We start from the raw sequence: 270,107 nt of genomic DNA on the forward strand, positions 1-270,107 counted from the left end.
TTTTAAAAAAATAATTTTTGGGTGAACTATTCTTTTAGAACATATGTGCCCTTGTGTTTGAAGTCAGTTACACAATCAGTAAGAGCACACTGATATTAAACAGTATTTGTATATCAAATCCTTTCTTAATACACATTTGTGGTCTTAGCAGAACACATTATTTATTTTTTTATTTCATGCTGGTGATGGTTCAACTTTTATGTTTGACATTTACCACAAACACTGTTCTTTATCATTGTCAGTAACTATGTACAGACTAACAAAAAGAATATGACATTATTTTGGTTTACATGATATCAAACATTTCTGTTCTCAGATGTTTTGGTTTGTGCCACACAGTGTTGACTTTTCTCAGAAAGGGTGGTCTATTTCTCCTACTGGAGCTAGTGGGGGCTTCTAAGGAAAATTCACAGGGAGAACAAGACCACATAACAAAGTCTTAATAAGACTGGATAATTGGTAGCAAATGGTGAGATTTCCATCCTCTTTTAAGAAGACTTTGGATACAGTAGGTTTGTTGCTAGCCAAAATTACTGTGAGCAATGTTAACTAATTACAGTAATGTGAACATGAGATTAGTACACATGTTTTGTTGTCTCGAATGGTCCTTAAATGTCCTGAAACTGTGTTTTTTTCTAAGACTTGTACTAAACAAATGTAAGTTTGTATTGTCTGAAAAGAAATTCCTAAAGTGGCTTAACTGGCTGCATCTATCTACATCCAGCTGTCTCCAACTCACATAACATAAACCTGAGATTGTTTACTCAGCCATATGGATGGAAAGAAATATCCCTAACTGCATGATTACATTGGACAGTCTCTGTTCTATGAGTTTAGCTTGAAAAAAGTAATGAATTTTGGAACAGATATATTGCTGACTTTACAAACCCCATTAGGTCAAAATAAGTTTGTGGCTTTTATTCCCTTTCTTTTAGTTTTAAAGCCATCTACAATATACACACTTATCAATAAAGGTTATTTATTGGCATCTGACACTGTGAAGAACATTTAACATCCATGGAAATGTTACATTGGACAAAAACATTCTTTATAATGTAAAAACATTCTTTGTATGATTAAAATGGTCTTCACATTAAAACAAATGGTCTTTGATGAACTGTTCACTGAAAGATTCTTTGGGGAACCGAAAATTGTTCTTCTGTGGAATCGCTGTGAAACGATCCTTTTGGAGCCTTTATTTCAGATGAGTTATTATTATTATTTTTTTTAGCTTAGAGCAGATGCTAGTGAATTCTTAAAAGATAACACAATTATCTTAATAATGTAATATAATAATGAAAGGAACATGCTTTCCCATTCAATAGGAAATATATCAAAATTGCATAAAACCCCATGAAATGAAGACTTAGTTTTCTTTCCAGTGTTGTTTCCCTATTTATTTAACAAGAATGAAAACCAAAACTAAAGTCCAAACACATGCCTTTTGTCCTCTGGACTGTAATAAATCATTTCAATTCGTGAATGTTGAATATATTAGTGTTGCTAACTTCTGGCCCAATATTCTGACACGCTACATTCCAAACTATCTGTTAATGCAAATCTAAAAAAAAAAATGAAAAAGGTTGTTTCTTGTCAACAGCACAAAGAGGAATAAAGCACAGCTTTAAAAAATTCCCTTCCAAACCATGTACTTTTCACAAATCTGTGTAACCGACTTGAACATGAGCAAAATCTATGAGGAACCTTTTTTTCCCTCATGTAAAACTCCTGATGTGCAGATTTCTATTGAAACTACTGAATTTGACTGGATATCACGGGGGGCAACAGTAAATATGAAAGCACCTTTTGGTTACTGACAAAATCTTAATTAACTCAAAAGTGTTTATGTTATGTTGTATCATTCATCTTGGAATTATTCTGACACCTACTGTAGTGTCATGAGCAGCATGAGTGCAGCATCACACTGAAGCAATAGTGTTCAGACGTAGCATTGTGACAGCATTGTAGAAATGTGCTATTCACTGTCATCCATGATAACTCATGGTCCACAGGCACCACTAATATCACATGTGACTTAACTTCATTTCAAACTTCTTTCCTCAAAAGAACAATTCATTCGTTTTTAAGTAAAACCTTCTTAAGGGAGCAGTTAACAAATGAAAATTTGCCATCATTGAATGGCAAATTTCTTAACTGGAACAGATTTGGAGAAATGTAGCATTGCTTCACTTGCTTCTCAGTGCATCCTCTGCAGTAAATGGGTGCCATCAGAATGAGAGTCCAGACAGCTGATAAAAACATCACAATAATCCACAAGTAAACAACACGACTTCAGTCCATCAATTACATCTTGTGAAGTGAAAAGCTGTGTGTTTGTAAAAAACAAATTCATAATTAAAGGGGTCATCGGATGCAAAGTTCACTTTTACATGTTGTTTGAACATTAATGTGTGTTGGCAGTGTATGTACAAATCTACCCTATAATGATAAAAATTCATGCAGTGGTATTTAATTAATCTGTAAAAATAATATCCCCTTTTTCAAATTGAGCCATTCTCAGATGCCTATCGGTGTGGCGTCACACCGTCAGAGGCCGCTCCCATGATAGTTGATTGACATTCAGTCAGTCAGCTGTAACAGTCCAACCTCCATTGTTTTGATGCTGGAGCAGGGATGTAAGTTAGACATGAATATCTCCGATTAAACTATGGAGGTGCTGTGTTGCTGGATGTAATAATGAACATAGTTGTCGTCATTTGCTCCCGACATCTGAGCCGCTGAAGATGCAGTGGATTGCGTTTGTTTGTGAAGGGAATGCACCTCCCGATCTACATATATCCGTCTATGTTCGCGCAAATAATTCGTGATCCAGCTTCACTTACAGCACAAGTGAGTATAAGGGGTTTTTTTTATGAATCTTCTGCGACCGCCTTTCCTAATAACATGCTAGTTAGCAAGTTTAGTTAAAGTAAACAGGCTCGTCACTCCACAGAGAGAAGAGAGGGGCAGGGCAAGCAGAGCTTATTAATATTTAAAGCAACCTTGACCAGAACAGGATGAATTTTGCAGAGCTGATTTTGGCAAGGTAAAAAGGGTGTTGCTTTACACTACCATTGAGAATTTTTAACCAAAGTATATTATAGACTTTCCATTAAGACCCTAAAGAATCATATCAACATGTCATATCAACGAAGTTTTTAATTTTAAACAGTTGTTTCCAGCTAAAATACAGGTCTTTTATCCATAATATTGGTTTCTCCACTGAAAAAGTTTTCTTGTCTGAATCAGGAGAGAAGTATTCAGTTCAAATACAGTCAAACCAAAAATGAAAGTTAAAATTAAAGCAATACATTTAAAGTTAAAATACCTTAATGAAAGGTTTGCTCAATACAAAACACAGATTTTCAAGTCACAAGATGTTAATTGATGGACTGGAGTCATGTTGTTTACTTGTGAATTATTGTGATGTTTTTATTAACTGTTTGGTACGGCGGCCGAGAGAGCTCAACGCGCTGCAACTTAAGAAAACACATGCAAATAGAAAAAAACAACAACAAAAAGAAAACATCTTCATCCGTTTGACAACACAGGCGCTGCAAATCCTCTCTACGCAAACACAAATACGGAAACGCGCTGAAAATTCTCACAACACAACCAGACACACAAACGCGCTGCAAACACACAAACGCACTGCAAACACACAAACGCACTACAAATAGCACGGACCACAATGGAAATGTTTGAGGGGGACCTCAAAAAGTGACGAACCCAGCTGGGACCTGAATTTTGACCTGATTTTAACCATTAATGAAGCATTGCAGAATTTTTTCGTGAACTTTGAACGTTATATTTATTTGCATATATTTATTTATTTATATATTTATTTGAAATTAAGTTAATAACGTTTTACAGTTAAGTGTGTAATTCGTCAGATTAGATTAATAATATCCAAAAGACCAATGAATCGTATGATCAGGATGTTAAAATAAACAAAAAAACTCACCTTTTAGTTCACCGACAACACCTCTACTCTGACCAAAAGCCACTGAACAAATAATCAGGTCCCATCTGGGTTCGTCACTTTTGAGGTCCCCCTGAAACATTTCCGTTGTGGTCCATGCTATTTGCAGCACGTTTCTGTGTTTGGTTGTGTTGTGAGAATTTGCAGCGCGTTTACGTATTTGTGTTTGCATTGCAAGGATTTGCAGCACCTGTGTTGTCAAACTGATAAAGATGTTTTCTTAATTTGTTGTCGTTTTTTTCTATTTGCATGTGTTTTCTTAAGTTGCAGCGCATTGAGCTCTCTCGGCCACCGTAGTTTGGACTCTCTTCTGACGGCACCCATTCACTGCAGAAGATCCATTGGTGAGCAAGTGATGCTAAATTTCTCCAATTCTGTTTCATGAAGAAACAAACTCATATACATCTTAAATGTTCTGGGAGTGAGTACATTTTCAGTAAATTTTCATTTTGGATGAGCTATTTACCATAATTTTGTTGTTCAATCAGGCATACAATTAACTTCACAGCAAAACTGCACTAGCAGGTCCAGGTTTATAAAATGACATTGCTACATTTTATCTTGAAACGTAACACTGATGGCAAAAAGCAGATATGCGTAACAATGGGATTAAACATTAACAGATAGAAACGCTTATCAATCATTGACCAATATGTAATCTAAAGAGAAATAATAAACCAGCTCTGGCTGGCTTGTCTCGTACACAATCTCAGCTGTGCACTTGTGTGCCGCTGCTTTTCAGCATCAAATGGAATGCAAAGACAGGTTTAGACCTGAACTTCCGTGTCAGGCAGGAAATAAGTGAACTGTCAGTGACTAACATACGCGGTACAGCTCAGCACCCTGGTGCATGCGAGTTGGGTGGTGTCCACCGTTAAACAGGAAAGAGAGGCATTTTACAGAAAACGTATTTATGACCCCTTCACCTAGTCATTAAAGCTGCCAGATAAGCCAAGGTAAGTGAAGTTTTTCCTCAGACAAATCATTTTTATAGGACTAGGTTCAGTACCTGTTACGTCTGACAATAATCAAGTAACAAGATGATTTTGTAGTAATATTGTAGTGTCTCTAGTGCCTAAATCTTGTCTAATTCCATAGTTCTGTAAATCGTTTTCAGAAATTACTCATTTTAATGACTACTGATTGTTTTTATGAGAAAAAATTGTTAACATGCTAGACCAGAATGCTGTATCTGTACCTGTATGTTGTATTGATGCTGTTAGGCAGTATATTGGATTATCAATCCAGACATAAAGATGACATTTGCTTTTGACCAATATGTGGATCAAAAGATGATTTGAAATTCACTGTGGAAAATATTTCAAACTGATTTTTTTCTTCTGACTGGTTGAACTATAAATTAATTCATTATATTGTTGTGACTGGTAACTTGTTGCATTGTTTGACACAGCAAACAACAGATAACACCACACCCATATCAGTGTAATTTTTGCTATAACACAATGTCCAATAGTTCTGGACTATCCAATCTGAAGACAAATGAAGTCAACATGAAATCAAAATCGATTTATGTTCTTGAAACACATTCCTAGTTTCACTGTGCATGATTCACCAGCACATTATTCAATGTAAAAATGTTTGTCTTCACAACTTTATAACGAAATTTGATTGCATAATATTAACCAATATGTTCCACTGAAACACCCACTTTACAGAATTCTCAAAGGATAAAATTGTTGTTTTTATTGAATACGACATTTCACTTGGAAATATGTCACAGTGTGGAAGTAAACTGAGTTGGGAATGCCATTTCATGTTGACTTGTAACATTTTGTATGGAATAGACTTATGTTGTTTGGCTTGTCCTCAGCTGTCAATTATCTTTGTGACTACATGTCTCATTTGGAATAACACATGCTGTCAGTACTCGAAATGAGCAAACAACTATAATTTGTACAATGGTCCTTGAAGTAATCAAAAAATGTGTCTGCATATGCATAAGTTTCAGCCTCAAAGCATACTTTTTTTGCCTCAGGCTGTGCTTTCTTATGATAAAAAGGTTTAGTGTTTCAAGCATAACAGCTCACAGTTTAAAGTATACAAGCGCTATGACAGGAATTACAGAACGGCACACCAGTTGAACTAAAACACTGTGGCCGAGTGTTTGATGAAGAAACAAACAGGAGACTGTTTTTCTATCAGGTTACCCCAAAGTCAACAGTCCGTCTGGGTCCGTAATGACTGTTTTCCTCAGACTAAAGTAACTACTAAGGAACGATAGCATCTCAGTGATTTTAAAAAGCATTCCGGCAGCAGCATTATAGCTACTAGGCTACTCGGAGGACTGTGAAAATGAGCTGTTAAGTTATTTTTTTACATAGTCCTTTCCCAAATCGTGGAATGCTGCAAAATATATCCATTTGTAGGTTTTCTAATGTTTTACATTAACATTTAATCCTGTGGTAAATACTAACAAGGCTACAGCCTCAAAATGACATTTAAAGGTCAAAATATTTAGTCTATTTGTTTAGGAATCAACTTGCTAAGTCAAGCATCACTATTACTGTTGCATTCAAGGTAGCTATTTGAATTAACTCCAAAGTCAATTTTGGCATGTAATGTAACTTATTTTGTACTCTTCATACTAAACAGATTATGAATTATACCATAAATTGTTCAGCTTGTTGAACAGAGATGTGCTATGCTATATGTTTTTCACAAGGAACTCACAAAAAGCTAGTATGAGCTGTCCAAAGAGCACATTAATGAAATGAAACATCCATCAGCAAAATTCAAAACTTTGTTACAGTTATCCTTCAAGGTAAGACTTGATTGCAGTATAGCCAAATAACATCCTTGATATATAATTCAAAACACATGCAATTGTGAAACAGATGGAAACATTGAGCTTATTTCTTTTCCAGACCTGAAATCCTGCACAGATGCCCTTGATATGGAATATTACAGTTACCGTAATACTTAACAAAAGAGAAATATTCTTGAAGCAGAACATTTACCAGAAAATAGATCAAACAGTATATATAATGTCTGACCTTGTCACCTCAAACGTGTCAGATAACCAAACATTTGCTCTGACAAATGGTTTCGACATGACTAATGCTGAGCAATTGCATGTTTTCATTTCTTCCTGTCTTGGTACATCAAATCTACATAGCATACATCTAACAAGAGACATTTGTTAATATTTTAATGTGAATATGTACTGATAATATGATGTATATACTTGTCGGTTGTTAGGAGAAAGACATGTATAAGAAGCACGGCGTTGTGATAGTTGCATAGAGATAGTGAGTGTCATCTGTTTCCTGTTGGAAACTTTGATGCTTTCAACATCTTGTGAGGGGAAGTTGCTGTAACCACTTCCCCATGTGTAGCAGCGCACAAACAGCCCTCTGATTGGCTGCACGGCAGTGCTTCATTTAAACAAGAGGATGCAGCATTGTTCTCCTCACAGGTGCTGGTGGTACAGACTTCGTCAGTTTAGTTAGTTTAGACATAGCATTAATTAAAGAACTCGTCTTTGTTGGAGTATTGCTCATATGAATGAAGAAATGCCTGTGCTGTATTGTTGTGTTCAAGTAAAATCCAGAGAATACATTAAAATGTCATTTTTAATATAAAACATAAAAGTAGATCAAATAAACATTGTTTATTGAGATCATGAGGTCCCAAGGACCAAATCTTTATGATATTCTGGTCCTAATATGGCTTGAATCCCTCATTCAATCTAAGCCTATGAGATTTGCTCATTTTGTCATTCACCAGGAGTAAAACATTTGTCTTCTCAGTTAGTAAAGTAACGTTTCTTCTTAACAAGCCACAAGAATCATTTGTTTCTGTGGCACAAAACATGCAACGGGGTAGACGTCTATGTTTAAAAAGTGATAACGTGCATTAATTCAAAGCAGTTGCACAAATGAATTGCTGAATGTGGGAGAATAAGAGGGAAGTAGGGCTGATTTGGGTATTTTGGACCAAGATTAACAGATATTCTTTGTCTTATTATCTGAACTGCAGGTAGCTAGATTAATATAGCAAAGGTAACAGATATTTATTTACACTACCTCATGTATTTTAACTATGAGAAAAAGTTCTAGAACATGAACTGGTTTTCTGTTGTAGATGCATTTCCAGCATCTACAATAGAATGAGACAGAGAATGATTTCTTGGCAAATAAATTTCCATGTAATTCATGCTTTCTGTAATATTTTACACTCATGCAGTACTGAGCATTCGTGGGCAGGATTCTGCATGTCTTGGCAAAGAATGAGTTATGCAAGCCATGCTTTTATCTCTAGCCTCTGGATGGATATTGTGCAATGTTTAGCTTTGGGTTATGTCTCTTTTTTTTTTCTTTTTACGTGTGCACAGGTACTCTGCTCTGTGTTACCAATCACAAACACAAGTTGCTGTAATCAACAATGGCACCATCCGATTGACCAATTCTGCACAGCAGTTACAAAACTACTTTATGCAGATGACAACAGTGGGAAAAAAACATTTTTCACTGATTAGATCTTAGCTTTTTTCATTAAGTAGTATGTTTTCTTCTCCATTTCTGTTTGGGTTCCTTGCCATTGTTGCCTTTGGCATGCTTATTTGGGGTTTAAAAGAGGGATAGTTCACCCAAAAATTTAATTTCCCCATGATTTGCTCACCCTCAAGCCATCCTAGGTGTATATGACTTTCTTCTTTCAGACAAATGCAATCGGAGTTACAGTTGAGGTCAAAAGTTTGCATCCCCCTTTCAGAATCATTAAAAATATTAATTATTTTACGTAAGAGGGATCAGAGAGACGAGAAAAAAATTGTTTACATACGCTACAGTACATTACAGAAGGTTACATTAAGAAACCCTTACTGATGCTCTAGAAGGAAACACGATTCATTAAAAGCAATGCCACTAGATGGCAAGCCTGCAACCATTAGCCGAGAAAGCGTAACAGCTAAAGCTAGCGCTTCCTGTTCTGACAATTTTTGCTACCCTGTCAGATTTTGCTACCTCCCATTAAAACAGATGGTAGCATAATTCGACAGCGAAAAATGCTACCTATCAGATTTTGCTTCCAGCATGATATTAATATTGTGTGAGGCTTTATTAACGTGTACACCTACCCCAACCCTAAACATAACATTACAGTATGAAAAACACAGTGCTGGTAGCACAATCTGACAGGTAGCATTATTTGTTAAAACACCGGTCTGGCGGTACCTGGGAAAGGAGACCATAGGCCATTTTTTTGAATGGATGTCAATGGAGGAGAGGCTTTACTACGCTGAATAAACTGCTTTTTGGAGGAAACGGCTTATCATTTAATAAATCGACAGCCTATCTGCTAATCTTCATCATGTTTTACACTAAACAATACTTTTGGATTTAACTATTTTTAGAGTTTACCACGAACAAAATGCTGTTTTATAAGAGAAGTCGCTGACTTTATGCGACAGGTGCTTTATGCTTACGGCGCTTCTCATTCATTCCTATGGTATCCGTAAATGGCGATTGAGTGTCGCACAACTCTGACCTGAAGTTCAGTGATCTCTGTTAAGAGCTGGGGGGTGAAAACTTTTAGAATTTGAAGATCATGGTAAATGTAACTTATTCTGTCTTCTGGGAAACCTGTAAGTATCTTCTGTAGGCTCTGAAGGGCAGTACTAAATGAAAAAATATGATTTTTAGGCAAAATAAGAAAAATGTGCACATCTCTACTCTGTTCAAAAGTTTTCACCCCCTGGCTCTTAATGCATGTTTTTTCCTTCTGGAGCATCAATGAGTGTTTGAACCTTCTGTTATAGTTGCATATGAGGCCCTCAGTTGTCCTCAGTGTAAAAAGATGGATCTCAAAAGCATACAGTCATTGTTGGAAAGGGTTCAAATACACAAAAATGCTGAAAAACCAAAGAATTTGTGGGACCTGAAGGATTTTTCTGAAGAACAGCAGGCAGTTTAACTGTTAAGGACAAACAAGGGACTCTCACTAGAATAGGGACTCTCACTAGGGACTCTCACAACTATCACTAAAAAAACACACAGCTGTGGATCATTTAGGTAACAACACAGTATTAAGAGTCAAGGGGATTTTGAACCGGGTCATTTTTATAAATTCAACTATTATTCAACTATTATTACAAATTTAACTATTATTTTATTCAGGTCAGTACTAAATAAACAATAACGTGCATTTTGTATGATCCCTCTTATTTGGTAAAATAATATTTTTAATGATTCTGAAAGGGGGATGCAAATTTTTAACCTCAACTATATATTAGCAGAGGCTAGAGATCATGGTTTATAAAGTTCAAAATATGGATATTTTTCTTACAAAAACGCATCGATTCACTTTAGTAGGCCTTTATTAAACCCCTGGACTTTTTTTTAGTATACCTCTGATTGTATTCGTATGAAAGAAGAAAGTCATACACACTTGGATGTCATGAGGGTGAGTAAATCATGGGGTAATTTTCATTTTCGGATGAGCTATCAATTTTTAATAAATTGCCAGGATGTTTGCATGCATGAGTGCTCAGTGATGCTTTATGTGTATCACACTACAGCCTTATGAGACACATTGGTTTAACACAGGGAGGAGATGATAAAAATGACAGTTTATTCTAAATTTATCAGAGGGTCATGATAAATATGTCACATGCCATTAGTTTAAGAGCCCTGGTTTAGGACAATAAGTACAACTGGCCAGTCTTAATCGCAAAATAAACAGACAGTGTGATCAGGACCGTAGCATAAAGTTGAGGATGACCCTGTTCACTGCAAAGGTTGCAAAAGTTTACAAAGATACACATTACAATTAACAGTGTCCATCAGCTTATTCTACCACTTTTTTTAACATGTAACATCACCTTAAATTAAAGTTACCAAACACTTGACCTCTCAGTGTTATGACTGACCAAACATACCTGACTGAAATAACATACCTTGGAACGTGGTGACTGACCAATCAGAAATAAGTAGTCTGTGTAGCTGTGTAATAATAATAAATAATACATTTAATAATGTAATACATTTTACATTTAATAATCACAATACATTTGTTAAAATGTTCATACTTGATGTTCTGTGTTCGTTTCTGTGCTCCACTCACATTTTTTTGCAGTGCTTTTCACAATTCTATTGCATGGCTTGTTCTAAATATGTTAAATTCTCATCTGTCAACAATTCTTGTTGTAGATGGATGACATTGATGCCATGTTCAGCGACATGCTGCAGGAGATGGATCTCCTGTCGCAGGTATGTTTCCTGTGGATGTGCTTTATATTGTCAAGAGGAAAAACATGGCTAATCACTGCAATGTATGCCTTTATGTGCTTTTAAGTTTTAAAAAAGCGTATGAATTAGTAATGTTATAAGTCAGCTGTAAACAGTATAAGCACAAAATATGAAACAAAAGCAGGAAGCACACATTTTAAGACTAATATACATGTCACATCCACATGTTAATCAAATGATAGTTCCTTTGCTGTTAATTCTGTAGTTAAAAAATCGCTTCCATATTTGTCTTTCATATGACTTGTTCCTCATTTGTCTTTGCACAGAGTTTGGAAGCAGAAACAGATTCTGCACCTTTGCCTATACCTCCCTCTGCTCCTGACCCTCTGGAAATGAACTTCTCCATTGGTTTTACAGATCTGAATGGTAAAAAACCATATTTCAGCCAAATATTTTTCACTAGTGTCTGCTTCCTTACCAAGTTATTTCACCTAAAAGACTCTATTCATCAAGTGTTTCTTTTTGAAGGAAATTAGTGATTAATTAACCATAAAATTGCTTTAAATTATGTCCGAGGGCGGCCCAAAGATGCACAGACAGGGCTTTTTGAAGTGAAGAATGTTTCTCTACAATATGTCTGCAATCAAAGGCTGAATAGCACACTTACATATGTTGCAATATCTTGTTTCCCCCCCCACATATCACGTGTTGATTTCATAGGTTGTCTTTTCAACAATATGTGTTCTTCTACAGAATCCCTGCATGGTCTGGAAGACAATGACTTGGATGCCTTGATGGCTGACCTGGTGGCAGATATCAGTGCCACGGAGGAAAAGTTTGCCACTGAAAGAGATACGTTTAAAGGGTCAGCTCCAGTTGCCCCAATACCCTCACAGCCTCAGAGTAATTTTAGCCTCTCAGCGTCAACTGACACCTCTAGACCAGCAACTTCCTCCAACGCCATTGTAGCTCCGCTTCCACCACCCGCCTCCAAGCCATCAAAAGTAAGTATCATTCAGAATGGTCCGCACACCCACAGGCCTCATGTGGTTAACACGTCCTTAGCTGAAAGTTACAGGGTTTTTTTTAACACAACCAGGCCAAACAACAGATGTGAGCGGATATAATGGAATTAAAGTGCAGCCAACATTGTAAAACTGCAATAATTTTATGAAGTATGAACCTTATGAATGTCTACAATATCCATTTCTACTCAGACTGTAAAAAAACCTAAGCATAAAATGCAATTATCCTCATGATTGCAGTGTTAGTTCAGCCGGATATTCATTGAATGTTATTTTATGTCTAGCCCAGTGCTTGGCGGATTGTACAACAGGAGATATCCAGATGGTTTTATTATGTAGATCAGCTCCATTTCAAAACCTTAAGTGAGATGCCTACCTAGCAAGCACTTTAAAGTATTACAGATGTGCTTCCAGTGTGAAGGATCTTCAACAAGTTAGGCATTGCAATGCATACACCTTTCTTTGGATCCCAGAATGTTAAATCTATTGGAGTCAACACACTTTGTACACTGCAGAGCTGCTGCCTATGTGGAGCGTTCAAAATCAGCCACATGAGGTTCTATTTCAGTTAAGACTCTCAAACCTCAGACTGCAAAACCAGACTGTCTTACTTCTGTCATTTTTAGATTTAATCTGCGGAGAGTCAAAGTGTACCTTGCATTTCCCATATGTAAAACCCTGTAACGTCACACTGACCCCATGAAACCACAGTTAAGTTCAGATAACTCCAAAAGTGACTGATATATACTGTTTTGTCTGTTAGGTAATGATAATTTTGTATCCCCTCAGGAAGAACTAGAGGAACAGATCAAAGCAGATAAAATCAAGCTCGCTTTGGAGAAGCTAAAGGAGGCCAAAGTGAAAAAGGTGAGAGATACAGTTGTTTTAATAATTTTTCCATCTTGAATGATGTCAAGAATATTATTCATTGCAGTCAGACACTGCTCATGATGATTAATGCTGGCTCTGGCTATTTTGAAACAGCTGGAGACATTCATAAATCTATTTATCAAGAAATGGAGTCATTTGACTGCAAAAATTTACATGTTTTTCATGGCATCATTCAATGCTATGGGGTAGAAAATGCTGACTGCATTAAGTGATCTGGAAGAGAGGACATCCACAACACTGATCCATTTCTAAAAGAGCAATAACATCAGTCAGATCAGGTCATTCTGAAGCATGCCTGCACCCTTCTACACACTCAGACACATTCCCTCTCATGGAAGCTCAAGGAGGCCTTATGTAAGGACATCCCTTAAGAGATATCACAAACAATATCTGTTTAATCTAATTTTTCCCCCCTTAGACATCAGTAAGAATAAATAGAGAAACTGGAGATTTGCACCAATGCATTAAAAATGACTGTCAGTATTTATTAGAGACACACAGTGTAAAATTGGCAAAAGACAAGGCATACTGTTTTTTTTTGTTTGTTTGTTTTTTTTGGCTTTTGACCTTATTGCATATGCATATGCATTTACTGGAGTTTCCCTTTCAGATGCCAAATTTAAATAAACCATGCAACTTTTCTTAATTTTCGGTAGTCAATTTACTGGTATTAGTACTATTATTTAATCTCCCAAAAAAGCATGTCTTAATCAATTTGTGCTTAATATGGCATTGCTTTTGGTAGATAGCACTGGTCCTTATGAAAGTTAGCTGGCTGCATCTGTGTTTTTAGTTGGCCCATTGTCAGTAGATGCTTGGACTCAGGTCTTTTTAGGCCTCTCTCTTGACTCAGACTCTTTCAGGTCTCTGTCTTGATTTGGACTCAGCACATTTCAAGTTTCTATTTTGACTTGGACTCCTTTAGGTCCCAGTCTTGGATTGGTCTTTTGGCCTTGGTCTTACCCTTCTTCAGACTGTACCACCTTCAGGTCTTGATTGGACTCAACACTTTTCAGGTCTCTATTTTGACTTGGACCCAACTTCCTTTAGGTCTCTGTCTTGAATTGGTCTTTAGGTCTAGGTTATTATTTTCAGGCCTCTGTCTTGACTTTGACCCAACACTTTTCAATTCTTGGTCTTGACTCAACTCTTCTCAGGTCTCTCTCTTTACTCAGATTCAACCATCTTCATGTCTCTGTCTTCACTCAGACTCAAAACCTTTCAGGTCTCTGTCATGGCTCAGACTGTTCCATCTTCAGGTCTCAGTGTTGATTTGGACTCGACACACTTCATGTCTCTGTCTTGGATTTCGCACTTTTCAGGTTTCTATTTTGACTTGGACCAAAACTCTTTTAGGTCTCTGTCTTAACATGGACTCAACACTTTTCAAGTCTTGGTCTTGACTATGATTCCCTGAAGAGACCCTCTTCAGGTTTCTCTCTTTACTCAGATTCAACCATCTTCATTTCTTTGTCTTCACTCGGACTCAAAATCTTTCAGGTCTCTGTCATGACTCAGACTGTACGATCTTTAAGTCTCAGTCTTGATTTGGACTCAATAGTTTTCAGGTCTCTATTTTGACTTGGACCTAACCTCCTTTAGGTCTCTCTCTTGACTTGGATTCAACATTTCTCAAGTCTTGGTCTTGACTTCAGACTCAACCTTTTACAGGTCTCGGTCTTGACACTGATTCAACCCTTTTCAGGTTTCTCTCTTCACTCAGATTCAGCCATCTTCATGTCTTTGACTTCACTCGGTCTTAAACCTTTCAAGTCTCTGTATGACTAAGACTGTACGATCTTCAGGTCTCAGTCTTGATTTGGACTCAACATTTTTCAGGTATCTGTCTTGACTTGGAATCAACACTTTTCAGGTCTCTATTTTGACTTGAACTCAACCTCCTTTTAGTCTCTGTCTTAAATTGGTCTTCAGGTCTTGGTCTTGTCTAGGACTCAGTTCTTTTCAGGCCTCTGTCTTGACTTGGATTCAATACTTTTCAAGTCTTGGTCTTGACTCTGACTCAGCCTTTTCCAGGTCTCTATCTCGACACTGACTCAACCCTCTTCAGGTCTCTCTCTTTACTCAGATTCAACATCTTCATGTCTCTGTCTTTACTCAGACTCAAAACCTTTCAGGTCTCTCAGTCTTGATTTGGACTCGACACTTTTCAGGTCTCTGTCTTGACTTGGACCCAACCTCGTTAAGGTCTCTGTCTTGATATGGACTCAACACTTTTCAAGTCTTTGACTTGACTCAGACCCAACCTGAAACGTCTCTGTCTTGAACTGGTCTTCAGGTCTTGCTCTTGACTAGGACTTAATTCTTTTCAGGCCTCTGTCTAGATTTGGATTTACTTTTTAACACTTTTTAAGTCTTGGTCTTGACTCTGACTCAACCTTTTTCAGGTCTCTGTCTTAACTCAGACTCAACCTTTTTCAGGTCTCGGTCTTGACTCAGATTTAACCCTCTTCAGGCCTCTTTCTTGACTTGGACTTGCTCCTTATTTAGTGACTCAGATTCAAACTGCATAGGTCTTGACCTGGACTCAAATTAACTGGTCTCGACTACACAACTGTCCAAATTATTGTGTCCAAATTAAATGTATAGATCCATGATGTCAACTATTGCATAGTCTATGTGTATTTTTGTGTCTCAAAAAGAATGTTAAAAGAAAAATCTTAGACAAAGTACCATGAAGACTAAATAGTCTCTTGGGCAATAAAAGAGCAAGCTTTGAGCAATAATTGTCTGCAATAATAAGTGTGTCTCAGCTCAGACTGGAGAAGGGATTAACATTCTGATTTCTAATTAGTCTGGTTATATGTTACATACCCACGCTGACTATATCCCTTTAATGTCACCACTGAGTGATGTAAAGTTGGTTACTTAAAGTGGTTTACCCAGAGTGTATAGTATATGTTGTAACAGTGATTGCCGCAAGAAACAGATTTAAAGCTGCAACTACAACTGAATTATTTGGTCCGTACAAACAACAACTACAATCAAAATAAAACTAGATTAGCTAGACTTTTAACATGGTTGTTTAATATTCAAAGACATTGCTATGCAGTTCACATGCCATTGCAGACCCCTTAAATGTACTGTCATTTAACTTTCCCATCTGTTTCACAGAAAATGTATCCATCTATAAGACCATTTATATCTTTTGTCATCCATGCATAGACACCGTTGAAAAGACCAGCCTAGCTTGTCACCAGCATGGGCTTATGCTGGTGTTCCCACCAGGCTCCTTAAACTGTTTTGACCAGAAGTTCCACTTTGACCCACTTTGCTGAATATTCTTGCCATGTATTGCTCACTTTAAACTGGATGAAACCATCTGACCAACGTGTAAAACATCAAAACAGTTTGTTTTGTTTTACAGTGTTTTTAGGCAAGCAAAGATTTTGTTGCACAGATGTCAATAAACTATGCCGTAATTCCATGAAAAGCAGATGCAAATTACCACAAAAATTGTTAACTGAGTTTAACTTTTTTATTTATGGTCCGTTGTGATAGCTGGTTGTGAAAGTGGAGATTATGGATGGCAGCTCAAAGACTCTGATGGTGGATGAGAGACAAACAGTCAGAGATGTGATAGACAACCTGTTTGAGAAGACCCACTGTGACTGCAATGTGGACTGGTGTGTGTGTGAGACCAACCCTGACTTACAGACTGGTGAGTACCATCCATGTACACACACACCTGCATGTCCATTCAGTTGTCATCAGCTTTATAGGGTTGGATTTTGCGAAGATGATGAAGTGTGTTTTCACTGGCGTGCTGACAGTCAGCTCCAGTGAACTCACAGTATGCCGCTGACGTACCGCTGTACACATCTATTCTCATACACCAAGCGACAGGTGGGTTTCATTTACTGCCCCAGACGCCGTCACTCAACTTCGCTATCATGAGGAAATACGGTCCTTATGATCGAAATCCCCAATTTCTCTTTCTCCATCTGCTGTGAGGCTTCATCTACAGCTATTACCGTATGTTTGCTTTCTGGCTGCCAAATTTTAGATGAATAGACTGGATTTATTTTGTGTTATTCAATTTCTTCTCATCCCCAGAGAAAAGGAAGTGCACTTAATTGTATTGAAAGTGCACCTGTGGTGTACTTCAAACCTAAAAATATATTTAAAAACAAAAATGGCACTTGCAGATAATATATTGACAAAAAAAAAAATGGCACTGAAGTGCACTTAAAAGTTCATGACTGTTTCTTAGCACACTTTCAAAGTTACAAAAGTTAAGGAACATAGTCATTAAAGTTTACTGTCTATTATTTGCAAGTACAGTTGTATTACAGTACTATTTTACAGTTGTATTTTTTAATACAATACAAGGACAAAGAACACATGGAATGGTGGAAACCAAATGTTATAGTTTAGCAGATGGCACGGACCTCTTTGTTGTCAAAAGTATTTGTTCCTCATGTTGCCTTCTATTGGCTTCTCTCACTGAAAAACTTACTGTCAGTCCAATGTAGGCAAAAGACTGCAAGATAACTCACCAAGGTTAGAAACAGAGTCAAAGTTTAACTGTATTAAAGATCTTTGTTACACCCCGGCTAATTTTAGAGAAGCATCATTCTCGCATGATGATGTTTCCTACTGTGAATGAGTTATAATCATGAGGGGAAAAGTCTGATGAGGGAACATCTAAACAGCTCTGACACACCAACATTGTATATTCGCATACATATACAGTTCTTCACTCCCGTCTATTACTTGCTCTCATCGAGTTGAGGGACACAGGAAATCACACATATGCTCAGGGAAAATAGCTTCCATGTACTGCCTGTGAAGCAGACTCACACCATGGGTTTTATGCCAGTAACCACACCAAACATCAGACCACCCATATTTCTTCATTCCAGTTTTTAATCAGTATTATGTGGTCTTTAACTGAGAATCTGAGAGGTTGCAGACAGTGCAGTACATGTAAGACCACAATGTCTGGGTTGGCACTAATGCAGTGGGAGGGGCACACAGTAAAAATTCAGCATTTGGTTAAGTTTATGGTAATCATTTTGGTAACACTTTGGAATAGGGAACACATTTTCACTATTAACTAACAGTTTTCCCTCAATAAACTCCTAATTTGCTACTTACTTGAGAGTAAGTAAAGTAGTTGTTTGTAATAGTTATGTTTAGACATTGAGTAGGGTTAGGGGATCAAGAATATGTTTATGCAGGCATTAGTATGTGCTTTATAAGTAATAAACAGCCAATATTCTAGTAATATACATACTAATAAGTAACTACTTTACAGTGTTCCTTAATCCAAAGTGTTACCATTATTTCTCAAGTTATATATATATATATATATATATATATATATATATATATATATATATATATATATTCGTTAATACTTTCTGGAGACGTTTAAGCTTCAATCCAATAAGCAAGCTAAAGTTATGTTCAGTTAACAGTTTAAAAAAGAAAACAGCTTAGATCAGTTACTTTTAGAGGAAGTTCTGCCCTATATTTGAGTTTGCTGTTTACTTGCATGCTTATTTGTCTGTTCACTTTACAACACATCCGACCAGCTATTTCAGGCAGCCAAGACCAAATCCTGTCCATTTAAATGAGGAAATCCTGAAATTTCGAAATTTGTTCACCATTCTAACATTTAAAAAATACATTTCAAATCAGCCACAAAACGTGAGTGTGCATATGCAAGAATGTGTGTGTGCAATTACCATTAAACATTATTTTCCATCAGTGCTTATAGGTAGTAAAGCTGCAAGGTAAATTCAGTATCATTTAAGTTTATTTAAAAAATTTTAAGCTGCTTTGAACAAAAGTGTCTGACAAATGAATCTTTACACAACCTTTGCACACACTGCTGTTCAAAGGTTTGGGATCATTAAGACTTCTTAGTGCTTTTTTTTTTTTTTTTTTTTTTTTTTAAAGAAGTCTCTTATGCTCGTCAAAGTTCCATTTATTTGATCAAAAATACAGAAAAATATATATATATTATGAAATATTGCAATTTAAAATAACAGTATTCTATTTTAATAAAATATAATTTATTTCTGTGATGCAAAGCTGAATTTTCAGCATCATTATTCTAGTCTTCAGTGTCACACAATCCTTTATAAATCATTCTAATATGCAAATTTATTATCAATGTTGGAAACAGTTGTGCTGTTTAAACCTAAGATATTTTTTCAGGATTCTTTGATAAATAAAAAGTAAAAAAAGAACAACATTTATTCGAAATAGAAATCTTTTTCTAACAATATGAGTCTTTACTATCACTTTTTATCAACTTAACACATCCTTGCTGAATAAAAGTATTAATTTCTTTCAACTAAAGAAAAAAAAGATTACTGACCCCAAACTTTGATTGGTGTATATTGTTACAAAAGATTTCTATTTGAAATAAATATTGTTCTTTTCAACGTTTTATTCATCATAACATATTGAAAAAAAGTATCACAGCTTAAGCAGCACATAATAATAAATCAGCATATTAGAATGATTTCTGAAGGATCATTTGACACAGAAGACTGGAGTAATAATGCTGAAAATAGGGTTAAAAATTAACTTGTAGTTACTGCCTTACGTAGTTGATTGATTACATTGATAATTGCAAACATTTTTTGTATTACAAGGTTTCTGAAATGTTAGCTTTAATTTCTAGTACAAAATTTTAAACAGTGGATTAGTTTCAAAATTGTTGTTTTCTTTTTTGACATATTAGAGTCAAATGATTTTACAGAGGAAATTTTGGTTATCTCATTTTGTCACTCCATAATTCAAAAAATACTTAGAGCAGACAGAAAACAAAATATTTTTCACAATTTTGGGGGGAATAAAATGTTGTATATAATCAAGCAAATTATATATGATCAAATCCCTCTGTTAAAAAACCTTCAGGATATAGACAGGAATAAAAATGTGTGTAAGTGCTGCTGAAGTGGAAATTTATGGCTCAGTATTGGAGAAAAAAACTCATTTTGAGAAAACTTTAAAAATATGGACTGTAATTAAAATCTATTGACACAAATAGATAAAGTGCTTTAAAAGAAACACTTAACAGTGTCTTTTGGATGTTTTCTTTCCACTAAAAACTAAAAAGCCCAAAATCTCAAACTTGACAGATGCTTGCAGGTGTTTCACCTGCAGTGTCTCCCCTTAAAGTGTATTAAAATAGAAAACCACCATTTTAAATGGCAATATTTCACATTATTACTTTTTTTTCTGTGTTTTTAATCAAATTAACACAGCCTTGATGAGCAGAAAAGACTTCTTAAAAAAAACATTTAATATCTTACTGATCCCAAACATTTAACCGCAGTGTAAGTTTAGGTTGGTGGTATTGAATATCGATATTTATTTATAAAAAGGGGAACTGGTTATGGACAAAAATTATGCCTTTTGAACTGAGTTTGAACTTTCCACAGAACGGGGGTTTGAGGACCATGAGAACCTAGTGGATCCTCTTTCTACATGGACAAGAGACACTGAAAACAAAGTGCTTTTTCGGGAGAAAAAAGACAAGTATGAAGTGTTCAGAAACCCTCAGGCAAGTGTTTGGACAGCTATTTGTGCATCTTGCTTATAGCTAACGCTTTACTTTAAGGGCCAGTTCTCACTATTAACTACAGTAGTTGCTTTTTAGCATAACTATTAGTAGCATATTGGCTGTTTATTAGTACTTCCAAAGCACATATGCCTTATTTTGCATGATTCTTCTAGATCCCTTAATTCTACCCCATATCTAAACTTAACAAATGAAGCAAATTAGAAGTTTATTGGGCCACAAGTAATAGTGAGAACTGCTCCTTAAACTGATAAATTTAATAAATGCTGCTGGTTCGTCTGACCAGAGGAGAACTGCCCCCCCCACCCCCCCACCCACCAACTGAGCTTGGTTTCTCTCAAGGTTTTTTTCTTCATTTCTGTCACCGATGGAGTTTTGGTTCCTTGCCGCTGTCGACTCTGGCTTGCTTAGTTGGGGAAACTTAATTTACGGCAATATCATATACTATTTGAACTGAACTGATCTGGATGATGACATCATTGAATTCAGTGATGAATTGCCTTTAGTAAATTGAGTGTTTACTGTTGTCCTTTTGCATTACTGATGCACTATTTCCTATTTGATACTGTTAAGCTGCTTTGTCAAAATCTGTATTGTTAAAAGCGCTATATAAATAAAGGTGACTTGACTTGTCTTGACTTAAACTAAAGTATCACCAATAAATAACAATTCAAAGGCACTAACATTAGTGGATATATATACTTTTCCCTTACGGTATTGTCTCTGCTTGTAAGAACTCACATTTCTAAAACTAAAACAATTCACTAACTTCTCTTTTTCTTGTGCCTTGCAAGTTCACTGAAAATGGAACAGAAATTAGAAAAACAGTAAATCTCAGCACATTGACAGTTGTCTCTGATGGTAGAAATCTAGAAGTGTCCGTTTGTGTAGAAAGAGCTGTTTCCTCATGACAAACATGATTACTTGACTAAATACTGAAATTCTGCTGAATGCTAATAAATATTAAGCCAATTTTAATTTCTTTTACAGAATTTTTATCTGTGGAAAAAGGATAGGAAAGCTCTGAAGGACATGAAAGACAAAGACAAAGAACAACTCCTAGAGGTGCGTTTGATATAATTGAAAGACTTCATCTAAACAGATAAAAGCATTTATCAAAAGAAATGTAATGGTGTCATATTTAACATCATAACGGAATCTTCTTGATCAAGTAATGCAGGTCTAAACATTTGCCAACATCTTCTCACCCTCATGTCATTCTAAATGTGTGTTCCACAGAATTCTATGTGGAATGACATAAGTCTAAGTGAATGATCAAAGTCTTCATGTCTGGTTCTGTGTAGGAGAACTTCTGTGGAGCCTCCGTCATTGTGCCTGACCTGGAGGGCGTTCTGTATCTGAAGGAGGATGGCAAGAAATCCTGGAAACAGCGCTACTTCCTGCTGCGGGCCTCTGGATTATATTACTCACCCAAAGGCAAGACAAAGGTCAGCTCAGGCAATCCAGACAGTAAAACATAGGCCTGCAGTGTATTTTGGAGTTCAGACAAATCCTCATTCATTAAGCTCAATGTACACTGCACTGCCATAGACCTAAATAATAACTGGCTTGGTGAAAAGGTCAAGCAACTAGATTTTGGTGCATAATGGGTTTCTCTCTGTCTTCATCAGGCTTCACGGGATCTTGTGTGCTTGGTGCAGTTTGACAATGTGAATGTCTACTACTGCAAAGAATACAGAAACAAATACAAAGCACCGACAGACCACTGCTTCATTCTTAAGGTACGGTTTCAGTCCACCTATTACATTGTTAAATAATAATGTAATAATTATATAATATTAAATATATTAAATCTGTGCTTGCAGATAATATTAATGAAGTAAAAGGCCACTTAAGTGTACTTAAATAGAGTACACAATCTTCATCCTTCAATAATCTTTTGTTGTGCTTTAAACAAGTGCACTTACAGTTGAAGTCAAAAGTTTCTATACACTTTGCAGAATCTGCAAAATGTTAATTATTTTACAAAAATAAGAGGTATTATACAAAATGCATGTTATTTTTTATTTAGTACTGACCTGAATAAGATTTTTCACATAAAAGACGTTTACATATAGTCCACAAGATAAAATAATAGTTGAATTTATAAAAATGACCCCGTTCAAAAGTTTACATACACGCACTAGTGGGTGCGGTGGGATATGGAGGGATATCCAGGACATTTTTCAAAAGGAATTGCAAATTGCATTTGCAATTGCATTTTCCATATGTGGACGCATAAAGTGTGACATAATCCAAATGGAACTGCAAATTTTGCATTGAAGTTTGTTTTTTCACTTTTGTGAACGCACAGTGACTGCCAAATTTCAAATGAAAAAGCAAAGTCCATTTGCAGTTGCATTTCCCATGTCTTACAAGTTATGAGCCTGTCATATTTAAATAGCAAAATCAATTACCACGTCTGCTTTTTCACTCTCTCTGCTTCGCGCATGTAACCTGCCAAAACGGTATCACAATTCCGTTTTGCATTTGAATTTCCAATGTCGGCACGGAAAGTCGTCAATCAGAGTGAGGGGCGGGACTATACCGTGGGGCGTGTTTGTATTGGGAGGTGACGTCACTCACACACGACTGTCCCGAAGGCTTTGATCAATGGAGATTTTCGGTAAATAATTCTGTCCTTTTTTTTTTTTACCCCAAATGAAGGCTTGACATTGGACATTTGATATTCACAAATTTACGGACCGTCTCTATGACATTAATATACAATTTTCTAACTTAAATAGCATTCGAAGAGAATGACTTACAGTCATGAAACCAACTGTAATGTGTCCATGTAGGTGTCAGTTATAAATAAACTGTAAATCATTTGTAAACATCGTTATTTTCTCTGTACAAAATGGGCTCAAACACTAAGTCAAAAGTTTGCATACACCTTGCAGCAGTGGCAGGGCCAGGATCTTTTCATAGGGGTGGCAAGGGAGGGGCCTGCAACCAGTCTGGGGGGTTTAATACAATTAATTTTTTACTTAATTGTAATTGAGATTTTTTATATAAGTAATACTGAGTGAATATGATAATTTTTGTAGTGGCTTACTATTGCACAGTCAGCTTGGTTATGGTTCTCAAAACCACCAAAAGCTTGTTCTCCAACATTGCACTCTCATGGATGAGACATGCAAATAGTGATATGAATGTGAAAAAGGCCAGAAGTCGACAGCACATAAATGCCAGAATGTAAAATTAGTTGTTTTATGCATTTAAATGGTTTTATTTTCATTTGTACTTAATGAGAGAAAAACAACGTAGCACATATTTTCTAATATAAATGCACTGTGCACACATTTACTGTAAAAAAAAATACAAAAAAAAGCTCGAATTGCAGAATATATTTTAGTACATGCATTTGAGAAATGTTTTTTAATGTGATGCATATACATGCATGCACAGTTTGTAGCTTTAATCGCCTTTTTGGTAATTTCATGACTCAACTGATGTCAGAACTACATTGTATGCTCATAGTTTCTTATGTGTTTTTTTTTTTATTATGTAGTGATATGTATGCACCTCATATTCGTGTAAAGTTGAAGAGTGTGTGCCGTGAGCACAGAGAAATGGCTGACAGGACAGGAAAGTTTGTGTTACTGACATATAGCCACAGTTCACTGTTGTTTTTTCTACTGAAGTACATTTGGCTCCTGTACCTTTTTCGTGCTCGTTTGACTCACACCTGGTGCTGAAGCGAGTTGAAGTAGGTGTCTCAAAAGTCACCCATTTGATGTGGTTGTAAAGAGATGCGAAGGTTCCACATCTTAAAAAAAGCACTGCTTGTTAAGAAAAAAAAGGGACAGAAACTGCAGTTTTAAGTAGGGTGGCCAAAGGGTTGGCCAAGCTTAGGTCAGTGGTGGTCATGGTCACCCCCTGGCTCCGCCACTGCCTTGCAGAATCTGCAAAATGTTAATTATTTTACCAGAGTCCTAATACTGTGTTGTTTCCTGAATGATCCACAGCTGTTTTTTGTTGTTGTTGTTGTTGTTGTTGTTTAGTGATAGTTGTTCATGAGTCCCTTGTTCGTTCTGAACAGTTAAACTGCCCGCTGTTCTTCAGAAAAATCCTTCAGGTCCCAGAAATTGTTTGTTTTTTCAGCATTTTTATGTATTTTAACCTTTTCCAATAATGACTGTATGATTTTGTGATCCATCTTTTCACATTGAGGACAACTGAGGGGCTCATATGCAACTATTGCAGAAGGTTCAAACGCTCACAGATACTCCAGTAGGAAACACAATGCATTAAGAGCCAGGGGGTGAAAACTTTTGAACAGAATGAAGAATGAAAATCATATTTTTTCATTTATTACTGCCCTTCAGAAGCTACAGAAAATGCATGTTTCCCAGAATACAAAATAAGTTAAATTTACCCTGATCTTCAAATTCAAAAAGTTTTCACCCTCCGGCTCTTAATGCATTGTTTTTGCTGTGGATCATTCAGGTAACAACACAGTATTAGGACTCAATTCAAGGTCATTTTTATAAACTATTATTTTCTCTTGTGGATTATATGTAAACGTCTTTAAAGTGAAATATCTTATTCAAGTCAGTACTAAATAAACAATAACATGCATTTTGTATGATCTCTCATACTTAATTATTATTTAGTTTATTTATAACTTGATACTTACATGGACACTTTACAGTTGGTTTCATGCCTGTAAGTCATTCTTTTCAAATGCTATTGAAGTTAGAAAAGTGTATACTAATGTTGTATGTAACTTTAGAGACGGTCCCTACATTTGCGAATCTCAAACGTCTAACGTCAACCATCTTTATTACAGTAAAAGATCTTGAGGCAGGCATGACATGCTCTCTATTATATACAGATTAAAAAAAATATACAGGAAAAAGTGTAGAATTGCACTGTCTGCTTACTCACTTTGCAATTTGCAATTCCTTTTGAAAAATGTCCGGCATATCCCGCAATAGTGGGAGGTTGGACTGGGGGGTGAAAATTTTGAATGTGAAGATCAGGGTAAATTTAACTTATTTTATCTTCTGGGAAACATGTAATTATCCTATGTAGCATCTGAAGGGCAGTACTAAATTTAAAAAAAAATGATATTTAGGCAAAATAAGAAAAATGTACACACATTTTGTTCAAAAGTTTTCACCCCCCAGCTCTTAATGCATCTTGTTCCCTTCTCTATTGGTATTTGATATTACATTTAATGTTAATATACTAAAATGCAACAATATCATTAAAATGTGTGATGACATATTTATAATATATTTACAAATACAAATATATTTAAATGTGATACAACTTACAACTTTCAATAGAAATTACATTAAAGTATATTTTAATTTACATTAAATACTAGTTAGCACATTCAGCAGCAAACTATGGCCATATTTCAAGACAACTACCTAGCATGTTCAGCAGTAAACTTTGATCACATTTTGAGACAAAACCGTGCAATTCCATATAAGAATATACTTCCTTTTTTTAAATGTTGAAAAGGATATATATATATAAATTTGTAAGTTTATGTAGTTTTGAATAAAGACTAACATAGTTCCACATAAGTTCTCAACCATTTTAACAGTTTACAGAGTGATATATTTGTACAGTAGTTAGTTCCTGATGTGTAAACAGAAGCACAACTACATGTTCTAAGCCTAATATTTCAGTATCTGTTTTTAGAGCAACTTGTGTTTTGCAAAAGTATTTTGATAATGAGTGTAATGAGAAAAGTTTCATAGAAGTATCTTTTTTAAAGCTAATTTTTCTATAAAATACACTGTATTTTGACGTTGGACATTTTCAAAACCAAAGTAGACGTTTTCATAGACATTAAAATTAGCTGTGAAAACAGGCAGGAGGACAGTGGTACTTGTTTTCCTGATGTTTTTCCAGAGTCTCAACTGAGATTTTGTGTTTACTAACTTGAAATCAAATGAAAAAAAAAAAACTCTCTGTTCTCATTCTGTGGATGATGCAAAAAAAAAGTGCTTCTGAACTTTGGGACCTAAAGCAAATTGTCGTCATTTCCGCAACAAAATGCTGTTCTATCAGCAGTAGTCTTGGACATGAAAGCAGACATAAAAGACGTGAGGCTTAGAGCACCAGAAGCTGTAAATCACATTCCTCTAAAAGCATCCATTTCCCCCTCGAGATAGTAAGTAGGAGTGGTGCAATGGGTCAGAGGCTTGATGACCTTACTGCAACCCTTCAAAATGCTCCACTGATCCAAAACTACATCCCCAAATGAAATTCCTATTTAATTACTATTGTAGTAAAAATGGCAGACCTCATCCCTGGCCAGTGTTAAGGGGCAGCCTTAGCTTTTTGAGTCATGTGCCATAATAACAAGGGATTTTTAGGTACTGCCGGCACTAGGGCATTTAACTGATATTTACGCACCATAAATCTGCTTGGCTCTCTTTTATACTCGTCCACTAAAACACCACTATTCAGCTGGTAGGTGTAACTCCCAAACCCTGGGCTGCTAAACACAAATCGTACAATAATTATTTCAAGGTGTGTACCTCCTCTATTCCTGCTGCTTTAGTATATAATAATTAGCCAAATGACTGCCCCCAAAGATAAAAGACAATGTGTTGCATATGAACTTCCAGAATGCAGGAAGTGGTTGGGGAAGCATCTTTTCCTCTTTAGTGTACGTGGATGAGAGCTGGCATTAGCTAGATTCAAGGTACGTTGCTAAATTCAAGAAACAGTACAGTAAAATAAAAATAAAATAACTGAAATGCTAAAACATTCTAGATCTGGTAAAGAACTTTGAATGCTACATTTTATGTGAAGCTTGTCTATACAGACAGCTGAACATCTAGCTATATTGCAATATTACATTTTTCACAAATTAAATTTCTTAATTCATCTATTTTTATTGAAGCTAAAATACTTTTAAATATATTTTAATGCATTAAATTAATGCATGAAACTAAAATTCTATTTGAAAATACAAACCTGAGTATTTTCAAGATAACAATGTCATGTTTTCTACAAATACTAGTGGAAGCACATAAAATGGGAACTATAGAGGGCCTAAAAGCGAACCCTGTGGCACTCACAACCACCTTATCTGTATTTTGGTTCAGACAGTAGGCTAGCATGGTTTTTAAGCCTTTCCAAATTAATATTTTAATCTATAGTCTACCACAACTTTTTTTTTTCCTGGTTATTTTTGAGCCTGAGCAGTTTTCAGAGCCTGCCTGTAATTAAAGATCTGGTAAAGAACTTTGAAAGCTACATTTTATGTGAAGCTTGTCTATATAGACAGCTGAACATCTAGCAGTATTACATTTTTTCACAAATTAATTGTCTACATTCATCTATTTTTATTGAAGTTAAATTACTTTTACATATATTTTAATGCATTCTAAAACTCTAGCTGAAAATACAAACCTGAGCATCTTCGAGATAACAATAATGTCATGTTTCCTATAAATACTACCTAGTGGAAGCACTTAAAATGGAAACTATACAGGGCCTAAAAGTGAGCCCTGTGGCCCTCACAACCATCTTATCTGTATTTGGTACAGACAGTATGCTAGCATGTTTCTCAAGCCTTTCCAAATTAATATTTTAATCTATAATATACGACAAATAGTGAAATTTCAATTTTTCAGTTTATTTGTTTGTGCTCAGACCATGCAGTTTGAATGTCTCTAATTAAAGATCTGGTAAAGAACTGGTCAAGAACTTTGAATGCTTTTTATGTGAAGCTTGTCTATAGAGACAGCTAAACATAGCGATATTACATTTATCACAAATTAAATTTCGAAATGAATCTATTTTTTATTGAAGCTAAATTACGTTTAGATATATTTTAACGCATATTAAAAATCTATCAGAAAATACAAACCTGAGTGTCTTCAAGATAACAGTAATGTCATGTTTCCTACAAATAGTGGAAGCAATGGGAACTATAGAGGGCCTAAAAGCAAGCCCTGTGGCACTCACAACAACCTTATCTGTATTTGGTTCAGACAGTATCCGAACATGACTCTCAAGCCTTTCTAAATCAATATTTTAATCTATAGTCTACCACAAGTAGTGACATTTCAAAACTTTTTTTTGAGCCTGAGCAGTTTTCAGAGCCTGTCTGTAGTTAAACTCTTTGGACACAATTCAAAATACCTCAAACTTAATTTTCTTCAGTCTACACTCTCACAATTTCTGTAGTTCTCCTAAGAATATGTATAAGTTGTGAAAGTGTGAAAACTGGGTTGTAGTTCTACTATATAAAAAATGAGGCATGCAAAGAATATGACTGGCTACAGATTATTTTTGGGCAAAGGAATCATTCCTTCCTTATAAAATCCTATTTTCCCAACATCAATCCACAGGAGACAAAAAGACCTAGTATATATGATTACAAGAAAACCACATATACTGACATGCTAAACTTACTAAGAAAGCATGACAAATCATCAAACTGATCTGTAATACTTTCCGAGGGTGTTTCAGGACATGTCAAGTTAGGATCATCTCTGTTTTATGTTAGTCAAGCAATTGAGAAATAAAATGCAAAAACATGATGAAATGCAATAAGTCAAGTAGATCTAAAGATAAACCTAGCGACTCCAACAAAAAAAGAACATGCACCATTTACACTATTTATAAAATAATTCAACATAATGAAGCACAACATTGTTTCAGGCCCTTTCAGCAATATTTATGACTAATGTTAAAGTGTTGCATTAGAGTGGAGTTGGAAATTAAAATTGTGATTTTAGTCTGCCATCTGCTGTCTCTGCTTTGAAACTCCAGCTCAGTAACATCTGTAAGCTACATATAATGTTAATATTGCCAACTGTGTATTTGGAGAAAGAATAATATGAGCAAAATATAAACTACGTTTGAATACCCTTAGCAATTTGTTACCCAACCTAAGAGAAAACGTAAACATCAAAGTATTTTCTGGAAAATGTACAATGAGATTAGACCGTTCCATTACATGGAATATAATAGGGAATACAATGAAATGAAATGTCACTAGGTGTCTTGGACTTCTCCAATTTTTATATTGGTGAACACAGAGGTTGATATTTTTACTGTGATCTGTTTTTCAGCATCCTCAGATTCAAAAAGAATCACAATACATCAAGTATCTGTGCTGTGATGATGAGTGGTCCATGACTCTGTGGGTGACTGGGATACGTATTGCAAAGGTGAGCCAAAATATTTATATAGTAGATAATGTTAAATGCAAAGTAGACATGAAACATTGGCATTAAAAATGTTAGTTCACAATGCAAATATGTACAATGTAAATTGAAACTATATGTTTGGTCCTATTGTGAGCTGACTATTTTGTCTACTAGGTATTAAAAGGATAGGTCAACCAAAAATTAAAAAAAAAAAAATGCTGTCATCATTTACTCACCCTCAAGTAGTTCCAAACCTGTATGAGTTTCTTGAACACAAAAGAATATATTTTAAAGAATGTGGGTAACCAAACAGTTGCTGGTACCCATAGGCTTCCATAGTATGAAAAAAAAACAATGGCTATGAGCAACTGTTTGGTTGCCAACATTTTTTCAAAATATATATTTTTTGTGGTCAGAGAAAAGAAACACATATAGTTTTGAAACAAAACAAAATTTTCGTTTTTGGGTGAACTATACCTTTAAGTTCTTCTACCTTATTAACGCTCTTGTCACGATTGTTTTTCATAGTATGGTAAGCAGTTATATGACAGCTACAAGGCTGCTGTGAGGAAGGCTGCAGGCTCTGCAACTTGGGCTGCCCGCACTATCCAGGCCTCCTCCAATGCATCGACACCCTCCCCTACACCCAAAGGTAGAGATAATGGAGCTCAACAGATAATCATAAAATGTATCATGGATCTTGCTATATTACATGTTAAATGATTTTGAGGACATTTAGTAAGGTTTGTATTTGTTTTTCAGCCAAAGCTGCAAATGGACACGCTCCTCAGCCTGCAGTGGAGACCAAGGTACCTCTCAATCTATCAGCTGTCTTAGTAATGAAGAGCATGGCTAAAAATATTGTGCTTTATCTTTATTAGTGGTGTTTTCTAAAGCAGGACTTACTATTACCATTGTTCAGACATTGAGGTTAAGTAGCAAAACAACATGCAACAATACGTTTGTCATACAGCAGACATAATTGATACCAGAAATTATGTGGCCTGTTCAGGAAAGCAGTGGTATTTTCTAAATAATCAAATACGTTTTTCACTTGAACACTGTAGCAACTACACAGCAATGTTCTTGCAACCATATAGCAACACATTAAAAATAGCAAGATCACTTTTGCAGTCACCAAGTCCTTGCAACTATTCAGTAGACCATCGAAACTGGGTAGCAACCACCAGGAACACCCTAGCTACCCCAAAACAATATGCAAAAAGCAACCACCTACAAATGTCCTAGTAAACATCCAAAACAACCAAGAAACCACAGACAGCTCACGAAAAACAACCCACAACACCTATCAATCATCTAAAATGGTCCTAGCAGCCACCTATAACAACCTTTCGACCACATATTGTGACATCACACCCGCAACCACAAACTTTTTTTTTCTTTTACATGGGCAGTGCACTAAACTTTCCTCCCTTAGAAAATCTAATATACGCTGATGAAAAAGATGTACAAATTAGCATACATAAATTAAAAAAGCGTGCACATGAATAACTTAATTGCATGTTAATTGCAATTACAGTTGAAGTCAAAAGTTTACATACACCTTGCAGAATCTGCAAAATGTTAATTATTTTACCAAAATAAGAGGGATCATACAAAATGTGTGTTATTTTTTGTTTAGTACTGACCTGAATTAAATACTTTACATATAAGATGTTCCACAAGAGAAAATAATAGCTTAATTTATAAAAATTTCATTCATAACTTCATTCAAACATTTACATACACTGTCCAACAATGACTGTATGATTTTGAGATCCATCTTTTTACATTGAGGACAACTGAGTGACTCTTATGCAACTATTACAGAAGGTTCAAATGCTCAGTGATGCTCCAGAAGGAAAATGCATTATGCATTAAGAGAATGAAGATGTGTACATAGCACTTATTTTGCCTAAATATCATATTTTTTTGTTTAGTGCTGCCATTCAGAAGCTACAGCTACAGAATACATGTTTCCCAGAAGACAAAATAAGTTAAATTTAACTAGGTTTAAGTTTCACCCCCCCCTTAGGTTTCACCCCCCGGCTCTTAATGCATTGTGTTTCCTTCTGAAGCATCAGTGAGCATTTGAACCTTCTGTAATAGTTGCATATGAGTCCCTCATTTGTCCTCAATGTGAAAAGATGGATCTCAAAATCATACAGTCATTATTGGAAAGGGTTCAAATACACAAAAACGCTAAAAAAAAAATAAATAAATTGTGAGACCTGAAGGATTTTTCTGAGGAATAGCGGGCAGTTTAACTGTTCAGGACAAACAATGGGCTCATGAACAACTGGCACTAAAAAAACAAAAACAAAAAACGCAGTATTAAAAATCTGTAAGTGTATGTAAACTTTTGATTGGTAATTTTTTATAAATTCAACTATTATTTTTGCTTGTGGACTATATGTAAAAGTCTTTTATGTGAAATATCTTATTCAGGTCAGTACTAAATAAAAAATAACATGTATTTGAGTCCTTTTACTTTGCTAAAATAATTAACATTTTGTAGATTCTGCAACTTTTGACTTAAACTGTAAATGAAATTGTATTATTGTTTACATTTGAAATAAATGCAATTAGCTGAACTTTATAGTGCTTTTTTGATCCAATTAAGCAGGATTCAAATACATCTTAATATGTTATTTCGTTATTGTTTCCGTTGTCTTTCTTTTTCTATGGTTAATGTATATTATGTCATGTATTTAAATATATTCATAATTACACATTTGTAATTTGTAAAGTTTAAAATATATTAACTTTAAATGTAATATTGAATGCTTAAATGTAAATTACATTTTAATCAAGAACACTACATGTTCTGTATGTTAGTTAACTCAATAAAATAAGTGCACTTATAAGCATTAAAATGATTAAAATGTACTTTAAAATGAAACATTTAATTTGACATTTTACAAAGTGTACTTAACTGTGTTAAGAAACAGTTATGAAAGTACTTTCTTTAAGTACTCTTAAGTGACCTTTTATTTCATTAATATGATATTTTCTGCAAGTACAGATAAAATATATTTTTAAGATTTGAAGTGCACATTTAATACAATTAAGCACATTGCTTTTTCACAAGGTTTCTTGAGAGCTGTTTCAATCTTCTTGTAATGTCATGATTTATTTGGAGTTCATCTAAATGTTATTTTTGGTTTGTTTTTGAAGGGTCCTAGCAACCAAACATCTTTTCCACCACCTCCACCTTTAATGGAAAACCTGCCTCCTCCACCACCTGACCCCATGTTGCCTCCTCCACCCCCTGCTCCTCCCAGCAACGCCAAAGTCAACAACTTTCCTCCTCCACCTCAATTACCACAGTCCTCTTTCCCACCTCCACCCATGGATGACCTGCCTCCTCCACCACCTCCTCCAGAAGATGCCGACATGCCCCCTGACTTCCTGCCTCCACCACCACCTAGTTTTCCATCTTACGGGGGAGATGCGCTCCCTCCACCACCTCCAGACCCCCATGCCTCTCTTCTACCACCTCCTCCTGCTCCCCAAAACTTTGCAACTCCAGGTGGAGCACCACCTCCACCCCCACCCCCACCTCCACCACCAGCTCCTGCTGCCATCAAACCCACCAACTCTGTCAGAAAAGTGGCTCCACCTCCACCAAAGAGGACTACACCTCAGCTAACAGCGCCATCAGGTGGCGACTTCATGTCAGAACTGATGACAGCAATGCAGAAAAAGCGCACTCAACCATGAACTTGAAGACAGACAGAGCTAATTGACATCTTTTTATAGTTGGACTGAGCAACTGACTGCCAAACCAGTTTTTGTTAGGACATTAGGGCACACTGGATCCTTTAATACTGTTGCTGTTTAAAATTTTAGATTACACCATAAAACTAAAAATATGTAAATACTTTCTTATGCAACTAATTAGATATTATGCTGTATGTATCATTGCTAATGAAATAAATAAATTACAAGGCCTTGCAAAGTTAACTGTTAAACAGATTCTGGCATGCCTTATTTTAAAATAAATATGGTTTGAACAAGATTAATTTAGAAGCTAGGGTTTACAGATTGCAATGCAAGCGGGAAAGGCCTCATGTTATGGTCGGCACGATCGCAGATGACAACATTCAGAATCAACACTGTTCATGTACCGCAGAGTAAAATTAAATTAATTTACATTTAACCAGTTTAATATGGAAAGGCACTGAAACCTTCGTTTATGTGTTTTTGACCCACACTGTACATGATGTGAGAAAAGTTAACTATTTAGGTTAGCACTGATTCACTAACTTTATGTTAGCTAGTTTAGTTTTAGCAAGAGACACAGTAATTCATCTGCTTAAGCAGATGAAACAGAAACGGGAACGTTCATATTTATAAACACAGTCTTTGCGTGGAAAAGTGTTTAAAGCCACGTCAGGGTCTGAGCAGATGTAAGCACTTTTCCTTGTGTCAAATTGTAGTACTGCAGGTATTTGGAAATATTAGCAGCAGCCATGATGATGATAATAATAAGTAATAATAATAATAATAATAATAATAATAATAATATTCATATTCATATTAGGGATATGCATTTCAGTTAATTTTCCTGACAGGATATCATATGCTGGAAAACTGTTAATAGGCAAGATTAGAATGTTAAATAGAAACCAAATTAGATTTCATAAAAAATAAAAAAAATAAAAATACATATATGAATGCCTGAAACCCGATAATAATTCCATAAATGTGCTAATGTCACCATAAACAGAATATGAGTTTTGACATGTCATGCATCAGCCACACTTTTGTCAACAGAGCAACAGAATAAAATGGTATATAATTAAATAAATATGCATACACAAAATATGTAAGCTTATTTATTTATTTATATTTATTTTGTTTAATTTTTACCTAAATAAAATGAAAGAAAAAAAACTGCCAGACAAGTAAGCTATGCAGTTTTATAAGAAATTCCTTTAATGTTGGATCCAGTCCTCCATGTAAATCAAAATGGCTTTAACCTCATTGTATATCTTGGCACAGCATTTGGATGTTACCATATAAATATGTAATTTCTAATAAAGTAAAAATCCTTTATAAATCCTTCTAAGTTATCCTGTAAATGTTATACATGATATCCTATATCTGTTAGCAGATGTATTCGTAGTGGCCAATATCTTGAAGATATTGAACATTTATTTTTCTATTGCCCTTTTTCTATTTAATTTTGGGTTGACTTTAAAATAGACATAACAAAAAATAAATAAATAAACAAAGCCCTTAATTTAGTGATACTAATATTTTACTGTTTTCAAAACCCATCTTTTTCTGATAAACAGATTTACATTATTAATCTGGTAATTATCTTAGCAAAGTTCTATATTTATAAGTCAAAAATAATTCAAAAGAAACCATCATATATTACCTTTTGTAAAACGGATCTTAATATATACTTTATTTTGCATGCTTTGAGATGTGCAACGCTATGGTTGCTTTGTGCTTTTATGTGAAAAAAAAAAAAAAGCTATGCTGAGTTTTGGTTTGTTCCCCTTCAGTCGTACTCTACGACGTTACATCATAACTGACGTATTTGGGGTCCTACGTGGGGGCCCAATCACCTCTGAGCTTAAAAAGAAAAGGCCAATAAACATCGGCGAGTGGAATTTGCATGCCAAGCCACTCTCCCGTACATACGGGTATATAAGTTGGCGACGTGCATCCAACTCATTCAGACTTTTGCTTTGGAGCCGATCGCTTTGTGTGCTGCTTCTACAAAGAAGAAAGAAAAAGCCTTCATCGCTACAGGAGTTTTCTTATTCCTTATGATGATCACAGGCGCTGTCTCATAGGTCTGGGATGTAAACAAATGCATATTGAGATGGCGTTTGTGAATGGACTATGCCCGCGCTGCTTGGGCATGCCCATTATTACGCTCGGTCATAGCTTACGTTTAATATGTGAGCTGCCTTTGCGCTCTACCCTTTCCGGTTTCATGGGTTGCTAGACTCCTGAGGCTGCATTGGCTGGAAGCATGGGAGACCTGAGGATTATAGTCTGGATTGCTCCGTCGGGTCAGCCCCTGCGAAGGTCTGGCTCCTCTCAGCGTATTACCATAGAGTTTCTGGATGTTGATGCTGGTTTGTCCCAGCACAAGCTTTGCGTCTCGTTCAGTGCTCTTGAGGAAGTTAAGATGTCTATCACTGCATCAGTGGAGGGGCTATCGTCTTCTGATGCCAGAGATTCTGCTGAACAGCGGCCTGTTGTGGCGGAGTCTGAAGCTAAGTTAACGGCCATGTTCCTCCAGGCAACCTCGACCGATTTGTCACGCGTCTCTCACGTGGATGTTTGTAATATCAATAGCGCGAACAGCACGTGGGCATGATCTAATTAGAGGTAATGAGCTCCGAGGGGTAAAACAGGACATTGCGTTGGTTTCATACGGATTACTTTAACACAGGATATTTGTTTTCATTTAAAAGTAGACATTTCAAGCTTTCTATAGATATATCTCTCATGTCTGTTTGTCATGTATTTGCTGAGTTTCAGTTCATTTTAGTGACGCATTTCAACTGGATATTCACGGAGACTGAGAAGACTGAAAGGACACCCTGTATATTTTCTTTATTTTAAAAAAACACAAAAGTTTGTTAATACGGTGAGCATACATGATGTTTGATAACAAAGTTCGGGAGGAGCACGATCAGATAATCAACTAATTTGGCTCAGGTGCAACTCGTCTAGCTAATCATCCAAACTAGCACAAGTCATATATATGCACACAGCCGACTTACCTCCGTCATTCGACTGTTTTTTCGGCATCCCCCCTCTACCCCAACTCCTTAATCTTAATCTATCCTCATTCTCTACTTGGGATGTGGGGAGTTCTCTGGGTTCGGGCCATGTTCTGGGCTCGGAGCCCTCCCCCAGGACAGCACGCCAAAATATGCTTACTGTTTACTCAACCAGATTAGATGTAAGGGTGAACTTGTGAAACAAATAAAAGTAGACCCTTTACAGATTTAGGTGATGTATTACTTTTATATTTAATCAAAATTGAGGGAGCAATTGAAATTATTTTCTTTTCTGTCATCTGGAAAATATGCTAGTGCTCCCGCCGGCACCTTAGCCGACCTCAGGACATTAATGCAGGCAGCAGCCTGGTTACTATTCTACCTGGCCTGTCTGCTGGTCGATTTGGTCAGTCCATACATTCAGAAAAAGCAGTGGACTTCGCCCATTCCTGGTTCTTGAATTCTGAATCGGTCCCCTCTTCGGGCTACCATTCACGTGGCTGAAACAGAAACGCTTGTTTCTAATTTTCAGCACCAGGGTTGGGTTACAGCTTCGACCTGAAATACGTGTGCTGTTATGCCCTGATTGCTCTGATGCAGATTGTCTTTCAGGCTGCTTCAGGGGTCAGACGTATTAGTACAATTCTCCCCTCGGCTTCCCTGCTTTTCAGAGTGATCTGTTTCGCCACATTTCACAAACTCGCGGGGGTGCCCTGGCTCCACTTGGGAGAGGGGCACCTGGATTCCTATCTCGATGACTGGAGTATGAATACCTCACTTGTGAGATTTGTTGGACGAATACAGGAACTTGGTGCCTTCACACCTCAGCCACTGGGACTTCAGGTCAACTGGGAGAAGGGTGAGCTCTTGAAAAGAGAACGGAGCTTTCTCTTTTCTCAGTATGGAGTTGGATCCAGTCAAGACATGTCAGCTAAAAGGGTCTGTGCTGAACTGCCTGATTCTTTTCAGGCACAGGATAGCGGTCCCTCTAAACTTTTTAGAGGCTCCTGAGGCATATGGCGGCCGTAGCTGCAGTTTGGCCGCTCGGTGGTTTCATATGAGATCGCTTCAAGCACTGACTACATGACCGGATCCTGAGATTGGCATGGCACCATGGCACACTTCGTGTTGGCGTCCCCCTCAGTGTTGCCACCTTCTCAGCCACTGGTCAGACCCTGTTTTTCCTATGGGCAGCTGTGCTCTTAGGCCCTTAGGAAGCCTCCGACACGAGCTGTGGTGCCATTTGCAACGGGCAGGCAGTCTCGGGCTCCTGGAAAAGACCTCGACTGCAGTGACATTAGTCGCTTCAAGTTGCTAGCAGTGCTTTGCCCTCCGCTGGTTCCTACCAATGCTGCAGGATAAGTGCACGCTAGTCCACAAGGACACCATAGCCACGGTAGCGTACACCTACCCCTGAGGTGGTCTACGCTCCCGTCGCATGTTGCAACTCGCCCGCCATCTCCTCCTCTGGAGTCTATGTGGCTCAAATCACTTTTTCGGAGAGTTGAGTTGCGACCAAAAAAGCACTCTTCTCGATTCAGCGAAGCTCAGGTAGACCTGTTTTGCTTCTCTGAGTTCTCCCACTGCCAGCTTCATCCTGACGAGGGCTCGTCAGGCACGCGCTGGCACACAGCTGGATCTGGGGTCTCCTTGATGTCTGCATTTAAATGTGGAAGATGCATTTTTTTAGAGTGTATGCTCATCTGCAATGTCTATGGGACGTTTCCTATCAGATATCAAATAGATGTTTATTAACTGTCTTTAAGATGTTTATGAATTAGAATGTATGTAAAATTGACATCTTACAGACAGACATCTGTCAGATATTTGTACACAGCAGATGCTTTCCAGATCAAGTGATCTTTAACAGACATCAGCTTCAGAAGAGGCTTCCTTCTCAGATGACGCCGATGCAAACCGACTTGTTGCAGTGTGCAGCGTATGGTCTGAGCACTGACAAGCTGACCTTCTGCTTCTGCAACCTCTAAAGCAATACTGGCAGCACTCATGCATCTGTTTTTTGAAGCCAGGTTCAGCACCTGATGCACAGAACGAGCACTCAGCTTCGTTAATCGACCCTTGCGAGGCCTATTCCGAATGGAACCCGTCTTGGAAAACCTCTGTATGACCCTTGCCACAGTACTGTAACTCAGTTTCAGGTTACTGAACCTCATATAGCCTAGGCCATCTTTGTGGAGAGCAACAATTCTAATTCACAAATCTTCAGAGAGTTCTTTACCATGAGGTGCCTTGTTGAACATCCAGTGGTCAGTATGAGAGTTGTACTCAAAGCACCAAATTTTAAAATTTGAAAATGATGTGACTTAGCATGGTTAAATAACATGAGGGTGTACTCACTTTTGTTGGCAGCTATTTTGACAATAATGGCTGTATGTTGAGTTATTTTCAGGGGACAGTAAATATACACTGCTATACATGCTGTACATTGACTACTCTAAAATATATCCAAGTTTCATTTCTGTAGTATTGTTCCTTGAAAAGATATACTAAAATGATTGCTAAAACGTGAGGGGTGTACTCACTTTTGTGCGATACTGTATATTACTATATAATATTATGGCCTCTAGTAGTATAATATTAAAAAATAATGTTATTTATATTACAATTAGTGTAGTATTTAAGGTGAAAATAGAGGAAACTTTTTAAATTCCAGTGCACAGAGGCAAATTAGAGGCATTTGGTGGCCAAAAAAAAAAACATGTACATGTAATGCCACGGTTTAACCACCAGATGCCTGTATGGCTGTTTAATAAATATTACCTAAATGTATTTACAGTAGCTCTACTCTAGTTTCTCAAGTGTTTTGTCTGTCATAATTGCTTAGCCTACTCATTTATTTATTTTTATTTTTTAAGTTTTGAATTTGAATGTATATTTTGACATTATCAAGCGCTCAGTTTGTAGAAGTTACTTTTTTTAATGTTCAAGTCAAGTCAAGTCAAGCCTTTTTGACATTCTGCTACATGTGTGGACATACAGTGGAACAAAATGTTGTGTCTCGCAGGACCACAGTGCTACATAAATAAACATACAACAAGAGACGTAAGAAACAATTTTTAAACCTATACATAACTAACTTACTGAAAGCAGTAATCTTACTATACATGTACTTTACACAGTTTACTATACACATAATCTAAGTTTAATCTATACACAGACTACACAGGTACTTCAAAGTTTCTGAGGTTTTTCCTCTGGTTTTGAGGAAGAGGAGACAAGACTAACTGACATAAAAACACCGTCTTTAGGAGTAGCCGCTGCGTACTGACCGCGCCACCATCTTGGAGTAATTCCAAAGGTTAATTACATCTCAGTGTTAGCAAATTCTGAATTTAACCCTGAATTTATTTAAAAGTTTAAAATAGTGTTTACAAAACACAAGGCAATGAACTGCATTCAGTGAAACTCTTTATTAACTTCCTTGAATGGCATTCTTCACTGACACTCATTCAACTTCCTACAGGCAGAGAAAGATTGCAGAAAGACTAAAAACCTAAAAATATGACAGCTAGCATCCGGTTATGGTTGCTTTTACGTATTTACAGTATATAGGCAAAGATGGGTAGATTACTTACAAACTGTAATCCATTGCTGACGATACAGAGAAAATACAGTCTGAGTTTTTCAACATACCCTAACTGTGTTGAGATAGAATACATAGAGTTTAAGGAGAGTAAGACAAGATGAGCGTTTGACATTAAAAAGTATATAAATTGTACTATTTTCATGAAAATAACCAATTGTTTCGCTTGATAAGACCCTTCTTCCTTGGCTGGGATCATGTATAACCGCATTTGGGATTGTTTGAACCCACATTTAAACTGCATATTGGAAGTTTAAACTCGGGGCACCATATCAGTCCATTATATGAAGAAAAATCCTGAAATGTTTTCCTTAAAAAATATAATTTCTTTACGACTGAAGAAAGAAAGACACAAACATCTTGGATGACAAGGGGGAGTACATTATCTGTAAATGGTTGTTTTGGAAGTGGACTTCTCCTTTAAATGCTGGAACTACTGGTTGTTTGGAACAATTGGTTGCTTCATGACACGCTTTACTTCTGCAAACCACATTCCTCAGTTCCTATGGGGAGCCCATAGGAGTGTTGCAACTCTGTTTCTCAACGGTTCTGGGCAGTCACCAGCCATTTAAAGTGGCCAAGGCTCCAAGACATTCTGCCGTCAATCTGAAGGTATGGCTACGTGAGACTAGCACCATTTTAATCACCGTCTTGTGTGGCTGATGTGCCAGATAAAAGAAAGTGAAAGTAAGGGAAAGTAGTTGGCGTTTAGCTTTTTTAGACAAACAGTTGAGTCCTTTCATCAAAATAGAAGCTTTTATAAAAACTTAAAAAGAAATGTATTAGTAACTTGGAAAAGATAGATGAGTGGCTACAAATTTTGATGAAGGTGAATCTGTAAAGGTGACTTCCACATTAATAATTTTATGTGCGTTTGACATTTTTTTTCAGTGTCTAAATCAACTGAACAGGGTTTGTTTTGTGTGTTGTGCTGTATTCTATGTAAAGATTTTTCAAAAGAATAAGATATTTGAATGATTACAGTGGTCATTATCTATCTGTCATCTGGTCAGATCAATTATAAAGGTGTTCAGTGATGCTTAATAAATTTGGTTTTGTGTTTGTCATTCCGATCCAGAGTCAATGGAGATCCGACTATAGCTTCATCATGGGTGACTCACAAACATCCAGAGATGATTTTTCTCCAGGATGCGGGTATTTTGAACAAATGCATTAATTGACCTTTTATATTATAAAAAATTGTATTATATTATTATTATTATTATTATTATATTAAAGTATTATTATTATTATTATTATTATTATTATATTAAATTATTATTATAATTATTATATTAAAAAACTTTGTTTGGAATTAATAAGAAAGTGTTAAATGTTGATTTCAGATCAGTCACAAATCCAAAATGAATTTTCCCATTTAAAAGGGTCATCGGATGCAAAGTTCACTTTTAAAGGTTGGTTTGAACATTAATGTGTGTTGGCAGTGTATGTACAAATCTACCCTATAACGATAAAAATCCATGCTGTGGTTTTTAATTAATCTGTAAAAATAATATCTCCTTTTTCAAATGGAGTGTGGCATCACACTGACAGAGGCCGCTCCCACGTTAGTTTATTGACATGAGCGTCTTACCTCAGACCCACCCTAAATCAGCTGTAACAGTCCGACCTCCATTATTTCAATGCCGGAGCAGGGATGTAAGTTAGACAAGAATATCTCTGATTGTGCAATTGAGATGTTGTGTTGCTGGATGTAATAATGAATATAGTGGTCGTCATTTACTCCTGACATCTGAGCCGCTGAAGATGCAGTGGATTACATTTGTTTGTGAAGGGAATGCACCTCCCGATCTACGTATATCTGTCTATGTTCACGCAAATCATCCGTGATCCAGCTTCACTTACAGCAGAAGTGAGTATACGGGTGTTTTTATAAATTTTGGCGATCACCTTTCCTAATAACATTAGCTAGTTAGCAAGTTTAGTGGCTAAACGCGGTTAAATGCGGCTAAAGTAAACAGGCTCATCACTCCACAGAAAGAAGAGAGGGGTAGGGCGAGCAGAGCTCATTAACATTTAAATCAACCTCGACCAGAACAGGATGATTTTTGCAGAGCTCATTTTGGCAAGGTAAAAAGGGTGTTGTTTTACACTTCCATTGAGAATTTTTAACCAAAGTATATTACAGACTTTTCATTAAGACCCTAAAGAATCATATCAACTTGGAAAATGGGCATCCGATGACCCCTTTAACACTCTGGGGTCTGAGGGTGTTTTGGCACCCTGGAGAAGTTTTGACATGCCCTGACATTTGTGCTTTTTCCTAAAAACATATTAAGGGCTAAAGTCTGATTACATTGTAATTAGCACAAACTTGGCTACAATAATATGCAAGCAACATTAATGTACGAAATTACAAAAAAATAAAAAAAAAAATTACAAAAACAACGTTTATGTCACACCCCCATTGAACTGTTTGTGCTGGTTTCTCCCTTCTGTGCCCATATTTGGTCGTTCCTGTTTCCTGTCCTCGTTTCATCATCATTAGTTACTCTTGTATCACCTGTGTCTTGATTGAGTTCATTGTAATCACCTGTCTTTATAAGTTTCAGTTCAGTGTTTGTCGTCTGGTCTCGTCAGCGTCAATGTGTACGTGTATGCTACCCTGCCTGTGGATTTACCTGTTTCGGAACTACCTGTGGATTATAATAAAGACTTTATCTTTAACCTTCATCTTCATTCGCCCCTTACTTGCACAAAACGTAACAGAAAACCGGACCCTATAAAAGAAAGTAAGCAGCGTGTTAAGCCCGCGTTTTTTGTTTGTGTTTTTTGTCCCTTTTTTTTGTCATCATGGGTGACCTGGGCGTCCTCGTCCTCCTGCTGGAGCAGGGGACCTCTCTCTCGAGGACCACACCACGAACTTTGTGTTTCTGGCCAACTACACACACTACCTGGACAACTGCCTCTGCTCTTTCTATTTTGCTGGACTGAACACCACCACATAAGCGCAATTGTCCGGGGGAGGATTCTCGAGAAAGCCTCGCCGCCTATGTTGAGTGGGTGCTGATGTCCTGCAACTCTTTGTTGACCGTGGACTTTGTGGATAATTACACCAGCCCCACTCTTGACCCAGAGCCCAGCCAATCATCACTCCGATTCATGGAGCATGAGCATGAGCCTGAGCCCACCGCAGATGGAGAGCCAGAGCCATCTCCATGTGGAGCGACAGAGCTGCAGATCGCCCAGGAGCCAGAGCCCATCTTGTCTGACCAGGTGCGAGAGCCAGCTACATTGCATACGATGGAGGGAGTTACAGTGAAGCGTGAGAGGGCTATGGAGAGCCCCACCCACTGCACCGCCACTGAGGGTGAGCTGAGACTGGATCTGGGACCATTATATGTGGAACAAGACTTAATCGATTTCTATGGGGATTTATATGAAGTCATGCCCTCTCTTCCACCATCCTCTGAACTATCAGTCGGCCCTGAATTACCTACCTGCCTGGATTTCCCACCCACCCTCCCTCTGATATCTCCATTTATCGTCCCTGCTGCCTCAGTCCTGCCACCGCTTTCTCCTGAAAGCCCCTCTGCTCACCCTCAGGCCACCATCTGTGCGGTGGGCTCTCTGCGGGTCTGCCAGTCTCTATCGGCATTGTGGCTGGAGGATATCTCGTCTCACGCCTCCAGCCTCTGAGTCCTGGACTCCACTTCGGTCCTCTGACCCAGCAGCTCCACCCCGGCTCCCAGCTCCCTCGTCTCCACCATCGCCCATCGGCTCCCTCATCCCTCCGGCTCCGCCTTGGCCAGTCGTCGTCCCACCATCGCCTCAGGACTCCACTCCTCTGGGTGCACCTCAGCGCTCCGTCCCACTGGCTCCTCCCTTCCTCCAGCTCTGCCTCAGTCCTCTGTCGCTCCGGCTCCGCTGCAGACCTCCGGATCTCCGCCTCGGTCGCCAGAGCCTTGGGCTCCGCCTTGGCCCTCTGGATCCTCGATGTCACCCAGGATCATCGGCTCTCTGTCTCCGCCTCAGGCTCCACCTCCACCTTCTCTGCCTCCGTCGGTCAGCCCCCTGGAGTCGTCAGCCCTTCCTCCACCATGGCTCTTCTCTCCGTCGGCTCCTCTGTGGGTTACCATCATGGCTGCAGCCTGGGTCTTGCCTAGCTCCTCCTGCTCCGGGTCCCTTCTGTCTCCTCCATGGTTCCTTCCTCCGTCTGATCCACCCTGGACTCTGTTGCTCGTCCTCCTCCCAGGTATCTGTCCTCCACGGAAACCTCCTCCTGTACAGACTTCCTGTGTCCCTACCTTTTTCTCCTGTCCTCGTTTCATCATCATTAGTTAATCTTGTATCACCTGTGTCTTGATTAAGTTCATTGTAATCACTTGTCTTTACAAGTTGGTTTCAGTTCAGTGTTTGTCGTTCGGTCTCGCCAACGTCAATTTGTGCGTGTATGCTACCCTACCTGTGGATTATAATAAAGACTTTATCTTTAACCTTCGTCTTCGTTCGCCCCTTACTCGCACAAAACGTGACAGTTTATGTGTGGTTAGTGAAAAACTAACATTTTTAAATCACTGAAATAAGGCCATGGAACACTTAGAACATTTGTTCAGAAGACTTTTGAGAACTGGATGTGGTAGGCTAGAGTTTTTTTTAAAGGAAATTCATTGAAAACAGTGACTAAAGCCTGCTCAAATGTCTTTCATTAAAAACATTTTGAAGATCTTACATTAAAGTGAATGTCACCAAAAATAATTTAATCTGCTCTGTTATAGTTCAGTTTATCAGAGGAGATCAGAACCAGAGCCCAGCTGTGTGTCAATGAGAAGTGACGAGTCTTTTGGATATATAATAGACTTTAGGAGAGAAGAGACACAGACTGATCTCAGGTATAACATTTCTAAAAGACATGATTGGTATTTTTCTATTATGATGTTTTTATTTTATGCATTTTATATATTATTTTCAACACTCAGTTTTTGTGGACATTTTAAATCAGGGATTCTTAACCTCTAACACACCTCAACAAATTAATCAAGGTCTTTAGGATTGCTAGACAGTTACTGGCCCTATTCCATCTTTACACTTCAAATGCATTATTGGAGAATTATATTCTCCAAAAATGGCCTACCGACTGGGATGAATCTAATACAATTAAACAACAATTCTGCTGTTGGTAGAAAATGGTAGAAAACATTATTTCACTGGGAACGTGGTGGAATTAAGTTACTTACTTACTGCAGAATAGGCCACTCTAGACTTTCAGAAAAGGTTTTGAGGTGAGACCAGATTTATTTTAAAAAACTTCTGACATTTTTTTTTCTCTCTCTATTTTGCTGCTTGGCAGCTGGCATGATGTTAAATTATAAGCAATCAATCATATATTATTTTGATTTAATATTTACAATGTATAAAGCTAACAAAAGGTTTGTTTTGATGAACATTTTAATTTAGTTGTTGTTATTATTAACCTTTAGCAGTTGATTTGACAAGTAGTGCATTTATAAAGCACATTAACTGTGGAAAAATGTTGGTGGAATTAAGATAATGAGAAGAAGAAATAAATCCACCAATATCAGACTGTCTTATTCTCTTCATGTTGTTTAAGGACAATCCTACAACCCGGTTCAGCTGTAACAAAACCTATCTGTAAGAAGAATGGCCAGTCTATGAATCAACTACAGGACTTTAATGAAAGCAAATATGCGTGTGTAAGGTAAATTGTGGGGTTTGAGATAATCACAAAGAACTCATTAATAATAGACACATTTCATAAGCCTTATATGTTCTGTCTCATGATACAGAAAACAAATAAGACATTTTCCTGAATATATTTTTCTCTATATTTAACTCATGTAATATTGTGGAATTCATTTTACAGCCATGACGTCCTCAACAAGTTCAGATCAAATCTGATGAAGAAGTTTCAGTGTTTGTATGAGGGAACAGCAAAGCAGGGAAACCCAACACTCCTGAATGAGATTTACACAGAGCTCTACATCACAGAGAGTGAGAGTGGAGAGATCAGTAATAAGCATGAGGTGAGACAGATTGAGACACAGTCGAGGAGAGTGGCAACAGAGGACACACCAATCAAATGTAATGACATCTTCAGACTTTTACCTGGACAAAACACACCTATCAAAACCGTGCTAACAAAGGGAGTCGCTGGCATTGGAAAAACAGTCTCTGTGCAGAAGTTCATCCTGGACTGGGCTGAAGGGAAAGCGAATCAGGACGTCCAGCTTATATTTCCACTTCCTTTTAGAGAGCTTAATTTTATGAAGGACAAAACCATCAGTCTTTCAGATCTTCTTAAAGTCTTTTTCCTTGAAACAAAAGAAATGGAAATATCCAGTGACAAATATAAAGTGTTGTTCACCTTTGACGGTCTGGATGAGTGTCGTCTGTCTCTGAACTTTCAGAGCCATGTGAGGGTGCATGATGTAAATGAATCAGCGTCAGTGGATGTGCTGCTGACAAACCTCATTGTGGGAAATCTGCTTCCCTCTGCTCTCATCTGGATCACCTCCAGACCAGCAGCAGCTGATCTCGTCCCCTCTAAGTGTGTTCACCGAGTGACGGAGGTACGAGGCTTCGATGAGCCACAGAAGGAGGAATACTTCAGGAAGAGAATCAGTGATCAGAGTCTGGCCAATACAATCATCACACACCTGACGTCATCAAGGAGCCTCTACATCATGTGCCACATCCCAGTCTTCTGCTGGATCTCAGCCACTGTTCTAGAGAAGATGTTGAGTGAAGCAGAGAGTGGAGAGATTCCCAAGACTCTCACTCAAATGTACACGCACTTCCTGATCCTTCAGACCAATATTAAGCATGAAAAGGACTATGAGAAGAATGTAACAGATGAAGACATGATCCTCAAACTAGGGAAAGTGGCATTTCAGCAGCTTCTGAAAGGCAATATGATTTTCTATGAGAAAGATTTGAGAGATTGTGGCATTGGTGTGACAGAAGCATCAGTATACTCAGGATTGTGCACTCAGATCTTCAGAGAGGAGTTTGGCTTGTATCAGGGGAAGGTCTTCTGTTTTGTTCATCTGAGTGTTCAGGAACATCTAGCGGCTCTATATGTGCACATCTCCTGTATAAACAACAACATGAATGTATTTGACCCAATCACCGAACCTAATGCTTTGTCTAAATTTAAGGACTGGTTTCAACTCACATTTAGACATGTTTCATTTTCTGAGTTACATCAGAGAGCTGTGGATGAGGCTCTACAGAGTAAAAATGGGCATCTTGACCTTTTCCTGCGGTTCCTTCTGGGTCTGTCAGTGGAGTCTCATCAGATTCTCCTACAAGGACTAATGACACTGAGAAGATGCAGATCTGAAAGCAATGAGAAAACAGTTGAGTACATCAAGGAAAAGATCAGGACCATTAACTCTCCAGAGAAATCCATTAGTCTGTTTCACTGTCTGAATGAATTGGGTGACCATTCACTAGTGGAGGAAATACAACAGTATCTGAAATCTGGAACAATAAGTGAAGTCAAGCTCTCTTCATCTCAGTGGTCAGCTGTAGTTTTTGTGTTGTTGACATCAGAAAAGAAGCTGGATGAGTTTGATCTTAATGAATTTGTTGGAGAAAACAATAAAGCTGAAAAACTGGCTGTTCTTCAGCAACTTCTGCCTGTCATTAAAGTTCAGTAAGTATCACTGAGAACAATCACTTTACCGTTAAAACAAAAGAAAATCAAAAGCTCAAAATTCTTAAAAACAAACAAACATTTGCTGCAGGGGACTATTTGTTGCAAATGGTCTATTAATGCTTGTAACTGCATGCAGAAAATCAGTGTCCGTTAAATGTCTGCACTGTTATATGTATGGATACATTTGAAACTGTTTTTCCTAGGGATGCAACGATACCATTTTTTCAAAACCGATCCGATTCGATACCAAAAATTCTGAGTATCGGCTGATACCGATACCAGGCCGATATCAGTGGGGGAATTTCCATTTATTAAGCATTTAGTCACATACTTTATTTAATCACAAATCCCATATTTTTTATCTTACATATAATTGGTCAATAACCAATAAAAGGGAAAGGAAAGTTAACAAAATAATTATCTATTTTTCAGAATAAATAATACTCAACAGCTTTTCATATATTGGTCAGACATAACAAATAGAAATTACAAATTACAAACTACAATAAATAATTTTATACAAAGGCCAAATTTGATCATATAATACAATTTTAAGAGGTCGTTATCTGTCACCCAATCACTTAAAACTTTTTTTTTTCAGAACGAATCGAAACGAAAAACAATTCTTTCTAGTCACAAACGCGTAACGCATCGGATGGCTTAACATTATTTTAAAACGAATGAAAATCTGCACAATATGGAAAGCATTTCCAACCCTTATTTTAGCATGACAAGAGTTAATGAAGAAAACTTTAAAATGAATTAAACTAAACTTATATAAATGTAAAAATATATTTTTAAATAATAATAATATTAGCCTGGAAGTTGGAACAAAAAAATTAAAATAAGTCCTCTGTAACATCGTTACATCTCAGCACTCTAAATAGGCCTAGGCATACACTAGGCCAACGCACCATTAAAAATGAGTCTTTCTTAACAAATTATATTAAGATAAGTTCTAAATTAAGATGGGTATTTGGCAATAACTAAATCAAGATAAAGGCTCCGCGGGATTTGCTTCGCTACTTCTCTCCACAATCCGGCCTCAACGCGACGGTGAATAGCAGCTGAAATTTAATAAAAGAATAATGCCAATAGCCTATATACTCTGTCTACATTATGCATTTAAGACTCAATTAATATTTAGTTATAATTTGAAAAACCTTTACTCACCAAGATTAGGCTACATAGATTAGCTTAGATGGCTTTTTTGAAACTGTTGGAATGACATCCTCGTTAACAACTAGTATAATTTGGGAGTCCCTAGTTTGGGCTGTCGCCCACTCACTACTTTGGCTTTGCAAATACAATTTGCAGTGCTACTAGCTGCTGTATCAAGAGTAAAATATTTACCGACATGTTTACCGCGCTGAGGTAGACTTTGCATGTAAAAGGTTCCCTCTGAACTCGCCTGTCACACTCACATAAGCAGTGCAACGTATTTTAAATGTATTTTATTTTTAAGGCAATGTTTTAAAATAAATAATTGTGTTCTTATATGAGTTATTATAGTTTTTACAGTAGACTATTATTTTTTGTTATTCATTTAATCAAACTCTGGTAACAATATAGAATTTGGATTGGTCACGCATCACCAATATCCGATCCATTCAAAAAGCTTGGATCGGGCAACCCTAGTTTTTCCTTGGCCTTAATTCATAAATACAAATAAGCCCATCTATCCATACATACCTCTGATGCTAGATAATGATATAACGTGTGATATGGGGTCTTCCTCAAGAGGGTGCGTATTTACCGGCCTTCAAGCTGAATCTCCCCTATAGGGCTGCATTATATCATAAATACCAAGACAGTGGACTTAAGACTGTAATATTATTTAAACTTTTACTAAATATATATACAAACTTAAAAAAGCATGATTTAGGTTATTTCAGTCCCTAATTTTTCATTTTTCACCTCTTCATCTACTCCTTATAGTCCAATACCTCCTGACCCAGATCACTTTGATCCCAATATACATTTATCTACAATTATAAAGAGTTTGTTTTTACAAAACAAAACATTTTCTTACAACCTTACATGAATACATCATGAAATATAATTGCAGCATGGTAACAGGTGCATTAGAGCTACTATTAGCACCATGATACACCAGACAATTTATGAGATTACTTAAAGCTCACTTTAAACCACTTAGTATTAATGCTCATCAGATCATATAAATCAGTGGAATATTAATAGAAATTATGGTTCTGTTTAAAGAAATATGAAGTAAACATGTAAATATATGAATATTTCTCCAAATATGCACATTTTTGGACTAAAAACCCTAATGGACACTGTTCAGAAAGCATGATACATACATTACATTTTGTTATTACATACATTATGCACCGAGTGTGTGTTTAATGAAGTTACAATACAGTTTGCATATACTCTCCTACAGCTAAGTAAATGTCAAATAATTCTGATTGTTTCAATGGGTCAGTAGAATTAATGAGTTCCCCCAACTGCTGCTGAGTGAGGAAAATGTTTACGGTGGGAATAAAAATGCTTGTCTTGTCTAGCTCTGCCATGCATATGTGTACTCTGTGTAATCCGGGTAAATACAGCTAGGGTATGTCGAAAAACTCCCATCTAATTTTCTCCTCTAACTTTAAAATCGCCCTACATTGTTGCACAATTGCTGTACTGACCCAGTGTTTACAAAGTGAACATGCAAAAAAGGTCAAACGTCCATATATATATATATATATATATATATATATATATATGTGTGTGTGTGTGTGTGTGTGTGTGTGTTTAACAAGTATGATTTTCATCTTTTTACAGTTTGAGTGATTGTGGTGTCACAGATAAAGATTGTGCTGCTCTGACTTCAATCCTGAAATCAAACCCCTCACATCTGAGACAGCTGAATCTGTTTAATAAAAAACTACTAGATTCAGGTGTGAAGCTTCTCTCTGCTGTACTGGAGGATCCTGAGTGTAAAGTGGAGAAACTGTGGTAAAATAATCTCTTTCATCAAATATGTTCATGTTATTGTATTCTATAAGACTGAATCATCTCTGAATATCTCTGAAGACCTGGATTAACTTGTTCAAGTGTTTTCAATTAGGTTTGGAGCTAAACTCTGCAGGGTAGTAAATGGGCACAAATATAATTGAGGTCAAAAGTTTACATACACCTTGCTGAATCTGCAAAATGTTAACTATTTCACCAAAATAAGACAGATCATACAAATGGATGTTATTTTTTTATTTAGTACTGACCTGAATAAAATATTTCACATAAAAGATGTTTGCATATAGTCCACAAGAGAAAATTATAGTTGAATTTATAAAAATGACTCCATTTCACTTTCTGTTTGTTTGTTTGTTTTGTTTTGTTTAGTGATAGAGTCCCTTGTTTGTCGTGAACAGTTAAACTGCCTGCTGTTCTTCAGAAAAATCCTTAAGGTCCCACAAATTCTTTTCTTTTTTCAGCATTTTTGTGAATTTTAACCCTTTCCAATAATGACTATGATTTTGAGATCCATCTTTTCACACTGAGGACAACTGAGGAACTCCTATGCAACTATAAAGATAGGTTTAAATGCTTACTGATGCTTTAGAAGGAAACACAATGCATTAAAAGCCGAGGGGTGAAAACTTTTGAAATTTGAAGATCAGTGTTGTAAGGGATGTAAATATCTTCTGTAGCTTCTGCAGAGCAGTACTAAATGAAAAAAAAGTGATATTTAGTCAAAATAAGAAAAATGTACGCATCTTCATTCTGTTCAAAAGTTTATACCCCCCAGCTCTTAATGCATCGTTTATCCTCATGGAGCATCAGTGAGCATTTGAACCTTTTGAAAATACAAAAAAACATGTAAAATTGGCCATTCAGTACAGTATTACTATTAGGCTGACATTTATCTGGACTTATTCCAAATGCTAAAACCTTTTTACTTATATATATACAACAGTGCAACAGACAGGAAGTGACAGGACTCTGAATGATCAGACGAGACATGACGAGACTCTGGACAATCAGCTGTGACGTGACAAGACTCTGGACAATCAACTGTGATGTGATGAGACTCTGGACGATTAGTTTTGACTTGACTCAGGAAAATCAGCTCTGCCTTTGATTTACTCAGGAAGATCAGCTTTACTTGACCCATGAAGAGCAGCTGTGTTATGACGTGACACAGGAAGATCAGCTGTGGCTTGACTTGACTCAGGAAAATCAGCTGTGACTTGACTTGACGCAGGAAGATCAGGTGTGACTTTACTTGACCCATGAAGAGAAGCTGTGACTGGCTAAAAATTTGTGAATAGAGTATTGCAGCATTCATGGGCCTTGTTTAAGGGCTAACAAAATTCTTGCAGTGGTCTTGCCTGGGCAGTGTTCCTAGGAAAAGCTGCTGGATCCTTGTGAGGCTGAGTATTCTGTTACAGAGTGAATGGAGGAGGCGTGTAGATCCATATGCAAGGGAATGAGGCTAGCATTGCATCTCACTTACCATAAAGGATTTTAGAAAAGTGTACAAAAATGGCCAGCATGTGCACCTACCAAAAAACATGGATTTCAGAAGAAGCTCTAAAGGCAGAGAACTCAACTCACAGACCAAGATATATATATAATGACTTTGCTAAATCTCCAGTGGAAATGTAGACATATTAGTTTGTGTAAAACTGTGACTTGTACCTGTTATTCTGATCTGTACTGAGAGAGTGAAGAGTGTTTGTGTTCTCTGCAGGTTGAGGGATTGTGGAATCACAGATGAAGGTTGTGCTGCTCTGGCTTCAGCTCTGAGATCAAACCCCTCACACCTGAAACAACTGGATCTGACTAGGAATAAAGTAGGAAATTCTGTGAATCTGCTCTCTGATGTTCTGGCGAGTCCTCAATGTAAACTGGAGATACTGAAGTAAGTTTATCTCTTTAATAGTCACACTTGTCTTTGTCCTTAATAAAATGAATTACTTGATTAAAATTAGACTAAAATAAGCTTACAGAAGCTGACAGAATTCATGCAGCATCAGTCTGATAGCTTGTAAGTTCAAAACAATTTCCCTCTCTTGGTTTAGGGAAAGTTTTAGGCTTTTCTTTTTGTACCCTATACAACCTGTCGTTGTGTCAGATTCTCTGTGTCAGCAAATCTGTCCTTGACAGCACAGGGTGTTCTGTGCAGTTTGTTACTGACCCAAGACAACGTACATCTAATTTGGATTTTTTGCCCAGCTAAAAAGATAAAGAATCAACGTACATCTAATTTGGATTTTTTGCCCAGATAAAGATAAAGAATCAATCAAACAAACAAATAAATAAATAAACACATATGGATATTAACTACTATTAGTATATTCATTTGTGGGTTTATGTCCCCTAAAAGTGTAAACACTCATAATCTCAGATGTATTAAGCAAGATGCGAAGAACAGACCCCTGATCTGAAGTGAGAGAGTGAAGGGTGTATTTGTTTTCTACAGGTTTATTGATTGTGGAATCACACATGAAGGTTGTGCTGCTCTGGCTTCAGCTCTAAGATCAAACCCCTCACACCTGAGACAACTGAATCTTTCTTGGAATGAACTAGGAAATTCGGGAGTTACACAGCTGTCTGATGTACTGGCAAGTCCTCATTGTAAACTGGAGATACTCACGTAAGATCATACATCACTCTCAAACAATGAAACACAACATAAAGTATATCTGAAGTGTTCAACCTTTTTTGGGCTGCTGTGAGTTCAGCTGATTGTAAATGACTGAACACATAAGCTGCTCCTTAATAACATGATACTGCAGGGCTGAGAGTCCAATGATCTATCAAAAATGTGCTTTAAGTTTGTACTGTCTCTTTAAAAACTGATTCACTGTTAAGCTGCTCTGATCTGAGAAAGTGACGAATGTGTCTTTGTTCTTTGTTCTGTACAGGTTGAGTGATTGTGGAATCACAGATGAAGGCTGTGCTGCTTTGACTTCAGCTCTGAAATCAAACCCCTCACACCTGAAACAACTAGATCTGACTGTAAATGAACTAGGAAATTCAGTGTATCATCTCTCTGCTGCACTGAAGGACCACTGTAAACTGGAGATACTGAAGTAAGATCATATCTCTGACAGTCACACTTGTGTTTGTCCTCAGTAAAACATGGCCTTTAATGTAAATTAAAGGGATAGTTCAACCAAAAATGAAAATTAGCCCATTATGTACTCACTCTCCAGGCATCCTTGGTGTATATTATTTCCCTCTTTCAGACAAATGCAATCTGAGTTTTTATTAAAAAATTATCCTGGCACTTCCAAGCTTCAGGAAGTCATAGGCGGGTGTTTCTCTTCAACAGTCCAAAACAAGTCCAATAAAGTGCATCCATCCATAATAAAAAGTGCCTTACATGGCTCAGGGTGAATAAAGGCCTCCTGTAGCGAATCAATGTATTTTTGTAAGAAAAATATCTATATTTAAAATGTAATAATCACTTTAATTGAGTTTGTGCTAAAAGTCGTACATGGAAGCAGCTCCGGGCGGATGACATAGGGCGTTTACGCTGCGCATCCGGTGAGTCTCATGAAAACCAACGTTTACAGGAGCAAAGGAATCAAAGTTTCCTTACTTTAGCAAAGGAAAACTCTTGGTTTATATCGAAATCCTCTGAATTTTTTTTTACAAATCCGCGTTTTGAACTTCTAATTCATGACCGGTGCTTTGTTTACTTTTCTCCACTGCGCGTCTGCATTCATCACGTCTGAGCAGCACATGCGCAATGCCGACCACTATGACTATAATTGACTATAAACTATAATTTATTTAAACAAAATTAGTTCCAATTTACCAGACTTTTTGCAGGGCATTTCTAGTATACTTAGCATGAAATAAATGTATTTCAAGCACGTTTTCATTTATTTATTTATATTTTCAGTAGTATTATCAAAAGCAACTTGCATTGCATTCCAGGTACACTTTTTATTTCCTGGGAGTCAAACCCATGACCTTGACATTTCTAGTGCCGTACTCCACGTTGAGCTAATGCATTTTATTTCAGAAGATCACCACACACCACTGTTTCTTTTTTTAATCCTGTTGGTCTGATTTGTGTTCACAGGTTGAGTTATTGTGGTCTCACAGATGAAGGTTGTGCTGCTCTGGCTTCAAGTGTGAGATCAAACCACTCACACCTGAGAGATCTGAATCTGTCTGGGAATAAACTAGGAGTTCCTGGTTTGACACCACTCTGTGCTGGACTGGAAGATCCTCACTGTAAACTAGAGAAACTATGGTAAAATCCTTGATCGTTTTAAAATTTTGATCACCAACTCTGCTTGTTAAACTCTACCTTTTCTCATGTCAGTAGAAAGAGTCCAAACAAACCATCACAATACATCCATGTGACACAAATGAAAATAGAATACATTTTATTAACACCTTATTTTCTTTAAAAATATGGTTTAACCAGGAGAATGTCCAGATTATTAATGTAACCCTTGTTCCCTATGTGTTAGTTGAATGACAACACTAGGGGTCCCTAAAAATATGTCACCAGACCTGGCAGTGCAGATGCTGGCAAGCTTTCGTGTGCCAAAATAAAAAATGCAGTTTCACTGTCTCGCAACCTTCCAATAATCAAGATAAAAAAAAACCCCTCAAGTTTCCTTATATTTAAGGGTCCAGTTTATCTTTTAAAGGGGTCATTGGATGCCCATTTTCCACAAGTTGATATGATTCTTTAGGGTCTTAATGAAAAGTCTATAATATACTTTGGTTAAAAATTCTCAATGGCAGTGTAAAACAAAACCCTTTTTACCTTGCCAAAATCATCTGCAAAAATCATCTCATTCTGGTCGAGGCTGCTTAAATGCAAATGAGCTCTGCTCACCCCGCCCCTCTTTTCTCTCTGTGATGTGAGTCTGTTTACTTTAGCCGCATTTAGCCACGTTTAGCCGCTAAACTTTACTATTACTAGCACAGTATTAGTAAAGACGATCTCAAAGATTCATAAAAAACCCTTATACTCACTTCTGCTGTAAGTAAACCTGGATCACGAATGATTTGTGCGAACATAGACAGATATATGTAGATCGGGAGGCGCATTCCCTTCACAAACAAACATAATCTACTGCATCTTCAGCAGCTCAGATGTGGGGAGTAAATGACAGCCACTATGTTCATTATTATATCCAACAACACAATACCTCAATCGCAGATATTCTTGTCTAATTTACATCACTGCTTCGGCATTGAAACAAAGAGGGCGGACTTACAACGACAGGCATCTGAGAATGGATCGATTTAAAAAAGGGGATATTATTTTTACAGATTAATTAAAAACCACTACATGGATTTTTATCATTATAGGGTAGATTTGTACATACACTGCCAACACACATTAATGTTTAAACAGCATGTAAAAGTGAACTTAGCATCTGATGACCCCTTTAAAAGAGGGTTCTTTCCAGTGGTAGAGCTTCCAAAGGGTGTGGTTTGCATGTGGAAAATATGTCATAAGGACTCCCCTGATAGGGAAAAGTCCCTGTGGAGGGCTCCACCAGATGAGGGGAAATCAAGCAGAGGAAAATCATATGGATTTACCGTTAGGGAACCAGTATATATCAAAAACTAGCCCAATTATGTGGGCTCATCTGAGAAGAGGCATACCACTAGAAATGGGCCTGGTAGGGAGTTCCTCTGCTGAAATTCACCACCAAAGAGTGCTTTGGGGATATTGATGTCCTGGGTTCACCAAACTTGGGGAACTGCTCTGAAGTGTTAGTTTCTGTGTTTAGAAGTGTTTAGTGTTTAGAATCTGTTAGTACTGAGAACTTGTGATGAAAAGCTCTAAGGGAGCCTTGGGCTTGGCAAGCCCGAAATATGGGATCCACTATCAGGTGGGCCATCGTTTGTTTGGAGCCTTTCCCTCCTGCTGTCCTTAAAACCAGACAAAGAGCTGATCAGATCTTCTGAAGCTCTGAGAGCAAACCAGGTATATGCACAAAGCATGTACTGTGTAAAGCAGAGACAGGGCTGGGTCTCCCACGCTTGGTCATACTGGGAACTTTGGGTACATGCCGGGCCAGGGTCTCTACACACATAAAATCAATGTTTTTTTAGCTATAAAAGTGCAACAAGGTTTATAGGTATAACAAAAGAAATAATGTCAGGAGTGGGAAGAGGCCAAAATAACAAACAAAATGTTCAAATGTTCATGTCTAATACAAGGGAATCACTCTAAAATTACCTAAGGGAAAAAATGAAATAAACAGCACAAGAGTTCCCTAACTCACTCTCTACTGATAAATATGAGAAATCCATGTAATTCTAAAAAAAAAAAGTAGGGCCCCCACTACCTAGGACTTCTGACTTCTTCTTCTTCTTTTTTTTTTTTACAATATTGCCCAATGAGAACAAAAAAAGATAAATGTCAAGATAAAGATTCAGTAAATGTGTCTAAATCAACTGAGCACCGTTTATATAAGTATTATATAAGTATAAAGAGTCACAGTGGAATAGCAGCAGTAATATACATCAACAACAATAAGTCAATTAACAGACAACAGAGTCAGCATATGATGAACACTTTCACCTGGCTGTACCTGCTCAGACAGAAGAAGAGAAAAAACAACAAGCACTACTACCACCTTGTGGCCTACAATGCACAAGACATAAAAACATATTACCTCCTAGAACATAACACCCCCACCCCTAAATTACAACCCTTGAGGCTTGTACACAAGGCAATACTTCTTATGAGTCACAATCATAAAACTGAGACAGGGCATCTCGAACAACATTCTTAAAGATTTTTTTGTATTGAATTTCTATATTGAAGTCCTGGAAATTGAATGACCACCTCATCAAATGCTAGTTTGCGTTAGACATCCTAGACACACACACACACACACACACACACACACACACACAAAACCTTAAAGAACTGAGATTTGTATACACCACAATGGGATTACAGCTTCCACAAACATATACTTCAAAATGCTGAAGTGCCAACAACAAAGATAGTGCTTCTTTTTCAGTGGTACTATATTGTCTTTGGGGTTTTGAAAACATCTTAGGGAAGTAGCCTACAGGGTGTTCAACACCAGAGACATCATCCTGTAGCAACACAGCTCCAGCTCCACAAGCACTGGCATCCACTTTTAACTTAAAATGTAGTGAGAAATTAGGAGCAGACAACACAGGCGCATTACAAAGGAGTATTGTTCACATTCAGGACTTCAGGACAATTTTCTGCACGTACTAAGTAAGTCGGTCAGTGGGGATACTACTGTTCCTACAAAAAGTTCCTACGAATCCCACGATAGTATCCAGTCATCCCCAGGAATCGCCTAAGCTCTCGCTTGTTGTTTGGGGTGGGGAAATCAACAATGGCTGTCACTTTCGCCTCAACAAGCCTAACTTGCCACCTGGCCAAACTGAGCGATCAAGGCCTTAGTCAGGGAGGTGACCAAGAACCCAAAAAGCATCAGCATTTCTCTGTGGAGAGAGGAGAAACTTCCAGAAGAACAACCATGTATGGTAGGGTGTATGGCCTGTATGGTAGACTGGCCAGACGGAAGCCACTCCTCAGTAAAAGGCACATGACAGCCCACCTAGAGTTTGCCATAAGGCACCTGAAGGACTCTCAGACCATGAGAAAAAAAAAATTCTGGTCTGATGAAACAAAGATTGAACTCTTTGGCCTGAATGGCATGCGCAAGGTCTGGAGGAAACCAGGCACTGCTCATCACCTGGCCAATACCATCCCTACAGTGAAACATGATGGTGGCAGCATCATGCTATGGGGATGCTTTTCAGCTGCAGGAACTTGGAGGCTAGTTAGGATTGAGGGAAGGATGAATGCAGTGATGTACAGAGATATCCTTGATGAAAACCTGCTCCAGAGCACTCTGAACCTTAGACTGTGATGGTTCATCTTCCAACAGGACAACAACCCTAAGCACACAGCCAAAATAACAAAGGAGTGGCTACAGGAAAGCTCTGTAAATGTCCTTGAGTGGCTCAGCCGGAGCCAAGACTTGAAACCGATAGAACATCTCTGGACAGATCTGAAAATGGCTGTGCACCCACTCTCCCCATCCAACCTGATGGAGCTTGAGAGGTCCTGCAAAAAAGAATGGGAGAAACTGCCCAAAAATAGGTGTGCCATGCTTGTAACATCATACTCAAAAAGACTTGAGGCTGTAATTGGTGCTTCAACAAAGTATTAAGCAAAGGCTGTGAAAACTTATGCACATGTGATTTTTTCCCCTGTCGTTTATTTTTAATAAATTTGCAAAGATTTCAAACAAACTTCTTTCATGTTGTCATTATGGGGTATTGTTTGTACAGTTTTGAGGAAAATAATGAATTTAATCTATTTTGGAATAAGGCTGTAACATGAGAAAATGTGGAAATATTGAAGCACTGTGAATACTTTGTGGATGCACATCACACATTATTAAGCTTTAATAAACTGATCATTTTACCCACTGTTTACACAGCATCATTGTTCTCTACAGGTTAAGTGATTGTGGAGTAACAGATGAAAGTTGTGCTGCTCTGGCTTCAGCTCTGAAATCAAACCCCTCACATCTGAGACAGCTAAATCTGTCTGGGAATAACCTAGGAGTTTCTGGTTTGACACTGCTCTGTGCTGGACTGGAGGATCCTCACTGTAAACTGGAGAAACTAGAGTAAGATGATCTCTCTTTCTTAGTTAACATATTCTTTATTAGTAATATAATAGTTTTTAACTTTCAAACTCAATGATTAGGGAGTCTGCTTGCTAAACTCTACATTTTTTGGCATCTAGAAGGAGTCCAACAAACCATCACACTACATCCACATAACAAAAATGGCAGAAAATATAATCATTTATATTCAAATATTTTCTTTAAAAAAATAAAGTTTGACCAGAAAAAGCAAAACCAGTAGTTTTATGTACGATTCATAGACATGCTGCTGGCAATTAAACAAATTACAAGTGATACTTATTTCAGTCTAAATACACTTAGGGATGAAACGGATACCATTTTGACTATAAACCATGATCTTACGGTCTCAAGGATTAGTATTTCCATTTAATTTAATTATTATTAAAACAATATTTATTTACTGCAACTTGAAAAACTTGCTGTAAATACTGCTTAGCACTAAGCAAAGTTAGTAACAGTCTCACGCAGGGGCAACATGCAGCATAGGTTTTGGTTTTTGTGAAAACATAACGGAAGGCAGTGCTCAGATAATTTTTATGAAGAATTTTTTCGTACGTTCAATTCTGTACACACTGTTGTGCAAAGTGGGGTCTCATGCACTGCAAGACTGCCCTCACTGTAATGATGTAATTTTTGCCACAAGCACATTTGCATTCATGTGGACACAGTGAGTATAAACCAGACTTATTACCTAATAAAGTAGTGGTTTTAAGCACAGAGGTTACCAGGAAACAGCTCTGTTTCTGCTGCTCCATAAGCACCACCTCATGTCAGACAGCGGATTTACATTTTTATTCAGCCTGTCTGCCATTTTCAGTCAATCTGAAAATTAGACCGGATTTTTGTGTTGTAATTCTTACCTAGATGAAAAACAAGCTAATGTGCATTCTGAATATCTCAACACTTCAGATAATAAGATGCGTGTTTTGTTCATGGATCAGATAAAATGTCTTTAATTATTGTGATTCAACCTTTTCTTTAAAAGGTTTAAACATTAAGTTAAGTTTTAAAGGTTTTAACATTAAGTTCAAATAGTATGTCATATCACCCAGCCAATATTTTCTGTTTGTTTAAAATCCAGTTTTTTTTAAAGTTATTTTAATGTTAATGGAAACAAAAAGTGCATAGTGCCAACCTGATCATGTGACATTTCGTACATTTTTGACAAGGTGGCTAATTCATCCAACCTCACTCGTATGAATTCATACGATTGAAATCACATCACACAGTATTGCAGTTCAACAAACTGGTCATTTTACACACCGTTTACACAGTGCATTGTTCTCTACAGGTTGAGTGATTGTGAAATCACAGGTAAAGGTTGTGCTGCTCTAGCTTCAGCTCTGAAATCAAACCCCTCACACCTGAAAGAATTGGATCTGAGTAGGAACAACCTAGACGATTCAGACATGAAACTTCTCTCCAATCTAAAGAATGATCCACATTATAAACTAGAGAAACTGCATTTATTTTGTAAGTATATTTTTATATAAAGTACATATAACATATTATATGTACTTTAAGAAACTACCGGTTCTTTTTATGATTGAATCAATATTGCAGTGATTAATATGCTTCTGGCATGTTGTATGTTTGGCAACAACTCTTTTAACCAGTGGTGTAGTGGTGCCTGGAGAAGTGGGTATACTCTTAACTTATTGAAGTTATAGTTTTTCATTATAATGTATTGATTAAAATTAGCAATCAATGAGTAATTATTATTTTACCACTCTGCATGCCTTCCCTGACATGCTCTCGTGCATGAACAGGCAGCATTTCTGTCACATGTCTGCATCCTCTCTGACATATTTCAAAGGAAGCCAGCGCTATGGTTCCGGACCTGTTTTCTGGAACATTGCTTTATGTTTCTGGCCTTTGGTGTTTGTAGTCAAATTAACGTATATTTTCCAAGCTGAGATCTTGTAAGAGTTAGAATGTTTAACAGAAAACATGAGAATGACCTTTTGATGGGGCAACAGTATCTAGGGTACTAGAGAAGTTACTGCCCATATTGCTAGTCACTTGGAGTTTATGTGTGTTTTTAGGTACACAGAGCAGTTGAAACAGATCAGACATTACATTTAAATCTGTTTTAATCATTTCAGTTACGCATAGTGTGCATGAAATGATGTCATGATCTGTGCTATCATCACTTTTGAGGTCAAACATCTGTACCTTTAATATCTTTATTAACCAATAAATCCAAAATAAAATCTGCAAACTTACAGTATCCAGATGTTGCCTGACAGGTCATCTGCTCGATTAGGTGACAATGTCATGCACCCCAGCAGGGTCAGTCTAGACTGCTCCAGAACATAATGGAAAAACTTGTTTCTTAAACAGTAAGTGGGAAGTGGTCCTGACACAATGATCCTTTCACAATGACCTCAATCAGGATTTCCAGCTGTCACAGCCAAATGTTGTTCACCATAGCTCTGATGTTCTTGTCACCTTTCAAATCTCTAGTCATAATTTTCACATACCAATTTACTTTTTTTTCTGTAATTGATCACCTCATTTCATGTAACAGCAGTAATGTCTTGTCTCCATATGTGGCTGTCTGTGTGTTTTACTGTAGGACTCTCAGTTTCCTCAGGATCAGCTGATGGAGAATAAGGAGCCGCTATAGAGACGTCACAGTCACGCAATCAACAGAGACTGAAAACACAGAAGTGCCACAGTGATAACACTGTCATGTGTGTGATTACACATTATTTTCTAGTTTGTGTTTTTTTGTAGTTCTGTTCTTTTGAATCACAAATGTCAACAGATTTCCACAGTAATCTAACAGAGCACTTGAACTAACTGATAAATGCAAGACTGATCTATTGAGCTGATGACTTATGAAAACTGGTCCCAAGTGCTGAAACTGAGTTTGGTATTGATATATTGTGCTGCTTGATCACAGTGATGATGGTGTAAGATTAAATATACATGGAAAGTGACATGAAATTATAAAATTACAACATTTTAATCAACAAGATACAGACAGTGTATATAATTAATTTATTATGTACAAATGTATTGAAAGGCAACAAAGTTTAAAGTTTTTCCCCCCCATTTTTATTTATTGTTTTATATGACCTATTAAATTTTATCCCTAAATCTCATTATTTTACTGGGTTTTTTGTTTGTTTGTTTGTTTGTTTGTTTTATCCCCCCCCCCCCCCATGCCTCAGAACACAGTTTAACACTAATTACTACAAAGGCAATTTGAAATGTGACTATTAAATAATGTTTGTATTATTTTTAAGATTTGCCTGATTTTAATAAGCATGGGTCTCATAATATTTTTTTTAGAACTTTTTTAGACACTTTTTAGAACAAACCAAACCAAAAAGTTTCACCACTTAATGACTACAGTCATTCAAAATCTGAAAACATTTTGAGTTTGCGTTTGGAAAACCTCAATGCGGTCCTCAATTAGGTCATACAACAAGGTCGAAACTTCAGCATAGGCCAATAAGAAATGTTAATATTAAGACTCAACATATTATTTAAAAATTATTAAATCATATCAATCATAGGGTATCAATGCTATAGTTAGTTGTGACAACTGACTTGCGCGGCCTTGCAGCAGTACAACTTTGTCTTTTCTAAAATTAGATTTTTTTGGTACTTGAAGAGATAGGGCATTTATCTGACATTTACACATAAACCGGCGTGGTTCTCTTTTAAGTGAGATTAACAATGCTTTGCCAAAAGCAAGAACTGCAGGAGCAGGTACAGATGTGATATATTCTTGTTTATGGTAGTTGTTGGTGGCAGCATGGTCAGAGTGCTCGTATTGTTGGAAATCCCTCTGCATCTTCAGTAGGTATCTCAGGGTCATGAGTGTTTCGCCCCTCAACCTGTACACTACACCTGAGTGTTGCAGTTAAGACCAGATCAGCCTTCACCTGCAGAAGACTGACAAATGCAATCTCTCATTAACCATAACCACCATGAGTTAGTCACTGCTGCCGCTGCTATCTCCTGGTAGCCTTCCTCGGTTGTTTAGGTTCCAACCCAAGCTTCTGTGAGAAATAGCACACAGATGTAGATGGGAAACTGAAGATGCTGACTTCAATAGGAAACACCGCTACATGCCATCCTTTAGTAGATGCCTCATCAACAAGATCTGGGTACTTAGCTTTCTTCAGCTCATGAGAGATGGCTAACCTGCCCTCAGAGGGCAAATCCTACTGCTCTTACAAGCTCTTCTTTATCTGCAATAACAAGTTCTAAAAGGAAAATCAAGTTTCTAGGACAAATCATTGAGAATTCAGGGGTAAGTGCAGATCCAGAAAAGGTGGCAGCAGTCAAAGCCATGAAAGTAAACGTCACTGAAGTTCAAAGTTTTTTATGGATGATCAGTTACCTTGTTAAATTTCTGCAGCATTTAGCAGAGAAAATGCAACCACTCAGAGACTTACTGAAGATGTCCAACAGCTGGGTCTGGGATGACGACAACAGCAGGACTTTAAGAAAAATAAAGATGAACTAACAACTTCTCCAGGTTTGGGACTGTATGAGAGAAACAGTAGCTTCTGGTGCGCTCAGACAATGGACCACAGTTTACTTCAGAGGCACAATCTGAGGGTAAGTAAATGATGACTGGTCTTTTTATTTTTGGGCGAACCTTTAATTTCTTCTACCTTATTAATGCTTTTTTGTGATTTTTTTCATAGTATGGTAAGCAGTTACATGACAACTACAAAGCTGCTTTGAGGAAGGCTGCAGGCTCTACAACCTGGGATAATCGCACTATCCAGGCCTCCTCCAGTGCATCGACATCCTCCCACGCACCTAGAGGTATATATTTGCTATATTACTATATTAAGTTATATTTCAATATTACTTGTTCAATGATTTTGAGGACAAAGTTTGTACCTCTCAAGCTATCAGCTGTCTCAGCTGTCTTAGTAATGAAGAGCATGGTTAAGATACTGTGCTTTATTTTTATCAGTGGTATTTTCTAAAGCAAGACTAACTATTATCATTGTTCATACACTGAGGTCAAAGGATTAAAAGTAGTAAAACAACAAGTAACAACACATTGTTCTGCAATGGACATGAATGATACCACAAATTACATGGTGTGTTGAGGAAAGATGTGGTATTTGCTAAACAATTTTTCAAATACGTTTTCTTCACCTCGCATGACATGGCAACCATATAGCAACACGTTAACCAACAAGATCACTACTGCAGCCACCAAGACCCATCAATGATCTTGCAACACACTTGTAACAATCCAGTACACTATAGAAACTGCGTAACAACCACCAGGAACGCCCCAGCTACCACAAAACAACATGCAAAAAGCAACCACCTACAAATGTTCTAGCAAACATACAAAACAACATTGAAACCACAGAGCAACTCATGAAAACCAACCAGAACACTTTTAACATTAAATGTAATATTGACTAATTAAATTTCAATTCAATTTTAATCAAGAACTTCATATGTGCTGTAGTATGTTAGTTAACTCAATAGAGTAAGCGTACTTCTTTTAAGCACTTTAAAGGATTTAAAAAAATTAAAATGTACTTTAAAATGAAACTTTACATTTTACAGTGTAAAGTAATTAAGTACTCTTAAGTGACCTTTTATTTCATTAATATTATATTTTCTGCAAGTACAGATAAATATGAATAGATTTGAAGTACACTTTTTAAGATCTGAAGTACACTACAAGTGCACATACAATACAAATAAGCACACTACTTTTTCACAAGGCTATAAATGATTCCTTGAGAGCTGCTCGAATTATCTTATAATGTCATGATTTATTTGGGGTTCATCTGAATGTTATTTGTGGTTTGTTTTTGAAGGGTCCTAGCAAGCAAACATCTTTTCCTCCACCTCCGCCTTCAATGGAAATCTTGCATTCTGCTCCTCCCAGCACAGCCAAAGTGAACAACTTCCTTCTCCACCTCAGTTACCACAATCCTCCTTCCCACCTCCACCCATGGATGACGTGCCTCCTCCACCACCTCCTCCAGAAGATGCCAACATGCCCCCAGACTTCCTGCCTCCACCACCACCTAGTTTTCCATCTTACGGGGGACAAGGGGTCCTCCCACCACTTCCAGACCCCGTTGCCTCTCTTCCTCCACCTCCTTCTGCTCCCCAAAACTTTGCGTCTGCAGGTGGAGCACCACCATCACCTCCACCACCAGCTCCTGCACCGGCTGCCACCAAACCAGTTTCTGTCAGAAAAGTGGCTCCACCACCCCCACCACCATCAACTGTTTTTTTTGTTTTGTGATGATTGTTAAACTGAGCACTCTTCTTCAGAAAAATCCTCCAGGTCCTGCAGATTCTTGAGTTTTCCAGCATCTTCTGCAAATTTGAACCCTTTCCAGCAGTGACTTTATGAATTTGAGATCCATCTTTTCACACTGAGGACAACTGAGGGACTCAAACACAATTAAAAATGGTTCAAACATTCACTGATGCTCCAGAAGGAAACACGATGCATTAAGAGCTGGGGGTGAAAACTTTTTGTATGTGAAGATCAAGGTAAATTGTACTAATGTGTCTTCCAGGAAACATGCAAGTGTCTTCTGTTGCTTCTGAAGGGCAGCATTAAATTAAAAAAAATTAACAAAATAATAAAAATTTGGACATCTTCGTCCTGTTCAAAAGTTTTTACCCCCGGCTCTTAATGCATTGTGTGTCCTTTTGTATGATCTCTCTTATTTTGTTAAAATAATTCACATTTTCACAGATTCTGCAAGGGATTACCAAACTTTCACAAGACAATGTATGTAAACACTTCATTCTTATGTAACTAATTAGATTATTGCTGTATGTATTACAAATATGCTATATCATCATTGCTAATGAAATGTCAATAATTAAAGGCTTGCTAAGTTAACTGTTCAACAGATTCTGGCATGTCTTATTGTTGAGTTCTCTTTTATTTCACAGTGGGATAAACAGGAGATGCATGATGCAAAGTTTTTATTATTATTATTATTAAATATGCTTGTATATTGAATGTTTTGATTAAAATGAATGTACAAGTTGTTTAAACACAAAATTGAGAAAACAGATTAGGAAGAACAGCTGACCCTCAGCTGCTGAGCCCAGGATGGAGGTTTACTAGAGTATCCGGCTCTCTCAGCCTCTTCCTGCTCCACAAATGGCTCTGTTAGAGTCTTTTGCAAAAGTGCCACCTAGAGAAACATTATAAGGAATTCTGTCACATAGGAAAAATAATAATACATTTTATGTATAATTGTCTAGCCTACATTTCAAAGTAACATAATAAAGCAAATACAATACACTAAAATGTATGATAAGCATGATCATGACAGCATAATAGCAGAGTATGTTAAAGTTCATCACACAGTCGTACCTCTGAAAAGTCATTTTTTTCAGCTTTTCTGATAGCAGATTCAGCCATCCAGTTCCTCAATACATATCGTGGGTTGACTCCTGAACAATGAAAACAATGCAGTCAACAAATAACAGGTAACACTTTATAATAAAGTTTTATTTGTTGATGTTAGTTAACTATATAAGTCAACATGAACATTTATGCAGCATATGCAGTTTAACATTTACTAATACATTATCAAAATCAAAAGCTGTATCTGTTAACATTAGTTAATGCACTGTGAACTAACATGAACATTAAAAAGGTTAATAAATGCTTTAAAAAAATATATTGTTCATGGTTCGTTCATGTTAGTTAATGCATTAACTAACATAAAAAAATTACACCTTATTGTGAAGTGTTACAATAACACATAACGACATATACCACCATTCAAAAGTTAAAATTAAATTGGTAAAAAATATTTATTTTCCACCAAAACAATAAGTAGCACAACGTTTTACCACTGATAATAATAAGAAACGTTTTTTTAGCAGCAAACTAGCATATCAAAATAATTTTTGAGGAATCAAGTGACATTGAACACTGGAGTAATGATGCTGAAAATTCAGCTTTGTCTTCACAGGAAATTATTACATTTTAAAATATATTTAGATAGAAAACAAAAATGTTAAATTGTAATAATATTTCACAATATCGCTGTTTTTACTGTATTTTTAATCAAACAAATGCAGCCTTAGTGAGCATATGAGATTTCTATCAATAACATTTTTTAAAAAAATCTTTCTGACTCTAAACATTTGGCATACTGTAACATAACCATATATAAAAATATAATATGTAACACAGCATCATATAACATATACCAAACTATACCTCGCATTCTGTGCTGACGTGCTGCATCAGAGTCATTTTTCATCCTGTTAGAAACAATTCAAACATCAAGTGATGTTCATTTCAATGCTCTCAAGTGTGTGAGTGGAGATTACAGCGATGCTACCTTGACAGACGCTGTAAATACAGCTGAACCCAGTCTCTGAAATACTCATGCGATGAGAGGTCTGACAGAGCCCACACTGACTGTTAAGAGAGACAGTCACAGTTAATGGACTGAAATAATGCTTATGGATATTACAGCTGCTATAAGTGTGAATGTAGTGGAAATATACCAGAGGAATGGACCCCGTCTGAAGCTGGGACAGACTGACTTCACTCAGCTGTCTGAAAGTCATGGTGAAGTCTGCTCCAGTGTCCTCCATCAGCTTAAATCAAAACATCATATTTTAGACCCTTAATTCTACAACATTATACATGGAATTCTAATAATATAATTCTAATTCTAATAATATATATTACACAAACACACGTTTTACCTTAAGAAGAAATGCAATCACATATGAGTCCTTTTCTTCATTCCCTAGAAAGCCTAACTTTGCTTTGAAGAGTTCATGGAATCTGTAACACAAAAATAGTAAAATTAGATTAGAAATTAATACAATGTTCTATACAGGCTAATGGCATGCTCACCTTTGATGGTAGATTTGTGAATATTCTCTCAGTATTTGCTGACACCTGTCATGAACAAATGACACATCAATCATCTGTTTCATTCCAGATCAATACAATCATAAAATAAAAAGAGCTGTTACTGAGACAGCTGGTCTGAGGTCAGCAGTGCTTTCAGAGCTTCTAGAAGTTTCTGTAGATTGAACAGGCCTACATTAGCCTGAGCACCTATACTGTACCGGCCCTCATCATCAGATGTGTTGGGGACAAAATCTATACAGAAGAAACAATGCTGTAGCAATGTTGTTTTTTGTTTGTTTGTTTTTTGTAGGTCAGTTTCATGTTCAATTAAAAGAATGTAATAAAGTAAATTACAACAATAAATGATTCATTTCTACTGATCAATACTAAAGGAAATATATATTAAACATATATATTCACACGTTTTATACTATTATGTTATACAACAGACATTAAACTATTGAAGGATGATGGTCACTAATATTATGAAGTATGGGAAAAATAAAGTTACTTGGGTCGTATGCTTCCATAAATCCAAATGGGCCATAATCAATAGTGATAGAAAGCAGACTGAAGTTATCTGTGTTGCAGACTCCTGTGTGAAGATCATGTGGTTGATCATTTTGCGTATTCAAATCTATAAAATCACAGACTGTGATAATTAGTAAGGAAGAGTCAACTAACCATGAGCAAATCCAACAGACATCCAATGAGCGATTAAATGTGCGGTTTCATTCACCACTCTTGAGAAAAAACCCTGAAAACCAGTGAAATATAGTTAAACTGGTCAGAAAGTATAAGATACCTTTGTATTAACATATAGTTAACATATAACATGTATTAACTAAAAATAAGAGAGACTAAGATACTTACCACGTACTTGTCAGGATCATTTATCGCAATAGATTTAAAATGCTCTTTAATTATAAAGTCCAATAATGTCCTAAAAAAAAATACAGAAAAACATAAAATGAGAGTGGGACTAAAAAAAATAAAAAATCCTCCTGACACTTTACAGTAAGGTGTCATTTGTTAACATTAGTTAATGTATTAACTAACATGAATGAACAATGAACAAAACAGTTATTACTCTATTTATTAAACTTTGTTAACGACAGTTAATAACGACATTGTTAATCATGTTAGTTCACAGTTCTCCTCACAGTGATTTTAATAATGCATTAGTGAGTAATGCATTGATAATGCATTAGCTGTAGAAATTTTGTTCATACTTAGTTCATGTTAACTGATGTAGTTAACTAATGTTAACTAATGAAACTTTTTGTAAAGTGTTACCAAGTTGATTTACCGCAGGACATCTAACTCTCCGGTTCTAGTTAAAATCTCCAGTGAACCAATACGAAACCAGGACTTGGCCAGGCGTAAAACAACCGCTCCTGATAAACACAGAGAACAATCAGTTGCCATGATTTATAAAGCTATAGACTAATATTAAACAATGTGTTTGTGTACTTTTTCATCTCTGATCATAGTTTTTACCTCTTTCTTTTGTGACATTTCCATTATAAAACTGATCTCTCCATACAGGCTCCTCACTCACAACCAGACTGACAAACAATACAGACAAAAATAAATTAATAAATAAATAAAAATAATAAAATATATAAATTAAAATAAAGCTAAACATCAAACATTTGACCATGTTAAATACATATATTACTCTTTTTTTGCATGTCCATTCATTCTCTCACACCTCACTAATCAGCATAAGGCATCTTCTCATATGTACACATTTTAGGTACACATATAAAATAGTGTATAATGGTTATGTTATACACCTGAGGGCTCTGCTAGTGGGAACCCCCAGAAAGTGCATGGCTTCACTGCACAGGAACTCCCTCACAGAGGAGCGAATCACAGCCCGTCCATCACCAGACCTGCACACAAAACATCATGAATAAGTTACAGTATAACAAAGAAAAATAAGTATGCATTGTTTAAGATGACACACTGTATAAAACAAATACTGTACAACCACAAAATGAAATTCACCTTGAGTACGGTGTCTTTCCTGAGCCTTTCAACTGTAGTTCCCATCTTTCACCTTTTCTAGATAAAAAATAAATAAATAAATGCTCTCATTCGTAACGCTTGTCACATTTCTAAATTTAGATATGTCATTGTTCAGCTGCATGCTGAAAGCAATAGTTCACCCAAAACTTCTTTCTTCAGTAGAACACTGAAAATGATTTTTAGCTGAACACATGGTCCTTGGTGATTCATAATATGCAAGTCAATGGATTCCATCACACTGAAAGTGTAAAATGCTGTTTCAGGAAACACAAAATTAATACTTGTGGCTTCTGACAATATATTGAGGTCTTAGGCCCGATCACACCGAAGACTTTTTAAAAAGAGCAGTGCATTGTGGTTTTTTATGTTGCTAGACAACCATCAAAGCAGCAGTCCTGTCAGTCTAATCAAAGGATTATAGTGCGAGCGCTCTAAAATCTTTGGTTTTTACTGTTAAGTAAACTGTCATATTAGCAAAACCCTTAAAGGAGAACCCCACTTCCAGAACAAAAATTTACAAATAATTTACTCACCCCCTTGTCATCTAAGATGTTCATGTCTTTCTGTCTTCAGTTGTAAAGAAATTATGGTTTTTGAGAAAAGCATTTCAGGATTTTTCTTCATATAATGGACTTCAATAGTGCCCCCAATTTTGAACTTCAAAAATGTACTTTAAATGCAGCTTCAAAAGGCTCTAAATGATCCCAGCCGAGGAAGAAGGGTCTTATTTAGCAAAATGATCAGTCATTTTTTCCGAAATATAAAAATTTGTATATTTTTTAAGCACAAAAGCTTGCGTAACACAGGCTCTGGGATGCGTGTCCACGGGTTGTTCTTGAACGAATCTTTAATGTGACTCGCGAAGAACGAGTCGTCTCGGGAAGTGATTCGTTCAGTCGCGCATACGCAACATCTTATTAGGTTCTGAACTGGAATTAGTTCACCTGTTTTGAGTCTTCGGGTTTTTCGAGTCGTTTGTTCATCTTATGGGGCTGTCACGTGATGCTGATTCTGCTAAAATTAACGAAATGACTCGTTCACTCCGTTTACTCCGGCTAAAAAAGGTAGCGTATGGCGAAAAACTCCATCTTATTTTCTCCTACAACTTCAGAATTGTCCGACACGTTGTACCTTTTTGTTTGTAAACAGTGTTTGACTTACTTGCACTTTCTCAGTCTTTACGCGTTCACTTTCGTAAACACTGGGTCTGTGGTTTTGCCTACGTTCGGCGTGACCTTTCGACATGATTCAATAGTACGTGAACGCGCATCCCAGAACCTGTGCTACACAAGCTTTTTTGCTTAAAAAATACACATATATTTTCCGAAAAAAATGGCTGATCGTTTCGCTAGATAAGACCCTTCTTCCTCGGCTGGGATCATTTAGAGCCCTTTGAAGCTGCATTTAAACTACATTATGGAAGTAAAATATCGGGGGGCACAATTGAAGTCCATTATATGAAGACAAATCCTGAAATGCTTTCCTCAAAAACCATAACTTCTTTACGACAGAAGACAGAAAGACATGAACATCTTGGATGACAAGGGGGTGAGTAAATTATTTGTGAGTTGTTGTTCTGGAAGTGGAGTTCTCCTTTAAAAAAGTACAGCTCCGGGTAACCTGCGATAGACACCAAAAGTTTCTCCTCCATCACTGCAGTCTCCGGACTTTCTAAGCAACGGTAAACTTTCGTCACCACAACGAAAGGCCCGCCTCTCCATTGATTCGATTGGACAATGGAAAAAAAAAGTGATGACGTTGGGTGCTTTTCTGCTCAGAGTTGCTTTTTTTTCAACTTCAGGCGCTCAGTGGGCTCTGGGAAAAACGCGAGGCGCCCGGGGCGCATAAACAGCACGCATAACGCTCACTGCCAAAAGAAAACAACTCAAAAAGGCGCCTCTCACTGCAAAAACGTGTTCTGTCTGATCGGGGCCTTACGATGCAAAACAATCGGTCTGTGCAGTATTTACATGTAAACCATAGTGTCAGGCAAGCAACCTTGGAGTTCAAGGCTTCTGTTGCATGATGTGTGGTAACAAAGTCATGTGTGAACTGATGTCGTTGTTTACAACAGAAAAGAAGGATGCGTGTACAGACCTCAATATTTCTGCTTTTTTTACTCTCAGAGTGACGACACCTATTGACTTGAATGTTATGAATCAACGAGGACAATGGGTGTGGCTATAAATCACTGTTCTACTGAAAAAAAGTCGTTGTAGTAGTAATTACTACCAATATCTTGGATGGCCTGAGCATGAGAACATTAAAAAATTTTGTAAACACTTCCTTTAAGCACTGGATAAGATGCTTAAAGTTTAGAGATTACAGAGATGGTTAAAATGTTTGATTTGAAATGTAAAATACCTGTTTGTATATTCACCCAGGAAATGTGCTCTTCCATCCCCCAGCTGTCCTGCCCAATAACCAAACTACAAAAATAATAATAAAACCACATGGTTAATATGTTTGTTTTGGTTATCTTACGCAATCACCGTCAGGTTTGAAACATCAGATTTACCTGATGGCCCCCGTATCTGTGTGCCAGTGGAATAGAGCCAGGAAACAGTTTTCCACCACTGACACAATGAACAAATTCTTCATTCTGAATCACAGACTCATTCAGATCCAAAATATTCCCCAACACATCCTGAAATCCACAAAAAGCAGCACAAACAAGTAGTCCATGAGTTGATTAGCTAAAAACTATGTAGCTAAGTATAATTGACAAATGCTGCAACAAACACATATTTCTTTTTCACAAGGGCATGAATAAATGATGATGATGACATTATTACTATTTTAAAATGTAAACAAGAACATTAATAAAGAATGGGTGGATGTAACCAATATTTTGATTGGTATTTTAGATGGTACATCATTGTACTGTTCTCTTTTTTCAGTTAGAGAAACAGAGTTATTACAACAATATTACAACAACCAGTTTTCACTGAAGTCCATGTTTTCTGTAAGTGTTTATTTACCTGTGACACAGCAGCCAGTGTCAGTGGCTCTTTCAGAGGGGTGGGCTGACATTTTGAAAACACACATCCCTTCACTGTACGAATAAAATTATCATCAACCTCATCAAGAGGGAGAGCACCTGTAAAACACACAGGAAGTGATGTAATCACAGTCACGGTGTACAAACAGCATGTTGACACTCATTGTGTATAGCTTACCTATAAGTTTATGTGATAATGTCAGTGGTATTTCTCCATATGTTTTTACATTGGTATAAAAGTGATTCTGCTCAAACTCTCGTTCATTACAACTTTTACTCTCACAGAAATCTTGTTCGTCCCTACATGTAGTGCTGGCGACGGCTGAGAATAATACAAATAATGTGAAACCATGTTTTGTCATCACATCAATCTCACGCTGAATTTACTTGCATCCGTAAGCTACTTCATCACATCACGGAACTAAAGGAGAAGAACATTAGTAGTATTTCCTGTGTAACACAAACAATTCTTCCATCTTCAACCAGGGGGCGCTCGGCGGCTCAAACAAGCAGACTCCTCCATGTAGTGCATGTAAATCTCAGGACATTTTTTATTTTATTGGTATAAACGCTACAAAATACAACCGAATAAATCTATTAATCATATGGATTCAGAATCTGACGCACAAATGCTAGCTCTAAGAACTGTATCACTAAATGATAAAAAAAAAGAAAAAAATATAATGATAATAATAATGATCATTAATAATAATAATAATAATAAACATGTAACTATTTTATATGATAAACTTTTTGTTATTGTTATAATTATTTACGTAAATATGCTTGTATTTATTTATTTTATTACTTTTTTTAGAATATTTTTAGCATATGTAAAATTTATAACTAAAACTGAAATAATTGATATGCTATAATTATTGCTATAATGCTATAACTATTTACGTTTGTATTTAGTTACTTTTTAAATTAATTGTATAATTACTTATAATTAAAATAAAAAAAGACAATAATAATAATAAACATGCAACTATTTTATATACAAATATACTATTTTATTTATAATTAAAATTGAAATAAATAAAATAGATAATAATAATAATAATAATAACAAGAAACATGTAACTATTTATGTAATAACTAAAAATCTTAACTTTTTTATTATTGCTATAATTATATATGTATATATGTTTGTATTTATTTCTTTTATTAACTTTATATTTTATAATATTTTTACCATGTAACTATTTATAATTAAAATTGAAATAATTAAAATAGATAATAATAATAATAACAATAACAATAAACATGTAACTTTATGTAATAACTAAAAATCTTAACTTTTTTATTATTGCTATAATTATTTGTGTGTATATGTTTGTAGTTTTTTTTAACTTTATATTTTATATTTTTACCATGTAACTATTTATAATTAAAATTGAAATAATTAAAATAGATAATAATAATAATAATAATAATAATAATGATGATAAACATGCAACTATTTTATATACGTTTTATTATTTCTGTAATTATTTACATACATATGTTTGTATTTATTTATTTTATTAACTTTATATTTTATTATATTTTTACCATGTAACTATTTATAATTAAAACTGAAATAATTAAAATAGATAATAATAATAATAATAATAATAAGAAGAAACATGTAACTATTTATGTCATAACAAAAAATCTTAACTTTTTTATTATTGCTATAATTATGTATGTATATATGTTTGTATCTATTTATTTTATTAACTTTATATTTTATAATATTTTTACCATGTAACTATTTATAATTAAAATGGGAATAATTAAAATAGATAATAATAATAATAATAATAATAATAACAATAATAACAATAATAACAATAACAATAAACATGTAACTTTATGTAATAACTAAAAATCTTAACTTTTTTATTATTGCTATAATAATTTATGTATATGTTTGTAGTTTTTTAACTTTATATTTTATAATATTTTTACCATGTAACTATTTATAATTAAAATTGAAATAATTAAAATAGATAATAATAATAATAATAATAATAACAATAACAATAAACGTAACTATTTATGCAATAACTAAAAATCTTAACTTTTTATTATTGCTATAATTATTTATGTATATATGTTTGTATTTACTTATTTTATTAACTTTTATTATATTTTATAATTAAATAAAAATTTAAATAGATAACAACAACAACATAATAAACATCCAACTATTTTATGATATATTATTGCTGTAATTATTCACGTAAATATTTTTGTACTTAATTATTTTATTAACTTTATATTTTATAATATTTTTACCATGTAACTATTTATAATTAAAATAGAAATAACTGAAATAATTAAAATAGATAATAACAACAACAACAACAACAATAATAGTAATTATAACTGATATAATTGTAACAATATAATTGTAAATAATAAATTATTATTTACAATAATTTACTATTATTATTTTGAATGACCGCACCTGACCAATTAGAGACAAGTTATGGGCCACTAAACCACGCCTATCTCAGAACCCTACTATGTTACCTGCAAGTCTTTTACCCTATTTATTCAATTTCTACAGCAGCACATTACGTGAGAGTATCTTCCGGTTCATGCGGCTGTCGGTAACGTGACGTCACTGGGCATGTGCTGCTCTTCGTTGTGGTAGCATGGCGGTGCCGTGGAGCCGATGCTGGAGGAGCAGCACTGGGGCTTCTGTACTTTTGGACTGGTGTTGTGGGTTCAGCAGAAGAGCCTTCACTCATGCGACTTCAGCAGGCAGAAGAACAGATGGTTCCACCGCTGCGACACAGGTAGCGAGCGCACTGATGCACAGAGATGAAGGTCACTGGTGTGAGCCAATGAATGACAGATATCCGCCTTATGCATTTCGGTTTACATTAGGAATGCGAATGTTTTGCTTTGTAATAGTGTTAAAATTCTTATATAATAAAATGTATATGCAGTCGTGTTTGTAAGGAACGACAGTAGTCTTGAATGAACTCTAGTTCTAGTTCTTGTATGTTAAAGGTCAAGAACTTTTATGTGTAAGAGCTGAGACACTCCCACTGCTCACTGTTGCATTGAAAGTCACTGGTGGAGAAGAATGTTGGATAGGAAGTCTTGTGTTGTGCATGTCTTAAGATGTACTGGCAAATGTTAAGACACACTATGTCCTGAGAACAGTACTGCACTTCTTTTTAACTTAATGTGATCTGGTGTTTTTGTTTTTCAGGTTTTATTCTGGCAGGGACCTGTATATAATTTTAACAAACCAATCACTATTGCAAGGTATGTTAATCTTACATATGTGAAAAAAATTAATACAGTGCTATTACAGTACTAATTCATTCAAATTGGTATGTGTAAGGACATCGGAGTAAGTTGTCACCTTAGGAAGGTGTCACAAGGACTGTATCATTTAGATATAAGGGTCAAAATTTCAGTTATGTCTACAAAATATTTCTTCCATGTTTTTACATAAAAATTATTAAAATTCATTACAGAACAGTTTCATACATTAGTGTTCCAAAAGTGTAGAAATGCATACATTTATTCAGTAATGATGCATTAAATTGATCCAAAATGACAATAGAGACTTTTCAACATTTAAAATGTTACAAAAATATTAATGATTACTGCTGTAACTTTTTATTTATCAAAGAATCATGAATTAAATGCATAACAGTTTTCAAAAAAAATATTAAAATATTAATTTCAGTTATCTTTAAATTGTTATACACTACTAGTCAAAAGTTTTTGAACAGTAAGATTTTTCATGTTTTTTTTTTTTGTTTTTTTGCTCACCAAGTCTGCATTTATCTGATCCGCAATACAGCAAAAGCAGTAATGTTGTGAAATATTATTATTTAAAACAGCTGCTTTTTATTTTAATATATTTTAAAATGTAATTTATTCCTGTTATCAGAGCTAAATTTTCAGCATCATTACTCCAGTCCTCAGTCCTCAAATCATTTTAATATGCTGATTTGCTGTTCAAAAACATTTATTATTATTATTATTATTATTAATAATAATCGTAATAATCATTATTATTATTATTATTATTATTATTATCAATATTTAACAGTTTATTACATTCAGCATTAACTTTTATTAATACTTTTATTTAGCAAGGATGATTTATAAACAGTGATGATAAAGACATTTATTCATCAGAGAAGTCTAAAAAAAATCTACTCAGCAACATAATTAAGAAACCCCAGCAAATCAGAATATTAGAATAACTGGCATAATGATGCTAAAAATTCAGCTTTGAAATAACAGGAATAAATTGCATTTTAAAAAATATTCAAATAGAAAACAGTTATTTAAAATAGTAAATATTTCAAAATTTTACTTTAATTTTGCTGTACTTTGGATCAAATAAATGCAGGCTTAGTGAGCAGAAGAGACTTCTTTAAAGAAAATATTACAAATATCCTACTGTTCAACTTTTGACTGGTAGTGTATTTCACATATTATGTATGTATTTTTATTTATTTTTAATAATAAAAATATTTTTTAAAGATACAAAGTATGTCAACTAGCCCTGATCTCTTATGCATACCTTCTTACTTTTGAATATATATATATATATATATATATATATTAATAATTAATGTGTATATATATATATATATATAACTTTTTTTTTTTTTTTTATTAACAAAATAAATCTTTTTTTGCTGGATTTTTAATATGTTCATGAAATTACATTTACATGTTTGTGTTTCAGGCACAGGAATAGATGTCTGTACACAACACCACAAGTCTGTTGCAGTATACGCAGTGATGCAAAGCTCAAAGATCCTTTCTCCCTAGCACAAAAAGACTTGCAAAATTTATATGAAGACATAAAAAAGGTACACCAAAAACCTGTTCCTAATGTAACGTTTTATACCATTTCATGCCTTTTATAAAGCAAAGCACTGAAATTGACCTTTTGAACTTCCCGTTTCAGCAGTTGCTCGTCTCTAAAGCGGAACTTAAAGCGCTGTGTGATTATTATTTTGATGGGAAGGGAAAAGCCTTTCGACCCATGATTGTGATCCTGATGGCTCGAGCTTGTAACGTACACAGCAATAAAGAGGGGTGAGAAAGCACTTCAATGCTGTGTGTGTGTGTGTATTCGTAATGTAATGCATCAGTCAGTGTTAATAAGTCAGATCCGATGTCCTCAGGGTTTTGCTGCCGGCACAGCGCTCTATCGCTATGATCTCTGAGATGATCCACACTGCCAGCCTGGTGCATGATGACGTTATTGATGATTCGGACACGAGACGTGGGAAAAACACCATTAATAAAGTCTGGGGAGAGAGAAAAGTGAGTAAACCTGTCTGATCCTAAAATAGATTGGTGGTTTTCACCTAGTGGGTCTTTTAGGAGTTTCTGTTGTTTTTCGCTTTCATAAAAACTTGATGTTCAGTGTGAAATCAAAAGGAAAATCAGTTTAGAACCATTGCATGTTGTTAGTGATTTGAAAATAAGCAATAATATTTATTTTATCTGAAACTGTTAGGCTATCCTGGCTGGAGATTTCATTCTGTCAGCGGCGTCCATGGCATTGGCACGTATTGGGAACAATACAGTAGTGTCTGTGCTGTCACAAGTCGTAGAAGACCTTGTGCGAGGTAAGTCAGTCTGGATTTGATACATAAGATATATGTTTTACAAATTGGGAGTGTGATTTATATTTTTCGTTGCTAAATTCCAGGTGAATTCATGCAGCTGGGGTCTAAAGAGAATGAAAACGAGAGATTCAAACACTACCTTGAGAAAACCTTTAAGAAGACTGCAAGTCTCATTGCTAACAGTTGTAAAGCAGTATGTACGTTCTGTCTTAATAATAAATTGAAGTTCAGAGTTGAAAAAGAAGTTAAACACCAGTTTTATTTCATTTAAATTCTAGGTGTCAATTTTAGTGAATTCTGATCCGGAGGTGCATGAGATCGCCTATCAGTATGGACGAAACGTTGGCATTGCATTCCAGGTAATTTTTCAGTTTATGTGTGAATAATTCTCCTTGGATTTTATATTTAATATGGTCCTTCCTATTGTTTATATGTTTGTGTATTTTATAAATAAGATTTAACAAACATTTAACAAAAACCCACCAATTCACTATCTCAACAAATTAGAATATTTCATATACCAATAAGAAAAACATTTTTAGTGAATTGTTGGCCTTCTGGAAAGTATGTTCATTTACTGTATATGTACTCAATACTTGGTAGGGGCTCCTTTTGCTTTAATTACTGCCTTAATTTGGCGTGGCATGGAGGTGATCAGTCTGTGGCACTGCTGAGGTGGTATGGAAGCCCAGGTTTCTTTGACCGTGGCCTTCAGCTCATCTGCATTTTTTGGTCTCTTGTTTCTCATTTTCCTCTTGACAACGCCAAATCCTGCTGGAAAATGAAATCAGCATCTTTAAAAAGCTGGTCAGCAGAAGGAAGCATGAAGTGCTCTAAAATTTCTTGGTAAACGGGTGCAGTGACTTTGATGTCACTTGATGACATTGCACCCTGAATCATCTCAGACTGTGGAAACTTAATACTGGACTCCAAGCAACTTGGGCTATGAGCTTCTCCACCCTTCGTCCAGACTCTAGGACCTTGGTTTCCAAATGAAATACAAAACTTGCTTTCTCATCTGCTTGCTTGACAAGACTCTCAAGGCTGCGGTTCTCTCGGTTGGTGGTGCATCTTTTTCTTCCACACTTTTTCCTTCCACCCAACTTTCTGTTAACATGCTTGGATACAGCACTCTGTGAACAGCCAGCTTCTTTGGCAGTGAATGTTTGTGGCTTACCCTCCTTGTGAAGGGTGTCAATGATTGGACAACTGTCAGATCAGCAGTCTTTCCCATGATTGTGTAGCCTAGTGAACCAAACTGAGAGACCATTTTGAAGGCTCAGGAAACCTTTGTAGCTGATTGGCATGTCACCATATTCTAATTTGTTGAGATTTAGACTGCTGTCACTTTAAGACCTAATGCACAGATCCAGTATACTGATACATTTAGTTTTTTTTTTTTCTCAACTTTGCTTTCATGTAAGACATAACTGTGTTTTCTAAGAGTGTTTATGTGAATACTTGCCAAGACAGGAATTGTGGCATCATTTTGTGTATATTTGACTGTTTATGTGCTGTAAGAAGCAAAAAACAAAAACAAAACAAAACAACAACAACAACAAAAAAACAATTCTGTACTTGTGAGCTGTTTTGAGATCACTTATCATAAAGTTGTGGCTGTTGCTGTGGCCTATTATCACAAAGCTAATAACGGCTGTTTTGTTGGCGGATGTACAAATATAGGCAATGATTATTATAGTTAATTATTAATGAACACAACCGTCAGCAGTGGAGATTTCTTCTGGTTCTTTTAGGTACAGCTTCAGTGTGTCATTGCTTCACTAGCAACACTTATTGAGATAAGATCTGCACAAACACTTCACCCTGGTGTTGCTTATACAAACAGTTACCATAATTGTGCAGTAATTATACACTGCAACTTTAAGCATTAAAAATATAGACCAGCTTTTAGGTTGTGGCTACAGAAATCTGTGCCTTTTATATTTATTAATTCATTACGAATGATTCATTAAAGTTCACGTTGTTTTGTCTTAAATTATGATGTTGTAATAAGAACTGTCATGTAAAAGTCAAGTAAAAAGTTAATTGTGTTGTGTTTTTCAGCTTGTGGATGACATTCTGGACTTCACTTCCAGTGCAAACCTCCTGGGGAAGCCGTCAGCTGCCGATCTCAAATTGGGTCTGGCCACTGGTCCCGTTCTGTTCGCTTGTCAACAGGTACGACAGCTAAACCCATCTGTGCTCTCACAATATAAAGTCACTTCTTTGAAGTAGAATCAGGGGAATCACCTCTAATGGTTGACTTGGTTTATTACAGCCATAAACTTAACTGTAACAAAGTTTGGTTTTTTTAAAGTCCTCCCAATCGATTTCACTCTTCAGTTTCCTGAGCTGCATGCAATGATAATGAGACGCTTCAGCTCTGATGGAGATGTGGATCGGGCCTGGCAATATGTCCTGAAGGTAAGGAGAATCACAGTATTTCTCCATATTTCACAGCATATCCAAAAATACTGAGAAATTGTATTTATTTCGCTTTTATTTTCAGCATCATTACTCCAGTCTTCAGTGTCACATGATCCTTCAGAAATCATTCTAATATCTGATTTGCTGTTCAAGAAACATTTAATATTATCAATATTTAATACAGTTGAGTACATCTTTTTCAGGATTCTTACATGAATAGAAAGATCCAAAGATCAGCATTTATTTGAAATAATAAGCTTTTGTAACATTATATACTAAATTATAGAAATTAATACATTTATTTAACAAGGATGCTTTAAATTGATCAAACGTGATGATCAAGACATTTATAATGTTACAGAATAATCCTAGTTCAGATAAATGCTGTTCTTATGAACTTTCTATTCATCAAAGAAACGTGAAAAAATTCTACTCAGCTGTTTTCAACATAATAGTAATAATAACAGCAATAATAATAATAATAACGATAAATGTTTTTTGTGCAGCAAATCAGATATTATGAATGATTTCTGAAGGATTATGTGACTGAAGTAATGATGCTAAAAATTCAGCTTTGAAATCACAGGAATACATTACATTTTAAAATATATTCAAATAGAAAACAGTTATTTTAGATGGTAAAAATATTTTAAAATGTATGCATTTGACAAAATGATAAAGAAAATTTACAAGTGGGCAGAAAATCAACTGGCAGATATTTAAAATGTTTTTAATTATTTTTAATTATTTTTTATTACTATTTACTATATCATTCTAAAACATAAATAAATAAACCTTAGGCTTTGTCAATTTATTTTGTAATAAAAAAGATTAGAAAAATTTGAAAACATGAATGAAATGGTTTTAAATAGTTCTATTAATTTGTCAGTGATTTAATTTGCCTTGTTTTTAAATAAAAAGTGGTTTATTTCAATTTTCATGTTTTGAATGTGCAGATTCATAACACATTCGTTCATTTAATATATATATCTATATCTATATCTATATGTATATCTATATATATATATATATATATTAAATCAAGTCCAATCAGTATAATCAAACACAGCTGAAGGTGTAGAACCATCTCAAGGATGATCAGAAGAAATGGACAGCACCTGAGTCAAATATGAGTGTCACAGCAAAGGGTCTGAATACTTAGGAACATGTGATATTTCAGTTTTTCTTTTTTAAAAAATCTGCAAAAATGTCAACAATTCTGTGTTTTTTCTGTCAATATGGGGTTGAGGAAAAAAATGAACTTAAATGATTTTAGCAAATGGCTGCAATATAACAAAGACTGAAAAATTTAAGGGGGTCTGAATACTTTCTGTACCCACTGTGTGTATATATATATATATATATATATATATGTGTGTATGTGTGTGTGTATACATGTATATGTATATTTATGTATATATGTGTGTATATATGTATGTGTATATATATATGTGTGTGTGTGTATATATGTATGTATATATGTATGTGTATATATATATTTATATTTGTCTGTCACTCCTAGTTCTTAGGAATATGTCCTGGACATGTTTTTGATGTTTCTTGTGATCCAATTAGAATAAAGTAGCATTACAGAACTTTCTATAACTAGCTTTGAACAGCACTCACTCATCTTATTTTGCATGTTACAGAGTGACGGTGTGGAACAGACTAACTACCTCGCCCAGCACTACTGCCAAGAGGCCATTCAGCAGATCAGCCGGCTGCGACCGTCAACAGAGCGAGACGCGCTCATCCAATTGACCGAGCTGGTGTTGCGCAGGGACAAGTGAGCCTGGACGCAGAGCTTCACACTCAGGCAGCTACACCTCTGCAGAGCCCTGCTGTGAGACAGAGAGACACGCCGGGGCACCAGAGATCAAAGAATCATTTACGTTATTGTCACTGTATGCTTTACCGTACTGTAAACGCAGAGCCCTGAACTCCGTTAACCTCTGTGAGAGGTGCTTTAATGGTATGGAAGGAAAAACTCTGCGAAATCATTGTAATTCCAGGTGTGGCACAGACGGAGGTGCTACTGTCACGTGTGTGTGTCTATGTGCATCCGTTACAGATGCTCGCTTAAACATCCGTCCACACTATGAAAGGCCAAATGTCTTTGATGTCTAAGATCTAAGATGTTCTTGTTAATGTACTTTTGCATCAAGTGCTTAATAACAACCAAGGCCTTAAACCTCACTGGCTATTTACTCAAATTAAATAAGGTATTTTTTAAAGTAAACGTCCTGTTTGACTCGTATTTTCCCATCTTGTCACTATTGGGGAAAAAAGAACATTTCATAAAATATTCAATATTGCTATGTAACATTTCATAAAAAAAAAAAGAAAAAAAAAAAATTTTTAATCTAGTAATTTATTTAGTATGTCACTAAATGTTTGATTGTTATATTATTATTATTTATTTGTTTATGACCTTAAATTTCATAAAAATGCAGGATAAATCTGCTTTTGGTTGCAAATACAAGTTGTTAATATTATTATTTTTATTATGCATTAAAAATAATTTATGCAATCTCTAATTTATTTAGTGCATCCCTAAGTTTTATTATTGTAGTAGTAGTAGTAGTAGTAGTAGTAGTAAAAATAATAATGATAATAGTAATAATATTTAAAACTTATGTCATTAAATTTCATAAAACTGAAGAATGAATCTATCTCTAACAGTTATTATTTTTATTTTTATTATTCATTAAGGATAATTTCATTAAAAAAATTATTTATTTTAATCTAACCAGCAACCAAGGCCTTAAACCTCGCTGACTATTTACTTACATAAGGTATTGACTCGTATTGTCCCTATTGAGGAAAAAAAGAAACATTCCATAAAATGCCATAAAAATAAAATAATAATTTAAAAATCATTTATTTCAATCTAGTAATTTATTTAGTACATCCTTAAATGTTTAAACAATAATAATAATGATGATGATGATAATAATAATAATAATAATGTTTATTATTATTATTATTAAGACATGAATTAGTTTATTTCTAATAATTGTTATTGTAAAATATTGTATTGTAAAATATATAGTTTTAATTAAATTACTAGATATACTAGAAATAAAAGTTTTATTACATTTGGGTTATGTACGGTATATGGTAATAATTTGGCTCTACATTAATTTAAAAAAGATAATAATAATAATAATAATAACAATAATAATAATAATAATAATTATTATTGTTGTTATTATTATTATTATTATGCATTAAAAATAATGTAATTTAAAAAATCATTTATTTCAATCTAGTAATTTATTTAGTACATCCCTAAATGTTTGAACAATAATATTAATAATAATAATAATAATAATAATAATAATAATAATAATAATTATTATTATTATTATTATTATTGAGAAATGAATTAGTTTATTTCCAATAATTATTATTGTAAAATATTGTATTGTAAAATATATTTTAAATTAAATTACTATATATTCTAGAAATAAATGTTTTATTACATTTGGGTTATGTATGGTATATGGTAATAATCTGGCTCAAAAAAGGTAGTAGTAGTAATATTATTATTGTTATTATTATTAATTTTTTTAACTGTTTTTATTACATTTTGGTTATGTATAGTATATGGTAATAATATGGCTCGACATTAATTAAAAAAGGTTAATAATAATGATAATAATAATAATTATCATTATTATGTAGGAAATAAATTAGTTTATTTCTAATATTTGTTGTTATTATTACTATGCATTAAAAACAATTTAATTAAAAAAAACATGTATTTCTTGTATATCTAGTAATTTAATAAAAAAATATATATTTTATTACATTTGGGTTATTACAGTATATAGTAATAATCTGATTCTACATTAAAAAAGGTGGTAATAATAGTATTAATAATAATCATATATTTTTTAAAACAGTTTTTATTACATTTGGGTTACGTATGGTATATGGTAATAACCTGGCTCAAAAATGTATTATTATTATTATTCATTTTTAACTGTTTTTATTACATTTTGGTTTTTTGTAGTATATGGTAATAATCTGGCTCGACATTAATTTAAAAAGGTTAATAATAATAATAATAATAATAATAATAATGAATAATTTTTAAAACTGTTTTTTTTTTTTACATTTGGGTTATGTATGGTCTAACGTAATAATCTGGCTTTACATTAATTTAAAAAAGGTAATAATAATAATCATAATAATATATGGTATATAATATGGTAATAATCTGGCTCTAAATTAATTAAAAAAGGTAACATATCCAAAAAACGTAAATTAACAGACACACATTTTACATAGAATGATTTATTATAAAAGACTGTACAATTAAATTTCAATTAACATTATAAATACAAATTCTGCACTGAGACGAGCCTCTGTGCACATGGAGTTCAGTTGGAACACTTCAAATGTTTCATTATGACAAAAAAAAAGTCTGAAGGCATTAGCTTTAAACACCTGAAATGGCTGACAGCGGTCAGACGTACATTAATGAAATCTCTGTAATCAGTTCTCAGACAGTATGACTCATGGAAAATTGAAAGAGACAAAAAAAAAAAAATTTAAAAGTAGGAATTAATGCCAGACCTGAGTTGAGTAACTAGACCAGTTCACATCTCAAGACTGTGATTCTGATACTCCTCAGTTCATTGTTCAATGCGCCAACCACAGTATTGGTACTGGAAAATAATGTGGCAATTACAGGACCATGACATCAAAAAAAAAAAAAAAAGTCCAGCATTTTAAAAACCGTGATTTGTATGTATTGATTAGAGACCTTTAGATACTTCGATACTTTACAGACTAAATATTAAAGCTATCTACATAGAATTCATGTTTGTTCATTGTAGCAAATACTTTAGTCATTGTGGCTTTGACTAAAAAAAAATATTAAAATGTAGGGAGAGACTTCTTTAAGTCTTCAGGGGAGAAAAAAAAAAAAAAATCTGTGCTTTGCATTCATTACCCCAAATTAAAAAAACAAGATTTTTATATCAATATTAAACTAAAAATTAGAGCATAAAAATAAGTAGTCTACAAATGCCTATATTAAAAAAAAAGTGTGTACTGTAAATAATAGAAAGACGAAAGCAGAATGGAATTTAACGTTTAGGTTACAATACATATTTCAATTTTGTATGCATGCTTTACGTTAAGATTTTGATACACTTTGGGGCAATGATGTGGTGCTTTGAGATAAAACATTAAAATGAATTAGTTTATAAGAATGAGTGATTTCTTTGTGAATGGAGAGAAGATATAAAAGGAAACCAAATAAATGGCAGACTTTTAGTTGGAAATGTCATAAAAGCAGAGACAATCATCTACTTTACATGTTCACATGTTGTATTGACTGTTGAAGATACTGTGATTGACATTCACTATAGACACCCACAGGCTAACTTTCGTTTTATGTACACTGACTTCCTCCCATTATGTTGGTCATCCCTATTTGCCCACATCCACCCATCACCACAAAGTAAGGTTCATCGATTTTTATGATTCGCCATTTGTCAGGAACACGCTTGTACACGCTCTATGCTGTGGTCAAGATCTGATTGTTACGTTGTGTATGATTTGTCGGTCAGGTCCCTTCAGTCGGCGTAGTGCATGATCGACTCCACGTAGTTTCCGGGGAACAGACCCGTGACGCCGTTGCAAACGCCCTCGAACCAGCCGTCGTCGTTCTTCTTGATGATGTAGATTATGGCTCCTTCCATGAAGGTCAGTTCATCATCCTTATCCTTGGTGTAGTCGTAGATGGCAACCACTGTAAAGATCAAAGACGTAGGAAATATCAGTTATTAAAACAATAAATATGCCAATTTAGACTGTGTGCTACATCAAAGGTGTTTTTAGGCAACAACAATATGATAAAAGACACTAAAGTTCAATGAAGAGCTTTATTATTATTATTATTATTATTATTATTATTATACCATTTTATTTAATAGCATGTAACCATTATATTTTTATTGATATTATTATTATTATTATTGATAATTTCAGTAATATAAGTTACATGTTAACTAATCATAAAAATGTATATAATTATTAAAAAATATACAAATATATATAAACCTATAAATAATTTAAAAAATGATGCTAATACATAAAATAATGTTTAATAATAATAATAAATTAAAAAAATAATATACATGTCATGTATTTATTATTAACATAGTTATTCATATATTATTATGATTAATATGTCGAAGAAATTTATTTTATTGCATCATACATTTGTTTTATTTATTTTACAATATACATGTGTATTATTGATAAATATATTATTCAAAACAATTTCATTAAATTAATCATAAAAATGTTAATAATTAATTAATTAAAAAAATCTATAAACAATGAAAAATGATACTAATCCATAACATAATGGTTAATAATAATAATAATTATTATTATTATTATTTTTAATAACTATAATAATAATAATAATAATAATATGCCATTTTATTTAATAGCATATAATTCTTACATTTTTATTATCATTACTATTATTATTATTATTATTATTATTATTGATAAATATATTATTATTAACAATTTTATTAAATATAATTTACATATGTTAACCAATCATAAAAATGTTAATTAATTCTAAAAAAAATCATATAATTAAAAATGATGCTAATCCATAAAATAATAATGGTTATTATTATTATTATTATTATTAATAATAATAATAATAATAATAATAATAATAACAATAAAATAATAATAATAATAATAATAATAATAATTTAGAAATACAATATACATATGATAATTATCTTAATAAATATAGATGGATGTTAATAAATAAATGTTAATAAAATACATTTATTCAACATAATAATAATAATAATAATAATAATAATAATAATAATAATAGGTAGTATTATTTTAATAATTGTTAATAATAAATAGTAAAAGAAAAGTAATAATAATTATTATTATTCAAAAACTATACTATACATTTTATGCAATATAAATTGCATGATAATTATTTTAATAAATATACATTTTAATAATATAATATACATTTTATGCAAATATAACATGATAATTACATGATTACATGATAATTACTTTAATAACTATAAATATATGTTAATAAAATAGATTTATTTAATACAATACTACTACTACTACTACTATACCATTTATTACATATTAATAATAATAATAATAATAATAATAATAATAATAATAAAATGTTATTTATACATGTGTAAAAGATAATTAAATAATAATAATGAGTAATATAAACAAAGTTACATGTTAAATACAATTTTGGAAATGTGTTTACAAATGTGTATATAAATATAATTTCAGAATAAATGTTCATACATAAAATAAATATATAAACTATGTTAAATATAACAACACAACACCACCAACAAAAATAAAAATACATATAAAAATAAATCACGTTAATGATTATACTGATATAATATAAATGATGTAATAACAAAATAATATCAATAAAAATGTTACATAAATTACTTATCAATAAATACAATTACATTTCAGTAGAGAAATAAAACTCGGTAACATTCAGCATTGATGTTTAAGAGAATCCTGACCTTTCTCAATGTAGGACTTGGGGGCCCATTGAGGATCTCCATCTGCATAGGGGTCACTGTAGTGCACTACAGCCGCCTCTTCATCATCGTAGTCGACTGGTGGAGGCGGCGGTGGAGGCGGAGCCTCGTCAAACATGGGTATGTCATCAGGGGGAGGGGGAGGGGGAGGAGTCGGGGTATCTGCAACTGGACATCCAGCAAATAACACAGTCAGATTCAGAGACGCACAATAAAACCACGGGCTCCATGTTGGCGTGTGGCGCTGGGCATGCGATCCAGCTGCTCACCATGCACACATGCTCATGCAGACTGGTTAGTACACATGCATGAACAACAGCGAATTTTCAGAAATGCTCATGTCTGTTGGAATACATAAATCACACCCACATCTATGAATCTATGGAGATTACTGTACATGTATGGAGTACTCACAGATAGCAACTAGTGACTAGTTGAATTAAGTATCCAAAATACAGCAATATTATGTAATCATTCCTCACTATACTACATACTACACAGTACACACTAAACACGCAAACTAGAAGGCCACAAAAGAGTGCTTGTGGGTTACAGAATAGTTTTCATTTTTATATTTTGAACACATTCATCACATTTATTTTGCTTCTGAACTCATTTTGTTAAAAAATGTAACTTTCATGAATTAGAAATGTTGCCTTGGCCAATAGCTGAAGTACTTAAACTACTGAAGCTAAAACTGGGGGGAAAATGTAACTAGAAATATTTAAAACAGAAAAAAAAGGTATAAAATTACAAATAAAAGCTCATTATAAAGATTATTATGGTAGTACTAATAGTAGTATATTATGTATATTGATAACAGTAAATTAATAATACTAAATTAACACTGATTGACATCAATATTTTTGGTTTAAAAGATTCGACAATTTAATTTGCTTTGGCTTCAGTACAGCGACATAAAAAAGTCAATTATGTATAATTATTAAAACAACTGTTTAAATGTAATTATCTTTATTAATAATAATAATAATAATAAATAATAATAAACTAATTTTATATTTAACAAAAAATAAATAAATATAAAATAATTACACTGAATAAAAACTGAAATTTACAATTATGTATAATTAATAAATTATCAAACCAATTGTTCATATGTAATATTTTAATAATAATAATAATTATTATTATTATTACTATTATTATTATTATCAGTAGTAGTAGTAGTATAAAACATGACAAAACAATAAATATAAAAAATAAATATAAATATCATTAAATTGAAATGAAAACTGAAAAATAAAAGCTAACTATAAATATTACAAATATAATAGTATAACAACAATACTAAAATAACTGATTGACATCAATAATTATTTGTTTTGACTTTAGTACAGTGACACAATTAAAAAAAAAATATGTATAATAAATTATTAAACCAACTGTTTGTTTATATGCATTTATGACTATTTTTATTCTTCTTCTTCTTCATAATAATAATAATAATAATAATAATAATAATAATAATAATAATAATAATAATAATAACAACAATAACAATAATAATAATAATAATAATAATAATAATAATAACTATTACTATTACTACTACTACTACTACTAATTATAAAATGATTATTATTTTTTTATAAAAATGAATTATTTAATTTGTTTTGGCTTAAGTACAGTGATATGACTATTAATTATGTACATTATTATTTTATTAAACCAATTGTTCATATGTAATTATTTGTAATACTATTATTATTATTATTATTAATAAAACAACAACAATAATAATAATAATAAAACAACAACAACAACAACAATAATAATAATAATAATTATTATTATTATTAATATTAATATAAAACTAATAGAAATTACAAAAAAACAAAAAAATCTACAAAAAAGTAATTCAATTTAAATGAAAACTGAAAAATAAAGCTAATTATAAAGATTAAAATATAATAGTATATTAATAATACTAAAACAACACTAATTGACATCAATATGCATTTTTGTTTTAAAGGTTTAGACAGTATTAACAGGAGGTAAAAAAAAAAAAGGTATATTTCAGAATTAACAATTGATTAGTCTGCTTTGGCTTCAGTACAGTGATATGACTTAAAAAAATATATATAAATATCAATTAATGTCAATTAATAAAAATATAAATTATGTATAATTATTAATTTATTAAACCTACTGTTCATATGTAATTATTTGTCATATTATTATTATTCATAATATGATGTCTAACCTTCTCCTCACATAATATAAATGGGTATTTATATTTTAAAATATATAGCAGCCCTTTTTTTTTTTTTTTTTTTTTTTTTTTTTTTAACGTTTTTTATTATACATTTCAGATAAACTCACCTGGCACATAAAACCAATATGAACTGACTTAATCAAACAAACTTAATTCTTGGCCTGAATAAGAAGTTGATCAGACTTTGTGCTCAGTCAAAAGTCTAGCTTTATGAAAGGACCTCAACAAAAATTCATCACAATACCAGAATGCATCACGAGAGGGCAGCAAAAAACACTTTGTGCTTCTGTTATGACAAAACCTACAATAAGAGCTTCTTCCTAAACCAATCCACCTTTCTGAGAAATAAAATGCACTTAAAGTGCGCTTTTGTTGCAACGTTGTTCATGCGACCTTGTATTAAACACATCGCTGTCAGCAAAACTCGAGTTAACCAATGCAAAACATTGGGCTAGTTAAAAGCTTTCAATACTTCCCATGATGCACCAGTGTGGTTTAGCCCTACCTGAAACTTGCTGGCTATAACTCAAACACAAATCTGTACACAAATGCAGCTCAATGAATGAATGAAACAGTGTCTAATATCACACACAGGGGAAGCCTATACACAAGACATGCTTTACTGCCATTGAATACACCCAAAATTAAATCCCAATGTAATCCAGAATGTAACATGTGGAAAAAAACCCCAAAAAACAATGAGTACCTTTCAAGAAGTCTTTCTGCAAACATATTAAGCCTCTTTCAGGTTACATAAAGCAATACACACTTATGTAAATGTGTGACACACTTTTAGGAAAGTCTTTACGGAATGAACAATGGCAATATGCGTGCACTCTTTGACCTGCAGAATGAACTATGGCACAAACATACAGATGGAAACGGAGATGAGGGCAGCATGCAGCAAACCTCAAACACATCCACATGCTAGGGTGAGGAACGTTGGGGAAACGTGGCCGTCAGACTTACTGTTTTCCTGTACTCTGGCCACAAAGCCTGTGAGCGGGATCTGTGGCGTGAGCTGAGGCATGGGTGGAGGAGGGGGGGCCATAGACACTGAACACCACCCATCACAAAACACAAGCACGCAGCAAACACAAAGAGGAAAAAGAGAAAGCAGGAAGAGAGAAAAAAAAAAAAAAAACATCAGTCCCACATGAAAGTGGTGGGGGAGCTGTAATCTTATAGAAACAGAGATTCTCATAGATATAGAAAGAGTGAAATGACATTCTCTCTGGTGATCTGATCACAAACATCAGCAGGGTTCCCATAACTTCTCGTTGTTGTTCTAGTGGTTCAAAATGGACTGGAGAAGGATTTAAAATAATTTTATAGAGAAAATTATTATATCACAATGAGTAAGTACTAGCGATCGTGTTTTAGGATCATTGAGGACATTCGTTTTTTTGTTAATATTTACATTTTTTTTTTTTTGATAAACATGTCTATATAGTTGTAGTTTTCATTATTTTAGTACCTCAAGTTACACTGAACAAAAATTAGAATGATGCTTTGGAAACTTGCTGGAATAAAATAAGTTTAAGTTTATATATAATAATTTCAGTTCCTTTCAGTTAACTTTTTTTTTTTTTTTTCCCTTTTTAAGTTTTAGTTTACTGTAATAACCCAGACTGGTGAAATATTGTAGTTAAACATAATATTTTCAATTTATCATAACTACACATTTATTGTAGAAATCCCCATTAAAGATTGTATTAATTTCCACGTTTATTTCAGGCCTGACTGCTCCAATTTAAAACATTTCAACTGAAATTTAAAACAACTGAACTAAAATGTCCAGGAAACTAAAATGACAGTTTCCAGGAAAAAATAATAAAAATACCATTTAAAAAATGTAAATAAATGTGAAAGGCCTTCACAGTGAAAAAGCAAAAAATAAATAAATAAAATAAAATAAATAAATAAAAAAGAAAGAACACTATTAATAATAAATATGAAAAAAAAAAAAAAAAAAAAAATAATAATAATAATAATAATATGTATTATTTATGTAAAAACAGTTTAGTGTTGTAATATATTCCAAAAATGTATTCTGTGATCAACATTCCATTTATAATATAATCATTCAATTTTAAATGAAGAGAGAAACTTAAAAATTAAACAGCCAGACAGTAGTGAGACTCTAGAAAAAAAATAAAAAATAAAATAAATAAAATAAAAGTAGTCTTCCTAAAACAGGCTTTAAGCAAAATAATGTACAATTATTTTTCAATTTTTAAATATTTTAAAATGATAAAAAAAATAAAATAAAATTTATATATATATATATATATATATATATATATATATATATATATAAAACCTTGTCTCTTGATTTTGGCCTTAAATATATGAATAGTTCATTTGCAAAAACAGATAACTAACAATTTAACAATATAAACTTCATATGGAAGCCACAAATAAACAAACAAACAAGTAAAGGTAACTGCAACTTTTTTGTCTTATTTCGACTTTTTCCATCTCATTTTATCTAAAATCTCAAATTTTATCTCTAAATTCTGACTTTTTTCCCCACAATGAGTTTTTCCTCTTGATTTTGAGCTTAAATATATGAAGAGTTCATTTGCAAAATCAGATAACTCATTTGTAACAATTTTCAAAAATCATGTTTTTTCATTAAGCATTCCAATTAATATAAATCAAACTGCAGATTAAGTAAAAGATTAAGTTTTGATTAAGTAAAAATAACTTAAATAAATAAATAAATAAATAAATAAACAATAAAATACAAAAACATGATAACATAATAAAAAACATGATTTTCGAAAATTAAAAAAATAATAATAATGGAGTTATCCGTTTTTGCAAATAAACTCTTCATATGGAAGCCACAAACAAACAAATAAACAAGTAAAGGTAACTGCAACTTTTTTTTGTCTCATTTCGACTTTTTCACCCCATTTTTACTGCTTCTTAATATATTTGTGGAAACTGATTTTTTCCAAAATAATAATAAATAAAATAAATAAAAAATAAAATAAAATAAAACAAAATAAAATAAAATAATAAAAATGCATCCATTTGAAATTGAATGATTATAATATTATAAACGATGTTATAAATATTTACTGTGACTTTTGATTTCTTTTCCATCCTGAATAAAAGTATTAATTTCTTTAAGGAAAAAAAAAAAAAATCATCAAAAATATGCAGGGTTTTTTTTTTTTTTTTTTTTTTTTAATATATCACCCACTCCTATTTTCAGGCTAAAACTTAACGTCAGAAAAACTTGATCTCAGAAAAATTAACCATTCCACAGTGTGACAATTTTGATTAGATGTGTGAAAGATCTTGTGGCCAGTTTGTTAAAATGAGTAGGATCTTTTTCCATGACTGTTGTGTTTCAGTAATACTCTCTCATTCATGTCTGATGGCGGTGTGACGCTCATGCACTCTAATGCTTTTGGACATCTGAGAGTGGGATTTAAAATCTCCGCTTTAATGCGTAGATGACAATAAATCTCCATTCATAAGCAGGTGGCCACAGGCCCGGTGCTCTCACTACTCATAAATCTGAGGCTTTTGTGGTCTTAATGGCATTAGCGTGTACGGCCGCACACCTGTGGGAAGAGACAGGCTGTTCCCTGCATCGCAGACAGGATGCGCCTAAAAATACCCGGGTATTATGATGCTCGGATATGCCTTTTACCTAGCTAGGGCTGAATGAAACTGTCGCGAATGAACTCCAGATGTAAATTGGCTGTGGGTTTGTACGTGTTTGTATATTCGTGCATCGTTCTCCGTCTCTTACTTGCGTTTGTGCCCCCATTAACGTGCGGCTGCTGCAGGGGGAACTGGGAAGAGACGGACGGCGCTCGGCGGTATGTACCCGTGGCAGAAACCATGGAGACGGAGGAGGTGGTGGAGTTGTGTCGGGAGATCTGTCGAGATATCGTGCCGAACTGCGACATGGGGATGGGCCCGAGACCTGGCCCAGCAGCCACAGCTGTTAGTACCCAGAGAAGAAGGTACAAAGACAAGAGAAAATCCAGAAGAGGGCAGTGAATGACATACATACAGCAGACAAGGAAAAGCTTCCCAAGATTTAATAGTTGAACTAATAGGCAAACTAACAAAATCTAACAAAACATGTCAAGCACATTTCCAGGTCATATTTAAAGGGAAACTTAAAATATATAGATAGATAGATAGATAGATAGATAGATAGACTGATTTATAAAACAGTTATACTGCTTTTCATTAAAAAAAAAAAAAAAAAAAAAAAAAAAAAAAAAAAAAAAAATCATTGTATTAATTTTTTTCTTATTACTATGATACAGTAATTACATTGCAATTATGAGAATTTAATGAGAATCTTCACTGAAAATAATGAGAAACTCAAAAATACCCAAACAGCCAAACTCTGGAAGAAAATGTTTCTAATTTTCTGTAAAATATTTTTATAGTAATGTAATGAAATTAAATAAAATATGATAAAGCAAAATAAAATAAAATAAAATATAATAAAATAAAACAAAATATCATAAAATAAAATATGATTTGAAAAAAATGAAATAAAACAAAACATGATTAAAACAAAAAATAAAATATGCTAAAATAAAACAAAATTAAATATAATAAAGTAAAACAAAATAAAGTATTATAAAATAAAACAATAAAATAAGATTAAATATAATATGATAAAATACAAAAATGATAAATCAAAAAATGAAATATGATATGATAAAATAAAATATGATAAAACTAAAAATAAAATATGATCAAATAAAATATGATAAAATACAATAAAATGAAATATATAAAATAAAAAAATATAATATTATAAAATAAAATATGATAAAATAAAACAAAATATGATCAAATAAAATTACAATAAATAAAATTAAAAAAAGATATTAAATATAAAAAAATAAAATATATAATTTTATAAAATATAAAATAAATATATATTTACATATCTTTTATAATAAATATTTTTAAATAAATAAATAAATAAATAAATAAATAAATAAATAAATGTAACTGCAACTTTTTTCCTCTCATTTCAAAATTTTTTCATCCTATTTTATCCTCTAAATTCGGACTAGAGTTTACGTCTAGCAATTTTTCAGCCAAATAAACAAAATAACAAACAAACAAAAAAAAAAAAATGGCAATTGTGAATTGCTCATCACACAACCCTCAAAATTTTTTTCGTTAGAGTTATGCTGTGGTGGAAACAAGCTTCAATATAAATATGACCTGGACATGTTTCTAGATTCAGAAAGAAAATCTTGGTTTGAGAAACCCAACCTCTGATGAAAACAACATGACCTGCAATAAAATGCACAAAGTTAGAAAAGACCCTGAGAAGAAAGTACCAGGTTTTTGAGTTATTTATGTGAGTTGTAGTATAATTCTGCATATGTTTACACTGCCAGGGTAGATGGGATTTCCTCTATAGGGACATTTCCTGTTGACAGTGGTAGATAACTGGGAAGCCCTGGAGAGACATGCTCTCCTTGATAGCGATGGCCGGAACCAAACGAACAACAAACACATTGGACAAACATCATTGAGGCACCACAAGCCTTCAACAGTGACATATGATATAAACACAAAACGAACATCTCATTCCAGCTGTGTCCCAATGGAGCCAGTAAAACCTCCTGTTCTAATGAACACAATTATGGGATAAGAAGTTGATTAATACCGTATATCATCACATCAGTACATTGGGTCACACAACATTGGGAAGATGCAAAGCAGGAAAACAGTGGATCTTTCTAAAGCACTTGTAGTGAGGAAATCTCTGACTCACCAACACGTTACGTTGGAAAGGTCATGTGTGGTTAGTTCTTCGACTGTATACTCAAGTCCAAAAAGGTGGAGTAAGGCGAAAAACTTTCTCATTTTCTCCTCCAATTTCAAAATCACCCAACATTGTTTTACTTTTTTTTTTTTTTGGTAAAGAACGTTTGACTTTCTTACTGACATGATTACGTAATGTGTGAAGTCAAGCTAGTGCGAGATGAGCATTTGTGGTTAAAAAGTATAGAAATTGTTATTTTTTATTAGAAAATGACCAGTCGTTTTGCTAGATAAGACCTTTATTCCTCGGCTGGGATCATGTATCTTTGAAGCTGCACTGAAACTGCAGTTTGGAACTTCAATCTGCTGGCCACCATTGAAGTCCACTATATGGAGAAAAATCCTGGAATGTTTTCCTCAAAAATTGTCTTTTCGACTTAAGAAAGAAAGACATGAACATCTTGGATGACATGGGGGGGTGAGTAAATTATCAGGAAATTTTTATGAATATGAAACAAAACTCTTTTTAGGAATTATGGGAAATACTCTCAGGCAGTTCAGAGACTTCTTCACAGTGCACTGATTTAAACTGAAGCAGAACAAAAAACCCACCACCCAAAATAACAATCACCACCACCAAGACCTGATATTAACAATTCTGTGACCCATGCTGAAGCCCAACAGACAGACGGTGGACGGTGGGACATGAGCGCTGGTGTTGTCCAGGATGGACTTTGCACTGGTGCAGACGGGATTGGGGGCGGGGCTCACCTATAGCAGCGGCTGGCATTGGTGGGACCTGGCCGGGGAGGGGGGGTGGAGGAGGGGGTGCTGGGGGAGGAGCATCGGGGGGAGCAGCCCATGAGGGTGGGGCTGCGGGTCAGAACCGACATATAAGAAAAAACATAACTTGAGGGTGTTTCATTCAATAATATCACAGAAATTTAAGCTCTGTTCCAAAACCCAGTGAGTTTCCTTTCTGTCTACATTAGCAGCGACCTTCTAATGGTGTGTGCACACCAAAAGCAAAGTAAATATTCGCATTGCATTATCACACTCTCACACTTATTCGTTAGATTTTTCGTGTCAATATAAAATAAAAACATCACGTAATGCTTTCCTCTAGGGCTGTCACTAACGATTATTTTGGTAATCGAGCAATCTGTCGATTATTGAGACGATTAATTGAATAATTTGATAATTATAATATATTTGTCTGAATCATGACAGCCCTAATCTCCATTTTCTGATACAACTGGACGTATGTAATCTACATGCGCGGATATTTAAATTCGCTTTTGGTGTGCACACACCATAATGCATGAGCCCCTTAAGAGTGATATAAGAAAATATAAGAAAAAACACATCTTAAGGGTCTTTCATTCATTAATATTGCATAGAAATTTAAGCTCTATTCCAAAACCAAGCGAGTTTCCTTGCTGTCTATATTGGCAGCTACCTTCTAATGGTGTGTGCACATCAAAAGTGAAGTGAATATTCACACTAGATTATTTGTGAGATTTTTCGTGTCAATATAAAATAAAAACATCACGTAATGCTTTCCTCTAGAGCTGTCACTAACGATTATTTTGGTAATCGAGTAATCGGTCGATTATTCAGATGATTAATCGAATAATCGGATAATTATATATTATATATATATATATATATATATATATATATATATATATATCATTTTTTTTTTTTTTTAATAGTAACAAAAATACAAATCTGAATCATGACGGTCCTACTCTCCTCTATTTTCTGATACAACTGGACGTGTCAAACCAGAGGTGTCAATACGCTCTTCGCTGATTGTCCTGTGTGACAGCGCGGCATGTAAATTTTCCGCTTGAGTTAAATTTTTTTTAACATCCACTGAAGATGCGATTGAGGCATATGTTGTAATTTTGGATCTATTCGTGTCTTCGCATTGATTGTGTACATGATCTACTTGCGTGGATAATTAAATTCGCTTATAAGGCTGCATCCTAATCATTCTGTTACCTTGAAGATGACTAACTGAAAACATTCCACATGGGAAGCAGTAAGTGAAGTACATGAGAGACTCGACTAAACTGACATACTATACACTCATTCTTTGCACTTATGTACTCCATTGACTAGTGTATGAATTATATAAGGTTATTTTGTCATCCAACATCTGCCTAATAGACCCCCAGATTGTGGTGTTAGCTTAGCAACATGCTAACATCAACTCTACAGGTGTGTTCCAATTTGTGTACATATGCACTATTCTGTCATCTTTTTGTATATATAGTATAACAGTGTGAGTGTGCATATTGTATAAATACACTATTTTTAGGGTAATTAAATGGTTTAAAAAAAATGAGTGAAGTATAGGTTGTTTGCACATGATGTCATTGCTGTGGCGCGAAATGCAGCTGGAGGGCAGGAAGTGATTTTTCTCCATAGGAATCACTAGCAGAAACTCAAAAATGCCTATGTTTTGTGCTGTTTATGGATGCTCAGATCGGTCAAACCGAGAAACCACAAAATATCTTTTATCATGTATGAAAATTTGCTGTCCGTAGGGGCGGAAAGGCAAGAAATTGACTGAAAAGCCAAAAAGTGGCTTGCAAACCTCCGTCTGTGGTCAGGAGGAGAGTCGGATAATGCTTGTGTGTGCAAATGGTTAAGAAAAGATATAATAATATGTTAAGATATTAATAAAGAAATATATAAATATATAAGTGAGAATTCACTTAATGCTAAACGCCACACGTAGACACAATGTAAGCTACAGTATTTGTAGTTCCGAGAGCGTCATTGATTATAACGGAACATTGTAATATTTCAATAAATTGAAGTGAGTGACAGCTTTTTAGTGACTATATGGAAGCGCTATTTGCTCGCTTTCTATAATCAGTTTGGAATTTGAATAAAAGTTTCGCTTTACGTGCTGCTAACAGGACCAATAGCCACAAAACCCTGCACATGCAGCGAACTTTCAGGAGTGACAGGAATGAACGGATGAGATGGAGGAAAGTCTGTACTGTACAAGAGAAACGTATAATCAGAAAATCACAACATATGTTGGATGTGATCCTTATGTTATGAAGAGGAGTGATTTTTCAACTAAACTGAAATAGCTGCCTCAGTTGCCTGTCATGGAGGCGGCGGAAATAAGCTACGCAACTAAGCCTGACAGCAAACAGACCATTGGTCCTGTTAGCAGCATGTAAAGTGAAACCTTTTTCAAATTCTGAATTGATTATAGCCTAGAAAGCGAGCAAATAGCGCTTTCATATAGTCACTAAAAAGCTGTGACTCACTTCAATTTATCGCAATCTCACAAGGTTCAATTGTAATCAACTGCAAATATAATATCTTATTTGCACTGTATGTACGTGTGGCATTTAGCATTGAGTGAATTCTCACTGTCTCACCCTGTATCTATTTATATATTTCTTTATATCTTAATATTATTATCTTTTATTAACCATTCGCACACACAAGCATTATCTGACTCTCCTCCTGACCGCAAACGCAGGTTTACAAGCCACTTTTCCCAATTTTTTTCAGTGAATTTCTTGCCTTTTCCTCCTTATGCAACAGCAGATGTTCATACATGATATGAAATAAAACATCTCGATTTGACCGATTTTCATAAACAACTGAAAACATAGTCATTTTGAGATTCTGCTACTGATTCCTACAGAGAAAAATCACTTCCTGCCCTCCAGCTGCATTTTGCGCGTCCTCGGAATCACGTGATTGCAAACAACCTATTGCTGATGTATTTTATTGTTGTAGAAAGTGTAAACATCTTGAGCTTGTGTAAACCACAGACAAAATTTTAGGCTAACAACAGCATTGCTGCATCACAGTTTGCACACTGTTCATCCTATAGTTTTTAAAATTAGAATTAGCATGTCCCAAATCATAATATCAGGGTTCGTACAGATGCTGTAAAATGAAATTTCAGGACTTTCAAGGACTTTTCAAGCACTACTTTTTTAGAAATTCAATCAGAAATCTCACTTATCAAACAATGTCTTATCTTTCAAATTCCGGAAAAAAAAAAAAAAAACTGCTCCGAAGTTCCGATCTAAATCAAATGATTTGTGATATGTGATTTGAAGTCCCGATTTGAAACAAAGAATTTGTGATACGCAATCCGATTGGAGTATTTCGAAACAGTGAATCATTTTGCGACACAACGGTTGAACTAATTCTGAGTTTTGAAAAGCTCTGTTTCACCCATCACTACTGTACGTGCTTTTTAAAATCATTACAAGCAATGTTAAAATTCAAAAATGAATGGCTCTTTTAATTTGATCTGTTTTTTGCTAGTGAATCGCTTGAAAATTAATAATCAAAATCATGGGTTTGAATCAACTGGAGCGGTTCCAGCATAAATGACTCACTCAATTATACAAATATGCAAAAAAAAAAAAAAAAAAAAAAAAAAAACTACTGCTGGGGTGTAAAAATCCATAAATCGGTGCTCTTTATAAATATATATTTATTTATTTCACATTATTCAAGTGTCTTGGACTTACTGTATGAGTATTTTGACTCACTCAATTGATTTGGTTCATTTATTCCTCTTTTCGCATCTTCAGCCATGTTTACATCAGTCATGTTTAGTACCACTACTCTAGTTTTCTAAAATTTCTGAAACTGAAATAAATAAATAATACAAAAAAAAAGTATGATTTTTTTTTGAATAGCATGAATTTTGCATTTCAAGGGTTTTCTAAGCCTTGAATTTCCAAAAGTAAAATTCAAGTAGTTCAAGTACTTTAAGAACTCTGTCCGAACCATGCAATATGTTGAAATTAGCATTACAAAGGTACACAGATCCAGTCCACTATTTCTGTTGGAAAACATAAGGTGTGCTCTCTGACTCACATCCACCTTATTTTTCCCGTAAGAGCAGGTTTTGTAAGTTTTATAGGTCTGGATATAGGTAATTTGTAAATTTTATAGGTCTGGCTTCTGAGCTCATTGGCGTCCAGCTATTTTTATCTGTAAAAAAAAAAAAAAGAAAAAGCTGCTGTTTTGCTGCTTGATATTGCAAATGGGTGTCTTACAACATTATTTTATTGTATTATCTTAATTATGATCACACTGGTTTGTAGTGCAAACAGTTTTACCATTAACCGCATGTTGCTGTTATTCTCGCTATTTGCCTATAGCGGCTAATGAACAGGAAGTCTCACCCATAGGCTTACTTCCATGTTGAATTTACAATCAACTCTGTCTGCCATTTTGGATTAATTTGTTGAGCTTGCAATCTAATTATCTTCTCCACAAAAGGTACAATTGATGCTGCCTAAAGCAAACTGACATCAAAGAACTAAAAAAAGTCAAAGGACTTCACATTTTTAATTTTCTAGATTGCTATGTTTTTATGAAAATATCTGCATTGGAATGCTCAGATGAAGATGTAAAAGCAAAACAGCCTTCTCTGTGTGCACTCTTGACTTTGTTATTTGCTTGCATTCGCCACTTGTTGTTCTTTTTTGTGCACTGGATTACTACGCTGTGATGCCAATTCATTATGCTCAATTGGCTAAAAAGCCATCAACGGGGGCCAACAAACTGCAAAAACCGAGCTGACTGACCCTCAGCGACGGCCAGATGGCTGACTGTTGGCTTGGTGTGTCACGACCTTAATGAAGATGAGATATCTCAGCATAAATGTTTGGAATAGTCTTTGCAGATGCAAAAAATGTTGCCTAGGTAGGTAGCTCATTAGGTTTTGGATGCCAAAATAGTCCTTAATCAAAGCCTGGCCCAAAAAAAAAAAAAAACCTACAGGAAAACCTTACATTTTAATATTCAAACACACAAACAGAAATAAAAACTGTACAAGGACAGAGACGCTGCATTCAAAGATCTTGTCAACATTAATCCAGGAAAAGGAAATCAGTGGTGCTGACGCAGTGTTGCTATGGAGACCGTAAGGATTCAGGAGGGGTGGAAAGGGGTTCTGCTCCTCTTGGCTCCAGCAGGTATCTCAAAGGAGAACAGGACAGTGACCTCTTTTCTTACTAAACTTCATTCTTTTATTCCCTGTCCTCTGCAGGCAGACCACCATTTAGAGTTTCCCACTTCTTCTCTATTTCTACCTGTCCTTGTGCAGTGTAGTGGCCTACTTTAACAAACCTTTAGCTGGAAAAATCAGGCCATGAAAGCTGTAGGCATAGAGTGAACAGCTAATCCTGCTCCATTTCTCACCCTGGAGAACAGGATATACTGCACATGTGAGAGTATGTCTAATTCTCAAGATGGCCCCAACCTGTAGGACATTGTGCTACAGATAGTGTGCTTTTACAGCAGCAGCTGTATATATGGGATGCAGCTCACCTGGGACTGAGTTGGGAATAGAGGGAGTTGGCACGGCGATGGGAATGCCGATGCTGCTGCCGCCACTGTTCTCTCGACTGCCGCTGCCTCCGCTGCTGCCACTACAGAGAAAGACAGGAGGCTCTTAGAATACTACAGTACATGTCATAGTATTTATGAAGTATGCAGTACGCTTACTGTGTGTAGCATGTGTATTTTCCACAAATGAAAAAGCAGGCTGGCCTACTACAGTTGAGGTCAAAAGCTTACTTTAGATATAATGTAATAGATATAGTAGATATGAATCTATAAAAATGACCCCGTTCAAAAGTTTCCATACGCTTGATTCTTAATGCTGTGTTGTTCTTCAGAAAAATCCTCCAGATCCCACAAATTCTTTGGTTTTTCAGCATTTTTGTGTATTTGAAGCCTTTCCAACAATGACTGTATGATTTTGAGATCCATCTTTTCTCAGAGGACAACTGAGGGACTCATATGAAACTATTACATAAGGTTCAAATGCTCACTGATGCTTCAAAAGGAAAAAAACGATAAATTAAGAGCTCGAGGTGTACACTTTCGAACAGAATGAAGATGTGTACATTTTTCTTATTTTGCCTAAATATCATATTTTTCCATTTAATACTGCCCTTTAGAAGCTACAGAAGATACTTACATGTTTCCCAGAAGACAAAATAAGTGAAATTTACCCTGATCTTCGAATGCAAAACATTTTCACTCCCGGCTCTTAATGCATTGTTTTTACTTCTGGAACATCAGTAAGCGTTTGAACCTTCTTTGAAATTTGTGGGACCTGAAGGATTCTTCGGAAAACAGCGGGCAGTTAAGCTGTTCAGGACAAACAAGGGACTCATGAACAACGATCAGCAAAAAAAAAAAAACAACAACAACAAAACACAGCTGTGGATCATTCAGGTAACAACACAGTATTAAGAATCAAGTGTATGTAAATTTTTAAACAGGATGATTTTTATAAATTCAACTATTATTTTCTCTTGTGGATTGTGTGTAAACGTCTTTAATGTGAAATATCTTATTCAGGTCAGTACCAAATAAAAAATAACTAATAATAAATGCATTTTGTATGACCCCTTCTGTTTTGATAAAATAATTAACATTTGGAAGATTCTGCAAGGTGTATGTAAACTTTTGACCTCAACTGTACAATGAAACAATTAAATGAGACGTCCAATATGACTGCAATATTAACAGTGATCTTTTTCTCAACTGCCAGAAGATAGCACATTAATATACATAATAATCTTGTGATCTTCAAATGCACGCACAAATGTGCCGGCGCACGCTGTATTAGGCTGTATTAAAGTGCTGTATCATATTCAAACCCAAATGAAACTACGAGTATGCGATGTCATAGTTATGTCATCAGTTAAGTCAACAAGTTACAAAAAAAGGTGATTAAAGCTGCCTTAACACTGTGCATGTAAGCATTTATTATTTATAAATTACATTTAAAGCAGTGTCAGATCCGCTTCAAGTTCAGCAGCGGCAGCTTTTAAAGCAACAGCAGCCAAAATATCCTAATAACCAGCTGCCGTGATGTCTGTTAATCAAAGAACAAGATTAAAAAGAGGAAATCAATAACTTCCGTAATTTTAAGCTTTATCTTTATTTAGTTTAGAATTTAGTGTTTAATAACTTTATTGAAAAAGCTATATTTTCTTGCTGAAAGGCACAGGTGACATATGATACATATGACATTTATTATCATGGGGTTTATGTGAAGATTGTTTTAAGTTCACTTAAATTAGCAGCTATTTAAGTCTAATACATGTTAAATTGATATCTCTCAATTATACTGTAATGTTGAATGGCTATAGTCAATGGTTAAATATTAGAAAAAAAAAATAGAGATCAGTTGGAATCAGTGATTCTTGCCTTCGGGAATAAAAAAGATGGCATTAAACAAATATGAAAAATACACATTATGTTGTTTTAACATTAATTTGAAGATTGAATGTGAAATTATTGCAATATAAAAGTATAATTAAAAACTGATGGAATTAATCACGATTAATTTCAGAAAAAAATGTGTGATTAATTAGTTTTTTTTTTAAATTGATTGACACCACTAATAAAAATACATTATGACCATATTAACATGGCAAAAAAAAAAAAAAGAAAAACACTGGATCATGAACTTTCAGCATGTAAATGAACACAGTGCCATGCTTCACTTTGAAACATGTTAAATATATTATTTTGCATTTTGAGAATTGCACTAGGCCATATTGCAATTTGTTTTATTTTTATTAACTGTTCAGTGCTACACAGTAAGCCACAATGAGTTCATGATAAAGCATCTTACTGTCTAAATCATTTATTATTAAACTATGCATACTGTTTAACATAATATTTAAAAAAAAAACAGTACGCAGTGCATAGTATTAGGTAGGTATTAAGTAAGTAATAAGCTATTTTTTCATTCTAAATATCACAGGCTTACATGGTAAAGTGACCTAGATATACGCTTGCCTTTGAGACACATGGTAATGCTATATCCATACATGGTTATGCATACGTTCAACACAGATCTTTTCATGGATTATTCAACACTATGGTGCAATGAGCATCATTGCATCAGTGTTACACCCCCACATGGGCACCGCTTTAGAAATCAGCCCTGATCCTCTGTGTCTGCTCTGTGTCCATGCAGTTCCACAGAAACCAGAGCAGCAGGGAGTCCCACGCTGCACTGCAACAGATCTCATTATTGCAACACTGAGTCTTTCGTTTCATTGTCTGAATTCTGGGATCAAGAGAATGATTCGATTTTAACTAAAGATGTGGAAAACTACATCTTTCCAAAACTAGCTGCTCTGTGGGTTGTCTAAAAGACTGATAAACTATAAAAAAAAACAACATGCATGTAAATAGAAACCCATGAGATCTGATTTTTTGGAGGGAATACTTACAAATGTGGTTTATCTGATCCACTCATATATCATTCTCTTCTTTTTCTGTAATTTATTTTTCAATTAATTAATTTTTCTAATATTTTTTTAATTTGATTTTAAACTTTTTAAATTTAATTTAAATGTAATTTAGGTTTAATTTAATTCTAAATTGACTTAATTTAATTTAATTTCTGAGGCAGCATGATGCAACCCTGCAGCATGACCAGTATATGTGGAAGAGGCTGGTGCAGTGAAAATATACAGATTATGCACAAACGGTCTATTGTAACCACTACTCAACATCAAAGCAGATCACTAGGTCCGTCTGTAAATTTAACCAAACTGGTTCACTGACACCGTCGTAACCAATAATGCATCAGGCACCCAAAGACCTCAAATCGGTTCAGACGGAGGCAGCATAAAAAGAGCTGAATAAGCAACAGCGAACGCTTCTGGAAAGCAGATAATGGCTCAGGTGGAGACATGGAATCATACTTCATCTTAATTACACATAAGAAGCGCATATACAAATCGCTGATGCTGCTAGAACCGATGCGGCTGATACAGTGATACAAAACTATATTAAAACAAAATCCCCGTTGTATTCCTTTACATTTTCATAAAACAATTCGAAAGTTTTTTTTTTAATTTGTATTATTTTATTTTATTTTGAATGTGTTTTTTTTTTTTTGCTCACCAGGCTGCTTTTACTTGATCAAAAATACAGTAAAAACTGAAATATTGTGAAATATTACATTTTAAAACTTTTCTATTTTAATATATTATAAAATTATTTTTTTCTGATTTCATTGTCACAGTCTTAAAAGAGCTGGCATGTGGTGCCACTATTTACACGAATGAAAAGTTGTGTATTATTTATGGCATCACAGTCAGCATTAACTAATGAGGCCATTTAATTTAGTCATTCTGCGCATGCAACGCTGCGGTCGTGACTGTGTTAGTAAACGCTGTGAGGGCTGGATGAGGGGTCGTTCCCTCTGGTCTGGAGTGCAGCTGAGGTGTGGGTTTGTGTGATGACATTATTTACAGATGTTAGACGTGTGGGTGTGAAAAGCACAGACTGCACACTGGGAACATTTAGAAACCCCCAGATCAGGTCTGTCATTTAGATGTTAACACAATAAAGAGCATAAGTGAAATTGTTAGATCCCCCAGAGGAAGTCAAATATGCTGTGATATTCAGAAACAAAACTGTGGAGGCTGATGGAAAAGTGTGGGAGAGAAGAAGTGGAAAAAGACCAAATTAAGAGAGAGAGATTAATAAATAAATAAATAAATAAATAAATGTCTTATTTTAATAATTGTATCCATTTAGTCTTGTATTTTTATTTTATTATTACTCACATAATAATAATAATAATAATAACTACATAGTAGTAATAAAAAAGGTGCTACAACATTATATAAGAAACAAACAAACAAATAAATGTCTTATTTTATTATTATATTATTATTGTTGTTATAATTATTATTTTTTATTATTATTAATATTAATATTAATATTAGTATTAATATTATTATTAATAATAATAATAATAATAATAATAATACACAGAATTAACTAAATGTACTAATCAATTTAAAATAAATAACTGAACTTTTATTTTATTTTATAAACTCTTATTTTATTATTACTATTATTATTATTATTATTATTATTATTATTATTATACACAATTATTAAGTAAAAGTGTACTAAAATCTGTGAAAAATGATTAAAATGATTTTATTATCAATAAATAAATAAATGTCTTATTTTAGTAGTAGTAGTAGTAGTAATAATAATAATAATAATAATAATACTACAGAGTATTAACAAAATTTACTGAACCATTTAAAATAAAGAAAAACTTAATTATTTTAATATTAACAACAACAACAACAACAATAAATGATATTAATTAATTTTACTAAAACCATCTGAGAAAAGAGAATAAATTGATTAAACTCTAAATTATCAATAAAAAAAAAAAATAAATGTCTTATTTTAGTACCAGTAGTAATAATAATAATAATAATAATAATAATAATATACAGTATTAACAAAAATGTACTTAACCGTTTGACATAAATAAATAAACTCATCTTTTAATAATAATAATAATAATAATAATAATAATCAATATTAAAATTGTACTAAAACCATCTGAAAAAACAAAACAAAAAAAACTCTAATTTCATTATTAGAGACAGACAGACAGACAAATAGACAGAGAGAGAGAGACAGACGTTACCTGTGGGTTCTCGGTCTCTGGCTGAGAGACGCAGTGCGTCCTGGACTGTGTTGGCTGCCCAAGCGAGCTGGACTCGTCATGTAATCGTTGGGCACTGTTGGAGGTTTCACTGGCTCAAGTGTTTTATAAGGAGTGTTACGTCTGTACATGCATTTAAAACAAACAGGCAAAATATTACAAACAATACTAGAAATAATACATGATATGTGGCTTTGTAACTGAAAACTGCTGCCTCTGTCAAACTACTGTCTAATTTATCAAACTGGTCAGAAATATTTTCACTGTTCTCACACTGAAGTAAATGATAAAATCACATTTTACCCAAGAGTGCCTCGTCCTGCCAAGGGTGGGCTGGGAGGTTTCTGTGTTGGGGGATTGGTCCTGGAGAGAGTTCCTCCTCTGATTGACTGATTGTTGCCATGTTGCTAAACAGACAAACAAAATATCCGTTTAAGCAGAGCTTCAAACAGAGCCTGACCATCAGATTGTATAAATAAGACTAAAGAAATGGTGATGAGAAAAGGGCTTTACCAGACAAAACTTATTTCAACCAAATGTTGAGTTTGCTACAGCAATGAACGGGTCTCATTCATGAAACTTTTGTAAATGCATGAATAATTTGCGAATAAAACTGAACAATTTATAACCGTTTTATAGTTAAACTTATGCATCATTGATAAATAGGATGTACATCAAGGTTATTATTATTTAACTAAAACAATATTTAAAAAAGAAAGAAAATGAAAAAAAAAAACGTGTTACCTAATTAATTGTGTTGCTATATCTATTATTGTATACGCAGTTATTAAAATGCAGTGTCATCATTTAGCAAAAAAAATAAATAAATAAAATAAATTGACATAAAAATGGCTTTACAAATGATTACAGAAAAAAATGTAATGTTAATGTAAATGTTTCATGAATAAGAACCATTGATGCAAAATTGAAAATTGTTTTTCAATGGAAGTTTTTCCATTGGTCAATGCCAGTATTGTGAATATCTAGTGGCAAAAATGTTAAATAATTAAATATTGTAATGATAGCACAAAGTAGAATTTATTTTAATTTTAAATTGGAATTAAATAAGTAATTGTACACAATATTTGCTCAATTTAAAATAAAGTACAAATATTATCATCAAATAACACATAATAAATACTGTAATAAACACAATGTGACACTAACTAACAACCTCAAAATGCTTAAATAACCTCACTGATGTCAGTCTATCACAAAACCAAACATTAACCGTAAAAATAAAGTACAAACAAAACAGAACCGTTGACTATGTAAGAAAAACTAAATTTGTCTGGCAAGCCAAAATTCAATTACATAGGCAACTGCATGTTTCAGTCGCATATGTACTTGATTAGTGTTAAAACGTGTAGTCTTTCAATAATACAGCTATTACAGATCACTTTGTAATGGGATTGATCTACAGCTGATCTACATGGTGAGGTTATGAGAGAGGGATGAACACAGGAATATGAACATGTATCAGGATCACAAGGGAAGATTGAATCAGTTGATCAGTAATGGAGGGGTCATGGGACAAGTACACTTACCTTGGCTTTAAGCCACTTACGTGGGCAGAGGAAAAAAAAGAAAGTGATTTATAGAACAAGAGAAAAAGACAAAAAGAGGGAGAGAAAAAGAGAGAGGCATGTCAAAAACTGGCATGTCTCAGTTCAGAGCTCTTGAGGCAGGACAAAAGCACTTCAAATCTCAAAACGTACATTTCACTTCACTAGAGCTGAGAGTGTGCTGACGTTAAAGCGCTTTTCCTGACAATTTTCACACTTGCTTTGATTGAGTGGTCGGAAGCAGACATTCATTTCATCTCTCTGTCCCATAGGTCTCTTTTCATACTCTATTATTTTGATCTAACCTGCAGTTTGTTTGTGTAATCAATGTGATTATTAGGAAACTAAAATTCACACTTGGTGAAAATGCCAGTTTTGCCAGTCCCATTGGATTGAAACTTTTAACGCACCCAAAAGCACTTGCTTTTGTCTGCTGCATACAGTATATTCACGGTAAGAATACAAGCTTCTCTATGAAGACGATGAGCTGCTTTGACAAAGGTCTCTTATCTTAACAATGGCTGCGTGTGCAGTGACTGTTTTGCACCACATGCAAAGTGTGGTATTATTAATGCACTGTCTTGTATGAGTAATGAGGGCAAAAGTAACAGAGACAATGCTCATAACTTAAGCAGGCAGAAAATAGAAACTATATAGCGTAAACCTGAGAGTTAACATGACATTATTTCGGCAATAAGGCACTTGTGGTCAGGGTATATTGTGACTATTAAAGTTGATGTTAGGCACAACGTGTTTCAGCGTACCTGGCACAAACAAACAAACAAACAAACAAACGAATAGACCAAATTATAATTAAAATGAATAAATAAATAAATAAATAATGAGACCAAATAATAAACAAATACAGAAACCAAATAATAAAAAGAAAACAAGTAAATAAATAAATACATAAACAAAACAAATAAATAAACAAATAATAAACATATACAAAAACCAAATAATAAAAATAAACCAAGTAAATAAATAAATAAAATAACCAAAAGAAGGAGCCAAATAAACAAATACAGAAACCAAATAATAAAAAGAAACCAAGTCAGTAAATAAGTAAATACATCCAAACTAAAACCAAATTAAGACACCAAATAAATAACCAAATGAAGAAACCAAATAATAAACAGATACAGAAAATAAATAATAAAAAGAAACCAAATAAATAAATAAATATATTAATTACCACATTAAGACACCAAATAACCAAATGAAGAAACCAAACAATAAACCAATACAGAAAACAAATAATAAAAAGAAAACAAACAAACAAACAAACAAATAAATAAATTGTATTAATTACCACATTAAGACACCAAATAAATAACCAAATGAAGAAACTAAGTAATAAACAAATACAGAAACCAAATAATAAAATTAAACCAAATAAATAAACAAATGAAGATGACAAATGATAAACAAATACAGAAACCAAATAATAAAAAAGAAAATAAATAAATAAATAAATACATACATACATACATACATACATAAACCAAATCAAGATACCAAATTAATAACCAAATAAAGAAACCAAATAATAAAAAGAAACCAAGTAAAATAAATAAATAACTAAACAGACAAATAAACAAAAATATACTGATATTCTATACTAGCCAAGCCAGTAATCTGTTAGCTTGCAGGCTAACTAAAAATATCATTTATAAATCTACCTTTGGTTATATATCATGACATCACTTTGGAAAAAATAAATAAATACAAGATATATATATATTAGAAACAAATTCAGTTAGCACTAGTGTGGCATTAGTCTTGTGTATTTGACCATTTCTAGCTTTTATTATATACAGTGGTGCACATAAGTGGTTCGCAGGTGCCCATGCTTCCCCGAAAAAAAAAAAAAAGTGCTATTTGCGATATGAAATTTCTATGAAGAAAGCAAAATATTAGCATTTTATTTTTAAGTTTATTAAATAATTATATTTTTATTTAATACTCTCTTTTTATTTTAAAATATAATACTATTATCACACTTTATTATTTTGTTTATTATTTTATTTAAAAAATCTAAATAAATAACGTGCAATATTATCATTATTATTATTATTATTATTATTATTATTTATTTATTTATTTATTTTTTTTTTTTTTTTTTACATTTTATTATTTATTTTTTTAATAGTTATATTTAATGGGTCACACTATGTGCAATGTGAGAACCAAACCAAATATCCAGGACCTCTTAAGAGAATCAGGCTGGAAAACATGTGCACCCCAGTTACATTTTATATTTACATATCACAACACATAAAGAAGATCTTAAAAAGACAATTTTCTAATCAGGCACTGAACAGAGTAACCATTAAGAAGTTTCTTCAGCCAATAGAAAGGTTTTGGGGTTTAAAGGGCACAGGATTCTGGAGTGAGCTAAATTTTACATGACATCATTTCCAGAACCAGATACACAGACTTACATGCGGTGTTCATTTAGATCTCAGTGGAATCAGTAGAGAGCAAAATCCTCCCTCAGCCAGACAGAAATACGGCTTAATTTACCACTCTGACAGCGCCAAAATCCTCCGCACTTAAGACTGCGAAAGCGCTTAACGTTCACCGAAACAGATGCACGAGCAGAAGAAAAGAATTCTAATACTTTTTCTCCTGAACAGGGAAAGGAAGTAAAATAGACTAGTTAAAAAAAACTTTTGAAAACAGCATCTGAGAACTCCTCTGCATTTCTGTGACTGCAGACTAGATTAAGTGTCAACTGACATTGAAAATAAATCTCATCTTTTGCAAACACAGTAAATTTGGCAGAAGACGCTGTAATCCCCTGTCAGGTGACTCAAGGTTGCGGCTTCTCTTACTGAACGACAGCAATGCAACAGAGAAAAGGTGTAATAAAACACTGCCAGAACATTCCATGACAGCAGTACACACTGTACACTCACAGGAGAAAAAAGGTACAAAATCTGTCACTGGAACGGGACCTTTACAAATATGCAACATTTAGGCATTAATATGTACATTTAACAGACTAATGTATAGCTTTAAGGCAGTAATTTGCAAATAACATGTAAATAAAGTACAAAATAAAGTAATAAAAAAAGTGTACATAAAAATAAAAGAAAATAAATAAATAAAAGAAAATAAAAGAATACAGAAACCAAATAATAAAAAGAAACCAAATAAGTAAATAACTAAATAACTAAATAAATAAACCACATAAAGACACCAAATAAATATCCAAATGAAGAAACCAAGTCAGTAAGTAAATAAGTAAGTAAGTAAATAAATAAATAAATAAATACATTAATTAATTAATTAATTAATTAAAAGGCACGGTACATTTACAAATATGCAACATTTAGATATTAATATGTACTTTCAACAAACTAATGTATAGGGTAGTAATGTGAAAATAATGTGCAAAAATAAACTTAAAAAAAAAAGGACCTTTTAAGTAAAATAAAATCAAATCAAATAAAAATCAAATAATCAAATGAAGAAGCCAAATAATAAACAAATACAGAATCCAAATAATAAAAAGAAATCAAGTAAATAAATAATTAATAAATACATAAATAAACAAACCAAATAAAGACGCCACATAACCAAATAATAAACAAATGCAGAATTCAAATAATAAAAAGAAAAAGAAACCAAGGTAATACAATTAATTAATTAACTAATTAATTCATGGCATGGTACCTTTACAAATATGCAACATTTAGGTATTAATATGTACTTTTAACATGCTAATGTACAGCTTAAAATAATAAAATAAAATAAAATAAAATAAAATAAAATAAAATAAAATAAAATAAAATAAAATAAAATAAAATAAAACAATCAACCAAATAATGAACAAATACAGAATCCAAATAATAAAAAGAAATCAAGTAAGTAAATAAATAATTAATAAATACATAAATAAACGAACCAAATAAAGATGCCAAATAACCAAATAATAAAACAAATACAGAATCCAAATAATAAAAAGAAACCAAGACAGTAAATAAATAAATAAATAAATAACCCAAATTAAGACACCAAATAAATAACCAAATGAAGAAACCAAATAATAAACAAATACAGAAACTAAATAATAAAAAAAAAGTAATAAAATTAATGAATTAACTAATTAATTCACGGTACTGTACTTTTACAAATAGGCAACATTCAGGTATTAATATGTACTTTTAACATGCTAATGTACAGCTTAAAATAAAATAAAATAAAATAAAAAAAAAATTTTTTTTTTAAATATATAAATTTTATTTAGCAGGATGCATTAAATTGATCAAAACTGACAGTAAAGAAATTTATGGTGACACAAACTTCTATTTAAAATAAGTGTTGTTTTTCTGAACTTTGTTCATCAATTAATCTAGAAAAATACAAGATCTATCACAATTTTTACACAAATATTAGGCAGCACAATATTTGGCATTTTTACATTAATAGGGGTTTGCTGCCAGTGGCTATAGTCCAACTAGCTACTGAAGCTACGCAAGCACACAGTGGTTAGCTTTAACCCCAATTAATGTAAACAACATATAAAGTAACATTGATTATAAATGCTTGTAATCGATTGGCTGTTAAGTCACTGGCGTCATTTCAGCCCTAATCCCCCGCAAACACCCATCACACTTACAATCCTGCCAGATTAACCACAGATGGAGGGTGATGCTGTCACTGGGTCAAATGTTTTTACATTTCAGCACTTTAGATAACACAGATGTATGCTGTCAACATGCTAAGGGCTGGAATGTGAACTGCATTCCTGGATTGTTTTTATTTAAACGGGAAGTTGTTTTAAACTCCAGCCTTATTTCACTGCCTCCCTCTGTGAACTAGAGCAGAGCGGGGCGTAATCTTGTGTCATTCAGCTCATTTTGCTATTAACCTTCATACTCTATTTTAAAGACAAAAATTACCACACAACGCTATCGGATGATTTAATGAATCCATAACAGTCTCAGCTGGTGGGCTGTGACCCAAAAATGATTTACAGAGCAAAAACTAACCATATATTAATCCAATTAGGTATGATAAACTGGCACAAATTCATATTATTTGGTAAAAGCTATTCAAATTAGTTCAACAATTAACCTTCATCCTCAAAAACACAAATAAAATTACTCAAAGTAAAAGAAAATTCAACACATACTACATTAAACAGGTTCACTTGCAACCAGGATAAACACAGAAAAATAAACATTTTACATAATATATTAAGGTTCGTTTTCTTTTCTTTTATGCAATATGAAACTGGTATTGTTTTGGGTCATCACTACATATGCAATATGTCTTCCCCACATTATTTCTTGGAAACTATATTGTATTACATGAAAAAAAAAACAGTTTTGACACAAATAGGGCCCTATAATTAAATCATGGAATCGAGACATAAAAATGGAGAAAAACTATTGTTGTATCATATAAAAAAAACTTTTTATAGGTTTTTACAACAACACATCTAAATAAAAATGTGTAATATTTTTTTTTTTTTAATAAAATCAATTATTTTAATTTAAATACAAGGAACCATTAAATTGGAATCCACAAAATTAATGGAAATTTGGTAAAAATAAAAACTAAATTTGAGAAAAACTAAACTATTCTAATAATTCTAATAAATTGCAGTTATATATATATAAATATATATATATATATATATATAATTTATTTGGTAAATTGGTAAAAATAAAAGTGGAAATTTGGTAAAAATACAAACAAAACTTTTGAGAAAAACAAAACATACTTCATAGGACCTTAAAAATGTATTCTTAAACTTCTAATAAATTGCTGTTAAACTGCGTAAGTTTCATGATTTCAGTTAACTACACATACTTTTTGATTAATAAAATTTAATTTAACCAATAAAACAGAGTGTTAAACTTAAAATTAAAATAAATTAAAAATAAAAATTAAATGAAAACGGAAAAACATGAAATCCAGAAAATCTTAAATGGAAAATAAATAAATAAATAAATAAAACGATCAGAATTTGAGAAAAAAATAAACAGATTTCATAGGGCCCTACACAAACTAGTCCTAGCGCAATGCCTTAAAATCAAAATGAAAAAGAAGTAGTGACACCTTTTCTTCCATATTGTAAAAAAACATCTAAACAAAACTACAGAGAAATAAAAAAAAATCTAGGGCAGGCATTTGATTCTGAACATCGGTTGCTGATTGGATGGAGGTGGATCTAAGCGTGAGTTTGCAGTCAATTATAATAAAGGGGTGGGGTTTAAGCAGCCTATTATTAAAGAAGTCTAGCATACCTCACTAGAGAGATGTCTAATGTTTTATCAAAAGTTTTTTTGACTGGTTATATGCATGAAAATTTTTTCGACTAATTTTAAAATGAGACATATGCACAGATGAATCATTTGCAATAACATGCATTTAGAAAATAGCTAGGGTAAATTTCCATTTCACGCCTACTTAGCAAAAAGCTACTTTTTCGTCCTTTTGGAGCCATGTATTCTCTGTTCACCTTCGTTATATAGAAAAGAATAACTCATCAAGCAGAAATAAGTAACGTTGTTATAAATAATAAGCAATCAACTCTAGGTACACCACAGTCTGACACACTGAACAGACTGTACACTCACAGGCTTGTTCACATGAGAATCAAACTAAATCTGGCATAAACTCTGACTCAGATATATGGAAAAAAAGCCATCCTTCCTAGGATTCACAGGCTTCTTTGCAGGGTTGGAAGCAATAAATACGTTTTAAATGATGTCAACTTATTTACCTTCACTCCATGGCCCACATCATCCAGTACTGTGTAGTCGATGGGCTTCCTGATGTACCTCACGGGCCGCTCCATGTTGGCTGGAGCGATGATCTTATGAGTCCTTGATGTGTTCTTGTTCGTTGTCAGGATGCCGATCTCTCGACGGGCGACCTTCTCCTTATGGATGTCCACAGTCTAATAAAGATGCAAGAAAAAACAAAAACAAGATGAAAGAGTGACAACAAGGTCCAGAAATCCAGTTTATGATTTGATTACATGCTTGTCATAAAATTTACACCACACTGTATACACTAAACATGCCAGACAGTCTGACTGTGCACACATGCAATGTACAAGACCATAAGCTTGAAGTGCTGTTGTGAAATTAGTATGATGTTGACAGCAGTGTGCAGCTCTAACGCTGGACACTAAATTATTATTATTATTATTTTTTTTTTCCCAGTGGTGTGATTCACTGCAGTGTCTGTACCATGCTGGGAAAGATGACTCTAGGTGTTTTAAAGGAGCTTGTGAAGAAGTGAAACACTTTTGACCTTAAAGAGACACCATTAAAAGAGAAAAATACCCCTAATGGTGTATAAAACAGCAGGCAGCCTCTATTTCTCAGACAAATAGGGCACAGAAACCATATGCTACATCTCAATTTGCCGACTTGTACTACACATTAAATGTACTCCAGCATTAGACATACTACAATTAGGGCCCTATGATTTCCGCAATGCGGAAAACGTGGACAGAATCGTGGAATCCAGTCATAAAAATGGAATTTACTGAAAAAAGCGGAATGTCATGGAATTTGTCAAAGTTTGAATAATTTAATCAAAAGTAGGTCATTACACTTAAATCAAACCACAATATTGACTAGCATCTGTAAATATTACGCCGCAAAAATACCATTTAAATGTGAATCCTGTATGTCTCTGTTTTAATGAATGGAGCAGACGAGCGGTTTTGTTTACTACACACACTGAAGCGCGCGTGGCACTCGCTGTGATTTCAGCGTCTGTCGTCTCACTAAATGAGGACATAAATACATGAACAATATCTGTTGAGACTCACTTCATGAGTGTTTGACCGTTCCATTTTAGGAAAACTAGCGTTGTATCATATACACACAGAAATGTAAAGGTAGACATGGCAACCCGTCAAAATAAAAGTCCGGTTTAACGCGAAGACGTAGAGCCAGATAAATATTACTATTACTACTACTAAAATGAAATGAACATTATTTTTCAGGGTATAATCTCACAACATTTCTTCCATGTTTTAATTTTAATAGTAAATTCCCCTTTGTCTGCCAAAAAAAAGTTTGCTTAATTTTCAATAATCAAAAGATAAATTAAATTAATCTTTTATGCCTTCATTTGATAACCATAACATTTTAAATACACAACACAGAATTTCTGAGGGGAAAAAAAACCTTTCATAAGGCTATTTTAAGAATACATTTGAATAAATTAAGTATGCATTCAAATAATTCGACATATGCTAAAACAGAATTTGATAACAATAAAACATGGTGAAAAAAAATTAAACATTTCATAGGGCCCTAAACATGTCATTTTTGTTAAACATTTATTAAATTGATGTGAAATTGTAGTGAAAAAAAAAAGTTTCATGATTTTAATTAATCAGACGTGCTCTTTGATTAATAAAATTAAACTTAATCATTAAAAAAGGATTCAATAGCACGTCGTGAACGCGCATGCCAGAACCTGTGCTACACAAGATTTTGTGCTTAAAAAGTATACACATTTTTATTTTCTGAAAAAAATGACAGATCGTTTCGCTAGATAAGACCCTTCTTCCTCGGCTGGGATCATTTAGAGCCTTTGAAACTGCATTTAATCTACATTTTGGAAGTTCAAAATCAGGGGCACAATTAAAGTCCATTATATGAAGCAAAATCCTGATATGCTTTCCTCAAAAACCATAATTTCTTTACGACTGAAGACAGAAAGACATGAACATCTTGAATGACAAGGGGGTGAGTAAATTATTTGTGAATTGTTGTTCTGGAAGCGGACTTCTCCTTTAAAATGGAAAAAAATGGAATTTGGAAGAAAATTAAACGGAATTTGGGAAAAAAATAAAATGGATTTCATAGGGTCCTATACAATGCAATGAAATTATTATTTTAGGCTTGCGGAAACTTCAGCCTCTGCAGCTATTTTTGACCCGGCTGTGTATGCAGATGAGGTTTTCAATTCATTCTGCCCATCTATCCAAAAGCCAAAAAACACTTGCACAAAAGGCTGACACAAACTCTGTATCTATCTGAACGGCTCGCATAACTTGTACTCAGTAGTACTGAGGTTTCAGCTTCCCATAAAGGCTCAGTTTTACTGATTCCTCAATTAGGCTTCACAGGCAACAAACTTACCAGTAACACACCATACAGCACCAATTAAAATGTTTACTGCCATCCGCCTGATCTGAAGCCTCTCTTTCCATGCAGTGCTGTCACAGGGAACAGTACTCTCTCTGGCACACGAGAGACTCAGAGCAGATGCGGCAGGCCTCCTGTCGGAGATGAAAGGCCGGCAGTGTCTGCAGCGCAGACACACAGAGGATCCCATTCATTTCTTAAAGATGTGGAGTCAGAGCAGCTCCAGCTCCTATTCAACATCAGGAAGAAGGAGGCTTGTGCAGTGCACTCTTCAAAACCTCTGAGTTTTAAATTCATCTCCTTATTACTTAGTCATCTCAAAAGATGCTGGCACACTGGTGCACTACTGACGTAATATTAGATACAGGAGCTCTTGATTTACACTCACAGCTGTGGAACTCCAAAAAATTGCACTGAAAACTTTATTAATCAATTAACATTTTAAACTTAAACTTACTTTAAATGTGTTTAATATGTGCTGCATTAAAATAAACGCTAAAAACCATGAAATTCACTGGTATTTGTATGTATTTTTTAATATTCATTTTATTTTATTTTATTTATTTTTCATGTATTTTGACAACCCTAGACGCTATATACTCAGAAAAATTATAAAATGTAAAATACACTTTACAAAAATACCCTAATATATGTGTGTACTGTGTGAAATTATTATGTATATATAAATACACATAAATTAATGTATATATTTAAGGGATATTTGTTGTTTATGTACAAAATAATTGTATTTATATATAATATAAATTATACAGAAATTGTAATAAATAAATATACTTGTAAAAATTTCGTAAATATATACATGAACGTGTTTATATTTATATATACATAATTATTACACATAGTAAACACACATTTATTAGGCAAACTCAAACTTTTACTTTGTATGCGATTAATCGCGACTAATCGTTTGACAGCCCTACTATATATATATATATATATATCTATATATCTATATATCTATATCTATATCTATATATCTATATATCTATATATATATATATATATATCTATATATCTATATATCTATATATATATATATATATATATATATATATATATATATATATATATATATATATATATATATATATATATATATATATATATATATAGAGATATTACTGGTGTTCAAGCGCTTTAAGGCATTTAAAGCACATATAAAAAAAAATACATTATTTAGCAAGCTTGTAACCTCCTAAATCAATGATTTAAAAAATCTTTTTTGGCAAATCCAGATAATTTACCACAGAAATATTACATTTTTTAACAGTTATGACTGTTATAGCACTAGCTGTGGTCCGATCTCCCTAAAACTTTGCATGCTCGTTTAAAACCACCTGTCACATATGCTCAGCAGGTTTCGTGAAGTTTTGAGTTTTCTTTTAGACTTTATAGGATTTTGGTTAAAGTTGGGCAGGCTGCTTTTCTAAACTGCCCCATTATAGCCTCCCAACATTTTTGATAATTATTGACCTAGAGAGCCCACAGAATTCTACTGCAGTGTTTTCTTTTCCAGATTGAGCAAAAACAAAACAAAACAAAACAAAACAAAAAACTAGAACTAGCTTGCAAAAGTAAGTTTTTTACATCTTCTCAATCATTTAACAAACAATTTGATTGACAGCAGTGGTTCTAGAGGCAAAGTTGTTCGGAATAAAGAGTTCTATCGTATATGCGAAAAACCCTTGAAGAATGTGATATTGCCCCCCCAGCGGCCAATTTCTTTCAAATTTCTCTCAGATCTTTGAGACAGTAAGTCGAACAGGCCCACCAAGTTTCGTTCACTTCAAGTTTATAGTCCACTTCCAGAACAAAAATTGACAGATAATGTACTCACCCCTTGTCATCCAAGATGTTCATGTCTTTCTTTCTTCAGTCGTAAAGAAATTATGTTTTTTGAAGAAAACATTTCAGGATTTTTTTTTCATATAGTGGACTTCTATGGTGCCCCGAGTTTGAACTTCCCAAGTGTAGTTTAAATGCGGCTTCAAACGATCCCAAATGGGGTTGGAAACAATCCCAGCCGAGGAAGAAGGGTCTTATCTAGCGAAACGATTGGTTATTTTCATTAAAATAATACAATTTATACACTTTTTAATCTCAAACGCTCGTCTTGTTTTGCTTTTCCTGAACTGTTTTTTTTCCGGTTCATGACAGTTGGGGTATGTCGAAAAATCTCATGTTCTCCCTCAACTTCAAAATCGTCTTATTTCACTGTTTTTCCTTTTTTGTTAAGGGTGTTGAGAGAGCAAGACAAGACGAGTGTTCGAGATTAAAAAGTATTTAAATTTTATTTTTTTAAATGAAAAACCTGATCGATTCGCTAGATAAGACCCTTCTTCCTTGGTTGGGATCAGTTACAACTGCATTTGGGATCGTTTGAACTCAGGGCACTATAGCAGTCCATTATATGGAGAAAAATCCTAAAATGTTTCCCTCAAAAAAACATAATTTCTTTACAGCTGAAGAAAGAAAGATATGAACATCTTGGATGACAAGGGGGTGAGTACATTATCTGTCAATTTTTGTTCTGGAAGTGGACTTCTCCTTTAAATTGGCCTACCAGATGCTCAAAATTCATCAGCCAATGGCGGACAATGCAAATGTCCTTGTAGACACTTTTCGACTTCGGACCAAAAACGTACACACCGATTTTCATGTTGATAGGACAAACATTTACACAGTTATAGCCATTTTTATGTTTTTTACCATCTTATATCACCACCAAGTGGATAAGCTCTGCAATTTTTTCCTGTGGCCTCAGATTGTGCTATTCCATAAGAGTTCTGAGTTTGGTGTGATCTCATTCTGTTCAGGAGTTACAGGCATTTTACTGCAAGTGGCTCTGCCCCTTTCAAACGTTTTGGCACTCCTTTGCGACGTGGAGTTGAAAGTTTGACTTTTTTTTTGATGATAATTGATATTCACTCTCCAGAGAATCTTTCTGCACTGGTTTGGTTCCGATTGGGTGAAAACCTAGGACTAGTTTGCATAAGTAGGTTTTTCAAAAAGCGCAAAATACCCGAAAAGTACGCTTGAACCTGAGAATCTGAGGCGTGTGCCAAGGATTCCAAAAACATAAGATACTTGAGTCTGCGACTAACAGTTTAGGAGTTATGAGCGGTTTTGTACTTTTGATCACTGTAGCGCCCCCATCAGGCCGATTAGGGCAAGCCTTGGTCACGTTGTAGGCGGTGTGAGTACTACTTACGGTTTGGTCTGCACAATCAGTTTTTTGTAAGGATTGCTGATCTGTGACCATTCTAACAATTACAATAGGTTTTGAACCCCTAATGATAAATTATATAATGTGACAATTTACAATTTTTCTACATATATGGTGTGGTTAAGCAATCTAAAAAGTTTTTATATTGTGTCATTTACGGTCTTTTTCTGTAAAAAGTATACACTACATCTTTATTGCATTAATAGCAGCTAAGACTAAATCAGGTTTAGCCTTCAGTCCACTTCACATCCACTTGAGAATTCTGTGTATGTGGACTAGAGTACGCTGTAACAAAAAGATAAGGTTTATCTTCCCAAGTGTAAATGTTGATGGGCAAAAAATAGATGTAGACTTTAGAGAAGTGCTGTTAGTGAAAAGCAGCAGCTCTTTTTTGGAGTGAGCTGAGCTTCACAATCAGCAGTGCAGCTGGCGTTGGGGAAGTGGGAGGGCAACGCAAACTGACTTCATCTCCTTCCTGTTAGCTGAAAAATAGACGTGCTGAAATGTGCCGCTACATATTGCACAATGTGTGCGGGTCCAACTTTATCAAATGCCCTCAAAAAAAAAAAAAAAAAATCCAATGACGTGCGCCATTGTTTTGGATGCAAGCAATGAGAGCTTTCTCTTGATTGACGAGGGTTAGGCTTGGGCGAAATGCCTCGTCTGGTTTCAAACTGGGAGTATTTCGACATCATATGTTGAAGGCCAACCCTGCTGCCAAAACAGATCACATGTACACTCAATCACAGTCATCCCTTGAGCTCTGAATGCCTTTCACACATTGCTAATCAGCATGTGGATCTAACTAATTACAAATCACAGTAGGTCATCTGAGTTTGGCAAGGCCGTATCTGTTCTACAGTCTAAGCCAGACTTTTGAGAGCTGGCATGAAGTCTGGTCCACATTGCAGCTTGTTCAGGCCAAAAACCGCTGACGCTGATTAGTATGCGAAACGACCAATCAAAGTTCTCTATTTTACTTGATGTTCAGAGTGGGTAAATCTGGCATCAAATACAACTGTGAGAGCAAAATGACATCTAGTTTACTTGCTCCTCATTTCCACAAACCACACACACTGGCAAATCCAGCCATGAATTCTTCAATGGAAGTGTTCATTGGCGCTCAAATAAAAGCAGATACATTTCTGTGGAATTCTTTCATACAAACAATTCTGAAGCAAATTTTCATGTATAATTCAGTGAATTGGACTCCAGCACACTGCATACAGCCAGCCAATCAGAACGGGGCATTCCAAGGAACTGCTTTATGTTTTCTTGTGCAGTAAGGATCAGACAGACTGTATATGTCTGTAGGTGCCACATCTGAGGCTGAGATTATTTTTGTGCACACCAGAACCAGCCTTCAGAAAATTCTCAGAGATACAGTGCTAGTTTGTTAGTTTCTATTGTTTTAAAGCAGATTCTGCAGAAATTACTCAGTTAATAGTCTATGTAAAAAAAGAAGTATCAGACATTATCAGAAATATCACGATTTTAACCCAAATGTCAAGAGTAAACTTCGCATGAAGTTTAATGAATAAATAAATAAAAAAGGGTTTGCTGTGCTTGTTTGTAGGGCTACACAATGTGTCCATAATCACATAAATTTGTAATATATAAAGAGTTCATTTGCAAAAACGTGTAACTCATCCGTCAATCAAAAATCATGTTTCTTCATTGTGCAATTCAATTAATCGTAATCAAACTGCAGTAATAATAAATACAGCTTACTAACACAGTAAAACACAATAATAACAGAGTTCTGTTTTTTTGCACATAAATTTTTCATAAATGCAATTATAAATAGATAAATACATAAATAAATACAATTACACCAAACTAAATAAAAATATTGCAATATTTTACAATAAAATAAAAATTAATATTTAAATAACAACAACAACATTAATAATTTAAATTACAACTGTAAAATGAAAATACTAATATTTAAAGTTGTTTATTTCTTAATTTTTTTTTAAATATTAAACCTTAATTTTAATGGAATACGGCAAGCTTTTTTGTTGTTGTTGTTGATAAGTGCTATGCATTATTTGGAAATGAAGTATGGAAAGTTGGTTGGCACATTTTGTGTTCCTGCATGCACAATAAAGAGACCCAAACTGAGCAGATGCAGGGATTGAGTTTGTGTGGAGCAGCATTTATTGCAAACCGAGCCGTTGTGAGAAACTGTGTACATGAACACAGTGCCTTGTTTTACTCTGAATCACAGTACATTTATTTATTAAATTAAATTGCAGTATTTACATTTGATTATCACGCTAAGCCATACTGCGATTTTGTTATTATTTTGATTAATCATGCAGTGCTACATTTTAGAGTTCACATTGAATGTCTAATGTAATATTGGACCTTGGATGTATGAAGACGCATCATAACCTTGGGGGGAGGAGATCATGTGAAAGGGCATGTGTTATTTAGATGATAATTTCCCATATTAAGAAACTCATTGTACAATGTCTACAGGGACAGTCCTACAAATGTCTTGCTCAAGGGTCTTTCATCACTCACAGAGGACGACAAGAGGATGCTTCTACTTACACCACATTTTGAAACTGCTCAGCAGTCAAAGAATTAAACATCACTCTAAAAGTGGGAAACGGTTCCTGCCAGACTTGCTTCTCTCTGCATGCTTGAGGTCAAAAGGGTGTGATCAGTGTAACCTAAACAAACCCCAGTAGCGTTGTCCCTATAACATCAGCAGTTAATACCTATATACAGTATATTTTCATGATTCTCGATACCTTGCATTCAAAACCACAGCAAATCTGGATGCAGTTAAACATCTTTTATTCAAAAAAAAGTTTTAAAAAAAGTTTCAAGTTTTGATATCAATGTATACTGTTTATTTTTTTTTTTTGTCTTTTTGTTTTTAGTCCACATTTGGAAGAATGTTACAGTATAGATTGCTGTATTTTTGCTGTATTCTGTAATTTTAGGTTTTTGAAAGTTGACATTTTAGCTGTTGCTTTCATTGAAAGGCTGTTTTTTTCCTTAAAAATAAATGTTTTAGTTGGCCCTGATAGCCTTGTGCTTACTGCGCCGACATATACAGCGCAACTGCCCTCATGGTGACCCAAGATATTTTTATGTTTAAATATTGTAATTTTAATTTTATAGTTTGATTGAGAAACAAATCTGTAATTAAAAAGCAGCTTCTCCTAAAAAAATCATTTAACACAACAATTACCTTCAATTATGTATTTGTATGGAAAGTAGTGTGTTAGTTACTTTGCATTATTTTGCTTCAAGGGTTTTTTCCATCACCTTTTGAGTAAATGTGTTGTCTCCCACAGACACAAGTATACTCAGAGAGAAAAAGATAGAAGCCACAGACATATAAAGATAGTTGAAATGGAAACTGCTGCATTAGGTTTAAAACGTTTTCAGTAAATGACAGAACATATTTAAAGCATCTCTGAATAAGAGTGTGTTGACATTAATAACTGAGCATTCAGACCAAGAAAAACATTTGATCTGACATGCACACAGCCATACTATTACTGCATGTACTATTCACAGAACACACAAGCATATATTCATATGAGCATTTCAACCATCTGCTGTCAGCACCTGCGTATCGGATGTAGTTGGTAGGTTCTATCGAGGAGTCAATGACATTTTTTCTTTTTGTTTGACAGAAACAAAGAAAAATCTAGTATAAAAACTAGGGCTGGCAAATGATTAATTACAATTAATCGCATACAAAATAAAAGTTTGAGTTTGCCTAAGATATGTGTGTGTACTGTAACTGTAATATTTGTGTAATTATTATGTATATATAAATACAAACACATTCATGTATATATTATATTATTTTATAAGTATATGTATTTATTATAATTTTAGCGCTATAATTTCTATTATATATAAATAAAAATATTTTGTACATACACTGACCAAAATTATAAATGCAACACTTTCGCTTTCGCCCCCATTTTTCATGAGCTGAACTCAAAGATCTAAGACTTTTTCTATGTACACAAAAGGCCGATTTCTCTCAATATTGTTTACAAATCTGTCTAAATCTGTGTTAGTGAGCACATCTCCTTTGCCGAGATAATCCATCCACCTCACAGCTGTGGCATATCAAGATGTTGATTAGACAGCATGATTATTGCACAGGTGTGCCTTAGGCCCGACCTCGACCTCACTGCAGTTCATCGTCGTAACCGATTTAAGTGGGCAAATGCTCACATTCGATGGCATCTGGCACTTTGGAGAGTCTTAAAAAGTGTTGAAAATTAGCATATAACAAACAAATATAACAAAGAAAACATCATATTTTATTGTATTTCTCAACTGGTATGTTATATCAGAATTACTAATATTGTTTTCGTCATTCTATTCTGAAATATCTGCTGACAGCACGGTTTATCTATGCATTTACATAGAAGTATATTCAAACTGTGATCGCTGGCAAAGATAATAAATAGTTTCCATAGAAATGATAGATTATCGATTTTAGTGTTTTGATTTCGGTCTGGCCATCTTCCCTTTAGAGAGAAAAGCATCATTACAGATTACATAAAAAAGTTTTTGTTTTCAATTTGATTTATTTCGTTAAGTAATAATTTTGAGCTTTCTATAGGTATATTTATCATGTCTGTGCGGTTTGTATTCGATGAGTTTCGGTTTATTTTTGTGAAGCGCACCTGCTGAGACAACAGAAAGCGCATAATGATTGTTTTTTAAAAGCACCGTTTGCAACATTTTGTTGATATTGTGAGTGCACACAAATAAAAGTAGACCCTTTACAGTTCCGAATGATGACAGATTACTCTACCTTTAAGAGCAAATATGACGGAATAATTAAATTGTTTCCACTGAAAGAAATGTTATTAGTGATCGCGCTGGCGCCTCTGTGTCCTGTAAGCAGCTTTAGCTTCTACTCTCTGCACAAACCATTGGGTATGTGCCTAATAGCGCACATTTATCCAAGTTTAACATTGAAACTAACATTGCTTTATTTAAGGCAAGGATTATTAAGTGAGTGAGTTCGAGCTATTTCTTATGACAGTTTAAGCCTATATGTGACTTCATAAAACTAATGAACATACAACAGAGAGAGAATTAAATTCAGCGCTTTCATTTCCAACATGTGCTCATTCATGGCTGCATATTATTTAATTCAGGTCATTAAATATTAATTGGCTCTATTTCTTAGAGCCAAGCTGCATAAACTAGTTACATATCAGGCATTTATGCATCACATCTAATATGAGCATTAATGGCTGTTATATTAAATAAAATTGACTAATTACAGCAAAGCAAGAAAGTAGGCTATGCTTTACTTTTGCACGCCGTTGTTGTCCGGTCTCCCCTTGCACTGCGTGAGGCAAATGGTGGTCATACCAGATACTGACTGGTTTTCGGACCCCCCCCTCCAATACAGTAAAACTGCACATTTTAGAGTGGCCTTTTACTGTGGCCAGCCTAAGGCACACCTGTGCAATAATCATGCTGTCTAATCAGCATCTTGATATGCCACACCTGTGAGGTGGATGGATTATCTCGGCAAAGGAGAAGTGCTCACTAACACAGATTTAGACAGATTTGTGAACAATATTTGAGAGAAATAGACATTTTGTGTACACAGAAAAAGTCTTAGATCTTTGAGTTCAGCTCATGAAAAATGGGGGCAAAAACAAAAGTGTTGCGTTTAGAATTTTGGTCAGTATAAATAACACAGTTCTCTTAAATATATACATTAATTTGTGTGTATTTATATATACATAATAATTACACACAGTACATAAACATATATTAGGCAAACTCAAGCTTTTATTTTGTATGTGATTAATCACGATTAATCATTTGACAGCCCTAAAAAAACAAATTTCTTAGAAATGTTCTATTTGTATTCATGTTGGTTTCATATGGTTTTGAAAAGCTGTTGTACTATTTAAGTGAAAATAAAAATAAAAATATATACATAAAAAATAATAATATATACATTTAAAAAAAATACCATGTGGTGCAAAAAAGTTAAAAATAACATTTTTGTTAAACCTTCTAACATTATTCTCTATATAATTGGAAATATATTTAAGTAGTTGTTATAGTAACTAAACAGCATATACATGAAGAACAGGACTGTAGAATAAAGTGCTACCTTTTCAATATTTTTCAATGTAAAGTATATTTGAAATGAACATATACATGAATTAAATTTAGTGGATTTTTCAATTGCATTGTGGAAACTATACAGACAAAACGAGAGAGGCATTGATACAGGTCAGACAGACAGTTTCACTTCAGCATTTGACAGGAAAAAAGAAAAAAAAGTCGTTTCAGCAGTTTAACGAAGCGACCCCAGGGGTGGCATGGCTTCCGGAAAAGCCAGCTATGCACAAACAGACAGACGCGTTGCGCATATCTTTAGGCGAGGGCTGACTAACAGTGGCCTGTAGCACACACCCTGAACAACATACACACACACACACACACACACACACACACACACACACACACAACCAACTTTGTGTGGTTATGTAAATACAACTTTCATCACAGCGTTTAATAATAGCACAAAACCTCACGATTATTTCTGAAATGAGAAACCCTGGACCACACCCTGATGTGTGGGCTGCTAGCCAAATTATTTATTTTTTTTTATTCTTTTATTACTGTAACAATTGGACCCCCACAGCAAGCTATATACCGTGAATCACCATTTGTAGCACATAAGTGAGAAAGAAAACAAGTCACGCGTGCAACTGAACATGTGGCACGGCTCTTTGTCGCATATCAAGCGCTAAACGGAAACACTTGGTGATTAAAAGCAAGGACGCACTTCGGTTAGTTTGGACTGCAGCTTACTAACAATATTACGAGCACAGCTGAAGGGTGAGGACAGGCCCTCCCTTCACAGATTTACGGCTGTGTTATGCTCCATCTGGCTTTGGCTTCTCTCTGACAGGGTGACCGCGAGCATCTGAGGGCTGCTATCTCTGCAGCGAGCCAGATGAATGCTTGCTGCAAGTAATATGAACGAGAAGCCAGCCTCTTCAAAACTGAGAGAAAATGGTTCTCACCTCACGCATGACAAAGTTGAAGAAACACCTACTCTACGTACTATACACACAAGCTGAGCCTTTAGCCATACAAGATAAGTGCAAAATCCACTACAACTTATCAGGTCTACTGAAAATGGACTCCATCTGAATCTAAACTCTCTGATTACTATAAAAACATAATATTCTGATAAGAAGGATTTGAGCTTTCCAACAGTGAACAGCTAAGACTAGTAATCTCACTGAGACAAAAATAATCTCTTGTAGCTCCTGTGTGAAAATAATTCAAGTGCACAAGGTTAACATGTCCAGATTAGACACAAACAAGTGAATAACATGAGTGAGACTGAGAAATCGACAGAGGATAAAAGAGACTGACAGACTGAAGTAACTACACCAAAAGTCTCCAGAGCCATCAATGGTCAAACCCTTCACAAGAGTACTATTTGTTAATTTACTAGCTGACTAATCAATGCCCTTTAACAAATCCATTAGGCCTGTTAGGGGAATTTCAGTTTTGGCATTGAAATCTGTGGTGGTTCTTGTTCCTTTGCAATTTTATAAAGTGAACTCTTCATGCAAAATAAGACAACAAACATGCATTAAGAAAGTAATTTTAGAGTCTTGTTTAAATGTAATTTTTAGTGATCGACCGATATTGATTTTTTATAACCAATACCGATTATTTGCATGTTTATGTGCCCGATAACCGATATGCAGAACCGATATTTATTTACTGTTATAAAGTAAATAAATGACTGAGTGAAGTAAGTGCATACTTTACTTTGATTTTCCTCCTTAATCTTCATATTACAACAATAAAGACTTTATATATATATATATATATATATATATATATATATATATATATATATATATATATATATATATATATATTTATTTATTTATTTATTTATTTATATTTATATTTTTTTTATTTATTTATTTATAAAATGCATCAGCTGCAACACTAAGCAAAACAAATGGAGAATGTCTAATGTTTTCAAATGGAGAAAATAAATAAAGGACAGGAGTCGTATCAACTTCATTTTAAACTACAGTTTTAGTAGGTTTATAAGATGTTTAATATAAAAAGTGAAGAATAGCTCACTGAATAATGTTAATTCACTGAATAATATTCTCTGAAATATTGGAATATAACAAGCAAAACATCGTATTTTATTGCATTTCTAAACTGGTATGTTATATCAGAATCATTAATATTTTGTTCTAAATTCTGACAAAGCGCTGTTTACACAGAACTATACTCAAACTGCGATCGCTCGTGGAGATAATAAATAATTAATTTCGATAGAGTTGTATATTTTTAGATGCGTATTAGCGAAATAATGGTTATATAGTAGATGTTAATATAATTTAGGGTTTTAAACAAGTGAGTCTTGTTAAAGTTACATGCGGTGGCTGTGCTGGAACATTTCCTGAGCATCAACCCGGTGAGTGAACAGCAAAATGACTGTTTAGCAGTAAATCCAATATTACAAAACTGATAACCGATTATGGTAAAATGCTTAAATATCAGGAAAAATATCGGTAAATCAATATATCGGTCGATCTCTAGTCATTTTGACTTTAATTGCCCTGAGAGGAACCCTTAATATCTCTCTCTCTATTTCTACAATTTGTGTGGAAATTGCATGGGAGGTTTTTTATTCCACAGTTAAAATCACTGTAGTCAACATGAGGATATGGGGAGAGTCCAAACAGCATCCCAAAGCAATTCAGTGAACCTTTTTGCGTTTCTTTGCCAAATGGATTGAAGTCATTCCACTGGAAAATGCATTGGACAGTTATAGAACTGTACTCTGTATTTCTAGTGATTAAGAAGATAAGACATTTCAGAGATTTGTAGGTTGAGTGGGAAGCATGTTCCATTTAAACGATTAGTTCACTCCTGAATTAAAATTTCCTGATAATTTACTCACCTCATGTCATCCAAAATGTCCATGTCTTTTTCTTCATTTGAAAAGAAATGTAGGTTTTTGAGGAAAACATTCCAGGATTTTTCTCCATATAGTAGACTTAAATGGGGATCAAAAGGTTGAAGGTCCAAATGCAGTTTCAATGTGGCTTCAAAGAGCTCTACATGATCCAAGCCAAGCTATAATGGTCTTATCTAGTGAAACGATCTGTCACTTTCCAAAAATCCTATATACTTTTCAACCACAAATGCTCATCTTGCACTAGCTCTGTGCATCTACAACTTCACGCATTACGCAATCACGTTGGAAAGGTCTTGGGAGGTTAGTTCTTCATCATTCTACTCCAGTTCAAAAAAAGAAGAGTATGGTGAAAAACTCATCTAATTTTCTCATCCAACATTTTTGTTTTATTTTTTGTAAAGACCGTTTGAATTAGTCTTTGCACATTCGCTTTGTAAACACTGGATCGGTACTTCAGCCTACATCATGCGTGATCTTTCCAACGTGACTAATGCATGTTTATTTTTTATTTTTTTGGAAAATGTTTTTTTTTTTGGAAAATGACCGACTGTTTCACTGGAAGACCCTTATTCCTTGTCTGGGATTGTGTAAAACCCGTTTGAAGCTGCACTGAAACTGCAATGTGGTCCTTCAACCCGTTGATCCCCATTGAAGTCCACTATATGGAGAAAAATCCTGCAATGTTTTTCTCAAAAACCTTCATTTCTTTTCGACTGAAGAAAGAAAGACATGAACATCTTGGATGACACAGGGGTGAATAAATTATCAGGAAATTTTCATTCTGGAGTGGACTAATCCTTTAAGATCCAGTCGGTCATGATTGATGGCCCCCAAGTAACCTCTTTAATTGTCAGATTACATCATACCATTCCAAAATGACACATTTTGGCCATACTTGATTGTCAGGAAACACAGGGGAAGAAGGTTTTCCCTACAATCTCATATCTGGAGCTCCATTTCCTGTTTGTATGAAACTCATCTGCCAAGAACACACTAAGGGAGACAGTCAGAGATGAAGATAAAAAGATGGATACAAAAAATTTGTAATCAAACTTGCTAACTCAATTTGTGGGGTAAAATTTGTTTACTGTATATTTCACATGCAACAACAAAGTGTTCAGAACCTCCCTGCATGGCATAAATTCTGCAGTGCCATAAAGTATAATCTTGCACTTTGGAGAAAACGAATGGAGAAGCAGCACAAATAGAGATTTAAGCTCATTAGAGGATATTCCTCACATAAAAGGGAATAAACAAGTATCGCTACACTCTGGAAACTTGGAATTCCATGATCTTGAAATTGAAAATACTCAAGGATAGACATACAACGTGTAAAGTTGGGATAGATCAATCAAACCCAAATTTAGTGAAAAACAGGAGATGGTAGAAGCTGTGAGTCCAAGACCATGTTTTTACTTGGGAGCATCTGGACTTGAGACTGAGTACTACAATATTACAAATACATACAAAATTAAAGCTGCAAGCAGTGTTGAAATGGCCCTTGCACCCGGGCTCACCACCACCCAGTGGCCTTAGGAAAACAGTGAACTGTGGGCAATATACATTTAAAGTTGCAAATATAGATGGAATATGTTAAAGTCATTTATATGAGCCAAACTTCCTGCTACCAGTTGGTGGCGCTATGACTATAACCGGGTCTTGGCATGTAGATGTTTTCAGGCCAGCACTTTTATAAAACATATGAAGTTTAGTGCCGATTGAGCATGGTATATTTGAGTTAATGCAAAGTATGATTTATCTTGTTGCCAACAGGTGGCACTATGATTATAACTGAATACTGGCCTTTAGATGTCTTCAGGCCAGGGCACTTACCAAACATTTGTAGTTTGGTGCAGCTTGGAAATTGCATGTTTAAGTTAGTGTAAAACAAAGTCATTTCCTGTTGCCAGTAGGTGGCACTGTGATTATAACAGAATATTAGCCTTTAGATGTGTTCAGGCCAGGATTCTTATCGAACGTGTGAAGTTTGGGGCAGATTGAACATTGTATACTACAACACCTTATATTATATACAAAGGGCTTTAGATTACACTGACCAAATCTGGTGTTCTTTAAAGGGGTCATCGGATGCCCATTTTCCACAAGTTGATATGATTCTTTAGGGTTTTAATGAAAAGTCTATAATATACTTTGGTTAAAAATTCTCAATGGTTGTGTAAAACAAGGAGGCACATTCCCTTCACAAACAAATGTAATCCACTGCATCTTCAACACCTCAATCGCACAATCAGAGATATTCTTGTCTAACTTAGATCCCTGGTCTGGCATCGAAACAGTGGAGGTCGAACTGTTACAGGTATTGTAGGACGGGTCTGAGGTAAGACGCTCACGTCAATCAACTATCGTGGGAGCGGCCTCTATCAGTGTGACGCCACACCCACAGGCATCTAAGAATGGCTCGATTTGAAAAAGGGGATATTATTTTTACAGATTAATTAAAAACCACTGCATCGATTTTTATCATTATAGGATAGATGTGTACATGCACTGACAACACACATTAATGTTCAAACAACATGTAAAAGTGAAGTTCGCATCCGATGACCCCTTTAAAATACAACGTCTGAAAATGGTAAAACTTGCAGAGAAAATTCTAAATAACAGACTTCCTGTTGGGTTTCGAACTTTGTACCAGGGGACTTTTTGTATGTATTGGTATGTTACATGTGTATGTGAAACAGCTAAAGGGGCACTTAATAAGAAACCCATGTTAAAAGTAAATGTTCACCACTTTCAGCATATGTGCAAAGTTTCATGACTTTGAGTATGTTTATGCCCTCAAAACAAGAAGAATCTGAGAAATTCCTATAGGGTCCTCGCACCATCATTGCTCAGGCCCATAGTCTTCATTCACCCCAAAGGAAAGCATGTTTACACTGTCTGAATCATTCAGACCCTCTTCAAGTCTTGGCTTGGACTCATCCTAGTCTCGAAGGTTGGACTTGGAATCAAATGAGCTGGTTTGGAATGCAGCATGATGGAAACTTGTTGAGGTTAAAAATGGTTGTGCAAAAGATAAGCATGTTAATTTCTAATGAAACATTACGAAGACGCAACTTTTTCCTTCGGAAAAACGTTACTGTGAATCGCGCAAACAGGAAACATTTATTAAGACAGGTCAATTTGAATGTCATGTCGACTTCAATTGCCCTGAGAGGAACCTATCATTGTGAGATAATGGGAGACCATAGACGCTGATGGGATACCCATGGAATCATTTCCAAGCATGCTTCTTCAGAACTCCGCTTAGAGTTGCCTTTAATTAGCTACCACTGTAGCTCATCTGAGATGGAACAGACAGACACGGATTTACTCGTAGCTACCAAGAGGGAAAACAGCAAAACGAGACTCCTTGTGTTCTGCCAAGTCTTCAGCTGGCTAGACAAAGTGCTGACTGTTCACAGTCTCTTAGCAGCCACTTCATGTGCTGGTCTAGGTAGCAGCACTTCAGCCTCCCACGCTCAGGGTCAGGGCCAGCTCCAACACGACACATCCGTGATAGCACGACTCAAAACATTCAGTGTGGAGCTGTGATAAAAACAGTGAACTCCAGGCCCGGCTTGCCGGCCCATTAGTCTGCTGCACTGATGTTCTAATCTAATTTGGCCACATGCTGGCAGTGCGGTCTGTCTAATAGGCAGCCAGAGGAAGAGGGAACAGCGAGAAATGTTGTAAAGACGGGAACATCCTCTGTCAGCAAAGCTCTGGGTGTGCCTCTGCTGAGAGATTACAGCCACTTTATAGCCATTAGTCACCTTCCAGTGGAACAGGGTAGTCATGACTGATCGGCGGCAAACAGCGCTGAGGCTACAGAATTATGGTATGTTTTTGGGAACTACTACTATTTGCAGAGATGACTAGATGTTTCTCACAGACAAAGAGTCTTTTTGAGAAACATTTTTAAAAGGGTGTCCGGCTCTACTTCTTAGCTTTGACACAACAACCAGGAAGTTTATAGTAATCCTGAAGACCTTGATTGGCAGGTTCAGGTGTGTTTACGGATAAAGCTAAACTCTGCTGGAAGGTGGACCTCCAGAAACATGATATGTCCACAGGTTCTGCACAACTATCAGTTACGTAGTGTGCAGTAGTAATGGACAACGAGGCATGAAGGCATGGGGTGCAAATCCCGTGCAACAAATCCTATTTTTCCCAAGTAATTCACTTGATATTTTCCAAACTTTGTGGAAGTTTAGATACTTTGTTGGGGGCTTTGTGTGTGTGTCTGTGTGTGGAATTGGCAGCAAGCAAAGCATGGCACTCCACCTCAGTTTTCTGTGGAGTGATTCAGAATACTGATGCATCTCTGAATAAGTTTTCCCCCCACCTTTAGTACAACATGCTACAACAGAAAGCGAGCTCACAGACAGCACCCTGTTTTTTACCATAACTGTTCTATTATTCTCATCTCCATCTTTGGAGAGAATCATGATTGACACTGTAAGTGGACGCTGTGTGAAGAGAGAACAGGCCTCTGTTGACCATCTTAATGAGCCATTAGAGCCATTCATAAAGCCCACTGTCATTCCCAGACACACATATGAATGGAGACGAGACCTGAAAATGCGCTCCACTGTACGCCGATTAATCCCATCAACATCTGCTGATTAAAGCTCTAATGTGATTGGCAGATTATATCAGCCTAGTAATTCTGGGTTTAGTGCTTCACTGAGGGCAGTGTTTGTGCTACGAGGGTGAGAAAGACAGAACTGGTCTACCTACTGTCACTGCTGCAAATATTAGTATATTAAACAGGACTCTACGCTTACTTTTCTTTTTAGGAGCACTTGTGCTCCTAACTTAAAAAATTTAGGAGAACAGACAAAATTTTAGGAGCACCTTCTAATCAATAATCAAAAAATCTGATCACAAATTAGCCTTCCCACTATGAGATGATATTTGACTCCTTAAAGTCCCCTTATAGGGGAATTTTGTTTTTATCTTCGTAATGGCGTTTTTCTAACTTTATTAAAAGTATGTCATCTTTTATGTCAATTTTTTTTTTAAAGATTTTTAAAATTTCAAATTAAAACAACAGAATAAGAACAAGCAGAGCCAGAATAAGTTACCAATCAAATGAAATCATTATTAACAAAATTAATTTGTACTACAGAGGTGGCATAGAAGAACACAAAAGTGTATTTTCATTTGATTCATTCGAACAGCTGATTCATTCAGGAATAAAGCAAGTTACTGTATTCATGAATGGGAAATTGAATCACTGACACACTAGATTCGCTTAAACACGCACGTTCATTCATAAACCAAACACCACTGTGTTTAAATGGAGATGCGCAGCGGCTCAGTTGTGACTTGTTTCAAGCTATTTTTGACGAATAAATAGAGCAAAATCAGGCAATAGTGTTATAGTCAGACAATGTAAGTCACTTAATATTAACTTCTTGTTTATTCAACTGTTGTATTAAATCAAAATTTTATTTACAAACTCCTTTAAATATCATTAAACTCTGTCACTCATCTTCATCATGATCTCACAAAGTTGAATTATAATCAACAAAGCTCTCTACACTGCACAGTGAATCTCTTATTTACACTTTCTACACTTTGTTTATTAAAAAGGATTTGTGAGATATGTCTGTGATACATTACTCAATGTTGCAAAAACACGTAGAAATCTTCAAAGCGCCCCTCAGCGCAAACACAAATATGCTGATCGGGTCAGTCAACCATGGTGCTCTTAAATATTTTTTAATAGTTGCACGCAGTAGTTATCAGTCACAAATCTGTTAAAACGGTGACGTCATACGCATGCGTATGATCTGTTCAATCTATAGGTAGCCTATGTGCGCAAGTCCGTAGTGTTTCTTTACAAAGTCACGTCGCCAACTACTGGCCTGGCATGCATAATACAGCAATTTTTGTTGTTTTTGCAGATCCATTTGAATGGGGGTTGTTTTGATAATGTTGTCATTTTTTTGCACTAGAATTATAAGGCTCTATCTGCGTTCTGAGCACTTCTGAGATATTGAGCTTCAAGGTGTTATTGTTCCATAGACTTCTGTAGATAGAACCATTTTTGTTTCTAAAAAAGGCCCAAAATGTACACAGCTTACCATAATGTAAATAAGTCACTGCATAAAAATATGTGATAAAAATGTCAGATAGAACCTAATTCTAAGGTGATGATTTGTATGCAAAATGATTTAAAAATGCACAGGGGAAAAAAAAAGTTTTCAATACATCGTTGTGCAGCTGTATTATGGCCATTTTTTAATGCCACCAGCAGCTAGTGAGTTTGACTGAAGCCTGCAGCGGATGCGGAATAAGGTTTGCACAAGAACTCCATGGGAGAGTTTTGCGTCTCCATGATGACCAAATTAACTACAGAGACGCATATGCGAAGAAGAAAGAGAAACGGGACAAAAGAGGCGAAATGAAAACAAGACCGATATTAACTAGTCAGTCACTGTGAGAGACAGACATTCATTCACATGGAGACAACCAACTAATGAAATCTCTAGACAGAAGCAAGGGAAATGAGATTGAGAGAAAGATATATTAAAAAGCGAACGTATCTGACCTGAGATATGTGGTTAATGGAGGACTCCATCCTGCGCAGCTGCGAGGCCTGGATATCCAACAACTGCAGGACATTGTTGGCTAAGGCATTGATCTGATAGGCCACGCTTGCCAGCGACTGGGTGGTGTAGGCTTTGGTCTCCTCCAGGGCTTTCCTCTTATCCTGTGCCTGCAGGTCAAGGTCAGAAAAAACACCTTAATTCACATTTTCACAATAACAGCAATTGCTTTCAACTTACACACAGTCTCAGCCTCAGACAGCACTCCCACGGACCTCCTACACACTGCCCACGGACCATCTCATATATATAAACAAAAATAACTGGCTAAAATCGTTCCAATCTGCCTGCCTGGTTTTTATGTAACTTTCAAAAAGACGAACTATGCAAGTTTTTATTCAAACAGGGTGAAAGCAGAGTCGTGTTTACAGGGTACCAGGTTGCTACAGTAAGCAGATGGTCAAGTCACTGGATTTGACAAAATTTGCTACTTAGTTAGTAAGCAAATAAAATATTCAAACAAAACTATATAATGTGATATTTTCAGCGATATGGTGGTACATACTGTATTTGAATTTGTTTCACACATTTGGAATCATCAGAAACAAACATTTCCTTTCTTGTAGACTGCTATGGCATAGTGTCATAAACTACTGCTGTGCCATCTTTAATTTTCATGTCAAGGTGGGTGGACATCAGGGATGTCACAATTATCAATTTAATATCGAACCGTTCAGTACGACATCCACGGTTCAATACACGCTTGTGAATTACTGCATTTAAATAATTTTGTTGTTTTATTTCTCTCAGAATTCACTGTGTGTGCCCGCGATTTCACATGCTGAGATGAGGAAACGCTTCCCCACTTATATCTGAACAACAAAGAGCATCTTCCATTCTAATGACATGCAATGATACGCCTTTCTAAACTTGTTTTCCAACAAAAGAGTTATAAAAACAAAAGTTGGAAGTATTCAATTCACAAAATCATTTGAGTGTTTAAAATAACTTCCTTATGTGATCTGATGTGGCTTCGTATCACAAAATGAGGCAGACAATAATACATTCTATACTCATATTCTATGTATGTCGATTAGCAATGGCTTACAGATATAATTATTAATTATGAAAATAAATTAGATGGCTTGAAGAACACAGATAAACCATATATTATTGCAGACGAGTGTTTATTGTCCTTACATTTTATCATTCAAAACGTTTAACGTTATATCTTGTTTTTATTCAGTTACAGAGATAGCGACGCCTTTATCCATATTAGAGATTTCCTAGCTGAAACGGAACGCAATCAGTGTTACTTCTTTGGCGCGTATGTGGATTTTCTGCACGAGGGCGCCCTCTGGCGTCCAGTATGAATGGAAACCATCCTATTTTGTGTAAAAATCCTATTTTGCGTAAAAAGGGTATAACTGTAGCCTGGAGATCTCCAAATGGGGGCGGGAACTCCAAAACGGGGTGGGAGCTCCAAAATAGGGCATGGCTTCCTCCCATTGACAGGCACATGACACGCATGCGCAATTTTTTCACCCAGTCCACTTCAGCACAAACTCTGCCCCACAGCTGCTTTTTATTGGTTTTATTGGTTGTGTCAACCACAGTGTTGATTTCCTACACTATGCTACAAACAATCCTAACCCCGCTGAATAGCGTGGCTATTGACTGAAAGGAAAGGACGTGACGTGTGGCCAGGTATGGTGACCCATACTCGGAATTTGTGCATTTGGTGCATTTAACCCATCCAAGTGCACACACACAGTAGTGAACACAAACACACTGTGAACACACACCCGGAACAGCCTGGGGAGCAGTTGCTCAAGGGACTCACCCCAGTCGTGGTATTGAGGGTGGAGAGAGTGCTGGTTATTTATTTACTGCCCCCACCTTCAATCCCTGCCGGACCTGGGACTCAAACCCGCAACCACCTTCAATCCCTGCTGGACCTGGGACTCGAACCTGCAACCTTTCGGTTACAAGCCCGACTCCTTAACCAGTAGGCCATGGCTGCCACATTAGTGTTTTTTTTTGCATGGTGGGATTGGCGCTGAATAGTGTGGCAGATAAACAGTTAATACGATTATGCGATATAAGATCGCCGGGACACTCTGTAACACCCCAACTAGACCTCACCGGACAATGGGATCTTTTTAGTTACACCCAGCATCACTACACCCTCCTACCCTGCAAATTTCAAGTCCCAGGATGCCCCCATTTCTTAAAACAAAGCAATAGAGTAAAACCTTTGCGCTGCGCTGGGATGGCTCAAGGGGGAGCTCGCGGGTGATTCCTGTTTACATCATTAAGCAGAGGTTCTAACACCACTGGCCACAAGCTTTTCTGCTTCCACTGAGCATATTTATGTAGCATATTGTATTTTATTTTAGAACAACTAGAAACAATGTCTTATTTCTAAAGTTTTATTTTGAAATGTAAGTCAATAACAATTGCCTGAAGCCAGAGCCAATGGTGAAAGTCTTTGCGTGACAAGACCCCGCCCCATTTTGGAGGTTATGCCCACTATTGGAGTTCCTGCCCCCATTTGGAGATCTCCGGTCTGCAGTTATACATGTCTCTCAAAATAAATATTAAGCAGACATATTATAATACATGCTTTTTTCAGTGTACATATGTTTATAGGAGTATTTTGTTGTTAATTTGTTGCAAAAAAAAAAAAAAAAAAAAAAAAAAAACACACTGATGTGGCAAACTATTAGAACCGAAAACCGTGGTTAAAAACCGAGGTATGTATTGAACCGTGGACTAGCTGTATTGTTGCATCCTTAGTGGACATAGTAATGCAAAATTTTTGCAGACATTCACAGTTTTCTACTTAATCTAGTGGTTCTCAACCAGGTGGGGCCTACTATGGGCCCTCACGATACTTTAAAATTATTTAAAATAACAATGAATGTTCTTCATTTTTGAAATATTTTGATGCTTATTTTATAATTCAACTTTTATTTTATAATTCAACTGGTTTAAAATAATTCTGAACGGCAAACTGTTCTGAAACTAACAGAACGAAAAAAAAAAAAAAAACCTGCAACAACCACAACCGCACAGAAACGAAACCCTTTTTTTTTTCTCAGTTGTGGTATTTTCTTACTTCTTCATTTGGCCTACCTCTGTGGTACACCAAGATATCACTGAGGTAAACTATCTGCCATGCAAGACCTTCAGTGAAAAGACTTTAAAACCTGGCACATATGCAGGTAAAACTTTACTGAAGCACCTGCAGTGAGGAGGAAACCATGGTCTGGTTGTACTTTTTTTAATGGTAATATTTTAAAAACGTGAGAAAAATTACGACTTCGTGAACAGAGAAAAGATTTAGTTTTATCACATATTAAAATAGTCTGGACTTGTTTGGATGGAATATATGGACCAGATGTGTTGTAGAATTCCTGTCTGAAAGAACGAAGAAGTGCTTCTACCTTAAGAGAGTGATAAAACACCAGCAGTAGTTTGTTACAAAAGACATTCAGTCTGTATTACATACATACACAAGAAGACATTTACACATGGGGGCTACAGCTCTACAGGCATTCCCCATTGCAAATTATGTGGTGAAGGTATGCACTAATATTGTTTTACAGATGTTCCACTGAAACATGGAGCAGAGCTGCTCTTCGGTCAAAAGTCAGGCTATTTTTAGCAACTTTTTGGCAAGAGAAATGGACATTGTTACACTAGAGATATACACTACATCCCAGAGTTTGAGTTCACACATAAAGGTTGAAAATAAGTACACGTCTATCTTGCCTATACAGAAGTTCAGTGAACGTTTTAAACCCTGTCCACATCTCTGAAGATTCAGACTTCATTTTAATGGTGCTGAACAAGCTGTATGAAAAGCATCCAACATTCTCCAAAGACAACTTAAAAAGGACTAAATGTGCCATAAAGGCAGGTTGTAATCTTATATCTTTTAAACAGAATGTCTGAGCTATTTCCAGTCTGGATGTACGGTACTATTATCAGAAACTGTTGCAATTCTGCTTTATGGCTGATCTGTTGATTGAATTTTCCCTATGAGGCGCCTGCAAATCTCATAGTCAACATCCGGCTAACAGATATGTACATGTGTAAGGCGGATAAAAGGATTTTTGAATGTTTTCAAGAAAATGCCAGTGGTGCTTGCCCATGCAAAAGTATGTGACCGTGCAATTACGATGTATTCATAAACATTAAACATGCAATTCAGACATGCAAATATTATTATTTTTGGAGGCCTGAAGTCAAAATGGCAAAACAGTACAGAAATAGCAACGAAGAAGAAACAGAGAAACCCCTGCAGAACCTCATGACTGTGTGTCAAGGTTAACAAGCCTCTTAAAAAATAAATAAATAAATAAATAAAAACAAATTCTGGGCATTTACCTTTTTATGAGAAGATTTTAGCATAAATAAATAAAATTCATTACATTTGTTTAAAAAAAAAAAAAAAACAGCAAGGCTGCATTTATTTGATTAAAAACAGAGTATTGTAAACAGTGTACTATTTCCATTTATTATCCTTTTTTTCTGTCTGTATGTCTTTCAATATAATGTTGTATATATATCATACATAATTTATTCCTGTGATGTCAATGTTGTATTATTACTAGCCAGTCTTCAGTGTCACATAATCCTTTAGAAATCATTCTAATTTGCTTATTGAAAACAGTTCTGCTGCTTCATATTTTCAAGAAATGTGACTCTGGACCACATAACCAGTCAATTATTTTTAAATTAAGATTTATACATCATCTGAAAGCTGAATAAATAAATAAATTCCATTGATGTATTGTCTGCTAGGATAGGACAGTATTTGGCAGAGATACAACTGTTTGAAAATGTGGAATCTGAGGGTGCAAAGAAAAAAAATAAAAAATTGAGAAAATCAATTTTAAAATTTAAAGCAGTCCAAATAAAGTTCTTAGCAATGCATAATACTTATCAAAAATTACGTTTTGATGTATTTACGGTGGGAAATTTACAAAATATCTTAAATGGAACACGGATCTTTACTTAATATCCTAATGATTTAATATCCTAAAAAAAAAACAAAAAAAAAAAAAAAACAATCGATAATTTTGACCCATTCAATGTATTTTTGGCTATTGCTCAAAATACACCCAAGCTACTTAAGATTGGTTTTGTGGTCCAGGGTCACAAATCAATGCTAATTTTTTTTTAGGATTCTTTGATAAATAAAAAGTTCAAAAGAACAGTATTTATTTGAGATTGAAATCTTTTTTAACATTATAAACATCAACTGGTCAATTTAAAGGGGTCCTATTATGCTCTTTTACAAAGCCTTGATTTTGTTTTGGGGGTGTACTAGAACATGCTTTCATACTTCATACTTAAACGCATTATTTTTCACATAATTCAAATTATTACAATCCCATTCTCCTCAGCCTGGCACAAATGGCTCGATTAGTTCCAGGTTTAATGAAGGCCCGCCTTCCGAAAAGCTGTCCCACTGTGTTGCGATTGGCGAACAGCTTAGACAGTGTTTCAGTACATGTACATGTACAACTGTCAGCGCAAGCTAGATTAAAGTTATTCTTATGTTTTAATTTTGGATATTTTTCTTACAAAAACTCATCAATTCAGACATTTATTGACCCCCCCAGTGTCGGTTGAGGCACTTTTTATTATGGATGGATGTATATTATTGGACTTGTTTTGGACTGATGAGGAGAAACATCCGTCTATGCCATTCTATAGCTTGGAAGTGCCAGGATAAATTTTAATATAACTCAGATTGCATTCGTCTGAAAGGAAAGAAGTCATATACACCTAGGATGCATGGTGGGTGAGTAAATAATACGCTACAGTCGTGTTGGGTCCTATCGTCAGCCTGCGAGATCGAAATGCATGATATTATCGTGCTAATTAATTTAATTATTTACATAGTTTAATTGTCCCAAACCAGCTCCAGCATAAGGCTAACAGCAGCCTAACATTATCAAAGAACATCATCACTGATTAACCTAGCCTATTCTAGCGCAAGTTTATGCATTTTTTAAAAAAACACTTGCGTTATTAGTGCCCAAAGATACACACCACACACTGACTAAAATTCAAAAAGTGAAAAAGCATAATAGCACCCCTTTAATTAATCATTACTAAATAAAAAGTATTATTTTTTTTCTAAAATAAAATGAAATAAAATAAAATAAAAAACATCTTACCAACCTCAATCTTTTTAACTGTATATGATGGTTACATAAAACCATTTTAGAGATATTCAGTTCAGTGTTTCAAAACCAAAATAAACAACATATGTTTTTGAGAACTTTAAACTAGATTTTTAAAAGAATTCATCTTTTCTTTCTATCGTCGACAATCATATTTGTCATTGACCTTTGGGCCCTATTTTTCAAGAAACCAGACTGTGAGAGCTGATAAAGCAAATGTGTGTTGGCGTAACAGAAATGGCCTTGTCAGTAACAGGAGTCATTAGTTCTGCTCCAGCTGTTAAACTTCTTTCCACATTTGCTCTTACAAAAACATAAATAACCTTCTGCCCTTTTTGTTGGACCCATAAAAGCACCATTCTCACACTGGGCCATCAAAGACAACCACGCAGATCTTCAGAAAAACAGCTTTATCTGAAGGACATTTCACATGGAAATAATGTTCGACTGGTGTCTTCAGAAATCTCCAAAAACTTCCCATGAAGGACAAGTTCCCAGAAGACAAGAGTATCAATCTCTTTTTATCTCTTCTACAGTCACAGACACAAACACCCAGAGATAAGAAAAGTCGAAAGGTGGAGCAGAGAAACGCAACACCCACTTTCTGAACAATGGATAACTACACAATTAAAATGACCTTTTAGAAAATTGGGTGAATTGCATTAAAATGGCAACTTCCCACCAACAAATGAAATTCTTAAAATTCCAAAGCAACATCCTGTAAGTCAGTGTGACATCTATTGACAAGATGAGGGCAAAGATAAGGGATTGATCTGACCAATTACAAAGCTAGACTGACATTACCATTACAAGCAACCAGTGCACTCCTTCTAAAGATGAACCCAGAACATTCTCAAGTCTCATTTCTAGAATTTCCATGAAATGAGGCATAGAGTAGGTAGGCTGTTCCTGGTTGTAAGTGCACAGGAAGGAAAAGCCTACGTTTCCTCCCTAGAAAAGAGTCAAAGTATCAGGAGGGACGCTCCACCCTGTACACTGGAGGGATACAGGAGACCACAGGAAGGAACAGTAGCTCTCTTGGACTCTTTTGTTGGACATAATCAGGTCTGAGGTAGTACTTTCTTGGACACGGCCGCTATATGTTTTGGCCTTCAGAATTAATTTCTTTCTGAGCTTGAAGAACAATGTGATGTGCACCCGGTAAAATAGTTTTGCTTTTAACTGAATTCATCTCCACGCTGAAGAACAAGTCAAAACACTCTCCTCTTCGAGAGCAGAATGTGGAGATTTGTTTGGATTTCCTTTAGTGCTGACAGCCAAGCTCACTCCTCTGTAATACATATCCTAAAGGGAAATGTACTCGGAATATCAGGTGAAAAAAATGCTAGGAATGTCCCTTATTAACACTTGGGAAGACGCCCCCTCTGCTCTGCTCTTCTGACAGGAAGAGGTAAAGGGATATGACACCATCCAAGAGTTTGTGTTTGTGGGTGTAGTGGCATTCTAGCATTTGTAAAGACTGCAGCTATGAGACTAGTACACCATTATACTAAACTAATGCATTTGTATTTCAAGATAATAAAAAGATTAGTATAAAAGAAGATTAGTTTGTGTTGTGAACAAACATAAATTAACAATTAACAATAGCATACAAGTTAACAGTAACCTAGATTAGTAAATGTCATAAAAATCGCTTACTTTTAGTTTATGATGCCTAATGCAAAACTAATGATTACAGCTTGAGTCTTTGAAGTTAAAGTCTTACTCTGTTTTTGTTTCGCTTTCAATTTTTGTAACAGCACTGCTTTACTTAGCATGTGCATTAGATTTTAGACAGTTTGCAGTTGTAAAATATTTTTCAAGATCACTGCTTTCCAATCCATAATGTTTGTCTATTTTTGAATCAAGAACACACTTTATGTAATCGTCCTCTTATTATGTAATAAGAAACCAGTCTGATTACTCAGGGTTTCTTTAAAGGGATATTCCACCCAAAACAGAAAATTTGTATGTATTTAATTAGAAAACTAACACATCCATGAGAGTCCATTAAAAACATACAAAAATCATTATCAGGTTTTAATATTATTTATAAACTATTATAGAATTTATTTATATTTTGAATTTTAATTCAAGTTTCTAAGTTCATATATATATATATATTATATATATATATATATATATATATATGTAATTTCAGTTTTAGTTTGTCATTTTAGTAACTTTGCATTCAGTTAGTTCATTTTTGTTTTTTTCCATTAGAGGATCAAGCGTGTAGTGCTAAAACCCTATTGTAAGTGTTAGAATGGCCAAAGATCAGCTGTCTCCACATAAAACTGATTGTGCAGACCAAACCGTAAGTCGTAGAGACTTGGAGGGATGGTAGTACTCCCACCGCCGACAACGTCACCAAGGCTTGCCCCAATTGCTCTGGCGGGGGCTAGGTTTGTCGCCCGATCGGAACCAAACCAGTGCAGAAAGATTCTCTGGAGAGTATCAATAATTGTCAAAAAAAGTTGAACTTTCGACTCACCATCACAAAGAGACACCAAAACATTCGCAAGGGCCAGGGCCACTTTTTAACTAAAACGCCTATAACTCCTGAACAGAATGATCACGTAAGACCACTCGGTAAAAAACGGCTATACCTATGCAACCATTTGTCCTATCAACATAAAATTCGGCATGCATATTCTTAGTCCAAAGTGCCATAAGTGTCTATTAGGACATTCGCATATCTCAAAAAAACTGCCGCCACTGGTCGGTTAGACAAGGTTAACAGAGACCAACTTGAACGACACAGAGGGCCTGTTTTACTCACGGCCACAAAGAGGGGTGATATCACATTTTTAAAGGGGCGTAAATGATTGTACATTGCACGGTTTTTCGCATATACACACGATATTCATATGGCATGATAGAACTCGTCATTCTGGACAATTTTGCCTCCAGAACCACTGTTGTCAATTAAATTGTTTGTTAAATGACTGAGAAGATGTAAAAAAACCTACTTTTGCTAACTAGTCCTAGCTTTTTTTTTGGGGGGGGGGGGGTACTCTTATGAACGTATCACAGAGACTGATGCGGAAGAGAAGAACTTGTTGAATAAAGTCGTTATTTTTGTTTTCTCGTAACTTCACAACATTACGGTTGAACCACTGATGCCACATGGAGTTTTTAAACAATATCTTTAAAACCTTTCTAGGCCTTGAACGTGTCAGTGGCATTGCTGTCTATGCAGGGTCAGAAAGCTCTCAGATTATATCAAAAATATCTTAATTTGTGTTCTGAAGATGAACGAAGGTCTTACAGATTTTGAACAGCATGAAGGAGAGTGATTAATGACAGAATTTTCATTTTTGGGAGAACTATGCCTTTAATTATCATTAACAGTAGCAACACATATTAAAATTCAGCAATCCATTAAACCCCCTGAGGATGAACTGATGGTTTACAGTTTAAAATATTAGTATTTTTGTTTCTTACTTACACCCAATATTTTACTTCAGAAGACACTGATTAATCCACTAGGGTCATGTGAATTTCCCTCATTTTGACTGTATGTGCTTTTTAGAGTAATAACATTCTGGTGCCTATTAATCTTTGCACCATATGGACTCACAAAGATTAATTAGTTTTCTGGAAAAAAAAATAGTATTCATCTGAAGAAAGTAAGTCATATACATTTGGGATGACATAAGAGTAGGACATTGACAAAAGTTTTGAAATATCTGTTTAAGACCAATTAGTGAATTAGTCATTTAAGCAACCCACCAACTAGTAGTTTTGAAAATATGCATTTTGCACTTAAACACTGGCCAGTTCACACTGCCATAACAAACGCTCTGCAAACACTCTGTCAGTTGTTAGATTTAGAACGACTGGAAATATACTGTCATTTTCACACCAAGCTAACAAACACCAACAGGGTTTAAACACACCGACTAAACAAATTTGGTGTTCTCTGAGGCAGTGTGAACTAACCTTTACACACTTCATTTGTCCAAAAATGAACATGCTGTCATCACTTACTCATACTGTTCCAAGCCTGTATTACTTTTATTCTCACAAAGCAAAAAATAAGTTAGAATGAAGATCCAAGTTGCTCTATCAGACACTATGCAAATAAATAAGAACAAGGCCTAGATTCTTGTAATTCTTAAGAAAGAATTTAGATAAAGATAAATTTGAAGAAGTTTGTAAGGGCAATTGTTGAAAAACTCTTAAGAGGTTCTTACATATTTTCTTAAAAACATCTTATGACTTTTCATGAGGACAGAATGACAGGTTTTGATGTTATCTGATCATAGTGGTGCTTGCAAAAGACTTGCTGATCAACTGAATGAAAAACACCAATCTTTTTTGCACTTTTTGCATATTATCACCATAATCATAGTAGGGTTAACAGTATTTTTGTTGCCACTGTCTTGACAGGAGATCAGCACTCAGTCTTGTTAAAAAGTTATTTTAAAGAGCCTGTCTCAAGATGGAGCCATCTGTTGCATTCATCTGTGTTCCATCCTTCCCTAAACTGAAAGAAAGTCAAACACATTTGGAATGAAATGTCGATCAGTAGGCCTACATGTAGACAAAACTTCCATTTCTGGGTGACGAGCCCTTTAAAGAGTTCAAAGTGTGTGTCCTTTGTGTCAAATCTTTCATGCAAAAGAACAGATGGAACTCAAGGCCAAAGAAGCAGGGTTGTAATTACAGGCCTCTGATGGCTCTTTAATCTGTTATAGCCACTGGGTAGTAATCGCCATGTCTGATCACAGGAAGGGGCATTCAAGAGCGCTTCCCACCCAAGTGCATGCTGGTTCGCAGCACTGCCTGGGTGAAGGGCCAGCTGAGGATCTCCACCAGGAAAAATAATGAGTATCTGTAGGATTTACTGATGTGGCTTTGCCAGCGAGAGACGGATTATAGTCTTGTGGCGTAATCTAGGTACTGGCATGAGCAATGCTAATGCCACTTTCCAGGACATATGTTAGCTGGAGCTGAGCTAGCGGTGGTAAAGTCTTGTCTCTCGTCTCTCCCAGGATAACTGCGCTAGCCTCTGACCTCCATTCCGTAAACAGAGACATCTGGGGGGTTATTGTGTCCATTTCCATGGTGATGCTCAACGACATCCATGCACAATTTAAGCATACAGTGGCCCAAAAAAGTAGCTGGACACAAAACCACATTTAAATGCATGACAATCACTACATTAGACTAGGGTTGAGAGATTGCAGTCTGCACTAAAAGAGGTATAAAAAAGGCTCAGACTACATTTTTGCAAAAATACAAAAACGTACCTGCACTGCAGCTGAAATGAACACTAGTGGCAGAAAACACATATTTCAATTACAAGGCAAACTACTGATTTATAAAGACTTATTTTAATGCAGCTCCTTGTTTGACATCTGCCTCATTTAAACATATGTATGGCTTTCCTGACAAAGTAAACTTGCTCGGAAGTCCACCCGGTACAGTACAGCACTCAAGTACGGTTCCTGTGAAACATGAGTCACGATAAAGGTGTTCAAAGACTTGCAAGAGCAAGCTAAAATTATATGGTTGCTCAAGCAAAAGTGTAGCAAAAAATCTTACTTTTGCTTACTTTTTTGATACAAAACGAGCTCTAAAGCCATCTCGGTCAAAAATGAGATAATGATACTGAGTGAATGCTCCTGACACATATACATCTATCAAATACTTTTACTTCAAACTCGCTTAAATCCAGCCTCAGCCCAATCAGAAGTATCAGTGCTTACACAGAAACCTATACAAAGTAGCCAGAAAGAAATGCTCATTTTAAAGAAATATGTCAGATGGATTTAGAGGCTTAACTTACTGTTTTGTGCCATCTAAACTGCAAAATAAAAGCCAAGGCTGAGAAACACAGTGCCCACGATCTGCCCTATAGATGGAACGAACCACCCTTTTTCAGATTCACTGACTCATTCAAAGAGAAACAAGCCACACCTATGAAGGCCACAGGACAAACAGCTAGATTAGAAAAGCTTAGATACACATGACCTCAGTCTGGTTCTGAAGTATTTTATAACTGTAATCAGTGGGAACTCTCAATATTCTCACAGCACTGTTGTGCAAGCTGATTGGTTACGACTGACCACTTATTAAAAAAAAGAAAAAAAGTTTATTTTATTACTAGTATTTGCTAAGGCTACTACTCTGTAAAATATTTTTACAGTAAATTTACAAGCAATTTTGGAGTGAAAATCTTTTCTACAGCATTTTTTTCAGTGTATTGTGTAAAAAAAAAAATACTAATACATAACATCAAAGGCTTATTATTATTTATTGCCATATGAACATCTGTGGAAGAAAAAAAAATAAAAAGGTAATTACGAGTTTACATTTCGCAATTCTGAATTTCTTCTTAGAAATGCGTGATACAAAATTGCAATTCAGACTTTTTTTCCACAAAAATACGAGATATAAACTCGCAATTCTGAAAAATGAAGTCAGAATTGCAAGACATAAACAGAAAATTCTGACTCCCCCCTCAAAACCGCATGCTTTTTCAACATCAAATATTACTATTATCATTTTTATTATTATTTTAATACAAATGCAACCTTTGATGTTTATGTTAGCCCTTTTCCACCACTGAATAAAAAAAACATTTAAAAAAGACTGCGACTTTTTATTTCAGAATTCAGACTTTTTTCTGGCAATTTCAAGTTAATTATCTCACAATTCTGTGAAATCAAGTCAGAATGGCAAGATAAAAAGTGGCAATTATGACTTTTTTTGTGTGTGATTTATAGAATTGTGATATAAACTTTTTTTAAATGTTTATTTTATTTTTATATTTAATATGGAAGCCCAAAGTATATGCAATTCTGACTTTTTTTTTTTCTCAGAAATATAAAGATATAAATAGAGATATAAACTCGTAATTCTGAGAAATGAAGTCAGATATAAACAGAAAATTCTGACTTTTTTTCTCAGAATAGTGTGTTATTAAGTCAGACTTGTGGGATATAAACTTGCAATTGTGCTAAATAAGTCAGAATTGCTAGATTATCTCAAAATTCTGTTTTCCTTATAATTGCGAGTTTACAGAGTTTTTTTTCTCTGAATTGTGAGACATACGATATAAAGAGGCAATTCTGACTTTTTTCTTGTGTAATATACAGAATTGTGAGATATAAACTTGCAATTATGACAAAATATCAGTCTTTCTCCCCTCAGAACTGGACTTTATAAATCACTACAGATTTATATCTCACAACTAAAAACTCAGAATTGTGAGATTAAAAGTCAGAAGAGATAAACTAATATAAAGAGTTGAAATAAATTAATTTTTTTAAATGTTTTTTTTTATATATATATATATATATATATATATATCCCCTCAGAACTGGACTTTATAACTCACTACAAATTTATATCTCGCAATTCGGAGAAAAAAAAATCTGAATTGTGAGAATAAAAGTTTTTTTATATTTGATATTGAAACCTAAATTATACTACGCATAAAGTGTTTTACACATATTTCATCTTCAGCAAGTGCACAGAGTAAGCATTCTTTTTTCTAATTATGCTTAAAAACGTGACTTTAGCTCAAGTCTAACTGGGTTTAAAATTTTCTAGGCAACTGCACAGCAATACACAAAACACCCTAGCATCATGGCGGTGACTTCTTCACACACAAGAATCAATCACATACTTTGAAAGTACCAATACAGTATATTACAAACAGTATCTAATGCTACATTTTCAGTGTCTCTTAATAACTGCCATTTCAGAAGTTCTGGTGTAGGCCTTTCATATCACAATAAAATCAGACGTATTGTTCTGAACACAATACATCCTTCACAGAGGAGCCACGCTGGAACGGTGGGCAGCAATCTTCACACTTGTCCTATTATATGGAAAAGCCTAGTCTGCAGTGCACTTGGTTTGCTGAAGTCAGTGCTTGAGTCATGCAGGGCAGAACGCTCAGAGACTAACAAGTGCCACTGAGCTGACCATGCTAAATAAGCAGGGCACCTAGAAAACCAGCTAGGAGATGGAAAAACTAAGAATGGACTGGTGAAAACATCAATACGTTTTGTATCAGAGCGCTCTTCATTTCACATTTGTGCGCATAGCAATGGTGGTTGACCACCTGTTCAAGAGCGTTTTCTGTTTGTGTCCTTCTTGCCAAGCCAGGTGGCTCGTGTTCATTAATGCATCCTTGTCAGAAGCCAACCTGTCCATGGAGGTTACAGCAGCATGTCATCTTGCATTCCAAAAGAGGAACGGTTGCTGGACAAACATGCAAATTGGGCTCTGGGGTATTTTAAATACAGACATTAAAAAACCAGAGGTTTCATTTTAATGCATGCATAAAGCAATGCAACTTGCATTTCCATAAACCATAAATGTAAGTGTCTCAAAGGGAAAGTTAAATAAATGAAAGGGTTGACATCATTTATTCTCCCTCATGTCACTCCGAACCCTGATGACCATTCTTCCATAGAAGACAAAAGGAGAAGTTAACCAAATTATCCAAGTTGCTCATTTCCATGCAACAAAAGCTATCGTAAACATCATAATAAACCGAAACACCGACCCAAGACACAATAGCGTTGGCTGATTTGTGAACAGGTGATTATTTTATAACATCAGTTCGCAAACGGCAATTCATTTACAATTGGACTCTTGAAATGAATCTGATTGCAGCAGTACTCAAGTCGACAACTCAATGATTTAATGATCCGTGAGTCATCATGTCTGAGTAAAAATGAACTGAGAACTGATACGATTATCTGAGTTTGAATGCGCATACGACTGATGGGGCAAAAACTCATCAAATTTATGTACTGATTATTGTAAATGAAAATCTTATTCGGTCATGAATGTCAGTTATTTGTGAACTAAATCTGCTGTAAAAAGGAGAGCTGTTTAAATATACTGTATCTCATTTAGATGGCATTGTCATACAAAGGCGGCTATTTTAAGGAAAATTTCTAAATAACATTAAAATAATGTAAATTAACAGCCACCGTCTGCATTGCAGTAGTGGTTTCCAAAATTATAACACCAGTATTTTGTTAGGGCCCTATGAAATCCATTTTATTTTTTCCCAAATTCATTTTTTTTTTTTTTTTTTTTCTGTTTTAATTTTTCTGGATTCATTTTTTTCCCATTTTAATTTTTCTAGACTTTTCTTAATGGTTAAATTTAGTGCTGGGCAACAATTAATCATGAATAATCACATGCAAAATAAAAGTTTTTGTATGTGTACTGTGTATATTTATTATGTATATATAAAAAGACAAACATGCATGTATATACACTGCCCTCCAAAAGTTTGGAAACGCTCTAGAAAAGTGGGATTTTGGACAATACTGGCATGAATCCTTTTTAATTTGTGATAATTTTGCACTGATAAGGGACAACACAAACTACGAAAACATATTGTATTACATAAACAGTTTATACATAGAAAAAAACTTTAATTTTCGATTCATCAAAATATCAGAATAGCAGCTATTACAGCTCTGCATAATCTGGGCCTAAATTCATTGTATTCTAAACTTAATTGACAATCAATTGTTGAAGCTATTAAGGTGTGCTGACCCAAAAATCTTGTAAAAACCTGGGCCAAGTTTAAACTAGTAACCAGGCATCACAGCTGGCAAAGGGGCACGTCTGGCTTTGACATTTATATATTGCAATTATTATGTAATCAAAATAAAAATTATTATTGCTGGTCTTCAATGATAATGTCAAGTTACTTTAATGTATTTGCACCAAAAAATGATAAGGATTTATGCTGATATCATCCAAAACCACACTTTGCAGGGGTGTTTCCAAACTTTTGGAGGGCAGTGTATTTAAGAATAATATACCATGTTTATATGTTAAATATATTCATATATAAAATAAATTATATGAATAATATAATATAATATAATATAATATGTACTGTTTGTGTCTTTATAAATATATAATAAATATACACAGTTCACACACTCATAATATGAACACAAAAACTTTTATTTTGGAAGCGATTAACCAACATGCATGTCTAATTAATTAAAGTCATGAAACGCACAATTTAACAGCAATTTATTGAAAGTTTAACAAAAAGTAAATTTTTAAGGCCCAATCAAATTACCCCCCCCCCCAATTCAGTTTTTATTTCTATCAAATTCAGTGTTTTCCATTTTAATGGTTTCATTGATCTATCTACCTATCTATTTTAATTTTTCCAGAAATACCATGCTGTGTTTTTATTTTTTATCTGGTAAGTAATTTCTCTGCTAAATATTCCTTAAAAAAATGTATTAATAATAATTTTATTAGTAGTAATAGTACTACTATAGCACTAAGTCATGTATTTTTGTCACAGTTTCTTCAAGTTAAATTGAACTTTTATTTTGACAGGAGTTGACAGCTGTGAAGACTTTTAAGTTTCTGTTTGTATATCTATATGATATGCTGATAATGTTCCTCAAAAGAAACAGTAAAATGCACATGAAGTGAGTCTCAGCTGCTCTAGAGATTATGGTTCATGTACTCATGAGGCGACAGAGGCTAAAAACACCACGAGCATCACGCACTCTTCATTATGCATGTAGTATACAAAATTGCGCATCTGCACCATTCATTCACACAGAGACATCGCGTTTTTGATTATTACTGACCTAATTTTGATTTACTCATCCCAAATTTGGCAAATTCAGTGACATTCTGCATTATATAGTGAATTAAATTTTTATGACTAAATTCTGTGATTTTTCTGTGATTTTTGGGTCAGCACACCTTAATAGCTTCAACAACTGATTGCCAATTAAGTTTAGAATACAATGAATTTAGGCCCAGATTATGCAGAGCTGTAATAGCTGCTAATGGTGGATATTTTGATGAATCGAAAATGTACGTTAATAAACTGTTAAAAATCTATAAACTGTTTATGTAATAAAATATGTTTTCGTAGTTTGTGTTGTCCCTTATCAGTGCAAAATTATCACAAATTAAAAAGGATTCATGCCAATATTGTCCAAAACCCCACTTTTCCAGGGAGTTTCCAAAGTTTTGGAGGGCAGTGCACATTTAAAAATTACGTACTTTAAAATTCAAGTACTTAGCTCAAATTAAACAGAAATACTGGTACTTTTCCTGTAGTAATATATTACAATATCTGAGCTTGTATTCAAGCACTTGATTTGATTTGAGCACTTCGTCCACCACCGAGTACTTTTACGGTATGTTTTTGTCGTTTTGACATGCATATGGTCCTTTGGAGTTTTACAGCCATTAGTTACGGTCTACTTTCATTCTTTAGAAAACAGAAAACACCATCCTGCTAAACTTCTCCTTTCATGTTCCACTTTAAAAAGTCATAAGGCTTCAAAACAGCATCATGGTGAGTAAATCGACTATTTGTTTGACACATTCTATGCATTCTGGGTAAAAGGAAGTGTCCGGATGTCATCTGTGATTCAATCCAGAACGAGGAAGATCAACATTTCCACATGCAGGCTAGAAACAGCAGTGTGACCTGTCCTGCCCCTGGAGGAGACGATCGACTTCACGGCACTCCTTACATGCTTCACATGCCTCTCTCTCTCTCTCTCTTGTTCGCTCTCAAACACACACAGAGAACATGCGAAAGTGGGGCAGTGGCTGTCCTGGTTACACAGACCCACTCCTACCATCTGCTGCTGCATCATCAGAGCAACACAGTCATTCACAGGAAGCGCCTTCATCCTGCGCTCAGGCATGATGTAGACGAAGAATAGACAGGGTGGAAAAAAAGCCACATGGCAGCCTGCAGGCCGTACTGTCAAGCCGGGACTTGAACACAAGACGTAGTGATTGGTTTCCCATCTGAGTCATCTTCTTCTGCGGTTGCTGCCGTAGTATCGGTGCGATTCAATGCATGCTCGGTCATGCGGAGGAAAGGGTTGCCATTTTACATCAAACCTGACGGGCCGCTTTTCAAACAAATGTTGTGCTACCTGTCAAGCAACTTTTTCTTAAGGAATTACACCGTAATCAAGCCCTGATAAACATCTTGATAGTGCCGTTTTAGTGCAGTAGATCTCATCCGTGGCTTAATATTAAACACTTATTAAACACTTCTAACAGGTGTTTTGTGGAAATATAGGTTAGAGAGACAGGGGTTAAATAGAATGTTGTTTGGAAACAACAGACGCAAACGGTTACAGAGTTCACTTTCTTTTGAAACACTCCTATAGGCTGTAAATCAAGAGTGCACCGAGGAGGGTCATTTAACTGTCAATCATTTCAAGCAATTAGTTCTGCCACTGCAAATTTGTACCTAGAAAAAAATTCTGATATATATTCTATACTGATAAATGATCAGTATCCAAACAAATAATAAGATCATAAAATAAACAAGGTCATGAGGTTTACATCAAATACAATATGTATTTAAATATATATATATATATATATATATATATATATTTTTTTTTTTTTTTTTTTACTTAAACTTTTAAATTTCAAATGAAAAATACATATAATTTAAGTTGAATAAAAATAAATATTACAAACAAAATAAATACTGAAAAACTATTACAAAATGAATTGTAAATAAATAAACATAAATAATAAATCTTTAAATACTAATATTACAATATTGTTTTATATTTTAACATTTATATATATCAAATAAATGACTAGCAATATAATGCCTTGAAATATTAATGGTTTGATGTGCTTTGATATTTTTAACATCTGTCTGTGAAAACAGTTTAATTTTTGAAACTCATATATCATTGCAGTTTTATTGTATTTTTCTGGTGGGAAAGAAAAAAAAAACATTCCGCGCTTTGAGGAAGCGTTGATATGATGAGATACGGTAAACCGTGATCTTATAAAACAAAAACATGACTTTAGCGAAACTGTATGATCTCTCATGTTCCCACATTTATTTCTCTCTTTAAGCTTATAAGGCGTTCGTCAAGACAGTCTGAAATGTATCGTTCTGAAGACCAGAAAATGCTCATATCCTCCTTTCTGAAGTTTGAGACAATTCTGGTAGATATGCGCAAAACTTCATATGTGTAAGTTAAACAGTATCCAGACACACCCTCAATGTAAACGACTCAAATCCCGTAACGATTACACATCTTATCAACAAACCACTTAAATAAGATAAAGCTTTTAAAAAGATCGCCCTTTATGTGTTCAAAATGCTCTCCCATAAGCGGTTCATCCCTGCTTTTCCATTTTACAACCATATTTCCTGTCCGATCCCCACAGCAGTTCTGGAGACCAGCGCGTAACAGAGAAACACGCGAGTGCTTACCTGAACATAATTATTCTCACAGTAGTCCGCGACCCTCGTAAGATTCTGGTAACTCTCTACGAGAGCTCGTTTACCGGCTGGAATTTCTTCCTCTAGTAACATCTGCAGCTCTGCCATCTTACATGTCTCCACAGAGCTTCCTACTCCTCGTCTCTGGGATTTGATTGAGAGCTCAAGCTTAGCCTCAGTGATCGGAATCGTTCGTTTGAGTCGAATCTCTGTAATGAATCAATTGAACCGGTTCACAAAACCGGTCTGAACGATTCGTGTGTCAGACTGAATCGGGAAAAGCTGTTCTTGAGACAACATGACTCACTGAATCATTGAACCGAGACATGCGCGACTCTCATTGAGCCGGATTATCAACGGGAAGCCATAGTTTTTGGAGCGAACCGAGTAGCAGGAACATAACATTCTTGGGATGTGATTATATCGCAGTTTTATCAGTATGCACTCGAAAAAGAGTTGTTTATGATTTAAAAAATAATATTAAAACATGCAAAACCACGAGATTTAAATCCATATCAGTAGTTTAATTAGATAAGCATTGTATTTACATTCTTATGAGAGTTGAAACGAAGTGTTACAACCGTTTACTTTAATCGAGGAAAAAAAAAACAAAATATCTGGTTTCATTTGAGCGTTTAATATGCAACGCCAGGGACGCACTGTGACGTAATTGCGTAAGGACGCAAAAGAATCTGAGAATCGTTTCTTCTAAACAGTTCGTTGAAAAGAACTGTTCGAAAGAACCGATTCTAGAAAATGAGCCAGACTTCCCATCGCCTCGCTATCACAACAGCGTCACCTATCAGGACAACTGATACATTGTTGCTGAGCGAATAGAACGTTGGGAGTTGTAGTGTTACAATATATCCACTTATGAGGGACGGAACGTTTTGATATGTTCAGTTAAGTGTTAGAGTGTTGCCTCGTCGCCAGTCGCGCAGGAAATGATTAACCGCACGTGTTTCTTTTGAAATACGCGTCAAAATATTGCTGGCCGCTTTCAGAGTTCGTAGTCTTATACGGTTTACATGCTATAAACTCCCTTGGGTAAGCTTACCTCGGTGAACTACATTACCCAGGATGTTACGCGTGTAAATAAAGAAGTATGGTATTTGTAGGATTTAAATGCCGTTGTTGCGAAACTTAACGGCAGTGTCGTTTCCTAAAAGAACTACAATTCCCTGTAAACGCCTGAGGTAGGCTTTCGTATGTTGACTGTCAGGTATTCATGAGGTCGTAGTCTCCAGCACAGCAGGTAGAGCCGCAAATGGTAAAGTATCATATGCTCGTGTTTGTTTTAACGTCTTTTCGATCATTTCTAATGCAAATTAATCTATAAATATCACATAAAATAGCATGCACTACACTTTCAGTCACGTCTTGCTTGTCCTTCAGGATTTGTCGAGACAAAATGGATTGTTTTTGCCTTTGTTTACTTCTTTTGGACTAATAAACAGTCTCATTAACTTGTAACATGCAGCGTAGGTTTACTGTAAATGTGACAGATGCAAGAAACATGCATTATATATATCGATTAGTATACAAGTTAATGTAACTTTGCTGCTAGGTTTGATCCCGATCTTGCTGTAGCGGTTAGATTGTCATGATGGAGGGTGACAACAAACCAGTCTATGAGCAGAGGTTCAATGCTGCTGTCAAAGTGATCCAAAGTTTACCTTCAAACGGTGAGTAAATGAGTCACAGTCATTCAGACTGTGTATTGTGTGTTATATTGCAGCAGTGCAAGCGACCCCTCACCTACTTTATATGATCTCTGCAGTTTCATAATCAAATAACAAATTATCACGGGTTTTCATGGTCAACGCGATTAGCCTACATTCAGCCTGGCTTAGGTTCTGAAATAGATCGTGTGCCACTGGCCCTGATCAGAGATTCTGTGTGTGTGTGTCTGGTGTGATTGGTGATAGGGCATCGTGTGGTTTATTACCAAGAGATTATAAGGATATTGAATTTAATGCAAGTGAAACACTTGCATAAAATGTCCATTTTTATTTGTATGTAAATTATTATTATACTTATTTGGGATGAATCCTACTAAGTTCAGACATAAATCAAACTAAATCTTCCTTGTTTAAGTAAAATCCTAAATAAATTGAAGATATTAAGCATGATCATGTTTGGGGTCTTAGGATTTTTTTTTTTTTTTTTTTTTACTAAATATTAATGGGATAGTTCACCCAAAAAGGAAAATTCTGTCACTAATTAATCACCCTCATGTTGTTCCAAACCCGTAAGACTTTTGTTCATCTTTAGAACACAAATTGAGATGACCCTGTCTAGACAGCAACGTAATTACCATGTTCAAGGCCCAGAAAGGTAGTAAGGATATTGCTAAAATAGTCCATGTGACATCGGTGGTTCAACCTTAATTTTACAAAGCGACAATCGTATTTTTTATGCATAAAAAAATAACTTTATTCATCTCTTCCATGTCAGTCTTTGATGCGCATTTGTGAAAGTACCACGGCACGCCGACTGAGACAGTAGAGAAGAAATTGTTGAATGAAGTTGTTATTTTTGTTTTTTTTGCACACAAAAAGTATTCTTATAGCTTCATAAAACTATGGTTGAACCACTGATGTCATATGGACTATTTTAATGATGTCCTTAAAGCTCTCAGATTTCATCAAAAAATATTTTCATTTGCGTTCCAAAGATGAATGAGGGTCTTACGGGTTTGGGACATCATGAAGGTAAGTAATTAATGACAGTTTTCATTTGGGTGAGCCATCTCTTAAATTTTGAGAAATCAACAAATCTATGTATACAGATAATATAAATACCTTAAATATTAAAAATCTTAAATATTAAACATTTCTTGATACATACTACTCTATAACATAAAAATCTTTTTTATTTTTTTTTTTTTATTTCTCCTCCAGGTTCATTTCAGCCTTCCAATGATATGATGCTGAAATTTTATAGCTACTACAAGCAAGCAACACAAGGCCCCTGCAACATTCCCCGTCCAGGATTCTGGGACCCCGTTGGCAAAGCCAAATGGTATTGAAACTGCTAAATGTTCAGATTTGTGAATTCATGAATACATTTTAGTTCTTTAAAAATGAAGTGTATTTTTTTTTCACTGTTAATATAGTCCCTCGTCCCCAGTGAAATAAAAGTAGTGGACTTTTCAAAGAGTGCAAACAGTTTGAGCGTATTCAAAACATTGCTGTTTGCTCTGTCTAGTTAGTTTATGCTTCAACCAATGGTGTGAGTTTAAGGATGGACTACCTGTTCAACCAGTGGCAGATGGGGTGGTGTTTGAAAATCAGTTTGAAAACGGTCAATATTTTTGCAGTTCCATTTATTGCCACAAGTGATGCAAAATGAACACACTTCCCCGTTAAATGAGTTTACACCATTTAGACCAGTATCCGCAACGGATTGAAAGTGAACTGTTGGTCTGGTGAAAGTTCACTGAGATGATCAGTATCAGTAACACATTAGATTTGTATTATTAGTAACTAGTACCACTGAAAGTTCTGCATTTGTACTTCTGCAATAGCCTATTTTAAAATCATTGTTGAACATCTTCAGTGTAACTGAGAGCCAGATGGTTCAGAAAATCAGTTTGCCCGCACATGCTATTTTTGTTCTTATATTGTTTATACATGCATTTTGAAATGTGCAAACAGCTGTTGTTCGTGAGATGACAACATCAATGTTGACAGGCTTATGAGAGCAAAGTTCTCACTGACCCGTCCTGTTGCTTGTGTTTAGGGATGCGTGGAATTCTCTTGGGGAAATGCCTAAAGAGGAGGCGATGGCGGCCTATGTGGAAGATTTGAAACTGGTATTGTGTTTTGGGTTTTTTTTTTTTAGCAGTTTTTTTTCTTCTTTTTTATGTTGTGTGATTTAATGTAATGGTTTGTGTAACTTTGTTTTAAATTTGATGAATAGATCCTGGAAAGTATGCCTGTGACAAATGAGGTCGAGGAGCTTCTGCAGGTCATTGGACCGTTCTATGAGCTCGTCGATGAAAAGAAGATAACGCAAGTGTCAGATTTGAGCACAGGTAAACTGAACAACAGTGCCCTTTCAGGTGGATCTCACAAAAATAGCTTTTTTTTATTTAATATTTAATCTTTAAATTGCAAAGTATAATTATTTTAAAATGAAGTTTAAATTCCACACACTTTTAGCATTCAATTATGTAACATTAATAGTAATGAGAATTTTAAAATGTTACAATTTTAAACAACTCATTAAAATATATTAATATTTTGACTGGACACTTTTTTTTTGTAGGAAATATCCTTAAAATGTTGAGCTTTTAATAAATCTAAAGTAATGAAGGTGTAGCTTTTGTAATAAGTCAAATTAAATGTGACATCAAATGAACAATTTGTTTATCAGTTTAATTACTGTTAAATCTCACTTACATTTGCATTTTAATAATTACATTGTCTTAAGGACATGTCATTAGGAAATAACGCATATACATTTGAGGTCAAAAGTTTGCAGAATTTGCAAAATGTTAATTATTTTACCAAAATAAGAGTGATCATACAAAATGCATGTTATTTTTTATTTAGTGCTGACCTGAATAAGATATTTCACATAAAAGACGATTACAAAAGATGTTTGTTGAAAAGGGTTCAAATACACAACAATGCTGAAAAACCAATGAATTTCTGGCACCTGAAGGATTCTAGCCATAAGAACAGTGTGCAGTTTAACTGTTCAAGACAAACAAGAGACTCATGAACAACTATCACTAAACAAAAAAAACACAGCTGTGGATCATTCAGGAACAACACAGTATTAAGAATCAAGTGTATGTAAACTTTTGAACTGAGTAATTTTTATAAATTCGACTATTATTTTTTTCTTGTGGACTATATGTAAATGTCTTTTATGTGAAATATCTTATTCAGGACTGTGCTAAATATAAAAAAAAAACATGTATTTTGTATGATCCCTCTTATTTTGGTAAAATTAACATTTTGCAGATTCTGCAAGGTGTATGTAAACCTTTGACCCCAACTGTAACTATACATATTTACATTTATACTTGCATCACATTTGCTTACACTTATACACATACATTAAATTTTGTTTGTGTGTTTGTTTGTTTTTTTTTTATTATTCAGCAAGGACACTTCAAGTGAGCATAGTACAATGATTTCTGAAGGAACATGTGACATTGAAGCCTGGAGTAATAGATGCTGAAAATTCAGCTTTAAAATGATTTTTAAATGATCAAAATTACATTTTGATACATATTACAACACTTTTTTTTTTTAATTGTAATAATATTTTACAATATTAAAGTTTTGATATTTATTGATTAAAATAAATGTAGCTTTGCTGTGCATAGCATTAAAAAAAAGTACTGACCCCAAACGTTCGAACTGTAGTGTGCGTGTACTGTAAATAACTATAAAATCTTTACATTAATTAACTAATTATCCCTTTGTTTCGTGCTCAGCCCGCTTGGAAAGATTTGCTAGGCAACTTGAAGGCAAGTGAATAGCAGTGTGTTCTCCCAGTGGTCTGTGCCTTTAGTTCATAGTGCCGTAGTCCAGGTGTTTCCCTCGACGCCTCAGTTATTCACTCACTGCTGTTATTAGTGTAGATTTCTGAATTCTGTAAAGAGTGTTATAGTCCTGAAAGAACAGACCTTTTAGAAAGTTTACCTGTCAAGTTAAAGGAGAAGTCCACTTCCAGAACAACAATTTACAGATAATGTACTCACTCCCTTGTCAGATGTTCATGTCTTTCTTTCTTCAGTTGTAAAGAAATTGTTTTTTGAGGGAAACATTTCAGGATTTTTCTCCATATAATGGACTGCTATGGTGCTCCGAGTTTGAACTTCTAAAATACTGTTTAAATGCAGCTGGAACTCGTGGGCACCATAGAAGTCCACTATATGGAGAAAAATGCTGAAATGTTTTCCTCAAAAAACACAATTTCTTTACGACTGAAGGGAGAAAGACATGAACATCTTGGATGACAAGGGGGTGAGTACATTACATGTAAATCTTTGTTCTGGAAGTGTACCCTCAATGCATCATATTACAAGTGTGTTGTTGTTTTCTCCAGGCTTTGGGAGCATGCTAACATCACCACCCAAAAGTGTCACAAAAAGCATCATCAGGACGATGGAGATGAACGGCAGCCTGGACAGTTATCCCATCAAAACAGCAGAAACTCCAAAGATTAAATCAATAGACATAGAAGACGGAGAAGATGATAATGAGGAAGAAGAGGAGGAGAAAGATGAAGAAGAGGAGCTTAAAGAGGTGAAAAAAGGTAAATGTCATTATCATTATTGCTCATACTTAAGGTGCAGTCACATTAAAAGTTGTATAGAGAATTTCCACAGAAGAAATCCAGTCATTTTAAGAGAATCCACACGATCAGTGAAAGACTTCCCCAGGCAGATTTTGCAGCATGTTCAAGTTAGTGTTGTAACCTGCAATTCCTTCAAAATGTGTATATTAATAATACATTTGGCTTTGTTGCAAACTATGGTGTTTTTCAGCCTCACAACCGAAGAAAAGGGCTTCTGCGGGAAGACCTAAAGAACCGGTATCTAACGGCAGTATTGGCCAAAATAAAGTCTACACTAATGGAACGCACGGGTTTAAGTCTGATCTGAACAGGCAGGAGTTGGAAGAAGACTCTGAAAGCATTAACCACGACAGAGACGTCATAGAGCTCAATGGACACATCAAAGGTGAGGGGAATGACATTGGAGGTAATCATTTACCAACTAGAAATTGATTCATGAATTTTAAAGTAAGATCTAGGACAAAATTAAATGAAACTGATCTGAATCATTCTCTATGTATATAAAACAGAAGACATGTCCAGTTCTCACCACGTAGCCAGTGATTCGGACAGCGAGGTGTACTGTGACTCCGTCGACCAGTTTGGTGGAGAAGAGGTATGTAGATTTCAGTTTACGCTTATGTTATATCCAATCCAAAAATGACTTTGGATACAGTGTTAAAAGGATAGTTCACCCAAAATACTATGGAAATCATTGAGGACCAGAAACCTTCCCACATTCTTCAAACATCTTCTTTTGTGTTCAGCAGAAGAAAGGAATTCATACAGGTTTGGAACAATTTGAGGATGAGTAAATCATGATAGAGTTTTCATTTTTGGGTAAACTATCTTTTTAAGGTCTGGTCACAGCTTCCTATTGGTCACAGAGAATTTGTGTGACCACCTTGAACCTGTTGTGAAATCTGTGCAGGTAAAGCTTTCACCCTCATGTGAAAGTCCCAGTCGAATGGATGCCTTTTGAAATTACTGGATTTCGGTCATGAAGATCGCTCATACAGATACTGTAAAATAAAATTCCAGGACTTTTGAGGACTTTTCAAGCACTACTTTTTTGATTTTTTTTTTTAAGGACTTCAATCAGAGATCTCATTTATCAAACTATGTCTTAGCTTTCAAATTCTAAAACAAGAGAAGTAGATCAGTAAAAGTATACTAATAAAAAATGCAAAAATAAAGTTAAGCTCGTGAAGCATTGCTATTAAAGTATTACAAAGCACACTACACTTTTACTATAGTAAAGCTACGATTAATTTTCTTAAGGCTCGTTTTTTTGTTTTTTTTATGTAACTACAGCTTTAATGGTTTGATGTTTTCTACTAATTAAGAAAAAAAATCTGAAAAAAAAAGATTCACAAAATCGCTTCAAAATCCTGACATGAAACAAATGATTTGTGAAACTGCACTGAAGTCCCGATCTGAATCAAACGATTCACAATCCACTATCCAAAGTTCTGATCTAAAGCAAAAGATTCATGAACCCATTCCAATCTGAATCAAACGATTCGCGTTCCACTCTCTGACGTTCCAATCTGAATAATGATTCACGAACCATCATTTCAAATCAGGATTACGAATCATTTCACTTAGAGTGTAACTTTGAGTGTCGCAAATCATTTGATTTAGATCGGGACGAATCATTGTATTTAAATAATTCAATTTGAGAAATGATTCACAACCAGTTCCAGTCGAAATTGAATGATTCGCGATACTCACTCCTAGATCCCGAACTGAATCAAATGATTTGCGATTACGTGATTTGGAGTCCCGGTCTAAAACAAAAGATTCGCAATACACGAGCCAATTGGAGCGCTTCGAAACAGTACATTATTTTGCGACACAATGGTTTGACTGATTCAGAGTTTCGAAAAGCTGTTTCACCCATCGCTACATGCTTTTTAAAATCGTTAAGTGATGTTAAAATTGAAAAATAGATGGCTCTTTTAAATTGATCTGGTTTTCGCTAGTGAATTGCTTGACATTATTAATCTAAGTCATGACTTTGAATCAATCGGAGCAGTTTCAACATAAATGACTCAACTGATGTAGTTAATCTGTTCCTCTTTTCACATCCATATATTGCTGTTTTCATGGGTTTCCAGGCCTTACATATCAAAAAGTCAAATTCAAGTATTTTAAGCATCTTGTGATTTGCCAAAATGTTACCAAAATGTCAGCAATGCATGTGCTTTTGGTCACCAGGGGTCTGAGCTACACGTCAGCCACTTACTGGATGTGGCCGAGGAGAGCCACAGCACATTATCCTCCATAGAAGAGGTCAGATCACAAGAGGAACTGCTGGGACGGGAGGAAGGTGTACAGCACGGCGGAGAGGACGGACAGAGCAGCAGAGGAGTTTCTCAGAGGCGGGGACTTCCTGTGAATAGAAGTGACAGTTCTGTGGTCAAGAGGGGAAGAGGTACAAACCTAGCATCTAAAAACAGCAGCAATCATATATAGGCTCTGTTTCAAAACCTTTCTAGCTTGCTTCTGCTGTCTATTATTGCTGCTATTCGGCTGTATTTTATATAGAAAAAACAATGAATAGCACTCCTCTTGTGAAGCACCAAAGATTTGGCTCACAGTTGATTCCAGTAGAATTTGATGTTAACATGTTAACAACTCAGTACTCTAAAATACAACTGTTGAGTAACAGTCAGTTTTAAATGACAAAAAAAGACCTACGCATTATGAGTGCTCATATGTTGGTTTAAAATGCTTTCTAGGTTTTGGAACAGTGCTGGAATCCTCAAGTAAATTTGTTTTTGGAAACTTTCTTTCTTTAATCTGTTAATAATCTACAGAATGTTTGAGCTGTTTGCATATACTGCAGCTGGTTCTCCTGTGTATCAGGGTCCAGGTCACCTGCCTTCGGCTCTGGGTCAGCGGGACCGCAGCAGGGCAGTGGGGGTGATGGGGAACGTTGGGGGACGGATGGATCTTTAACACAGAATCTGAATGAACAGATAATCTGTGCTCTGGCCAGACTGCAGGACGACATGCAGAGCGTGTTGGAGAGGCTACACACGCTGGAAGCTCTTACAGCCTCGCAGGTTACAACTTGTCACTTTTCACTTAGTACAACTTTGATAGCAGTGTATTTGATATATGAAGTATAACATTTTTGATTTGTCACGTGCAACTTCACAGGCCCGATCCTTGGCGCTGCCATCAGACTACCTGTCACCACCTGCAAATAAAACTAAGAAGGTAAAGTCACTGTAATACACTGATTGGTGGGAAGTTCTTAAAGGAATAGTTTGCCCAAAAATTAAAATGCCCATGATATACTCACCCTCAAGCAATCCTAGGTGTATATGACTTTCTTCTTTCAGATGAATACAGTCGAAGTTATATTAAAAATGTGCTGGCTTTTCTAAACTTTATAATGGCAGTGAATGGCTGTTGAGATTTTGATGCCCAAAAGGCTGCATGTCCACCAAAGCATTTTTAGCCAGCTGAAAATGCTAGGCACTATGCTGAAAACACCCAGCTGTGAGCGCTCGAGAACATAGCGTTTTTTCCCATAGAGATGCTGTGGATGCTATATAATGAAATTTTTGCAAATTGAAAACGTTGAGAATGAAATGTTTCTCCAAGCATTATTTTTCTTTACAATAACATTGTAATCTGGCATTTCCATCTGGTGAAGATATATACTAACTATTAACTTCTTTAATGTTGTTCAGTCATAGTACAACCAGGGTAATTGTTTTATTTCTGTCCGTTTTTCATTCTGATTGGTTAGCTGAGTAGAAAGTGCCAGTGATGAGCGCAGCGTTTTACTCAAAGTTGAACATTCTTCAACTCTCTGCACAGAGAAAAAACGCTCCGTGCTCAGCGTGAAAAAGACTATTTTCTGGTCCACAGCAGAGGGGGATTCTGTGAAAGTTAATGGCTTCCAGCAACTGTTTGGTCACTCACATTCTTTAAAATACTGTACCTTTCTGTATGAACATTGAATAAGAAAGAAAATCAAACAGTTTTGGAACAACTCGAGGAAGAGTGAATGATGACAATGTTAATTTAGGGGTGAACTGTCCTTTTAAACGGAGAGCATTCCTGCAGCTCAAACAGGGTTCAATTCCCAGTGAATGCATGAACTGATAAAATGTATACATGCAAAATGTTAATTATTTGACAAAAATAAGAGGCATCATACAAAATGCATGGGTTTTTTTTCTTAGTACTGACCTGAATAAGATATTTTGCATAAAAAAAACATTAGTCCACAAGAGAAAATAATAGTTGATTTTTTTTTTTTTTAATGACCGCATTCAAAAGTTTACATACACTTGATTCTTGATACTGTGTTGTTATATCCACAGCTGTGATTTTTTTTTTTTTTGTTTAGTGATAGTTGTCCCTTGTTTGTCCTGAACAGTTAAACTGCCTGCTGTTCTTCAGAAAAATTCTACAGGTCCCACAAATTCTTTAGTTTTCAGCATTTTTGTATATTTGAACCCTTTCCAACAATGACTGTATGATTTTGAGATCCATCTTTTCACACTGAGGACAACAGAGGGACTCAACTATTACAGAAAGTTCAAATGCTCACTGATACTCCAAAAGAAAAATTGATGCATACTAAAAACTTTGTGAATTTGAAGATCAGGCTAAATTTAACTTATTTTGTCTTCTGGGAAACATGTAAGTATTTTTTGTAGCTTGTAAAGGGCAGTACTAAATGAAAAATATATGATATTTAGGCAAAAAAAATAAATAAACACATCTTCATTCTGTTCAGAAGTTTACACCCCTGGCTCTTAATGCATCATTTTTCCTTCTGAAGCATCAGTGAGCATTTGAACCTTCTGTAAGAGTTGCATACGAGTCTCTCAGTTGTCCTCAGTGTGAAAGGATGGATCTCAAAATCATACAGTCATTGCTGAGAAGGGTTCACATACAGAAAAATGCTGAAAAACCAAAGAATTTGTGGGACCTGAATGGTCTGTCTGAAGAACAGCAGGCAGTTGTTCAGCACAAACAAAGGACTCATGAACAGCTATCAATAAACCAAAAAAACACAGCTGTGTGTACATTCAGGTAACAACACAGTATTAAAAATCAAGTGTATGTAAACTTTTGAACTACTTTGATACATTTTTATAAATGTAATATTGCAGATTTTGCAAGGTGTATGTAAACTTTTGACCTCAACTGTATCTTGAATGCAGTGTCACTTTGGATATAAGCATTTACCAAATACATACATGTAAATTGTATTTTGCTGTATGGTTGTTCCTTTTTTTTCTTTTCTTTTTTTTTGTTCTCCATTAATTTTAGCTATGCCATTGCCCTAGACTGAGTGCTGACATAATATTTGTATTATTATTCTCATTATTTACACTGTCCAGAAGCCGTCCTGGTGGCCTTTTGATGTGTCTCCTGGAACTGTGGCCTTTGCTGTCATTTGGCCATTTGTGGTGCAGTGGCTTATCCGTCTGTATGTGCAGCGCAGGAGAAGGTAAGTACTGGCCTATTACCTTTTCAAGAAGAAATAAAAATTCATTCTGGCAAAAGTTGGCTGACATGATGTCTCTAGGCCAAAAGCAGCTGTGTGAATGTGAACATTTGATACAGAAATGAAATCATCAACAAAAATACTGATTGCGTATATGCCTCTGTTTACAAATGATGTCACAGAGTTTATGTATTTTGAAACTGATGTGTGAATGATGCTTTACTGGTAAAAAGACAGAATGTCTTTGCCTGTGTAAACAGTGCATTTTGTTCACACTTGGTGAACATAAGGGACTTTCAAAATCATTGAAAAAAATCTTACTAATCAGGGCTTCAGACAAAAAAATTGAGTAAGGAGCCACTGGCTCCTGTAAGAAAAAAACTTAGGCGCCAAATAATTTTTTTAGGTGCCACAAAATAAATGTTTTATTTATTTATTTTTAATACTTTAACATTTCAGTCATACTGTCATTTGTTTACATCTCATCTTTTTTTACAGATTTATCAGCATTTTAATCCAGTAAACCATGTAGATGTCTTGAAAGCTAAGTTTCACTTAAAGTGGGAACTAAACGTCCAACTTGAAAACTATAAACAGTCACAAAGAATTGTTTATTACACAGAATCTGTATCATGTACCATGAGCATAACTTGGCCACTGAGTTTGGGTTCCTTCTTAATGCATCCTATAAATGTTGTCATATGTCTTTCATTAGTAAAATGCAGTAGGTGTTGAATTTTATCTTTAGCTTCTTGCATTCTTTCTTATCATGTAACAGTTTAAGTAAAAAATATTAATGTGCAATAGTGCATAAATATAGCAAAATGCTCCTTTTTATAATTATTTTTCTAGCTGACTGATGAGTGTATGGAAGCTAAATGGTTATTCTGAGATAAATGTATTGTTACGTGGCATTGTTTTCCACTGTTTGAAATAGGGTTGCACTGAAATGAAAATTCTTGGCCGAAACCGAAAACCAAAAAAGAGGAAACCAAGGCCGAAAACCGAAACACCAAAAGAAATTGTGCCAATTATTAGTACTATTGCATTTATGGCTATGAATGTGTACTAACCTTACTAAAATCAAGGCATTGCAATTGTATAAATTAATATTAAAGTTTCAAGGAATAAATCAAATTATGAAAATATTTATTTAGCACATTGCAACAATGCACAGTATAAAATAAAATAAAATTCAAACTTCAATGTTTAACTTAACCACACTCATGTGTACATTAAATAATAATGTACAGGCCTTCTGGCCTGCTGAAAGGTTGTAAAATTAAATATGTTCTGTCATAAAAACAAAGTGCATTTAAGTCAAGTGCATTTTAAATTTTCTCTGTAGGACTACTACAAAAAAGTGCATTCAGAACAAGTGCAACTGCTTATAGATACAACAATATTTTCTCTGTAGGCCTACAACATAATAGTGTATCAAAACAAAGACTGCCATAGCCCATATATAACTGTAGAACTTTAACAACAAATAATGCACCAAGAATTGCAGATGTGCAAAGTGGATAATAAATATTTAAACACTAGACAAGCCCATTCTACTTCTTGAGGTAAAGTGGCAGGTTTTTCTTGATAAAGAGTAGCTTCTCTGCTTTATCACAGTGAAGTCTGTTCCTCTTCTCATCGAGAACATGAGCTGCTGCACTGGACAGTCTCTCACTGTCAGTGCTTGTGCACGGAGCAGACGTGTACTTGCATGCCATCTTTGCCAGGTCAGGAAAGCGGCCGTGATTATTTTTCCAGTACACAAGAAGGTTATCACTTCTGGGGATGGGGACTTCAGACAGATAACCATCTAGCTGTTGAGTGGTTGAGCTTGTCGTCTGCCTGACATCTGAGAAAGATTTGAGAGACTGTATTTAAATAGGGCCAGTGCATAAATTGCACATCTAGCAGAAATATGGCTACAATCTGATAGTCACATATATAGTAGCCTAAGTCAGAACAGAATAGCCTACCTATTATTATTTGAGCCACTTTCTTGCAGGATTTCAGTGAACATATCAGATACCGAGGGTGCATGCCCCTCATCTGGTGCAGAGAGACGAGTCTTTTTTTCTGCGATCTGATCTCCTTCTCCTGCACTGTGCGCTGCTCCCTCTCCGTCTCCCCGCGGGTTCTCCACATCCATCGCGGTCTGGATCATTTCTCATGCGCGCTGCTTTATTTCCGCATCCAAGTAATGATCTTTATAACGCGGATCAAGTACAGTCGCGATGAAGTGCAGAGGATCCGAATAGATCTCAGTGAAACGTGTGCTGACAGACTCTAAGAATGTACTTTTCATTGTTTTCACTCTGTGGTCCGTCTCAACCTCACACCCCAGACTTCAGACGAGCACGTGCAGGCCACGGTTTCTGTTTGCGTCATCACAACATGCTGTTTCGGTGATAAAAATCTTTCACCGAAAATATTTGGTGGCTGAATATTCGGTGCATCCCTAGTTTGAAACACTGAATGAGTGATTGCATGAGACATTTCAGTACATTGTACTTCAGGCTCTCTTATAATATAGCCAACTTTTTTGATTTTAAAGGGGTCCTATTATGCTCTTTTACAAAGTCTTGATTTTGTTTTGGAGGTGTACTAGAACATGCTTTCATGCTTGGTGGTTAAAAAAACACGTTATTTTTAACATAATTTACATTATTATAATACATTTCTCCCAGCCTGGCACAAATGGCTCGATTAGTTCCAGGTTTGGTGAAGGCCTGCCTTCCGAAAAAAACAAAATGTGTTGTGATTGGTTAGCTGTCCCACTGCGTTGCGATTGGCGAACAGCTTGTTGACAGTGTTTCAGTATTGCCACGCCCCTTGTCAAAGAAGCAAGTTCCGTGTACAACTGTTAGTGCAAGTGGTTCTTACGTTTTAAGAATCCATAGCCGTGTGAGGCACTCTTTATTTATGGATGGATGCACATTATTGGACTTGTTTTGGACTGATGAAGAGAAGCACCCGTCTATGCCATTCTAAAGCTTGGGAGTGCCAGGATAAATTTTAATATAACACGATTGCATTCGATTATAAATGAAAATTGTTAACGATGTTGCCAAAATGCACACAGCTAACAGCTTTACCTGTTGTAGTTGGTTCAAGTTGTGCACGAAATTGCTGCGTTTAGCAGTTTTAAAGTCTTTTTTCCACTATAACTTTGATGCGCATCATCTCATTTTAGTATGTGAACATACCAAAAGATGTGATAACAAATCAATCAGGAATAAGGCATTACATGCGTTTTTGTTTTTTTTTGTTTTTCTTTAACATGTAAGTTTGTATAGTCGCCAGTGGCAACCTCAGCAAAAACTTTACTTGCAAATTAATATTTTTGTTTGCAAATGCAACTATTTTTGTTGCAGTCTGGAGCCCTGCTCATACTTTGAAAATTTCATGTACAAAATCGAATACTTGGATGACATAAACTAAAGCAATAGTTTACCCAAAAATTAATATTGCTAAAAGTTTACTCACCCTCAGGCCATCAAGATGTAGATGAGTTTGTTTCTTTGTCGGAACAGATTTAGACTTGCTGACCAAGTGGGTCCTCTACAGCAGGGGTGCTCAACCCTGGTCCTGGAGATCGACCTTCCTGCAGAGTTCAGCTCCAACCCTGACCAAACACACCTGAACCAGCTAATTAGGATCTGAAGGAGCACTTGATAATTACAGACAGGTGTGTTTGATTAGTGTTGGAACTAAACTCTGCAGGAAGGTTGATCTCCAGGAACAGGGTTGGGCACCCCTTATCTACAGTGAATAGGTGCTGTCAGAATGAGAGTCCAAAATATACTTACCCTCAGGCCATCCAGTATCTAGACAAGGTTGTGGATGAAAACTCATCTAGATTTTGGATGGCCTGAGGGTAAGAATATTTAATTCTTAAAGAAAAGAAAGTAAATTTTCATTTTTGGGTGAACTATTTCTTTAATGCTGTTTGAAAAATTTGTTGTACACTGCTTACTGTTTCACATACTACACTGCATAGTTTGAACATAGCTTAGGAATGTACCAGATTGCAACAGATATGATCAGATTTGGGGCTAAAAATGTGGTAGCAGGTATGTTAAAGATTGAATCATCTTGTTGCAGAAGAATCAACTGAAAGGATGGTTCAACACCTCTGGAGACCCAGAGGAGAGCCTTGTTACGCATTTAGGAGGAGGAGGGTGTTTCTCAGCCTGTCCCGTGATCTCTAACTCCTGCTTTTGCACTATGATGACAACTTTAAGAATTAGCAAATGGGATGACAGACTGAATGTACGGCGGCGATGCAGCTTATCACAAGCTTTTTTTTTTTTTTTTTTTTTTTGTACTTTTTTTTTTTTTTATGTAACAATCTGCTAAGTCGGAAATCCAAGATTTCAGTAATTAAAAGTAGAATTTTCATAGTAGCTATGAAAATCCCATTAATAGAAATCCATTATTAAGGGCATTATAATAACTTTCATGTCAAGTATATATCATTCAATGTTCTGCGCACATAGCTGCTAACTGTCATTAATACTGTAGCAAAATGTAGGATGCACTGATGAGTATGGCACAGTTGATTTCCGCTTGAATAGCTCTAATTTATGGTATGTTTGGCAGAAAAAAGCCTATGTTTGGGGTTTGAACCATAATAAATCAGGACTCCCCAAATTGTTAAAGGTTGTTGTGTATAATGTTTTTTGATATACATTAATATCTAGACTTAGTGTTCGCTCAAGTGAGCTGTGGTGCTCTTTAAAGCCATAATATAAAAAAAAATCTGCTTATGTAACTGACTCTTCTAAGGAATAGTCCGAAGGCAGTATAGAAAAATATGTTCCTCATCCACTCAACATCTCATCTGGCACCCTCAAAAGTGCAGACACTGAGCCACACATCCTAAAAATGTCTGAACATCACCATCTCAGAGGAATAGTTCATCCAAAAATGTAATTTTGCTTGAAAAGTACTGCCTCTTAGGCAATCCAAGATGTTGATGAGAACTGATTTGGAGAAATTCATCTTTACATCACCAGTGGATCCTCTGCAGTAAATTGGTGCCATCAGAATGAGAGTCCAAACAGCTGATAATAACATCACAATAATCCACAAGCTGCATGTCTCATAAATCTATCATTAAGACTTTTTTTTTTTTTTTTTTTCACTAATACTCTTCTATCAAAAATATTTGCTTTCTCTAGTGAAGTTTTCTTCTTTGAATCAGGAGGATGTTTCTTGTTAATTGATGGACTGGAGTGGTGTGGATTATTGTGATGTTTTATCAGCTGTTTGGACACTCATTCTGACGGCACCCATTCACTGCAGTGGGTCCATTGGTGAGCAAGTGACGTAATGCTAAATTTCTCCAAATCTGTTCTGATGAAAAACAAACTCATCTACATCTTGGATGGCCTGAGGAAGAGTACATTTTCAGCAAGATTTCAGTGTTGGATGAACTATTTCTTTAAATACGGAATATCAAAGTAAGTGTCTATTATTTAAAAGACAACAAGCACAGTTTAAGAAAAACGTTTCACAAAAAGAAGTGTAGGTTAAAGGAGAAATCCACTTCCAGAACAAATATTTACTGATAATGTACTCACCCCCTTGTCATCCGAGATGTTCATGTCTTTCTTTCTTCAGTCATAAAGAAATTGTTTTTTTGAGGGGAAACATTTCAGAATTTTCCCCCATATAATGGACTGCTATGGTGCCCCACTTTTGAACTTCCAAAATGCAGTTTAAATGCAGCTTAAAACGATCCTAAATGCTAATCCTAAATGATCCCAACCGAGGAAGAAGGGTCTTATCTAGCAAAACTATCGGTTATTTTCTTGTCTTGTTATTCTTTCTCGTCTTGTTCTCCCTGAACTCTGTGTGTTCTGGTTCAAGACAGTTAGGGTATGTTGAAAAACTCCAATCATATTTTCTCTCTCAACTTCAAAAATCATTTCAAAATCATCCTACATCACTGCAGAAGTACCGACCCAGTCTTTGCAAAGTGAATGTGCAAAGAAGATCAAACACCCTTAACAAAAAAGGTGAAACAAAATTATAGGAAGATTTAGAAGTTGAGGGAGAACATAAGATGGGAATACCCCAACTGTCATGAACCGGAGAAAACCGTTCAGGCAGAGCGAGACAAGATGAGAGTTTGAGATTAAAAAGTATATAAATTGCATTCTTTTTATGAAAATAACCGATCATTTCACTAGATAAGATTCTTCCTCAGCTGAGATTGTTTACAACCGCATTTGGGATCGTTTGAAGCCGCATTTAAACTACATTTTGGAAGTTCAAACTTGGGGCACCATAGAGGTCCTGAAATGTTTTCTTCAAAAAACATAATTTGTTTATGACCGAAGAAAGACAGACATGAACATCTTGGATGACAAGGGGTGAGTACATTATCTTTAATTTTTTGTTCTGGAAGTGGACTTCCAGAAAAGAATGATTGGTTTGCAGATGACGTTCAGACATTAGTGTCACTCAAGTGTGCAAATATTTTTGGGTCCACTGTTTTTTGTCAGTGCATTTCTCAACATGCTTGCATCGTCACTAATGTTAATTCATGGCTATGGTGAATTATTTGAATATTACTACAAGGACTGTATGCATGAAAAGTTCAAAACCTTTGTCAGTGTTTGCAGGACGTAACTCAGATCGAAAACTACCCGGGTTGAATAGTAAAGCACTTTGGATGAATGTGAAGAAGGTGATAAATTAAGAGCTGAAACAAGTAATATTTGTAATGTTTAGAGCCCTAAGACTAATATAAGGCTGTAATCTAATGAATCATTTACATGGGCTTTTTTTTTTTTAACTGAGAAATGCAAGTGTTTTGTTTCCTTGTAGTTTGTGTAAATTAGTCAATAATGTTAATAATTCTTTTAATAACTGTATATTAGAAATGTGCAAAAATATATACATGGAAAAGTTATATTTTAATTGTACTATACTGTAATGTAGCATCTGCATATATAATTCATGTCTGTAATACTATTTTGAATCATCTTCAGAGCATAAGGCTCGATTTAATGCTTTTGTTTGGACTGAACACACTATGTTCCTATTAACCATTGCAGATTTTGCATAAATTTGCCTTCAGGGCAGATGATCAACGCATGTTTCATCACTGTCACAATACATGTCATTCAATATGTTAGACTAAAGCATTATTAAAAGTTTTGAAAATCTGAGTGGTTTATATTCCCATATTGCACTATATTTAATGCTGCATTCACACTAACATCATCAGTATTTTTATATCAATCAGTTACACACTGTAATCCATTACTGATTACAAATTACATGACAAAAATTGTACTGTAATCTGTCGGATTACACGTTAGGAAATGTATTCATATTACTTCTAGATTACTTTTGATCCAAAAAAAAAAAAAAAAATATATATATATATATATATATATATATATATATATATATATATATATATTCCATTCATCAATATCAGGAAGTACATTAAACATTAGATTACACCAAGGTTTCACGGAACTGTGAGAACCTGAATATGTAAATGTGTTAAATTATTGACACACCTATGCGTTGTGGTACTCTCATGAACGTGTGTCTGACACGGAAGAGACAAAATTATTTAAGTCATTATTTTTGTTTTATTTGCGCACAAAAATGATTTTCGTGACTATTAAATTAAGTTTGAACCACTTGATGTCACATGGACTATTCCAATTCCGCCACTGGAAAGAAAAAAAAAAAAGCTAAGTGCAACTTTTTTTTTCCCCCACAATTCTGACTTTTTCTTACAATTGGACTTTATAACTTGCAATTGTGAGTTTATATCTCTAAGAAAAAAGTCTGAATTGTGAGTTTGTATCACGCAAATCTCAAGAAAAAAAAAAAGTCTGAATTGTGAGAAGTCACAACTTTTTGTACATTTTTAATTCATTGGCGGAAATAGGCTTCCATTTTTCTAGGCCTTGAATGTGGTAGTTGCGTTGCTGTCTATGCAAGGCCAGAAAGCTCTCAGATTTCATCAAAAATGTCTTAATTTGTATTCTGAAGCTGAACAAAGGTCTTACAGGTTTGGAATGATATGTGTAAAGATGTAAATGTATTAAATTATTGCTACACGTATGCGTTGTAGTACTCTTGTGTGTCTGACAAGGAAGAAACTAAATTATTGAATGATGTTATTTTTGTTTTGTTTGCGCACAAAATATGTTTCTCATAGCTTTATAAAATTAAGGTTAAAACACCTGATGTCACATGGACTATTTTAGTGATGTCCTTAGTAACTTTCTATATTGAAGCCTGCTTCTGCCACTAAATAATAATTAAAAAAAAAAGGTAATTGCGACTTTTCTCTCACAATTCTGACTTTTTCCTCACAACTGTTCACATCTAGCATTTAGAATTATGAGATATAAACTTGCTATTTAGTTATAAAGTCAGAATTGTCCAATGTAAACTCAACTCTGAGAAATAAACTCGTAATTCGGAGTCAGAATTTGAATGATTTGAATTTGCAATTGTAAGTTAAAGTCAGAAGACAAACTAAATTCTGAGAAATAAAGTCAGAATTAAAAAAAAAAAAAGACTCACAATTGCAAGTTATAAAGTCAGAATTGCGAGACAAACTCAATTCTGAGAAATAAACACTCAACCTTGAGAAATAGTCAGAATTGCAGATATAAATACTCAATTCTGAGAAATAAAGTCAGAATTACAAGATATAAACTCAATTCTGACAAACTCAAATCTTGAGAAATTAAGTCAGAATTGCATGGTATAAACTCACAATTTAGAGTTATAGTCAGAATTGCGTGCTATAAACTCACAATTGCTATAAAAAAAAAAAAAAAATAAACTGACAATCGCAAGTTATAAAGTCAGAATTGAGAGACAAACTCAATTCTGAGAAATATATTCAGAATTAAAAAAACATGACTCACAATTGCTATAAAAAAAATAAAATAAATAAACCCACAATAGCAAGTTATAAAGTCAGAATTGCAAGACAAACTCAATTCTGAGAAATAAACACTCAATCTTGAGAAATAATATAAACAAGAAATGATATAAACTCACAATTTAGAGTTATAGTCAGAATTGCGTGATATAAACTCACAATTGCTATACAAATAAAAAAAAAAACTCAAAATTGCAAGTTATAAAGTCAGAATTGCGAGACAAACTCAATTCTTAGTCAGAAATTAAGTTTAAGAAATTAAATTAAGTCAAAATTATGACAAACTCACAATTCTGACTTTCTCAATTGTTTATATCTCACAATTGTGGCTTTTTTTCTTAGAATTGCAAGTTTCTCAAAATTCTGACTTTATGACACGCAATTGTGAGTTAAGTCAGAATTATAAGATTTCTGAGAACATACCAGGTTTTTTTACACCCTCAAAATAAGGACTTTATATCTCACAATTCTGACTTTTGCCCTCAGAATTGAGATATAAACTCGCATTTGTGAGAAAAAGTCAGAATTGCATAATTAGAACATACCAGCCTTTTTTTGTCCCTCAAATTTAGGACTTTATAACTTGCAATTGCGAGTTTATAATCACACAACTCTGAGGAAAAAAAAAAAAAAAAAGTCAGAATTCAGAGTCTGTATCACGCAATCCTGAGTGGAAAAAAAAAAAGTCAATCATGAGATGTCACAATAACCTTTTTTATTTTTAATTCATTGGCGGAAACAGGCTTCCAGATTTCTGGGCCTTGAACGTGGTAGTTGCATTTGTCTATGCAGAGTCAGAAAACTCGGATTTCATCAAAAACATCTTAATTTGTGTTCCGAAGATAAACGAAGGTCTTACAGATTTGGAATGACAATGAGGGTGAGTAATTAATGACAGAATTTTCATTTTTTGGGTGAACTATCTCTTTAGGTTTCCAAGTGAATTCATCCAGAAATAATGCTCATTTACTAACACAACAATTGTATTTTATTTTATTTTATTCAACTTGAAACATTTTCAGAACCATCTAAAAATCAGCAAGAGTTATAAACCACAAGGTTTTGTATATGTATTAAATGATTACAAATTGACAAGAAAAGAAAAAAAATTAAGCAGCAAACATGTTTAGAATCATACTTGATATAGACCAGTTAAAACATTCAGCATGTTAAAATTACAGTCCAACAAGCATAGTTTTCATGAAAACAGGAGTTAAAAAAGTGCACCAATGAGTTGGTACAAAATGTAGTGTTACATAATATATTACTTTTTTCCCAAACAAACATAACGGAAGATTTTACGCCACAAGTCTTGCGGCATGTATGTGCATAGGGGTCAAAATCCCACCTCACTGCATTTCAGAATGCTTTCCAACACAACATCATTCTACATATGTATTTTCAAGAACATACAAAACATGAATAAAGACAGAAGGAAGAAACAGAAGAAAGGAAGACAAACAAGAGCACTGAGGGATCTGTATTCATCAGAGCTTCCACAACACAGCTGTACCTGAAAACACGGAGTCCACTACAGGTATTTTTCTGCTACAGACTGAAGCCTGATACAGTGAGATGCTGGGCCGTGTTTCTCGCCTCAAAGTACGAAGTGTCCGTCTCATCATCAGGCTGAGGGATGAAAGGCATAGTCTGATGGTGAAGGTTTTCCCAGTCCACACCTTCAAAGAACGGATGATCCTTCAGCTCTACAGAAAGACACCCAAAAACATTAGTATTGATCATTTTAAGGTTTTTGGTTATTAACACTCATTACTTGCTAGTAAGAATTTATAATGTGTCAGATGCTAGTTCCGTGTGTGTGAGCGCGTATTCACCTTTTAAGCCAGCCCGTTTGGTTGTATCCATAGTGAGAAGAATCTCTATGGCATTTCGTGCATTTTGGGTTAACTCCTCATCTCCATCTGGCCATGGTATATCTGAACACATCATTCATGAAGCAAATGTAGATCAGACACAGTCAACACACATTCTTCTCATGGTGCAAAGGACAAACAAACCAAGAAATCCATTAACATTTCTTAATTAGGGGTTCAAGCATGTAGCGTGAGTGATTTTCATGTAAAACTGATTGTGCAAACCAAACCGTAAGTCGTAGAGACTTTAAACTTGGAAGGATGGTAGTACTCGCACCGCCTACAACATGACCGAGGCTTGCCCCAGTCGGCCTGACGGGGGCTCTACAGCAAGCAAAAGTACGAAATCGCTCAACTCCTAAAAATTTCAGATATTTCACATTTTTTGCAAAACATGCTTTTGCGAATTAGTCCTAGGTTTTTCACCTGATCGGAACCAAACCCGTGCAGAAAGATTCTCTGGAGAGTGAATATTAATAGCTCAAGCTGAGGTCACAGGGTAAAAAATAAAAATAAATAAAAAAAAAATATGCAAAGAGATTGGCCAATTGGTGGCTATAAGGGGGGGACAAACAAACAAAACATAAAAATGGCTATAACTAGGCAACCACTTGTCTTATCAACATGAAAATGGCTGTGCACGGGCTTGGTCCCAAGTGCCAAAAGTGTCTATGGGGACATTTGCGTATCTCAAAAAACATGGCCGCCATTGGCCGATGAAGTTTAAGCACCTATTAGACAAGGTTAACGGAAGACGATGGGAAAGAAACTCGGAGGGCCTGTTTGACTCACGGCCCTAAAGGCATTTTTTGAGGGCGTAAACGATTGTACATTGCACGATTTTCCGCACATACACGCAATATTTGTATTGTACGATAGACCTCTGAACAACTTTGCCTCTAGAACCACTGCTGTCAATCAAACCATTTTTTAAATGATTGAGAAGATGTGAAACCCTACTTTTTAACGCTCAGCCTGGAAAAAAAACACTGCAGTGCAATTCTCTAGACTCTCTAGGTCAAAAATTATCGAAAACCTGTTGAAATTTACCCTTTAGGAGGCTACAACAGTGTCCTTTAAAATAGGGGCCTGTCCAAATATACCTAAAAGCCTATAAAGCCTAAACAAAAACTCAAAACTTCACTAAACCCGCTGAGCACATGCGACAGTGGATTCTAAACAAGCATGCAAAATTTCAGGAAGATTGGACCAAAGTTGGCGCTGTAACAGTCATAAATGTTGTAAAACATATTTCTATGGTAAATCAGCTGGATTTGACAAAAATGTTCTTCAGTAATTGATTTAGGTGGTTACAGACTTGCTAAATAATATGTAATGTATTTTTCCTTGTGCTTAAAAAAAAAAAAAAAAAAGATGTTTAAAAATGGGTTTTCAAAAATTCATTAAACCAATAATTGGTCTTCTTACCTCTGTTTAGAATGTTCTGGAACACCAGCTGAGGGGTCTCATCATTGAAGGGTGGAACTCCTGTGAGGAACTCAAACAGACAGACACCTAATGCCCACCAATCCACCATGAAATCTGTTGGAGGGCCAAAAAACAACAACAAAACAAACAAAAAAAAAACCCAGTGAGACTCAAGTGTTCTATTTCTACAAACATGGAAAAAAAAAAAAAAAGTTAGAATGTGACCACTATTATAAAGCAGTGACAGCAGCGGTCGTAAGTTGATTTTGAGGGGAAAAAGGAAACAGCACAACACATTAAACCAGCATGACTTGAACTCAGGTATCATGACAGAAAATACTACACTGCGAACTGAACAACAATCAGTCATCAATAATGTTCTCAGGACTCTAAAATGAAGATTGAAGTTGAAATAAAAAAATAAAATAAAATAAAATAAAATAAAAATTAAAGTAGTAGTTCACTTCCAGAACAAAAATTTACAGATACAGAAAGATGTTCATGTCTGTCTGCTAATGAAAAAATAAATACATGAACATCTTGGATGACAAGGGGGCGAGTAAACTTTCCATACATTTTTGTTCTGGAAGTGAACTACTCCTTTAAGTTACTGTGCCAGCAGGAAACTCAACTGCAAAAAAAAACTATGAAAATGTAACTTCAAAACACTAATGCTGGGATGTGCTGAGTGGTTGCCAAGGTGTTGTTATGCAGTTGTTAGGGTGTTCTGGGGGGTCAAAAAGACAATCAAAAGAGTACAACTCAAAGTTTCTAGATTTAGACTCAGTCTTTTCTTCAAATGCAAGTTTAGAGGATTTTTTTTTTTTTTTTTTCGTGAAAAATGTCTGATTGATTATAAAAGTAATAGCACACCTTTTCTCAACAAGCTGCACTGCTTGAGATACCTTATGCCCATAGAACAAACACAAACTTGTTTTTAAATTGCTTAGAATTGTATAGCTGGACATAGCCTTTCAAACATACTACATACTCTCAACTTTTACAGAGAAATAGTACCAAAATTGGACAAAGATGACACACTGCAAAATGGAGTATACTTTAAAAGGGTAACCGTTTGGCTGTGTGTATGTGTGTTAAGTGTCTGTTTCAAAACCGATGCAAAATTTCTCCAAACCCTCTCACAGTTTTCCAGTCTACCAACAGGACCCGTCCCACACTCACCACTGATTTAGTCAGAAGTTGACATGTCAATCCATGAAGTTTTCCGAAATGACCACAAAGTTAATGTTCACATTTACAGAAAGTCAAGTCACAAATTACTTCTATTTGACTCTATTAAATGGGAATATTTTTCATTGAATTTCATTAGAATGCCCCAGAATTCCCAAGAACCGTCATAACATCCCAACAGAGCTCAGACAGCATTACTGAAGCATTAAGGGTGATAAATATAGGAGTCGCCAATCACAAAAGCAGCAACCCAAAATGGAATTAGTCAGCCATGTCCTTAACTAAAGGCCCCGATATACGAAAACTGAAGAATGAACATTATTTCTAACAAATCAGACCAAAACAATTTGTTTGACATTCGTTTCTGGAGTTCAAAGCGTCTTGCCAAAACTAACTTTCTGTAAAAGCTTGCTCTGACTGCTAAACACCTTCAAACTACCCTTGGTCCATGGCCATTAAGTAATCCGTATGTACAATCTGTGGTTTCGGCTTTTTTTTTAAAGTGTAATTCTAATTGAAAGCAAGATTAACATATTTTATGTTAAATGCTATAAAGCTGCTTGCTTTAAATCAATCTGTTGTAGGGTTGTGCCAATAGACGATAGTATCATGTATCGACGATAGTCAGAGATATCACCTGTTGCTGATGACTTTGACGATAACAAAACAATTATAATTATTATTATCCGTCAAAAACAGACTAGGCACCTAAATTTAGCGATGCAGTGCGGAGAGCGGCTTCTGGGGCGCTTTAGCAACCAGAGCCAGCTCCAGGGCATTTTAATTCTATGTTGGGGGGGGGAGGGATGTAATCGCTTTCTTATGCGCGCTGTTTTTTCGGTTTCGCTTTCACTTTCAAAATTACGTTCAGCAAGGAGTAGGGTTGGGTATTGTTAAAATATTATCAATTCCGAATCTGCTTAGCAATTCCGATTCTTTTTGATTTTAATATGAATAAAAGATAATTTAGTTGCAGCTGAATACCATGAACAAAAATCAACAGACTACATAAAAAGATTCACTTAAGAGCTGTTTGCAAAATAGAGCTGAGTGATTCTGGATAAATTGGGTTGTTTTTTTTTTTTTTTTTTTTTTTTTTTTTTTTTAAATGGAAGTTGTGGTTCTTTTGAGATTCTGAAGAAAAAACATTAGACAACTAAACAGGCCTAATTTATAAGTAAATGATTCAGCAATTCACTCAAGATTTACTTGGTTTATTACAGGATGAATCAGTGTTTTTGAATGAATGATCAAAGACAAATACATTATTAACAGCCCCCTTTTGCCATCTACTGGCATAACATAATCCATAAATCATTAACATTATTTGAACTGTCAAATTAACTTTCAAAAGGATGATTTACTCTATTTTGATCTCTACCGTACATATCAGAGTTTATATCCAGACTATGAACGTTTATCCCAGTACTTTTGTGATTATTTAAATGTTTGAAACACAGAAATAATGAACTGTGTGGTTGAAAAGACTGTGAAACTGTTTCATTCATATACATGAGTCATAACAGTGGCTCTCTTTAGGTCAGCGGCAGCACGAACGTAGATTTGAATGTTCAAATCATAGAGGTCGTACACTGCACAGAAGTAAGGTTGAGGAATAAAACAGATGAATCATTGTAATTTAGGAACAGGATCATGTTGGTATTTGAATCGTGTTTGTGATCTTTATCGATCTGTTAAATTAAAATGCTTTGTCTTATTTTTGGTGACATCTATTACAACATGTTTAGCATATCACAAATATTATAGGCTACTTTGCTTTTTTGAATTCTGATCGCAAGTGTAGCTATACCTTGGAGCGCTATGCGCTTAGATTAGCGAGCAAGGTCCTGGCAGATTGCTAGGTCGGGTCCTCACATATTTAAAAACAAAAAAAACAAAAAGGCATATAGGAATCAATAGGCAGAATCAAATTTTTTTTACGAGAAGTATCCAATTCCTGACCTTAAGTATCCGATTCTTGAATTGGAATTGATTTTCGATACCCAACCCTAGCAAGGAGGGGAGAGGATAGAAAAAGGGGGCACGGCTCACAAATGCACCCCACCCACCCTTCCCCCCCGCTGATGCAAACGTCTCCACATCGCTATAATCATATGCTTTCTTAGCTGCTATTTTCTCACCACTGTCATCTTGTTGTGCGTTTATTTTGATGTTAAGGGTGGTGTCAGGATATTCGGTAACAGTATACTACTGCTGCTTATTTCAAACTTCTTTTTGCCCCTAAGCGAAGAACAATGTGAGCATATCGGGGCCTTAATGCGGTAAAGCTGCCACATGCACCAACATTTCCATTGCTTGGAATCTAACTGAATATTTTTTTAGCATACTTACCACAGCGTACAGACCCTGAAACTAAAACATAATATCTGTTAATGAAAGCAAAGTACAAAATTTGGTCCCATTTTATATCAGGCGTCTTTAACTATATACTTGTGGAAAAAAAGTGTAAAGATGTAACTTCATAAATTAGTTACAAACGTAAATTCACACAGGTATTTTTTAATACAAGGACAACGTGCAGAGTAAGTGAACTGTATCAAATGATTAATATAAAACGGGTCCCACATTTCTATAATACTAATGGCAGACTGATTAATACAATCAATTTTTAAAATAACGGAATCACTCTGATAACCCTGTCCACTTTGCTAATGTGTGTGAATTTTGAGTAAAAATTATATCAATTCAATGTTTATTTTATGTAATTATTTTCCACATTCCACATAATGCGTTATATCTGCATTATACCTTGCTCCCTCAGCCATACAGTAGCAAAATCTGTAATGTTTGACCATGATCATTACCTGATATTTGAGGTACATATCTACAAAAGGTGATCATATATTTCTATATACTGACCACTCAAACTCTTACCATGAGGTTTGCCTAATAAAAGTTCTGGTGCCAAGTAGTCAGGAGTTCCTAGTATAGGAGCCCCTTCTACACGTTCTGGACCTCTACGGACGCTTTTAGGTGTCCTATAGGGAGTGTGAGACACAACCATCTGCTGTGGCGTCTAGGAAAGAAAAAAGAAAGCAATATTTAATTTCCAGTGTTTCCCCTGCCATTATATTAGGGGGCGGCCCATCATGTAAACTTTATTTTCTATATAGCGCCAGATCACAACAGAAGTCATTTAAGGTTACATTTTGCTATAGAACAGGTCTATACCTTGTTCTTTTATTAAACAAACGAAATAGTCTTATGTTATTTATCTTATTTACACAGTGGCATGTCATTTTTGGTCGTCTACAATTTCTCCGAACGGGATTGCAGAGTCCATTCATAAAAACGGATTTTACTCTATAGTGCGGAATGCCACTATAATATTCAGTGAATCTGTGAATATTAAAACGCAAAAAGGCGGTTTAAATATGAGTCCTCCATGTTCCGCTTGGCTCTGTATGAATGAATGACAGAGACACAGTTTTGTTTACTACACAAATACTGAAGCACACGTAAGGCTAGCGGTGATTTCTGGCCTTTGCGTCTCATTATATGACGACATAAACACATGAACTTAATCTCCAGAACTGCTGTGAGAGTCACTTCATGTGAACTTTGCCATTTCATTTGAGAAATTTAGCATCATATCATAGTGTATACACACAAAATCTAACACGCAACCTGTCAAAATAAGTACGGTTTAACATGTAACAGAAATGTATTAGTATTGTATTACTTTTGTACAGAATAATGTAGGTGTTTATATATTCCTCTGGCAAATTTAAATAAAACACTTAAATGCTAAAATATATATATATATATATATATATATATATATATAATAAAAAAAAACAAAAAACAATATTCACACAATTTTTCTTCCATGTATCAATTTTAACAGACAAAAATCTCTGTTTGTTTAGCAACAAATAAAAAGGTTTAATTTTCAATTAATTAAAAATAAATAAATGTTTAATGCCTTCATTTGATTATCAGAAAAATTAAAACTCACAAGAATTTCGGAAAAAAAAAAAAAAAAAAGAAAGAAAACGATTGTAGGACCCTATTGTTCAAAATGTGAACAATTGATATTTTTGGACTTATTTTTTCATTTAAATAAATGTTTGTTATTACACAGAGAGTAAAGTACCGAAAAAAAGTAGCGTACCATTGGTGCAGCCTTAATGCGCACCAGGGTTCGGATGGCAGCGTTCACACTTAAATGAACCGCACTAACAGAACAATCACACCAGGGTTCGTTTTAATCTAACCAAACATGACAACTGTGAACACACCCTAAAAGGCTCCTCACCTGGTAAAGCGAGCTGCTCAGACTGGGCCTTTTCTTCTGAACCGGAGTCACTGCAGACTGGGCATTGTGGAAGGAGGTTGACGCAGACATCTCCATAGCATCCAAAGAGGCCAGGCTTAGATGTGACATACAAGAGCGGTTTATGGAGCTGCAGTAACTCCTAAATGCAACCACATTCTTGGGTTTGAGGAAGCCAGGTGATTTGACCATACTGTCAGAAAAACCGTGAGGATGGTCAAGAAGAGACCGCTCGGATTTAGCCCTATGCTGCTTTGCACTGCTATGCTTTGGTGTAGCCAATGTGGGCCGGGCCACCGGTGTGACTACTGAAATCTCGTTTTCATCCAGCTCCTCAAACGAGGATGACAAACCCTCTTGTTTTAAGTCCGTTGATTTTTGTGGTGTGTTAGCAACCACTGACATCTCATGAACTGAGCTGTCCGAGTCTAAACTAAGGCTTCTTCTGATATTTCTGTCATCAACGGGTGAGGTAGGGGAGCTCGAGTTGGCCTCTGCTTTGAGCAAACCCACCTCCTCGCCTTGATCTTCAAGATCACAGAAGAGATTTTTGGCCACAGCTATGGGACTAGATTGCTTTGGGCCCATTTTCTCACTCATCTGTTGACATATCGGCACACTTTTAACGTCATCAAGCCCCACAATTGAGAAAATTCCTGTCAAGCCTGTGTGGGCCCTTGAGTTGTCCTCAGGAATGTGGAAAGACCTCTTGTACACTGCGTCGTTTTTCTTGCAATGGATCTCAGCCTGCTCTGGGCTTTTCTCTACATCTTCAAAGGCTCTCTTAACTGAGGATTTGGGCTCTGTTGACAGCTCCGGTTTCACAAGACCGTTCCCAATTGACTGACGGGGATCAGCCTTACCCAATGGAGCACAGTGGTCGGATGCACTGAACTGAAGCCTCTTTGCAGAAATATCTGGTTTAACATTTCTGCTATTGTCCACTTGGTTATTGAGTGGAGTCAAAACAGTGCTGTGATCTTGAGTTCGCGCTGGAAACATCTTCCTCCTTTCGATAGGTGTCAAGGGAATGTTTCTTGACATTCTATTGCCAACTTCTCTTCCGTTTAACTGTGGAAGGTTCTCGCCATCTTGTAAATACTAGAATTACATGACATTGCCAAGTTAGTCCAGCATTTTAAAGGACAAGAATGCATTTAATTGTCCATAATATCACTAATGATATTTGTTCTAATGGATTTCTTTTTCAAATAAATCCAGTTTTTTTTTAAACTTTGTTCATCAAAAAATTATAAAAATAAATAAATAAATAAATAAAAACGTACCAGTTAAAAGTGACCCCATTCAAAACTTTACATGCACTTGATTCTTAACACTGTGTTGTTACCTGAATGATCCACAGCTGTGTTTTTGTTTATTTGTTTATTTGTTTGTTTTTTTAGTAATAGTTGCTCATGAGTCCCTTGTTTGTCCTGAATAGTTAAACTGCCTGCTGGTCTTCAGAAAAATCCTTCAGGTCCCACAAATTCTGTTTTTTCAGCATTTTTGTGTATATGAACCCTTTCCAACAATTGACTATGATTTCATAGATCCATCTTTTCACACCGAGGACAACTAAGGGACTCATATGCAACTATTACAGAAGGTTCAAACACGCACTTATGCTTCAGAAGGAAACACAATGCATTAAGAGCCGGGGGGTGAAAACTTTTTGAATTTGAAGATCAGGGTAAATTTAACTTATTTTGTCTTCTGGGAGACATGTAAGTATCTTCTGAAGGGCAGTACTCTATAAAAAAATATAATATTTAGGCAAACTAAGAAAAATCTTTACATCTTCATTCTGTTCAAAAGTTTACACCTCCGGCTCTTAAAGCATTGTTTTTCCTTTGGAGCATCAGTGAGCATTTGAATTGTAATAATTGCATATGAGTGCCTCAGCTGTCCTCAGTGTGAAAAGATGGATCTCAAAAATCATACAGTCATTGTTGGAAAGGGTTCAAACACAAAAAAAATGCTGAAAAATCAAAGAATTTGTGGGACCTGAAGGATTTTTCTGAATAACAGCGGACAGTTTAACTGTTCAGGACAAACAAGGGACTCATGGACAACTATCACTAAAAAACAAAACAAAAAACAACAGCTGTGGATCATTCAGGTAACAAAACAGTATTAAGAATCAAGCGTGTAAATGTTTGAATGGGGTCCTTTTTATAAATTCAACTATTATTTTCTCTTGTGGACTATATGTAAATGTCTTTTATGTGAAATGTCGTATTCAGGTCAGTACTAAATAAAATTAAATAAATTTTGCATGATCCCTCTTCTTTTCGTAAAATAATTAACATTTTGCAGATTCTGCAAGGTGTATGTAAACTTCTGGTGGCTTCAACTGTATTTTCTCTCATTTTTGTATTTTAATCTCTCTATTTTTTCTTGCACAATATCAGTACAGATAATTCAAGATTTCATTATTTATATGTATTGGTCATTACTGAAAATTTATTTGAGCTGCTCACATCCTCTGTTTACTTTACCTTTTCTATCACCACTTGATCAAAAAACACTAATTTCATAACTGTCAAATGCAATCTTTGCAAATTTCAAAATGAACATCCATTTTTCACACTATACATTATGTTGTGATGCCTAAATTTAAAATGGTACAAGTGAATTGATTATAGTTAGTTTTTAGCATGTATCTTATTAACTTCAGTAGACAAAATTGTATTGCTTAATGCTCTATATGAACCAGACTTTTCTAAAACAGTAATGCTGATACAAAACCTGCTCATCCTCCCACATTGGGCTGACACAGTCTTCAGAATCAGTAGTGGATGGTAACAGGCATGAGTGAGCACTCCCAACACTCAGTGTCTCAAATCTCTTCCTTGATTTCATCAGCCTTGGTGTGAGACTCCTAGCTAGCAGGCCAGGACTGAACACACTATTGGATGCTAAAGAATACCACATGTTAGGCTTTACATTGTTCTACTATAGAAAAAACAATAATAGAGATTTAATGCACATTATTCAGAAACATACCTAGAGCTCGAGTTGTGCATACTGGTGAATTCAGGTGATCAGCCCGTCTCTTCAGCAGAGGTGAACACAGAGAACTATTCCTCTGCTTAACTTTTCCGCAGGACATGGGGCTGCCCAATACTGTGCTGCTTTGACGCTTGCCCTCTGTCACCGGGGTATTCTGCCAATTCAAGTCAAAATATGACATATTATACAAGCTGTTTAAATCTGTTTTTAGACAGGCTGATTTAATGATACAGCAGGGCTAAACAATAAGGATGGCCAATGGTCAGTGTGAGAGTGTTTCGAGCCAGTCAACGGAACACCACTTTAACCATTAGGGCCAGTGCTGTCGTCACTACATCTACAGGGTCAATTAAGAAATAATTCTAATATGCAGATTTGGTACTAAAGAAGCATTTAAAAGTAGAAAACACTGCTTTTTTTTGTTGAAACCAAGATATTTAATTCATGATACTCTGATGAATATGAAATTAAAAGTACAGCATTTATTTGAAATAGAATATTTGTAACATTGCCTGTAAAAGTCTTTATTGTCACATTTGATTGGTTTAATGCACTGACCCTAAACTTTCGAATGACAGTTTAGTTTTGTAGATACTAAACTGTATTCTAAAGTAACATTTGCTAGCTGAAGTAATGTTAGCTAGCTGACTTGACGTTTCTGTCCAAACTGCAAGAATGATTTTGGATAGTCATTAATGTGTCACACTGTATGCCGCAGTTCAGCAAAAAATGTGTTTATTTTTTTTATATAGCTAAGAGTTACATTATAGCCATTTTATTTATATTTTTATAGATAAAAATTACTTTGCTACTATTTTTTTTTTTTAAATAATCAATCAGCTAATTATTAATCAAAACCAAAGCTGGAATCAACAGATGGAAATGCTAATAAAAGACAACAGAATTATCAGGGATGGATGGGTGGATAAATAAATAAAATATAAATATAAATATAAATAGAACACCCTGTTGAATTTCATGGTTTTTTGTATCAGGACATAATAAACAATTATCTGGTCCTTGGCAGGTCTTAAAATTTGGAAAATAAATCCTCAGATAAACATCACCACATGACATATCACACAGTGTCATTATTTATTTAAGAAAAATACAGCCAAGAGGGAAAGGCCATGTGTGACAAAGTTAGGACACACTATGAGTCAATTGCCTGTAGATGCACTTTTAGCAGCAATAACTTGAAGAATTCATTTTCTGTGTGACTTCATCAATATCTCACATTGTTCTAGAGCAATTTGGACTACTCTTCTTTTCAACGTTGCTCCAGTTTATTGAGGTTTGTGGGCATTTGCTTATGCACAGCTCTCACCATAGCATTTGATGAGCTCTGGACTTGGACTGGGCTATTGCAACACCTTGATTCTTTTCAGCCATTTTGTTGCAGATTTGCTGGTGTGCTTGGGATCACTGTCCTGTTGCATGACCCAATTTTGGCCCAACTTTAGATGTCGGACAGATGCCCTCGCATTTGACTGTGGCTACAAAACAAGCCCAAAATTATCAGCCCTCCTCCAGCATGCTTGTCTTTTGGTATGAGGTGTTTTTGTGCTGGTTTTCACCAAACCTGGGGCTGTGCATTATGGCCAGACATCTCCATTTTGGTCTCGTCTGTTCAAAGGACATTATTCTAGAAGACTTGTGTTTGGTTCAGATGCAACTTTGCAGACCTAAACTGTGCTGCAATGTTTTTATTTTTTAGATAGAAGAGGCTTTCTCCTGCCAAGCCTTCCAAACATGCCATTTTTGTCCAATATTTTTCTAATGGTATTGTCATGAACTTTATCATTTAACATGTTAACTGAGGCCTGTAGAGTCTGAGGTGTAGTTTTTGGGTTGTCTGCCATTTCTCTGAGCTTTACACGGTCTGATCTTGGGGTGAATTTTCTGGGATGTCCACTCCTGGAAGGAGAGGTGTCTGTTTTAAATGTCTTCCACTTGTGAATAAACTTCAAATTGTTGGAAATGGTCATATTACTCTTTTCAGATTGATGGCAGCAACAACTGCTTCTCTAAGGTGATTGCTGATGTCGTACGTCCTTGGCATTGTGTTAACACACACCTGAAGGCTCCAGACCAGCAAACTGCCAAAGCTTATGCTTTTATAGAGGCGCTCAGACTTGCTGATGATCAGTTAATCAAAGGTATTTGATTATCAGTGCTCGACTGTGATTTACCCTCTTAATTCCAATGTTAACAGTAAGGGTGTCCTAACTTTGTCACACATGGCTTTTCCATTTTGGCTTTATTTTTGTTCAGTAAATAATGACACGGTGCAATTTGTCATGCGTTGTTGTTCATCTGAGGTTTTATTTTCAAAATTTTAGGACCAGCCAAGGACCATTTTTTTTTAATGATGTCCTGATACGGAAAACCATGGAATTCAATAGGGTGTCCTAACTTTTTCACATGAGTGTGAAATATATACATAGTTGAGCCAAGTAATAAATAAACTTCAATAAATAAATAGATTCTGCAAATCTACTCACGAGACCAAGAGAGCTTATCAGAGACAGAACTTGACCAGGTGTTCTGTAATAATCTTTCTTAGGTTTCACCAAAGAAGGAGTGGTTAAAATGTCCAACAGGTTTAGTTCTGGATGGTGAGAAAAGAACAATTTGTTAGCATCACAATAAAAACAAAGTATTTTAGCTTTTAGATAGATAGATAGATAGATAGATATAGATAGATAGCATACCCCTGTCAAGTTTAACCTTGGAGAGCCCAAAGTCTGTGAGCTTAATGTGACCCTCATTTGAGATGAGCATGTTGTCTGGTTTTAAGTCCCTGAATCAAATGACAAAAAAGATGTCAGTTCGATAAACAAATGACTAAAAATGACTCATAATTCTCCTGTGAATATACCTGTGAATAATGCTGTGTCTGTGAAGGTAATCCAGAGCAAGTGCAACTTCTGAGATGTATTTCAGAGACATGTCCTCATCAAAATACCCATAAATATGAAGAAGTGATTTTACATCTCCACCAATCAGATACTCCATCACCTGTTCATAAAAAAAAAGTATTAAACATGCATGCACTATTTTAAGTTCCACATCTAAAAAGTAGTTCACCAAAAAATAAAAATTTGATGAAGTTTTGCTCACCCTCAGGCCATTCAAGATGTAGATGAGGTTGCAACAGATTAGGAGAAATTTAGCATTAGACCTCTGCAGTGAAAAGGTGCAGTCAGAATGTCCAAACAGCTGTAAAAAACATCAATAATCCACACTATTCCAGTCCATCAGTTCAAGTAAAATGCTTGTTTGTACTGAAAACAATTCCATCAGTGAGATGTTTGCTTTCTCTAGTGAAAAAAAAATCATCTCATCTATATCAGGAGAGAAATATGCAAAAATCTACCATTTATAACAGTTCAAAGCAGTTCTAAACTAAAATGTCAGTGGATTCTGTGATAAGACAGCAGGAGATGCCATTATGGATTTGTTTTCTTACAAAAACACAGTTTTTCACTTCACAAGATGTTAATTGATGGACTGGAATTGTGTCATTTACTTGTGGATTATTGTAATGTTTTATCAGTTATTTTTCATTCTGACGGCACCCATTCACTCCAGAGGATCCATTCGTGAGCGAGTGATGGAATGCTACATTTCTCCAAATCTGTTTACGATGAAGAAACAAACTCATCTACATCTACATGGCCTGAGTACGAGTACATTTTCTACTAATTTTCATTTTTGGTTGAACTATTGCTTTGAATATTTTCCACCTTAAGTGTTTTTGAAAAGTGACCTGTACATGTTTTCATGAGATTTTCACTTGTACGTACCAGATACACTTTAGTTGCGGTTTGAAGAGAGTAAAACAGGTGCACAATAAATGGACTTTTACTGAGAGCGAGAGCATCTCTCTCAGCTTTCATCTGATCTGTCATGTTTTTATCCACCATGTCTGCTTTCTTCACTACCTGACATCAAAAAAAAAAAAGCCATTCAATCATTTATCAATGCTAACAACTTAAAAATGGTTAAACAGTTAAGAAAAACTGAATGGCATGATAAACATTAACTATAATAAATAAAAGTTCAAAGCATACTTAGAAGTTTAAATGAATAAAGATACATTTTCCTCTTGATAAATAATAACGTTACATAATCGAATAAAACAAATGATTATTATACGATTATAATTATTTTAAATATCATGGAGTGTCTATCTAAATATGTAACATATAAAACATAACTAAATATCTCTTTACCTTGATCGCATAAAGTTTGGAGTTGCATTTCTTTCTGGCGAGGTAAACCTTCCCGAAGGCTCCTCGACTGATAGGTTTGACCAGAACAAAGTCCTCGATGGAGGGAGCTTTAACTGCGTTGTTTGAGCCTTCAGATGATAATCCGTGAGCTTCCATCTCTGCTGTCTCTTTAAATGTTTATTTTTTCCAACTAGTTCGCTAGATTAGATAACTAGTTAGTCGGTCGTCTCACCGTGCACCCAGATGATCCGCATTCACAGAAATACAAAAACGACGTATGGTGATTATTGTGTTGAAAATCAAACACATATCACCACAAATGTTTTTACACGCTACATGTATTTAGTATGTTTTAGTTTGAACAAAACAGTCTAGCGCTCAACCCACCGCATCCATTCTCACTGTTGACAGGCGCGACTCGGTTGTTTTGAAATTTGAAATGCGCGACATAAATTTGGGTCCTAAGACGCAGTGGTTTAGTCGCCCCGAACGGCTGAAATTAAAATAAATAATTAAAAATAAAGTTTATGTGTATTAAAGATTGTATAAGAGATCATATTTACTGCATACATTATATACTTTTTATTTTATTCCTACACTAGTAAATTACTGTTACATTTCTGCAAAACGAATCAGGCAAAGACGATGGCTACTTTGCAGGTTTTAAAGGGAGCGGAGAGGAAGAGGCGCCCTCTGCTGGCAAGTGACTGAATAAAAGCTTGCGCTCGTTATTCCTCCAGGGGTTTATATTTACATGTATTTATTTACCAGACGTTTTTATCCAAAGCGACTTACAAATGAGGAATACAACAAGCGAATCATTTTAAAGAGGCAAATAAGCACATTAAGTGCTAGTAATACAAAGTTTCAGACATTGTTTAAATACATCTGAATGTTTTTTTATTATTATTATTCTAGACATTTGTGACCATGGACCACAAAAGCAGTCATAAGGGTCAATTTTTCGAAATTGAGATTTATACATCATCTGAAAGCTGAATAAATAAGGTTTCAATTGATGTTTGGTTTGTTAGGATAGGACAATACTTGGCCAAGGTACAACTATTTGAATATATGGAATCTGAGGATGCAAAAAAAACAAATAAATAAATTAAAAAAAATCAAAATATTGAGAAAATCACCTTTAAAGTTGTCCATATAAAGTTTTTAGCAATTCATATTAGTAATCAAAAAAATCTGATATATTTACAGTAGGAATTTTACTAAATTTCTTCATGGAACATGCTCTTTACTTAATTTCCTAATGTTTTTTGGCATAAAAGAAAAATCAATAGTTTTGACCCATACAATGTATTTTTGGCTATTGCTACAAATGTACCCCAGTGACTTAAGACTGGTTTTGTGGTCCAGGGTCACATTTACACAAAAATATAATCCCAAACATTTTGGGGCCTGACGAACAAACGCAATAAATATGAATAAATAACATATTAGAACATAACAATATAATATAACATATCTTAATAATCACTCTAAGTGGCCCATCCTGAATAGCTCTTAAACAAAAAAAAAAAACAAAAAAAAAACAAACAAACAAACAAAAAAGAACCACCCTTTCTGAAAATTAATCATGGTTTTACTACAAAAAAACAAAAAACAACAACAAAAAAAAAAAACATGGTTACTATAGTTAAAGCATGGTAATCTAACCACAAAGTGGCCATGGTTTTGCTGCATAGTATAACAATAGTATTTGTAGTAAAACTTTGGTACTTCAAATAGTAATCAATATGCCAAAAGCCATGGTCACTACACTTTTACTGTAATAAAACCATGATTCATTTTCGTAAGGAATGTCACATGCTGCAGCAGCTGTTTGGATAAATGACACTGAGTGTTACAATTTATGAGCTGGTTACTATATCAAATTGCAGCTTTTTAAAATCATAGATCAATATAGATATGTGGCCAGTTGCATAAACTGCTTAGAGTACCCTGCTGGAAAAAAAAAATTAGTTTAGTTTATGCAGCTGGCCCATAGAAGAAATATGCAAGAAAGAAGAACAACCGTAATTACATAATTTGGCTTATTTTCAGTGGTGGAATATTTTGAGTAAATCAAGCTAAAAACTTTAAAAGTGTGTGAACTTTACAACGTATTTACTTAAGTAAATGGTGACAAGTGGAATATTTCAAACTTACACTTTAAATTTCTTACATTTTATAAACCTTACAACACATATTTTATTGCATATCTAAACTGTTTAGCAAAATTATTTGTAAAATTTGAACAAATTCTGTACATGAAGCATTATGAGCCTAATTTATGAGCAGTCATCCAAATTTTCTATAATCTTAAATACGCAACTACTATAAAAACTAACTAGTGATACATAAAAATTATTTAAAAATAAGAAATTATAAATAAATAAATTATTTACTTATTTATTTGATTGATGCAACATAAAAACACACATATTTGAGTATGAAATTATTACATCTGAACAATATTGCAAATAAATGAATAAATAAATACATCCAATTTTTATTTATTTTATTTTTAAATAATTCCTGAATTTCATTATTATTATTAAATGTTACACGCATTGTTATGGTCACACTTTATATGACTTTTGCCTCAATAAAGTTTTAATTTGCTGCTTGTTAATAGTTCGTAAGATACACTGTAAAAAAACAATTTGTTGAGTCAACTTAAAATAATTTGTAACCTGGCTGCCTTAAAATTTTAAGTTCAGTCAACTCAAAAAAGTTTATTCAACTTGAAATGTTAAATTATATGAAGTGACAACTTAGATATTTGAGTTGAATCAACTTAAAATTTTAAGGCAGCTGGGTTACTTACCCATCTGTTAAGTTTAGCAAACACAAATATCTATGTTGTTATTTAGTACAACTTAACATTTCAAGTTGACTAAACTTATTTTAGTTAACAGAACGTAAAATTTTAAGGCAGCAGGGTAACAAATTATTTTAAGCTGACTCAACAAATTGTGTTTTTTATTTTTTACAGTGTAGTTGTTAAATTTAGGTATTGGGCAGGATTAGGGATGTAGAATATGGTCATGGAGAATATGTGCTTTATAAGTGTAAGTATAAAAAAAACAGCTAATATGCTAGTAATATGCATACTAATAAACAACTAGTTAATTGGTCCCTATAAAGTGTTACCATTATTTTAATAGAATGTATTTTAATTTAACTTGTCTTTATTTATTATTTATTCATTCATTTGATTCATGAAACATAAAAATACGCATATTAGAGTGTGACATGTTTATTTCATGTCATAACAGTATTTCAAATAAATTAATGAATAACATTGTTTTATTTATTATTCATACATTTACATAATTCCTGACTGTTTCATTGAAGGCTATAAAATAATCATATTACAATTGAATTAACTGGTCAAATGAAATTTTATTATGTGTCTTTTGAATTTGATTAAATGTCTAAATAAATAAATCAATTTTTTTTTATGTATTATATATTTAAATAATTCCTGACTGAATTATTTTTAAAAAAGACCCCGCTTCAAGTTAACTTCAGATGTACAGACTTCAAATAAATAAATAAATCTAAAATATAGTCAATTTTATTTACTATATATTTAAATAATTCCTGACTGTTAGATTCAAGCCAGTATGTTATGGCATAAAGATGCTGATTTAATCTGACTTTACATGTACAGACTACAAAACTAGGTGTAAGACAAAGACCACAATGTGTGCAGCATGTACAGTATGTAAATAAAAATAATTACGTAATTGTAATATTTTCACTATTAAAGCCACAAGGTGACGCTGTTATCGTATGCCATCTCTCTTATTGTACTAATGGATAACATCGATTATTTGACAGCTAAATTAGTGAATATATCTTATTAAGTGTGTAATAAACGGAATTAATTTGGACTTTTAAATAAATACGAATACGAAAACTGTCACCCTTGTATAACCCCAATGTACCTGAAAAGTTGAGAAAAAAAAAACCCGTTATGTTTTGAAATTATTTTTTATCATTAACTTTTTTAACAGTTGTTTTATTCAGAGTAGGAGCAAATGAATCCCCTCTCTTCCTCTCTCTCTCTCTCTCTCTCTCTCTCTCTCTCTCTACATGTCTTTGATCACAGGTTTGGAAAAAGGCAGCTGTCGTGCTGCTCCCTCCTACAGTGCAGAACAAACGCTATATTCATCTGCCCCTTGAAACTCCCCCGAGCAACTTCAGGACAGACGGAGCACAATGATATCATTAATGCAGCTGGACGCAGACACGCACGCCGTCTGATCTGATCCACTGTCAGTTCTTACAATGTGGAAGATCTGCGGTGTCCTGATCGCCTGGGCTCTCCTGCTCATACTGCATGTGCGAGCTCAGACTCCAAACAGGTAAGTTTCTTCAGTCATGATGTACGCGCACTGAAAGCTCATGTATGATGACACAGCTAACGGCGCAGCGGATCCCACAAATAAATGCGAAACCAGTCAGCGTCATGATGCAATTATGTGAAAGTTTTAGAATTCAGAATGTTGAAAAGAATGCGGCATCGATGCAGATGTTTATTTTGCTTTCTCTTGTCTAGACAGACATTCACGTGTGGTGGGAATATCACAGGAGAGTCGGGTGTTATTGGTAGTCAGGGTTATCCGGGCGTCTATCCGCCGAATACCAAATGTGTGTGGAGAATTACAGTAAGTATGAAGAAACTGATTTATTATGTATTCAGCTTGAATAAATGACTGTGAATGACGTTTTGGCTCTAATAGGTAAAACCATTTGTATGTTTTCTGAAAGGAAATCAGTGCCTTTTCAAGTTAAATGTGATTTAGTTTTAGCTTTGGTTCTTTGAAAATTAAATACTGCAGCAAAAATAATAACATGATATGTTGTTGCCATGTAAATTTAAATAGATACTAAAAACTAAAAAAATTAAACAATCATCATGCAAATATAGTGACATCATCTTTGTAGGTTTGATTTTTCAGTGGTGAATACTTTTCCCGCTTCGAATGTGCACACTTTTTTCTATGAATAAATTTAAAAAACATATGAATTTATATGTTTTTCCATCCACAATCCATCCAGTGTTGCTGTGGGTTGTTTTTAGTCCATTTTGGGTTATTGACTGAGGGGACCCCCCATGGAGCGGAAAAGCGCGGAAAACGTGATTTGATTAGCAAGACCTGGCAACCCTGAGTCTATCTATAGTGCACTTTAAGGAAAAAGGTACAAAAGCTGTCACTGAGGTGGTACCCTTTCAAAATATTAGTATGTAAATTTTCGTTACTAATATGTACACTTCAGGTACGTAGCTTTAAGCCACCAATATACTCTTTTAGGGTGAAATAAGGTACAGAGTTGTACTTTTTAAAAATGTACCACCTCAGTGACAGCCTTTGCACGTTTTTATGTTACAGTGATATATGTCCAGGAATGTATCCATACACACCTGCATTCATAAATAACGAAGGCTACTTTATCTACAGAACTTCTTCATTGAATACACATGTTGTGAAAGTTTGTCAGACTAAAAGTCAGTAAAAAGCTGGTGTTCTAGACATAATCTCCAAGTCTGTGAGTTTTTCAGATTTTATATCTTTAATCTTAAAAAGTTTGAATGTGTCTGTATGTTAAGTGTCAATGTGAAATAAGTGAAGTAAAATGTATTAGGTATTTAAATACAGCTCTGAGTTGCATGTACTGTAATGATGACGCAATAGAAAGTTGTGGCAAGAATCAATGTGTGTGTGGTTGTGATGTGTGTCTGGTTTGGCTGCTGGCCACATTACATCCTTGTGGCATCCTTTCTAGCATTTTATTGCATTGCTGTCATTACATATAAGAGACTCAGTTGTTGACTCGTCTGACTAAGAGAGTTTTTCCACTTTATTTTATGAATCTCAATTACGCTGTATAACATTTTCCATGTCGCTGCAGTAAAATATAGTGTATATATAATGTATTGAAAAAGGAAATATTTTTTCCATTCCTTTTCTCTTTTCTAAGCCATGAACCTAACCAACCAGCTCTGATATGATTTACAAAATTACAAACGCAGCCATGTGAAAAGTACAAAGATTAGGTTTGGGGGGAGGGCGTTAGGGGGTCATGCTGTGGTCACACTAGAAATTAATTTTTTTACAGACATTGCAAAGGTTATAATAGGACGTCAAACTATGTGAAGTCATTTTTGAAAACGTAATTCAACATAATAATCCAAAGTGTTAAAAAAAGTGCTCGACTACATTGCCGCAATTCTGCAGATTTAAAATTTCTGTACTTTTAATTCAGCTAGGTGATGTATATTCTACATTTGAAGTAAAATGTTTACATAAACCTCACAAAATCTGCTAAATGTTAATTATTTTGCTAAAATGAGAGGGATCATACAAAATGCATTTTTAGTACTGACCTGAATAAAATATTTCCCATTAAATACATTTACATATAGCCCACAAGAGAAAATAATAGTTAAATTTATAAAAATGACCCTGTTCAAAAGTTTACATACACTTGATTCTTAATACTATGTTATTACTTGAATGATCCACAGCTGTTTTTTCATTTAGTGATAGTTGTTCATGAGTCTCTTGTTTGTCCTGAACAGTTAAACTGCCTGCTGTTCTTCAGAAAAATCCTTCAGATCTCACAAATTATTTGTTTTGTCAGCATTTTTGTGTTTTTGAACTCTTTCCAACAATGACTGTATGATTTTGAGATCCATCTTTTCACACTGAGGGACTCATATGCAACTATTACAGAAGGTTCAAATCCTCACTGATGCTTTAGAAGGCAACACGATGCATTAAGAGCCGGGGGGGTGTAAACTTTTGAACAGAATGAAAATGTGTACATTTTTCTTATTTTGCCTAAATATCATATTTTTTCATTTAGTACTGCCTTTCAGAGGCTACATAAAATGCTTACATGTTTCCCAGAAGACAAAATAAGTGAAATTTACCCTGATATTCAAATTCCAAAAGTTTTCACCCCCCGGCTCAGTGTAAAAAAGATGGAACTCAGAATCATGAGGTCATTGATGGAAAGAGTTTAAATACACAAAAATGCTGAAAAACTGAAGAATTTGTGGGACCTGAAGGATTTTTTTCTGAAAAACAGAGGGCAGTTTAGCTGTTCAGGATAAACAAGGGACTCATGAACAACTATCACTAAACAGAAAAACAAAAAAAAAGCGTTTAGGTAACAACACAGTATTAGGAAACAGGTATATGTAAATGTCTTTTATGTGAAATATCTTTTTCAGGTCAGTACTAAATAAAAAATAACATGCATTTTGTATGATCCCTTTTATTTTGGTAAAATAATTAACATTTTGCAAATTCTGCACACTTCTTTGTTTCCTGTCTACTGTCTGCAAATGGAGCCTATAAAGTCTGCCAGGTGTTTGTAAACAGAATTTCATTCTGATATAGTTGGGTTTCAATATACGTTTGCTTCTTGCAGGTACCAGAGGGCAAAGTGGTTGTGCTCACATTTCGTTTTCTCGACTTAGAAAGTGACAACCTGTGTCGGTACGATTATGTGGATGTTTACAGTGGCCATGCCAATGGACAGCGTCTTGGCCGCTTCTGTGGGACATTCAGGCCAGGAGCCCTTGTTTCTACAAGTAACAAGATGCTTTTACAGATGGTGTCAGACGCTAATACAGCTGGCAGCGGCTTCCTAGCCATGTACTCTGCTGCCAACCCAAATGAACGAGGTAAGAACATCATTTATGGAACATAAAATTGTCGGCTAATAAGACTGACTTGCTCTGTTCAACTCTGCAAGGGAGTTTAGTAGATGTTTTAAGGTGTAGTTTAACAGCTTGTTTGTTCACCTTTCCCTTACTTGCATCTAAAATAATCCATGTTTCTGACTGTAAATTCAGACATTATTAGGCATGTTTTGTGTTTAAGAGAGCAAAGGTCAACTTTAATGACCATTAAGAGCCATCTGACAGCTCCTCAAGAAGTCAGAGGTCAATATAATGTTGGGAAAGAGAAATGAATCTTTAAGATAAACAGTTTCCGTTTAGTAAATCACTGTGATCTTGTCAATTCACACAAAAGGAAGAAGAACCTGGTTTTAATTTCACTAGTTAAACATAAAGGGATTCTGCAGGGTCTGACAGTTGATTTAGATCACTCTGGAGGGGCTGGAAGCTGGAGAACATTGCTGTGTATTTCGTGGCATGATGTGGAATTTCTCACAGACGGTTTCCAGTAATTCAGTGATTGGTCAGACCCCCAGAGGCCGTCTTGTTCACCGAGTAACTGTATGAGTGATGAGACGTCTGCTTAGCCAGAGCAGGACAGCTGGAATTTTAGTGATTTAGACTGTCTCTGTTTTTTGTCCATCAGTGGATAATGGACAGCTGTTGTGTTGGTAACAATGGAAGCTTGCAGTCATCACATCATGATCACAGATGTTATAAGCTTTTGGTTTTGTGCTAAATGCTGGTGCTTTGGTTTGGTTACTAGTTATGTGTAAAGGTCACATATCATCTTAAATTCTAACAATTCAATTTTATTATTAAATGCAACTTTTATATAATTAAATTATATTATATAATTGTATAATTTAATTATACATTTAATTATATAATTTAATAATTAAATTTTACTTTTGCATTCATAAAATTAAGTCTATTTTCATAGCCACTATTATCAACATTATTTTCATTTTATGACAGTTAAAAGGTTAGTACGCCGATTTTCATCCAGCTTTGCATTATTACAATGTCAGTAGTATGTGTAAATTGACAGTGTGTTATTTCTGTGTTACCTGCATCCAGATATTCTTGTCAACAAATATACATAATTTTGCTTCATCTAGTGGTCTTTTGACAACTCCATGGCAAAACTACCGACTGAACATCTGCATTTGTGCATCCCTGCTCATGGACAGATACATTGACAGAAGGGTTTGGAGGTTTTTGGCAAAAGGGAAAGCTTTTTCTTTGTTTTCTCTAGTAACGTAGTAATAATTTCATAAAATAAGTGTTAAAATTGTTAGCAATGAATGACCCATTCTAAATACATTTTTCCCCATAATGCATCTACATGTTTTACTTATGAGGGTTTTTACCCTCATTTTTACTTTTTTTTTGTCCTCATGGCAAAAACATACCTGTGGGAACTTTTTCGTGAGATGTGAAATACCAGTAAACATATATCACTGCAGTTTCCAACAGAAATAAACCCTAGAGGCGATAAAACAGCGAGCACTTGTAATCATCTTCGTACACAGTTACGATTACAGCTCCATATGTTTCACTTGCCTTATGTAACAAGCTTGCTCTGTAAAATTTAGGGTTACTCCACCCCAAAATGAAAATTTTGTCATTAATCACTTATCCTCATGTCGTTCCAAACCTGTTAAAGCTTCGTTCGTCTTCGAAACACAAGATATTTTGGATGAAAACCAGGAGGCTTGTGCCTGTCCCATTAACTGCCAAGTAAATACCACTGTTAAGACCCAGAAAAGTATGAAAGACATTGTCAAAATAGTCCATCTGCCATCAGTAGTTCAATCTGAATTTTATGAAGGGACAAGAATACTTTTTGTACGCAAAGAAAATAAAAAATAACGACTTTATTCAACAATTCGATTGCATCACCGTAGCACCATTTTGGAGAATATCCGCTGGACACAAACTGTGTAAGCTGTTCTGTGTCAGCTGCACCACACAGATACATCTTCTCCACAGATTCGACCAAAAATGATGGAGTATTTTAAGTGTAATTGACCGAACTGCCGCTTCCATCTGTCATGCAGTGACCATGCTACTGTTCAGCTTCCACATCAAATAGCACACATTTTTCTTGGCCATGTAAAGTTGCTACAAACATATTTCAGATGAAATGCCATATTTGAGGTTGATGAATGCATTTGTATGTCCTGCCCGATGTACTGTTACCACATTTACAGATACTATAGTCACCCCCTTGTCATCCAAGATGTTCATGTCTTGTTTTTTGAGTTAAGCATTTCAGGATTTTTCTTATAATGGTCTGGTATGGTGCCCCGATTTTGAACTTTCAAAATGCAGTTTAAATCCGGCGTCAAACAATCCCAGCCGAGGAAAAAGGGTCTTATTTAGCGAAACGATCGGCTATTTCATTTTAAAAAAATACAATTTTAATACTTTTAATCTCAAACGCTCGTCTTGTCTTGCTCTCCCTGAACTCCCTGTGTATTCTGCCTCATCGAAAAAACTCCAATCGTATGTTCTCCCTCAACTTCAAAAATCATTTCAAAATCATCCTACATCACTGCAGAAGTACTGACCGAGTCTTTGCAAAGTGAACATGCAAAGAAGATCAAACACTCTTAACAAAAAAGGTAAACAGCAATATAAGACGATTTTGAAGTTGAGGGAGAACATGAGATGGAAATTTTTTGGACATACCCTAATGAACCGGAAAAAAAAAACTGTTCAGGCAGAGTGAGACAAGATGGGCGTTTGACATTAAAAGTATATAAATTGTATTATTTTTATGAAAATAACAGATTGCTATTAATAGATAAGCTAGATAAGACCATTTTTCCTCGGCTGGGATGGGAACAATAAATTAAATTTTCTACCTATTAGATTGTGTTTTATTATTGTTGACACCTACCCAACCCTAAATCTACCCCTTACAATAATGCAAAAATAGTAATTATTGTTGTACAGTGTGACAAAAATTACACTATATTGATGTGCACATGTGTGCACTGCCCTCCAAAAGTTTGAAAACACCCATGACAAAGTGTGGTTTTGGACGATATCAGCATAAGTCCTTATCATTTTTTGGTGCAAATACATTAAAGTCACTTGACATTATCATTGAAGACCAGCAATAATAATTTTCATTTTGATTACATAATAATGGCAATATATACATGTCAAAGTCAGACATGCCCCTTTGCCAGCTGTGATGCCTGGTTACTGGTTTAAACTTGGTCCAGGTTTTTAAAAGATTTTTGGGTCAGCACACCTTAATAGCTTCAACAATTGATTGCCAGTTAAGTTTAGAATACAGTGAATTTAGGCCCGGATTATGCAGAGCTGTAATAGCTGCTAATGGTGGATATTTTGATTAATCGAAAAAGTTTTTTCTATGTATAAACTGTTTATGTAATAAAATACGTTTTCGTAGTTTGTGTTGTCCCTTATCAGTGCAAAATGATCACAAATTAGAAAGGATTCATGCCAATATTGTCCAAAACACCACTTTTCTAGAGTGTTTCCAAACTGTTGGAGGGCAGTGTATGGTCATCTGTTTAGGGGGGAAAAAAGAACACTCTTTTAACGCCACTCAATAAACATATCTGTTGGAAACTGCAGTGATATGTACTTATTGGTCTGTATTTCGCGTCTCGTGAAAAAGTTCCCACAGGTAAGTTTTCTTACCTGATTCAAAGACTAGGTTGTGATTACTGTAATATAGTGATTTGTACTGTATTCAATTTTGTTTTTTTTAAGTTGAAATATCCCACTCTCCCATCTGTCATTAGTTGGACAAACAGATGGTCCTGCCCCAAACTCACACGACTGGTTAACCCAGTATTGCTGTTTCAGGCTGGTTCGGATGCTTAAATAAACATTTCCAGGAAGTAAGCCTACAAATTGTGTACTTTATAGATGAATTAGCACAATAAAACTTGGATAGAAAGCATTTTCATATCTAAAAATGTTTCACTTTTATACGCAAAATATTATTTCTTATGCTTTTGGGGTGAAATATGACTTGAGACATTCTTGACTGGTTTAGTGACAATCAATCTTTACTTTTTAGTATAGCATAGTGATCCAAAAGACCTGTTTTAAATCGCACACAGATAGGTTTATAGTGCACTCTTAGTCGTCATATTTTCTGGTGCTAAAATATAAGCACAAAGCTTTTGGTGGGATTCAGTTCCAGAAGCAGCAGCTCTGGATAAAAGGTCTCAGATGTGAAGAAGGATTAAGTCTGGAACAGCACATGATCTTCTTTCCTACTGCACATTTAAAAGCACCACGCTGGGACCAACAAGTCTGTAAACTTTCTCGTAATGACAAGACTGTAGGGAAGGACATTTTAAAGCCAGCCGAATATGATGCTGTGCAATTATCTCATGCATTCCTTTTAATTAGGGGTGAACGACCTCATGCTGGATGCTTGGCCTATGTTTAGTGTTCCTCTTGTGGAGTTTAAAAGAGGAAACATTTTCTAAACTCCTGTCTGGATGGATGTTTACAGGGGATCAGTACTGTGGTGGGAGATTAATAAAGTCGCCAGGAACCTTCAAGACCCCTAACTGGCCAGAGAAAGACTATCCTGCTGGAGTCACGTGTTCTTGGCATATAGTAGCACCAAAGAACCAGGTGGACTCATTTATTCACTGCATAATACAATTTCAGTTGTAGATTATTCATCCTTAACTTGAAATGGTATGTCAAAATTTGCTGAGCAATTATTTTTTAAAGCTTTTAGACCTAATAAAATGTCCCAGCTTTGATTTAAAGTGTGATGTGATCATTATTGCAGATATTCCTTCTGTGTGATAAGCATATAGCTAAAATAGTTGCTCTTTTTTATAGATTATAGAGGTGAAATTTGAGAAGTTTGATGTGGAGAGGGACAACTACTGCCGATATGATTACGTAGCCATTTTTAATGGTGGAGAAATCAACGATGCTAAAAGAATTGGGAAATACTGTGGCGACAGCCCACCAGCGTATGTACCAAATCTGTTATATCAGTCATATTAAATCAGTCCTTTGCTCTATTTTCAATATATAAACATGCAGCTGTAAGTGTTATGTATTCTTATATTCTGTGGATCTCTCTGCTTTAGACCCGTGTTCTCAGAGGGGAATCAGCTCTTCATTCAGTTCCTCTCAGATCTCAGTTTAACAGCGGACGGCTTTATTGGTCATTACAAATTTAGACCTAAGAAGTTTCCCTCCACAACCGTTCCACCAACCACGACAGCACCACCCACCACTACCAGACCTATACGTAAGTACTACACTCACAAAACCTGCTGCTTAGGGCAATTGTCCTTAATCATACTGTATTTAGTTGGTGAGTTTAATGTTAGCTAACCCCTTGGGGTTAAAAGTCAAAGACTACTCATTAAACATCACAATTGAAAATGCTAACTTCAGCATCCAACTTGATTTTAAAATGCTATGTTTAATGTCCTGCGAAATCAGGTTTTTTCCCTTCAAATTCTGCCCCCCCTTTTTAGTTTTTTTTTTTAGTTTTTAGTAGTTAAATAGCATGTGTAATTAATTAAAATAATGAAATTTACAATACAGTTAAACACTTAAGAAAATTATGTTTTTTGTTATAAAACATAAAATTTATATTATTTAATTTTAGAATTTTATGTTTTATTTCTTCACCAAAATTATTATTTTTTTCTGTCATTTTTCCATGATTTATTTAAAGTTTAATAATGAAAAAGCATGTCTAATCAATTCATAAAACTTTAACAATTGTATTAATTAATTTAGTTAGTTATTTAAGCAAAAATTTGGACACACTCATAAAAATGATTCTTCAACACTGTTCAGATTATTTAAAAAAATCCTTTTCATTTAACACCATTGTGTTAGGTTTCCCATTTATACAATTGCATTGTGTTAAACTGCTTGAAACAGTGGCATTTTGGTACAACTCAATATTTTCATTTTGAAAGAACATGTTTCAGTTAAATAGGCCCCTTCCCATCATGCTTTGCATGCTTTGTACAAAGAGAGTAAATGATGAAATAAAATGTTATTTTATGCATTTTTTAATTAAGATTATACAATTGGGAGACTTGTTAATGTTTAATGTTCTTTAATGTTTGTATTTAAAACAGTTTATGGAGAGTTAATGTTTTGGGGGGTTACAACTGTGGTAAAGTGTAGAGCATGAGCTTGGGTTGAGGACCTGCTAACATAAGTTAAAATTGTCTTAATAATAAAATAAACAACTACTTTGGGTATACTGTGGACAGCCATCTTATGGCTAATGCCTAAGAAGTTGGTAAATGGCTGAAGTTAAGTACATCGAATGTATAATTTTTTGAGTGTAGAAGGATTTCTGCCTAGTTATTTGTTTTCCAGTTAAATGTTTTAGTTTGAGCATAAAATAATGACTTCATAAATGTATGAGTTTCATTTAAACTATATTTGATCAAATTGAGTTAGCCCAACTCAATTACATTTCATTGCATGAATTTAATTGTTATGAGTTTGGGTTACACATATTTATTGGATGGAAATCCTGCCCTTAATTAAATTTAGTTCATCCAATGAATTCTTTTTTTGAGTGCATGTGAAATGTTTTATAATCAAATCTTCCTATCCTACAATTTAAAATATACTGAAATAAAAAACTGGTTTTTTTTTTTTTTTTGTTTTTTAGCTAACTGCAATAATGTATCACAATATTTAGGTGTTACTGTTTTTTTTTTTTTTTTTTTTTGATATTGCAAATGCGATGTTGGTGAGATAAAGATACTTCTTTCAGAAACATTTAATAATCTTATGGGTCCCAAACTTTTTATGCTAAATATATATTTCTGGAAATTACCACTTGGACAAAATCTATTCGCTTGTTAAGACTGACGTCAAGCTTCACCTCTTCCGTGACTTCCGGGTCCAAGCGGTCTATCAGATGACATGAGAAAACAACAAATGGTACTATACACTCACAATGTGATATAATACTACCAAAAAATTATAATCCTACCCTTTAACTCCATACCAAAATCCCAGATAGCCATACAATGAAAATATAAATATAAATATAAAAAAATGAAAATAAAAATTGTTTGTGTTTGGGACACTGTGAGCACGGAGACTATAGTATACACCTTAAATTTTAAAATGTTTAGCTTAAATGTTTAATATGAATAAATGGTGCTCATAAACAGCTGTTGAGATAGTATTCTCAAGTGAAATTAGCTGGAGTTTGGACCCGGAAACAGCATTCGTTGGACGCATTACATCATCACTTAACAAGCCCATAATGATTTTCAAATAAATGGAGTTTAATGGAGCTGGAAGTAAAACACTGCTACAGTATTATTGGATTTAATTAGCCAAATGATTTAATGAGCCAAAATGTTTAATACATCGAATTATAAGTTTGCTGCCCATACATGGCAACCTAAGCAGAAAAGCCTTTGGAATATACAGTGCCTTGCGAAAGTATTCATTCTTTTTATTTCTTTCATTTTTTTTTTCATGTTTTGTTATGTTGCTGCCTTATGTTAAACTGCTTTAAATTACTTTTTTCCCACACTAATCTACACTCCATACACCATAATGACAAAGCAAAAACAGAATTGTCACAATTTTGTAAATTTATTAAAAATAAAAAAAAACAAAATAAGTACATTGCATAAGTATTGATACCCTCAGTACTACTTACAGACTCAAGTCTTTTTGGCAGTGATGCAGCAAGCTTTGCACATTAGCATTTGGCAATTGGCAATTGGCTTCTCCTTTTCACCTCTCAAACTCTGCTCAGCGTGGATGGGGGCAGACACACATTTTCAGGTTTCGCCCAAATTTTTGGATTGTGCTTAAGCCGAATCTCTGGCTGGGCCACTCAAGGACATTCACAGTGTTGTCTATAAGCACTCTTGCTGTGTGCTTAGGGTCATTGTCCTGCTGGAAAGTGAACCTTCTGCCCAATCTGAGGTTCTGAATGCTCTGGACTGGGTTTTCATTAAGGCTATCTCTATATTTTGGTGCACTGAGCTTTTCTTCTACTCTGACGAGTCCTTCAGTCCCTGTTGCTGAAAAACAGCCCCACAGCATGAGGCTGCTACCAGCACACTTTAATTTTACGATGGTGCTCTGCAGGTGATGAGCGGTCCCTGGCTTTCATCAAACATGATGCTTGGAATTGAGGTTTCTCTTAGGCCAGAGAATCTTGTTTCTTGAGGGTCTTTTAGGTGCTTTTTTTGCAAATCCCAAGTGTGTTTTCATGTGTCTTCACTGAGGAGAGGATTGAGTTTGGCCACACCGCCATAAAGACCGAATTGGTGGAGTGTTAAAACAGTGATTGTTGCATTGATGTTTGTCCCTGTGTAGGTTTCTCCTATCTCCACATATGATCATAGAGTTCAACTGTGACCATCAGGTTCTTGGTCACTCTAACCAAAGCCCTTCTCCATCAATTGCTCAGTTTAGCCAGGAGGCCCGCTCTAGGAAGAGTCCTGGTTGCTTCAAACTTCTTCCATTATGGATAATGGAGGCTACATGCTTCTGTGAACTTACACAGCAGCAGATTTTTGTCTGAACTCTTCCCCAGATGTGTGGCTTGATGCAACCCTGTTTCTGAGCTCTACGTGCAGTGTTTTTTTTTCTTTTTTCCCTTTTACCTCAGGGCTTAGTTTTTGCTCTGGTATGCATTTCCACCTGTTAGACCTTTAAGATGTGTGTGCCTTTCCAAATCATACACATTTAATTGAATTTGCCACAGGTTAACTCCATTCGAAGTAAAGTAACATCTGCAAGCGATATGAATGCTCTTGAGCTAAATTTCAGCTGTCCAAGATAAGGGTGTGAATACTTATGCAAAATAATAATTTACGTTTTTTATTTTTAATAAATTTGCAAAGATGTTAAAAAACAGTTTTTTGCTTCGCCATTATGGTGTATGGAGTGAAGACTGATGTGGAAAAAAAAAATGAAAGCAGTTTAACGTAAGGCTGCAGCATAACAAAACAGAAACAAATTAAGGGGTATGAATACTTTCGCAAGGCACTGTATACCGGTATTATTAGGTGAGATTTATTAGGTCCATTAAATTATTTATTTCAGTAAGTAAATATGTAAATAACAGAATGGAACTTCAGGCAATTTTACATAAATTTCTGAAGCATGTACCTAACCCACACTTCTTCAGTTTTTGCATGCACATACTGTACTCAGAGACAAGCTCTGCTGGCTCAGAGTCAGTAAGCTACAGTAAAACACTTTTTGAAGTCTTTTTTTGCTATCTCTGCTCTCCTCTCCAGCTTTGAAGTATTCTGCAGCGCTGTGTCAACAGAAATGCAAACGGAAGGGAACCCCAGAGAGCCACTACTGTTCTAGCAACTTTGGTAAGAGAAGTGTTCTGCAGTTGATATCAACTTTTTTGCTGACACATGAAGACACACACACACACAAAAGTGCAAAGTGAGGTCAGACCTTGTGGGTGGGGGCAACAGAATAAGTGGAAACAAGCACCGATTGTTGACATTTTGTCTGTAATCTCAGCGCGTGTTTTTTATGGCTCTTTTTTCAGCATGCTATCTTTGGCCTGCTGGTTTGTGTCAGTATGTTTCAAAAGATTCCTTGAGCATTTTTTGCCATCAGCACAGTGGATTTGTGTGTGGGATACAGTGCCCTAGTGTAAATAGACTGCAGTGGACTGTGGGTAAACTGTTGGTAAATGGGAGTGTTGATTCAGTCGGGCTCTTTGGCCGCAGTCGCTGCCCCAGGAACAGGTCTGCAATGTTCATGTCCAGGAGCGGGCAGATATTTCATTCTGATTTCTGCTGTTTACTTGGATTTGCATATGGGGAAATCTTGTGGTCAGTGGAGAGCAAAGTCATGTTGAGAAACAAGATCTGAATGTAAACGAAGATGGAAAATTACATGCACATCAAGTCAAATTATTATAATCACGCACTTGATGTACTAGCCAACCCTGCAGAAATGAATAAACTCAAGTTTAGGATGTCTGAATGAAAACATGTGTTCAAGTAATAGGCATAAGCTATATTTAACATATTTAAAATTTAACAGTTTGTTTCTGCTACTTGTATTTCTCAGGCTATCAGAATAAGTTTAGGTTTTTTGAAGCACCAAAATGTAGAAAAGCCCCCAAATGAAGATAATAATAGATAACGTTTTTTTTATTTTCTGACCCTTCAGTGATCACTGGAACCGTTATCACCGCTGTAACGCGAGGAGGTAGCATGTATGCCACCATCTCCATAATCAATGTCTATAAGGAAGGAAGCCTTGCTATCCAGCAAGCTGGCAAAACCATGAGCACAAAGATTGTCATCCTTTGCAAGAGGTGCCCCTATGTCAAACGAGGTAAGTGCCGTCTTCATCTTTTGTAAATGGTGACATTGTTAACATGCTAGACAGTTTTGTCTGTCTCAGAGAGCTGCTGAAGCACATCATTGTAACCTCTCTTTTTGCCTGTTAGTAATGCTTGTTTGTTTTTCAGTGTGTAAAAATAAAGGAATATTAATGTTATTTTCCATTTCAGTTTTAAGCATGTCAGTTACCCTCAAACTGAAATAACTCCAAACACGTTTTCCTCTTAACTACCTCAACTGTGAGCTTTGTTTGTGTGTAAGATTAAAAAAAAGTTCAACCAAACTTTCCACAAATGTCTGGAGAACAAAAGGTCGCCTTGTATTTTGATTATGAAAAAACACAAAAAACTGTTCCCAATTCAAGCAGTTAGCTGCTCTTAAAGGGAAAGGGTGGTTTAATATAATGATGTCTTTTACTGAAATATGTTTTAGAAAACCCATGAAAGATTTGCATTATTTAAAAAAATCCACAGTTTTATACATATTTTGGTCTTGGTGCATTATTTCGATGATGTAAAATGGTTGCACCGGTGAGCTACTACCGGTGACACTACCTGTTGCTATTTTTACCCACTACACAACTCGTAAAATACTAATATGATGACAAATTGTGTGGCTTTTGGTTGTAATTTTCAGTTAAAGAGCAACAAGAGAAAACAAGAGAATGTCTTCACTGCTTTCCTAGCAATAAGAAGTGGGAAAAAGAATGGGAAGTTGGATGTGGATGAATAAAATAATTTTAGTTTTAGTTTAAGCATTAGTTGACTATTAGTCATGCATTTATTAATAAACCAAAAAAAAAAAAAAAAAATGAGCCTTTAATTGCCAACATAGCCTAATAAATGCTTAAGTGCATGCAAACGAAAAGCTTGCCACAGTGCACCGGCAGATATAGTAATTATGAATGTGTCAAGGAAAAACAGCAAGGAGACTGCATTAACGTTTTAAGAATTTATTGATAAACTAGTGCTTTCTTTGTTTTCTGGCTTTAAGAAATTAAGACACTGACTCGTCATCTCTGCAGTACTGGATGCACCTGTATGCATGTTTCATATGGATTACATAATCTGAGAATATTTGTTTTTTATTTGAATTGGTTCATTTAAAAGTAGACATTTCACTCTTTCTCTCTATATTTTTTCATTTCTGTAAGGCCAATATACACAGAGTTTCAGAGTTTCGCACTCAAGTTCACAGAGACCGAGACAGCAGAATGCGCATCCTGTTTGCTTTAATTATCGTACAAAAGACACATTTAATTAAGCTTAATAACTTTAAATATGTTTGGCTACTTTGATAATAAACAGTGCACTGATTGTGTGAGCGCGCGAGGCGCCCGCGCCATCACTCGAATTTCTTTTCTCAGGAGCGGAAACAACTTAATACTCTGTCATTTACAGTCATACAGATAAGAGCAGGACATAATTTGAAATGAAAAAATTTCTTTTATTTGTGTAAAATTAAAATGACTGCAGAATTTATCCCTTTGAAAAATATAGAAAACAATAGAATGTGCTGCTTTCATCTCCTTGAACATTTTTCTGGCGTATGCCACAAACATGAACCATAACACAGCTGACGCGTCTACTTTTAACAGTCTACATTAAGATTATTTGACGTTAAATGCATTATATAAGTTACTTTGAAATAAATCACAGCATGTTTCATGGTAAGAATTAACAACAAAAAAAACAAACGTGACTTATATTATATTTATGTGTATTTTGCGCACCCCCTGCCACTTTGAGAATAGCACACAGGAGAAAGCTCTGTCTAGGCTCTGCCTTGGTACGGGTTGTGTCGAGCTATTCGTTAGTGTGGTTGTTTGATGAGAAAAAGATTAATTGTAGTTCAATAAACACGTTAATTATCCATTATTATTTTGCGTGAAACTGCGGAAGAACTGAGGGGGGCATGGTTTGATTTTCAGCTGACCAATCAGCAGAAAGGGGCGTTTCATTCCGCCCACGTGTAGAAATCGAATATTCAAGCTGTTTATTAATTTTTCCACCCCTGAACGAAAAACGAAAAATTAAGCAGAATTAAGCAGAAATACACGGATTTTACATGACCACTCAATCTAATGTTAACCTAGAAAAACGTGCACTATTGAAGTGTCTGTGCGGAGTGTGAAAGGTGAATAGTACTGTATGACAGATGAAGGTACTGGTGTGGTCACTTGCTCTTAAAATTCTCCGTCATTTTTGGTCATACAGATAAAAGTAATACACCTTTCGAATCTGTAAAGACTCAGAATAACAACAAAACGTTGTGCTTTTGTAAATTAAAGCAAACAGGATACGCTTTCTGCGTCTCGTCTCTGTGAACTTGAGCGCGAAACTTAGAAACTCTGTGTATACTTGCCTTACAGACATGAAAAATATATCTATGGAAAGTGAAATGTCTTTCAAATGAACCAATTCAAATAGTAAACAAATATTTTCAGATTATGTAATCCATATGAAACGTGCATACAGGCGTATCACTACTGCGGAGATGATGAGTCAGTGCCGCCAACTTCATCTCTTAAACCAAATACAAAGAAAGCACTAGTTTATCAATAAATTAATACAACTTTAATGCAGTCTCCTTGCTGTTTTTCCCAGACACATTTATAATAATTATATCTGCCGGTGTGCTGTGGCTATCTTTTTTTGTGTGCGCTTTAGCGCTTATCATACTATGTAGACAATTAAAGGCTCATTATTATGATTTATATGGTTTATTAATAAATGTGCGACTAATAGTCGACTGATGCTTACAATAAACGACTACTAGTCGACCAGAAAAATCTTTAGTCAAGGGCAGCCCTATATCAACCCAGGAAGTGGTATAAAACTATGCAAGCTTTGGAGGTGTTGAAAGAAGCTATCTACTAATGTTCTGATTATCGTTCTGAATCCGATCTGGATGTAGTCTTTGACAAATACACAATTTTCTCAGCTTTTTGTTGGCTGGCAACTTTTTTTAAAAAATGCTGGCGGGGAAAGAGCTAAAAGGTTTTACACAATATGAACCACATTGTATTTTGGTTGTGTTCCATCAGTTATGGAATTTTTTTCCTTGTCGTTCCAAGTGAAAATAATAGCATATAAGTTTGAAACACTAAAGATTAAAAAATGGCAAAATGTTCATTTTTGGGTCAACCTTTCTGTTAAATTTGTTCTATTAAGTTTGTGGCACATTAAGCAGCCTGTTAAATACCCACTGGCAAAATGTGTTTTTATGACAAAATCTCACTCTCATATGTTTATACGATATATAAACATATGGAGTGGATAGTGCGAGTGAGGCCCTAGAGAAAAGCTGATCCAAAGCCCTTCCTGAATGTCTCTGCCGTTCCGTCACTGCATTCAGGTTTTTTCTGTGTGCTGTCGCTAGGTTTGAACTACATCTTCATGGGCCAGGCAGATGAGGAGGGCCGTGGAATGATCGCCCCCCATCATTTCATCATGGCTTTCAAGGCCAAGAACCAGAGGAACTTCAACATGCTGAAGAACAAACGCTGCTGAGCTCTTACAGACAATCTTTGGTCTCAAAATCCACACATGGATGTGTGATGTCTTCACATTTGCCCTGCATGTCCCAACTTCCTTCATCGCCCTCTCCAAAGGAGGCCGAGGACTGTTGAAGCACATGGCCTGGATGGGCTCTTTTGGTTCCTACTTCTTTTCTTACTGTTGCGAAAAAAGTGAAAAGTAGTAAGACATGACAGGTGAAGAAAGCTAGAATGTAAAAATCAAGATGATGGTGTTCTGAATGGCACAGTTTACAAGAAATATCTATATTTATGATCAAATAGAAGTTAGAGGAGCTTTGTTGCAGATGTCTAAAAGGCAATAAACTAGTAGCACATCTACTACATCTGAGATCATGCTGGATATGTTACATTTTGTTTATAAAATATTTTCATAGAAACGGATTCCTAGTGGTGAATGTTAAGTTATAAATTATTTGTTCTGTGAAAAAAAAAAATAAAGTTCATTATCAGTTAAGTCTTCGTAATTTATTTGGTATTTGTATTTTTGTAAATTTATTGCATTTTTTTTCCAGAATCAAATTTCAGATCATTTCAATGAAGATTTAAAGGAAGCTTTCTGAGTTCAAAATATTTAGGGAGTTTACATGGTCATGTCAGGACATCTGTTTCTAAAACTGCCTACGGCTCAGAGTGCTTGAGTATGAGGGGCACTATTCAAACATTTAACTCCTTAGTAAACTCTTAAAATGTCCATAGTCTACAATTGTTTTCAGGTTTATGTTTTAAGTGTTTCTTTTCAGCATCTAAATACCCCAAAAAATCCTATTAGATATTCTCTTCAACAGAGGTTTTTAACCCCGTTCCTAGGCTCAGTGAATCTGTCCTGCACAGTTTAGGTTCAACCCTTATCAAACACACCTAAACCAGTTAATCAAAATCTTCATGATCACTTGACTAGATCAAAATACAAGCAGGTTAGAAATAAACGTTGGAGGACAGTTGGTCTTCAGGAGCAGGGTTAAATGTGAATCAGTCTTAAAAATCATGTTTAAATACTGAAAACACTGCAACAGCCACTAAGAACTTATGCAAGTTAAATATAAAACATTTCTTCATAATAAATATTATTTATTTGAAAAGACTGACACTTTTAGAAAACAAGTAGGATGCGAGAATATTACATAAGTTATGATTCTGCAGGCTTTGGTGTAGAATAAACAGAGCTTAATACTATTCCAGTAGAGTCCCAGGATTTTTTCGTCTTCCAAAGAAAAAGAAGAAGAGCGTTGCTGAGCATGCTGGGTCACTTTTACTAAATGCACACAGGCACATGGCTTAGCTTCTGGGGTAAAACATGGCATATTTGGAGGTGCGGAAGCCCAAAAGGTCTCTCATTTCATTGCGGAACTTGGAGAGGTCTTGCCGCAGATCATTGAGGTTCTCTACCGTGGCCTGGTCCGTGCTCTGCATCTTCTGCCTTGTGGAGGTCAGGTAACGGTGCACAAGACAGCACATAATCTTCTGGTAATTCTCATCTCTTTTCTGCTTCAGGTTCCTCCATTCCTGGAAGCAAAGAGTTAGAGGATCACTGGCAAGCTGACTGTAAGGCATAATATGTCTAGAGCACACTTCTTGTCTAGTAACATAGTGGCAATTTTAAGTTACCCCCTTTCTACCAAAATGGTGCACACCGTGGTACCAAACTTGGTTCTCGGCCAATGCTCAAGAAAACGTATTGCAAAGTGCATAATTTTTACCACAGAATTAAGAAATGAGCTGTAACATAGCATGTTATTTTGCTACGTGCTGGTTATGCTACTACGGAAACAGCCCAAAAATAAACACAGCGCCAAAAGTGACCAATCCTGCTCCTTGAGGGCCAACTTCCTGCAGAGTTTAGTTCAGGGATCCTCAAATCTGGCCCACAAGATCCACTTTCCTGCAGAGTTTAGCTCTAACCCTAAACAAACACCTGTGCATGCTAATCAATGTCTTTGATTAATCCTGATATGTCAGGATTGGCACCCCTGGTGCGGTTCTGTGTTATGTTGTTCATAGTACTGAGAGTAAATCTTCCGTACCGACAATTCTCATAAAGCAGGGGTGTCCGATTCTGTTCCTGGAAGGCTGCTGTCCTGCAGAGTTCAGCTCCAACCCCAACTAAACTAACCTGAACCAGCTAATCAAGGCCTAACTAGGCATACTAGAAACTTCCAAGGAAGTTGGAGCTAAACTCTGGACAGTGGCCCTCCAGGACCAAGTTTGGACACCCCTGTCATAAACCAAGTTAAACCAAGGGGTGTCCATCCTGCTTTGAGAGGGCCAAATTTCTGTAAAGTTTATCTCCTGTTACACCTACCTGTAGGTTTCTAGTAATCGTGAAGCTCTTGATTAGATGGTTGAGGTGTGTTTAATTAGGGTTGGAGCTAAACTCTGCAGAAAGGTGGACCAACCTCCAGGATCCGGATTAGTCACCCCTAGTTTTGTTTATGACAAGGGTGTCCAATCTCTGTGCTGGAGGGCCACTGTTCTGCAGAGTTAAGCTTCAACTTGCATCAGCACAATTGCCTGGAAGTTTCTAGTATGCCTAGTTAGACCTTGTCCTTTCTGTGGTTCCTGCTCGAGAGAGATTGAAACTGAACAAGCAGATTTACTGTCTTTGTTTTGCACATGGACAGATCGATTTATAGTAACATTTTTTTCACAGACCAAGTACTTGTTTTGGCACCATGCTATAAGGCAGGGCTGGGCAACTTTGGTCCTGGAGGGACACTGTCCTGCAGAGTTTGGCTCCAACCCTAATCAAACACACCTGCTTGTAACTTTCTAGTGATCTTGAAGACATTAGGTTGTTCAGGTGTGTTTGAGTGGGTTGGAGGCAAACTCTACAGGACAGTGACCCTCCAGGACTGGGTTTGGACACCTCAGTCATAAACCAACTGGGGGTGTTCAATCCTGCTCCGAGAGGAGAAATTTCATGCAGAGTTTAGCTAAAAACACCTACCTGTAGGTTTCTAGTAATCCTGAAGATCTTGATTAGATGGTTCAGGTGGATTTAATTGGGGTTGGAGCTAAACTCTGCAGGAAGGTGGCCCTCCAGGATCTGGATTGGACACCCCTAGTTTGGTTTATGACAGGGGTGATCAAACTCGGTCATACCTGCCTGGAAGTGTCTAGTATGCCTAGTACAGTTGTTCTCAATCCTGGTCCTGGGGGTCCACTGCTCTGCACATTTTGCATGTCTCCCTTATTTAACACACCTGATTGAGATCATCAGCTCATTGGTTCAGTTCATGGATCTCTCTCCTAATGAGTTGATGATCTCAATCAGATGTGTTAAATAAGGGAGACATGCAAAATGTGCAGTGCAGTGGACCCCCAGGACCAGGACTGAGAACCACTGGCCTAGTAAGACTAAGTCTCTGTTGTTCCTTCTCAAGGGAAATTAAAACTGAACAAGATGATATACTGTCTTTTATTTTGCTCATGGAGAGACTCTTGTGGACAACAAATACTCCCTAGTACCTAGTAATTTTTTTTTTTTTTCACAGACCAAGGATTTGCTCTGGCACCATGCTGTAAGGCAGGGCTGGGCAAATTCGGCCCTGCAGGGGCGCTGTCTTGCAGAGTTTAGCTCCAACCCTAATCAAACACACCTGCCTGTAATATTCTAGTGATCTTGAAAACATTAGCCTGTTCAAGTCTGTTTTATTAGGGCTGGAGCTAAACTCTGCAGGACAGTGGCCCTCCAGGACCAAAGTTGCCCAGCCCTGCGATAAAGAATTGGTGTCTTTAGAACAGGGGAGCCCAAACTCAGTCCTAGAGGACCGGTATCCTGCAGAGTTTAGCTCCAACTTGCTTCAACACACCTGCCAGGCAGTTTCTACTATGCCTAGTAAGAGCTTGATTAGCTGATTTAGGTGTGTCTAATTGGGGTTGGAGCTAAATTCTGCAGTGCCTCTCCAGGACTGAGTTTGGGCACCCCTGCTTTAGAACTTTTTACTTGATTGTCAAATAGATCAATTATCCATATACCAGTAAATGCAAACTATGGATAGACAGTACAGTAGCTAGATTTTCCCAGATATAAGTTTACATATGTCTTACACACCTTGAGGCTATTCTGTCTTTTGACCTTTCCTGTGGAGGTGTGGGAACAGATCCATTTGCTCAGGCTGATAACCAGGTAGCACACTGTCTTGGGTGAGGGGAGGATGTTGAAAGGTGGAGGCAGTGTGCACTTGTCATCAAAGTAGCTGAGCCATAGCTTGGCCCGGGCAAACTTCCACTCCTTATCTTCATGGTTCTGCAAGCAGATAAAATAATCAAGGTATAGCAGTGATGCCTTAAGTACCTGTTCCTAGCTGCCTGACACATTTCCACATGTACAAGTATCTACATGTATATGCACTCATACCTGTCTTCCTGATATAAGGAGTAATACACCTAAAGATTGCCATCTGTTAGTATTCCCATTTATCACAATTGTGAGTGATTGTTAACATGCCACTTGATGCCTCAAATGATTTAGTCCAGAACTGAGTGTCCATAATTGAAGATGGCAGATTCCAAGTTGCCCATTTCCACATTGTTCCACATTTGCATTGTTTTATATGCCAGCTGATCAAAGGTTGTTGAGATGAATGGGAATGCTAATAGATAGATCTCATCGAAACAACTGATTAGACCACAATAACCTCTCTGCTGCCCCCATCAGGTTTGGAGAATGTACAGTGTTTATGTGACATTAACACTGGTGAATGAATATGTGGAACTTAATTTTCTTAATTCTACTTGTCAGAAACACACAATTATGCTGTATCATTTTAAGAAAACACCTTAGTTTTTGCAATCAAATAATCTCAAGGGTCACTCACAGCAATCTGTCTGAAGCTCTTATGCAGCATGGCCACCAAGAGTTTGGTGAGAACGATGACCACAACAATGTTGTAGGTACCGACGATAAGAGCACCAACAAATGATCGCAGCTCCTCAGTGTAGCTGATCCTTGTAACAAACAAAGCCACATGTGCCAGGGAAAAAATGTACCAGAAGAGGGCGTAACATGTCCCCATGAACCTGGAGAAAGTTGAAGATAAATGATTAAGGTAAAAGATTTTAACTTAAAAACAGACTTCTCATATTTTTTACATGATTTTACATGGAACCTTGCATCCATAGATACATTTTTTATGCCCCTGTCCATGAAACCTAAAATTGTGTGATTAGTATAAATGAGATGACATGTAAAGTACGTGTGGAAGGTGTCATTGCTCTGCTCTTGACAAAAGATGCCCTCGCAGTCCTTGGTTATATTTTTGGAGCTCGATAGGTCCTTGTCTTTTCCATAGAGTTGTGTCAGACCAATGGTGAAAGAGATGAGTACGAGCAGGAATAAGCCAAGAAACTTCCCAAACTCCTGTAGCATCTGGCCCATGGAGATCTGCAATGACATATATCAAAGCCTACATCAAAGCCTGAGCAGCCCAGACTGACATATGGAGATACCATAGGGATAAACAAATACAAATAAACATTTTTATACTTTTTAAGCACAAAAGCTTGTATAGCACAGGCTCTGGGATGCTCGTTCACGACGCTACGTATTATTGAATCACGTCGAAAGGTCATGCGGAATGTATGCAGAACTACAGACTCAGTGTTTACAATGTGAACGCGCAAAGACTTAAAATGCAAGTTAGTCAAACGCTGTTAAAATGTTACGTGTTACTTCCCTAATACATCTACCAATGCAGTGTGAGCTGGAAAAATAATTGATTAGTTCATCTCTCGAGTCTTCAGGTTCGAGTCATTCGTTCATCACGTGACAGCCCCATAAGATGAATGAAAGACTTGAAAAACCCGAAGACTCGAAACAGGTGAACTAATTCCAGTACAGAACCTAATAGGATGTTGCGCATGCGTGACTGAATGAATCACTCCCCGAGACGACTCGTTCTTCTAGAATCACATTAAAGATTCGTTCAAAATGAACAAATCGCTCAAGAATGACCCATCACTAATTCGTAGCATTGTGGACGCGCATCCCAGAGCCTGTGCTACATGAGCTTTTGTGCTTAAAAAGTACATAAATCTTATTTTTCAAAAAAAAAAAAAAGCTAGATAAGACCCTTCTTCCTTGGCTGGGATCGTTTAGAGCCCTCTGAAGCTGCATTTTCCAGCTCCAGCTCCAGCTCCAGCTCACACTGCATTTTGGAAGTTCAAAATCGGGGCACCATGAAGTCAAATCCTGTAATGGCGAAAAATCCTGAAATGTTTTCCTCAAAAACCATAATTTCTTTACGACTGAAGACAGAAAGACATGAACATCTTGGATGACAAGGGGGTGAGTAAATTACTTGTAAAATGTTGTTCTGCAAGTGGAGTTCTCCTTTAATATTTGCTAGCTCTTTATTGTGATGCTCTCCCAAAAGACATTCTACTGACTATATGTAACTTTGCAAGTATATGTCAACTTATTCTAACCCTAACCCTACCAGTCTAATGAGAGTTAGTAGACATGTAGGTGCAACATTACTTAAAGACAACAGAATGTGTTAAAGGGGTCATTAAAATAAAGTGAAACCAAAATATTCAAAGTAAAAGACCATTTATCATGTTGCATTCTGTTGATTATCACCAGAATGAATTACCAGAAAATATTGACTTTTTATTTTTATTTGGTTCATTAGTTTTCATGAAGTGTTGGCTTATTTTATTGAAGTCCATATAAAAACACAGTAATGTAAAATTACCAATTAATAAATTACAAAAATAAAGTCTAAGTAAATATGTATGGAAACCCGTTTCCTCCACTGAATAAAAATAAATAAATAAATAAATAAAAGGTTACTGCAACTTTTTACTGACTTTTTCTCAGAATTGTTAGATATAAAGTTGCAATTGTGAGTTTATAAAGTCAGAATTCCGTGATATAAACTCACAATTCAGACTTTTTTTTTCTTAGAATTGCGTGATAACACAATTGCAAGAAATAGTCAGAATTGCAAGATAAAAACTCGCAATTACTTGCAAATGTATCTCACAACGACTTTTTTTCTCACAACTGCTAATTTATATCTTGCAATTCTGACTTTTTTTCTCAGAATTGTGAGATACAAACTCGCAATTGCAAGTTATAAAGTCAGAATTGCGTAATACACTCACAATTCTAAGAAAAATGTCACAACTGCGAGATAGAAATATTTTCCAGGTATAAATATATATATAAAAAATAGAATTGCACATTTATTTCTCAGAATTGAGAGTATATTTCTTAGAATTGCAAGTTTGTCTCACAATTCTGACTTTATAACCTGCAATTGTGAATTTATATCACGCAATTCTGAGAAAAATGTCAGATTTGCAAGTTTATGTCTCGTAATTCTGACTTCATTTCTCAGAATTACAAGTTTATACCTCACAGTTTTGAGTAAAAAGGCAGAATTGCTAGTTTGTATCACTTGTAACCCACAATATGTAATACAAGTCACAATTATGGGATAAGAAGTCATAATTACCTTTTTTTTACTGGCAGAAACAGGCTTCTATAAATATGACTATTGCATTCCTTAAGAAATAAATGAATATAGCACATGAGACATATAGACCACTTTTATGATGTTTAGTTTGTTTTGATCTTTTTTTTTGGAGCTTCACAAAACTGTTTTTAAAAATTCCTCAAAAAAATCCCTAAATATAGATTTGTTGCAATATAAAGATGAGTTAAAAAAAAAAAAACAGAACTAAGCATTTTAACATAGAATATTTCTTTATGTGTTGACGATCATGGAAATGGTTTCAAACATGTTTTCAAGTTAAGTAAATATGGCAATGTTTTGAAACAAGTTTATTTTAAGTGCTGGATGTCATTTTTTAACTAATTCCATATATCAGACAACAACTAGTCACTGATAAACACAGCTCAGGTAAATATTGGTTTGGCCCATTAGGGGGTAATGGCAGGGGAACATTTCCCCCTGCATTACCTTGCCTACAGTACACACATACAGTAGACTGGCTTTTTTTAAGGTGCCTGCTTCTATCTGTACTTTCCAGATTCCACTGGCCGTTCTAGTGTGGGTTGAGGTGAGGGACAAGATGAATTCTTGTGTCAAGTCTGACCGGTGAACCAGAATGTTCTGTACTGTGTGTTTGCTCTGAAACATAGCCAGGATTTGAGGGATTTTTTTTTGCAATCCCCATTAATTTAATTCATTTTCTTGTCACTCTCAAACCCCCGGTAGGCATTTTCCACATCTAGTATTTTTTTGAACCATGGTATTTGCAGTAGCCATTTCAGATTTGTCTCTGATATGAAGGCCTAAATCCAACCCCTATAAGTGATTGCACTGGCTGAAAGTACTCTACTAAAAGCCTGAATAGAAATCTTAGAATACTGTGTCAGCTTCAGTAAACTAATCTGACAGCTTCAAGAGTCTTGATGTTTTGTATAACAGCACTGGAATGTTACACTGTTTATAATGTTCATGATTTGGATTATGTAAGTGTCATATTTAACAATAAAATATGTAAATCAGTGTTAATGTGATATCCAGACTAAATTCTTATTACATTTAAGCATTGTTTATTTCTGACTATATTTATCTACACTAACATTTGGGGTTGGTAAGATTTTTCAAATGTTCACCAAGGCCACATTTATTTGATCAAAAATCCTATAAAAATGGTGAAAAAAAATTGTGAAAAAATATTACAATTTATACAAACACGATATTACTCCTTGAATTAAAGTTTAAGCATTCAGTCTGACTTCTCAACTTCTGCCCTCACAAAGAAAAAAATACATCCTCAGACATTTATTCAGAGATGACTCAGTGTTTTCCACTTGTTATCTTTACTTGGGGAGATTTACTGGACACTTTTAGTCAAACAATAAGGCAGGAAGGATTAAACGTCTGACTATTTGTTCTCTGCCTTCCCAATGGAGGTCTGCTGTGCAAAAAGTTGACTGTGTTTCTTGTCACTCTTGTATCTGTACATCATATGTTTATGTGTAAGAGGGAGTTGCAGAGAAAGCATTTAAGCATATGTGTAGCTCCATGAATTTACAGAAAAACAATAATACAAGGCACTTTCCTCTAAATAACTTGCGTGGGTGTGTGTTCATTTGTCAGACCATTACAGCTGAGTGCATGTGAGTGTGTATGCATCATTCCGACCACACTTCTTGAGAGAATTACTTTTCCATACAGCAGCGCCAGACACTGATGTCAGTCTAAGAGCACGTGCGGCAGAGCAGAGAGCCACTCACACATATGCTCAGGACTGACAAGGTATTACTCATGCCAAATACTGGAGAGGACGAGTGCTGTATTATGCAACCTCTCTGAAACTACTGCAGAAAAATTCCAGAGAGCTGCTAAAGTCAGTTACACAGATTAAATCTCACAGTTTTTTTGGATATCATCCTATAGTTCAATTGGAAGTACATGGCATTAGCATTGCCAAAGCCATGGGTTCAAACAAGGCGAAGCGATGCTGAACAAACAGACGCATACTTTGAGAGCGAATCTTTCATCATTCTTCAAGATACAATAAAATGTTACTTAAAGGAGAGTTTACTTCCAAAACAAAATTTACAGATAACTTACTCACCCTCTTGTCATCCAAGATGTTCAATAAGAAATTATGTTTCTTGAGGAAAATAAGTTCAGGAATTATCTCCATATAATGGACTTCAATGGTGCCCCCAAGTTTGAACTTCCAAAATGCAGTTTAAATGCGGCTTCAGATGGCTCTAAACAATCCTAGCCAAGGAAGAAGGGTCTTCTCTAGCAAAACGATCGGTCATTTTCGAAACAAACTGACAATTAATATACTTTTTAACCCCAAACACTCGTCTTGTCTAAGTCTGCGTGAACGTTTTTTTTTGTCCAGTTCAATATGATCAACACAGTTAGGGTATGTGGAAAAACTCTTGTTTTCTTCCCCAACCTATAATCGTCCTACATCACTGCAGAAGTACTGACCCAGTGTTTACAAAGTGAACTTGCAAAGAAGATCAAACGCCCTTTACAAAAATGGTAAAATGTAGGGCGATCTTGACATTGAAGAAGTAGTTTTTCGACATATCCTAACTGTATTGACAAACTACAGAGCATCACAGAGACAAGACAAGACAAGCATTTCAGGTTAAAGTATATAAATTGTCAGTTTGTGAATTGTTGATGAAATGAAATGTTTTCCTCAGGAAACAATTTCTTATCGACTGAAGAAAGAAAGACATGAACATCTTGGATAACAAGGGGGTGAGTACATTATCTGTAAATTTGTCCTGGAAGTAGACTTCTCCTTTAACAAGTGTGTAAGTGCAAAGTAATTATCAAAAGCCAATCCAAGACGTGTTTCAGGTCGCCCACCGCAGTGGCTGGAGGCAAATTTAAGGTTTTTTAGTGGAATCTAAGCTTCCATTAAGAAATTTTAAATTCCACAGAACATTTCCATTGAACAAAAGGTTCTTTATAATAGAAAAAATGTTCTTCACAAAAAAATCAGTGATCAATGATCAATGAAAGGTTTTTTGGTACAACGCCGTTTTAGTGTCACAATAAAAAAAATAAAAAAAATTACAAGATTAAATTCTGAATATTTTGAGATTAAAGTCAAAATATTTTGAGAATAAAGTAGAAATTACAAGAATCAAGTTGAAATGTTTCAACATTAAAGTCAAAATTTACGAGAATAAAGTCGAAATGTTTTGAGAATAAAGTCAAAATGTTTCAAGAATTTAAATCGTAGAAATTAAAGTTATAATATTTCAAGAGCATAGCCTATATTGCATATGCAAATGGTCAGGGCTGGAAGCACCACGAGAAGTTGCCAGGCCACCGGAATGTATTTGAATATTGTTGCGTCTGAGCGTCCGCATCATCTTACTGGGATGATGAACAGTCAATTTTTAGGGACTCGCGGAAACAGCTTATTATCAAGAATATGATATTTATTAACAGACTGAACAGGAACAACTTTTCATCTTAATGTCAGCTCACACACCCAATCAACATTCCTTTGGGGGGCGCCATAGCTCTCTTGTTTAACCCTTTTTAATACACTACAAATATATGTTGGATTATGAGGAGAAATCATACCATGTCTCATACTCACGGGGACAGTAGGCTTGGAAATAACCTTTCATGTCTTCAATTGCATTCATTACTTGTAGTGCGCCAGCCCTCCAGTAGTAATAAGCTTTGTGCTTTTGGTATTTTTAATATAAAACAAAGTCTCAGCTTTTATAGCGAAATACAAACAATGTGTTTTTCAAGCTCTTTAATGTGGCATGACAGATTGCTGTATTCATGTCAATCAATTCATTCAATTATACTGTTTTCTTTGTGAAAATTCCACCACCTACTCCGCAAAAACATCTGTGGCATCCAGCCTTTCATTCCTCACATGTATTTAATTAAAAACAACAATAAAACATTCTAAAGGTTGAAGTGGGCTCCAAATCGTTAACATATATTGCTGTCTTTTCTGAGGTATATAATGGCAAGTGACTATTCACAAGCTGTTCAATTCAAGGTATAATATAGTAAATGATATTTAATATTTAACGTCTTCCATTTATTATTTGTAGTGTGCCAGCCACCCTGTAATCACAATAAAATTTTGTGCTTTGTTGCTTTTAGTATAACATAGCTCAGCTTTCAAATTCTGTCAGTTTGATCACAAATTATAAATGTGTTTTTCCTCCTTATTTAAAGTTTATAAAACTGACAGATTTTGAAAGCTGAGACTGAGATTGGTTCTCCCAATCCAGGCAATCTGAAAATATTATAATCCAGGCAATCTCAAAATATTATAACTTTAATCTAGTAATTGCTACAAATTAATTCTAGTAATTTTAACTTCATTCTCAAAATATTTCGACTTTATTTTCTAAAAAAATGTATTATATTCTCGCAACATTTTGACTTTATTTTCATAATATTTCAACTTTATTTTCATAATTTCGACTTCATTTTTGAAATATTTAGACTTTATTCTCATAGTATTTCGACTTCATTTCTGTAGATTCAACTTTATTCCCAAACTATTACGACTTTAATCTCATAAATTTAGATTTTTTATTTATTTTTTTAAATCATGGCACTAAAACCAAAAAAGAAGGAAAAAAAAAAACTGTTGGAACCCTTATTTTTAAGAGTTTACTGAGAAAAAAGTACCTGCTATTGACAGGTGGTAGATGTTACTTCATAAGATTCACTCCCACACTATAAAATTGGACATTTCCAGCTATAAATCCTTATAAACGAGAAATGAAACTCCATGGTAGAGCTCCAGGAACAGAGAATTGGAAAAGAAAAACAACTGAGAGAAATGAAAACAGACGTTCGCAGGACTGATGAGATACACAGGAAAAATGAGAGAACTCTCTGGCGTGTTGTGTTATCGGTGCGGCCCCTGGGCATTACGTAACAAGAAAAAGCTTTGGTGGTTAAACACTCCGTTGGTTATTGCAGTGAATGGGTAAGAACTGCAGACAGAGGAAGTTGTGATTACCTGTAAAGGCCCCAAGATGGAGCTGGTGGTGTACATGAAGAAGAGACGGAGATAGCTCAGCACATTGGCGAACGCAAAAAGGCCTTCAGCAACTAAGAGGGGATGGAATGCATCCCAGTTTTTCCTGTCCACTGGTGCCTCTTTCTCAACGTACTTAAACTGAAACAGAGGACAAAGGAATATATAACACACTGTGATATAAAAATACAGTTCCTTCAAAAATGAAAATCCTGTAATTTATACATCCTCGAGTGGTTCCAAACTCAATGGAACACAAACGGCATGTTCAACTTTTTTTGTCTTTAATGCAAGAAAGTCCCTCATAGTTTGGAATGATACGAATTAATTCTAGACTAAACTAATCCTTTAATGACTCAGAATTAAATGTTCTGGACAGGGTTTATACCTTGCTGTGAGCCACCACTTTTAGGGCGAAGGTGGCCAAATAAAGCGAGTTCATGACAAAACTCAGCTGGTTCCGTGACTCTTCCAGGAAGTCCTCCAATCCCTCATACCACAGACGCTTCACATCAGACCACACCATGCCTGAAGAGAGAGGAATTTGCCATCAGCACAAAGAATCATTCAAGCAGCAAATCAAAAATTCTTGCTATTGACGGTTTTCAGTCACTGTCAGGAGCTATCTAGCTCTAAGAACATGCCTGGCAGAAAACATTTACGGATGTTACTTACAATAAAAAAAATATATATATATAGTGGCAGATACCATTCAACATATTAGTAGATAATAAAACAGCAACCAGTAATAATAACATATTCAATGTATAAAATAATAAATAGATGCTGCCTTATTGGAACCTTACTTAGCTCTGTCCCTAAAGCCCACACCTAACCCAAACAATATTGAACCTGCTGATCACTGAAGGCGATGGCATGGATTCAGGCATGGAATCGTGGTTTTGAGCATGGAAATAATATGACAGTCACTGTTCCCGTACAAACAAAGCAAGGACACCACATTTTTGACTGAAAAATTGTACATTTTATGTATTTATTTATTTATTACTTCATTGTAATGCTACTAAACTTGGTAAAGGTTTTGGATTGGATTTGGTACTGCACCCAAACAAAAATATCAACCTTAAATATAGAACACAACTTGTTTAGATATATGACTTTGATTTTCTTGCAACTTTAAACAAATGTTTTATTATATATATACACTGTCAGAAAAAAGGTACAGTTCTGTCGCTGGGGCGGTACCCTAAGGTACAAAGTGAAAAGGCACAAATATGTACTTTTAAAGTACTAAGATGTACCTTTAAGGTACCAGTATGTACTATTTAGGGGTAGGTAAGGTACAAAGATGTACCTTTTCATTTTTGTACCTTAGGGTACCTTTTTGTCTGAGAGTGTATTGTAACGGAGCGAACAGGATGTGAAGCGAGCGGATCCATATGCAAGCTTTTATTAAAACAAAGACATGGCCATAAACAGGCAGAGTCGACAACAGCAAAGAGATAATATAGCTGCAAGCAGCAATTACCGGGATTCGAGCATATAAGGCCTTTCAGGTGCTATGCAGGGTTGTTCAGAATGAGGAGATCTATCATATGATTTTAAAATCTAGTGTTTGTGTGAATATATGTTTGTGTGAACTAGTTCGCAAAAGTAGGTTTTTCACATATTTGTGAATATTTAATGAATGATTTGATTGACACCAATGGTTGCTCATTAGGAGGAGATCTATCAAATGATATGCATATTGTGTGGATATGTGAAACACCACGTGATTACAGAGCCATAAAACCCGTTTGCGCCAACTAGTGGCCAATTTCTTTCAAAATTCTTACAGACCTTTAGGGCCATAAGTCAAACATGCCCAGTGAGTTTTGTTTCGCTGGCCTCCGTTAACCTTTTCTAATAGGTGCTCATAATTCATTGGTCGATGGCGGCCATGTTTTTTGAGATACGCAAATGTCCTCATAGACCCTTGTGGCACAATGGACAGAGACACTGCATACCAATTTTCAGGTCTATTAGACTGACGGTTGTGAAGTTATAGCCATTTTTATGTTTTTTCCCTATTATAGCACCACCAAGTGAGATCACTACGGCCACGAAGCTGCGCATCTTCAATTCCAACATCAAATCGGTCTTACTCTATGGCTAAGAGACTTGGAGGATGACCAAAGCGACGCAGCAGAAGATACAGACATTCTTCAACACCTGTCTGAGGCGCATCTTCAAAATCAGGTGGCCAGACAAGATCAGAAATGAAGAACTATGGCAGAGAGTGGGACAAGAATCAATAACAAGCCAGATTCTAAGAAGAAAGTGGGGCTGGATAGGACACACACTGAGGAAACCAGCCTCAAGCATCACCCGCCAGGCCTTAAGCTGGAATCCACAGGAAAAGCGGAAGAGGGGCCGGCCTAGGAACAGTTGGAGGCGAGACACAGACTCGGAGTTGAAGCAGATTGGGACCAACTGGAAGGAGGCGGAAAGGACAGCCCAGAGCCGCGATAGATGGCGAAGTGTTGTCGATGGCCTATGCTCCCTTGGGAGCTATGGGCCTAAGAAAGTAAGTATAGCACCACCAAGTGGTCAAGCTCCACAATTTTTTGGATATGACCAAAGATTGAGCTCGTACACATGTGTACCAAGTTTGGTGAAGATACCTCATTTGGTTCATGAGTTATAGCCATTTTAGTAACAATGGCCCCCCACCTTACAAACTTTTTGGGGCCCCTTCACAACGATTAGTCAAAATGTGAACTTTTTTTGATAATTATTGATATTCACTGTACAGAGAACATTTCTGCATTGGTTTGGTTCCGATCGAGCGAAAAACCTAGGACTAGTTTGCAAAAGTGGGTTTTGAATTTACTTCAAAATGGCGGAAAAACCGGGCCCCGTAGAGTGAATCTGAGCTTTTTATGGCCTTGACCCAAGGATTCCAAAAATCTCATTTTTTTGAGTCTAAACAGTCTAGGAGCTATGAGCATTTTTGTGTTTTTGATCACTGTAGCACCGCCTATAGGCCGACTGGGGCAAGACTTTGTCAGATTCGTTCATCGGGCTGCTCTACCTTCTGGCCAAGTTTCAGCTCTCTAGGCCTTACGGTTTGGTCTGCACGATCAGTTTTAGCGGAGAAAAATAATAAAAATCCTTACAATTACAATAGAGTTTCAGCACTGCGTGCTCGAACCCCTGAAAAACAGAGCAAGACACAAGAGTAATCCAGGGACAGGCAAGGATCGGTCAGCGGCGAACAAAATCCAAAGGGCGAGGCGAACGGGAAATCCACACAGATAGTCTAAATTTCAAACGAGGGGAGAACAGAGTCAGAGACGGCAAGACAAAAGGTCAATCCACGATGGGCGATAATTCCAGGGCAGGCTGAAGGCAGACAAGATGAGATAACAAGGCAAGAATCTAGACACGGATAAACAGACTAGGAAGAAGACTAAACTACTCTCAGGAAAATGAGTCCATGTCGCCAACACTAGGAGAGTGCTAAAAGCCAGACAATACCTGGCGAATAAACGATAGTAGAGTCCTTGTATTTATACTCACTGTTGCCAACTTCTTTCAGTGGAAAGTAGCTAAACCCTGCCTGAAAAGTCGCTAAATGTCGCTAGATTATGTCATATGCTAATTAGCATATTCATGATGTAAGTGCGTAGTATATTGTCTTGCCTCTCTGCACTCACATATGACATTTTAATGCAGCCAAATTCTCAATAAAACTGTTTTCACTGATATATTTTACTGTTTCTGTTGTCAGACAACGGGATGAATATGAAATAGTGACTAAAACCCATTAAGACTACACAACCAGCTCTCAAAGATATTAATATGCACTAAAATCCTGATTCATAATCACAACATTGTCTGATGACATCAAATGCACACACGATTAAGACATACGGCTATGCTGTAATTTTGACTATACTTGCATGTAAAATAGAGTTAGAAGCAACAGAATATCTATTTTAACTGTAAGCACTGCTCCTCTCTGCCACTGCTGTTAGAGAGAGAGAGAGAGAGAGAGAGAGAGAGAGAGTGCACGAGAGAAGTGTGTGTGTGCTTGCCAAGAATGTACCGGAGAGTACCGGAGAGTCTCAGAAACCGGAGAGTACCGGAGAGTCTCAGAAACTAAATAAGGTTTGTCCAAGAAGTCGCTAGATTTTTTTTATTTTCATTTTTTTAAAAAGACACCAAGGAAAAGTCGCTAAATCTAGCGACGAAGTCGCTAAGTTGCCAACACTCTTTATACTGTGTTTGACTGGCTGCAGCTTTATGCATAAAGTGGAGGATGGGAAATATAGTCCAGGGTGTAGTGCAACAGTCTGTGTAGTGTGAGACTCAACATGATGGCAAGGCGACCTCTGGTGGCAGGCAGACCAAAGATCAATGACAGGATTCATGACATGTATGTACCACCCCCCTTCTTCAAGGGACTATAAGTAATTGGACAGTTGACTCAAAAGCTGTTTCTTGGACAGTTGTGGGCTATTCCTTCATTTTTACCACACCAATCAAGCAGGTAAAAGGTCTAGAGTTGATTCTAAGTGTGCCATTTATATTTGGAAGCTGCTGCTCTGAACCCACATCATGCTCTGCATGCAAGTAAAACAGACAATTGTTAGGCTTCAAAACCAAAATAAATCCATCAGAGAGATAGCAGGTCTACAATCAAGAGAAGACTTCACAAAAGCAAATACAGAGGTTTCACCACAAGGTGCAAACAAGGCCACATTAGAATTTGCCAAAAAACATCTAAAAAGCCAGACCACTTCTAGAAAAGCATTCTTTAGACGGTTAAAATTAAGATCAACCTGTACCAGAAACGGGAAGAAAAAAGTATGGAGAAGGCCTGAAACAGCTCATGATCCAAAGCATAAAACATCATCTGTGAAACATGGTGAAGCAGTGTGATAGTATGCGCATGCATGGCTTCCAGTGGCACTGGCTTACTAGTGTTTAGTGATGATGTGACAAAAGACAGAAGCAATCAGAAGAATTCTGAAGTGTATAAGGATATACTGTCTGCCCAGATTCAGTCAAATGGAGCAAAGTTGACTGGGTGGCGCTTCATAGTACAAATGGACGATGACCCAAAACATGCAGCAAAAGCAACCCAGGACTTTTTGAAGGTAAAAAAGTCTACAATGGCCAAGTCAATCTTCTGATTTTAACTTGATTGAGCATTTCGCTTGCTAAAGACAAAACTAAAGGCAGAAAGATCCACAAACAAACAACAACTGAAGTCAGCTGCAGTAAAGGCCTGGCAAAGCATCACAAAGGAGGAAACCCAATCTCTGTTGATGTCCATGAGTTCCAGACTTAAGGCAGTTATTGCCTGCAAAGGATTCTGAACAAAATATTAAAAATGAACATTTTATTTATGATTATATTTATTTGTCCAGTTACTTCTGAGCCCTTGAAAATGGTTGTAATTCCTTAACATTTTATGTTATATTCTTGTTCAACCCCTTGCCAAAATTCTGTAAAGTGTGTCAGTGTCCAAATATATATGGACCTGACTGTATAAGAAACTAAAATGTAGTCCATTGATTTTATAATAAATAAATAAACAAATAAAACCCACAGTCAATTCTGACCACCATGCAAACAACACCGGAGGGTTAACAAACCATTAAACACTCAATTTCCACTTGTCGAATATTATTTTAATTTTTATTTAAAATAAATTTGTCTCTGAGCTGATATGCAATAGGAATAGGGTGAGGAATGGGATTGGAAAAAGGCTTTATCCACTATGTTTACTCCCATTTCTTTTGTCAATATCAAAGAGCAAAACTGCTTTACATTGTTTGCATTTGAGAGTGATAATGAACCATGTGACTCGCTTAAAAATCTTTTTTTTTTTTTTTTTTTTTTTTACCACACTGACTTTTATTGAATTGTAAGATATCATTTTGGTTGAATGGCTTTGAATGTGGCTCAATGACAATGAAATACAATTAAATAGCTGTCATTTCTAAAGCATTTGATTCCAAACTGTACTAAATATTTTGGTGATCTTCCAGCTGATAACTCTATTGTGACATGATTAATGTTCTGTGATGTACAACTCACACCCTCCAATGAACTTTAGATTCCAAGACAGACACACCCATGACGCAGAAGGAAAACATACTGCAAAATAACACAACTCACAGAAGTAGTTTTTCAGACAGGTAAATAAAACGGTTGACATTTTAATGTATGAAGTACACTGGAGGGCATGACTCTAATGAACTAAATATAACTTCCATGAAAAAAAATTCTATTCACATTCTATTCACGTCATTAATGACGTGGCTATTATATTCTTAGTGTGTTAGTAAACGCAGTAAACAACACCAATAAGCTGGAAAGAAAGGTGATTTCATACTGAACTACTAATGATACATTATTTGAAATGTTATGAACTGTGATGTACATTCTTCAGAATCCTCTTCCTCCCTCTAGTGGTCTTCATTTTCTTTAAACTTGATCATATGATATTGTCAAATCCACAGGCATCTGAGGCCATACATCATAACATTGTTTTATTCATGAAGGTTAACTCTTTATAGAAGGAAATGTGATGAAAACTAAAACAAGAGCCATTAGCAACAAATCACCCAGTGGTGTCATGCTAATGTGCTCCAGAGAGATGCTAACCACTAGTTGTGTTTATTACTTCCGCATCAAGGAACATTATCTATGTAATTATCAGTCGTACTAATGATGCTGTAGTATTATGAAGAACAGATGGACGAACTGAATGTTTATACTGCAAAGAAGTCCGAGGCTGGTGGTGTAGACATGCATATGTCTAACATTCATATGAATTTACTGTATATGAACTTCTGCTTGACAGTCTATGCAGGATTACATCAACAAAGTGTGAGTCGCCAGGAGGCGAAACGCAATGCCTTAAGGGATGAATTTATGGCACTTTATGATTTGTTAAAGTACTTGATTTTATCTTTTGCTTTCTGTTGAAGCAGCAATCACAGAACAGACAGAAAGCGAATGCCATGTAATAGCTAAAAAGTGTTAATGCTGTCATCCCTCACCTATGATCCAGAGAATGAGAAGGTAGTCTATCAGCTCCAAAGGGGGACCCATGGTGTTCTTCTTATCCTCATTGTAGACCAGTGAGTAGAGGTTTAGAAGAAGTAGGAAGGTGAGGTAGGAGGCACTATGGATGATGAACTTGACAAAAGGTGTGTGGATGACCTGGCCCACTCGAGAACGGGGTCCCAACAGATAACAGATGGACAGCAGAGGCCACATCAGCGCCACGCTCAAAACAGACAGGATCTTTAAGCACGTGTGCTTGCGGCGGTAGCTCGCCATCTCGCCGAACCACACCGTGTTCAGGAACTGCTGACAATTGGACTGGGCGACAAACTGTACAGATTGGAACATAAGAAAATGCATTAGAAAGAAAAAATGCACCTGGTGTTTTCTTATAAAATAAAGGGGGATATATGGGCCATTTGACAGAATTGGTGCAAATGTTCCACAACGAAAAAACACATTTAAAAAGCATTTGATTATTCAAATCTAAGATGTTTACTAAGATTTGTTTATTATCTATTGAAACCCACAATAATAAGTAAGCTTAATATATCTGATTTTTAAAAAAGCGAAGTTCAAAAAACGTCCCGCATTTTCATGTCACTACCGAAACAGTTTAGGTTTTAGTCCAGAGACTAATTTTAACTCACACCCCTACATTTATTATCAGGAAATATTTATATGTCCCCCTCTCTCATAGCTACATGGTAAGTAGATAGGTCCATTGATTTGTAGTATGAAAAATCTGTGTGTAACTTTAAAGAATGTCACTACCGAACATTTTTTTTTTAATCAAACACACTTTTTGGGAGTTATTGCTATGCTAGCTATCCATGAGCTGATTAGCATCGTTGAGCTAGGTTCAAAAATATTTAAAATTGTCACTACTGGAATAGTCATGACCAAAAAATTTGGTGAATTTTCGGTAGTGACATTTTTGTTTTTTTTTTATTGGTGTGTTATCAATTAAAATTGTCTCTACTATAACAGTCATGACTGAAACATGACTGTTTGTTTCACTACATGTTTCAGTAGTGACAAAAGGGAACACATAATCCTTTATTTGAGGGTAATAAACAAAATTTTAGTACAGTTATGCAAATTTTTAGTATTTTAGTATGTGGGTTAAAAATCTGTAATGTGACGTGGTGGCTACTGTAACATAAAACACAACAAATCTTATATGTCACACTTAAAATACTGTTCAAATTATAACTGTTATTGATTCACCTCTGAAAACGGTCTAATAAAACAGAAAATATATATTTACAAGAAAGATGTAAGAAAAATCTTAATAGGTCATTATAACCCTTCTTATTAAATTATATATGTGACCCTGGACCACAAAACCAGTCATAAGTAGCATGGGTATATTTGTAGTATTAGCCAATAATACATTGTATGGGTCAAAATTATTGATTTTTCTTTTTTGCCAAAAATCATTAGGATATTCAGTAAAGATCATGTTCCATGAAGACATTTTGTACATTTCCTACCATAAATATATCAAAACTTAATTTTTGATTAGTAATATGCATTGCTAAGAACTTCATTTGAACAACTTTAGAGGCGATATTCTCAGTATTTAGATTTTTTTGCACACTCAAAATTCCAGATTTTTTAATAGGTGTATCACGGTCAAATATTGTGTTATCCTATATCAAAGGAAAGCTTATTTATTCAAATCTCTTTCAAAAAATTGACACTTAATGATGGTTTTGTGGACCATGGTCACATATTTCTGTTTCGGTAGAGACAATTTGGGGAGAGGACAAATATTCCAAAACTTTCTGAAAATACAACATGAGAATCAACTGCACAATTACTAGAAATGTGTACTTTGGTTATTATACAATTTGCATAGATACAAAATTTGTGGGAAAAGACACATTTCTTTCAAGACATTTCCGACTCTGACTTGGCACCAATTCTGCAGAATGGCCCATATCGGTCGGGTAATTAAACTTGCCAATATTTGGCTGGGATAATTCACCTAAAAATAAAAAAAAAACTGTCTCAAGTTGTCCAAACCTGTATGGGGTTCTTTCTTCTGTTAAGCACAAAAGGAGATATTATGAAGAATGCAATCAGACAGTTGACAATAGCCATTGACTTCCATAGTATTTTCTCCATCCAATGGAAGTCAATGGCTACCATCAACTATTTGGTACCATAGTATTTTTTTCGTACTATGAACGTTAGTGGCTATCATCAACTTTTTGGTTACCAACATTATTCAAAATATGTTTTTTTAGTGCTCAATCAGCATTCTTCAAAAGATGAAAAATCCTCATACAGTTTAGAACAACTTGAGATTGAGTAAATGATGAGAGAATTTTCATTTTTGGGTTTGTTGTTAGCAATATAGTTCCTTGATTTGTTGTTTCCCAAATCCATTTGCAAATAGCACCACAAAGTTGTGTGGATGGAACTAACAATGGTTCTCTATTGTTGAACCAATGTGGTTTGAATAACAAATGAGCTGCAAAGGTACTACTGTTTTGGGAAACTCATAAGACTAGCTAGTTCATTGTTCCAATGATGCATCACATTACGGTAGTTAAGCAGCAAGTTACGTCATTGTATGTGAAATGTGCCCCAAGCTGATGAGGACACAAGCACAGTTTTGTTAAAAATCTTCATTAACCTCCTTTTGGTTGTATTTTATGGCCAGTTTGAGGCGACTGAGGTTCATGCGTTCCTCCAGCAGGCCTCTCTTGTCTACGTGGTCCTCACTGGACGTGTGGTTCAGTATGACCTCCAGCTCTCGAGAGTTGCGGGCCTGAGCCAGCAGGTCCTTGGCGAACATTTTGCACTGCTTGGCAAGTTCTTCATAATCATTCCTGTAATATAAAGACAATGAAAACCAATATGAGCAGTTGCAGGAGAAACCTTTTGGGTGACACAGTTTTGATGTCAATCAAAGAAGATTGTTTGGATTGTTTCACAAGGGAACATGGGAGAGTGTCAACATCTACAGGTCCCTAGATGTGCTTGTTGGCTATTCTATTGCTATTCGAAAAATTATTGTTCCACCAGAGAAAAAAAAAAAGGCTGAATCACCTACTGTACATTTGACAAACACATTTGGAATTTAAAAGGCATTCTTTACTCAGTATGACCAGGTCTGGCCTTGGGCCTATCCTTGTTCTTTTGCCAACATTTGTCCCCAATGAATTAACTGCTATCGAAATGCATGCATGCAAAACCAAAGCAAAGAGAGTATTTGCTCTTTCCATTTAGCAGCGACCCCTATGAGACACCTTTCCCTAATCACTCTTCCATTACCGAAACTCCACTTCCACCAGGCTCAGCTCTTTCAGATCAGCGCTGAGCTCGAATGCTCTCAGAATGGGGTCTTCTTCTGTAAGCATGATCAAGGATGGGCTGGCAAGGCATCGGTAGATATCTAGACGGAACCTGCAAGAGACACAGATGGAGGATAAAATCAACTTAAAACATTTCTCACATCATTGAATAAAGATTTGACTATGGACTATGATTAGCCTGTTTTTTTTTTTTTTTTTTTTTTAATTGTATATATAAATTGTATATATTAATGCAAAACTATTGGTAAAATGTTTGGAGGGGGAAAACTATATTAAAACTAAAATTATATTAAAAATGTTACATATGCTTGATTCTTAATACTATTGCAACTATTACAGAAGGTTCAAATGCTCACTAATGTTTAAGGGTGAAAACTTCTTGAATTTAAAGATCAGGGTAAATTTAACTTGTCTTGTCTTCTGACAAAACATGTAAGTATCTTCTTTAGCTTCTGAAGACCAGGACGAAATCGAAAACAATCTATATCAGAATAAGAAAAATGTACACATCATCATTCTGTTCAAAAGTTTACACCCCTGACTCTTAATGCATTTTTTTTCCTTCTGGAGCATCAGTGAGCGTTTGAACCATCTGTAATAGTTGCATACGAGTTCCTCAGTTGACCTCAGTGTCAAAAGATGGATCTCAAAATAATATAGCCATAGTTGGAAAGGGTTCAAATACATAAAAATGCTGAAAAAACGAAGAATTTTTGGGACCTGAATGATTTTTCTGAAGAACAGTGGGCAGTTTAACTGTTCACGACAAACAAGGGACTCATTAACAACTATCAGTAAACAAACAACAACAACATCAAAAAAAAAAACACACACACACACACACACACAGCTGTGGACCATTCAGGTAACAACACAGTATTAAGAATCAAGTGTATGTAAACTTTTTAATAGGATCATTTTTATAAATGCAACCATTATTTTCTCTTGTGGACTATATGTAAACGTCTTTTATGTGAAATAGCTTATTCAGGTGAGTACTAAATAAAAAATAACACACATTTTGTATAAACCCTCTTATTTTGGTAAAATAAATAACATTTTGCAGATTCTTTTGACCTTAACTGTATATATATTTGTTACACACACACACACACACACACACACACATTTCAATAGTAAAATTAGAACAATATTATTAAAAGGGGTAAAAATTCCCAAAACGCTTATAAATCTACACTTGCATTTAATGCCATTAATACTGCCTAGTTGTATAAAAAGACTTTTGAGATTTTTAGAGTTAAATATAAACTGTTTGAAAAAAATAAGCATGGTTGCCTTGAGTGACGAAGACTGTCCTTCTTGTTCTTGGCATTACAGAGGGTGCACTCGCACCCTACAGCATGGGGTCTGGGCAGAGAGATGTCTTGCTTTAATAGCATTGTCAAGATCTCATAATTGTTCCGGTGGGCAGCAAGAATGACTGGAGCAACATCCATGGTGGTGGAATACTCTGGGTTTTGAATGCGTTGCATCAATTTCTAAAAAAGGTACACAAGGATCTGATTATGCAACATCCTTGAAGTTTTTTGGACAACTAATTAGTTAGGACGCCAAATAATTAATATTTATTCATATATTTATTGATAATAAAATACTAATATTTAGTTAAACAAATATAAAAAAATAAACAAATGCAAAGGAAATAATTGCAAAAGACACCAACCGCAATAGAAGGCTTGGAGGAACGCCTGGGCCGATGGTTTAGCAGGATGTCAACTGCTCCGACCACTTCTGAATCAATAGCCACTAATAATGCATCTGTGGCCTGTATGCGCACACACACACACACACATACACACATCCATCTCAAATGAACAGACTGGTTTTATCTAGCATGTTATGTATGATCTGAGGACATGGGTGTGTTCTCACCTGGCAGCCATGATCCAAGAGCAACTGCAATATGTCTAGATTCTCATTTTCGATTGAAATGGTGACAGCATCTCTCCCAAGTACATCTACACAGTTAATGTTTAATTCACCATGTCGTTTCTCCTCCAGAAGCTTCTTCACCATGTAGTAGTCTCCTTAAAACGTAGTTAGGTGGCATAAATTAGTTTAATGGTTTATACAATGGCACCTAAATATGTTAAGCATCAGAAAGAGAGGACAGCGGTTTGTGATGGAAAACAATGTAGCCCTTGAAGAAGAGATATCTGTCCCTGAGCCATTTTAGGATTTCTTTATATGGTAAAAGAACAGCAACTGACTCTTGTCTGCACAATGTAAGCAGAGGAAATTCATTAGTTTTCCAAGCTGTTTCTGGAATGCTTGGAGATAAACTATGCACTTCTGTTAAACAAAACACTAAACAGTGAAGATGTCCAAACCATCAGCCAAGCTCTCAAAATCTACTTATCTCAAAACAAAGCACTAATACCTAGTAGTTTGTCATGTAAAATAAATATGGGAATGATTGTAGTCAGTTATTTTCATTTTAATTTTAAAGCTACTAAGGCAATAACTTTTAAACCATTAGAAAATAAGATCGCTACTGTTAAACTATTACATCACTCTCACTTCTTCATCTCTGTTCTAAGCAATTTCGAAACATTCTACTTTGGCAGTTCTTATGTTACTCTTTTCTGAATGAATCGTTTATATTGTAGTTTTTTTTTTTTTCATTTGTAAGTGGCTTTCAATAAATATACACAAGCTGAATTAATGTAACTGTCTATCTGACAAACAATATAAACTTTTTTTTAAAGATTTTAGGTTAAAATTTATATTACTCAAATACTGTTACTAGTCAATTTCTTTTTTCTTTTTTTTTTTTTTGTATTTTAATTGTCAAAACACTCTGTGTAGTTACTAAATTAATTAGGTCATAAAAAAGTAGGTTAAATGAAATATTTGCACAAGAATTCTATCTATCTATCTATCTATCTATCTATAATCATGCCATGCTGTTCGACGGCACACCACATATTATGGTGCTGTAAGTCAAAATGTAATGTAAAACACTGTCTTTAATATATATATGATGAAGAGTTCGGATGCAAAAGCCCCTAAATCCATCTGATGTATTGCTTTAAATGAGCATTTCTTTCTGGCTACTTTGTATAGGTTTCTATGTAAGTAGTGGTATTTCTGATTGGGCTGAGGCTGGAATTTAGCGAGTTTGAAGTAAAAGTATTTGATGGACGTATACTATGTGCCAGGAGCTTTCACTCAGTATCATCATGTCATTTTTGACCGAGATGGCTTTTAGCTGGTTTTGCATCTGAACTCTTCATATATATATATATATATATATACACACACATATATATATATATATAAGCATGAAGACGTCACACCAAATATTATGTTGTTGTAATTCAAAATGTCTTTATTTGTCATTTTGTCTGTAATGCTTTTAATAAATGATTACTGACAATATGATGATCCATCCAAACAAAGCGAGAGCTCCAAATACATGTAAAATACCAAATGTAACGCTTCCTATACATGGTAGGCTATACCATTTTATCAGCAATAATACTTTTTGTTGTAATTTTACAACATTAATATACATTCAAGTTATTTAAACTATAAATAACACATAAGACATTGTAAAATAAAGCAATGATAATTATTGCTGTTATTATTATCATTATTCTTACTGTATTTCACAATACATTTGCAGAACACGTTCTTTAGAGTGGTAAATGAACTTACCCTTCTCGCAGGCCAGCAGAAAGAGCTTCTCGTCCAGAGTGGTCTCCTCCTTCACCTCTCTGACGTCTTTTAACGCCAGATATTTATCCGGAGAAGACGAGTCCGTGCCCTGATATAGAGCAGCCATTATAACGGAGAGAGAGTACGGCAAAGCACTGATGTGCATCCCACTGAGCAGAGCCTTACACCTTTATACACATGAAACCACCGAAATCGCCGAAGTTAAAACAAGAGCCCTGGTCAATCTTGATGTAAACGATGTTACGCTTTCTGATAAGGCCTTCACTGTAAAGGAGAGCCTGGCTCCTGTCAGAGCTCTTTAAATAACATCCGCGTCTCGGCGTGTGTGTATAGTACGATAGAGAAAACATCCATAAGCATGTATAAGGATCATCTAAAGGTTTTCACAATCAAATCTTCTCCAAACGATAGTAAACACAAGAAAAGGCTGGAGCATCGCGATGTTCTGTTGCGCTGGTGCTGATGATGCTATAAAAACGCATGCGCGCTCTGTCACTGCATTTGGAGCATCAGTCGTTACATAAGTGATGAGTGTCCGCAAGACCCTTTTGGCATTGGCAAAGCTTGAGTACATCATAACATGATTTTGAGTATGTTTTCGTATAACCTGTTGTGTTTAGTGTGCCAAAGTGTGCAAGGAAAGAAATTACGTTTTATTTTAAAACGATTCAATCGAACTAATTCGTCAAGCAGTTTACCAACAAGAAGAATAAAACAAGGAACCGTGATTAGAAAGGGAAAAATAATGCAAGCATTGATAACATAACATTTAAAAATCGCAGAAAGCGGAAAAAACATGGAATACATGGAAATATTTAGATTACATTTGTGCATATGATTATATATATTATTATGTGTATTGTATATTTGTTATTAGGATTATTTATGCTGCCATTTGGCCAGGTCTCTCTTATAAAATAGATGCTGAACCTTTCCTGTGTAAAATTTATAAATACTAGTTATAACATAATTTCCAGGCTAATCCTATACATAATAAAAAGTTATCTGAGCTGTCAAGCTGTCCATGGATTTTGGTCTCCCACATGGCTGTGGCTTAAGACAACTTGGAATATAGTGAATGAGTTTTTCTGGGTCATTTCACAAAATCAGTGCCTTTTCCACTTGGAAAAACTGAAAAACAAAATACATTGAATCAATATTTTTTTAAATATCCGTGAAATGCAGACGCCATCTCAGGCTGTCATTTATTATTTTATGACTATTTTTCTACCTCATGTTTTGGTATTTTTGTCAACCCTGTTACCGACATAAGCGTTACTGGATACTATAGTTTTTAGAACTCATATGCCACTGAATGATATAGGCATTAGCTCAATAATATACTGAGGATGATCTTTAAAATGTCTGAATTTTACAGACAATTTTAAAAACAGAGTTAAATTTAATTAATGTCATCCCTGTTACCCACATGTCAAAACCTGTTACTTTTTAACGGATCACGTTCACAGTGGGTGAAGTGGACAGGTTTAATGATAAGCAAATTTGCTAATTCAGCCACACCTCAAAAGCACATATACTTTGAAATGATTTTGACCCAGAGCCCAGCCCACCACATGTAAAAAAAAAACCCCGACTCAATTGTTGAGCCCGAGCCCATTTTAAAAATGAAGAGCCTGAGCTGACATTGCTGTCAGAGCCATCACTGTTTGGGAGTTGGTTTTGCGAGAGTTCACTATGGAGCTTGCAGCCATATCGAGTCCGACCAGGTGCTTGTTAAGTCATTATTGGTTAATCACCCACACCTGTCTGGATGTTTCAGTCCTTTATAAGTTGGGTTCTGTGGATTGTTTGTCGCCCACTGCACCGTTATGAGGGTGAGTCCCCTGCCCTGGAACTGGGACATTTAGAAATTGATTAAAGACTTAATTGATTTCACTGAGGATATACATGTGGAACTTCCTGCCTGCTCTGAACAATATGCCTGCCTCAAATTTCCCACCCACCCTCCCTGTTTTATCTTTCCTTTATTTTATTTGCATTTATTTTACCTTTTCGTTGTTCCTGACATTTTTGCTCACCCTCAGTCCACCATCTGTGTTATCCCGCCGCAGGTCTGCCAGTCTCCATCGGCGTCATGGCTGGAGGATCCCTCGTCTCAGCCTCCAGCCTCTGAGTCCTGGACTCCACCTCGGCCCTTCGACCCAGCGGCTCCACCCTGGCTCTCAGCTCCCTCGTCTCCACCGTCGCCCGTCGGTCCACCAGCTCCACTGGGCTCCATCGTCCCTCCGGCTCCGCCTTGGTCGGTCGTCGTCCCGCCATCACCTCTGGACTCCACTCCTACGGCTGCGCCTCGTCGCTCAGTCCCACCGGCTCTGTTGGGCTCCTCCCTCCCTCCAGCTCCGCCTCAGTCCTCTGTAGCTCCAGCTCCGCTGTGGCCCTCCGGAGCTCTGCCTCCGCCTTGGTCGCCAGAGCCTTGGGCTCCGCCTTGGCCCTCCGGATCTTCGGTGTCGCCCTGGATCTTCGGCTCTCCATCTCCGCCTCGGGCTCCACCTCCACCTAAGTTGGATTCTGTTCATTGTTTGTCGTCGGACCTTAACATTATGTTGGTGTGTGTGTTCCCTTGCCCTAACGGTCTGGATATACAATTTGTGGAGTTTATTAAAGACTTTGTTATATTACGTCTTAGTTCGTCTCATTCCCACACAACCGTGACAATTGCATGATGGGGCCCTCAGTCAAGCCTCATAAATAATCAAATTATAGAGGAGTGAGAAAAACATGCTTATGTTTTAAATGTTGGAATCCTGGTTGAGAGATGATGTAACCTCTTAGAAATGACACTTGAATGTATATTATTTTACAGGGGTGTTTTGATGAGGGTAACAGGGCTGACATGAAATCAGGGGACACCAATAAAATGATTTATATTTTATAGAGAAAATGCATACTTATGCCACAAACATTGCTTAACAATTAGACTATATTTACAATATGCAAATACAATATGCAAATGTGATTATTATTTATTTATTTTTAAATATATAAATTTGCCTTAACTTTGCAAGTTAAAAGTCCTACTAAAAATCATAGTGAGGGACATGCCAAAAACTTGACCTTTACCAGCATAATTATTTAAAATAGTATTTAATTGACTTTTTTTATATAAAATTGATGGAGGCATACATAGTATTATGTTTTTTAATTTATCTGTTGTTATATTAAAGGGGTCCTATTATGCTTTTTCACTTTTTTAATTTTAGTCAGTGTATGATGTGTATGTTTGGGCATAAAAAATATCTGCAAAGTTACAAATCTCAAAGTCCATTTCAAAGGGAGATATTTTGTTTTTAAAAAATCCCTTTTCAAGAACTACAACGAACAGCTCCTTTGGACTACAGCGTTTGTTTTCCGGATGTTATGATGTCACAACGCGGTCCTTTAGAATATCATTACAATAAATCCCGCCTACGGAAATTTGAATGATTGGGGGATGGGTAGGGACAAGGTGGGGGATTAAGCCTAACTTTAGCAATGCAGCGCAGAGAGCCCCTTCTGGGATGCATCAACGAGCCGCTGCGCAATGGGTATAAACACAAGCATTGACTTGATTTTACGCTGTTTCTGCGAGTCCTTAAAATTGTCTCTTCCTCATCCCATGACGATGATGCATCCGCTTGAATACAACACAAATAACATTCATATAACATATTTCTAAGACATGTTTAGGATAATAACATGTCCACACATAATTTATAGGGATAGTTCATTGAAAAATGGATCATTCAGTGTCAATTTATTTTGTAAAGAAACACTACGAGCCTGCACACATACTTACTACATACCTTCTAGGATGCAATGTACCTTTATCAGCCCAGTGTTTACTAGACTATATGACGCTGGTTTACGCTTCAGTGATGGAATAACAACAGATAACATCGAACGTTGTTAGCAGTTGAAAAACGAGCTGGGTGAAGATTGTAAAGGTCACATGCTACAAATTCAAAAGAAGTATTTTATGAAGAGGACGACCAGGTTATCTTAAATGAAAGGTAATATTGATTGTTAAAACTCAGTGTCATTCTAAACCTGTAGTACTGATTTTATTCTTCATTTCTTCATTCTAAAAGAATATACTTACACTCTAAAAATGCTGGGTTATTTTTTAATCCAGCATGCTGGGTTCAACTTGTTGGGTCATTTTATTGGGTTATTTTTAATATTTTTTAGCCATGTGCTGGGTAGTTGCTGGGTCATTTTTAACGCTGGGTTAATTTTTTACCCAACAGCTGGGTTGAGCCTGTCTCTGACAAAACAATTACCCATTTGCTGAGTTACAGTCTGTCAGAGTGTGTGCTTTTTGAGTCCTCTATAGGAGATATCAATTCTCAGCTCCACCAGTTGGGTGCACTTTTTCAACTAAATAAAGGTTTGTATACGTTTTAGTTAAAGTCTATATTGTGCTGTAAATTATATTACAGTTTTTCTCAATTGCTTAAACACATTTCTTGAAATTATGCCTCGCGTTGGCAAAACTCTAAACACAAATTCGTAACTTCTAACTCAATTCTCTGAACTTACTATAACGTTATTCAGGTCAAAATGAAGCTCTCCACTCAAAACAACTCAATCTCGCTGAAAAAAACAAACTTTGCTCTCAGACATGACACACAAACCCTCAAAAACACACAAACTACAACAGAGTTTTACACACCCATGAGATCAATTCAAAACAATACTACAAAAACTGGTAATAAGTGTTACTTGAGAAAAGAAATGCACATGATGAACACAACAAATGTATGCATTTGCAAGTGTTTTAATCCTTAATTTATTGTACTGTAGACAACAAAAATAATTGTTCTGCCCCAGCATCCTGTCTTTGGTCTGGAACAGGCCAAAGAACCTCCTCAACATCACAGACTAAATTGGCCCTGGACAGGCAGCAGTGGTAAAATCCTCTTGCAAGCCTGATCCAACCTTGGCATGCATCAACTAAAATATATGAGACTGCTTGTTTTCTTGCCCTTGCCCTTCCTATTTCTCTTCCATGTTGTTGTCATCATCCTCCTCCTTTGTCTCATCCTCTTTCTCTTTTACCTCCTACTCTTCCTCTTCGAAATTTCACATTACTGTATGCGGGGTTTATGACTGAAAAAGACCGGATAGGATTCACACTTACAATTTTAGTAGTCGTCTGACAAAAAAATATATATATATATAGATAAAAAAAAAGAAATAAATAAAATACAAATACATTACAAAGTCACTGTGAAATAGAAAAGAAAAAGAAATAAGAGTAAAGGCGGAAATATAAATTAGAAAGTCCACTGTCAGAATTTGTAACTCTTGTGTTGTCCTCTGTCTATATGTGCTTTCTAGTTGAAGGTTCATGAGATGTTGAGATGTACCTTTGAGCTGTTTCAGAGAACTGCTTTATCATTGGTTGATCTGTAGTTTCTACATTAGTGAAAGTCAATATTCACTTGAACAATTCATGGCAAATTTACAAAAAGTCTAATAGAAATGTGTAGAATATGCTTGACAGTTTATGACAACTAGATCAAAAATTTAGCATTTACTGTAAAGACATATTCCATGAGCTAATGACTTGATATTTTGAGGGGTAAGACTATAGCACAGAGAACTATATACATGTAATACATTTTGAGCAACATAACAATAGGAACTGATAATGTAGGAAACCGCAGACAAATCAGTTGCATAATCAGTTGCATGAACATACCAAAGCAAACGCAATTTGTTTTTAAAAAATTAGAAACATTTTATGATGTGCACAAGTGACTAGATGATGTGGAGGTTGAACAAGTAGTTTTGAGAATTTTATTTCTGATCTGAGAAATGCACCAAACTGTAAGCTGACTTTGGCCCTTTTATCTCCATCGAAGGTTCTGATTGATGTGTGATAAATTTTGACTCCTAGTGTTTCCACTTGGGTAATTGTGTGCTAATTGAGCTCAAACTTTGCAGACTTGAGTGAACAATATTGAATACTAGTGCTTTCTAAATGACCACATGGGGTAAGCACTAAGAAATGTAGGGATTTGTGTGTAGAGTTTTGCAGTAACAGTTCACCAAATCTGACTCATGTGTTAAAGTAGGGGAATAGTGTTTATAGTTCAGGGAAATGGGTGTGCTTTTTGAAAAATGGCATTATGGTTTTGAAATTTTAGTTTAAAAGACTGGTTATAGTGTTTTAGCAATCGAGAAAAACTGTATTAACGCAATGCAACATAAGGACGAGATGTCAATCAGCTGCGTCATCAGCGGTTGTTTTGCAGGATGGAAATGCCTTTTACCTTGCATAAAATAAATTTATTTGTTATTGTACTGAGTTTAATCTTAATATATGTTCTGTCAGTACTGTTTGTTTATGGGCAGTTTTTTGGAGTCAGTCATGGCATCTTTCAGCTACCAGTGAAATGCGAGGCCACAGTCTGAAGTTAACCCGGTGAACAGCAGCCCATCACTGGCACAGATTTTGGCGACACACCAGCATGAGAATTAAGCGCTCCGTAAAAAAGCGATAGCAGAGAATGGTTGAATACACTAAAATTAAAACTCTACTTTTAAATGTTACATTTTTATGTCTAAAAAGCTTGTTAAACAAGTTTAAAGGTAAGTAATATTGTAAACTATGCTGTATTCACCAAAATAAATTCAATTTGTCTTTTATTTTGTCCATGTGTACTTGCTTAATAATAAATGTTCATCTTTTGATTATTGCTGTTGCCTCTAGTAATGCTGTGTGTGTTTTTATTAGTTCCAGTCCATTTTAAACCAACAATATAATAATTTTTAAACAATAGTTGACCTAAATAAAATAACGCAGCATGTTTGGTAAAAACATATAACCCAACCAGCTGGGTCAAAATAACCCAGCATTGTCACAGTTTAGTTCTGTTTTAGTGTTGGTTTTTATCCTGTGACCTAGTTTTCCTTGTGTTCCTGACATTAATTAGTTCATTAGCACACCTGTATTGCGTTTAAGTTGATTACCCTGTCTATTTCAAGCCCTCTGTGTCTTTAGTTGGTGTTCAGTCTCGTTGCTACTTGGTTGTGTGTATATCTTGTTTGTAGAATTCATTAAATGTGTTTTGAGACTTATTCTCTTCTGGCCATGCCCTTTCTCCCCACACACACCGTGACAGAAGACTGAACCCAAGACTAATGATAAAGGATAGGAAACGCTACGGCACCCTCGCATCTATTAACATGCCATCATCCACCGCGGATCAGCAAGAGACCGTTGTGTTCATCTTTCACGGTGGCCGGCGTTTGGAGGTCTATGTAGAAGAGTTTCTGGACGCCTGCCATCGAGCCCGCTGCGATGAGGTCTGCTTGATGGAGGAATTTAGTTATGGGCTGGATGATGACATTCGCTTCGTCATGCCCCACGGAGACCCATGCTGGACTATAAAGAGTTACATCCACTTTGCACTGTGGATGAAAGGATCTGCATTCATGGTCGATGAAGCAGATGTTGAGGATTACATCAGCGTCCAGCCCCAATGCGCGGACTTCTCGCAGCGTGGCCCAGAGCCCAGCCAGCCGTCATTACCACTCATCACAGATTGTAAGCCTGAGCCCACCGCAGACACAGAGCCGGAGCGGATCGCGTTTCAAGAGCCAGAAAAGGAGACTGAGCTAGACAACACCACAGAGCCCGAGCCTAGTGTGAGGTCTGAACAGGTGTGCGAGCCGGATACATTGATTGTGCCCGTGGGAATCTTAGTGGAGTACGAGGGCATAGGTGATGGCCCCGGCCACATTCCCGCCACTGAGGGTGAGCTATCGCTGGCCTCTGGAACTTTGCTGGAATTATTTGATCCCTTCTTTCCTAAACTCTTTCTTCCTTCAAGTCCTGTCTGTCTGTCTTCTTCACTGACTTTATCTAGCTCTTGCCTTCTGTCTTCTCTGTTTCTTTCCAGCCCTACAACTTTCATGTCTTCTATGTGTCCCTTCTGCCCTGAACCTCCTAAGTCCCTTAAACACCCACCCATCCTCCCTAGCCCACCTCCGCCTTCTAGTTCTAACCTTCACTCCGTTCCTTCTCTTTTGCCTATCACCTTCCCTGCTCATTCTCTGAGAGCTCCTCATCTGCCTCAAGTCCAATTATCTCCACCATGGACTGTAATCCTAAGGACTCCACGGGCCTTCCTTACCCCGCTGGCACCTCTGTGGACATGCATCCATATGCCTCCACCTTCTATGCCAGCCAAACACTCCGTCCTATCTCCACTGCCACCTGTCATCCCCACTGCTCACCCTCAGCCCGCCATTACCCATGTGGGTTCGCATCGGGTCTTCCAGTTGCTAACTCCGCTCAGACGTGAGGATCCCTTGCCCTTCCCTCCAGCCACTGGATCCTTGACTCCACCTCGGCCCTCTGACCCAATGACTCGCCTTGGCTCCATGCTCCCTCATCTCCACCATGGTCCGTCTTCCCACCGGCTGCACCGGGCTCCCTTTGTCCCTACGGCTCCACCTTGGTCACTCATCGACTATCCGTCGCCTCGGGATTACACTCCTCCAGCTTCACCTTGTCTCTCCATCCCTCCAGCTCTGTCAGGCTCCTCCTTCCCTCCGGCTTGACCTTCATCCTCAGTCACTCCGGCTCCACCATGGTCTTCTGGAACCACGTCTTTGCTTCAGTCGCCAGAGCCTGCTGCTACGCCTTGGCCCTCTGGATCCTCTGTGTCACCCAGGCTCTGTGTCTGCTTGGCTTCATCTGGGTCTCCGTCGCTGGCGTCATCGCAGGAGCTCGTATCCATGGTTCCACCTCCCAGGCCTCCATCATGGCTCCCGGCTCCAGCGACTCCGCCGTGGGCCCTCATCTTGGCTGGGCTCTGGTCGTCCTCTACTCGTCTCGTCCTCCTCAAGCTCTTCATCCTTCACTCGGCAACGCCCAGCTATTCCCTGGCTCCTTCTTCCTTCGGTACCTCCCTGGTCCAGTTTGCTCCTCTCTCCGTCCCTTCAGCACCCCTGTCTTCTGTTTACCCTACTCTTCTGCCATCCCTTCGCCCCTTTTTGGACTCTCTATTTCCGGAGGGGGGCGATCTGTCACAGTTTAGTTCTGTTTTAGTGTTGGTTTTTGTCCTGTGACCTAGTTTTCCTTGTGTTCCTGACATTAATTAGTTCATTAGCACACCTGTGTTGTGTTTGAGTTGATTACTCAAGCCCTCTGTGTCTTTAGTTGGTGTTCAGTCTCGTTGCTACTTGGTTGTGTGTATACCTTGTTCGTAGAATTCATTAAACGTGTTTTGAGACTTATTTTCTTCTGGACACACACACCGTGACAAGTGTGTGTTCTGTCCTGTATTTACCTATATTTTATTTATCCTATATTTTATTTTGTTTTTAACCCAGCATTTTTACAGTGTAGGAAAAAAGTATTTTGTGTTTTTTGTGTCAAAAAAAAAAACACCTTTAATAATAATAATAATAATAATAATAATAATAGCAATAATTTTTATTTATATAGTGCCTTTCCACACCCAGGTCACTTTACAAGTCACTTTACGAGAGAGATTACGTAGGTGATAAAAAGCTGTCTTAACTACTTTACTAACGTTATCGTTAAATGAGAGAGTGGAGTAAATGAGTATGTCAAAATTATGAACTGTTGTGGGGGGCATAATCAGATCACCATCCAGATCCACCAGTTGTCCAGAAAGCTTTGATAAAACAGCTTTAGAGCCGATCAGAATAACCTCAGATTTATCAGAATTAAATTTAAGGAAATTTGCCTTCAGCCAAAGTTTGAGATCTTTGATGCGGTTTGTTAAAGCAGGCGGAGGAAACACTGAGGTGGAAGATGTGCTAAAATAAATCTGAATGTCATCTGCGTAACAGTGGAAGTTAAACCCATAGCGTTTGATTATTTGTCCAATTGGTAGCATATAAATAGTGAAAAGGAAAGGGCCCAGAACAGAACCTTGATGAGATTTGAACTGATGGATTTGGTAGATGATTTGTGTTTGTGATAAATAACAAATTGTTGCCTCCCAGTCAAATATGTGTATCTCATGAGAAATGGTGTCAAAGTGACAATGCGGGCAAGCAATTCTTTAGTAAAGAGGTAGGCACAGGATCAAGAAGATTAGTAGAGGAATTAGACAGCCTGATTATCTCATCAACCACTGTGGGGACAATAGACTCAAAACTAGAGAAGCTGTGATTATGGCATAGAGAAGAGAAAAGTTCAGTAGTAGGAACCAAGGTAGGGTGTTGACAGGTATGAGATGTTTTACTCTGAAAAAAGTTTAGGAAAGCATCACACATTAGATCAGAGCCCTCTAGAGACTGCGGGGAGGCTGAGTTTTTGGCCAGTTATTGTCAGAGATGAAGTCCTGAAGAAACGTTCCTTTTCCTGTTAAAGACCGAGTGTTGAGTAGGGCAAAATAACTACTTTGCTGCACACTCTTGTTAAGCACAGAGTCATCACTGGTCTTTTCTAGCAGCCTAAGTGATGATAAACAAACTCTGTGGGTTTCTTGCCAAAAGTATTCGCTCACCCATCCAAATAATTGGAATCAGGTGTTCCAATCACTTCCATGGCCACAGGTGTATAAAATCAAGCACCTAGGCATGCAGACTGTTTTTACAAACATTTCTGAAAGAATGGGTCGCTCTCAGAAGCTCAGTGAACTGTGATAGAATGCCACCTGTGCAACAAGTCCAGTCGTGAAATTTCCTTGCTCTAAAATATTCCACAGTCCACTGTCAGCTGTATTATAAGAACGTGGAAGCATTTGGGAATGACAGCAACTCAGCCACGAAGTGGTAGGCCACATAAACTGACGGAGTGGGGTCAGCGGATGCTGAGGCGCATAGTACGAAGAGGTCGCCAACTTTCTGCAGAGTCAGTCGCTATAGACCTCCAAACTTCATGTGGCCTTCAGATGCTCAAGAACAGTAGCTCAAGAACAATGCGCAGAGAGCTTCATGGAATGGGTTTCCATGGCCGAGCAGCTGCATCCAAGCCATACATCACCAAGTGCAATGCAAAGCGTCAGATGCAGTGGTGAAGCACGCCGCCACTGGACTTTAGAGCAGTGGAGAGACGCGTTCCCTGGAGTGACGAATCGCGCTTCTCCATCTGGCAATCTGATGGACAAGTCCGGGTTTGGCGGTTGCCAGGAGAACGGTACTTGTCTGACTGCATTGTGCCAAGTGTAAAGTTTGGTGGAGGGGGGATTATGGTGTGGGGTTGTTTTTTAGGAGCTGGGCTTGGCCCCTTACTTTCAGTGAAAGGAACTCTGAATGCTTCAGCATACCAAGACATTTTGGACAATTCCATGCTCCCAACTTTGTGGGAACAGTTTGGAGCTGGCCCCTTCCTCTTCCAACATGACTGTGCACCAGTGCACAAAGCATGGTCCATAAAGACATGGATGACAGAGTCTGGTGTGGATGAACTTGACTGGCCTGCACAGAGTCCTGACCTCAACCTGATAGAACACCTTTGGGATGAATTAGAGCGGAGACTGAGAGCCAGGCCTTCTTGTCCAACATCAGTGTGTGACCTCACAAATGCGCTTCTGGAAGAATGGTCCAAAATTCCCATAAACACACTCCTAAACCTTTTGGACAGCCTTCCCGGAAGAGTTGAAGCTGTTATAGCTGCAAAGGGTGGACCGACGTCATATTGAACCCTATGGATTAGGAATGGGATGTCACTTAAATTCATATGCGAGTCAAGGCAGGTGAGCGAATACTTTTGGCAATATAGTGTACGTAGAGGACGACTTCCATGTGCTGAATCTATGAGACCAGATAGAGGGGATAGATGCAGGTGAAGAGTAGTTAATGTTCAGGAGACGTTTTGGTGAGTGATGAATATAGCGGGGTCGACGAGCAATTCCAATAGTTTTACACAGTCCATGTGTGGCTGGATCCAACCAGGAAAAACAGTTCAAACGATGCATCTGTGCCGATGTGTAACAAAATTCCATTTGAATGGAAAAAAGCATGGATAGCAACAACACACAAGAGGCCATCAGTCTCACAGCCAAACAAGATTTATTTGAGAAAAATATTCAATACATGACTCAAAGCACAACGCTCACCACAAGGGTACACAGAACACACAACACTGGTCCACGTTAGCCAGGCCAGACAGGGGTGCACAGGGCATAGCATGGCGAGAAGGTGGACATGAACCCAGAACGAACCAACAAAGTTAAATCCAGGCCTAGGGCTCGTAAAGTGAGGCCGGGTAGCACCACATTTGCCAAACCCGAGTCAAACGATAGATATACCAGTCACGACGAATCAATGAGAAAGTGGAGACTAACTCACAGACACTGTCAAGCGGTACAAACACACCACCGGTCCGGGAAGAGGGCTCGAGGGGGTGTGAGTTATGTAGCAAGTTGACATCCAAAAGAGGACAGTTCAAAACTTTGAAGCACTACTCACAGAGCCAATCCTCCCTACACGCAAAATAAGCAAGCTGCATAGGGCCCCCTTGCTCTGAAAGATAATTTATTTTTAGTTTCATTTTTGAAGTGGGCCAGCAGTTATCAAAACATGAATGTTCATTTCTTTTAATGCGGTACATTGTTGCCCTTTCTACATAAAAATTTGTCAAATCATGTAACATGAATGTGGTACAGTCTCTTGTTTGAGAGTTGAAAAAAAAAAAACAAGATGAAAGCATACTGAGCTGCTTAAGAGACACTGTTTCTCAAGCGCTTTCCGTGAACGTGACTGAAGCTGGAGTGAAACACGGACAAATGCGTGCACATTCATCTCCCCCCCACACACACACACAGTTTTGCGTAGGGCTCCCAGACGTCCGGAATCCGCACTGACTACTCTAAATATCTTCTTCAAAATATCTCCACATATCTTCACACAGGACAGAAAATAATACAGATTTAGAACAACATGTTTAAACCTTCAACCTTTTGGTTACCAGATAAGATCAAAAGCTGATTTGCATAGTAGTTACAAAAAAAACAAACACACTGCATACAAACTGTCAAGGTTCCAGATCAGTATCTTTTCTTCATACCTAAAGCATAACCCACACTGTCAGGGTTGTGCTGGTGCAGGGTTGCTTCCTTTTTTTTTCTTCTCCCTACAACAACTGAAATGCAAAACACTCCTCCATTGAGCTTCTGAAGTTTGCAGATGACACCACAGTCATTCCTCATCTAGGATGGTGACAAATCTGCATAAAGACGGGGGGTTAAAAAGCTGGGCATTTAGTGCAGTCACAACAACCTGGAGTTGAACACATTTCAGGTTTATGAAGTGTTTTAACATTGCATTAACTACTGATGAACACATTAATTTTTATTTGTCTTTCAAACACATTAAAATTCACAAATTAACACACATTTTTTGTCATCTGATCCTCTTTCACCTCTTGAAGTACCCCTGAGATTTTAAAATAAATATTTTAATAATTAAGTATCGCATTTGCATGTTCATCAGTTCTTTGACGTTACAAACAAATAAAATAATTCATGTTTTTTTTTTTTTTTTGATTGATTTTACCATTATTTAATGATTGATTTAATGATTTAATTAATTATTAGCCTTTCACTGAACTCATAAAACCCCCTGCAGTTCCTTCACAAACACTAGTTTCTAAGTAATCTATATATACAGTATATATACATACAAATAAAAAACATCCTGCGAACCCGCTCCTAAGTGCCGATCTAAATTAAATGATTAGGGATATACGCTTTGAAGTCCGGTTCTGGATCAAAACATTTGCGATGCTTTACAAGTTGTTGACGTCGCAATATTAGTAATATTTCTGTTTTACACATGAAGGAGAGCTAATGGATATCACACAAGCAACGTGCAAACTTTGCGCAAGATTTATGCTGTGGACGTCTTAACCTCAGTCAGTTCACTAAACAGAAGGTCAAAGTAAAAAACTGATGCCGCTTTCTAACGCTACATTAACGGCGCATATTCTCTCAGAGACGACGAGAGACTAATCTACTTTAACCTATGATGATAAGGGTCTATAACTGCCTTAAATTATTTAATAATAAAGCTGCTCTTAATTTTCATTGATGACTGCAGTTTTAATTATTTCAATTATAGACCTATAATTCATTGTATAAATTAATAGACCTGTTTTAAAAGACATTTTTCAGTAAGGAGTAAGCTAATAACTTAATCTTCTATTATTATGCGGTGATGCGCTATGAAATTATTGTGGGGAAATTAGCCTAACTGTAATTTAATAATAAAAGCAACCTAATAATACTACTACTAATAATAGGCTTAATAATAATAAGAATATTATTATTCCCCCTCCCCAATCTGTGTCCTGACAGCATCTGCCCCGTTTACCCCTATGTCAAGTGAACGATTGCGAACTGACAGTTAAGCAAGACAAGAATTACAGGGACACAACTCACAGTTTAGCATGCATATAATTACGTTCTGTTCAAGAAGACCACACACTGGTCAAACAGCATTTTAATCTGATTAAAGTCAAATTTGACACTACACAAATTTTGTCCCGATTATAGAAAATCACATGGTGTATGATAGTCACAGACTCACAGATTGTTTAGCTTCAGACTCTGATTCCATCAAGGAATTAATCTAGGATTCATCAAACTCATCAAAATGATCCATCATTGATCACTTTTAGTCAGTTTTGACAAATTCCTCTCATTTAGCACGTCTTTTCAAAGTGACTGGCAGTCTTGTCACCTGGCCTGAATACAGCACGCTGTTTTGATAAAATGGACTTATCGGCTTCTGTTCACAAACAGCAAGGGTGCTAGTTGGTTTCTGCAGTAAGAAACCGGCTTTTTTGTCAAAACGTGTTTAGGGTTCAGATCGTGCTATATGTGGAGAATAACGCACGACACTCAGTTCATTTTTTTTAAGTAGCGGTTGTCGGTTTTTGCAAATTAACTCTTCATTCTCTGATCAGGTTACACATTTCACAACGCTGTCTCTCAGGAAGATCTAGGTCAGACAGTTCTGCACACACCCACACAAATACTTAGCATCACACCCAGCCAATTCATTAAAATTCAATTCAGATATCCTTGTAGTGTTGCTAAAGGTTAATGTTCTATCCCCTACACCAAGTCCAACCCTAAACCTAACCAATAGTGTTAACAAATGCAAAAGTGATACAAAAATAAATTTGTTGATGCAGCCATGCTATTTTAACTTTCTTATGCGAATTTGAGCTGTTTTGTCGTAGTTTCACAGGGTTCATACCTCTTCATCTCTCACGCGCAACAAGATATCGCATGAGGTACAGAGGAAGGCTACTGAATTAGAAAACTCATGCATATGTAGCTGTATATGTGACAACTACGTTCAAATGTATTCAAATCATGCAGGATGTGAAAATTGTTTTGAAGCTATAATATAATACATTGTGTAAAAGGGAATAAATGTTGTAAACTGGAAACTGCAGTAATTCATACACATACACACATTTTTCAGTTTTGCAGAAGTGATGTTTTATTAACAAATTTCGGGAGGAGCACGCGCAGATAATTAACACGGCCAATTCACCATCAGCAATTGCACTCTCTATCCAATAAGCACAAGAGAGAATCCCTATAAATAGCCAAGCAGTCCTACCTCCATTATCTCTAGTCTTTTCAGCATTGGCACACCCAATCGCCTCAAACATGTCCAAGATCGAAACGTTCCTCGAGGATTATTCCTTGGATATCGAGGATCCCGCAGCACCTCCGGCCACTGTCCAGGCTGTCGACCAGGCCGCCACTCAAGCCACCAGCGTTCCGCAGGTTCCTCCAATCGAGCCCGTGGCTGCATTGCGTGGCCGCAGGCCTTTCCGCGCCACCGCTGCTCATACTTCTAGACGCCAAATCACGCCATCACCACCACCTTCCAAGCGTCAGCCATCTTCCCCAGCGTCTTCTTACGCTTCAGGCCTCTCCTCCGCCCCAGCCAAGAGGAAGTTGACCGTAGCTGGTCTCCGCCAGGCGCTCGCCAGCTCCGGCATCATCATCCCGCGCCGATCAACAAAAGCGGATCTCCTCGACCTCTACGCTTCTCTTCAAGCGGGGGAAAATCCAAATTCCACTCCTCCCTCCAGGGCCTCGGGCAGAGCATGCACAGGCCGCAGCGCTCCCTACTCACGGCCCGAGCAAACCACCACTCCTCCGAGGTCGGCTTCCCGGCCGTCAGGACGCAGTAAAAGACCGTCAGCCAGCCTGGGCCACGCCCCGAATGCCGTGGTCACTAGCCACCGCCCTCCTCCTCGATCTTCCGAGCGGGAGCTCGCTGCTCATGCCGGCGGAGAGCAGGCCATCGCCTCTTCAAGCCGCCGCGACAGCGCGAGCCTGCTCCCACCGGTGGCAAAATCCAGTTTGCTGCTTTTGCCCCACTATTTTTCCCCAAAGGAGACGCGAGCTCAGCGATTATCTCACGATAGTCGCGGAACTCGCGCTGTCATACGGAGGTTCCCATTTCTACACTTACCATAAGTTGTTCGCCGCCAAATGTGCCATCCGGGTAGCCCAGTGGAACCAGTGTCCTTACTGGGGGGCTCTGGACTCCGAACTCCATAGCAGAGTGTTTCTGGGCTGCCGTAACATCTCCTGTGCAGTCTGCCGTTCATTTTCTCACCCTACCATCAGCTGCCTTTTCATCAATCCTTCCATTCCTTCCCGCCCCGAACCATCCCAACCCAAATCCACCAGCTATGTCCCGTGCCTTATGGATACCCCAGCCACTCCCACTCCCACATTCCCACTCCCAGAAGGTGTGCGGCGAAGCCCACCTTCTTCCGACAGTCAGGTCTGTGCCTGCTTTAACAGCGGCAGGTGCACAAGACAATGCTGCCGGTAAGTGCACGTTTGCAATTTTTGTGGCGGTGCTCATGCCCGTCTGATTTGTCCCGTCCAAAAAGCTGCAAATAAAAATTCTAAGAAATATTTATTAACTCCTGTAAATGTTTCTCGTTTGACTGTAGAATTGCTTCATCACCCTGACTCTCATTTTACAGATTATGTTCTTTCAGGTCTCTCACACGGCTTCCACCCTGGTGTCGAAAGTCTCCCCTCCCAAAGCCTCATCTGCCCAAATCTCCAGTCCGCTCTCACTGAACCCGAAACAGTTGACCTCCTAATCAAAAAAGAAATAGACGCAAATTTCATGATCGGCCCCTTTTCCGTCCCTCCCTTCTGCATTTTTTGGGTCAGCCCCATTGGCGTAGCCACCAGAAAATTCTCAGGCAAACCTTATACCTTATAATTGATCTCTCATCCCCACATAATTCCCCGTTCCCGACCACTAACAGCCTCATCCCGCTCGAAGAATTCTCTCTCCACTATCACGACGCTGACCAAGCCATCACCCTGATTAAAGATGCAGGTCGCGGCGCTTGGCTGGCCAAAGTCGACATTACTTCCGCCTTTAAAGTAATGCCCATCCACCCAGATTTTTGGCACTTATTCGGCATCTGCTGGCAGAATAAATTCTACTTCGCCGTCTGCCTCACATTCGGTTGCAGTAGCAGCCCTAAAATTTTCGACACGTTGTCAGAGGCAATTTGCTGGATCCTCTCCAACAACTACGACATACCCTATCTGATTCACCTTTTAGACGATTTCTTAATCATCTCGCCCCCAGACTCCGTTCCAGCCACACACCTCTTGACAACCCAAAAGCTTTTTTCAGAGCTCGGGATTCCCCTCGCCCAAGACAAAACCGAGGGTCCTAGCACTTCCATCGAATTTTTGGGCATCAACTTAGATTCCCAAGACCGCTCCTTGAAGCCTCCATTAACTCTATTCTTCAAGCTGTCTCCCCTAGGACCCTCCAATCCTATCTTTCAGCATGGAAATGTTTCAAAACATTCCTTTCTGCTTATAGCCTTCCATTCCCCGATTTTTACCTGCTCTCTATCACCTCATTTATTTCCTATCTCAACATCATCAAAAACCTCCAAATCAGCTCCTTTAAAGGATGCCTAAGCGGAATCCAGTTTTTCCACAAACTGTTATACGGCTCGCCTTCACCCCATATAACCAATTCACAGACCTCCCTTCTAATTAAAGGTATCAAAAAAAAAACCCATCCCAACCGCCCAGACCCCAGGCAACCTATAACCTTAAAAATCTTGACCAAGTGCATCTCCATCCTCCGTAAAGGTTACCATTCTGTCCACACTGCCCGCACATTAGACGCCATGTTTATCCTGGCTTTCTTCAGTTTCCTCAGATGCTCTGAGCTCGCCATTACATCTGGCTTTAACCCAGCCATTCATCCAACCGTCTCCGATCTAGCAGTGCTTGATGACGAAACCATCTCTTACTTCATAAAACAAAGTAAAACAGACCAAACAAAGAAAGGCCACTTCATTTATATTTTTAACCTCCAATCGCCCATCCAACCATTCCAAGCCCTCTTAGCCTTTCTCCAGCTCAGGAAATCCCAATCCAAACTCCCGTCCGACCCCCATTTTACAGACGACTTCAACCGTCCCGCTACTCGCTTCTGGTTCCAAAAGCACCTTAAGTCCGTCTTGCTCCTCTATGGTACCCCAGCCGACAACTTTTCCAGCCATTCATTCCGTATAGGTGCCGCAACCACAGTGGCCCAAAAAGGCCTTTCCCAGCAGCAGATCCAAGCACTTGGTCGCTGGTCGTCAGAAGCTTTCAAGAGCTATATCCGATCCGATTGCTCCCTCATCAAGGAAGCCCACCGAACCCTAGTCGGCCAACCTGTTTAATGCCAGTGCATTCCTGTCTATTCGATCTCCAGATCCTCCACAGCAACCCTTTTTAATTTCCCCTCCTCAACGTCGCATCTCCGCTTCGACCATCCCCTCAGCATCCTACTCCAGTAGGAGCCTCACGCCTTCTTCCCCACACTGCCGCAGCAGTGCACGCTCCCGCAGGAGCTCCATTTCGCAGTTTTCCACTGCCGCAGCAGTGCCCGCTCCCGCAGGAGCTCCATTCTCAGGTTCCCACTGCCAGCAGCAGCGCCCGCTCCCGCAGGAGCTCCATTTCGCAGTTTTCCACTGCCGCAGCAGTGCCCGCTCCCGCAGGAGCTCCATTCTCAGGTTCTCACTGCTGCAGCAGCGCCCGCTCCTGCAGGAGCTCCATTTCGCAGTTTTCCACTGCCGCAGCAGTGCCCGCTTCCGCAGGAGCTCCATTCTCAGGTTCCCTCTGCCGCAGCAGCGCCCGCTCCCGCAGGAGCCTTTTTTTTTCCTCATATTCTACCACAGCAGTGCCTGCAGGAGCTCCTCCCGTATTTTCCCATGTCCGCTACTGCAACAAACGTCTAGCATCCCTTCAGCCCAAGCTAGGCAAATTTTGGGGGGTTATCTGGCTGCTGTCCTGCAATTTATTAGCCTTTTGGGGGAGCGCTTATTGGGTTCGGGCCAAATGCCGAGTGCCCCGGGTTCGGGAATATTTACCGAGCTCGGAGCCCTCTCCCGGACAGCACGCCAAATACGCATAACTTTTACTCTGTTTATTATTTGTAAGTGCGAACTCTTGAAGTGATGTTTTATTAACAAATTTCGGGAGGAGCACGCACAGATAATTAACACGGCCAATTCACCATCAGCAATTGCACTCTCTATCCAATAAGCACAAGAGAGAATCCCTATAAATAGCCAAGCAGTACTACCTCCATTATCTCTAGTCTTTTCAGCATCCCTCCTCCACCCTGTCTCCTCACCTTCAGCCCATTGGGAGCGCTTATTGGGTTCGGGCCAAATGCCGAGCTCGTACCCCTCTCCCTAGGCAGGGGGAGTGCCCCGGGTTCAGGAATGATTACCGAGCTCGGAGCCCTCTCCCGGACAGCGCGCCAAATACGCATAACTTTTACTCTGTTTATTATTTGTAAGTGCGAACTCGTGAAATGTATATAGAAGCACATATTTCCAATGGGCCTAAGTTGGTAATTAACCAGACTGTGTGTGAACGTAACCATATTAAGGAGTCAAATACAGGACTGACAACCATATTCTGCTGCTGTGTGAATGGTATGTTTAAATATGTCATTAGTTTGCAGTTTAGTTGTTTTTTAGGCCATGTTCACATGGCTGCTAAAGATATATTTGTACACTCTTCACATTACAGTCCTAAAAAGATGACAGAAAATGTACTCAGTTGCTCTCCTGACTCGTGCAGCTAAACGTAAGGGGAGCTGCTTTTTAGATCAAACATGAGAGCGCGTGACAAGGACACGTCAGTGAATGATGAGATATTTCCGTAAATAAACTGATCCTGCCAAGAATTGCATTAAAACTTATGTCTGTTCCGTCTGTATCATCTAAGTGAATTTTTACACATGCGCAGTATGGCGAATTTAACGTTTTCCTATGTTTCAGTGTGAATGAGAAACATTTGGAAAACGCTTGAAAACGCTAGTGTGGATGGAGAGCGTGTCCGGAATTATTTGATCCCTTCTTTCCTAAACCCTTTTTTCCTACAAGTCCGGTCTGTCTGTCTTTTTCACTGACTTTATCTAGCGCTTGCCTTCTGTCTTCTCTGTTTCTTTCCAGCCCTATGTCTAACCTTCTATGTCTCTGCTGGTTCAATCCAGCCCTAAAACGTTGGTGTCTTCTATGTGTCCCTCCTGCCCTGAACCTCCTAAGTCCCTCAAACACCCACCCATCCTCCCTATCCCACCTCCGCCTTCTAGTTCTAACCTTCACTCCATTCCTTCTCTTTTGCCTGTCACCTCCCCTGCTCAATCTCTGCCAACTGCAGCTGAGTCTGCTCCTCATCCACCTCAAGTCCCATTATCTCCACCATGGACTGTAACCCTAAGGACTCCACGGGTCTTTGTTACCCCGCTGGCACCTCTGTGGACATGCATCCATATGCCTCCACCTTCTATGCCAGCCAAACGCTCCGTCCTATCTCCACTGCCACCTGTCATCCCCACTGCTCACCCTCAGCCCATCATCACCTATGTGGGTTCGCATCGGGTCTTCCAGTCGCTAATATAGCCATATAGTGAAAAACATGAGAAGAAACATATTTCGCATAAAACAGGTTGTTTTTGAAAATCAGTGTATATAATAAAGCTGCTCTTAATTTTCATGGATGACTGCAGTTTTAGGGGCCGTTCACATATCGCGTCTTTTGCGCGCTCAAGTTCGTTATTTCAAATGTAGACGCGCGACAGCTGTGCTCATAACGGAAGCGACGCGTACGCGGTGCGACGCACTCGTCTTCATTGAGAGTGCAGGTCATGGTTGCTTAGCAATGGCAGACACCACGGGAGCGCAAGCTACAGAGCGCTTTGGAAAGGAGGAAAAATCGGCGCGTCTAGCGCTTTCCACACGTTTTTAGGCGCGATATGTTAACGGCCCCTTAATCATTTCAATTATAGGCCTATAATTCATTGTATAAATTAACAGACCTGTTTTAAAAGACATTTTTCAATAAGGAGTAAATAACCTAATCATCTATTACCATGCGGTGATGCGGTATGAAGTTATTGTGGGGCAAATTAGCCTAATTGTAATTTAATAATAAAAGCATCCTAATAATAATAATAATAATAATAATAATAATAGGCCTAATAATAATAATAATATTATTATTCCCCCTCCCCAATCTATGTCCTGACAGCATGGCTATCTGACCCATTTACCCCTATGTCAAGTAAACGATTGGGAACTGACAGTTAAGCAAAATAAGAATTACAGGGACACAACTCACAGTTTAGCATGCACATAATTATTTTTATAGAAAATCACATGGTGTATGATAGTCACAGACTCACATACTGTTTAGCTTCAGACTCTGATTCCATCGAGGAACTAATCTAGGATTCATCAAACTCATCAAAATGATCCTTCCTCGATCACTTTTAGTCAGTTTTGACAAAATTCCTCTCATTTAGCGTGTCTTTTCAAAGTGACTGGCAGTCTTGTCACCTGGCCTGAATACAGCATGATGTTTCAATAAAATAAACGTATTGGCTTCTGTTCACAAACAGCAAGGGTGCTAGTCAGCTTCTGCAGTAAGACGTAAACTCGCGATGCCTTGAAAGTGGACAATACTGGCTTTTTTGACAAAACGTGTTTAGGGTTCAGATCATGCTATATGTGGAGAATAACGCACAACACTCAGTTCTTTTTTTTTTTTTTTTTTTTTTTTTTTTTTGAAGTAGCGCTTATCGGTTTTTGCAGATTAACTCTTCATTCTCTGATCAGGTTACACACTTCACAACGCTGCTTCAGGAAGATCTAGGTCAGACACTTCTGCACACACCCACACAAAAACCTAGCATCTGACCCAGTCAATTCATCAACTTCAGGACTGTAAATAATAGGTAGTACAACAATAATATTCTGTGTATATTATATGTTCACGGTGTTTAGTCACAGGAAGCTATAATGACTCAGCACCTGTTATACTGACTGCCTTAGAAACTAATTGCGTTTTATTTGCATTATTATAGAACCACACACATATCACGAATCTCACGAATAATTCAAGTATTATCAGCACTTCACACATCCAGCGCATCACTACACAGAGGAGGACATATAGCTACGGACATCTTTTTCAAGTCTCCGTGTGTGGATTGCAACGAGTCCAGTGATCAGTCTGCACCTATCTCTCCTTTCAAGTAGATGTTTCTCTGAAACTATTGGCACTTATCAGAGCTGAGAACTACCTCACTGCAAGATCTAAGTACCACCGTATCTTTCTTTGTGCATCCTCTCTGTGCATATTGTTCCTTGTTTTGATTGGTTATTGTTGCGCAGGCCTGCAGTTTGTATTTTATTTATACGAATGGGCATTTCTATATATGATTTTACATTTCCTGTTGCGTAAACAATACATTGAGTGAATCCTAATTCATGACTCCGGCTCTTTACTCCTCTCTTGGTCACTGGATGTTAATTAGGTAATCGGCCTTCTAATGTGATTGGTATCGTAACAGTAATCAGCGCATTGTACAGTCTCTAATACACCTTACATGAATGACAGACTCAAGTTTGTTACTTACTGTCACGAACCTGGTCGGTGTCCCGTTGTCTACTCACCACCAGATGTCACTCTCGCTCCACCCACTCACTCTGACTGTCACTTTGCATCTCGGACTGCATCTCCCATCCTCCACCGCTCTGATTGCGTCAGCCCCCCGTGACCAATCAGGCATCCTATAAAACCCCGGTCCTCCTCAGTTGCACTTCCTGGATTGTTGTTTCGTTGATTCTTTGTATTGTGTTTATATTCCTGTTTCCCTAGTGTTTCCCAAGTTCCTGGTTTTTTGATCTCCTGCCTGGTTTTCTCGTTTACGTCTGTCTAGCCGCCTGCCTTGTGATTTATCGCTCGTCTTTATCGGATTATTCTCTTGGATCGCCTGTTACATCCCTGTCTGCTCCTGTCTCGACCCTGCCTGTATTACCATGTCTCTGTCTCGTCCCAATAAAAGCTTGCTTATGGATCCGCTCGCCTCTCGTCAATCACTCCTTGTAACAGAACAATCCAGCACAACAGGATCCAGCAGCTTTCACCCCGGACATTCATCAGATATGGACACGGACATAACTCTATCCAGAATCAAACAGCGATCACACACACTTGAACAATATACACGTGAGTTTATTTCCATTGCTAACCATTCCACTCTCCCGGACTGTATATTAATTGAGGTTTTCTGTGACGGCGTGAACCAGCCCCTCCGTGTTCGACTGAGACGTGAGGGCCCGCGCTCGTCACTGGAGGATTTTTTAAACTTTGCATTTTTGTGTGTGGGTTCGCCGTGCACCGTGGGGGTCGCGCAGAGGGAGCGCGACAACGCGGCAGTGGCGACCGCGCGTCCCATTCGCAGATGGACGGTCATGCCGGAGCATGATGCTACAAACACGTTTGCCGCCTGGATTGCTCGTGAAATGGCGGCCGTGTCGGAGCGCGCTCGAGCAATGGCAGCGATAGCGGAGCCCGTTCACAAGATGGCGGCAGCGCCGGCGCGCACTCACAAGATGGCGGCGACGGCGGAGTCCGTTCACAAGATGGCGGCGGAAACAGAGCTCCGTCACGTCACAGCTGCCATACCAGAGCTATATGGAGCTGCAGCTGCATTTCCTGAGTCAAGTAAAGTTTCCAAGTCAAGTCAAGTTGCAGCTGTGTTTCCTGAGCCAAGTCGAGTTTCCAAGCCAAGACAAGTTTCCAAGCCAAGTCAAGTTGCTGCTGCTGTTCCTGCGTCAAGTCAAGTCAGAACTGCTCTTAAGGCAAGTCAAGTTAAAACTGTGTTTCCTGTGTCAAATCAGGCCAGAACTGTTGTCCCTGTGTCAAGTCAAATTACAACTCTTGCCTCTGTCTCAAGTCAAATTACAGCCATCTTTCCTGAGCCACTGCACAAGGTGGCTGCCACGCCAGAGCCACTGCACAAGATGGCCGCCGCCTCCAAGCAACAGCACAAGATGGCCGCCGTCTCCAAGCAACTACACAAGATGGCCGCCATCCGGACACCACCTGTGGTCAGGATGGCCCACGTGCTGGACACTCCTCTAGTGACGGTATGGGCAGCTAAAATGGCACTCCTTAATGCCACGGCGACTACCCCAGAGTCAAGTCAAGACACAGCTGTCGTTCTCCACGAGTCAAGTCACGTTACGGCTGTTCCCCACGAGTCAAGCCAAGTCACACCTGTTCTTCATGAGTCAAGTCACGCTACAGCTGTTGTTCCTGAGTCAAGCCATGTTGTTCCTGAGTCAAGTCATGTTACAGCTGTTGTTCTTGAGCCAAGCCATATTGTTTAGGAGTCAAGCCAGGTTACAGCAGATCCTCATGAGCCAAGCCATGCTGCTGCTGTTATTCCAGAGCCAAGTCAAACTTCAGCCGCTGCTCCAGAGTCAAGTCAGGCTACAGCTGTAGCCTCCAAGTCCAGTCCGGCCTCCAAGTCCAGTCCGGCCAAGGCTGTCGTCCCCGCGTCAAGCAACGTCAAGGCTGTCGTCCCCGCATCAAGCAACGTCAAGGCTGTCGTCCCCGCGTCAAGCAACGTCAAGGCTGTCGTCCCCACGTCAAGCAACGTCAAGGCTGTCGTCCCCGAGTCAAGTAGAGTCACTAATAATCTTCACGAGCTGAGTCAGGTCATTGCTGATCTCCAAGAGTCAAGCCAGTTCACTATTGATCTTCACGAAGCAGGTCAGGTCACAGTTGGTCACCACGAACCAAGTCATATCCTGCCCGACGGCTCAGAGCCCCATCACGCCTCGTCTGACCGCTCAGAGTCAAGTCATGTCTCGTCTGACCTCCCAGAGCCGTGCCATGCCTCGTCAGATATCCCACGATCACGGCCTATCATGGTAACCAGAGTACTGGACCCACCACAACCTCCCGCTGCTGCTCTTCCTCTAATGGCGGTTGCCATCTGGTGTGTGTGGGCTGCACACTGTGCCCCTGAAGTCACGTCTGTTCACAGATCAACCCCTGAGGCCACGTCTGTACACCAGTCTGCTCCAGAGCTCCCGTCTGATCTCAAACCTGCTCCAGAGCTCCCGTCTGATCTCAAGCCTGCTCCAGAGTCCCTCTCTGATCTCAAGCCTGCTGCAGAGGTCTCGTCTGGTCTCCAGCCAGCCCCAGAACTCCCCTCTGATCTCAAGCCTGCTGCAGAGCTTTCGTCTGGTCTCCAGCCTGACCCAGAGCTCCCCGCTGATCACAAGCCTGCTTCAGAGGTCCCGTCGGGTCTCAAGTCTGCTCCCGAAGCCTTCCCCATCGGAGAAGCTGCGCCAAAGCCTCCAGAGGTGTCGGCGTCGGCCGTAGAACCTCTTATGGAGGGGGCGTTAACTGCTAAACTCTCTGCTTCTCCCTTTTTCCTGTCTGCATCCTCTGTCACTGTTCTCCCCAGGTCCCCGTCCAAGACACAGCCTCCTGTTCCGCCCCGGAGGGCGGCTCCGCCTCCTGTTCCGCCCCGGAGGGCGGCTCCGCCTCCTGTTCCGCCCCGGAGGGCTGCTCCGCCTCCTGTTCCGCCCGGAGGGCTGCGGTACCTCCTGCTCCGCCTCCTGTTCCGCCCGGAGGGCTGCGGTACCTCCTGCTCCGCCTCCTGTTCCGCCCCGGAGGGCTGCGGTACCTCCTGCTCCGCCTCCTGTTCCGCCCCGGAGGGCTGCTGCGCCTTCTCCCCCTACTCTGTCTGCCTTCTCTGTCCCTGCTTTCCCCAGGTCCCAGACCATGACGCAGATTCCTGTTTCTCCCTGGAGGGCTGCTCCGCCTCCTGCTCTGCCTCCTGTTCCGCCCTGGAGGACCGTCCCACCTCCGGTTCCGTCCTGGAGGGCTCCTGCACCTCCTGCTCTGCCTCCGGCTCCGCCCTGGAGGGCTCCTGCGCCCCCTGCTCTGCCTCCGGCTCCGCCCTGGAGGGCTCCTGCGCCTCCTGCTCTGCCTCCGGCTCCGCCCTGGAGGGCTCCTGCGCCTCCTGCTCTGCCTCCGGCTCCGCCCTGGAGGGCTCCTGCGTCTCCTGCTCTGCCTCCGGCTCCGCCCTGGAGGGCTCCTGCGCCTTCTGCTCCGCCTCCGGCCCCTCCCTGGAAGGCTCCTGCTCCACCTCCGCCCTGGAGGGCTCTTGCTCCGCCTCCGGCCCCACCCTGGAGGGTACCTGCTCTGTCAGTCCTGCCTCAATCTCTGGGCTTCCCTCATGGACCTGGTCCTCCAGCCCTCGCCCTGTCTCCCTCCCATCCCACCGCTCCCCTGGACTGTTGTTTCTTTCGAGCGTCTGGAAGCCGCTCCTTGGGGGGGGGCTATGTCACGAACCTGGTCGGTGTCCCGTTGTCTACTCACCACCAGATGTCACTCTCGCTCCACCCACTCACTCTGACTGTCGCTTTGCATCTCGGACTGCATCTCCCATCCTCCACCGCTCTGATTGCGTCAGCCCCCGTGACCAATCAGGCATCCTATAAAACCCCGGTCCTCCTCAGTTGCACTTCCTGGATTGTTGTTTCGTTGATTCTTTGTATTGTGTTTATATTCCTGTTTCCCTAGTGTTTCCCAAGTTCCTGTTTTTTTGATCTCCTGCCTGGTTTTCTCGTTTACGTCTGTCTAGCCGCCTGCCTTGTGATTTATCGCTTGTCTTTATCGGATTATTCTCTTGGATCGCCTGTTACATCCCTGTCTGCTCCTGTCTCGACCCTGCCTGTATTACCATGTCTCTGTCTCGTCCCAATAAAAGCTTGCTTATGGATTCGCTCGCCTCTCGTCAATCACTCCTTGTAACACTTACAATCATGAGTGTGAATTACATAGTGTCACTAATTAAGTTTTTTTATCAATAGGACCAGCAAACTTGGCTTGCAAAGCTGACCCAGGCACAAATAATAAAACAAGCAAATTATCACCAACTTCAAAAGTCAGGCTCTCTGCCAAATACTACAAATATTTTTGTGTTTGTGTTCTCTCTCCCTTCTATCTACTGTACTCCTCCTGCCTATACCTTTTTTTTTAAGTATATAGTTTGAATAACAGAATGCCTCTGGAAAGAAGCTATCTTTCTCCCAGAATTGTTTTACTTCTGTGGCACATCTATTAGTTTGTATGACACACATATGTAAGGTTTATCCTACTGGATAAATTATAACACCACCCCCTGACAATGGATCTATATAATCTAATATAGGAAACAATAAACTCGGAAGAAGTTTGTGAACAGACAATTGGCTTCATGTTCATAATTCTTTCCATGGGCCAATACAAGGACTGAGAATAGTCGGATGGCATTGAAAGATAAAGAGCTAAGATATTTATTAACAGCGGCAGTTTCAAAGTGAAATGTCTAGAGAGTGGTGCCAAAACACACGTAAAATATGTGA

The 270,107-nt window shown here is 36.2% G+C and overlaps 10 protein-coding genes across 24 annotated transcripts in view; 5 read left to right on the forward strand and 5 right to left on the reverse strand.

The window, feature by feature from the left end:
• The first annotated feature begins 4,719 nt into the window (after positions 1 to 4,719).
• apbb1ip (amyloid beta (A4) precursor protein-binding, family B, member 1 interacting protein) lies at positions 4,720 to 34,854 on the forward strand. Its single transcript, XM_051098246.1, has 14 exons — positions 4,720 to 4,938; positions 11,152 to 11,211; positions 11,517 to 11,616; positions 11,944 to 12,194; positions 13,005 to 13,082; positions 16,626 to 16,785; positions 20,528 to 20,649; positions 21,658 to 21,732; positions 21,972 to 22,115; positions 22,299 to 22,409; positions 29,724 to 29,822; positions 30,330 to 30,453; positions 30,564 to 30,610; positions 32,979 to 34,854. Exons 2-14 carry the CDS (start codon positions 11,152 to 11,154, stop codon positions 33,522 to 33,524), a joined length of 1,917 nt encoding a protein of 638 aa, XP_050954203.1. The 5' UTR covers positions 4,720 to 4,938; the 3' UTR covers positions 33,525 to 34,854.
• Positions 34,855 to 40,598: 5,744 nt separating this feature from the next.
• LOC127155777 (NACHT, LRR and PYD domains-containing protein 12) lies at positions 40,599 to 62,414 on the forward strand. Of its 2 annotated transcripts, XM_051098243.1 has the most exons (13): positions 40,599 to 40,772; positions 41,239 to 41,315; positions 44,900 to 45,013; positions 45,733 to 45,840; positions 46,006 to 47,799; positions 50,596 to 50,769; positions 52,508 to 52,678; positions 53,240 to 53,413; positions 53,685 to 53,852; positions 54,854 to 55,027; positions 59,262 to 59,435; positions 60,748 to 60,929; positions 62,035 to 62,414. In XM_051098243.1, coding segments are annotated over exons 2-13 (3,282 nt in total). In that variant the 5' UTR covers positions 40,599 to 40,772; positions 41,239 to 41,268; the 3' UTR covers positions 62,037 to 62,414. The 2 variants fall into 2 exon arrangements, with proteins under 2 accessions (XP_050954200.1, XP_050954201.1); XM_051098244.1 differs by lacking the exon at positions 41,239 to 41,315.
• A 684-nt stretch (positions 62,415 to 63,098) lies between these two features.
• Positions 63,099 to 73,764, reverse strand: LOC127155782 (protein adenylyltransferase SelO). The gene is made up of 19 exons (XM_051098249.1): positions 73,530 to 73,764; positions 73,332 to 73,450; positions 72,869 to 72,997; positions 72,715 to 72,779; positions 70,330 to 70,386; positions 70,116 to 70,214; positions 69,817 to 69,884; positions 69,626 to 69,713; positions 69,190 to 69,259; positions 69,001 to 69,073; positions 68,828 to 68,911; positions 68,439 to 68,568; positions 68,317 to 68,361; positions 68,163 to 68,244; positions 67,959 to 68,051; positions 67,790 to 67,869; positions 67,666 to 67,709; positions 66,808 to 66,887; positions 63,099 to 66,625 (listed from the first exon to the last, which is right to left on the reverse strand). The coding sequence occupies exons 1-19, from the start codon at positions 73,711 to 73,713 to the stop codon at positions 66,503 to 66,505; spliced, it is 1,713 nt and encodes a 570-aa protein (XP_050954206.1). The 5' UTR covers positions 73,714 to 73,764; the 3' UTR covers positions 63,099 to 66,502.
• Positions 73,765 to 75,937: 2,173 nt separating this feature from the next.
• Positions 75,938 to 83,626, forward strand: pdss1 (prenyl (decaprenyl) diphosphate synthase, subunit 1). Of its 2 annotated transcripts, none has more exons than XM_051098264.1 (11): positions 75,938 to 76,140; positions 76,563 to 76,618; positions 78,066 to 78,192; positions 78,291 to 78,421; positions 78,511 to 78,652; positions 78,849 to 78,960; positions 79,044 to 79,153; positions 79,239 to 79,319; positions 81,025 to 81,138; positions 81,304 to 81,384; positions 83,037 to 83,626. In XM_051098264.1, the coding sequence occupies exons 1-11, from the start codon at positions 75,997 to 75,999 to the stop codon at positions 83,175 to 83,177; spliced, it is 1,239 nt and encodes a 412-aa protein (XP_050954221.1). In that variant the 5' UTR covers positions 75,938 to 75,996; the 3' UTR covers positions 83,178 to 83,626. The 2 variants fall into 2 exon arrangements, with proteins under 2 accessions (XP_050954221.1, XP_050954222.1); XM_051098265.1 differs by having other exon boundaries at positions 78,294 to 78,421.
• A 2,291-nt stretch (positions 83,627 to 85,917) lies between these two features.
• abi1a (abl-interactor 1a) lies at positions 85,918 to 157,669 on the reverse strand. 9 transcript variants are annotated; one of them, XM_051098250.1, is made up of 12 exons: positions 157,468 to 157,669; positions 138,024 to 138,191; positions 116,828 to 117,004; positions 110,068 to 110,082; positions 108,824 to 108,927; positions 108,503 to 108,643; positions 103,333 to 103,433; positions 97,765 to 97,866; positions 94,994 to 95,188; positions 92,191 to 92,277; positions 88,968 to 89,153; positions 85,918 to 87,154 (listed from the first exon to the last, which is right to left on the reverse strand). In XM_051098250.1, the coding sequence occupies exons 1-12, from the start codon at positions 157,582 to 157,584 to the stop codon at positions 86,979 to 86,981; spliced, it is 1,569 nt and encodes a 522-aa protein (XP_050954207.1). In that variant the 5' UTR covers positions 157,585 to 157,669; the 3' UTR covers positions 85,918 to 86,978. The 9 variants fall into 9 exon arrangements, with proteins under 9 accessions (XP_050954207.1, XP_050954209.1, XP_050954208.1 ...); XM_051098252.1 differs by lacking the exon at positions 92,191 to 92,277; XM_051098251.1 differs by lacking the exon at positions 110,068 to 110,082 and having other exon boundaries at positions 157,468 to 157,668.
• A 969-nt stretch (positions 157,670 to 158,638) lies between these two features.
• Positions 158,639 to 176,439, forward strand: acbd5a (acyl-CoA binding domain containing 5a). 4 transcript variants are annotated; one of them, XM_051098260.1, is made up of 13 exons: positions 158,639 to 158,746; positions 159,044 to 159,161; positions 160,380 to 160,500; positions 161,221 to 161,293; positions 161,401 to 161,515; positions 163,546 to 163,755; positions 163,988 to 164,182; positions 164,307 to 164,392; positions 165,997 to 166,213; positions 166,648 to 166,847; positions 166,945 to 167,004; positions 169,152 to 169,261; positions 169,757 to 173,356. In XM_051098260.1, exons 2-13 carry the CDS (start codon positions 159,080 to 159,082, stop codon positions 169,779 to 169,781), a joined length of 1,494 nt encoding a protein of 497 aa, XP_050954217.1. In that variant the 5' UTR covers positions 158,639 to 158,746; positions 159,044 to 159,079; the 3' UTR covers positions 169,782 to 173,356. The 4 variants fall into 4 exon arrangements, with proteins under 4 accessions (XP_050954217.1, XP_050954218.1, XP_050954219.1 ...); XM_051098261.1 differs by having other exon boundaries at positions 158,675 to 158,731; XM_051098262.1 differs by having other exon boundaries at positions 158,701 to 158,746; positions 164,310 to 164,392.
• Positions 176,440 to 179,320: 2,881 nt separating this feature from the next.
• Positions 179,321 to 194,729, reverse strand: mastl (microtubule associated serine/threonine kinase-like). Of its 2 annotated transcripts, XM_051098834.1 has the most exons (13): positions 194,231 to 194,729; positions 193,802 to 193,939; positions 192,874 to 193,013; positions 192,707 to 192,795; positions 192,497 to 192,603; positions 189,987 to 190,146; positions 189,729 to 189,898; positions 186,963 to 188,081; positions 185,579 to 185,720; positions 185,036 to 185,056; positions 181,493 to 181,606; positions 180,026 to 180,127; positions 179,321 to 179,896 (listed from the first exon to the last, which is right to left on the reverse strand). In XM_051098834.1, the coding sequence occupies exons 1-13, from the start codon at positions 194,384 to 194,386 to the stop codon at positions 179,739 to 179,741; spliced, it is 2,616 nt and encodes an 871-aa protein (XP_050954791.1). In that variant the 5' UTR covers positions 194,387 to 194,729; the 3' UTR covers positions 179,321 to 179,738. The 2 variants fall into 2 exon arrangements, with proteins under 2 accessions (XP_050954791.1, XP_050954792.1); XM_051098835.1 differs by lacking the exon at positions 185,036 to 185,056 and having other exon boundaries at positions 194,231 to 194,728.
• Positions 194,730 to 198,338: 3,609 nt separating this feature from the next.
• Positions 198,339 to 216,282, forward strand: pcolce2b (procollagen C-endopeptidase enhancer 2b). The gene is made up of 9 exons (XM_051098149.1): positions 198,339 to 198,600; positions 198,795 to 198,903; positions 201,677 to 201,932; positions 206,443 to 206,567; positions 206,784 to 206,920; positions 207,041 to 207,204; positions 211,211 to 211,294; positions 212,112 to 212,279; positions 215,669 to 216,282. Exons 1-9 carry the CDS (start codon positions 198,524 to 198,526, stop codon positions 215,797 to 215,799), a joined length of 1,251 nt encoding a protein of 416 aa, XP_050954106.1. The 5' UTR covers positions 198,339 to 198,523; the 3' UTR covers positions 215,800 to 216,282.
• A 579-nt stretch (positions 216,283 to 216,861) lies between these two features.
• Positions 216,862 to 242,840, reverse strand: trpc1 (transient receptor potential cation channel, subfamily C, member 1). The gene is made up of 13 exons (XM_051098151.1): positions 242,351 to 242,840; positions 240,563 to 240,717; positions 240,354 to 240,455; positions 239,966 to 240,168; positions 238,629 to 238,760; positions 237,988 to 238,183; positions 235,334 to 235,670; positions 228,703 to 228,842; positions 228,297 to 228,455; positions 221,024 to 221,211; positions 220,646 to 220,847; positions 219,880 to 220,074; positions 216,862 to 217,331 (listed from the first exon to the last, which is right to left on the reverse strand). Exons 1-13 carry the CDS (start codon positions 242,514 to 242,516, stop codon positions 217,104 to 217,106), a joined length of 2,403 nt encoding a protein of 800 aa, XP_050954108.1. The 5' UTR covers positions 242,517 to 242,840; the 3' UTR covers positions 216,862 to 217,103.
• Positions 242,841 to 269,501: 26,661 nt separating this feature from the next.
• The window catches only part of LOC127155609 (NXPE family member 4-like), a 55,292-nt gene continuing 54,686 nt past the window's right edge, over positions 269,502 to 270,107 (reverse strand). The window contains exon 5 of the mRNA XM_051097944.1: positions 269,502 to 269,516. Within this exon, the coding sequence (XP_050953901.1) occupies positions 269,502 to 269,516 (15 nt within the window). The remainder of the gene's footprint in view (positions 269,517 to 270,107) is intronic.

The sequence above is a fragment of the Labeo rohita genome, chromosome 24 (assembly GCF_022985175.1).
Source record: "Labeo rohita strain BAU-BD-2019 chromosome 24, IGBB_LRoh.1.0, whole genome shotgun sequence".
Classification (NCBI taxonomy): Eukaryota; Metazoa; Chordata; class Actinopteri; order Cypriniformes; family Cyprinidae; genus Labeo; species Labeo rohita.

Excerpts from the sequence above, each read along its gene's own strand:
- apbb1ip (XM_051098246.1), top strand. The coding sequence starts at position 11,152 with ATGGATGACATTGATGCCATGTTCAGCGACATGCTGCAGGAGATGGAT. Across the intron at positions 29,823-30,329 it reads CTGGGATACGTATTGCAAAG|TATGGTAAGCAGTTATATGA; the intron begins GTGAGCCAAAAT and ends TGTTTTTCATAG. Across the intron at positions 30,611-32,978 it reads AGCCTGCAGTGGAGACCAAG|GGTCCTAGCAACCAAACATC; the intron begins GTACCTCTCAAT and ends TTGTTTTTGAAG.
- LOC127155777 (XM_051098243.1), top strand. The coding sequence starts at position 41,269 with ATGGGTGACTCACAAACATCCAGAGATGATTTTTCTCCAGGATGCGG. Across the intron at positions 52,679-53,239 it reads TGTAAACTGGAGATACTGAA|GTTTATTGATTGTGGAATCA; the intron begins GTAAGTTTATCT and ends TGTTTTCTACAG. Across the intron at positions 59,436-60,747 it reads TGTAAACTGGAGAAACTAGA|GTTGAGTGATTGTGAAATCA; the intron begins GTAAGATGATCT and ends TGTTCTCTACAG.
- LOC127155782 (XM_051098249.1), bottom strand. The coding sequence starts at position 73,713 with ATGACAAAACATGGTTTCACATTATTTGTATTATTCTCAGCCGTCGCC. Across the intron at positions 73,451-73,529 it reads ATTATCACATAAACTTATAG|GTGCTCTCCCTCTTGATGAG; the intron begins GTAAGCTATACA and ends TGTGTTTTACAG. Across the intron at positions 66,626-66,807 it reads AAAAAAATGACTTTTCAGAG|GTGGCACTTTTGCAAAAGAC; the intron begins GTACGACTGTGT and ends ATGTTTCTCTAG.
- pdss1 (XM_051098264.1), top strand. The coding sequence starts at position 75,997 with ATGGCGGTGCCGTGGAGCCGATGCTGGAGGAGCAGCACTGGGGCTTCT. Across the intron at positions 78,422-78,510 it reads GTACACAGCAATAAAGAGGG|GGTTTTGCTGCCGGCACAGC; the intron begins GTGAGAAAGCAC and ends CGATGTCCTCAG. Across the intron at positions 81,139-81,303 it reads TTCTGTTCGCTTGTCAACAG|TTTCCTGAGCTGCATGCAAT; the intron begins GTACGACAGCTA and ends TTCACTCTTCAG.
- abi1a (XM_051098250.1), bottom strand. The coding sequence starts at position 157,584 with ATGGCAGAGCTGCAGATGTTACTAGAGGAAGAAATTCCAGCCGGTAAA. Across the intron at positions 108,644-108,823 it reads GCAGGACGAGGCACTCTTGG|ACGTAACACTCCTTATAAAA; the intron begins GTAAAATGTGAT and ends ATGCATGTACAG. Across the intron at positions 89,154-92,190 it reads GGCCAGAGTACAGGAAAACA|TTGCAGATACCCCGACTCCT; the intron begins GTAAGTCTGACG and ends CTGGATGTCCAG.
- acbd5a (XM_051098260.1), top strand. The coding sequence starts at position 159,080 with ATGATGGAGGGTGACAACAAACCAGTCTATGAGCAGAGGTTCAATGCT. Across the intron at positions 159,162-160,379 it reads CCAAAGTTTACCTTCAAACG|GTTCATTTCAGCCTTCCAAT; the intron begins GTGAGTAAATGA and ends TTTCTCCTCCAG. Across the intron at positions 163,756-163,987 it reads GCTTAAAGAGGTGAAAAAAG|CCTCACAACCGAAGAAAAGG; the intron begins GTAAATGTCATT and ends GGTGTTTTTCAG.
- mastl (XM_051098834.1), bottom strand. The coding sequence starts at position 194,386 with ATGGAAGCTCACGGATTATCATCTGAAGGCTCAAACAACGCAGTTAAA. Across the intron at positions 189,899-189,986 it reads ATGCACAACTCGAGCTCTAG|CATCCAATAGTGTGTTCAGT; the intron begins GTATGTTTCTGA and ends GGTATTCTTTAG. Across the intron at positions 188,082-189,728 it reads CAATGTGGGAGGATGAGCAG|TATTTACAAGATGGCGAGAA; the intron begins GTTTTGTATCAG and ends ATGTAATTCTAG.
- pcolce2b (XM_051098149.1), top strand. The coding sequence starts at position 198,524 with ATGTGGAAGATCTGCGGTGTCCTGATCGCCTGGGCTCTCCTGCTCATA. Across the intron at positions 198,601-198,794 it reads CGAGCTCAGACTCCAAACAG|ACAGACATTCACGTGTGGTG; the intron begins GTAAGTTTCTTC and ends TCTCTTGTCTAG. Across the intron at positions 201,933-206,442 it reads TGCCAACCCAAATGAACGAG|GGGATCAGTACTGTGGTGGG; the intron begins GTAAGAACATCA and ends GGATGTTTACAG.
- trpc1 (XM_051098151.1), bottom strand. The coding sequence starts at position 242,516 with ATGCACATCAGTGCTTTGCCGTACTCTCTCTCCGTTATAATGGCTGCT. Across the intron at positions 228,456-228,702 it reads AAGTGGTGGCTCACAGCAAG|TTTAAGTACGTTGAGAAAGA; the intron begins GTATAAACCCTG and ends CCTCTGTTTCAG. Across the intron at positions 220,075-220,645 it reads AGAGCTTCAGACAGATTGCT|AACCATGAAGATAAGGAGTG; the intron begins GTGAGTGACCCT and ends ATCTGCTTGCAG.